This window comes from Pecten maximus, chromosome 7 (assembly GCF_902652985.1).
Source record: "Pecten maximus chromosome 7, xPecMax1.1, whole genome shotgun sequence".
NCBI lineage: Eukaryota > Metazoa > Mollusca > Bivalvia > Pectinida > Pectinidae > Pecten > Pecten maximus.
This window is the reverse complement of record NC_047021.1, coordinates 17,689,980-17,978,337: the sequence shown is the minus strand read 5'-3', so window position 1 is coordinate 17,978,337 and position 288,358 is coordinate 17,689,980. Positions and strand designations below refer to the sequence as shown.

At 35.6% G+C, this 288,358-nt stretch overlaps 9 protein-coding genes across 16 annotated transcripts; 4 read left to right on the top strand and 5 right to left on the bottom strand.

The window, feature by feature from the left end:
• Positions 1 to 100,764: 100,764 nt before the first annotated feature.
• LOC117331801 (carbohydrate sulfotransferase 11-like) lies at positions 100,765 to 124,009 on the bottom strand. 2 transcript variants are annotated; one of them, XM_033890696.1, is made up of 4 exons: positions 123,565 to 124,009; positions 112,653 to 112,786; positions 107,428 to 107,489; positions 100,765 to 105,639 (listed from the first exon to the last, which is right to left on the bottom strand). In XM_033890696.1, exons 2-4 carry the CDS (start codon positions 112,753 to 112,755, stop codon positions 104,770 to 104,772), a joined length of 1,035 nt encoding a protein of 344 aa, XP_033746587.1. In that variant the 5' UTR covers positions 112,756 to 112,786; positions 123,565 to 124,009; the 3' UTR covers positions 100,765 to 104,769. The 2 variants fall into 2 exon arrangements, with proteins under 2 accessions (XP_033746587.1, XP_033746588.1); XM_033890697.1 differs by lacking the exon at positions 123,565 to 124,009 and adding an exon at positions 114,118 to 115,863.
• A 10,041-nt stretch (positions 124,010 to 134,050) lies between these two features.
• On the bottom strand, positions 134,051 to 146,425 carry LOC117331099 (carbohydrate sulfotransferase 11-like). The gene is made up of 5 exons (XM_033889693.1): positions 146,269 to 146,425; positions 144,724 to 144,783; positions 144,176 to 144,231; positions 142,359 to 142,505; positions 134,051 to 134,902 (listed from the first exon to the last, which is right to left on the bottom strand). The coding sequence occupies exons 1-5, from the start codon at positions 146,423 to 146,425 to the stop codon at positions 134,051 to 134,053; spliced, it is 1,272 nt and encodes a 423-aa protein (XP_033745584.1).
• Positions 146,426 to 148,052: 1,627 nt separating this feature from the next.
• On the bottom strand, positions 148,053 to 150,927 carry LOC117331261 (carbohydrate sulfotransferase 14-like). Its single transcript, XM_033889859.1, has 2 exons — positions 150,833 to 150,927; positions 148,053 to 149,287 (listed from the first exon to the last, which is right to left on the bottom strand). The coding sequence occupies exon 2, from the start codon at positions 149,141 to 149,143 to the stop codon at positions 148,430 to 148,432; it is 714 nt and encodes a 237-aa protein (XP_033745750.1). The 5' UTR covers positions 149,144 to 149,287; positions 150,833 to 150,927; the 3' UTR covers positions 148,053 to 148,429.
• An 11,705-nt stretch (positions 150,928 to 162,632) lies between these two features.
• On the bottom strand, positions 162,633 to 201,624 carry LOC117331798. Its single transcript, XM_033890690.1, has 8 exons — positions 201,582 to 201,624; positions 172,500 to 172,537; positions 168,398 to 168,579; positions 167,441 to 167,670; positions 166,966 to 166,995; positions 166,450 to 166,609; positions 163,754 to 163,800; positions 162,633 to 163,428 (listed from the first exon to the last, which is right to left on the bottom strand). The coding sequence occupies exons 1-8, from the start codon at positions 201,607 to 201,609 to the stop codon at positions 163,358 to 163,360; spliced, it is 786 nt and encodes a 261-aa protein (XP_033746581.1). The 5' UTR covers positions 201,610 to 201,624; the 3' UTR covers positions 162,633 to 163,357.
• LOC117331799 lies at positions 186,165 to 192,169 on the top strand. 2 transcript variants are annotated; one of them, XM_033890692.1, is made up of 6 exons: positions 186,165 to 186,717; positions 186,995 to 187,018; positions 187,210 to 187,272; positions 187,511 to 187,546; positions 187,718 to 187,837; positions 188,600 to 192,169. In XM_033890692.1, exons 1-6 carry the CDS (start codon positions 186,486 to 186,488, stop codon positions 188,713 to 188,715), a joined length of 591 nt encoding a protein of 196 aa, XP_033746583.1. In that variant the 5' UTR covers positions 186,165 to 186,485; the 3' UTR covers positions 188,716 to 192,169. The 2 variants fall into 2 exon arrangements, with proteins under 2 accessions (XP_033746583.1, XP_033746584.1); XM_033890693.1 differs by lacking the exon at positions 187,210 to 187,272.
• Positions 198,747 to 208,532, top strand: LOC117331800. 2 transcript variants are annotated; one of them, XM_033890694.1, is made up of 6 exons: positions 198,747 to 199,382; positions 202,177 to 202,413; positions 202,705 to 202,764; positions 203,116 to 203,148; positions 203,595 to 203,744; positions 204,118 to 208,532. In XM_033890694.1, the coding sequence occupies exons 2-6, from the start codon at positions 202,185 to 202,187 to the stop codon at positions 204,228 to 204,230; spliced, it is 585 nt and encodes a 194-aa protein (XP_033746585.1). In that variant the 5' UTR covers positions 198,747 to 199,382; positions 202,177 to 202,184; the 3' UTR covers positions 204,231 to 208,532. The 2 variants fall into 2 exon arrangements, with proteins under 2 accessions (XP_033746585.1, XP_033746586.1); XM_033890695.1 differs by lacking the exon at positions 198,747 to 199,382 and adding an exon at positions 201,289 to 201,342.
• Positions 208,533 to 212,905: 4,373 nt separating this feature from the next.
• Positions 212,906 to 227,430, bottom strand: LOC117331797 (F-actin-capping protein subunit alpha-like). The gene is made up of 10 exons (XM_033890689.1): positions 227,350 to 227,430; positions 225,235 to 225,298; positions 224,471 to 224,522; positions 221,377 to 221,440; positions 220,649 to 220,719; positions 220,018 to 220,233; positions 219,470 to 219,554; positions 218,467 to 218,538; positions 218,060 to 218,122; positions 212,906 to 215,814 (listed from the first exon to the last, which is right to left on the bottom strand). Exons 1-10 carry the CDS (start codon positions 227,386 to 227,388, stop codon positions 215,668 to 215,670), a joined length of 873 nt encoding a protein of 290 aa, XP_033746580.1. The 5' UTR covers positions 227,389 to 227,430; the 3' UTR covers positions 212,906 to 215,667.
• A 178-nt stretch (positions 227,431 to 227,608) lies between these two features.
• LOC117331796 (nicolin-1-like) lies at positions 227,609 to 253,075 on the top strand. 5 transcript variants are annotated; one of them, XM_033890685.1, is made up of 9 exons: positions 227,609 to 227,844; positions 229,441 to 229,470; positions 232,739 to 232,838; positions 233,262 to 233,359; positions 239,197 to 239,307; positions 240,996 to 241,070; positions 242,482 to 242,553; positions 250,512 to 250,616; positions 251,813 to 253,075. In XM_033890685.1, exons 1-9 carry the CDS (start codon positions 227,713 to 227,715, stop codon positions 251,852 to 251,854), a joined length of 765 nt encoding a protein of 254 aa, XP_033746576.1. In that variant the 5' UTR covers positions 227,609 to 227,712; the 3' UTR covers positions 251,855 to 253,075. The 5 variants fall into 5 exon arrangements, with proteins under 5 accessions (XP_033746576.1, XP_033746575.1, XP_033746578.1 ...); XM_033890684.1 differs by having other exon boundaries at positions 227,610 to 227,844; positions 233,259 to 233,359; XM_033890687.1 differs by lacking the exon at positions 229,441 to 229,470 and having other exon boundaries at positions 227,611 to 227,844.
• A 5,003-nt stretch (positions 253,076 to 258,078) lies between these two features.
• LOC117331795 (dual specificity tyrosine-phosphorylation-regulated kinase 2-like) lies at positions 258,079 to 264,171 on the top strand. The gene has a single exon (XM_033890683.1). The coding sequence runs from the start codon at positions 258,316 to 258,318 to the stop codon at positions 259,933 to 259,935; it is 1,620 nt and encodes a 539-aa protein (XP_033746574.1). The 5' UTR covers positions 258,079 to 258,315; the 3' UTR covers positions 259,936 to 264,171.
• Positions 264,172 to 288,358: the final 24,187 nt, after the last annotated feature.

Below are 288,358 nucleotides of genomic sequence, written 5' to 3'. Positions count from 1 at the left end.
ACGTAAAACACTAACTAATCACAATGAAGTTAAAGAATGATAAACAGTTTAATCAACAAATGCACTCGTTTCCTGTTTATGTGCATGAACCATTAACAGCTCTATCGTTTAAATGTCAACAAGGCAGGATGCTAACCTTCTTAGGAAATGTTCTAACGTGCAATAAATTGTTCATACTATGCTTTTATGAGACATGCACGTGAAGTCAATGACCAGCCTATGCTCCTAACAAGCATCAGGAATGTTGAAGCTGGTGCACGGCTGGTGGTCACCAGATATAACTATCCAAGCATATGAGTGTTCCAATGAGTTCACGGCAAGTACACACAGAATAGTTAACGAAGCATGTTAAATTCTGTAACGCGTTGTTGATAAACTGCACACATGCCCGCTTGTACTTTGGTCAGAGCATTGACCTTAAAAGACATAATAAATCAATAGAGCATTTGGGGTTACCGGAGGTCACCTTTGGCGACCGCGGCAGCTTCATCAGCATTCACTCTTCGAATGAATAAGGGCTGCTACTTATCCGCTAAAGCTAATTAATTCCGACAGTGTTACTGGGAAATGGCACATCACCATCTTGACCAATTATAGACACCTTTCGTTCAGGGAACCTTCATTTCATATCCGGATCGCTTTAGGTAATTACCAATACATTGTCTTTCCATCGCTTGGACAATGACCAAACTAGTATTTTGCTAGGCAAGGTCAGGATAAATTGAAAGGAATGTCGTGCTCCGAACGTAAATTTTCTTTGGGATCCATTGTGGTCCTTAGGTTATAAACAAGCTCTCTAGATACGTGATTTTCTATTACGGTTTCGGTTCTTGGAAAGAGCCATGGATCATATGGTCGGCTCCAAGTCTAATTCAAACTATTGGACATGATGGTACATACTGACTTCTTCTGATTATCGAAGTTATTATGGTATGCTATAAAATACGCCGGCAGGACAAATTAGGAAAACGCTATGTGTAAGATTAGTAGATAATGCTAAAGAGACGTGGGTTAAATTGAGGACGAAGACATTTTCTTGTCGGAGTTTATTAGAGACATAATCTGATCATAGAGTAACACCAGACCAATCTTGTAGGAATCATAATGTCACCAACATGGGTCGATACTATATCTTTAAAATTATAAGTTCATACCCCGCTGTCGTTTATTATTATTATTATTTTTTTATTATTATTATTATTATTAAGCACTAAGAGCTGAAAATGTTTAACATGATCAGCCAGAAAACTAGTAATTGTCAAATGTTAACATCTTTACCATGACACATTCATATTTTAAATTTTCACTTCTTACCCGGCCGTCGTGTTATCTGTTTATATCATCTCCAATTTAAAAAAAAACCATGGGAAATAGGTAAGCTGTATGCCTAGATGTTCATTAGCATATGCTTCAGAGCAAAGGTAAATAAATATCTGTAATCTATGTATGCTGTCAATAATAAATACGTTCAGTTAGGTTAAATTCTATGTATTCAATAAGTTCTGCAGATCATTGTAACACTAAAAATTAAAGTAAATAAGGAAACATAAATGGCAAAAAAAAAGGGACAGAGTTTATTCTGAATTCTAATATTGTATTCTTTTAAAATGCATTAGATATCATCGCAGAATTAAACCCCAAAAAAATCAAAATGCACAGATAAAGTTCATTAGAGAGATTACCTTGAAGTTAATAGTAACTCTAAAGATCCCGTGAGACACAGGGGTATTAAAATAAGTTGTTCTTAGAACACGAGCAAGAAGCTGACACAAAATATTGATCAAATGAATTTTGTTGTCAGTTTTTGTTTAAAACTACTAAACATTTGTTCATTAAAAAAGTTGATTTACTGATAGTGCAACGTACTTCAAATTCCCCAATAATAAAAGCACAAAAACACTGTTTGGAAACTAGAATGACACTGGTTTTGTCACAGGTTAATTTACGGAAGGATAAATGATATTTAAAGCCTATAGAACAAACATTGAAGATAATCCCATGATTTTTTTTAATTTAAGATTTAACCACACTTTCCCTTTGAAAATGGTTCCAACACACCCCAAACAGTATAAATATTTGATTGAAACCTGTAGGAGGCCAGTCTGATGAGTGATGCTAGTGAGATCACCTTATTTCAATAGATACCATATAAAGCTATATCCATCTGTGCGGTTCAATGTTATGAAATTTTCACCAAGGTTTGTGCTAATGCTTCTAATTTGGGAACACGTGCATCGTAAATCAGTTACTCTAATCAGACATCAAGGCAGAATATTAATTAATCCTTAGAATACTGAGAGTCAGAAACACTAGCCGTAATTAACGTCTCCCGTAGCCTTCCTGCGTGATCCAGCTCCATCAACATTCGACATTGCCTTGCTCCACAATCACACTGGCTTTGGCGGTTGACCGTCTGGCTGCTTTTTGTACCAATATTTCACCAGCTGATCGACTTTCCCCTCAAGACTTACCAGCAAATTAATTAAAATACGATTGCAACTGCAGAAAGATTACACATAACCTACTTTACAGGGTCTTGTTGTGTTGAAGAATTTCTAAAGAAAATTCTTTTATTTTCTTGATATTCTCATGCAATGTACAATGAATTTCATAACGTAAAAATGGCTTTTGTAGTTTCCATTCCGATTTTTTCATACTTTGTCCTGAGTTTTTATGATGACATTAAATATGAACACTCTAAAACACAATATAAGTTAATGTCAAAGTACACCACAATATCGTTTCTATGGCTCATAGTAAATTTCCTCTGTTAAATTGCATATTAATTATAACGTTAACTAAAAGTGTTGTTTTTTTAAAGTACCAAGTTAGTTGAGCAAAAGTCGAGAGAGACTCATTATTCGATCATCAACCCGCCCCAGCTGTTCTTGGAAACGCCTGCATTATATTAACTCTTTAATTACACAATAGGGAAAAATAACCTCTTAAATCCTGACGAGGAGGCGTAACAGATACCTAATAAACCGACAGTAGATCGTTCGAATATTTCTTTTTTTTTTCTTAAATGATTTTGGAAAAGTAAGGCAACTGAGTAGTACTTTTATGATGAGTTTGTTGATGAATACAGCATATACCGAATATAAAACTGTATCATATACAGCTTTTTCGTCCTTCAAGTTTTTTCATTGACACTAGGGGACCAAAACGATTGAAATCCAGAAATACAAAAGTATTTTTTGTAAAATATAGTATTGTTATTTGTTTTGGAAGGATTGTACTTCAAGATCTAGGGACTCCAGGATATATACAAGTAGTGTTAGATAAAAAAAAACACTATTGTTGATGTGAAATATGTTGAAGTGTTGTATAGCGTAATAAACGAAAAAAGAAACTTTTTAATTCGAACAATTAATTATCTGATTATTGTATACATGAGTGAGTCATCCCATCCACTAATTCTGTGCCACGTTTGACTTTGGCCTATATTCAAGCAGACATTCCATTCTAAAATATAGGTCGCTCTCTAGGGATACGTCATCAATCGTCAATGTGTCCCATTACTTCTTTGGCATTTCACATTAGGTCGACAAGCTAACAATAAGGATAAGTGAAGGTTTTTTAGTAGTGATGTGATATCCGTATGATATTAGGTGGTCACTGTAATAGTGTTAGCACTACAATAATGACTATATTCCTTCCACTGTCCGAGAGAGTCGTGTAAGTGTTAGGCCTCTGGTATTCCCTTGTGTATTTAATATTGCCGGTAGGTGTCCTTCCTATTGAAGACCAGGGGCGTCGTGAAGTCAGTAACTGTCTACGGACGGCCATTTGTGTCCAGATTACCATTTGATGGTGTTAGGTTACGGATGGTCAGTTGTGTCCAGATTACCATTTGATGGTGTTAGGCTACGGATGGTCAGTTGTGTCCAGATTACCATTTGATGGTGTTAGGTTGCGGACGGTCAGTTGTGTCCATATTACCTTTTCATGGCGTTAGGTTGCGGACGGTTAGTTCTGCCCTGATCACTATTACCCGGAAGCAAGTTACGGACGGTCAGTTGTAAGTTGATTAACAATACATGGAGTCAGGCTACAGACAGTCAGTTGAAAGTTGCTTACCATTCGGATGCGAACGGCTAGCTTTGTCCTGAATGGCATTACATTTGATTTACATACCAATGTCACCATTGTAAGTCTAAGGACGGTTGCACTTGCTTTGGATATTGTCCTGAGTAATGTGAACAGCCGCGATGACATGCCATTATATTGTTTTGTGTTCTATTGTTGTTGAGAAAGGGAATGATACCGGTTTATATTGTAATTAATACTCCCACCATCAATTCCTTTATTAATTGAAAATTGAAAGAATACTGAATGCACATTATATTATATGTGCATTCCTCGAACAAAATTGTGTAGTACATTCATGATTATATACATGTATCTAGATATATTTTCTGGATTTTAAGTAAACCTGTCCTCTCCAACAATTACCAAATAGTTACACACGGTTTATCATAAAAGTACATGCTTTTGTGTACGTCTATGTCGCATTGAATGTATCAGCCATGTTATCGTTCAATGCGATCCATCATCGCCGTATGACAATCGTCTAAAGCGCTTATGTATACGGTTTCTGGGTCCTTCGCATTTTCCTTTGCAGTGATGACATCACGCTGTGTTGTGCTCTAACGCTAAAAGATATCCTAAATGGAGGAGCGACATAATTTATTGATAAAAAAAAGTATCAGCGCTAAGGCCGACATCACACGCAGATTTCAAACAGATGTTTTCTATTTGATCCCACTACTGTAGTATAAAATCGCTCCCCTTAATCTCCTCCCCCCTCCCGAAACTGATTTCAACGGCATACCTTCGTATAAAGCGCTACTACAGGAAAGAATGTTTTTTTTTTTCGAAATGAGCCTGGAGGAAACAGATGGTAGCGCAGAAGTTGTAACGAGATACACGCCATGGCCTAGTGATACAATGACCTAGTTTTAGCACGCGCGATGACGCATGCTAGCATTATGTAATGGCGGCAAAACAAATCATGTTATTGTTTTGATCCGTGTGGAGTACAACGCTGTTCGGCTAATGTGCGATCTCATTAGATACTTTTAATTAGATCTGATAGTGATACAGGCATTATGTCACAATACCAAGTCCAATCTGGTAGTGTTATATAGCGATACCGGCATTATGTCACAATACCAAGTCCAATCTGGTAGTGTTATATAGTGATACCAGGCATTATGACACAATACCAAGTCCAATCTGGTAGTGTAATATAGTGATACCGGCATTATGACACGATACCAAGTCCAATCTGGTAGTGTTATATAGTGATACCGGCATTATGACACAATACCAAGTCCAATCTGGTAGTGTTATAGTGTTATATAGAGATACCGGCATTATGACACGATACCAAGTCCAATCTGGTAGTGTTATATAGTGTTATATAGTGATACAGGCATTATGACACGATACCAAGTCCAATCTGGTAGTGTTATATAGTGATACCGGCATTATGACACGATACCAAGTCAATCTGGTAGTGTTATATAGTGATACCGGCATTATGACACAATACCAAGTCCAATCTGGTAGTGTTATATAGTGATACCGGCATTATGACACGATACCAAGTCCAATCTGGTAGTGTTATATAGTGATACCGGCATTATGACACGATACCAAGTCCAATCTGGTAGTGTTATATAGTGATACCGGCATTATGACACAATACCAAGTCAATCCGGTAGTGTTATATAGTGATACCGGCATTATGACACGATACCAAGTCCAATCTGGTAGTGTTATAGTGTTATATAGTGATACCGGCATTATGACACGATACCAAGTCCAATCTGGTAGTGTTATATAGTGATACAGGCATTATGACACGATACCAAGTCCAATCTGTTAGTAGTGTTATATAGTGATACCGGCATTATGACACATTACCAAGTCAATCCTGGTAGTGTTATATAGTGATACCGGCATGATGACACGATACCAAGTCCAATCTGGTAGTGTTATAGTGTTATATAGAGATACCGGCATTATGACACGATACCAAGTCCGATCTGTAGTGATATTTGTTTTGTTTACAGTTGAACAATACCTTACGTTTAAGCTAACTTTAATATTTGCGCCATATGAACCAAGATGCAGACAATTGATTTTTTTGTATAAATAGATGCAGCAACATATGCGTGCATAATATTTCGATCGTAATGATCTGCTTATAATAATACTCTGTCCCAGTGCACACTGCCAGTGCGTGTTATCAGGAGGAGGAATATAGTGACAAAGGTCGTCTACAGGCATGTGGGTGAACAATGCTAGTAGTTGATGCATTATACTTACATGTATGTGTGGAATACGAAGATATACAGCAAAAAGTGTTTGATGTTAAAACCAAAAATGACCCTCCCAGGATTTGTGAAGGCTGTAAGTGTCTATTTTCAGGTCGGGCAGTCGCAATAGACCCGTGGGCCTTCGAAACTCCTGGGGTCGACTTTCCCCAATGGTCCCACATATTCATATACAGGTCAATTTCTAAAAAATTGTAATATTTCAATGCCTATACATATGATTAAAATGTATTGTAGACCGGTGTTACAGAAACAAACCTAACAGTTCTACAGTACAAAGTAACGTAGGTCATCATATATGCCGATTTCAAGGCCGTCGTAAATATTTACAGTACGCTGTCAACGTACGACATTTCTGAAATTTTGACAATGCAACCTCTCTATTCATACATGAATAATTGTAATAAGGTTTAGCTTGAGACAAACAGCGAGAGCTATCTCGTTTGTTAAACTCGCCCTTTCAGATGCGACTGTACACACTTTGATACTTTCGTGGGCGTTCAGTTTAAAAACATGACATTTGGCTTTGATGTAGTTACATATCGGGAGTAGTGAGTGGTGCTTACGTTCCTATATGCTCTGGTGTTCATTTGCACGTACATATTTTCGTAATTTATATACGTGTAGGAGTTAGTGGTACAGGAGGGGGAATTCATGGCACTCCTCCAAAACGTCTGGGAAAACCAGTCGGACCTCGAGCGAGGCTCAGAGCTTTGCTGCAAACGTGTCGTATATAATACGTACGATAAATCGTTCAGCTAACGGATGGAATTAGCTTGCGACCGAAACTGAACTTAGATTATACCGTTTCACCTACGCTACTCACATTAATATCTCGTATTCAATGTTATTATGTGATAACTTGATTAGATAATACTGAAGATATGACACGCGTCTGACATGAGATTAGTCCCAAATCTAAAAATAACTAAAACACAGAGCTGAAAATGCCGCATTTTAATCCCAAACGTGACCCAATTGAGTTGATAATTAAAACTGCATACACTTACTTCTGACACTCTGTCAAATACGATTTGTGAACCACACGATGCATGGATGATTCATTACGAAATCATGTGACTTATTTAACCTAAACACCCATGATTTCGTCTTCAAGGAAAGTGATGCCTTCGTGCACTAGAGAACGAGAAAGTGATGCCTTCGTGCACTAGGGGACGAGAAAGTGATGCCTTCGTGTACTAGAGGACGAGAAAGTGATGCCTTCGTGCACTAGGGGACGAGAAAGTGATGCCTTCGTGTACTAGAGGACGAGAAAGTGATGTCTTCGTGTACTAGAGGACGAGAAAGTGATGCCTTCGTGTACTAGAGGACGAGAAAGTGATGCCTTCGTGCACTAGAGGACGAGAAAGTGATGCCTTCGTGTACTAGAGGACGAGAAAGTGATGCCTTCGTGTACTAGAGGACGAGCAAGTGATGCCTTCGTGCACTAGAGGACGAGAAAGTGATGCCTTCGTGTACTAGAGGACGAGAAAGTGATCTGATTCCAACGTCTACTCCCGATTTACTCCTATTACTCCAGTATTTATATGTCTGCTGTAGATAAACAGTCAACAACAGACTAATCATAGCTATGCTGGTGACTGGTTACTTGAAACATGATCTATATTTTATGTACTTGTCATCCTAAAGAAAACGTGTAATAAATATTGCTTCAAATTCCACTATCCAATAAGGCGAACAGACCAGTAATTTGCCTTGCCTACGGCGTAAATGTATACATTAACAATCTATTATTCTTTTACAATTGTTCATATTTGAATAATGAAAAGTATGGTGTAATTATTCTTAATAGTTTTACATTATATACTTTCAGATCTGTCTGTTGCTAGACTACTACTAGACTTCAGAGGTCATGTATTAGTAGTACCTTATAGTGTACAGAACTGAACCACAAGGTCAAGCAAAGTATATACTATTTATGAATAAGGTACACATGTGTAAAATACTCTGAAAAACTAAGGAAAATGGAAATATTTATCAAACTGAATTACCTAAATGGATTTCGTACAATGCAAGTAATGACAATGCACTTGATTTTTGGGTTTTAAAATAGTTTGTTGTTGTTGTTGTTTTTTTTTTGTTTTTTTTAAATAAGTGTCTCTGGGGAGTAAAGGTATGACGTCTTATGTAAAACTTAATTATTAGAAAACCGAAAATAACCTTTGAACAAAAAATGTTAACGGTGTTATTGACAAGGACATTTTATGTACTCTTATAATGTTCTGTCAAATAAACAACTTTTCTGTCCAGCACAATAGATCAATGTTATCAGTTAATGTATTTTCACATAATATTAAACATTCAAGCTTTTAGACTAAAATCGATCATGTTCTTTTAAACTATATGAGCCTAAAAGCGTTGGAGATAAGCTGAGGGTTAGATAGACTGTTTGTGGTGTAGTCTCGATTTACTTCTCAAGGCTTCCTATGTAAAATACCATGTCTGTTATCTGTTCGAAGCACAGTAGATCATGTCTGGCTTGATGATTAATTAGTTGTGTTGAATCGTGCTTATAATTGAGATTTGGGAATTAAACGATTAACAGAGGCGTTACCGAAATGTTCTTTAGTGCAAATATTTCTAAGAGTATTCTACCTATATATAATTACTGTGACACAAAAGGACAATAGGTAAGCTCTAGACATGCTTTCTCGACATTTAAAAATAGGTGTTGCCCCTCATATGTTTATATGCAAAAGAAAGTGATTCGTCATTTACAAGACAGGTTTGGGGCTATTCAATGGGTCATACACTTCACACACCAAGCATGAATGGAAAGAAGGCGGGTCCTAATAAAATATCTGTGGTGTCTGGGGCAGATTGTCTACGTAAAAATCTCGCCCAAACTCAACACGATTGCCAGGACGAGATACATTTACAGGATATTAACAGATAATGCTGTATCTTTATGTCGTCCATACAAGCGGTTTATTATCTTATACAACACTTGCGAAATACCGCTGTTCAAATCGTGGGGCTGAGACAGATAAGTAATAATATAATAGAGGATATGAACTTTATCTACGTCAGAGTTCCCGGTAGGAGAATGTATATAATATATATACGAACCGGTGGATAGACGTATACGGGAGGTAATGACGGGGCGAAACACATAAGTTTAACATCAGTCTCCTTCACGTGAACGGTTATTATTACGAAATATACAAAAGAAAGTCATAGTGAAAATAATATCCGCGGGCGAGGTTTAGCAACACATATCAAATCGGCCCTGTGTACACCGCCCACAAACAACAGAGACACTCACCGGACCTCCACCCAGATCAGATGGCGGCCACACCTATGATTCATAACCTTATAAATGAATGCTTTCGGCAGATTACTCGGTCTTCAAAACCCTTCATACAACGTCACATTATATACAACCCCCCCCCCCCCCCCCCCCCCCTCCCCCCCATGTGATAAACGGATTTGTTTGTAAAATTGGATTTTACTTGGTAACTTATGGTACAAGTTTTGTCTAATGTGAATAATATAAGCATTGTCATTTGTATATAACGTAATCGTCCATTGTTTCGACTAGTAAAATAATTGACATTTCATCTACCAAGTTAATACGCAGAATTCAAAAGCAAAAGTAGAGTAAACAGAACTGTTGTTATATGTATGTAACCAACTAACTTGTCTTCCTCCTGTGGAACCATGGGTTCTTTGCTCACTAACATATCACATGTGTTGACTTTTAAATGATTCACGTGCACCAAGATCATAAAGTTACATATGCATGACAACATCGGGGTATATCACCTTGGTGATTGATAGTAAAGTGTCGTCCTAGTTACTACGAGTACGACGGAAACGCAATTACAATTGGTCACGTGACCTCGTGTCTAAACATCCTTCTTTAACTACTAGACTGAATCTTAACGCAATATTGATTAAAGGCAATTTACTAAATTATTCCGTGTGATAAATTGTACTAGTACATACCCACAACTCTGAGTGCAAATCTGAAAGCAATATGTATAGGAGGGGAAGCAACTCGAATATTTTTTTACATTACGTCATAGCATATGTACAAATATAGGTCTACCTTGAACTGGCGAGAACTGGGTAGATCTTGTTCTCACATGATGAATATTTGATTTGGCACTTTCGTTTCTCTCCGTTTAACATCTCGAACATTTTAGGCAGGTCCAATGTATTTATGTTGTATCACCTCGTTAAATTTAAGTGTTTTTACAACGACACACTGATTAATTGTCGATTGTATACACTTCACAACATTGCATGACAAGTTCTACTTTTGAAATTCAATAAAAACATAAACAGTCTAGATACATACAAACTGTCGCCTTGGCAGCAATATACCAACAAGTCTAGCTACCAATCACAAACGCTTGAATTATTTCACAAAACATGCCTGAATATACCGAGTGCCATCATTGTCTGTGAACACTAAACACCAATTTAACTTGTAACAACCCACGATGTTTATGTATAATGTAAAACATTAAATGGGACAGTCTGTTGAAGCTATGTAGCTTGAACAAGTGGGCACGGTGTGTTTGAATTAAAAAGGTGTATAATACATAGCTACGGATGATTAATATCGGTCAACAATGCATTATATCACAACAATGGAAGGTTTCATGAACATTAATACGGCAACACCATGATTCACCTTCACATAGAAACCAAAATCATTACTGAACTAACGGAGAGTACAGTTTGTGACAGTGTAATATGACGTTTGTGAGTTTGTTATGTGTAGACTACAGTTTGTGACAGTGTAATATGACGTTTGTGAGTTTGTTATGTGTAGACTACAGTTTGTGACAGTGTAAGATGACGTTGTGAGTTTGTTATGTGTACAGTTCGTGACAGTGTAATATGACGTTTTTGAGTTTGTTATGTGTACAGTTTGTGACAGTGTAATATGACGTTTGTGAGTTTGTCATGTGTACAGTTTGTGACAGTGTAATATGACGTTTGTGAGTTTGTTATTTGTAGACTACAGTTTGTGACAGTGTAATATGACGTTTGTGAGTTTATTATGTGTAGACTACCGTTTGTGACAGTGTAATATGACGGTTTGTGAGTTTGTTATTTGTACAGTATGTGACAGTGTAATATGACGTTTGTGAGTTTGTTATGTGTAGACTACAGTTTGTGACAGTGTAATATGACGTTTGTGAGTTTGTTATGTGTACAGTTTGTGACAGTGTAATATGACGTTTTGTGAGTTTGTCATGTGTAAAGTTTGTGACAGTGTAATATGACGTTTTGTGAGTTTGTTATTTGTAGACTACAGTTGATGACAGTGTAATATGACGTTTTTGAGTTTGTTATGTGTACAGTTTGTGACAGTGTAATATGACGTTTTGTGAGTTTGTTATTTGTAGACTACAGTTTATGACAGTGTAATATGACGTTTGTGAGTTTGTTATGTGTAAAGTTTGTGACAGTGTAATATGACGTTTGTGAGCTGGTTATGTGTACAGTTTGAGACAGTGTAATATGACGTTGGTGAGTTTGTTATGTATAGACTACAGTTTGTGACAGTGTAATATGACGTTTGTGAGTTTGTTATGTATAGACTACAGTTTGTGACAGTGTAATATGACGTTTGTGAGTTTGTTATGTATAGACTACAGTTTGTGACAGTGTTATATGACGGTTGTGAGTTTGTTATGTATAGACTACAGTTTGTGACAGTGTAATATGACGTTTGTGAGTTTGTTATGTGTACAGTTTGAGACAGTGTAATATGACGTTTGTGAGTTTGTTATGTGTAGACTACAGTTTGTGACAGTGTAATATGACGTTTGTGAGTTTGTCATGTGTACAATTTGTCACAGTGTAATATGACGTTTGTGAGTTTGTTATGTGTACAGTTTGTGACAGTGTAATATGACGTTTGTGAGTTTGTTATGTATAGACTACAGTTTGTGACAGTGTAATATGACGTTTGTGAGTTTGTTATGTGTACAGTTTGTGACAGTGTAATATGACGTTTGTGAGTTTGTTATGTGTACAGTTTGTGACAATGTAATATGACGTTTGTGAGTTTGTTATGTGTAGACTACAGTTTGTGACAGTGTAATATGACGTTTGTGAGTTTGTCATGTGTAGACTACAGTTTTTGACAGTGTTATATGACGTTTGTGAGTTTGTTATGTGTACAGTTTGTGACAGTGTAATATGACGTTTGTGAGTTTGTTATGTGTAGACTACAGTTTGTGACAATGTTATATGACGTTTGTGAGTTTGTTATGTGTACAGTTTGTGACAGTGTAATATGACGGTTTGTGAGTTTGTTATGTATAGACTACAGTTTGTGACAGTGTAATATGACGTTTGTGAGTTTGTTATGTGTACAGTTTGTGACAGTGTAATATGACGTTTGTGAGTTTGTTATGTATAGACTACAGTTTGTGACAGTGTAATATGACGTTTGTGAGTTTGTTATGTATAGACTACAGTTTGTGACAGTGTAATATGACGTTTGTGAGTTTGTTATGTGTACAGTTTGTGACAGTGTAATATGACGTTTGTGAGTTTGTTATGTGTACAGTTTGGGACAATGTAATATGACGTTTGTGAGTTTGTTATGTGTAGACTACAGTTTGTGACAGTGTAATATGACGTTTGTGAGTTTGTCATGTGTAGACTACAGTTTTTGACAGTGTTATATGACGTTTGTGAGTTTGTTATGTGTACAGTTTGTGACAGTGTAATATGACGTTTGTGAGTTTGTTATGTGTAGACTACAGTTTGTGACAATGTTATATGACGTTTGTGAGTTTGTTATGTGTACAGTTTGTGACAGTGTAATATGACGTTTGTGAGTTTGTTATGTGTACAGTTTGTGACAGTGTAATATGACGTTTGTGAGTTTGTTACATGTATGTGTACAGTTTGTGACAGTGTAATATGATTTTTGTGAGTTTGTTATGTGTAGACTACAGTTTGTGACAGTGTAATATGACGTTTGTGAGTTTGTTATTTGTACAGTTTGAGACAGTGTAATATGACGTTTGTGAGTTTGTTATGTGTAGACTACAGTTTGTGACAGTGTAATATGACGTTTGTGAGTTTGTTATGTATAGACTACAGTTTGTGACAGTGTAATATGACGTTTGTGAGTTTGTTATGTATAGACTACAGTTTGTGACAGTGTAATATGACGTTTGTGAGTTTGTTATGTGTACAGTTTGTGACAGTGTAATATGACGTTTGTGAGTTTGTTATGTATAGACTACAGTTTGTGACAGTGTAATATGACGTTTGTGAGTTTGTTATGTATAGACTACAGTTTGTGACAGTGTAATATGACGTTTGTGAGTTTGTTATGTATAGACTACAGTTTGTGACAGTGTAATATGACGTTTGTGAGTTTGTTATGTATAGACTACAGTTTGTGACAGTGTAATATGACGTTTGTGAGTTTGTTATGTATAGACTACAGTTTGTGACAGTGTAATATGACGTTTGTGAGTTTGTTATGTGTACAGTTTGTGACAGTGTAATATGACGTTTGTGAGTTTGTTATGTATAGACTACAGTTTGTGACAGTGTAATATGACGTTTGTGAGTTTGTTATGTATAGACTACAGTTTGTGACAGTGTAATATGACGTTTGTGAGTTTGTTATGTGTAGACTACAGTTTGTGACAGTGTAATATGACGTTTGTGAGTTTGTTATGTGTACAGTTTGTGACAGTGTAATATGACGTTTGTGAGTTTGTTATGTATAGACTACAGTTTGTGACAGTGTAATATGACGTTGGTGAGTTTGTTATGTGTACAGTTTGAGACAGTGTAATATGACGTTTGTGAGTTTGTTATGTGTAGACTACAGTTTGTGACAGTGTAATATGACGTTTGTGAGTTTGTCATGTGTACAATTTGTCACAGTGTAATATGACGTTTGTGAGTTTGTTATGTGTACAGTTTGTGACAGTGTCATATGACGTTTGTGAGTTTGTTATGTATAGACTACAGTTTGTGACAGTGTAATATGACGTTTGTGAGTTTGTTATGTGTACAGTTTGTGACAGTGTAATATGACGTTTGTGAGTTTGTTATGTGTACAGTTTGTGACAGTGTAATATGACGTTTGTGAGTTTGTTATGTATAGACTACAGTTTGTGACAGTGTAATATGACGTTTGTGAGTTTGTCATGTGTAGACTACAGTTTTTGACAGTGTTATATGACGTTTGTTAGTTTGTTATGTGTACAGTTTGTGACAGTGTAATATGACGTTTGTGAGTTTGTTATGTGTAGACTACAGTTTGTGACAATGTTATATGACGTTTGTGAGTTTGTTATGTGTACAGTTTGTGACAGTGTAATATGACGGTTTGTGAGTTTGTTATGTGTACAGTTTGTGACAGTGTAATATGACGTTTGTGAGTTTGTTATGTGTAGACTACAGTTTGTGACAGTGTAAGATGACGTTTTGAGTTTGTCATGTGTACAGTTTGTGACAGTATAATATGACGTTTGTGAGTTTGTTATGTGTAGACTACAGTTTGTGACAGTGTAATATGACGTTTGTGAGTTTGTTATGTGTACTGTTTGTGACAGTGTAATATGACGTTTGTGAGTTTGTTATGTGTAGACTACAGTTTGTGACAGTGTAATATGACGTTTGTGAGTTTGTTATGTGTACAGTTTGTGACAGTGTCATATGACGTTTGTGAGTTGGTTATGTCTACAGTTTGTGACAGTGTAATATGACGTATGTGAGTTTGTTATGTGTAGACTACAGTTTGTGACAGTGTAATATGACGTTTGTGAGTTTGTTATGTGTACAGTTTGTGACAGTGTCATATGACGTTTGTGAGTTGGTTATGTGTAGACTACAGTTTGTGACAGTGTCATATGACGGTTTGTGAGTTTGTTATGTGTACAGTTTGTGACAGTGTAATATGACGTTTGTGAGTTTGTTATGTGTACAGTTTGTGACAGTGTCATATGACGTTTGTGAGTTGGTTATGTGTAGACTACAGTTTGTGACAGTGTCATATGACGGTTTGTGAGTTTGTTATGTGTACAGTTTGTGACAGTGTCATATGACGTTTGTGAGTTTGTTATGTGTTGACTACAGTTTGTGACAGTGTAATATGACGTTTGTGAGTTTGTCATGTGTAGACTACAGTTTTTGACAGTGTTATATGACGTTTGTGAGTTTGTTATGTGTACAGTTTGTGACAGTGTAATATGACGTTTGTGAGTTTGTTATGTGTAGACTACAGTTTGTGACAATGTTATATGACGTTTGTGAGTTTGTTATGTGTACAGTTTGTGACAGTGTAATATGACGGTTTGTGAGTTTGTTATGTGTACAGTTTGTGACAGTGTAATATGACGTTTGTGAGTTTGTTATGTGTAGACTACAGTTTGTGACAGTGTAAGATGACGTTGTGAGTTTGTTATGTGTACAGTTCGTGACAGTGTAATATGACGTTTGTGAGTTTGTTATGTGTACAGTTTGTGACAGTGTAATATGACGTTTGTGAGTTTGTCATGTGTACAGTTTGTGACAGTGTAATATGACGTTTGTGAGTTTGTTATGTGTAGACTATAGTTTGTGACAGTGTAATATGACGTTTGTGAGTTTGTTATGTGTACTGTTTGTGACAGTGTAATATGACGTTTGTGAGTTTGTTTTGTGTAGACTACAGTTTGTGACAGTGTAATATGACGTATGTGAGTTTGTTATGTCTACAGTGTGTGACAGTGTAATATGACGTATGTGAGTTTGTTATGTGTAGACTACAGTTTGTGACAGTGTAATATGACGTTTGTGAGTTTGTTATGTGTACAGTTTGTGACAGTGTCATATGACGTTTGTGAGTTGGTTATGTGTAGACTACAGTTTGTGACAGTGTCATATGACGGTTTGTGAGTTTGTTATGTGTACAGTTTGTGACAGTGTAATATGACGTTTGTGAGTTTGTTATGTGTACAGTTTGTGACAGTGTCATATGACGTTTGTGAGTTGGTTATGTGTAGACTACAGTTTGTGACAATGTAATATGACGTTTGTGAGTTTGTTATGTGTACAGTTTGTGACAGTGTAATATGACGTTTGTGAGTTGTTATGTGTACAGTTTATGACAGTGTAATATGACGTTTTGTGAGTTTGTTATGTGTACAGTTTGTGACAGTGTAATATGACGTTTGTGAGTTGTTTATGACAGTGTAATATGACGTTTGTGAGTTGGTTATGTGTACAGTTCGTGACAGTGTTATATGACGTTTGTGAGTTTGTCATGTGTACAGTTTATGACAGTGTAATATGACGTTTGTGAGTTTGTTATGTGTACAGTTTGTGACAGTGTAATATGACGGTTTGTGAGTTTGTTATGTGTACAGTTTGTGACAGTGTAATATGACGTTTGTGAGTTGTTATGTGTACAGTTTATGACAGTGTAATATGACGTTTGTGATTGGTATAGATCGTGGCGATGTTTGACAAGGGTAGCGGATTATCCCACGGACATTCTTTGTATGACAACTAGTATAAGCTCCACACAATTAAAGTTAGATACAGAACATAGAGAGGATTGAAATGAAACTTCATCAATTCAGTGACGATAAATTTGTCTAGTAGCGATGACAACGCTATTGATATTATTAACATTTGAATGATTCAAAGATCATTAAATAATTTAAATTTTCACACAAAAGATTATATAACATAAACTCGACAGTGTAATGCCTATCATGGCAACTTGATTTTTTTTATCATTTTCACTGCTGTTCTCTGACAACGACCTGCCACGCCCACCCCAAATTGGATAGATTAGACTTAGTTGGTATACCGACAACGATTCGGTACGTCAGCGTCCACCAACACATATCATCAAATAAGGATACAGACAGAAGTATTGTACTTTGATATGGCTATTCAGCGGCCGATAAATGTTTCACATGTTCAATATACATTGCAGCGAAGAAACAATAGTGTGTATTGTCCTCCATCCCCTTCTTATCTCTTCCCGTGGTGCACTTTCCTAACATCTGTCTTCACTTCCATTTAATCAAACCGTAAATATCGAGATGATTGTATGTGTTTTAATGATCTTTGTCAATGTTTTAGTCTGCCTTGTCATGAAACAGTAGAAGAACATAAAACACAAAAATGTATATAAGTGAATTAAATGGGCGCAAAGGAAAGTTAGAACAAAGGTGACAAACGACTTGGTTAATGAAATCGGGATCTGCACAGTGCTTGACCCCCATTGGCTCGGTAGCATGACACGTGTAGATGATAAACATTCAGACGATCTAATGAGTTCACTTAACTACAATGACGTCATTTATGTGATTAACATAACTTGTAGGACACATGCAGCCTAAAGCGTGTTTGCCTGGATATTACAAAAAGGTGCATTGAACCATTGAAACAATATAACTGGGTAGAAAACAGTACGATTGAGGGTTGGCATTCATATCTCAGTATGATCCTGACATAGCAATACCTACGTATCTACCATATCAGACTTCCGTGAAATGGAATAAATGTACCCTTCACCTACTTATGACCATGACGTCATACGCATACCACAATTAGCACGAGGCGTGAAGATAATGTTTAACCACAATGTAGGCCGACATGCGTTACACCGTTAAGGAAACAGGGACTTAAACCACCTAATGACTGGTGATAGACCTACAAATATACACGGGTGTTTAACAAGACAAGTGTAGCAAAAGTTAATTTTAATGATGTTTATTAGGGTACTTTGAACATAGATGATTAAGTAAGCCAGTTTCACTTCAGAAGGAGATGGTCTAATATGACGATTTATAAGTTGGAAAACTGGTTAGGTATCTATACTTTTAAAATTTTGCTGATTGCATTTGAATATAAATTTACAAAAATATAAGCAATAGATATGGGTGCAAAACATAATGAATAAAAACTATCCGTTTGCGCTTGATATTTCGTCAAGAAAATCAATCCTCTTCTTTGTCAAACTAAAATGAAGAGACATTTCAAACGTATTGATGTTAAGAGAACTAATGCTTAGAACTAAATTTGCTCTTGAATGCTAATGCAAGTGCTGAAGCAATCTTTAACTACTCATGGAGGGAAATGTGTATTGTACAACGCAGACTTTCACCTTCTATACATCTATAGTAATGGTTAGATGATGTGAAATCAGACGTTAATTCATTCTCATCGCTGATGTTAATCTGGTTAGATTCGTCGGAAAATGAAAAGGTAAAATGTATTACTGTAGCTTCATTGACACGAAAAATGATAAAAATAAAGGAAGTCAAGGACACATCATTACAGTAGTTATTGTATCGGTTGAAACATTCCAAATATCAAAACTGATAACCAAACATCCTCTTTACCTGGTAACCAGAGAATCTGTCGCATCACGTTCTATCATGGTGCTTCATTGTCTATATTTGTCTTTTGATAAATCTAGGATTTTTATATCCTACTTATTTTCTTATTGTTACCGATATTTATAAAAAGGAGGAGTTTCACATTTTTTTTTTATTAGATTTAAATAATTAATTTTGGCCTTGCATTATTCATTCTGTGAATTCGACAAACACATTCCGAGAATATGTATTGTCAAATTGAATCACAATTGAACGACCTTACGACCGTAGTCCGGTTTCACTTTAATACAACAAATCTATTTTATTTGTTTACAGGAAATAATCTACGTCACAAATATCACAGAGAAGCCCGGATGTTATTACTCAGACAAGATTTGACCGAAAACCGGAAACTGACGCTTTAGTATCTTTTTTGCCGGAGAGTAGATAACCAGTTCAGGAAGATGTTTGAAACACATAATTACTAAGTCTATCATACAGCATCAGTTTCCCGCTTACACTGACCTAATTTTTGCGATTTGACATATACATGTGAGTTTTATTATAATAAATGTGAAGGTTATATCTAATTTGTAAAAAACTATGAAAGGAGAACTTAACTGGGAAATCCCGTAACAGTTCAGGAAAAGAAGCCCCCCCCCCCCCCCCCCCCCCCCCCCATCCCCCTTCCCCCTTTTTGTCACTGTTTTATAATAGAAGCTTATATTCACTTGATATGTCATTGCCAAACAAGGACCCTTAATATATATGCTTTCTATATCACGCGCCAGTGGATGAGTGTATTATGACCATTATATCATCAGCCTTGAACTACCGTCATGGAATGTGTCAATGCTGCTAATGAAGTAAACATGAAAACCTGTTAATGTCATTACATAACAATATAATAAAAATAAATTCAATATCGGTATGATAAAAGGCATGCATAAAGTTCAATACCATGGTTACCTACAGAGCTAATGATGGTCAGCCAAGACAATGGTTACCTACACAGCTAATGATGGTCAGCCAAGACAATGGTTACCTACACAGCTAATGATGGTCAGCCAAGACAATGGTTACCTACACAGATAATGATGGTCAGCCAAGACAATGGTTACCTACACAGATAATGGATGGGGGGTCAGCAATAAATGGTTACCTACACTAGTAATTATGGTCAGCCAGACAATGGTTACCTACACAGCTAATGATGGTCAGCCAAGACAATGGTTACCTACACAGATAATGGTGGTCAGCCAAGACAATGGTTACCTACAGAGCTAATGATGGTCAGCCAAGACGATGGTTACCTACACAGCTAATGATGGTCAGCCAAGACAATGGTTTCCTACAGAGCTAATGATGGTCAGCCAAGACAATGGTTACCTACACAGATAATGGTGGTCAGCCAAGACAATGGTTTCCTACACAGCTAATGATGGTCAGCCAAGACAATGGTTACCTACACAGCTAATGGTGGTCAGCCAAGACAATGGTTACCTACACAGCTAATGATGGTCAGCCAAGACAATGGTTACCTACACAGCTAATGATGGTCAGCCAAGACAATGGTTACCTACACAGATAATGATGGTCAGCCAAGACAATGGTTACCTACAGAGCTAATGATGGTCAGCCAAGACAATGGTTACCTACAGAGCTAATGATGGTCAGCCAAGACAATGGTTACCTACACAGCTAATGATGGTCAGCCAAGACAATGGTTACCTACACAGCTAATGATGGTCAGCCTAGACAATGGTTTCCTAGAGAGCTAATGATGGTCAGCCAAGACAATGGTTACCTACAGAGCTAATGATGGTCAGCCAATACGATGGTTACCTACACAGATAATGATGGTCAGCCAAGACAATGGTTACCTACACAGCTAATGATGGTCAGCCAAGACAATGGTTACCTACACAGCTAATGATGGTCAGCCAAGACAATGGTTACCTACACAGCTAATGATGGTCAGCCAAGACAATGGTTACCTACACAGATAATGATGGTCAGCCAAGACAATGGTTACCTACACAGCTAATGGTGGTCAGCCAATACAATGGTTACCTACACAGATAATGGTGGTCAGCCAAGACAATGGTTACCTACAGAGCTAATGATGGTCAGCCAAGACAATGGTTACCTACATGTACACAGCTAATGATGGTCAGCCAAGACAATGGTTTCCTACACAGCTAATGGTGGTCAGCCAAGACAATAGTTACCTACACAGCTAATAATGGTCAGCCAAGACAATGGTTACCTACACAGCTAATGATGGTCAGCCAAGACAATGGTTTCCTACACAGCTAATGATTGTCAGCCAAGACAATGGTTACCTACACAGCTAATGATGGTCAGCCAAGACAATGGTTACCTACACAGCTAATGATGGTCAGCCAAAACAATGGTTACCTACACAGCTAATGATGGTCAGCCAAGACAATGGTTACCTACACAGATAATGATGGTCAGCCAAGACAATGGTTACCTACACAGCTAATGGTGGTCAGCCAAGACAATGGTTTCCTACACAGCTAATGATGGTCAGCCAAGACAATGGTTACCTACAGAGCTAATGGTGGTCAGCCAAGACAATGGTTACCTACACAGATAATGGTGGTCAGCCAAGACAATGGTTACCTACAGAGCTAATGATGGTCAGCCAAGACAATGGTTACCTACATGTACACAGCTAATGATGGTCAGCCAAGACAATGGTTTCCTACACAGCTAATGGTGGTCAGCCAAGACAATAGTTACCTACACAGCTAATAATGGTCAGCCAAGACAATGGTTACCTACACAGCTAATGATGGTCAGCCAAGACAATGGTTTCCTACACAGCTAATGATTGTCAGCCAAGACAATGGTTACCTACACAGCTAATGATGGTCAGTCAAGACAATGGTTACCTACACAGCTAATGATGGTCAGCAAAAACAATGGGTACCTACACAGCTAATGATGGTCAGCCAAGACGCGACTATCTGATTAGCTTTGCAGTGAAAACGTTTCTTAGACATTCCCCTTCATAGATACACATAACAATTATAATCGTCATTGGGTAACACATCCATCACGCTAACACCTGACCAATCAGAATAGTCCTTTTTACCAACATCTCATTGTATGTGGGATCTTTCTATTAGCAAAATTTAAGGAATTTCAAAATCTCTCACAAATATGCACAAATGTATACGTATCTTGTGAATGTCAGCGCGCGATCAGGAAAATAGTTCATGAATGCTTACAATTTTCCAAAATTTGCATATTGAATGCCTTTGTCACCGAAATCGAATATGATGTCAAAACATCTATGATACAATACACATCAATTAAGATGTCACATTGATATGATATAAAAAAAAAATGCATCCGACACGATATGAATTCATGGAACATTTCCATTTCTATCGGGATCATCGGAGCGTTGTATTGTCATTATATAGAGAGACAAACGTTTAGACGGGTTCTTTTGGTGACGTCTGAACTGAGGGATCTTAGAGAATCAATTAAAATAGACATATGAACTAGTATCTTGGTGTAACACAAGTAACAGATATCCACCTCGATGTTTACCGTGACCACATATCGCACCCATCACCACATGCGGCACCTGTCACGAAGTCCTTAGTAGAAGATGTAGAGCTATATAATGCAGCATCATATTCACAATTCAGTATTTACTGTCTTAGAGATAACAACAAACTGCACTCTCATATGCTCCCTACGCTATTTCGTGGGAAGGGTTATGATTAATTATTTAATTTATATTCGATATCAAATCGTTTGCTTTTGAATATGCACTTTAACAGTAGAACATGATGGATGTCAAAGTCTCTCCCCTGTGGCCGTGTACTGAGGACATGACTATGATAGTGTTAAGATAAGTCGGATCTGAGTTCTACATTTTATCCATGTCATTGCGTCTATTACAGCACCAACCCTGATATTGGTGAACACAGGAAGGCGACCACGACCGGTATAACAGGGGCATTTTATAGAACTTTGACCTAGATACAAGTTGTTACCTGTACTTGTCAGTCAACGCTTCTCAGGTGTGTCTACACATATCGGTATATATTACCTATGTTGTAGACTCTGCACCGTGTGTGACACCTGGTAATTGAGGTTTAAATAATTTCATTGATACAAAAGTTTTCAAGCAATTTTTTGACCCAGTTCTTGACCGAGGAAACTGTTATTAAATTTATCTATTTAAATTTACTGTATGCGCATGTGTATGCTGATCTTGTAGGAATTATACTAGACATCTTAATCATCATGGTATTGTTTAACAGTTTCTAGCTGAAGCCCAAATAGATGTTGTGTTATTCATAATACTGGCAGGTCTGGTTCAGTAAAGGTATGAACAGTATAGAAATAGTCTAATGTTTACTGCCATACATACATTCCTTGGCACCTCTAAGACAGGTATTTAAGTTTACCTGGAACATTCATTTAGTTTGGTTGATTACTTATTTAGATAAGTGTTGCCATCAGCTATTGTTCAGGTTCGCACAAAGTTGAAAAGGAAGCCCGTTATCTAAATGCTGAAATACGATATTGTATATATTAACTATTCATCAGGGTCCTTGAAACGTTTGACACGGACTGATCATCTAATGACGTATAATTGAAGTCGATGTATCGCTATATTCGGTGTACTTGTATTTACCTGTTGGCGTCACCTAGTAAACGCTTGTTCACGACTAGGTCAAGAGACTTTAAGACCCTTTCTTTATTGTGAAATACCTGTAGGAGTGCATGTTATAACATATGATTATTTAAGTATTACCAGAACTACTTTCTGGCCATGCTGTCTCAACCCACCTCACAATCGAGCGGCATCATTCAAATTTATTCCACAAATCCGTAACTCTGTTTGGATTTACTTTTAAATGATTTAAACAGTTTTAATATATTTCGTGACGTAACATATTACATATTTTACAAGACTAGTTTTAATACTTTCCATATTCCATTGTCTAGAAACAGTAATTGATGTAATAGTGTATACACCTGATATGAGATTTCACGTGAACAAAATTGCTTGTTACGGATATTGGACGGAAAACGATGACAAATGACCACAGTAAACTTAATTCAGAAATTGCAATGATTATGTGCATAAAAAGACAATGACTAATCGCAAGTCTAGTATTGTGTAACACGAACATGTCATAAATTTTGAACTAAGTTTACCGTGATGTGGAATTAATCGAAAGCCACAGGTAGGTGATTTAGAGGACACGGAAGACTAACATTTACCTAGTGATGTTACGAGTCCGAGATATAGAACGTCCCATATAGTTGTGTAATACAAATAATTAGTGACGTGAAAACCACAAGGTCATTTGCTAGATCGGGCTACCACAATCTTGCGAAGGATGCTTATGAAACAGATTTGCTATTTCCATTCCCGTTAGTGATTCGAAAATTATACATTGTATATACGTATATATTTCATTCAGGGTTATTTAACAAAACGATAGAGTAGGTGCTTAGATTCGTTAAGATTAACACCGATATACAGGCAGCTGTTTTGGTATATACATGTATGATACAATGTTATTTAATACACATTATAGTATGATGTTAATAGAACGAACGTCACTGTGATGACATGACAGTGTCGATATGTGACACGCTATGATATACTCGCGTGTACATTAAAAACTAAGTTAGTCTCCCATATAACTACATTCCAGTATAGGGAGAATACCAATACACCAGGGAATAAAATCAGTCACGATTTGTTTCAAAATAGAAAGATTCCGATTACGAAACCGAATGCAATTTTTTTAAATAACCAATGAGCATTATACCATTCACACATTGATTACCGACGAAAGGCTCTAATTCTGCCTAGCCAGAATGGTATGTCATTATATGGGACACATACTGTCAGTTGATTCTAACAGAGGTGGTGACCTTGAGTATACGTCGTATATAATGGTACCATCCGCGTGTTTTTATATCACGTTCCTTATGTCAATGTTTATATGAAATAAGTACCAGCAGACATTCCCTTTAATGATGGCCTGGTTCAGATGGATTATAAGATATAACAGTAGCTATATTACGTCTTTGTACACCTAATAAAAAGGTTATTGTAATCTAGATCTAAATCAGGATCAGTTTCGATAACTTTTTCCAAAGACTGCGTATTTCTCAACGTTACGGTAATGAATCATTTCAATAATGCTTTCTTCAAACCTTTTACAACATAATCTAAAAGATGATGATAAGGTGTCATATTTACGAAAAAAACCTTTCATTTTTGATTACTTAGATTATGCAAAAATGTTTGTATATATATATATTGAAAATACGAGACTAATCTCATTAAAACTCAAATTGTACAACGCGAGTGCGAACTTCTGACATAATAAAGATTGACATTTAGTCCCTTGTCAAGGTACAATGAGGATAAGCTAAGGCGTTCCTGAATGGTAAGCGAACTTCTGTATTGACAATTACATTTCATGGTGACCCATGACGAGGTACGATTAGGACCAGACGTTTCGTTTCTGAAGCGTAAGCGAACTTCTGTATTATCAATCTAGCCTAAATTCAGGTCATGTAACGTTTTCATAAGGAGTCTGGTGACATCCTTCAACAGTGTGAACACACTTGATACGCTCAATATCACCAAATATTTAAAATACCAAACAAATATTCCTGTACGCCTATATAGACATTTGTCAGTTTGCTAACATTTTAACATACCAATGAGTGGTTTGACGGTATTTCGTACAAATTGATCTTTTTATAGAAGATGGAAATAAGATACATTAAAAAGATAAGGATTATTTTCTTTATATATTTTTATGCATTACCTTATAGGGATACATTTAACGATGTCATCAGTCGTCATGGATATTTACATTGCTGGAATGTAGTAAACGAAAAATATTATCAAAGGCGTTTCATGCATGAAATCGTTTGCCCCGTTTACAATTACGGATACAATATAAGGTATAAGGGTTTACAGAGTAACGTCAGCTGAATCATGTTTAGTGTATGGTGGGCGTGTCATGTTTCCCACAACTGATCAGAATATTACTGAGCTTGTTGTCGTGATTGTGCATGATATCTACCCCATGACACACACATATATATATAATAAACTTATATAGTCACCAATAGTCATAATTGCTAACTGTATCGTCATATTTAGCGACAATGTTCGGTTCTGACGTAATAGATAAAAATGTGATAATGAGTCGAGTTGACGCGGCCTAATTATAAAGAGTACGTTATATATAACTGACGCACTTGTAATAACAAAGACTGCAGACTGTGTCATATGACCATATGGCCAATTAAAATACTTTAGTGAATAGATAGTCCTATATGTTCCTGTAATCAGTCTGCTGAAACTACCGAACATTTATTTCTCTATTGTCCAAACTACCAGCAGCTAAGAATTCAATGTTTTAGGAGCCTTCCTCCTAATTATAAGGTTAATACCATCATGGCTACACCTGTTGTAGTACTTATACAAACTATACTGCAGATACAATTCTAAATTGATATCATATATCATAAATAAATGATAATGAGTTTTTAAAAGCGCTTAGATTGACTGATAAAGTTTTGGACACAATCAACAGTTCCATGGCATGGCTATACTACCCATATATAGAATAAGTACTACAACAGGTGTAGCCATGATGGTTCTATAGTCATACATATTGTATGTTATGATGTTATCAGCCTTTCTTGCCCCCAGCAGCAGCCCTTTCTAAACCCTTGCACCCTTTCTCTTTCTTTCCCATGTATATGTTATATATTTGATATAAAATTGTCAGTATTGTTCAAACACAAGGAGACGGATTTACGTAAGTACTAAGTACTTGTTTCTGAATCCTTCATGTTTTGTATAATGTATGTACAATTTCAATTTACAATAATGAAATAAGGTTCAAACTAATGAATAGATGATCTAGTTAGTGAAAAGTTGAGCATGCTGAGTAATGATGAATTTTAGTATAAGTGCGTCTTCTTTTTTAAGTAGATATTGAATAGAATCAATCAAAGATCTATTGGTAATACGTCAGATGATCCTAACTTATATAAAGCACTGTTTAAACCGTACATGAGTACTTGTGTATTAAACATACAGTTGAAGGGTACTGATAAACTAAGCACGTGGTAAAATGATTCCTGTTATATAAGTAATACCTATCGTCCGCTTGACATACGAACCATATTGCACGTCATTGCTGATAGCACAAAGGACATCATTAAGTTGACTATTTAGATACAGCCTTACAATACAGGGATAAATCATGTAACAGTTATTATGACTATTTTCTATTAATTCTTTGAGTTAATTGATTATTCGGTGAATAATGGTTTATTTTGAATAGATTAGACGAACTGTTGTTATGTAATTTAATTAACTCCTCACGTGCCTTAACCTATATCTAACCTGCATTTCCATGACGTTTGTCCTGATGTAACAGAAGATGCTTAACATGACAACACCTAGTCTTGTTATTCTTGTCATTTTACAAAATGCCAATGTAAATCTGTCGTTTTGTCCGTACTTGGTTGTCGTTTTGTCGATTTTTTAGTTAGAATAACGATTTCTTTTTTATGTCAGTAGTCTCTGATTCTTTTCATACTATTTGCTTTGCCAATAGATAGTAGGTTAAGCTTCAGAGCAAATAAGGCATATCAAATGGACACACATATGTGTGTGATATATACAATGTAACGTCTTTTTTTCGATTTTATGTTCAGAAGAAAATTACTTAGTAAGACATATTATCACCTGTTTCCGTTACGGGGTTTGAACTCTTCAAAATAGAATCGCACACATACATATAGTTGAGAATGATTTGATGTTCGAAACACAGCCAAAGAAATAAAACATTCGGAACATCTCGCTACCATTACGGTTCTAGTCTATGTACAGTTGAACACAAAAGATCAATACTCTAACATTCGGAACAACTCGCTACCATTACGGTTCTGGTTAATGTACAGTTGAACACAATATATCAATACTCTAACATTCGGAACATCTCGCTACCATTACGGTTCTAGTCAATGTACAGTTGAACACAAAAGATCAATACTCTAACATTCGGAACATCTCGCTACCATTACGGTTCTGGTTAATGTACAGTTGAACACAATATATCAATTCTCTAACATTCGGAACATCTCGCTACCATTACGGTTCTAGTTTATGTACAGTTGAACACAAAAGATCAATACTCTAACATTCGGAACATCTCGCTACCATTACGGTTCTGGTTTATGTACAGTTGAGCACAATATATCAATACTCTAACATTCGGAACATCTCGCTACCATTACGGTTCTGGTTTATGTACAGTTGAACACAATATATCAATACTCTAACATTCGGAACATCTCGCTACCATTACGGTTCTAGTCTATGTACAGTTGAACACAATATATCAATACTCTAACATTCGGAACATCTCGCTACCATTACGGTTCTAGTTTATGTACAGTTGAACACAAAAGATCAGTACTCTAACATTCGGAACATCTCGCTACCATTACGGTTCTAGTTTATGTACAGTTGAACACAAAAGATCAATACTCTAACATTCGGAACATCTCGCTACCATTACGGTTCTAGTCTATGTACAGTTGAACACAATATATTAATACTCTAACATTCGGAACATCTCGCTACCATTACGGTTCTAGTTTATGTACAGTTGAACACAAAAGATCAGTACTCTAACATTCGGAACATCTCGCAATATATCAATACTCTAACATTCGGAACATCTCGCTACCATTACGGTTCTAGTTTATGTACAGTTGAACACAAAAGATCAATACTCTAACATTCGGAACATCTCGCTACCATTACGGTTCTAGTCTATGTACAGTTGAACACAATATATTAATACTCTAACATTCGGAACATCTCGCTACCATTACGGTTCTAGTTTATGTACAGTTGAACACAAAAGATCAAACTCTAACATTCGGAACATCTCGCTACCATTACGGTTCTGTTTTATGTACAGTTGATCACAATATATCAATACTCTAACATTCGGAACATCTCGCCACCATTACGGTTCTAGTTTATGTACAGTTGAACACAATATATCAATACTCTAACATTCGGAACATCTCGCTACCATTACGGTTCTAGTTTATGTACAGTTGAACACAAAAGATCAGTACTCTAACATTCGGAACATCTCGCTACCATTACGGTTCTAGTCTATGTACAGTTGATCACAATATATCAATACTCTAACATTCGGAACATCTCGCTACCATTACGGTTCTAGTCTATGTACAGTTGAACACAATATATTAATACTCTAACATTCGGAACATCTCGCTACCATTACGGTTCTAGTCTATGTACAGTTGATCACAATATATCAATACTCTAACATTCGGAACATCTCGCTACCATTACGGTTCTAGTTTATGTACAGTTGAACACAATATATCAATACTCTAACATTCGGAACATCTCGCTACCATTACGGTTCTTGTTTATGTACAGTTGAACACAATATATCAATACTCTAACATTCGGAACATCTCGCTACCATTACGGTTCTAGTCTATGTACAGTTGATCACAATATATCAATACTCTAACATTCGGAACATCTCGCTACCATTACGGTTCTAGTTTATGTACAGTTGATCACAATATATCAATACTCTAACATTCGGAACGTCTCGCTACCATTACGGTTCTAGTTTATGTACAGTTGATCACAATATATCAATACTCTAACATTCGGAACATCTCGCTACCATTACGGTTCTTGTTTATGTACAGTTGAACACAATATATCAATACTCTAACATTCGGAACATCTCGCTACCATTACGGTTCTAGTCTATGTACAGTTGATCACAATATATCAATACTCTAACATTCGGAACATCTCGCTACCATTACGGTTCTAGTTTATGTACAGTTGAACACAATATATCAATACTCTAACATTCGGAACATCTCGCTACCATTACGGTTCTAGTCTATGTACAGTTGAACACAAAAGATCAGTACTCTAACATTCGGAACATCTCGCAATATATCAATACTCTTACTATTCGTTATATCTCGCTACCATTACGGTTCTAGTTTATGTACAGTTGAACACAAAAGATCAGTACTCTAACATTCGGAACATCTCGCTACCATTACGGTTCTAGTTTATGCTCTAACATTCGGAACGTCTCGCTGTTATTACGGTTCTGATTTATGTACACTCTAACATAACTAGAAACACCTGTCGGCCATTCATGCGACCTTCACCTGGAATCCATTTGTTTCAATGTTTTACAGAAGTGGCATTTCTTACTACTTTCATCTTAGGAGTGCTATAGAAGATCAGCCTTACTTGTTAAATAACCTCAAAAGGCGTTGAAATATCACATCGGCACTTATTTAATTCAAGTGGTTGAAATATATATACCATAGAAACAAGTCATAAAATTGTTTTCCTTCGACTTTTGTGTTACTCTGTTAATTCGTATTACCAAACATATATAAAAGTTGATGTCCGCCTCACAACAAGTATTGATTACAAGCCTGTGTAATTCGGTAATGGGCCGTGTTATAGAGAGAGTATTGCAGCACACTGTTATATTCACTGTAGCATCTTTGAATACCAGAACATGTAACACATGCTTTCGTTCCTGGTGACCTCTCTAGTATACATCTATTGTTCGGCAAGAAATGGCGTTTAGTGCAACCACAAGACCACACACGTTAACAACTGTCAGAAACGACGTCGATTCATCAAAGGCTACTCTGCACGAACTCGTGTATTTTTGCTAGTTTGTGTCTCGAACTCTTTGTATCAATTCCATTATATGTCTTGTTTTACATTTTATTATTCTTCTTTTCATTTTCTTTGTTTAACACCGCGCAGGAAACAATAATATGTAGTAGTTCCTGTACTCAAACAGCCCACTGTTATAGATATTCACAGACAGGAATGAATCGCTCAGAAAAGAAGATGGAAATAGAAACAGTTAATTATCGTTACAAAGCTGACGGCACCAGCGCAAGGAAAAACTCAATTCACCAATGATAATTCAGTTGACATGCAATTGATATTTTCTGTGACAGGTTTTGATGTAGAAAAGCGTTCCTAACCTAATAAAAATCATTTTGATATTAGTTTTAAATTTCATCCATTTGCATATACTTTGTACTTGTATTTAAATATAATTGAGAGCGCACATTGCTCTCAATATATGAAAATGTCAAAAGCATCTGCTAACTGTGTTACGTAGTAAATTAAAATGCGTATTTTATTTGTTGTTATATAATTAAATGTTTAAGACAATAATTTAATGAAGAAAAAGTAAATTATTGTCCGCTTACATATAAACTTAATTTTGTTTAAAATAACATTATGTTGAAAGTCATTGATCTTTTGTGCGAATTGTTATTAAAGATGCAAATGTCAATTGACACTTGGGTGCAAACGCAACTGGCATTGTTTTAATATTTGTTTTTGATATTAATGGTTATTGTGTAGACATTTGACGCCAACGCTGGATTTAATTACCAAATTCATCCTTAAATTTAGCTTGTCATTGGCAACAGATGTATATGTTAATGTATCAAACATTTATGGAATGAATACAAAGAGAAATTCTCGTAAATATGTACAGAAATGTTTTATCAATACTATTACTATCTTGTTTTCTTTGTGAATTATATGGAACAAAAAAAAAGACATACACTTTACCATTGTTCTGACTGGTAGTATATCATATACAGGTAGTAGAGGTTGGACGATACTTTTCATCCTACCGACGATATTGAACTGGGCAATTTACATTAATAGATATTTAGCATAATATATTTGAGAACTGACGCTGATAAGGACGATGATGATGAAAATAATTATAATGATGATGATGATACTTGATTATGGTGATGATGGTAATGATGATGATAGAGATGATAATGACGATGTATGATGATGATGATGATGATGATGATGATGATGATAAAAAATACATTTGAGAACAATTTTTATAACCTATTCATTCTTGAAAAATGGTTAAATCCTCAGCGACAATGATTTAGAAAGCGTGTATACTTAATTGAACTTTTGGAGGAAAAAAGCATTTTTAGAAATTAAATGGCTAATTTGGAAATAAAGTGACGGTAAGAAAAATGTTACAATAATGGAAACGTCACAATAGAGTTATAACCAAACATAAAAGCATTTAGAAATTTTCAAAAGGACTAATACGTCAAAAGATGATTTGATTTGAAGTATGCAAATCTTCACAGATTAATGTAATTTTCAATATTAATATATACTCAGATGACGGCAATTTTTCATATTAAAGTACAGTGTATGTACTTAATACTGATAGTGATAATATGTCAATCAGTATCGTTATAAAATCATGTCGGTATGGACACTTTTATAACCAGGTGTCAATATCGAAAATTAATCCATTGAATAAGAGTATCGTATTTGCATATCAATAAAAGTGACACATTGTTTATAGACACAATTGTCATGATGTAATTGGATACTTACAATGTATATATTTATATTGTGGATTACATATGATCCTTAACGCTGAATGTTGATGACGTCATAAGTGGAACTAGGGAACGTGCGATGTATCTGATATTACAAACCTTATTGACGTAAACGATATCAGATTACTCAAAGATGATTATGTCGGGATTACCTGCGTCTAGCTGAGTGGAATGTAGTATAACATACCGAAAACAGGTTTATTTTCGGTTTTTAAATATCATAGGTCGTTTTTCCAGATTATATATAACCTGTATCATGGAATCGCATGGTGTGCATGACGTATAACTAAGGCCAATAAATGTCTAAAATACTGTCCGTGAGAGGAAGCAGATAGTGTTCTCAAACTGTCTGGGTCGGGGACGGTCGTGGATTCTATTTTACTATAAAGAACACTGTAGTGTCGTAGTACAGCCGGCATGTAAAATAAATCAATGGCAGCTATCGTCTGCTGAACACAGATATTTAGAAAGGAACTACCCTGGTGACCTACATTTCCCACGAATTCCCGCCATTAGATTTGTTCACACAGACCTAAACAAAGAACCACAGACAGGAACTACTTTTTTGTTTAGTAAGGGGGGCCTGAGTGCATCTGTAGTGAGTTTATACTACCAACCGACAGTGCATTGAACCCTATAACGGTTATAAGGAGGAGATGTTATCGCCCTCCGCGGGACAACAAACACGAGGACTCGTTCCGGGTTCCCTTTAATCTTAAAAAAAGAAATGGTTTATTATCGATTTTTTATAAGTCATACAATTAATTTGCATGACAACACGTGTCTTGTGTGCCGTGAGAAAAAACACAAAATCAATAACCATTGACAAATTCAACCCCCCGCGTGCCTTAGGTATATGTATAATGCACAAGACGATGGACAGTTTAAAGTAATATTAATTTTATTTTAAAGGTTAGCTTAAGGGGAATGACATAAAACAGTGTCTACACTTTTTGATTTTGCATTTTGATGATTAAGTACTAAATGTAATTTGATCGCATGGCAGTCGCATGGCAATTTGTTTCTCTGATCTTGATATTAGTGTTGTATCGGGCCAACCATCATTGCGGGGTGCGAGTATTTCTGGCTAGGCGGTAAAGTACCGTAGATTGTGAGTTCGAGTCGAGGTCAGGGAGAACGATTTATAAAGCTGTATTCCTTCCTCATTTGTGTTACTATGGTATATTATGATAATAATAATATGTCATATCCTTGGGTCCATACATTGTAGATAGTACTTTAGCAGATATTCTCCGATTCTGTATTTTCATTTTAGATATTATTATTTTGTTTAATAACTCCTCTTTTTTCCTCTTAAAACATCTATTGCTTTTATGATGATTACCATGAAATGTGTGTTACTGGTGTCATTCGTCCGTGACAGACCGAGACATGCTTCACTGACAAGCTTATGTGTTCGTACCCATGTGTCGACAACTCAACATTAAAATGACCACACAAGGTGGCACTTAAAAAATATATATAATTGTTGAATATATAATTTATATTTATATCATTACACACTCAGTTGGGTTTGTTTTTGTTTTCATTTTAATATTTTTTTATATCCCTGTAAGAGCTTACATTTTTATTTTAATTACATCTGTATACGGTATACTGTATGCTTTATATTAATACACATATACATTTCCGTTGGAAACCAATACATATACATTTCACGAATAAAGCATATTTTATTATATGTTTTACATTTGCTAGATAAGATTGAAAAACAAACGACATAAAATATGGTTTATATAGGGTGTTTCGATCAATATCAAATAAAGGTTCATTGTGTTAGGATTGTTGTGCAGATTTTTCCTCTTTTTCAGGGAATTAATCAATCATGACAATGATGTAATAAGTAGTTGTTGACCTGGTGTTGACAAGTATTCACCAGATGGTTTTGTTCTGTTTTATACCTATTGTAATACATGTACCTACATAATTATCATCACATTATCATTCAATCTTACTTATCACTGACGTCCTACCTCATCTGTGTTAGCACACGGGTAGGTAGACTATATGTAGATAGATGTGTTCAGTAGTATACACTGGGTGTTATTATATAATATTTATCGCGGATTTATTAATATACTAGATAAACTGTAATGTCTGGATTTGTCGCACACGAAGCTTTGTGATAAAGAAGTGTTTAAGCAATTGCTGGTGCGTATGATAACATTGTACACAAGTAAGACGCTAATACAGTTGTTTACATATCATATTGTCTGATTAGTTGTCTATCATCTAATTATATCTTAAAATGTTCATTTTGATGTTTACTTTTTACATTTTCACCATCTGTTTATGTGTTTAAATGTTTGTGTAACACGATGATACACTATTTTATCACCCCATAAGTTTAAATTTAACTTTACTACTTTAAATTGTTAAAAACTATTCTATGAACAGTAGACCATGTAATGAACATCAATCAGATAAGACTACAATGAGAGCTTATCTGAAATAGGCACATATAATTGATGAGGCGAACGACCAGGCTGGGTATTATTGTTGGGTACATGCAAACTACATTGGTATCTATATCAATAATAAAAACGAATCCACCCTAGCCATATGTTGTTTAGATATGGTATCCACGTCACCACACTATGTCAGCTTGGTATTGTCACGTGATGTAAGTATATGTACGTGTATATTATTAAACTATTTTATTATCAGGTAAGTATCCTGCACGTGTACGAAAGTGAGGTATGTACATGTTTACGCATGCACAACATGTGCGTGATCAATACACACTGATACATATGGATCATAACATAAAGTATTGAAGTGAGAAGCACTTTGAGAAATTCCTTTAAAAGTGTATGTCGAAAGAAGTGAAAAACAAAGATATTGATATAATGTTTCGCTCGCTTGCCTTAGGCACCGTTATAAACATACCCACTACTTAAATCATTAGCTAATTACTAAAAACTATTCGATTCTCGTTATTTCATAGGACAACCTTGTTAGACATCTAAACCAGTAGAAGGAAGATTATCAAAGAGCTAATCCGAAATTACAGTCGTCTTTTCACTGCGTTTTTTCGATTCACTTTTTTTCGTATGAAAATATTGCAAAAGGATCGTGGGTTTGAAGGACAGTGTAAAATGACATGGACAAAGATATTATATTTTGCTGATATATGGTATCAAGAACGATCATTAATGAAGGTAGAATGTTAACATGTTTGTTGTCGGGTCCTTCGTGTGTTTTTGAAATTAAGATCAAATCACATCGCCGATCGTATGTATCCTCCTGATCTCAACATAAATGATGTAACATGTATATACCTACCTGATCTCGACATAAATGATGTTACATATATATATCTTCCTGATCTCAACATAAATGATGTTACATATATATATCTACCTGATCTCGACATAAATGATGTTACATATATATATCTACCTGATCTCGACATAAATGATGTTACAAGTATATATCTACCTGATCTCGACATAAATGATGTTACATGTATATATCTACCTGATCTCGACATAAATGATGTTACAAGTATATATCTACATGATCTCGACATAAATGATGTTACAAGTATATATCTACATGATCTCGACATAAATGATGTTACAAGTATATACCTACCTGATCTCGACATAAATGATGTTACATGTATATATCTACCTGATCTCGACATAAATGATGTTACATGTACAAATGTATATACCTACCTGATCTCGACATAAATGATTATACAAGTATATACCAACATTATCTCGACATAAATGATTATACAAGTATATACCAACATGATCTCGACATAAATGATTATACAAGTATATACCAACATGATCTCGACATAAATGATGATACAAGTATATACCAACATGATCTCGACATAAATGATGTTACATGTATATACCAACATGATCTCGACATAAATGATGTTACAAGTATATACCTACCTGATCTCGACATAAATGATGTTACATGTATATACCAACATGATCTCGACATAAATGATGATACAAGTATATACCAACATGATCTCGACATAAATGATGTTACAAGTATATACCTACCTGATCTCGACATAAATGATGTTACATGTATATATCTACCTGATCTCGACATAAATGATGTTACATGTATATACCTACCCGATCCCGACATAAATGATGTTACATGTATATATCTACCTGATCTCGACATAAATGATGTTACATGTATATACCTACCTGATCTCAACATAAATGATGTTACATGTATATACCAACATGATCTCGACATAAATGATGATACAAGTATATACCAACATGATCTCGACATAAATGATGTTACAAGTATATACCTACCCGATCCCGACATAAATGATGTTACATGTATATATCTACCTGACCTCGACATAAATGATGTTACATGTACAAATGTATATATCTACCTGATCTCGACATAAATGGTGTTACATATATATACCTACCTGATCTCGACATAAATGATATTAAACGAATATACCTACCTGATCTCGACATAAATGATATTACATGTACAAATGTATATATCTATCTGATCTCGACATAAATGATGTTACATATATATACCTACCTGATCTCGACATAAATGATGTTACAAGTATATACCTACCTGATCTCGACATAAATGATGTTACATGTATATACCTACCTGATCTCGACATAAATGATGTTACAAGTATATATCTACCTGATCTCGACATAAATGATGTTACATGTATATATCTACATGATCTCGACATAAATGATGTTACATGTATGTATCTACATGATCTCGACATAAATGATGTTACAAGTATATACCTACCTGATCTCGACATAAATGATGTTACATGTACAAATGTATATACCTACCTGATCTCGACATAAATGATGTTACATGTATATATCTACCTGATCTCGACATAAATGATGTTACATGTATATAGATGTACCTACCTGATCTCGACATAAATGATGATACAAGTATATACCTACCTCATCTCGACATAAATGATAATACAAGTATATACCAACATGATCTCGACATAAATGATGATACAAGTATATACCAACATGATCTCGACATAAATGATGTTACATGTATGTATCTACATGATCTCGACATAAATGATGTTACAAGTATATACCTACCTGATCTCGACATAAATGATGTTACATGTATATATCTACATGATCTCGACATAAATGATGTTACATGTATCTATCTACATGATCTCGACATAATGATGTTACAAGTATATATCTACCTGATCTCGACATAAATAGTTACATGTATATATCTACATGATCTCGACATAAATGATGTTACAAGTATATACCTACCTGATCTCGACATAAATGATGTTACATGTATATATCTACATGATCTCGACATAAATGATGTTACATGTATATATCTACATGATCTCGACATAAATGATGTTACAAGTATATATCTACCTGATCTCGACATAAATGATGTTACATGTATATATCTACATGATCTCGACATAAATGATGTTACATGTATGTATCTACATGATCTCGACATAAATGATGTTACAAGTATATACCTACCTGATCTCGACATAAATGATGTTACAAGTATATATCTACCTGATCTCGACATAAATGATGTTACATGTATATATCTACATGATCTCGACATAAATGATGTTACATGTATGTATCTACATGATCTCGACATAAATGATGTTACAAGTATATACCTACCTGATCTCGACATAAATGATGTTACATGTACAAATGTATATACCTACCTGATCTCGACATAAATGATGTTACATGTATATATCTACCTGATCTCGACATAAATGATGTTACATGTATATACATGTACCTACCTGATCTCGACATAAATGATGTTACAAGTATATACCTACCTGATCTCGACATAAATGATGATACAAGTATATACCTACCTCATCTCGACATAAATGATAATACAAGTATATACCAACATGATCTCGACATAAATGATGATACAAGTATATACCAACATGATCTCGACATAAATGATGTTACAAGTATATACCTACCTGATCTCGACATAAATGATGTTACAAGTATATACCTACCTGATCTCGACATAAATGATGTTAAACGAATATACCTACTTGATCTCGACATAAATGATGTTACAAGTATATACCTACATGTACCTGATCTCGACATAAATGATGATACAAGTATATACCTACCTCATCTCGACATAAATGATAATACAAGTATATACCAACATGATCTCGACATTTATGATGATACAAGTATATACCAACATGATCTCGACATAAATGATGTTACAAGTATATTCCTACAAATGTACCTGATCTCGACATAAATGATGTTAAACGAATATACAGTACCTACCTGATCTCGACATAAATATGATGTTACACGAATATACCCACCTGATCTTGAAATCAATGATATTGCAGACTCTTTTGCAGGATCGGCTTCACAAACCCTTACTTATAACGTATTTTTGTAGTGATATTAGCCCCTTAACTGTAAATGTGACTGTTATATTCCTGCTTTTCCAGGCGATGTCCTCCAATTGGTTCAGCGTATGTGGACAAGTTTCCACTATGATTTCCATCGGAGATACCAGCAGAATGTTTCAGGAGATATAGTTGATGGAGAAGTTTAAGGGTCGTTATAATGAACTCGTTAGAAAATCTTGAAATTATATTTCGTTTTCTGTTAATAGCTTCTCATTTTGAAACGTGACTTTACTCGAAATTTTACTTTGACTCATATGTGTCTGAGGTTTCCATCCATGTATGTAAATACATTTCGATCGAGGTATTCATAACATTTAAAAAAGCGATTTGTCACTATGATCGTGTCAGGGTATCGGGTCGGCCATCACTGCACCATTGAAGAGTTCTCTTCAGAACGAGAATGTGGCGCAGTGGCATAAGCTGCGGGTTTTCTGACAAACCGATTAGGTGCAGTAGATGGTGAGTTCGTGGCCTGTCTTAAAGTTGTCTTCCTTCGTCATTTGTGTTACCATGATATATTTTGACGGTGTTGTCAGTGACAATGTAAGTTTGCAACATGGCTTGCGAGGCTGTATTTTTTTATATTCTTTCCGTCGATTTGGGTTTATAATTACGGGTTGTTTACATAGTGATATGCGAATGTTTAGACGTTTGGCGCTATATTTTCATCTCTATGAGTTATATACAGTACTTTACCACGAACCACCCTGAAAGTTCACAAATGATTTATGTTAGTTGGTATATTGTTTTGACAACACAACACGTGTATTTATTAATGTTGGTATTGATTTACTGTCCAGGAACTAGTCCATACTCTGGTACTCATCATTCTGGCCTCTTGCATCACTGACGAGTCAAAAAGGACGAGACAGCTGTAGCATGTCCCATGCATCACTGACGAGTCCTAGAAGACAGCTGTAGGTTGCAGTAATATATTCATTATTCCGCATAATTTGTATATATATATATTACATGATTGAAGGTCTTTCCCACTTGTGGATATTATGTCGATTCACGTTTGAAAAAAGTATCATATTTAACATATTGACTTAAAATAAATATGAAAGGTGAAGTAGTTCCCTATAAGACAGACATTCACATAATAAAATAAAAAGGTATTTAATACAAAATTTAAACCACTTACATAGGTGTGATCAGCATCAGCTTATGTTGTATGCTAAGTATCAGTAAACATATTTCCCTATTTATAACGTTTTAGATCTTTCCCTTCAGTATTGAACCTGTTGTGTGTGTGTACTGTTACCTCTTTTGAAGCTTGATTGTATCAATATTGCGAATTGTTTATATAATTTTGTTGTGTCACGCATCCATGGATATTGTTCTAAAACATAATAATGATTTATGTTCTATGATTTATTTCTTCAACCGTATTAGTATTTAATGCAAAACAGGTAAGTCTCTGTTTATAAATGTTTGATTGTTTTTACTTCTTATTGTTCTTTCGTAAGTAAACAGGGAACATTGACAGAAAGAATGTCCTAAACGCCGTACGATTGTTGTGGCAGCTTAAATGGTGACTGGCTATTGGTTGTTTTGACATAATAACAAATCGCGCGATATGTTAGCCCCTAGTTATTGCCAACAATATGCAATACTAAGCGTTTCAAACAAAGCAAACATATCACAAAATACAAACAATTGTTAAACGTGCGCAACGATATGCAACGGCGAGTCTATTGTAAGTTGTCGCTGAGAAACGCTTGGAATGTTGGGAACATGAAATAGACAGGGTCATAGGTCAAACGAAGCGTCCATAGTGATAGAAGTATTGCGTTCAGAGGTCATTACTATGGGGGATATGGCGGGAACAGGACAACATACATATTCACCTAATTTTATCAAATTACCTGTATTTCCCAGGTATGTGGTGACATGAGATAGGCTTTTTTCTCACTCATTCACTTTACAAGGTTATTTAACTTTTTTGTATTGAAAAGAAAGAATTTCAAATATGTGTTTTTGAATCACTGTTTTTATCTGCAGTGTTTGTAATGCACATGCAGATCTTGTGATAAAAACAAATACCTCACACGGGAAACGTAGGAATTTATTTGTCAATTAATTTTGTAAAGTACAGCTCACCACCAAAACAGACCATTGTGAAAATAGCTTTCTGTAATTAGTCTCGCCCGACTCGAATTTGGGAATATAAACAGAGGGAGAATACAAACCATTATATATTATGTGCCCTGTGACAGTTATGATGGCAGTACAATATATACTAACATGATTATAGGTTATTGTTTATCATTATCGAATAGTGGTTATTTTTACATCAGCGCTACGATATGTTTGCACTTAATTTGACTGAATCAGATGTATATATTTGTTTTGATACGGCTGGCGACATATATATGAAACAAACAATATACATGGATTTGTAATAAACTGTAAATGCCATTTACCGCTGACTTTTTCTTTATTATTTATGATAGCATATACGTGGATCTTAACTCAAGTATCTAACTATGTTTCAATCAAAGATCTTAAACTATATGTAAACATTTATTAGGAGAAGGCGTGGGTAATTTGAAATATTTTGTACCCAATCCCTTGCTAATTGTTGGTTAATAATAAATATATTTAAACCAACTAGCTTACAAGGAAAACAAATATTATTTGACAATAATCATTTCAAAATCAGGTGTCCAAAATACATTTATTAAAGTGCAGAGTTCAGCATTTGTCTATATTTCAACATCCTGTTGATATTTAACTTACTTCCTTCGTGATTTTCCACCCATTGTTATTCATTTATTCATTTATTCATTTACCCTCGATATAGTTTTAATGACAAAATATGTCTATAATGTGTCTATAATATTGATAAAGGAGAGAATATGTTTTTTATCACTTCATTTCAATCTATGCTGTTAACGTTATTGTATGTGTTTGTTTGTGTTTTGTTTAGTTTTGTTTTTGTTTTTGTAGTTTATGTTGTTGTTACTGTGGTATATAAGATAGTTGTCCATAGATGTACGCAAATAAAAAGAAAACGCAAATAAGGTGGGTAGCATCATTTCTAAATAATTTTAGGCGAACATTGTCCGACTATATGCAATATGCAAATGAGAATCACATATATTAATATGTACACGTGTATGACACAATTATTGTTCTTTAAAGTACAAGGCTTCAATAAAATTTGTGATAATCGATCTTATTACAGAATACCATTCCGATCATATTGTTTATAAACGAATAACTACAATTCTTGTTTACAATGTCTTATCTATAATAGTCGGATAACAGTTGTATCTGTCTAAATTGCCATACATGTATATAAACAACAGAAAACAGTTTAACAGCCTTAGATAACATCACCATAGTGTTCATTAAAGTATGCCCAGTAAGCTTGATTCATCGGCAATAGGAATGAATATAATTATTATGTTTTATATTTCCAGATGCGCTTTTATTGATTCCTACTTGGTTGTAGAGTCTGTATAATTAGACATACACTTATACAATGTATATATATCATTGACGAGTCTGTCATATATATTGGTGTTATATTTGTATTGCTAAAGCTTTTGATTTATTTAAGTCTGTAACCAATTACAGACAGATAGGGTGGTTATCGTGACTCGCCATTATCATCGACCACGACGGCAGCCCACCGTGTAATTGTGCCGTAATTTGTCCACCGGAAGAGATAAGGACAGACAATGCGCATAACTCGAATAAATCGCATTTTAAACTTCGGTTCTGCGATTTATTGTTCCATTATCTAGATTTGATCTTTATTGTTTAGCTATCGTGTCGTCTTTATAAACTTACAGATAAGATGTCCGCGTACTACGTTTTGGCGGGAAAAGATATACGTCCCCAGTCCGACGATCATTCAATAGCAGGCCGAAGGTTAGGTCAGTCACCTGAACCGTGTGCAAATTTACTAGATGGTATCTTGTTGGTTCTCAGTCCATTGAAAAATGTCATCTTTTATTTGATTGGTCCATTCGAATGTGAGTGACCTGTAAAAACGTTGACCCGACGCAGACAAAAACTAAAACATTGACTCGTCTTGACAAATAGTAAACAAATAATCTGGACTTGGATAACGAGAAATGCGACAGAACCAGTACGATAGATATGTTTATAACTAATAATGTCGATAGCTTTGATAGATTGTAATATTTTTTGGTTGTATATATTTTCCCTTATTATCATAAGTTACAGTTGTCACAGGTGTCAATCACCTCGTTCTATCCAAAGTCAAAGTCCAAGGTCATAATGCGCTTTTTAATAATATATGCGGTTTTACGGACATATGACCCAGACAAACGTGGTTTTCAAACAATATGTAACCAAAGTTTTATTACACGTTTATGATATTACATCCATAACATATACAGCATGCATCAATCTGGTTAAAATACAGACCATCACTGTTTAACATACTATATGATGGTGATCTGTATTTTAATCCCATTGTTTAGGCATGTACCATGAAATGAGGTCAAACTATTTTGATATGAGCAGTATAAGGGTATGTCAATCATAACATACCATCGACCATAAATTAATCGACCATAAATTATACATTCTACACGTGTGACATAAAACTATCAAACTGGATCTCAATATGTACTGCATAAAAACCTTGTAAACTGATTGAGGTATGTACGATATATTGTTGTTGAATCAAATAGTTTTACTGTGTTTAAAACATATTTGAATATGAATTAAAATCAGTTGAATAAATGAAGCTAAAGATTTGCATGTACGTCAAGCCAGAAACAGATAATGACAGGTCAAATTTATAATAACAAATAAATTCTTGTTATAACGCTACCTGTCACGGAGTGTTTGGCCCCCTGAAGATCGCAGGACGTCGGAAAACATAATTAATCTTTCACTGTATTCAGCGAGGAGCGGCGACTGCTGTAGTAGAGTATTAAAACATCGTTGATATAAACCAAAATAACAAAACAAACAAAAATATGGTGTGCAAATGTTAAAATGTAAAACTAAAAATGATAAGCAATCGTTTGTTGTTTGTGGAGTTAAAGTAAGCACTAACGAGACTATTATTTAACCCTTACCAAATTTTCAATATCCGCCTTTTCAAAACAAAAACATCTTATTGTCTACTTAGAATTAGTTTGATTACAAACACTGTGTAAGCTTAAAACATTAAACAACTATACGTATTCCTCGTATCCTCGTACCCGGATTTAAAACCACCGTTACCAAAGTATAGGCCTTGCCGTTTATTTTCAGCAGTGACCGATTTAAAGTCTAAAGAAAAGGTAAAAACAAGCTGACATGACTTTATTCGTTCGTTCGGTCATATTTTGTTTGTCTCGCATGGTGTTATATCTTACATGTCTTTGTGATAGCCAATATACGTGAAAAAGCACAAAAACAGATGTAATTATAGTGCTGTTGAATATAGAGTGTTACCAGGATGGTTTAAGATGAAATGTCCATCTTCATTACAAAATACTGTATTGATATGTGTTGGTCAGTGGTATCCTCGTAGAAAGCCTTACTGTAACAACCATAGATATGTAGTCGACGGTGGTCAATGAGCGCCTTAAAGTCTTCACAAATTACATTTTTATTAGCATGGATGAATCTGAGAAACTCTAGGTATATGTAAGCGGGAAACGTCCCTTCGTTTCGCATCGCCAGATCCGAGATATCTCCCTTTAATGATTTGTCTCGGGACAGGAGTCATGTCCTTTTTATAATGCCGGACAGTTCTGGAACCAGCTGTAGTAGGGCATAGCAGGATGTTGACCTCATGACTTCGGCTCCCGGCTAAACAAATCCGACCTTCATACATCGATATTCCTTCAAGTGCATCATTGTTCGATCGCCGTACAACCCTGATCAGCATCTCAAGCTTAACATAACAGATAACATGTATTCAGTCAAAAGATATCTATTTCTGATATATTTTCTATACTCGCAAACAAAATGCAATACGTTATGTCTAAAAAATGTTAATTTCATGTTATTTTGAAGGACGATTAAGAAAATACAATTTTCTGTAAGTTGTATAAGGTTGAACGAGCAGGAATGAGCAGGTCTGGCCAGGTCTGACCAATGTATGCTTGAATGGCGAAGACTATGAGCTTTGTTAGTTTCCGGTGTATGTGGTGCATACCTCGATTGAGGCGAAAAGTTCACGATCGGACACTGTCCTCGAAGCGCCACTGTTTACTACGCATTTACTACGAATACTACGTGGTAGTAAAACAGCGGGAAATCGATTTCCAGTGATTGACTGAAAACTAACACTGAGCGAAGATTTTGCGGGAAAACAGCCCCTCACCTCGTTAGTGAAGCTATTAGGAGGTAGAAAATGCTAGTTTTTAACGTACAACTCCAATAACTTTGTCGTTCGTTTTTTCTCGAAATTACTTCTGAAGAGACAAATTGCTGTTTGGTTTTTCAAGGACATCGTTGAATTTTCAGTGATAGTGTTGATAACATTGAACCCACGAACAGTTAGCGCTAATATACACTACTCCGGACATACATGTAGTTACTGATAAGTGAACAGTCATTTCCTGAACATGCTTATAATTAATTAAATCGGTTTATCTGCACGCGAGGGAAAGGACACCGTCCAAAGATACAAATGTATATCTTAATTAGCAATCGATTAGGCATCAACAGATTCATTCTCCGAAATCACGCAGGTGCGAGAGCGTCTAACCGACCACAAATGGCATTTATTCAATTAAGCTCGCGCAGCTTCAAATGATTACTATTGTCGATTAATTCGAAATTTACTTTGAGCAGAATTTATTTCATGAATAATGCATCTACGATATATACATGTACAGTTCAAAAAGGTTACTATAGTTCATGGGAATTTCACTTCCTCTTTAAAATGGCTGGCTGCATTATAACGAGCTTGTTTGCAAAATATCAAAAACGATGGTATAAGTTACTTGCTACATTATGTTTGACATATTTATTGAATTAGTTTGTTTACCATAACATAATTGATAAAGAAGGAAAAGTTTTCACATGTCAACATAATTATGTGACTGTCCATTTTAAAATCACCTTTATATGCTACTTATGTTATGCAGTACATCGTGTGCCATGTTTGAGATGTAATTAAGATTAACTGATTAACTTAATGGATGAATGAGGTTGAAAGAAAAAGCTGTGTATTTATTTAATATTCTCAATGCCTAAAAACTGAGGCAGACAGATCGCATGCTGAGTGTTGATGTCAGTAATTCATCAATATATATGCAAGAATGTAGACCAATCAGAAGTGTATTAAGTGGTCTTTGAATACGTATAAAAATGTATGTATCAGCCCACCTTTGTGTGAACTGGCGTTGAACTTTGTGTTAAGAAATATAATGCAAAGATACATTGATGCTATAAACAATAATTCTTATGTGGTTGAATAAAACTCAATAGGTCAATCACATACGAATTCTTTATGTAAGGGATGCTAGTCATCTCCTCAATACATAGAGATGTATATATACCAGCTCCCGGGGTTGATCAAAGGTGACATGCATTTCATAAGCTCCTTATAATAACCCTTTAGGTCAGTGGCCGTTTTATCCGTGCATAAAGGTGTTTCGCGTAAACAACATGGAGTTTGGGCTCCATCATATATATATAGATGTTCATATTGTTTATAGATGAACCTATTGTTAACAGATGAACCTATTGTTAACAGATGAACCTATTTTTAACAGATGAACCTATTGTTAACAGATGAACCTATTGTTAAAAGATGAATCATTGTTTATAAATGTACCTGTTGTTTATAGTGTTTATAGGTGAACCTATTGTTAACAGATGAACCTATTGTTAAAAGATAAATCATTGTTTATAAATGTACCTGTTGTTTATAGTGTTTATAGGTGAACCTATTGTTAACAGATGAACCTATTGTTAACAGATAAACCTATTCTTAACAGATGAACCTATTGTTAACAGATGAATCATTGTTTATAAATGTTCCTGTTGTTTATAGATGTATCAAGCGTTTATAGGTGAACCTATTGTTTATAGATTGATCTATTGTTTATATATATACCTATTGTTGATAGATGTACCAATTGTTCGTACCTTTTTGACACAATTACTTTCGCTGAGATATCGCTATTGAAGACGTTTTCTTCAGGAGAGGACCGACTGAGAGATATTTAAAGAGTTGTGTTATTGTCTGTCAGAGAAATAAATAAGGAACAGACAGTGTAAAGGACACTCCATTTATTGTCTTTATCCTATTGTACGTTTGGTGATATATATTCTTGTAGCTAAATAAGTATGTTCTACATATAGAAATAAGGTCTTCTGAAATGAAGTTCTTAATTATTTTCACTCTCATCGTTGAAGATGACCAACCTTGAAAAAGTCGAAAGGTAAGATAATAAGCCGTGTATCGCTGTAGCTTTCTAAGTGTAAGTTTTGTTAGCTCAAGATACACAATAATACACAGAAATTAAACAAAGTCAATCAACAATGGTGATATGAAAAGGTGGGGGTTTTCAGGAAGACCTCGCATATTCGTATGTGACGAATCATCTTTAGATAAAAAAACAACAACCCAGAAACATACCTCGTTGTCAATCAGTATTGTAAATCTAAATGCCCATGTCAGTTTCTGGTTTGACCTTTTCCTACCCTATACTTAGACAGGTGCTAACCTCTAAAATCTTACTGTAAAATAGTCACACATCGTATCACTGATGAAAGAAAAGATGAAAAAGAACCATCGCAACTCTTCACACAACGATTACACACCCGTCACAGGGTTCATCACTTCACACAGTGATTACACACCCATCACAGGGTTCACCACTTCACACAGTGATTACACACCCATCACAGGGTTCATTACTTTACACAGTGATTACACACCCATCACAGCGTTCACCACTTCATACAGTGATTACACACCCATCACAGGGTTCATCACTTTACACAGTGATTACACGCCCATCACAGGGTTCACCACTTCACACAGTGATGACACACCCATCACAGGGTTCATCACTTTACACAGTGATTACACACCCATCACATCGTTCACCACTTTACAAAGTGATTACACACCCATCACAGGGTTCACCACTTCACACAGTGATTACACACCCATCACAGGGTTCACCACTTCACACAGTGATTACACACCCATCACAGGGTTCATTACTTTACACAGTGATTACACACCCATCACAGCGTTCACCACTTCATACAGTGATTACACACCCATCACAGGGTTCATCACTTTACACAGTGATTACACGCCCATCACAGGGTTCACCACTTCACACAGTGATGACACACCCATCACAGGGTTCATCACTTTACACAGTGATTACACACCCATCACATCGTTCACCACTTTACAAAGTGATTACACACCCATCACAGGGTTCACCACTTCACACAGTGATTACACACCCATCACAGGGTTCATCACTTTACAAAGTGATTACACACCCATCACAGGGTTCATCACTTTACACGGTGATTACACACCCATCACATGGCTCATGACTTTACACAGTGATTACACACCCATCACAGGGTTCATCACTTTACACAGTGATTACACACCCATCATATGGCTCATCACTTTACACAGTGATTACACACCCATCACAGCGTTCACCACTTTACACAGTGATTACACATCCATCACAGGGTTCACCACTTTACACAGTGATTACACACCCATCACAGCGTTCACCACTTCACACAGTGATTACACGACCATCATAACGGTCAAAACATCAAACAGTGATTACTCGACCATCACTACACACCCCTCACATCGGTCAACACTGCCAATACACACCTTTCTCGAGCGTCAGGCCCCACTACATGAATTCGACTTCTGGTCTAAGGGAGATAACTCCGTGTTTAGGTTCGTATTTAAACAGCACCCAGAGTATGCAAAGCAAAGCTTATTTTTAAACGTATAGGAAAATGTTCTTTTATTCCTGCAGAATCACTTATTTTGCTTAAGATTGGTAAACTGAAAGCATCTATTGAAATTCAGGAACTACCGAAAATAAACAATATTTAAGCATTTAAATAAAGTCATGTAAAAACATCCTTACATCTGTAGAAGTTATCAATCCTATTTTAGTGAGACTGTCATGATAAAAGAATTCCATGCTTTTACCATTGTTGTAATACAACGCAGGATAGCATTGGAATCTCTGTCCATATGTATTTGTTAGGGTCAAATATGAACAGTCCCACTACCTTTCTAAAGACATTCTGTTGTTTCTCTGACGCTATCACATCAAAGTGACAGACAGTCAAATCTAATCTGAGTAGAGAATAAAGTCGCTAATCAGAAGGCTTGCCGATAAGTGTCTTTATTTCCCTCATAAAATGTGTTGAAGGACCCTGATCTATATACGTCTGGTATATAAATATATTTTGTAGACAGAATATTAGCATTTATCTACATTGTATGTATTAAAATGTCAAACAATCTTATATTCATTTCCGAAATTACACGATGAATACTTATTTATAGTTCGACATTTATTGCACCAAGTTTATTGTGGAATGTATACAAGGAATTCAAATAAAAGCTTCTATTTTTGTCTGCTGCTATTATGGAACACATCACTCCTAATTCCTCAATACTCCGGCCCTTATTCTTTAACCTTTGTCCAATCGCGCACATCATTAATTGAGTCACCGCTATGTCTTGTTCAACATTTACTCTTTGTCCGATCTTCATTAATTGAATCATATAGTCATTGCTTAGCTACATCTGGATTCAATGGATTCCTGCCTTGGCCATATTTTCATTCATTAATACCTTGTCTTAGCCCAATTTTCCTTCAAAAATGAATTGACCCATTGCCCTGGTCATATCTACATTAATTGACCCCTTGCCTGGGCTCGATCTACATTAATAAACCCCTTGCCTTGGCTCGACCTACATTAACTGACCCCTTGCCTTGGCCATATCTACATTAATTGATCCATTGACTTGACTCAATCTACATTAATTGACCCCTTGCCCTGGCCATATCTACATTAATTGACCCCCCTGCGTTGGCTCGACCTACATTAACTGACCCCTTACCTTGGCTCGATCTACATTAATTGTCCCCTTGCCTTGGCCCGATCTTCATTAATTGACCCCTTGCTTTGGCTCGATCTACATTAATTGACCCCTTGCCTTGGCTCGACCTACATTAATTGTCCCCTTGCCTTGGCCCGATCTTCATTAATTGACCCCTTGCTTTGGCTCGATCTACATTAATTGACCCCTTGCTTTGGCTCGATCTACATTAATTGACCTCTTGCTTTGGCTCGATCTACATTAATTGACCCCTTGCTTTGGCTCGATCTACATTAATTGACCCCTTGCCTTGGCCCGATCTACATTTATTGACTTGGCAACCCTCGCCTCGGTCCTTCATCATTGAAGTTTAATCCCTTCTTTTTCTGTCTTCAAATATATTCCTCTGTCTATGCAATTTTATGACGTACATGTATTTTATTCAATCTCATCTCTCATTCGTCGTTCTTCTATCATTTTAACTTCATATCCCCCTTTGACCTTGTCATGTCTTTTTGGCTTTTTGACCCATCTACTTTTATTCAAAATTCTGCATTGGTCATTTCGCAGTTCTCTTGCTTCATTCGCCACTTTAACATTTCCATAGTCAAACTCTCCTACGACATCAATATCACCTTCAGCTATTTCTTCCCTGACCTTGTATTGAGGTAACTTTTTTATGTTTGACCTTGCCTCTTGTTTATAATATCGACACAACTTTACATCACTACATGTAATGTTCGCCCCTATTCACATTGCCAAATTCATTCCTCTTTTAATGTCCTATATCCCAGCCACTGTACCTCTTCACCTGATCACAAACTAGGAGAGTGGTCTTGAACAAATTCAAATAGTCTAAAAAGGCGCGTCTGTAGAGAAAATGTGTACATATCTAACTTCAAATGTGTTCTCTCATGAATAAAGAACACCAATAAAGTTGTCATCCTGACTCCTGGTCTGTTTATATTGCCTCCCAGGGGATATTTCGGCGTGGTACAACTAGATACCTGGCCAGGTACTGTCTTGTTATAGTTTAATTGTTTATTGTAAATGATTCGAGTAATGATATGTAAAGTCAATGGATTTTAATATAACCTGTTTTGAATCATGCATAATTTGTGTATTGTGTTATACATTTTCTGTAACGAATCAATTTGGAACTGATAAAATATTGTGAGGGCTGACGGGTAAGATAACAAGGCTTTGGAAGTAGTGTCTCACAAGTGTAACATTCCATTGGTCAGCCAGTCGAGTCTGTTGACGAGGAAGCTTTACATGAATCCCAAGTAGACGATATTCAGTACGTCGACTTAACTAACTGAAACGCCATGCCCTTTACTGTATTATACAGTATTTGGTGAATATAGATATGTTGTGTAAATACCAATAGTATATCAAAAGTAAAATAAGCATAACAATAGAATTATTCCTGAAATTCCATAAATTCTTTTCCATACCGGCATTTATTTGTACTTCTATATTTTTCGTTGATGTATATTCACATAAAATATCCAAAATAAAAGTCAGCACATCATCCCTAACCGAGATTAGTCTTTATAATTCCAGTACAAGTCTGATAAACGTCTTATCTAGCAGATACATCGTCATTCAATTCCTTTTTCCTGTTTTCCATTTCCTTTGAATACACCTACCTAACAGTGAGATGTAATGTCGAGAGGATTATACTTTGTTATGTATCATCATTGTCTTCATATCACTGTCGGATATAAGATACAGCATTCCTGGATAATTTATCTCAGACCTTGTAATAAGTAGAGCGCATGCATAGATTCCAATGTAAAGTACATGTATCATCAATAATGTTCCCAAATAATAAATTATCAGAAACATAGAAAAAAAAATCAAATGTACCTGATAATTTTGTTTCTTTCTATAATATATTACTTTTTCTTGTGGTATATTGTATTCGATTGACTTTAATATTTTATAGATATCGTTTGTAAGGCTATCTTCACTTTATTGCCGTGTTTACAATATATACAAATCTAACTCCCCACTCATTCTACAAGACACGTAATAATATCACTATTTATTCTATACCCAGCCTGTTATCAGGTATTATAACACCCAATGAGTGAGCCTCAGACAGAAAGCTTGAAATCATCGAATGACTCCTATGTACGTTGTTTTTATTAGCAAGTATTTTGTGTAAGTCTAAAGTATCCGTGTTTAGCGAGTTATATCGTATTTTATCTTGGAAAACACTAATTAAAACAAGTACATCATTCTATAAGACGGTGGACATTACACGCGTCACTTGTGTCAGGTTTACAAATTTTACAAATCCTGGCAGAACTTCCGGTTCCGTCTGCCATTTTAAGACTGGAACCACAGCTCTACTTATTTGGTGAGCTGCCTACGTACGCCGATTGATTCGAGACACTCTTTATATAAAACAAACATGAGAGGCACAATTTATCTACTTTTTAGGGAAGTTTATTGTTTCATCTCATCCCATTTTGTACACGTATGTTAAACCGTTTTATAATACACATGTTACATGGTCTCTGAGCAATTGAAATAGTTGCTTTTAGTCGTTGCAAAAGCAAAATTCCTCATAAGAGACAAACAGCCTGTCGGGTTCAGGTGTAATAACGAAACTAAATATGGTTCAGTAAAATTCACCGAACCCTGTGACGAGTAAAATCTATTTCATCATCTGTAAAACATTCTGTAATCTATTCTTGTGAAGGAACTGTTAAAATAAAGAAAAAACAAAGCAAATGTGGCGGAACGGAACACCCTTTTTGTTTCTCTGCCGATCGTTCTAAACACGGGATGGTCTAGCAAGAACGAACTTTTGAAATGTTGCGGAACAGGAAACTGTTTCCGTGTTTCGGCGGCTGGATTTTGATATGGTTCTATATTTGTAGAGGTCATGTGTGTTTTGACGGGGTGGTGAGTCACTAACCTGATTTCACCCTCTATCGCACTCTTTGATAATACTTACACAAATATCAGGCAATCCCATTAAATCTTCTACGTACACAACATTCCTAACGGAATGTCATTTAATTGATGAAACTTGTTTCATGGTTTCCTCGTATTCTCTAAATAGCTGTGGTATTAACTTACCACAAACTTAAATTTTAACTGCACCTGTAACCTTAGTCTATACAGTACTAACTTTCTTCATTTAGAAAACAATGTTGAAATGTCTATATATCAAAGTTTAACATAAACAGCTGGATGAAGATTATGTTATATGCAGTTGCACAGACTATGATTTAAAAGCTAAACTTCCTAAAGACTCAGCGTTGTGATGGATATTATAGCACAGGGATCCATTGTAATGGTATTTCATTATGAACACAAAATCCATGTACGACTGTTCATTTAGACGTGAAGGATACGTTTGGTTTTATTATACAATGGTCTCTGTGTCGATGAGAACCTTTCATTGCTTCAAAGTATTATCTGACAAGGGCACCATCTTATCTTCTTCGTCCCTAACATAAATCTGGCAACAAGGGGAATTTCTGCGCGCTGTGTCAATGTTGCGTAACTTTGAGACCATCTACAGCCCGTAGAATGCTCTATTATCACGCGTGAACTACAGACAGATCACGAGAGCTAAGTAACGATGATAGGTTTGCAAACCGCCTGCTATTATCGGGGCTACCAAGTTGCTTCTGTTTTGCGTGGAAACAGGTAACATATATATGACGAGAAAGCCAAACACTGGGATTCTCAGATACCAATTAAAACGTGTTATTTTTGTACCATTTGTTGTGATGAGTTATAGGTAAGTTGATCAACACATGTGCACATATTTTATCTCTTTGTAGCAAGTGGTATCCAATTTTAGATATATGCATCACTAACTCAGAACTACAGACACACGAAAACTTTGATTCCGGAACGGACGTGCTTGTATCATATCTATAAAGGGCTTTAGATGGATGATAACAATGGAAAAGAAGCACGTGGAATTTCGATATGACAACGAGAGCAGACGAGACTCGCACAGTTCCCGCCATGTGTCGAGCATGTCAATGAAAATGTGGGCGGAGTCACACTGTATCGAAAATTTTATGGTCGCTGCCGGGACTACTTTTGAATAGCAAGCAAGCAGATCGCTGGCGGTCATTCACATGGTCAAGTAAACCCGGTCGCAGGCTAATTGTTTCCTCATTTGAATGAACGTCTGGGAGGCTGTGGTGAATAGGGTCGTGACCTGACCCCTAATAGAAGTAAAAGTCAGCCCACATTATACCCCTACTGTATCCTGGCGGCCCCATCCAAACTACTTATGCAACAGTTTCACTTTTCACCTCGACAGGTTGACCTCCAGAAGACACACTGCGGTTACACATGGTATCTCTTCCTTTTGAAATGAAATTTGAAGAATTTACCACAGATCGGACAAAACCAAATGCCTGTTCATGTCATGACCTCGCGAACGTCAAAAAGACGCAAATTTAGCACAAAATGTCTTGGTTTCGTTTTTTGATATGAGAAAAAAATGAACTTGAAATATATAACTTTTTTAGAAAATTTCGTTTTGAATCATTTTTCATGATACGATCATAGCGTTAACAGCTTTACAATATTAAATGTAAACATTAGTTTTCTAACTGAAAATTATGTAACTGTAAATATCATTTTGAGAAGGTGATCATTAGTTACGCAACTGTAAATATTATTTTGAAAAGGTGAACTTTAGCTATGCAACTGTAAATTTTATTAGATTTTTTACATAATTTACGCAGCTATTAACATTATTTATGTAACTGAAAACATTATTTATATAACTGTAACCATCATTTATGCGTTTGTTAACGTTATTTGTAATTACAAACATTGATTTTGTAACTAATAAAACATTTATATAACAGCAAACATTATTAGATTAGTTTGTTTGTACCAATTGAATGGTACGACTGGTTCATTATCAAATCTTTTCTGACCCACTGACCGCCGGTCATCTAACTGGGTCTCGTGCCGAAGCACCTCTGCTTTTTAAGATTTAAATTTTGAACTTTTTCCAGTCGATACTTCATTGACCGGCTGACCGACTTTCATCACTAGAGAATGGATTTGTTTGTTAGAAGTATGCGACAATGGTAAACTGTTAACACTGTAAATGTCTCACAAAATATACCAGTATACTTATTGAAAGTCTTATTTCTTATTTATTGATCCATTAGTTTCTTCCCAGAGGTTTACATCTGTATGATGTTTCATAATTGCTTCAAATTACAGGAAAGTGATATAAAATATATATATATATCTATTTTTGTCTTTTGTTTTCTTAAATACAGTACGCAGTATTAACTTCAGTTGCACCTTCTGATCATCTGATCTGGAGTAGAAACTTGTCTGCGTATTCAGAGGATAAGATAGCAAACATTGTGGGCAGATGGTAGAAACATATGTTTTATTGGACAACCTATATCACAGCTGCCGACATACTGGTGTAACATAGTGCATGTCTACGTTTGGCTTTGAATAACATCCCAAGTTAGCTCTTCATCAACGTGGGGAGTATGTTACATCCGGGGTTTTATAGGCCAAAAGTGGGAGGTCACTGGTGTAATAATAAAAGGTCAAATAAATGATTGCATCAGGAAGCGAACGGTCAAGAGGTCATGACTTTAGCGTTTACTACTTTCCTGTCAATCATGTTGGGTTTCCGGAAGTAACTTTACAATACATCGAGGTCACGAAGCTGCTATATATAATCAAAAGTTTTACTTATCGTCAATGTTTACATAATAAACCATTAGTCATTCTGCCAGAGTTTAAAAATCGACATACTACATCAGGTTTGAAAACTACATCCACATTTTCTATAAATGTCCTTCATATTATAAGGTTCTCGATAAAATGAAATTAAATATATCAGAAGATAAAAAAAATGTCAACTATGATAAATATGAAATTATACAAAGAACTTGTTTATTCATCAAGAAGTCATTAGAGCGAAGGGGAATGGGCTTGCATCTAGTATAGTCTAATTCTCTGTTTATATTGTTAACGGTTTTGTATATATAAACGTATTGACATCAAATTACCTATATAATTAGAATTGTGCAATGAATATTTGGATTTAAATTTCTATTTCAACTAAAAGTGCGTTTTTTACTATTAATTGGCTCAAGCATACTATGATGCCACAAAACGTCAGAACTGCAGATGAAAGCAGTGATCATTCATCTAATTAGAAAAGGTTATTAAACATTATATCAATCTTAATAGATTTTATTTAAATATCTTGAAGAATGAAGGTAGACACCTTTATCAGATCAGCAGACATTTGAACAGGCGCACGTGCTTGGGTGGTCTGCACGTGAGTAAATATAATAGTTAATAGTGTATCATTCAAACTGCAAAAAAGTACAACATACACTTTACTTTAGGATCATGTAATGTTTGATAACTTCCTCAGTATAAGCAATAATAATATCCTCGATGTATAGACTGATCAATTCATCTTTGCCACGCCCATTGTTTGGTAAATACTTTTGTTGGCAACAATAACCTGATATTTACACCCTGAAATCCAATGTGATGCTTCAAGAAAGATGTGGATTTCTCTTTCATTGTCAAATTTGATACACTACATCTGACAGTCTACGGTTTAGACCTCAAAAGTTGATAAAGCTTCAATGTTCCAACCAAATAAAACAAAGGCATTTCCTGACCTCACATTGTCTGCTATGTTCAGACAGTAGAAAAACTTCATGTTGCACACAGCACTAGACAATGTAAAGTTGTCTAACGTACCAAATCAAAATCTTTCATCAGACATATACCGTGGCAAGAGAGAGGGAACTACTTGGATACCGTATTATCTTATGAGAACTACCTAATGCCATAACCATTCTTTACGTAAGTGAACCATATTGTTTTCGTAACCATACATTACACATTGTATCTAAACGAACTAGCGTATTCTATAACCATCCTTACGAAAGTGAACTAGCTTATTCCGTTACCACTATTCACCTTAGTGAACTACCTTATTCCACAACCAACCGTCACCTAAGTGAACTAGCTTATTCCGTTACCACTATTCACCTTAGTGAACTACCTTATTCAACAACCAACCGTCACCTAAGTGAAGTAGCTTATTCCGTTACCACTATTCACCTTAGTGAACTACCTTATTCCACAACCAACCGTCACCTAAGTGAACTAGCTTATTCCGTTACCACTATTCACCTTAGTGAACTACCTTATTCCACAACCAACCGTCACCTAAGTGAACCTAAGTGAACTAGCTTATTCCGTTACCACTATTCACCTTAGTGAACTACCTTATTCCACAACCAACCGTCACCTAAGTGAACTAGCTTATTCCGTTACCACTATTCACCTTAGTGAACTACCTTATTCCACAACCAACCGTCACCTAAGTGAACTAGCTTATTCCGTTACCACTATTCACCTTAGTGAACTACCTTATTCCACAACCAACCGTCACCTAAGTGAACTAGCTTATTCCGTTACCACTATTCACCTTAGTGAACTACCTTATTCCACAACCAGCCGTCACCTAAGTGAACCTAAGTGAACTAGCTTATTCCGTTACCACTATTCACCTTAGTGAACTACCTTATTCCACAACCAACCGTCACCTAAGTGAACCTAAGTGAACTAGCTTATTCCGTTACCACTATTCACCTTAGTGAACTACCTTATTCCACAACCAACCGTCACTTAAGTGAACTAGCTTATCATCCTTTACGTAAATGAACTAGCTTTTTTGTTATCACTCTTGACGTAAGCGAATTAGCTTGTTTCATAACTGTTCTCACGTAAGTGAAGTAGTTTATTCCGTTTCAAATATTTATCTTAGTAAACTAGCTTATTCCATTGCCTATTCCATTACAAACCTTTACGTAGGTGAACTAGCTTTTCCCGTTACCATCCTCTACGTAAGTGAACTAGCTAAAGGTTAATGCGTAACCAACTTTAATGAAAAGAGCAAAGGGATTTCAGCAGTACAACACTATACCATGGTAGTTCCGATGTGACCCTACATGGTATGTCCGATGTTCAGAAACACCTGGTTAACAGAATCCTTTGTCACAGTTATAATTGGTATATTTATAGAGATATAACATCCCTTGTTTATCACCAGATACCTAATAGATGAATATGACAACGATAGGTGATAATAGAAAAACGCACCTTTGCAACTAATACGATTTGCCAATATGATACCGTGAGATATTTACTTAATCTCAGGTGACATTCAGTTTGATCCTCAAAGGAATATAACATGTGCATGTCCGAAACGTAGCAATATGTATCCAATAACTTTCCTGTTTGGTATGCTTGTGGACAAATTAGAGATGAATAAATAAATAAAATCATAATTGATATTCGAGATTAAATATTTGTTTAATATGTGTAATCATACATACACTAACTTTCTAAAATAAAAATGCAACTATTATGCCTAAAAAACAAAAACACCGGGAAACCAAAATAGCATTGTTGTGTCTATACAGTTTTGGAAGCTGACGATTCTGCAAATGACAGAAGGCGCTGTCAATCAAACCTAGAATTAGCTGTGCTGGTTATTGGCCGGAGATGACCCTAGATACGAGTCAGTTTCAGGTCAGCGCTGCAAATCGAGCACAGCTAACAATAGAACCAAGAACGCAGGTTGTGGAATTGTGGATGTAAGCTGACTACTGATTATATTGTTGTTACAAAGAGTTGTTAATGACGATTTATATGACCAGGGCCGAATTGGTCGCAATATCACCTCAGATAAAAGGCATATCAAAGGCCTCTGTTTTAATAAACCTTTCTCAAATTGCACACAAATGCTGCATTTGTTGGAATTGCGACTATATAGAACACATGGTTTGAACATTATGTTCTTCACGGCTAACCAGGCTGTGAAGACAGTGAAGCTAGCGGGAAGGTTTAGTATTGTCTGTTTGGACAACGTCTGCATACAACACATAAATAAAAGCGCGATAGAAAGTCAGAATAAATAAAACTTTCATCAAACCGTGACATGTTTTACATCCCAACATAAGAGTTGTAGAGGAAGGAACTATGTTTGTGGTGCAGTTTTATTTCTGGCTTACATATTGTACAGTATCTACTACTTGAAAAGATCTACACTACCATCTGTTAGCGCATTTAGATTTGAATGCATTCATTTAAATCATGTTTTCGCCAATTCCGGTTTCGGTATTGGTTGGTTGATATGTCAACCTATTATTGCGTTAGTTTGTATATATGTTGAATGTTCGATAGATATTTTGCACATCTATTTATTGTCTAATAATATCTCTATTGGATCACCAGCTAATGGCATTGGAATTATTTTACCAATCTTTTTAGTTTTACTTCTTTAGTAATTGAATATTGTATGACTTTGATTAATAATGACTAAATAGTAAAATTAATTTTTAAAAGTTTCTTTTCCTATTTTCCCCTACTTTTTTAATTCCTCTTATAATTTGATAATGTTTCTTAAATCAAATCAGCGTATACAGCTGTTTTAATCAAAGTTAAAAGCAATAATGTGAAAATGAATAGTCCGAATAGTGTAAATTTAAGGCATGGTGATCTGTAAATACAGCTAGAGTCTTATCAGATCACTGACAAGATGGCTTTGGATTAACAAGATGTATCTATAAACATTGGAAGACACGGCAGCCAAGTGAAATAGATTAATGATTGGAGTTTGTACTAACGACGGTTTATCAGTAGATGTCTCACAACTAGACTTAATAAGCTTCCTGTTTGGACATAGCATCTAAGACAAAGTTCAACTAGAAAAATAAAGTACATTTTTATGGATATATTAAAAGAACCTATTAATCAAATAAAATATGTTTCAGAAACATAACACATTGTCAGCATAAAGTTGATGTTTTCATTTTAATAAAGTTAGAAAAAGAATAATAAAGAACTCCAAACATTGATAAGGCATATCTATCTAAAATGTATCTCGTTGGAGATTTTGGTTAAAAACGAAAATATTGCGAAATCAAATGTTGATTAATTAACTAACAATGGTTGGAGCCAATTTAATCGTCCTGAAATTTAAAAAGAATGTAACAAAATAGTTGCAATTATCCAGTGAAAGATGGAATATAAGAAAATTATTACCAACTCTACCGGATACTGTTGTCATATTGCAGCAATGTAAATTAAATGTCACAGTATACCAAAGGCCAAAGGAGACCTTGGCAAACAGTTACAGTTAATTACCGAAAACGACATGCTGTTAACAGTACAAATGAGGGATGATTTCAAAGGATTGACCACAGAGGGCCACAGGGATAATTATTAAGTTTCCGGTTAAGTCGTAATTACGTTCGTTAATAACCAACCACATCATCCTTCAGACACATGGATGTCCGTCAAAGTCAGTCCGATATCGACTCTCATTACTTGTTTCAAATGACAACAAAACAAGGCCTCATCCACTAGACTACATTATTAGTGGGCAAACCTAGTGTCGTGGTCCGAGCTTAATTGGCAGTATCGGGTAAGCGATAAATATATGATTTACGATGAAAATTTCTGGTCCTGTCCAAAATCAGTCAATGACTTGAAGTGAACTTCTGTTCTTTACCTTATGGGAAGTTTTAAGTCTGGTCAGCTTTAACAAGATCTACTAGTATATCATTACTCTCCGCACAACTTGATAGCTTATGATTTTGAGGATAAGACTACCTTTCTGTGGAATTATTGTATCAGAGATATATAACAAGCACGTCATTGACGGAACCACATGTGCAAAAATGATCTTAGAACATATCAACATGTATTCTTACAATTTAATGTGTAGGAATTTGATTATGGTTTTTTTTTTAACGGAACATTTTTTTACATATATAATTTTATGATTATGTTGTTAACCTAAACAATAAGGCAAGTTGCTGTTTACATTAAGGTTTTAATTTACAATGACGCTTATCCTTTAGGAACACCTAGTGTTAATCTCCTTATATATTTTGAAGGGTCTCCATCCGAACATATTATGTTGTTCGTAATTGTCCATCTTTTTTCAATTCTGAGGTAGAATAAGGTTTCATTTGAATGCTAAATGCATACACAAAATGTTCTCTCGAAACATGGAAAAACAATGATTTAATCAAACTTTATGTAGAAAACTTAATATAAAATATGACGACCAATATAAACAGCGTTACGCTGTATCTGTCAGCGATACAGGAATACAGGCGGTGGTATTAAGTTGACCAGAAGTCACGTGCACGTTCATGTGTCTGTATATGACAGGCGGTCAGTAGAAACACGAGTTGCATGTTGTATTGACGATTAACGACAAAGAAAACAAAATATGATCCTAATTAATTTCCGAGGTAACAATGGAATCTGTCAATAAAATGAATTCTATTTTAATAACTTGTATGAATCATGTGGTCGGTTGTATCTGTGATCGGTAATGCCAGCACGTGTACTGACACCAGACGTACAATGGTTTATACATTGTATCTCGTATTCTTAAGTAAAATTTGATGATAGGAAATATAAACAAATATAGACAATTGCTGCTAAGTTAAGGTTAAATACTTACTGACTGTACGTCTGTCTTTGAGAAGTTTAAACTCAGAAAACACCGGATACGTAATAGTTAAGTTGAATCTTTAAGTACATCTGTGATTGTCACACCACATAAACCAGATGTCATTTCCATATATACAATATATCAAATATATATACACACCAAGGTTAAAGTTATCATTAAAACTAACATACAACCAATTCTGACCGGGATACATACTATTTTTAAAAGAAATTATCATATTATTTACATATACTGAACATCAAATTAGCCATTAACGGATAACATAATTTAACTGCACACACTTTTCAAAACTCATTAAAAATATATAGAAAAAAACTTATATATCCATTGATTCAATCTATTGAAACACGATTTTGTCCTTTTTCTTCATACTGAAATGAAAGTGTGTATCATTAACAATAACAAACAATAACTTTGTATTCTTACTGAATTTATCTTATCATCTATACTATCGCATTTACAAATCCTAACTATAGGAATTCAGACATTATTACAATATGACATAGCAAGCCATATCCAGTCCATCAGGAACTCATCCGTCTTCATGCCTTCATCAAATTGACAAAATGCAAGCAAGAATGTGCTCCGAAGTTTAAGTCATCATTCTATCATTGATGTGAGACGACAATGGATGTCATAGTCACAAAAACTCCCTAACGAGAACATGGTGAGCCATAAATGTATGAAAGGATAATAAAACGTTTTTGATGAAAAAAAAACACAATCGAGTAATGTTTTCTTTGAATAAAGTAGTCTTTTTCCCTGCCAATTTAGAATAAGCTACTTTCACCAATGAAACAGAAATCTGACGTACAATTAACTATATTGTCATTGAAAACGGTGTTACTACTGTTGACCAAGCATTTACAATATGAACATATATAATGTAACATCACATGGACAAGACGAGATCTCCTTTATACTAGTGATTACCGATCAGCCCTTTTAGATATGTCAGGCTCTGAACTCATTAAACATGTTATCCGTTTAAACTTCTGCTTCATTTCATCAACTACGAGTAAATCTAACAATCTTACAGAACTAAGATGATACAATTCTCATTAACTGCAGGTGATTTATACAGTAAGTAGCTAATTAGTGTTAATACCAAAATACTTTGATATGCACACGACCTAAGCAAAACTTCATGATAAAGGACACTCGAACGTGGTAAAAATAACATGTTTAATTATAGTTTTATTGTTAGGGGCTAGCTGTAAACACGTTTTGTCGTGCAGAGACAAGTACACACTAATCTTGAAATATAATTTCGTGACATAGCAGAAATAAATTTAGCAACAAAGTACCAATAAATAATAATAGCACATGTTTGCTCCCAACCTTTCGGCTAGGAATTGAGTTTTTAGATGTACAAACACTCAATGTGATGTGTATTTACTGATTTTAAAATGTTTGATACTGGATGGTCTATATAGTTATAGTTGATAGTATATGTACGACTGGCGTATGAATCATTTGTCTGTGCCTCCTGTGTACATCTTGATTTATCTCCTACGTTTTGACTACTATCCATGTGGCAGATGGTAGCATCGCACCAGCTTTTTGTATAAAAATATAAAATAAAGCAATTTTTCTGTCCGTATGACCAAAACAGATATCTTTTTTATACGTTCAAGTTCAAGTTCAAGTTCAAGTTCAAGTTTTATTTTATTTGAGTGTCACATGTCAATACAATACTTGATTAAAAAATGTACATAAGAACAATAAAATACATATTGACATCCAGCCATTATTGGCTTATGAGACACTAATTACGATTAAAATCTATTAAAAGCTATCAATTATGCTATCCGTTATTGTTAAATTATACAATGATTAAAATATATAGATTATCAATGTCACATACTTATTTTTTGGAGTTCAGAGACTAACACTAGTCTGTAATAGTTATGGTATTATCAGGCTACACATGAGCCTTGAAATTAATTGGTAAATAATTGTACTGCATATTAATGAGCAAATTGCTCATCTTAATAATTAATTAAATTTCATACTGGATATATGAAAGTTACAAATGTACCATCCTATAGTGTAGAACATGGTTAGTCTCCAACCCTCATATATACAAAATACAAGATATTACTTTCAAGAGAATTAAACATACTATAACAATGCTGTTGGTATATATTTCCTGCATTTGTACGTATTAAAAATGGTAGCTGCTAATATAAGCTATCAGAAATGCTATCCATTATCATTGATATCTACAATGATTAAAATCTATCGATTATCATTTTATCAATATCACACTTATTTTGAGGTTCAGAGACTAACATTAGTATACGTGTCTCGTACTGAGTTAGTCCAACTGACCGGACTGCTCACGCGCGTGGAATATTACAAGCTTCAGTGATTAATAAAGTTAAATCACTCCCTGTTCATCTTCATCTAATTATATGAAGGATACAATCGAGACTTTTGTCTCATTATGGGATACTAAAGTAGCTGGTGTTTTCAACAGAACGATTAGTTTTGTTATTAAGCTAACAAGTTAGATTATTTCACTGTAGCAGCTTAGTGTAATAAATACATCGAATACGCCGACAGTTCTATTTATCATTGTCTGCTGCTAAACCCTATTGAAGGATGTTCCCTAATCCCTTTCAAGGTTCTCAGCAATTTTTTCCTGGATAAAGACAATGAGGACAGCCGAGATCAACGTCCTCATATGACACCATAAGACACGGTGAACTCCTGTCAGCCTCCAACGTGAATCGATTTCTAGATAGCAGTTGTTCGATTTGATCAGGTATAGTGCTTGGCTAGAAATACATCGAATCTGTCTTTTTTTGCAGCAAAAACAACATTGCATTTTCTCTGAAGAAATTGTTGCCAGAGGGTTTCACAACATAAAACATTTTACTAATTGGATGATATCGATATTTGTATGGGTTAAGCTTTAGTCTTAATATTTTTCACATATATATTTATAACGAAATTATTTTTATTCAAACCCAGAGCGTATCGTTTACTTATTTAAATATATACCTGAATATATATATTTGATAATTTTTAAACGGACCTTTTCCCAAAAAACACATGCTTAAATGAAATACGAGCTGTAAACTGTACAGAACATATCCAGCTTTGAATACAGACGTTTACTACAACTTCATGTAAATATTATCATTCACTCACCTGTCCGTAAATACAAATATATCACAATATCACCAAGGGTAAAAAAGGTAAAAGTACATCTGTACAGGTATTGACAACTTGGAATGGCTCTAAATAAATCATCAGACTTTTAAAAGCCCCGAGTTCGTCCATACGAATCAGGAAACTGTCGACTAAATATAGTTGATAAATATAAATATAGACTTTGTAGTTAATTGTCTGCAATTCTCAAAATGTCAAACGGAGTTCACCGAGGTCAACGTTCGCATAAATATCTAAATAAATAAAAGTGTTCATGATCTAAAGCGGGTAAATATACAAAGATTTCAGATGATAAACCAATCCTCCATTAGATGGTAGACCAAAGTCCTCCTTCAGATGATAAACCAATCCTCCATTAGATGATAGAGAAGTCCTCAATTAGATGATAAACCAGTCCTCCATTAGATGATAGAGAAGTCCTCAATTAGATGATAAACCAGTCCTCCATTAGATGATAGATCAGGCCTCCACTTGATAATAAACCAATACTCCATTAGATGATAAACCAATCCATTAGATGATAAATCAGTCCTCCATTAGATGATAAACCAGTCCTCCATTAGATGATAAACCAGTCCTCCATTAGATGATAGACCAGTCATCCATTAGATGATAAACCAGTCCTCCATCAGATGATAGACAAGGCCTCCATTAGATGATAAACCAATCCATTAGATGATAAATCAGTCCTCCATTAGATGATAAACCAGTCATCCATCAGATGATAAATCAGTCCTCCATTAGATGATAGATCAGTTCTCCATTAGATGATAAACCAGTCCCCCATTAGATGATAGACAAGGACCCACTTGATGATAAACCAATCATCAATTAGATGATCAATGAGTCCTCCATTAGATGACCAACATGTCCTCCAATGATAGGTTCTTCTAATCCAAAGATTCTTATTTCTTTCAATTATTGGAAAATAATATGTATCATATACAGCTGAGTTTGTCAAAGCATGATTTTGGTCTCTTCAAACTGCAACTTGCAGGTCTCGGTATAACCTATCAACACTACATATTTGGGTAATGTCAAAAGTGAAGATTATTGTTAGATTTAGGACTGGGTTAATCCTTGATAACAACGTACAATGCGTAACATGGGAAAGTGAAAGTAAGGTTTTATACAAATACAGAGTGGTAGTACATAGCTGGTTATCCGACAGAATAAAACCACTAGACACCCACAATAAAGACCACTACTAGAGACCCACAGTAAAGACCACTACTAGACACCCACAGTTAAGACCACTACTAGAGACCCACAGTAAACACCACTACTAGACACCCACAGTAAATACCACTACTAGACAAACACAGTGAACACACCACTACCAGACACCCACAGTAAACACCACTACTAGACACCCACAATAAAGACCACTACTAGAGACCCACAGTAAAGACCACTACTAGACACCCACAGTAAACACCACTACTAGAGACCCACAGTAAAGACCACTACTAGAGACCCACAGTAATTACCACTACTATACAACCACAGTGAACACACCACTACCAGACACCCACAGTAAACACCACTACTAGACACCCACAATAAAGACCACTACTAGAGACGCACAGTAAAGACCACTACTAGACACCCACAGTAAAGACCACTACTAGACAACCACAGTGAACACACCACTACTAGACACCCACAGTAAAGACCACTACTAGACACCCACAGTAAAGACCACCACTAGAGATCAAAAGTGAAGATCACTACTAGAGACCCACAGTAAACACCACTACTAGACAACCACAGTGAACACACCACTACTAGACACCGACAGTAAACACCCCTTATAGAGACACACAGCAAACACCACTACTAGAGACCAACAGTAAAGACCACTACTAGAGACCCACAGTGAACAAACCACTACTAGACACCGACAGTAAACACCCCTTATAGAGACACACAGCAAACACCACTACTAGAGACCCACAGTAAAGACCACTACTAGGGACCCACAGTAAAGACCACCTCTAGAGACCCACAGTAAAGATCAATACTAGACACCCACAGTAAAGATCACTACTAGACATCCACAGTAAAGACCACTACTAGACACCCACAGTAAAGACCACCACTAGAAACCCACAGTAAAGACCACTACTAGACACCCACAGTAAAGACCACCACTAGAGACCCACAGTAAAGACCACTACTAGACACCCATAGTAAAGACCACTACTAGACACCCACAGTAAAGACCACTACTAGACACCCACAGTAAAGACCACTACTAGACACCCACAGTAAAGACCACTACTAGACACCCACAGTAAAGACCACTACTAGACACCCACAGTAAAGACCACTACTAGAGACCCACAGTAAAGACCACTACCAGAGACCCACAGTAAAGACCACTACTAGAGACCTACATTAAAGACCACTACTAGACACCCACAGTAAAGACCACTACTAGAGATCCACAGTAAAGACCACCACTAGAGACCCACAGTAAAGACCACTACTAGAGATCCACAGTAAAGACCACTACTAGACACCCACAGTAAAGACCACTACTAGACACCCACAGTAAAGACCACCACTAGAGACCCACAGTAAAGACCACCACTAGAGACCCACAGTAAAGACCACTACTAGAGATCCACAGTAAAGACCACCACTAGAGACCCACAGTAAAGACCACCACTAGAGACCCACGGTAAAGACCACTAATAGAGACCCACAGTAAAGACCACCACTAGAGACCCACAGTAAAGACCACCACTAGAGACCCACAGTAAAGACCACCATTAGAGACCCACAGTAAAGATCACTACTAGAGATCCACAGTAAAGACCACTACTAGACACCCACAGTAAAGACCACTACTAGAGATCCACAGTAAAGACCACTACTAGGACCCACAGTAAACACCACTACTAGGCACCCACAGTAAACACCACTACTAGAGACCCACGGTAAAGACCACTACTAGGACCCACAGTAAACACCACTACTAGACACCCAGAGTAAACACCACTACTAGAGATCAAAAGTGAAGATCACTACTAGAGACCCACAGTAAACACCACTACTAGACAACCACAGTAAACACACCACTACTAGACACCGACAGTAAACACCCCTTATAGAGACCCACAGCAAACACCACTACTAGAGACCAACAGTAAAGACCACTACTAGAGACCCACAGTGAACAAACCACTACTAGAGACCCACAGTAAACACCACTACTAGAGACCCACAGTAAACACCACCACTAGAGACCCACAGTAAAGATCACTACTAGAGATCCACAGTAAAGACCACTACTAGAGACCCACAGTAAAGACCACTACTAGAGACCCACAGTAAAGACCACTACTAGAGACCCACAGTAAAGACCACTACTAGAGACCCACAGTAAAGACCACTACTAGAGACCCACAGTAAAGACCACTACTAGAGACCCACAGTAAAGACCACTACTAGAGATCCACAGTAAAGACCACTACTAGAGACCCACAGTAAAGACCACTACTAGAGACCCACAGTAAAGACCACTACTAGAGACCCACAGTAAAGACCACTACTAGAGACCCACAGTAAAGACCACTACTAGAGACCCACAGTAAAGACCACTACTAGAGATCCACAGTAAAGACCACCCCTAGAGATACACAGTAAAGACCACTACAGACCCACAGTAAAGACCACCAGTAGAGACCCACAGTAAAGATCACTACTAGAGATCCACAGTAAAGACCACTACTAGAGACCCACAGTAAAGACCACTACTAGAGACCCACAGTAAAGACCACTACTAGAGACCCACAGTAAAGACCACTACTAGAGACCCACAGTAAAGACCACTACTAGAGACCCACAGTAAAGACCACTACTAGAGATCCACAGTAAAGACCACCCCTAGAGATACACAGTAAAGACCACTACAGACCCACAGTAAAGACCACCAGTAGAGACCCACAGTAAAGACCACTACTAGAGACCCACAGTAAAGATCACTACTAGAGATCCACAGTAAACACCACCACTAGAGACCCACAGTAAAGACCACTACTAGAGACCCACAGTAAAGACCACTACTAGAGACACACAGTAAACACCACCACTAGAGACCCACAGTAAACACCACCACTAGAGACCCACAGTAAACACCACTACTAGAGACCCACAGTAAAGACCACTACTAGAGACCCACAGTAAAGACCACTACTAGACACCCACAGTAAAGACCACTACTAGAGACCCACAGTAAAGACCACTACTAGAGACCTACATTAAAGACCACTACTAGAGACCCACAGTAAAGACCACTATTAGACACCGACAGTAAAGACCACTACTAGAGACCCACAGTAAAGACCACTACTAGAGACCCACAGTAAAGACCACTACTAGACACCCACAGTAAAGACCACTAATAGAGACCCACAGTAAAGACCACTACTAGGGACCCACAGTAAAGACCACCTCTAGACACCCACAGTAAAGACCACTACTAGGGACCTACAGTAAAGACCACTACTAGACACCCACAGTAAATACCACTACTAGACACCCACAGTAAAGAACACTACTAGACACCCACAGTAAAGACCACTACTAGAGACAAAGTAAAGACCACTAATAGAGACCCACAGTAAAGACCACTACTAGACACCCACAGTAAACACCACTACTAGACACCAACAGTAAAGACCACTAAAAGAGACCTACAGTAAACACCACTACTAGGCACCCACAGAAAAGACCACTACTAGACACCAACAGTAAACACCACTACTAGACACCAACAGTAAAGATCACTACTAGAGATCAAAAGTCAAGATCACTACTAGAGACCTAGAGTAATTATTACTACTAGAGACGAATAATAGAACTTATATACAGAACTTGAAGTATCTATGAAGAAAACAGAACCTGTTTTATCTCTGAAGAAAACTGACTCTATACATCATTTTGAGATCATGTCGTCTCCAGACCTGGTAAGATTAATACGAAAATAACCTTTGAGTGTCAATGGTTTACTAAATAATTCTGTATGGAGGATCCGTGATAACGAGAGGGGGGATTATAAATAGGACAGTTAAACGCTTATATATAATATCACCTTCGACGTTTATAAACCTGAAACGACTTTTTTATGTTTTCGTTAACATACTCATTTTAGATATTGAACTTTTGAGCCTTTAATCTATAGGTATTAGCATGTCGCGACAAAAATGGTTTCATAACATGAACGTTTGAAAATCTATAATTAAGTCTAAATACGGCATTTATATCACACTCATTTACATATTGATTATATACAGACCAGAAATATTAGGTATATTTGTATCCTAATCTCTCTGTGCATTAACATGTAGCATGATACAGATGAAATTAAATCATATATATATATATACAAACTTTTCTGGCATTTAATCAATGATATTTCGCCATGACCTTGCCTTCCTTGTCAACATTTTCCTGCTCATTAAGGACGGCGCTATTTAAAAATACGCTGAATTCCTGCGTTGAATTAATACCTTGATTAAATTATCCTGTCTGCTTTCTTACATATCATCCATTTATATCTGACGTTGTAGATAAAATATATTAGCAATTAAAGCATTCCAATAGATAAAGGAATAAATAGTTGAGTGTTCAGTCAATGTTTATGCAACACAAATATCAAATAAGCATAACACATAAAACCTGCGTTCCAAATTCAAGGACTTCCATCCTGTAGTTAATAAAGATCTAGAATGTGATGCTTAAACATTGTCCTAACATAGTCAATATACATAGTGATACTTATTATCATAAAACAACGGTACATGTATATCATGTTTCAGGCTTGAGGAAAATACTTATTTTCATGAGTGCTTTTGTACGCTCAAAATCCATTAAATGCATTAAAGATTTGGTTCTAAAATTATGTCGGATTGGGTATTCGATATTGTATTCAAAATTCCCATCGATTTAGGCCGACTACGGTAGATTTATGATTTTTAATATACAATATAGAAATGCAACTATTTCTCACTGCAATGATTTATATTCAAATTTCTAAAAAGTTTCCGGTACCAAAATACAACCTATTATAGCGTAAGTCATGTTGTATATATATTCACATTGTTTTCACTACTCTGACCTCAACAGCAACTGCGTGAAAGTATCGAATTTGCATGTGATCCAACTGAGAGGTAATCTGTTAATTGACAATTGAACAACTTGAAAATCATATGTAGATGACGGTATTTAAAACAATATTTATGTGGTATCTTACTTCGCTGATAAATGCATTCGAACCCGATATATATTTTTGATACAATTATAAGAACTATATCGGATTAGAAGACCTAAAATACATTTCAATCAGGGGTGTAGATTTCACGTCCAGGTCACGCTGATACTGGCTTCTGGACGTATGTTTACTTAGATGCAAATGCACTACCGCAAACTGACCTCTCGCGGGCTTATTAGTTACCTTATCTATATTGACCTGGTCGATGGGCAAGTAGGTCACATCTCGTTAGAGCCTTATAAATATATATCCATTGCGCTCAGACCGAGTTCAACAGAAACACTATTTGTTTGTCCTTGGACCTCGATAATAGGAAATGAACATAATCATTTTTTAGAATGAAGACTGTAAACAATTAGCCGGTCTAAGTCTGTCCTAGCTATCAGACTTTTATCTCGATAGTAGGGAAATGTGCACCTTTTCACCCCGTTAAACGGTGAACCCATTCTATTGGAGTGTGGTATAGATAGATGTTATATGACCGAACCTACACGCGCTGGACATATGGACCGTTCACACCGCTCCACCGTCGTGATCGTGACCGTCACACCCGGACAAAACCCACTTGGAGCACTGACGTAAGAATTAACAGGGCGGCGTTGGTTTCACGTGATACCAGCATGTTACCTGTGCGGCCATACCTGTATCTGTTTAATAAGTTATCTAACGATACATCAAACCTTTAATTATCAGTTTTCCATTTGTTTAATTGAAGTATGATATATATTCGCTACAAAATTCTGAAAGCCGACATGTAGATATCCATCAGCAATGTCTGTTTTACGATTCAGCAATTAATTATTATAATGCCATTAGTATCAACAAATTTAACAACCATTTATGGTCAATAGTAAATCTCTAAGCGTGATTAGGTTTGATTGGTTCTATATTGTTTAACGTCCTATCAATAGCTGTGGTCAGTTTAGGACGTACGCGTGAACGGATAGTAATGAAGAGTAGTATACAAAAGTCACAGAGGAATGACGGCCACAGTACCTGACAGGTGCACTGTATGATACAGAGGTACACTCAGGTATGGCGACAAAATGTGGGTCAGAATGAAGTTAATACCGGACATTGCTGACCTTCTGGACAAAGGATAAGAGGCATGTCCTCGATCCAGGACTCGCGGTCGGTGAAGGCGGTAGATTGATATTGATACAATGTTCCTACAGCTACTACAGGACATCATTAAAACAGATAACAAAGAACGTCAGATAGTTTATATAAGTCAGTCTACTGTCAGCAATACCAGACCATTAGTTATTAAATAGCAGTAGTTTTATTGTCGTTAAATAAACGTTAACTGTAAAGGATTTATTATCACAGAACAACTTCCATATTTTGAGTTAGAGATTTGAGTACAATTCATGTCATATAAACTACATGTACATATAGTTGGATCCAAGTTGTAGGCGACACATTGGAAACCCTCCTGTATTTCCTAGACCGACCGGAAGTCAGACGGCCAACAGGAAGCTACACTTCCGGAATACTAAAATAGAACAACCTTCAGATATAATCAATAATTTGATGTTACATAAAACCCATTACATGTTATTGACAAAACTCTCTATTAAAGGAGTATTTTTAATTTCACTCTGACGCTACCATGATAAACACACGGATTAATTAGGGACAAGCCGCAACCTACATTTTTTGTATGCTTGTTACAAAGGCAGTGCATTCTGACAAACAGGAAGAAAACAGGGTTTAATTATTTATTTGTTTTTGTATAAGAAACTATTTCTGTCAACTAAAAGCTGAATTAATGAGGTTTACTGATACGTGGTAACGGAGAAACATGTGATCAACAAATAAAGGTATCGTGCTCTCCACGATATCAAAGAGGCGTAGCCAGACAAGATACCAGAAACCTTTGTGACCGCTGTCCGGGCTTCTATCTTCACTTAGAACATTTTTGTTTACAGACTTTCCCAAAACCATATTCCGAGAATACAGAGACATTAAAAAGACTTTGAGAATGTTGATGTATATATCTCCGATTACTTCCTCGTCAAGCTTTCCTTCGATAAACACTTACTTTAAGTGTATAATACATATGTATGGTGGCTCGTTATGGCAAAGTATCAAATCTCGCATTCTCGCACTCTCGAACTTAGGTCGAAAAGGCGAGAATGCGAAAAGGCGATGGCGAGGGAGCGAAAACGCGAGAATGCGAAAACTCGACGGCGAGAATGCGAAAACGCGACGGCGAAAACGCGAGATTAATCTCGCACTCTCGACGTCGCGATTTCGCATTCTCGCCGTCGCGTTTTTGCATTCTAGCGTTTTTGAACTAAGGTCGAGATTGTGAGAATGCGAGAGTATGCCTAAACTATGGTGGCTCGTTAGGGCCAAGTATCAAATCTCGCAATCTCGCACTCTCGACCTTAGGTCGAAAACGCGAAAATGCGAAAACGCGACGCCGAGAATGCGAAATTAATCTCGCGTTTTCGCCGTCGCGTTTTCGCATTCTCGCCGTCGAGTTTTCGCATTCTCGAGTTTTCGCTCTTTCGCATTCTCGCGTTTCGCTCCCTCGCCATCGCGTTTTCGACCTAAGGTCGAGCGTTCGAGAAAGCGTGATTTGATACTTGGCCCTAAAGAGCCACCATGAATCTGTGCTTGTTTGTTTATGGTTAGATAGAGCGAACGATGAACTCTATCGCTTTATGAAGTAATTCTGCACAGAACATTTTTTCAATCAGTGTATATATTATAAACGATGGTGTCTACCTTTGTACTGTTACATGTAATCTTGCAGGTCAGTGTGCTCCTAATGCTGATTTAACTGGAGACGTAGTTTAGTGTATCATTATATAAGTGTACGCGTATGATGTTCCTACTAACATAGCTCTAAATAACAGCTATCTATTTTACATGTTTTATATGCGTTTTACATTTCAATAATTCAATCGTCGAGATGGAATTCAGTACAGCCATATCAGTAGTTTTTTTTTATCTATTTCTGCATTTATTCGCGAAATATACACACTGACATCCCTAACGATACAAGGGTCTGTAATATACACACTGACATCCCTAACGATACAAGGGTCTGTAATATACACACTGACATCCCTAACGATACAGAGGTCTGTAATATACACACTGACATCCCTAACGATACAGAGGTCTGTAATATACACACTGACATCCCTAACGATACAAGGGTCTGTAATATACACACTGACATCCCTAACGATACAGAGGTCTGTAATATACACACTGACATCCCTAACGATACAAGGGCCTGTAATATACACACTGACATCCCTAACGATACAAGGGTCTGTAATATACACACTGACATCCCTAACAATACAGAGGTCTGTAATATACACACTGACATCCCTAACGATACAAGGGTCTGTAATATACACACTGACATCCCTAACGATACAAGGGTCTGTAATATACACACTGACATCCCTAAGGACACAAGGGTCTGTAATATACACAATGACATCCCTAACGATACAAGGTTCTGTAATATACACACTGACATCCCTAACGATACAAGGGTCTGTAATATACACACTGACATCCCTAACGATACAAGGGTCTGTAATATGCACACTGACATCCCTAACGATACAAGGGTCTGTAATATACACACTGACATCCCTAACGATACAGAGGTCTGTATTATACACACTGACATCCCTAACGATACAAGGTTCTGTAATATACACACTTACATCCCTAACGACACAAGGGTCTGTAATATACACAATGACATCCCTAACGATACAAGGTTCTGTAATATACACACTGACATCCCTAACGATACAAGGGTCTGTAATATACACACTGACATCCCTAACGATACAAGGTTCTGTAATATACACACTGACATCCCTAACGATACAAGGGTCTGTAATATACACACTGACATCCCTAACGATACAGGGGACTGTAATATACACACTGACATCACTAACGATACAAGGACCTGTAATATACACACTGACATCCCTAACGATACAGGGGTCTGTAATATACATACTGACATCCCTAACGATACAGAGGTCTATAATATACATACTGATATCCCTAACGATACAGGGGTCTGTAATATACACACTGACATCCCTAACGATACAAGGACCTGTAATATACACACTGACATCCCTAACGATACAAGGGTCTGTAATACACACACTAACATCCCTAACGATACAAGGGTCTGTAATATACACACGGACATCCCTAACGATACAAGGGTCTGTAATATACACACTGACATCCCTAACGAAACAAGGGTCTGTTATATACACACTGACATCCCTAACGATACAAGGGTCTGTAATATACACACTGACATCCCTAACGATACAAGGGTCTGTAATATACACACTGACATCCCTAACGATACAAGGGTCTGTAATATACACACTGACATCCCTAACGATACAAGGGTCTGTAATATACACACTGACATCCCTAACGATACAAGGGTCTGTAATATACACACTGACATCCCTAACGATACAAGTGTCTGTGATATACACACTGACATCACTAACGATACAGAGGTCTGTAATATACATACTGACATCCCTAACGATACAAGGGTCTGTAATATATACACTGACATCCCTAACGATAAAAGGACCTGTAATATACACACTGACATCCCTAACGATACAAGGGTCTGTAATATACACACTGACATCCCTAACGATACAAGGATCTGTAATATACACACTGACATCCCTAACGATACAAGGACCTGTAATATACACACTGACATCCCTAACGATACAAGGGCCTGTAATATACACACTGACATCCCTAACGATACAAGGGTCTGTAATATACACACTGACATCCCTAACGATACAAGGATCTGTAATATACACACTGACATCCCTAACGATACAGGGGTCTGTAATATACACACTGACATCCCTAACGATACAAGGTTCTGTAATATACACACTGACATCCCTAACGATACAAGGGTCTGTAATATACACACTGACATCCCTAACGATACAAGGATCTGTAATATACACACTGACATCCCTAACGATACAGGGGCCTGTAATATACACACTGACATCCCTAACGATACAAGGGTCTGTAATATACACACTGACATCCCTAACGATACAAGGATCTGTAATATACACACTGACATCCCTAACGATACAGGGGTCTGTAATATACACACTGACATCCTTAACGATACAAGGACCTGTAATATACACACTGACATCCCTAACGATACAAGGGTCTGTAATATACACACTGACATCCCTAACGATACAGAGGTCTGTAATATACATACTGACATCCCTAACGATACAGAGGTCTGTAATATACATACTGACAACCCTTACGATACAAGGGTCTGTAATATACACACTGACATCCCTAACGATACAAGGGTCTGTAATATACACACTGACATCCCCAACGATACAAGGACCTGTAATATACACACTGACATCCCTAACGATACAGGGGTCTGTAATATACACACGGACATCCCTAACGATACAAGTGTCTGTAATATACACACTACCATCTATACACACTGACATCCCTAACGATACAAGGGTCTGTAATATACACACTGACATCCCTAACGATACAGAGGTCTGTAATATACATACTGACATCCCTAACGATACAGAGGTCTGTAATATACATACTGACAACCCTTACGATACAAGGGTCTGTAATATACACACTGACATCCCTAACGATACAAGGGTCTGTAATATACACACTGACATCCCTAACGATACAAGGACCTGTAATATACACACTGACATCCCTAACGATACAGGGGTCTGTAATATACACACGGACATCCCTAACGATACAAGTGTCTGTAATATACACACTACCATCTATACACACTGACATCCCTAACGATACAAGGGGTCTGTAATATACACACTGACATCCCTAACGATACAAGGGTCTGTAATATACACACTGACATCCCTAACGATACAAGGGTCTGTAATATACACACTGACATCCCTAACGATACAAGGGTCTGTAATATACACACTGACATCCCTAACGATACAGAGGTCTGTAATATACACACTGACATCCCTAACGATACAGAGGTCTGTAATATACACACTGACATCCCTAACGATACAAGGGTCTGTAATATACACACTGACATCCCTAACGATACAGGGGTCTGTAATATACACACTGACATCCCTAACGATACAAGGGCCTGTAATATACACACTGACATCCCTAACGATACAAGGGTCTGTAATATACACACTGACATCCCTAACAATACAGAGGTCTGTAATATACACACTGACATCCCTAACGATACAAGGGTCTGTAATATACACACTGACATCCCTAACGATACAAGGGTCTGTAATATACACACTGACATCCCTAAGGACACAAGGGTCTGTAATATACACAATGACATCCCTAACGATACAAGGTTCTGTAATATACACACTGACATCCCTAACGATACAAGTGTCTGTAATATACACACTGACATCCCTAACGATACAAGGGTCTGTAATATACACACTGACATCCCTAACGATACAAGGGTCTGTAATATACACACTGACATCCCTAACGATACAGAGGTCTGTATTATACACACTGACATCCCTAACGATACAAGGTTCTGTAATATACACACTTACATCCCTAACGACACAAGGGTCTGTAATATACACAATGACATCCCTAACGATACAAGGTTCTGTAATATACACACTGACATCCCTAACGATACAAGGGTCTGTAATATACACACTGACATCCCTAACGATACAGGGGACTGTAATATACACACTGACATCACTAACGATACAAGGACCTGTAATATACACACTGACATCCCTAACGATACAGGGGTCTGTAATATACATACTGACATCCCTAACGATACAGAGGTCTATAATATACATACTGATATCCCTAACGATACAGGGGTCTGTAATATACACACTGACATCCCTAACGATACAAGGACCTGTAATATACACACTGACATCCCTAACGATACAAGGGTCTGTAATACACACACTAACATCCCTAACGATACAAGGGTCTGTAATATACACACGGACATCCCTAACGATACAAGGGTCTGTAATATACACACTGACATCCCTAACGAAACAAGGGTCTGTTATATACACACTGACATCCCTAACGATACAAGGGTCTGTAATATACACACTGACATCCCTAACGATACAAGGGTCTGTAATATACACACTGACATCCCTAACGATACAAGGGTCTGTAATATACACACTGACATCCCTAACGATAGAAGGGTCTGTAATATACACACTGACATCCCTAACGATACAAGGGTCTGTAATATACACACTGACATCCCTAACGATACAAGTGTCTGTGATATACACACTGACATCCCTAACGATACAGAGGTCTGTAATATACATACTGACATCCCTAACGATACAAGGGTCTGTAATATATACACTGACATCCCTAACGATAAAAGGACCTGTAATATACACACTGACATCCCTAACGATACAAGGGTCTGTAATATACACACTGACATCCCTAACGATACAAGGATCTGTAATATACACACTGACATCCCTAACGATACAAGGACCTGTAATATACACACTGACATCCCTAACGATACAAGGGCCTGTAATATACACACTGACATCCCTAACGATACAAGGGTCTGTAATATACACACTGACATCCCTAACGATACAAGGATCTGTAATATACACACTGACATCCCTAACGATACAGGGGTCTGTAATATACACACTGACATCCCTAACGATACAAGGTTCTGTAATATACACACTGACATCCCTAACGATACAAGGGTCTGTAATATACACACTGACATCCCTAACGATACAAGGATCTGTAATATACACACTGACATCCCTAACGATACGGGGGCCTGTAATATACACACTGACATCCCTAACGATACAAGGGTCTGTAATATACACACTGACATCCCTAACGATACAAGGATCTGTAATATACACACTGACATCCCTAACGATACAGGGGTCTGTAATATACACACTGACATCCTTAACGATACAAGGACCTGTAATATACACACTGACATCCCTAACGATACAAGGGTCTGTAATATACACACTGACATCCCTAACGATACAGAGGTCTGTAATATACATACTGACATCCCTAACGATACAGAGGTCTGTAATATACATACTGACAACCCTTACGATACAAGGGTCTGTAATATACACACTGACATCCCTAACGATACAAGGACCTGTAATATACACACTGACATCCCTAACGATACAGGGGTCTGTAATATACACACGGACATCCCTAACGATACAAGTGTCTGTAATATACACACTACCATCTATACACACTGACATCCCTAACGATACAAGGGTCTGTAATATACACACTGACATCCCTAACGATACAGAGGTCTGTAATATACATACTGACATCCCTAACGATACAGAGGTCTGTAAAATACATACTGACAACCCTTACGATACAAGGGTCTGTAATATACACACTGACATCCCTAACGATACAAGGGTCTGTAATATACACACTGACATCCCTAACGATACAAGGACCTGTAATATACACACTGACATCCCTAACGATACAGGGGTCTGTAATATACACACGGACATCCCTAACGATACAAGTGTCTGTAATATACACACTACCATCTATACACACTGACATCCCTAACGATACAAGGGGTCTGTAATATACACACTGACATCCCTAACGATACAAGGGTCTGTAATATACACACTGACATCCCTAACGATACAAGGGTCTGTAATATACACACTGACATCCCTAACGATACAAGGACCTGTAATATACACACTGACATCCCTAACGATACATGGGTCTGTAATATACACACTGACATCCCTAACGATACAAGGGGTCTGTAATATACACACTGACATCCCTAACGATACAAGGACCTGTAATATACACACTGACATCCCTAACGATACAAGTGTCTGTAATATACACACTGACATCCCTAACGACACAAGGTTCTGTAATATACACACTGACATCCCTAACGATACAAGGGTCTGTAATATACACACTGACATCCCTAACGATACAAGGACCTGTAATATACACACTGACATCCCTAACGATACAAGGTTCTGTAATATACACACTGACATCCCTAACGATACAAGTGTCTGTAATATGGTTCAAATTTATATCCAGCACTTGTAAGTGACATGTATGCATATTTTAAGACAAGTTTTATTTTCCGGATAGATGTTTTTGAGAATTCCGACAACAACGATAAACAGTCCGGGGATGACTATCTATGCACTTGTTGTGGTGTCACATCAGAGTTTCTGATAATATTCATTAAATAGTCTCTGGACTAAGGAGAGTGGGCTTGTAAAGGTGTAGGCTAACTTTGTGAAATATACTGTGGAATTTTAGAAACATGGTTGTTTTATGGTATGTTGTATTACTTTGCCTTCAAGTTAAACTGCAGTTACAAATGTACAAATCAGGAATGGAATAAAAATGGTTTTCTTTGTTATCAGTCCTGTCCTACAATGTATTGTTTTGACAATATGATAAAATTGCCTTTGATTTTTAAGATACATTTGTAAAGGTTATTAATGCTTTAATGTTTTTAACAAAACTTGTTTCATCAATATCAATAGCGTTGAGTATTAAAAAGAAATCATTTGAAGATTCTGAGCTGGGACGCAATATGTATTAATAGCTACGCACGTGACAATCGTTTGATGTCACATCGTATTATCATTAAACGGTATTGTACGTCTTTGTTGATGCATCATCAAACTCGAGTGACCAATAAGTATATAGGTATTGATAATATCAGATATAAAAACTGTTAGTTGATAAACATATGATGCACATATCATCAACAAAATCTTTGATATATAATATCGACAACGATATTACATCTACATTGCAAATGTCACAGTTACCTTTCAGGATGGCATTATGTAATCTAGCCGTCTTTTATCAAGTGTGTACAGCTGTTGATGGTATAATATTGTAGTTCTACACATAAAGTGCACAACAGCGTCCACAAACAAGAACAGAACCGAACTTTACGTCATAAACAAAGACAAAACAGAACATAACGTTACAAACAAGGACAAAACAGAACATAACGTCATAAACATGGACAAAATAGAACATAACGTCACAAACACGGACAAAACAGAACATAACGTCATAAACAAGGACAAAACATAACATAACGTCACAAACAAGGACAAAACAGAACATAACGTCACAAACAAGGACAAAACAGAACATAACGTCATAAACAAAGATTAAATAGAACATAACGTCACAAACAAGGATAAAATAGAACATAACGTCACAAACAAGGACAAAACAGAACATAACGTCACAAACATGGACAAAACAGAACATAACGTCACAAAAATGGACAAAACAGAACATAACGTCACAAACATGGACAAAACAGAACATAACGTCACAAACATAGACAAAATAGAACATAACGTCACAAACATAGATAAAATAGAACATAACGTCACAAACATAGATAAAATAGAACATAACCTTACAAACAAGGACAAAATAGAACATAACGTCACAAACAAGGACAAAATAGAACATAACGTCAACAAATACGGATAAAACTAAATCACACTGTTGGAAAACGGACAAAATAGAACACCGCGTCAACAAACAGGGACAAAATACAACAGTGTCGACAAAAAATGAACAAAATATAACATTGTTGAAACAGAAACAAAATAGAACAAAGTGTCGACAAAAATGAACAAAATAGAGCAGAGCTTCGACAAACAGGTATAAGAAAAACATAACGTCGACAAAAAACGACAAAGTAGAATACAATAAGGTATCATCTGCAGAAACAGTGTTCCTGTAACGATTCTAGCACCACATGTTGTTCCCGTAATGATGTCATCTGTCGAGGAAATTCGCTACTTATGTAAATGAACAGTTATTCATAACTTTAAAAAAAGATAACTCATACATATCACAAATTTATCTGAGATTACCATAACATATCTCATAGATATCAGTTTCTGATAACGGTTATAAATAAAACATCAGATTTACTGAACAGATAGCTGTCATTGTAGGAAAGTGCTGTGGCCGGCACCATGATCTAATCGGGGACTATTTTGCCCCTTTGTGTGACAGGAAGTTAGATGTGTGTGGTACTCGTTGGTGTGCCTTGTGTGACAGGAAGTTAGATGTGTGTGGTACTCGTTGGTGTGCCTTGTGTGACAGGAAGTTAGATGTGTGTGGTGCTCGTTGATGTGCTTTGTGTGACAGGAAGTTAGATGTGTGTGGTGCTCGCTGGTGTGCCTTGTGTGACAGGAAGTTAGATGTGTGGTGCTCGTTGATGTGCCTTGTGTGACAGGAAGTTAGATATGTGTGGTGCTCGTTGATGTGCCTTGTGTGACAGGAAGTTATATGTGTGGTGCTCGTTGATGTGCCTGGTGGTTCTTTTACTATCTCGGTTTTATTTCGAGAGCATACTATTACCTGGATTTTACCTAGTTTTACACACAGGCACTTGCATAGAAAATATACCAGATTACACATACCACTGTCATATATTTACACTTGCTTAGCTTTGTCACTATACAACATTACCAGATTAATCTGTTTACCATACTTGCATAGAAACATCATGACCTTTGAACTTGCGTATGAAAATATTACTAGGCGAACTACTTTTCCAAAACACATGGCTTTGTTTACATTTTACTGCACATAAGGTATTTTTTTTGTAATACACGAAGAAATATTCATAAAAACGCGCCCCATAGAATATATTCTTAGAGGAATTGCTCCATAAAAGCATGGTTAACATAAAAATGAAATCCAATCCCTATATCAAAAAAAAATTGAAAGTCATATTTTCTATGCAAGCACCTGTGGTTTTACACGATATGATTGCTGGTGAAGCAGAAGACGCTTTCACTTCCGTTGCACCTTGTCTTATTTTCCTCATACATTTTCTCCGTTTATATATGTTTTGTTTTAATTGATTTTAGATTAAAACTACGATTTATTTTACACACCAGTATTCTTTACTGTTCTATACCGTTGACAGAAAAACAAAATACTAGCAATGTTCTGTTTTCTTCCATAACTATTCATTGTCATTACACCAGCATCATCAGGGTAGCTGGAATGTTTGTTATACTTATCTTATCAATGGATAAATACTATCTTATCAGTAGGTGTGTGCAAATAACCGAAGTTTTTATCATTATTTGTTCGTAAACCAAAACTGATGAAAAAAGTCGTTCCGTTTACACACAGATATGTATGTTTGGATGACGTAAATCAAGCCAAACGATAAACAAACCAACAACATCCATGTAGCCACGTGACGCGTGTCCTGCCTTATCCAGGATAATAAAATTAAGAAGTTTATTCTATGTTGTGAACAGCATTTTTGTTATATAACGGCAAATAACCTGTAGTACTGTGTACAATTCAAAGTGATTAATCAAATGACTGGTGAGTAATATTAAACATATCACAATGTCCGAGTATCCTAATGATAAACATGGCCTGAAATAGTCTACTACTTCTTCCATTTCCACTACGTATCGGTCCAGTACTGGCGTTTAACCAATCCAGTATTATCTTAATTCGCGATATGAATGGCACTTAACATAACGATGGGATGTATTTCCCGTTTCCCACCTTGTTTTCCGGGAATCCAATACCTTCAATCTTCGTTTAACTAAAAGATACTTGTCTTTAACCTTTATGTACTAAGGAACTAAGACATAAGATCTGAAGCGATTTTAATTTTTATATTTCCGGGATGTTTGAAATAATGATAGACAATAACTGTGGCCCTTAGCTACCTCTGTTAACCATTTCACCTAAAATTCATACTGTACTCATATTTGTCTTATTGTTTCAGACGTTTGTAGGTGTTGTACTTCAATATTTTTACAGATACTCGAGACAGATATTTTTTCGAATCTTTCACATATTACCAAAGTATCGACACCTATACTAAGTTGGTACATTCTGATGGATTTTGACTGTGCTTGTCCATATAAATCCCCATTAAGAATATATGTACATATATGCAACCATTTAAAATGATAGAAGGGTATTATGGAGGCACGATGGTCTAGTAGTAGTACTTGTGGCTATGTGACCGAAGAGTCGCGGGTTTTGTATTACATTAGTCGACACGGCTGTACTGTGTAAGGATTTAACGGAGCTCAAGCTCTATGCATCATAGGGATTTGAGAAAGACATTGTCTGCTTGCTAAAGACCCGATGACCAAAGATGATAACTTGTGAACCGCTTGGACACGGCCATGTTGCTGTGATGTAGTGATATAAAGAGCCCCCATTATTATTATTATTATTATTTATTTTGAGAAAGTAGCTCTTTCATGGACCAGATATCAGGATACTTAAGCTCATTTCACTGCTCTTCTTCCTCCGATCCAGAGTGTGGTTTAGTCCATGGGAATTGTGATAGTGGCAGCACACCTGTGGTGTGTACGAGTTATATCTGTTCGTTAACCCAAATCGTACTGACCCAAACAAAACTAGTACCTAGTAACATCACAAAAATCAAAGAAATCGTACGTCGACATGCATTGCAATTTCATGGACGTATCGCAGCTGTACCGACATGACATCAATACCTGGCGTATCTAGTTCAAGTTCAGATGACAATAATTAAATGGTTTGAAAACTGATAAAACGTTTTCTTTGAGAAGAAAGTGGTACAACAATCGGAGCCATTTTGTAGATTCATTATAACGAACACCAACGATGGCGTAGTGTAACATAAGACCTGCTCTATAATTGGTGTAGACGTATTACATTTCATCCGTTAGATTTGTACAGTGCTTATGCGTTCCGTTTGTTCTCGGTCCAATAAAAAATGCAGCATTCCGTGTCTTTTATAAAGCTCAAACATTCCGGGCGTTCACTGCATACACAGCCAAAATACAAACCGTCTGGATCCAACGGTATTCAAGAATAGACATCTCATCAAAATTTTCCAGTGAAATGTTTATTGCAATCTTCTTCATCCTTGTTTTTTTTATCACGGTGTTTAAAAAACACACTTATGTAATATCCTGGTTAATGCGTTCTATGTTAGCATCAGAGATGACGTTTTGTTTACTTTCTAAGGAACAAAAAAGTATATATCTCAAGCTAACCATTGTATCAGAAAACTGTTTCACACCGTGCGAGGTGGTCCTTTGGCGCAGACATCGGCCATACAAGGAGAAGACGGATCGCTGACAGTCATTCCGTCCATATGTTATTACGGACACCCGATAAAATGTCGAGTATTATCACGCATTACACGGACGAGTTTATCTTGTATCTCTGAACCTTTTGATAAAGTTAAATATTAAAATTCAAAAATTGAAACACTTGGAACAGGGCAAATTATTTATTCGTTTTTAAAATCGGTGCCTCGATGTGAGTTTGATATCGTACAATCCTTTTATGATATGAGGGTTAATTAACACGGTATACCACGACAATAAAACGTGGTATTGTCTTGGTACAATTTGTAGATACTTGGTTGAAGATATCGAAACACAACAACAATAGTCTATAGATAGAGCAAGTACTTGAATTGAAAGGAACATCAGTCACTCGATAGGTCAAATGGGTGCAAAAATGATGATCATGATATACTCTTCTTATCAAGTAAGCACGTATACGAACTCATGTTTATGTTTTCTGAACATAACATCTTTACTGGCACGAGTTAGCGACAGACAGCCCAGCAGCACCGAAAGGGACAGAAAATCGTGCCCACAACAAGTGAAATGGTATTTAAATGCATTGTTATTTGTCATTAGGAAAATATTGGCCAGTTCAAAAAAGAATCGCAATACATTCAGTATTTTTTAAAATTACGATTATGTGTGATGATATCAGTGTAAATTACGAAAGATTCTAAAGCGATGAATACCGCCTCACGCGAACAGAAAAGGAAATCACTCAATTATAAGAATTTCATATGTAAATCAGCATAACAATTTTTGTTTTCATTTTAAAAAAGGCTAAAAAGCTTCGCTCAAGTCAGACAAAAAAATGATTTATACTCGTGGACTTCTCTTCTATAGTGAAACACCTTCAAAAGAATTTCTAAAATCAAAACAACTCTTCTCTGACCAATAAGAGTACAGCGTGGTGTGTGAATTCCAACATCCCCACCAACTGACGCTGACAGACAACATCGCCATGCTTTTGTCAGTTCGCTTTGTATTTATCTCTTCATTTAGATAGCTACTGGACATATTTCTCTGTAACTAACCAGGGCGACGATGGTCTTGTTAAATTGTAAGTGTAATCACTCGACTTCAAATTTATAAAATATACTCTGCATTATAAAATAATTGATCGTGTCAAAGCTAAATGCACCATATTGAAAGGATATTAATCTATTTTCAGACTTCATTCGAGTTTGTGTAAAACGTATACACCCATAGATCCATACATATCACTTAGCTCGCGTCTGACCTTTTCCCCTCCCAAGCCGTATGGCATGATGAGCATTCCGCAGGATAATGACCTCCGACATTGATCCCGGACGGGACTCCGAGGAGTTGAGTGACCCGAGAGTACTACGCTACACTACGAGGTTCTGAATTTCATGAATGAACATTTAAGGCCCATAGGGTCATCACAATGCATGCCTGCTCCGTGAACCTTGCAGGAGATTGGCTTCGTAAAAAGGCGGGAAAACGCAGACGACTTCTGTTTACATTCTGTGTGAATAAAATAATCAATACATCGATGTATATATGTATATTGAAAGACATTTACATTTGTTTCCCTTCCGGGGATCACACTAAGTTATATTTTTACGAATGATTTAGAGAAATAAGATATGCGATTTAGGGATTTTAGCATACTTGTATTTGCTATTTGGGCTGAACGTTACTTACTAGCCACGCTAGGAGATGCAATTATATTAAAGCTACATCGAATTATCTTACAGAATATCTGTCATGGTTAAGATAACAGTCAAATGAAGAGTTTATATACGACTAATAAACAAAACTCTGATCACTATCTTAAAACAAAACAAATAAAAAAAAACATTGTCGTATCTAATTAGAGATAACTTTTTGAGATAAACAGCGTACATCCATCATTTATCGTGACCAGTGTTCAATATTCATCTTGTTAACTTTGTAGTATATCAAACAAAACTTCTCGCTTGAGTATTGCCAATCTGATGGTTTATAAAAAGATATTTACATACGGCGAATTCATCAACGGATACTATATGTAATCTCCTCGTAATATCAATCTAATTTCATATAAACTATTGTCGTGATGAATATAAACAAATCTGGAAATAATTCGACTGTAAAAAGAAAGACAAGAACATTGAGAGTGTATATCTAATTTGTTGATAACACTAAACATGTATGGTGCCAGGACACTATATTAATATAGGTTAATTATGCAAAATTTCAAAAGAATGTGATTTTTTCCCTCAATTCTCCAAGGGTGGACTTCTTATGCACAATTATAAGCGTGTTATCTCTCCGACGTCATATCTTACGTCAGAGTATCTCGGTCACGCCCACCGACAAAACAGCTGTGTGATTTCCTTAGAGTACAATTGATGTACTGTAGATTATCGCCCAATTCGGCCTCCTCAGTAATGCCGTATGTGTATATTACGGTTAGTTATTGCAAACAATTTTAAGTTTCTTTATACTCAGGGACTAAAAAAAGTTACAGGATTTTAATAAAAACTTGCAGCTTATCTTAAATCACCTCTGTTTGCATCGCAGTGTTCATCATATCTAGATAAAAACCGGATGGACACTAGACAAGTCAAACATCCCCCAGCCTTCATCCGATGTGCAGCGGTCTAACAGACAGTTCCGTAGTAACTCCAGTGTAATATCTGTTAATCTCTACCATATTTTGTATTCAGGTGGTATACAGTCACTAGCTCACATAAATCTTCGTCAGGCCAAACAGATATTGGACACCATCTTCATCTGTCCAATTTATGAACAATGTTGGAATCTTCTGACCTTTGTTAACTCAAAATCATTCTTTGAAGCTTACATAACCAAAACAAGAAGAACAACAAAAATGATCCTGATAAATATGTGTATATACATACAAATGTGATCATCATACATAAAATTTGATTACAGGTTTTTTTCAAGGCGATTATTGAAAAGCATCCTGGGCTTTAAAGAGTTATTGCCAGGTAGTTGACAAAAATCACGTTGACAACACATAGTCTATTCTGAAGTTCTTCGACATAGCAGTTTCTGGTGTTCTGTTTAAACTACAACCAAGCGTTTGTGATTTATAATTTGGTATACTAGTGTAAACAAATACCTAACCGAATATTTATACGATCATTATAGCACATGGAAAAAATCACACATTTGGCGTAAATAGGGCAATACGTTTTTGGCACATTGCGCGTGACTGCATAACGGGCACATGTAAAACAGGCAGCGTGCTGAAATTGACAACATCTGCTTGATATATAATTTAATTCCGATCTTTTCGGCGTGGATGAATTTAAAGTGTTATAAGGGAGGTAAATCTCAATCAAAAACTTTAAATCGTCAAGTGAGTAACAGTTATCTTCCCTTGAATTCTGGATACTGGTTGGGTATCAATATAAGATAAATAAAATGGACCGTTCAATAGATAGTGTATTTCATATAAACAAACTTACATGGTATATCTGTGATTTTATAACAGATATGCGCCTAAACTTTACGACGGGGTTGCTGATATAGGTGTATAAAACACACTAGCACTATCGTGTAGCCGTTAAGAAATGGTCGTTTCAAGATGGCGGTCCAAAATGATCACAGAAATGTTTATGTAAGTGTGCACATTAATCAACATAATCACATATGTATAAGTAAATTCTGACCGGGACAAGTACAATATCCAACACAGAAATAATAAATATTTATTTACAGCATTAATCTGCTGCTGTTTAGTTCATAAACAACTCACGGCTAATTCTTCGCAAAGACTAGCAAACGGTTAAACTCGGCTCCGAGGCGTGATTCGCCGTGAGTTTTTACGTAAATAAAATTACTACAACTGACTAACGCTTATATCCTCATAGTCAGAACGATTCACCAATGTCCCCGTTTTTAACAATATGACGGTTATCCTCAAAGCTCTATGATAATCATACAAAAAAAACAAAAACAAAGGAAAACGATTTTGTTTATGTTACGGATTGGGCAGGAATACAACAGATACAATACGCATTCTGGATTATAAGACGTTCAAAATCAAATATTTTAAGTTAGGACTGTTTAAATTCAATGTGAGGATATCATTCTTTAATAAAGCTATATCATGACAAAAGTAAGTGTTGAGCTGTGAGATCGCACAACGCATCAAGCACATCCTGCACACATTCTTCGTTCAATTGCCCATCATACACACATTCGCCTCTGTTATTGCTTTTAAATGTTCAAATTACGCTTTTCTATACAAATAACTTTTACTTATTAGACATTTATTCAATTCACGTTGAAAGGAAATATGTTTAGTCAGTTATATGGGATTTTGCCACCTGAAAATGTCCCTGCTACCCGCTGTCCGCAGTTTGGTTCGAGTCGAATCATCAGTGATGCTAGAGACATCATACATTTATTTCGTCCTTCTAGGACTCGTCAGTGATGTTAGGGACATGATATCGCTATGTTCGTCCTTCTATGACTTGTCAGTAATGCTAGACACATGATAAAGCTGTGTCGTCCTTCTAGGACTCGTCAGTGATGCTAGGGACATGATAAAGTTGTTTCGTCCTTCTAGGACTCGTCAGTGATGCTAGGGACATGATAAAGTTGTTTCGTCGTTCTAGGACTCGTCAGTGATGCTAGGGACATGATAAAGTTGTTTCGTCCTTCTAGGACTCGTCAGTGATGCTAGGGATATCATATCTATTTCGTCCTTCTAGGACTCGTCAGTGATGTTAGGGACATGATCAAGCTGTTTCGTCCTTCTAGGACTCGTCAGTAATGTTAGGGACATGATAAAGTTGTTTCGTCCTTCTAGGACTCGTCAGTGATGCTAGGGATATCATATCTATTTCGTCCTTCTGGGACTCATCAATGATCTAGAGACATCATATTGCACGACTGTTTCATCCTTCTAGGACTCGTCAGTGATGTTGTTGCTGAAAACGATTTACATCCAGGAGTTAATACTATCTTTACTATATGACGACTCACACAATGTTAAGATACAGGATTTAGTATAGACTTGACAGATAATGGTAGGAGTGTAAGCATTGTCATTGTTTAAATAAGTTATATATAGCTAAGTATATGGTATATAAAAGTTTAACTACAACTAGCATCGGGAACTAGTTTAACTAAGTTGATTATGGTGGTTAAGAATTAAGGTAAAGGTTGGTCAATGGTAAGGAGTTTTAAATGGATTGGCATAATCGTTTATAGATTTTGTTTTGAAAGTGGCTTGACGGTTTTTATAAGTAGGTTAGTGTGTATAGAGAAATACATAGCATGACAATGATATTTATGTATTCGAAGTGAGACCAAAGAAGGATTACGCGTGAACTTGGAGAACGATTTTGAACACAGGATGTGACGAACAGGATGTGACGAACAAGATGTGACGAACAGCAGTCTACCTACGTCAACAAGACCATATAAACCACATACATGTTCTTCATCTTACAAAACTCCATATACTATATTGTTTCTGTTCCTTATGTATTCTTCTCCTTTTTATCTTTGTCCCCGTCTTCGTTAAAATACAAAATTAGTTTAAATAATCTGTTGCGTGACTTTTGTATATACACCATTGTTACGGAAAGGACATAAGTAAGTTGTATAATTTTTGTCCAATCCATTTGCTTTCATCTGCAATAAAATTGATTTAAACTAAACCAACCAAATAGGCACATTGGAGACTTGTGGTACATCAATTGCTGCTTCGATGGCGTACAAAGTTTTCTCGACACCATGTTTCGGTATTGAAATAAGAATTTGTGGTAACTCTAATTCATAGCAATTAATTAACAGACAACACGGAAATGAAGAAATGTTTAATTGGCACACATTGAACATATAACAACATACTAAAATACCGTATTATGTTTTAACATCTGGCAATATATAGTATGTGGCCATACATAACATTCCACAGACATTGTTTATGTGTATTGGACGTTAAGATCTTATGGGACTAAAAAGGGCATATACTTGCGCAAATCGCTTTAGCCAAGCATGGAAAAATAACCAAAATAACCAATCATTAATCGAAATATTGAAAATAAACGAATTATTATACTAATTACTACTGACACATAGGCACAATCTACATAAAACTATGTTCTAATACTCTACACTCAGGAAATAATGTTGTGGAAGGGAGATAATCCTAACATCGAAAAGAAGGTCTAAATAAGACCGTAGGAGTTATCTTTCCTTTGTCTAAGTTATAATTCAAATTCTGAATGTTGAATGTCGTATGCTGAATGTTGAGACAGCTTCACACAGCTGCAATATAATTATTTCTTTAAAACATATATTGAAAGTAAGATTACCATTGGATTAGTATTGAGGCCGAGGAAAGGTAAAATTATATGGCCTCAAGAGTGTATGCTACTTTTGTAGTCCATAAGAAACACCTTTATATGTTTAATCATAATATGAAATATTGTAAATTTTTTAACAATACATTTAAAATACAGATTTATTTTTCCACCTGACATGTACAATATCGGTGATAAGTAATTGATTTTTTTTCTCACTTTTTCACGTTCCTTTATTACCGTATATACCTGAATGTCTAACGTAGCAAACACTTCAGTCCCAAATTTATATGCACACCGGGAAAAAATCATTATTCTAACAAAACGGCTTTGAACGCATGAATGATACTAACTACATGCATTTGTAGTGTTTGTAGGCCATGTAAAAAAATACAGATTGTTTATAGCATCAAAAACTGACAAATCTGATAACAATTTTATGTTATTTTCTAGCATGTTGCATTACAATGCACAATGCATGAAATGAGATAAAATATTAATCCTCCATCACGATGCGTAGTATTGAATCGATGGTATGGTAACAGGTAAACCACGGGGATGATACATGTTGCTACAGTATTCAGTCTCAGTAATCACATAATTCAAATACAAAAAAAAATTAAATCACAATAATGTATATCTACAAAATACAAATATCAATTGACAGGTGGAATACAACACTAGAATAATTTACAAACATTTAACACACACATTCGATAAATAAAAAAAACATTGACTACCATTACTGTAACATACATACTCAATAAAGAAGAGGCCAATGGGCCTTAACGGTCTCCTGGTTTGATATATTTTGGTAGATTTGATTCCCTTGACCTTAAATTTGAGTCAAGATGATCATCAGGTTTCTAAGTGTGTTGCCTCAAGAAGACGTTTAAAAGATTTTTGCATATTTGTGCATGGTGGCCGTAAATGAAGGTCAAGGTCATGCTCATTCATTTGAACCATCGGTATAGCCCTTTACCTCAGCATGCTATAGACCCAATATCAGGTTTCTAGGCTTCTTGGTTAGTGACAATAAGTCGGTTTAAAGTTTTAGTATATTTGACACATGTGACCTTGAATGAAGGTCAATGTCACTTATTAGTATTCATTTGAATAATCTTGATAGACCTTTATTCTAGCATGCTATAGGCCCGATATCAGGTCTCTAGGCCTCTTGGTTAATGAAAAATAGTCCTTCAAATGTTTTCGCATATCTGACTCTTCTGACATTTGAACAATCTTGATAGCCCTTTACCCCCAACATGCTATGCCTAATATCAGGTCTCTAGGCCTCTTGTTTATTGAGAAGAAGTCTTAAATGTAAATTGTTTACTAACAGACGACGCACAACGAACGACACACAACGGACGACGACGGTCAAAAGACGATTTGTCTCAGGTGATCTAATAAAACGCTTTGATTACTATTACTGAACACACAACTCAATAAATGAAACACTTTGATAACTCTCATTATTGTTACACATTTCACAATATAAAAATATGGCCGTGGCTTTTGAATTCGTGCTACGTCCTTGTGCATTCATTTTATATGCATCTTATTCTATACGTTAATTCTGAAGATCAGACAAATCTCGTGCGGTAACTTTTCTATCACAAAAATACGTCATGCCAAATAAAAAATAAATATTGTCGAACCTGTCTTATGTGGCTTTAAAAGGGAACCGGTCAAAAAGGTCACATGAGACAGGTGGTCACTTAACGCAGGTTAATGTTTTATGTTCATAGTCTGAGGTACAGACAAGGACCTATAGCACTGTATCTTTATCATGTTTACTATGTACTCTCTTAAAAAGTAAATACATTGAACTGATCAAAACAAATTTGATATTTGACTGATTTAAAAAGCATGTTTTTCCTGTTACATGTCGTTTTCTTTAGGATTCCAAAGTAACATTGTTTTCAAAGTCTGCTTTTCGCTATCGTAAATTTTTGATTTGCGTTTTACCAACACCAAAAAACTCATCGACAACCTTAAAAGCTAGTCTACCAGCATCTGTTAGTTTGACAGCCTCCGCGTTTTGCCCAAGTGTTAAACTCTCTCTTTAAGGCCATATCAAACCTATCGCTATCGAACACAGAAACTGACACCCTAGCCATTTTGTACACACAACTCACTTACTTCCTGTTTCAACGGTTTTTATTCTATTTCCGGTTTCGGCTGTAAACGAAGTCGCTAAACACAGGTTGAAGCGGTGATAAAAACATGGTCGCTAGTACCGTAAGACAGGGAGTCGCTTGAAACAGTTAAAAATATAGCAAGATACATCGAGAGGATAAAAAAGGTTGCTGAAGACAGGAAATCGCTAAAAACGGGGTTTATGAGGCAGTTTTGATTGTATCTATATACAACGGCGATTGTTGTATATAACTAGCCCGTTAATGACATGATCAGCAAAGAATTCAAACGGATCAAATATGATACGATCCTTCGAAACATAACTTCATAAATAAGTCGGCAAACGGAAAGTTCCATATTTTTCTTCCAGCTAAACGTGGTTAAATATATGTTACAAAAGGTTGTTGTGTATGGTATTTCTTTCACTCGAGTCAGTTATTTTTCAAAAATTACAAAAACACGACTTTTAGCAAGTGAGTTTTGTAACTTTGCAAAAAAATAACTAACGAGAGTGAAAGAAATACTATGTAATTAACCAAGAGTTTGTGTTACCTATTTTAATGATGAATTGGCCTGGTTTGTGTCAACGCGTGTTCTTTTCACAAAATCAGGTGTGGTGTAAGGATATGACCTCAATTGAAATGCCGCTAATTGATATGCAAAATTTACAATATTGGAAATATCTGTAAATATTACAAATCATAACAAATAATTAGTAAATTATTCTTTCAAATCGATAGAAGGATATAAATGCTTTCAAGTAAACAACAAAACAAACTGCGAACTACATCTTGTGCGTTATGATATCCGAGACATCGTGAAGCGGCCTTCAAGTGCCAATCAAATAGCATTGAATCACGTGCTTAAAAAATAGTCCCGGTCAAATTTCACCGTGTCAACTAATCAAAACGCATTTAGAGTTCATGCCACGTGTGGTATAAACTGAATTTTTTTTTAGCTGTTGTCATGATTATTTCATGCCTTGGGAGTTGAATAACACTCAGCTATTGTGGTAGAAACTTTCTTTACATACATATATACCTGTTGCTTTAATATATTTGAATTACAAAAGAATTTCAGGACCAGTTGTTTGGTTCATATCTAATTTGGCAAATTAAACTTGAAAATGACATGACTATGTCACATCAAACACATGAGCCAACAGTTTGTAATTAATAAACAAATTATGATTATTATTTACATGTGTCAGTAAGTTTGTTATACATGTACCTAGGATATCCCAGATAGAATAGACTACATTAAAATGAAATCAAATACACGTGGACCTTTTTTTATGAATTTCTGCGAGACAATGCCAAGTCCACAGGGACATACTTACACTAAGATAGGCAAAAATCATAATAAAGTCGCTTCGGCAATTGAGGTTACGTTCAAATGATCGGATAACGAATACCCAAAGAGATCGAAATCAGCTCGATATACATTCCATAATTTTTGTATATATTCAGCTGGAATCTGTGAATAAAACGTCTCAAATGTTTTCTTTGTCTCTACAGTACTGTATTTTTCCGATCTTCTAGGGAATCTAATTTGAGGTGATACTCCAGTATCCTTGAGAATATAATCAGCATCTCTATTTAAAGTCTCATATTTTCCAACAAAGTCGTATTTAACGAGACATGGACGACATAACTTCGTATACCTTTCCCAGTGGTCGTTAAAATGTCTCGTTTTCACGTCAGTGATGTATCTCACGAATTCTAAAAATGTCACATCATCTCCATTCTGAAGAGATTCACGGGTTGCATTCACTCTAAACCGTTTTACGATTTCCTGTCCAGCTTTCCGAAACGTATAGTCATGTATTCCTTTTCCAGCTAACTTATTTCTATAGGCTGACAAAAGTCTTTCGAGTGGGTTTCTTACCACAATGTATTTCTTGTATTTGTTAAGTATCTGTCGTTGTTCCTTCAGTGAATACATGCGTAGGAATTTCATTATACCCTGATATTTAGTATGGACATTTCCAAAATTCAACTTACTGGAATTAACTTTTCCCGTCAAAGTTATGAATATCGTCTTCCATTGCGAACAGGAAATCTTAGGAATGTAACAAAATACCGTTTTGTATTTCTCATCAACAATAAGATAGTCTAAGTGTTGATTTCCGATCGTTTTTCTATTATGATCAAGTTTACATCGCTGGCGGAGACGTTGTACTCTCTCAATATTCTCGAGCTCTGCGGAAGTAGAAGTGATTCTCTCCTGAAACACATACATACGTGTGATGTTACACAAAAAGAACGGAAGCAAGATTCCAACAATTTAAAACTAAGGTGATTCATGAAAAGAGAAATGTATTGTCATCATTTCAACTTAAATAGTGTTTCTATGGTGACACAAGAATCCCACGAAAGTGGCTGTATCGCCGCCTGCGCAGCAAGTTGAATGATTATGAAAAAATGGATAGAATTTTCACTTTAAGAAATAATGTTAAAAGTAAGTATGGCCAGCATCACTCAAATATCCTCGGAATTCATCAACTCAGAGCAGGAACTTTCGGTAAATGAGTACCTCAAGAGAACTCAAGATAAAATAATCAATAAATCGATGTATATAGGTATATTGAAAGACATTTACATTTTTTCCCTTGATTTAGAGAAATAAGATATGCGATTTAGGGATTGTAGCATACTTGTTTTGCTATTTGCAATTATATTAAAGCTACATCGAATTATCTTACAGAATATCTGTCATGGTTAAGATAAGTCAAAAGAAGAGTTTATATACGACTAATAAACAAAACTCTGATCACTATCTGAAAACAAAACAAATAAAAAAAACATTGTCGTATCTAATAGAGATAACTTTTTGAGATAAACAGCGCACATCTATCATTTATCGTGACCAGTGTTCAATATTCATCTTGTTAACTTGGTAGTACATCAAACAAAACTTCTCGCTTGAGTATTGCCAATCTGATGGTTTATAAAAAGATATTTACATACGGCGAATTCATCAACGGATACTATATGTAATCTCCTCGTAATATCAATCTAATTTCATATAAACTATTGTCGTGATGAATATAAACAAATCTAGAAATAATTCGACTGTAAAAAGAAAGACAAGAACATTGAGAGTGTATATCTAATTTGTTGATAACACTAAACATGTATGGTGCCAGGACACTATATTAATATAGGTTAATTATGCAAAATTTCAAAAGAATGTGATTTTTTCCCTCAATTCTCCAAGGGTGGACTTCTTATGCACAATTATAAGCGTGTTATCTCTCCGACGTCATATCTTACGTCAGAGTATCTCGGTCACGCCCACCGACAAAACAGCTGTGTGATTTCCTTAGAGTACAATTGATGTACTGTAGATTATCGCCCAATTCGGCCTCCTCAGTAATGCCGTATGTGTATATTACGGTTAGTTATTGCAAACAATTTTAAGTTTCTTTATACTCAGGGACTAAAAAAAGTTACAGGATTTTAATAAAAACTTGCAGCTTATCTTAAATCACCTCTGTTTGCATCGCAGTGTTCATCATATCTAGATAAAAACCGGATGGACACTAGACAAGTCAAACATCCCCCAGCCTTCATCCGATGTGCAGCGGTCTAACAGACAGTTCCGTAGTAACTCCAGTGTAATATCTGTTAATCTCTACCATATTTTGTATTCAGTGGTATACAGTCACTAGCTCACACAAATCTTCGTCAGGCCAAACAGATATTGGACACCATCTTCATCTGTCCAATTTATGAACAATGTTGGAATCTTTTGACCTTTGTTAACTCAAAATCATTCTTTGAAGCTTACATAACCAAAACAAGAAGAACAACAAAAATGATCCTGATAAATATGTGTATATACATACAAATGTGATCATCATACATAAAATTTGGTTACAGGTTTTTTACAAGGCGATTATTGAAAGCATCCTTGCATCCTTGCTTGAAAGAGTTATTGCCAGGTAGTTGACAAAATCACGTTGACAACACATAGTCTATTCTGAAGTTCTTCGACATAGCAGTTTCTGGTGTTCTGTTTAAACTACAACCAAGCGTTTGTGATTTATAATTTGGTATACTAGTGTAAACAAATACCTAACCGAATATTTATACGATCATTATAGCACATGGAAAAAATCACACATTTGGCGTAAATAGGGCAATACGTTTTTGGCACATTGCGCGTGACTGCATAACGGGCACATGTAAAACAGGCAGCGTGCTGAAATTGACAACATCTGCTTGATATATAATTTAATTCCGTCTTTTCGGCGTGGATGAATTTAAAGTGTTATAAGGGAGGTAAATCTCAATCAAAAACTTTAAATCGTCAAGTGAGTAACAGTTATCTTCCCTTGAATTCTGGATACTGGTTGGGTATCAATATAAGATAAATAAAATGGACCGTTCAATAGATAGTGTATTTCATATAAACAAACTTACATGGTATATCTGTGATTTTATAACAGATATGCGCCTAAACTTTACGACGGGGTTGCTGATATAGGTGTATAAAACACACTAGCACTATCGTGTAGCCGTTAAGAAATGGTCGTTTCAAGATGGCGGTCCAAAATGATCACAGAAATGTTTATGTAAGTGTGCACATTAATCAACATAATCACATATGTATAAGTAAATTCTGACCGGGACAAGTACAATATCCAACACAGAAATAATAAATATTTATTTACAGCATTAATCTGCTGCTGTTTAGTTCATAAACAACTCACGGCTAATTCTTCGCAAAGACTAGCAAACGGTTAAACTCGGCTCCGAGGCGTGATTCGCCGTGAGTTTTTACGTATACAAAATTACTACAACTGACTAACGGTTATATCCTCATAGTCAGAACGATTCACCAATGTCCCCGTTTTTAACAATATGACAGTTATCCTCAAAGCTCTATGATAATCACACAAAAAAAAAAAAAAAAAAGGAAAACGATTTTGTTTATGTTACGGATTGGGCAGGAATACAACAGATACAATACGCATTCTGGATTATAAGACGTTCAAAATCAAAATATTTTAAGTTAGGACTGTTTAAATTCAATGTGAGGATATCATTCTTTAATAAAGCTATATCATGACAAAAGTAAGTGTTGAGCTGTGAGATCGCACAACGCATCAAGCACATCCTGCACACATTCTTCGTTCAATTGCCCATCATACACACATTCGCCTCTGTTATTGCTTTTAAATGTTCAAATTACGCTTTTCTATACAAATAACTTTTACTTATTAGACATTTATTCAATTCACGTTGAAAGGAAATATGTTTAGTCAGTTATATGGGATTTTGCCACCTGAAAATGTCACTGCTACCCGCTGTCCGCAGTTTGGTTCGAGTCGAATCATCAGTGATGCTAGAGACATCATACATTTATTTCGTCCTTCTAGGACTCGTCAGTGATGTTAGGGACATGATATCGCTATGTTCGTCCTTCTATGACTTGTCAGTAATGCTAGACACATGATAAAGCTGTGTCGTCCTTCTAGGACTCGTCAGTGATGCTAGGGACATGATAAAGTTGTTTCGTCCTTCTAGGACTCGTCAGTGATGCTAGGGACATGATAAAGTTGTTTCGTCCTTCTAGGACTCGTCAGTGATGCTAGGGATATCATATCTATTTCGTCCTTCTAGGACTCGTCAGTGATGTTAGGGACATGATAAAGTTGTTTCGTCCTTCTAGGACTCGTCAGTGATGTTAAGGACATGATAAAGTTGTTTCGTCCTTCTAGGACTCATCAATGATCTAGAGACATCATATTGCACGACTGTTTCATCCTTCTAGGACTCGTCAGTGATGTTGTTGCTGAAAACGATTTACATCCAGGAGTTAATACTATCTTTACTATATGACGACTCACACAATGTTAAGATACAGGATTTAGTATAGACTTGACAGATAATGGTAGGAGTGTAAGCATTGTCATTGTTTAAATAAGTCGTATATAGCTAAGTATATGGTATATAAAAGTTTAACTACAACTAGCATCGGGAACTAGTTTAACTAAGTTGATTATGGTGGTTAAGAATTAAGGTAAAGGTTGGTCAATGGTAAGGAGTTTTAAATGGATTGGCATAATATTTAAGAAGTTTTTTTCTGAGACACGTTTATAGATTTTGTTTTGATAGTGGCTTGACGGTTTTTATAAGTAGGTTAGTGTGTATAGGACATAGCATGACAATGATATTTATGTATTCGAAGTGAGGCCAAAGAAGGATTACGCGTGAACTTGGAGAACGATTTTGAACACAAATTTCAAATTCATTTTATTCTCTTTTCACATATTGATATGATGTATAGAGAAAAACATATTTACAATATAATATATACAATTAAAGTAGTGTTCGTATTTGAAACATGACAGTTTCACAACAAAATATTTTCATTCTTAATTATCAAGGAAGACAAATCATGTTATTAATTAATCTGATAAAAATACACATTTTCATAAGTTTTTTAACATTAGTCATATTCATTAGTTTGTTAAATTTAATAATATTTGGTCTTGACCAATAGTATTTGTCTATATATAAAATTGATAAAAAAGTGATAATAAAATTCATCACCAATTTGTTGACCATTACAATGTGGACATTTTCTTTCCTTATACTCAATCTGGTGCCATCTGCCAGTTTCAAAAATAAATTTATGATTAGTAGTGCGAAATTTACAAAAAATTACTCTATCTTTATCAGGTAATATATCTAAATAATTTTCAAAATTACAGTTATCCTTAAAAATTCTATAACACAGGATGTGACGAACAGGATGTGACGAACAGCAGTCTACATTTGTACCTACGTCAACAAGACCATATAAACCACATACATGTTCTTCATCTTACAAAACTCCATATACTATATTGTTTCTGTTCCTTATGTATTCTTCTCCTTTTTATCTTTGTCCCCGTCTTCGTTAAAATACAAAATTAGTTTAAATAATCTGTTGCGTGACAGATTTTGTATATACACCATTGTTACTGAAAGGACTATACGTAAGTTGTATAATTTTTGTCAAATCCATTTGCTTTCATCTGCAATAAAATTGATTTAAACTAAACCAACCAAATAGGCACATTGGGGACTTGTGGTACATCAATTGCTGCTTCGATGGCGTACAAAGTTTTCTCGACACCATGTTTCGGTATTGAAATAAGAATTTGTGGTAACTATAATTCATAGCAATTAATTAACAGACAACACGGAAATGAAGAAATGTTTAATTGACACACATTGAACATATAACAACATACTAAAATACCGTATTATGTTTTAACATCTGGCAATATATAGTATGTGGCCATACATAACATTCCACAGACATTGTTTATGTGTATTGGACGTTAAGATCTCATGGGACTAAAAAGGGCATATACTTGCGCAAATCGCTTTAGCCAAGCATGGAAAAATAACCAAAATAACCAATCATTAATCGAAATATTGAAAATAAACGAATTATTATACTTATTACTACTGACACATAGGCACAATCTACATAAAACTATGTTCTAATACTCTACACTCAGGAAATAATGTTGTGGAAGGGAGATAATCCTAACATCGAAAAGAAGGTCTAAATAAGACCGTAGGAGTTATCTTTCCTTTGTCTAAGTTATAATTCAAATTCTGAATGTTGAATGTCGTATGCTGAATGTTGAGACAGCTTCACACAGCTGCAATATAATTATTTATTTAAAACATATATTGAAAGTAAGATTACCATTGGATTAGTATTGAGGCCGAGGAAAGGTAAAATTATATGGCCTCAAGAGTGTATGCTACTTTTGTAGTCCATAAGAAACACCTTTATATGTTTAATCATAATATGAAATATTGTAAATTTTTTAACAATACATTTAAAATACAGATTTATTTTTCCACCTGACATGTACAATATCGGTGATAAGTAATTGGTTTTTTTTTTACTTTTTCACGTTCCTTTATTACCGTATATACCTGAATGTCTAACGTAGCAAACACTTCAGTCCCAAATTTATATGCACACCGGGAAAAAATCATTATTCTAACAAAACGGCTTTGAACGCATGAATGATACTAACTACATACATTTGTAGTGTTTGTAGGCCATGTCAAAAAATACAGATTGTTTATAGCATCAAAAACTGACAAATCTGATAACAATTTTATGTTATTTCTAGCATGTTGCATTACAATGCACAATGCATGAAATGAGATAAAATATTAATCCTCCATCACGATGCGTAGTATTGAATCGATGGTATGGTAACAGGTAAACCACGGGGATGATACATGTTGCTACAGTATTCAGTCTCAGTAATCACATAATTCAAATACAAAAAAAATATTAAATCACAATAATGTATATCTACAAAATACAAATATCAATTGACAAGTGGAATATAACACTAGAATAATTTACAAACATTTAACACACACATTCGATAAATATAAAAAAAACATTGACTACCATTACTGTAACATACATACTCAATAAAGAAGAGGCCAATGGGCCTTAACGGTCTCCTGGTTTGATATATTTTGGTAGATTTGATTCCCTTGACCTTAAATTTGAGTCAAGATGATCATCAGGTTTCTAAGTGTGTTGCCTCAAGAAGACGTTTAAAAGATTTTTGCATATTTGTGCATGGTGGCCGTAAATGAAGGTCAAGGTCATGCTCATTCATTTGAAACATCGGTATAGCCCTTTACCTCAGCATGCTATTGACCCAATATCAGGTTTATAGGCTTCTTGGTTAGTGACAATAAGTCGGTTTAAAGTTTTAGTATATTTGACACATGTGACCTTGAATGAAGGTCAATGTCACTTATTAGTATTCATTTGAATAATCTTGATAGACCTTTATTCTAGCATGCTATAGGCCCGATATCAGGTCTCTAGGCCTCTTGGTTATTGAAAAATAGTCCTTCAAATGTTTTCGCATATCTGACTCTTCTGACATTTGAACAATCTTGATAGCCCTTTACCCCCAACATGTTATGCCTAATATCAGGTCTCTAGGCCTCTTGTTTATTGAGAAGAAGTCTTAAATGTAAATTGTTTACTAACAGACGACGCACAACGAACGACACACAACGGACGACGACGGTCAAAAGACGATTTGTCTCAGGTGATCTAATAAAACGCTTTGATTACTATTACTGAACACGCAACTCAATAAATGAAACACTTTGATAACTCTCATTGTTGTAACACATTTCACAATATAAAAATATGGACCGTGGATTTTGAATTCGTGCTACGTCCTTGTGCATTCATTTTATATGCATCTTATTCTATACGTTAATTCTGAAGATCAGACAAATCTCGTGCGGTAACTTTTCTATCACAAAAATACGTCATGCCAAATAAAAAATAAATATTGTCGAACCTGTCTTATGTGGCTTTAAAAGGGAACCGGTCAAAAAGGTCACATGAGACAGGTGGTCACTTAACGCAGGTTAATGTTTTATGTTCATAGTCTGAGGTACAGACAAGGACCTATAGCACTGTATCTTTATCATGTTTACTATGTACTCTCTTAAAAAGTAAATACATTGAACTGATCAAAACAAATTTGATATTTGACTGATTTAAAAAGCATGTTTTTCCTGTTACATGTCGTTTTCTTTAGGATTCCAAAGTAACATTGTTTTCAAAGTCTGCTTTTCGCTTTCGTAAATTTTTGATTTGCGTTTTACCAACACCAAAAAACTCATCGACAACCTTAAAAGCTAGTCTACCAGCATCTGTTAGTTTGACAGCCTCCGCGTTTTGCCCAAGTGTTAAACTCTCTCTTTAAGGCCATATCAAACCTATCGCTATCGAACACAGAAACTGACACCCTAGCCATTTTGTACACACAACTCACTTACTTCCTGTTTCAACGGTTTTTATTCTATTTCCGGTTTCGGCTGTAAACGAAGTCGCTAAACACAGGTTGAAGCGGTGATAAAAACATGGTCGCTAGTACCGTAAGACAGGGAGTCGCTTGAAACAGTTAAAAATATAGCAAGATACATCGAGAGGATAAAAAAGGTTGCTGAAGACAGGAAATCGCTAAAAACGGGGTTTATGAGGCAGTTTTGATTGTATCTATATACAACGGCGATTGTTGTATATAACTAGCCCGTTAATGACATGATCAGCAAAGAATTCAAACGGATCAAATATGATACGATCCTTCGAAACATAACTTCATAAATAAGTCGGCAAACGGAAAGTTCCATATTTTTCTTCCAGCTAAACGTGGTTAAATATATGTTACAAAAGGTTGTTGTGTATGGTATTTCTTTCACTCGAGTCAGTTATTTTTCAAAAATTACAAAAACACGACTTTTAGCGAGTGAGTTTTGTAACTTTGCAAAAAAATAACTAACGAGAGTGAAAGAAATACTATGTAATTAACCAAGAGTTTGTGTTACCTATTTTAATGATGAATTGGCCTGGTTTGTGTCAACGCGTGTTCTTTTCACAAAATCAGGTGTGGTGTAAGGATATGACCTCAATTGAAATGCCGCTAATTGATATGCAAAATTTACAATATTGGAAATATCTGTAAATATTACAAATCATAACAAATAATTAGTAAATTATTCTTTCAAATCGATAGAAGGATATAAATGCTTTCAAGTAAACAACAAAACCAACTGCGAACTACATCTTGTGCGTTATGATATCCGAGACATCGTGAAGCGGCCTTCAAGTGCCAATCAAATAGCATTGAATCACGTGCTTAAAAAATAGTCCCGGTCAAATTTCACCGTGTCAACCAATCAAAACGCATTTAGAGTTCATGCCACGTGTGGTATAAACTGAATTTTTTTTAGCTGTTGTCATGATTATTTCATGCCTTGGGAGTTGAATAACACTCAGCTATTGTGGTAGAAACTTTGTTTACATACATATATACCTGTTGCTTTAATATATTTGAATTACAAAAGAATTTCAGGACCAGTTGTTTGGTTCATATCTAATTTGGCAAATTAAACTTGAAAATGACATGACTATGTCACATCAAACACATGAGCCAACAGTTTGTAATTAATAAACAAATTATGATTATTATTATTTACATGTGTCAGTAAGTTTGTTATACATGTACCTAGGATATCCCAGATAGAATAGACTACATTAAAATGAAATCAAATACACATGGACCTTTTTTATGAATTTCTGCGAGACAATGCCAAGTCCACAGGGACATACTTACACTAAGATAGGCAAAAATCATAATAAAGTCGCTTCGGCAATTGAGGTTACGTTCAAATGATCGGATAACGAATACCCAAAGAGATCGAAATCAGCTCGATATACATTCCATAATTTTTGTATATATTCAGCTGGAATCTGTGAATAAAACGTCTCAAATGTTTTCTTTGTCTCTACAGTACTGTATTTTTCCGATCTTCTAGGGAATCTAATTTGAGGTGGTACTCCAATATCCTTGAGAATATAATCAGCATCTCTATTTAAAGTCTCATATTTTCCAACAAAGTCGTATTTAACGAGACATGGACGACATAACTTGGTATACCTTTCCCAGTGGTCGTTAAAATGTCTCGTTTTCACGTCAGTGATGTATCTCACGAATTCTAAAAATGTCACATCATCTCCATTCTGAAGAGATTCACGGGTTGCATTCACTCTATACCGTTTTACGATTTCCTGTCCAGTTTTCCGAAAAGTATAGTCATGTATTCCTTTTCCAGCTAACTTATTTCTATAGGCTGACAAAAGTCTTTCGAGTGGGTTTCTTACCACAATGTATTTCTTGTATTTGTTAAGTATCTGTCGTTGTTCCTTCAGTGAATACATGCGTAGGAATTTCATTACACCCTGATATTTAGTATGGACGTTTCCAAAATTCAACTTACTGGAATTAACTTTTCCCGACAAAGTTATGAATATCGTCTTCCATTGCGAACAGGAAATCTTAGGAATGTAACAAAATACCGTTTTGTATTTCTCGTCAACAATAAGATAGTCTAAGTGTTGACTTCCGATCGTTTTTCTATTATGACCAAGTTTACATCCCTGGCGGAGACGTTGTACTCTCTCAATATTCTCGAGCTCTGCGGAAGTAGAAGTGATTCTCTCCTGAAACACATACATACGTGTGATGTTACACAAATAGAACGGAAGCAAGATTCCAACAATTTAAAACTAAGGTGATTCATGAAAAGAGAAATGTATTGTCATCATTTCAACTTAAATAGTGTTCCTATGGTGACACAAGAATCCCACGAAAGTGGCTGTATCGCCGCCTGCGCAGCAAGTTGAATTATTACGAAAAAATAGATAGAATTTTCACTTAAAGAAATAATGCTAAAAGTAAGTATGACCAGCATCACTCAAATATCCTCGGAATTCATCAATTCAGAGCAGGAACTTTCGGTAAATGAGCACCTAAAGAGAACTCGAGCTATCACGAATTCTCTATATTTAGTAATAGTTACCTTGACCTTCGACCTTCGGATCTGAAAAGCAATCCCAAGGAAGTACTGTTTGTAAGGAAGATCTGCATGAAGTTAGGGTTTGATCTGCCCAAGGAAACTTGAGTTATCACAAATAATATCACTAGTTTTAGTAACTGTGACCTTGAATTTGATCTTTGGACCCGAAAACAATTCCAAGCAAGCATTTTCGGTAAGGAAGTTATGCATAGAGTTCAAGTTTCACCGGCCAAATGGAACTTGAGTTATCGCACGGCAGCCTCTGTATGGACAACGACGCCGCCGCCGCCGCCGACACAATGGGCGCCACAAAAGAGGAATAGATGACACTGTACAATATATTACTAATTATTCATAAATTGCATTTATTCATTTCAGAAGTTTTAGGCTAATCTTGACTTGGGTGAAATGAAGAAGCGTCCAGATATGCCGTTTATCAAATCGAATTGAACGAGTTTAAATGAAGACATGGACAGGAGAAAATGATATTTGTCTGATACTTTAGTGGTGATTCAAAGGACAGAATGATATTTGTGTGACACCTGAGTGGCACTTCGTAGGACAGAATATCTGTAACACCTGAGTGGCACTTCATAGGAGAAATGATATTTGTGACACATACATGGCCCCTCATAAAACAGAATATTTGTTTGACACCTGGGTGTCTTTCATAGGACAGAATGATATTTGTGACACATACATGGCCCCTCATAAAACAGAATATTTGTTTGACACCTGAGTGTCTTTCATTGGACAGAATGGTATACATGTACGTGTGGCAGAATATTATTGATGTGTCACTGAAACAGGTATAACAAGGTAATTGTTTTGTTGTTGTTGTTGGGGTTTTTTTTTGGGGGGGGGGGGGGGGGTATAAAGAGGGTATAAAGATTGAAGAGAACTAGCTCGATAATATTTCCACCACTAAATGACATTATTCGTTAACCAAGGGGTCATAACTCTGCCAAATAACATCCGCGAAAAGTGGTGATCAAACTCATCTGAGCCATTTAGGTATTTAATGTTGTTTAAGTACTAAGTTTCAAGAAAATCTGATGATATTTGTTTGCTGTTATTGCACGGAAACGTAAAAAAAATACATTTTTTGTCAATCAAGGGGCCATAACTTAGCCAAATAACGCTCGCGGAAAGTGGTGATCGAACCTGGCCGAGTCGTTTAGGCATTTAATGTTGTTACTAAGTTTCAAGAAAACTGATAATATTGTTGCCGTTATTACATGGAAACGAAGTGTGACAGACAGACAGACAGACAGACAGGCAGACGGAGGGACGGACGCGCAAACCCAAATTAACATCCCCCGTTTCAGTGAATACGGGGAATAATTATGTGAATTGAAACAGGTATGATTATGTGTCCTGAAAGGGAGAGAATATCGTGTTTGTTGTAATGGACTATATAATGTATATTTACCTTTCCTTCTGTTTTGTTTTGCGGTGACCAGTCACGCAACAAACTTCCACTCAACGACGCATCTGAATAAAAATACAAATGTGACAAAAATAAAGATATTACTACATATCGTGGTGTATGATATAAATATTCTCACAAAATCGATTAAATCATCGACTTCTACCAGCTTGCATGTGTCACCATTTATAACTGAAGCCTATTGGTGGTAATTGAAATCTAAAAAAAGAATCCTTTGGCAATATACGTAATACTAAATATTGCGTATATTCGCGAATATTTACATTATGCGTCACAGTTTCCTATTGCCTCATTGTTAATCTGGGCTCCATCTATGAACGGATAGATGCTGTCAAGATCATATGACGTAATTATTACGCCATTTTGATCAAAGTCATAGAAATGCTTCGCTAAGCGCTACGAATGAACCAAACGCAGCGAGGACAATGATTGCGAACAATTGCGTTACTATGAAGTCATTTTGGCGCTATATTCAATATCGTCACAGAAAGTTATTTGATTTACAAATGCGTATCTATTCAAGAAAGCCAGATTTTTATATTATGTTAGTGTAAAGATAACAATTAGACGCAATATCAGTCACCCAGATTGCATTTATACTAACAATAAATACAATTTAAAGAGCGTTTAATTGTTCAAAATATTGCGCATATGCGCAATAATATTTTTTAAGATTCCGTTTTGCACCAATGGGCTTCCGTACCATTTCTTAATTGACAGATGTATCAAAACATGTGATACACAGATTTTACCAAATATTTACAAGTAAAAACGAATTCTCTTGAAAATATCATATTTATAATGTGTTCGTAAAACGAAGTACTATTGTATAAGAGTCACATGATTAGGCTTCTTTAGATATATATGTAGACCTTTTTCATTTAATTTCACAAAGATTTTATTTAATTGAATCAATGGGTATTGGACAACAAGCAAAACCTATACAAGTATAAGCCCTCTCCCTTGGGCAGTATAATGGACTGCATACATAGATTGTATAATAACATTGTAATAATAATAATGGTGATGATGGTAAACGAGATAGTACGTAAATATTGCTTCAACATGGACTAAGATACCGCATAGTAAATAATGTTTGGTAACCTCCCTTACGTCAAGTTCATAAAATAGAGAAGTTAGCGTTTTAGATACACAGATTAATCTATATTTAAAAACGCACGGACAGACGAAGGTTAGCCTAGCAGAGAAGAATACAAACAAGGAAGGGGAAATTTCACTATATATTAGTTAAGGTCCGAGAGGATTAAAGTTGTAAATATACTGTAACAAGAGGAGCAGCATTGGCCCAGTTTAGAAAATGGTTGAGTGTCACGATGGATGTCAGATTCCACGTGGCTATGTACCTCCCTAATGTTAGTAAATAGGCCTAGTGCAAGAACGCATATGTCTATAAATTGTTTAAGAGGTCCATGGTGCAGTGAGTTTACATGGTCTGGGACCTTTTGGACCAGGTATGATAATTGCCTAAATAAAATACCTGCAATATACATATTACTATTATTGCCCCATTGTCCAAATAGTACAGGTACTACAATAAAATAAAAAGCTCTCTGGTCTATTGATATAGAAATTAGTATTAGTGTTTGGATTCCACAACGAGAAATATCTTCCAAGTTAAATTTAAATCCACATACAATTCACTTCCATAATGTAAACATTGTTGACACCTTCACCAGTAGTTTACATCTGATTAACAAACACGGCCATTACTTGGTAGAATGATTTCGTCTTGGATTGTACAAACAACACGTCAATACACCGGACAAGTGGTCAGAAGTGTAGAAAGGTAGGGCAATCTAGGGCAGAAATGTCAAAATATTGATGACCTTTAGAGTTGTGCTTCAATGTCACCGCCAAAAGCAGTCCTATACTTGATAAAGTAATCAGTATATGCCTGTCCACTCTCGGGTTTGTCACCATAAGTAGGCCTTACCCAGGACTTCCGTTGGGCGTCTGAGTTTGTCAAAAACTTGTCACAAGAAATTTAATTTTGTGTAATTGGGTAATTTCAGAAATCATCATATAGTCCTTTCTCCCGTCTCTTTAGACAACCGTCTACGAAAATGAACGAAAATGATAACAAGAGTAGGAAATGACACTAAACAGGCATAATGCACGTGCGCCAATACCGGGCCAAGTTTGTTATGCTTGGATGCACTCGGTTAAACTTAAGTGTATGGGGTAAATTGGGCAAACTGTATAATCCATATAATTATATATAAACAAATCTTAATCTAAAATAAATCTGATATCTTTCTTTTTGTTGAGTAAATCAAAAATTAGCAATCCCAACATAAAGTTGGTTAAAAATGGCTAAAATTTGTCACACATTTTTCAGGCATGAGATATGTCCCGTAATGAATATCATTGCAACATTATTTCAGCATTGCTATAGCACATGTCATCGTCTGTAACCCGCAGTCCTGACGCTCACGGACAGCGATTATGGGACGATTGGTACATTTTTCATCGAATTTTGAATAATTAGAAGATCGCTTTCTTAGCGGTTTAGGTTCCACTAAAGAAACGGCAGTCTCCAAGAATTACCTTTCGATACCTACTAACTGCTTCAAATACATAATTTTAATGACTTTCAAAAATGATACATTGACACTATTGTGAAAAAAACAATATGAGTGTTAAAACTGCCCATTGATCAATAGTAGGACATCTATTGTATGTTTGGTAGCGGCCCCCTTGACGAGGACCACTAAAATAGGTTTCACATAGAAAGAGGTCCAAAGTTAAATATGTATGGTTTTATCTTAGTGGTTGCTATTTTTAAAGCAAAAACGAGATTCTCTGTGCCAATCGTCCCACGGTCTCTGCCCATGACCATCAGGGCCGTTGGTTACCGACCATGGGTACATATATTGATAGTCTTCATTAAGGGGATCTAAATGTTATATCCTGGGATATTTTAACAAGCCTGTAAATAATGTTATATCCTGGGATATTTTAACAAGCCTGTAAATCGCTACTCTGGTGAAATGGTGCAGAAATTGATATGTGTAACTATGAGCCTTGCTTCTGACATGTAATTTGCAAAGCTGTTCGTTAAGTTTGACAAAACATTCATTTTTTTCTGGATAACTTGAGCAGCTCGTGTGGATCGAATCTGTTACACACAAACAACTTCCTGTTCAAGTTCCAAATAAATCCAATGTGTTTACTCTTATTCCGAGATAGTTGATCAGACTAATGCCCCTGTTACATCCTATATACACTTACAGTGCGGCATGGTTGGTTTGTGTGATCCACACCACAGGCGCTTGCATAGAAAATGTGATTTTCAAAAAAATAAATTGACAGTGGTATGTGTAATCTGTTAAGCTTAACAGATTACACATACCACTGTCATATCAAAAACAAATTGAAAGTCATATTTTCTATGCAAGCGCCTGTGATCCACACGGGGTGTACAGATTCTCCTGAAAAATGCATCTTTCCACATTTTGCCAAATGGCCAAACATTTAAGAAAATAACATGATAAAAGCAGGTCTGTAACATGGTCCACACTTAGAATTGATTATTTCTGTGGATACGGTCCAAGTAGCGATATTAGATGTAAGATATCTGAAGGCAACAGTGATGTTACCCTCCTTGTCGTAAATAAGCTAAGTGTGAATGCCTACAGTAGTAACGGTTCATTCCCACTCAGCCAACATGTTGTTTTTGCTATATAAACATTACCTGAGTTTACCTGTGGAAAATGTAGGTATAGTCTGTTTCAGTATACGTATACATGGGACTCAAAGGTGACTAACAATAAAAGTGATGAAAATGTTTAAGAATACCTTTAAAAATATACATTCATGTGTACGTATTAATAACAGAATACATATACTGATAATTTATTACTTATATTAATAATGATAGTACACAACACTTCAAAAATGAAATAACGGAAAAATCTTTCATAATTAAAAATGCACCATATACAGGTAACAATGATATACAGTGTACTTTCAATCATTTTGTCCCTTGTTCTTTTTCCCCTTTCCATAGATATGATAACTATCTTATCATTAGCAACTAATTCTTACAAATGGAATTATTGTTTCAACAAAAATAAAGGTGCATTCTGTTAAAATCACATAAAGAGTTAACGGCATAAACTTCAATGATATGTAGTCAAAACTGTTTACAAGAGTATGTGTATGTAACCAACACAAAAACAACCAATTGTTATTCCCTCAAAATTACAATAAACAGTATACACCTTGGTCCAATCATTTTACCAGATCCATTAGTTATTTTTCTCTGAACACTTCCTGTTTCCTGAACATTAACATTCAATTTCATAAAGGGACCTAAGTGTTTATGATATACTTTGAGAAATTGAACTTGTGTATTCTAAACATTATATACAAGCGTAATTTAACATTCAATTTCATAAAGCAACTTGAACTTGCAAGGGTTATGATTACCATATACTCGTGTTAAAGGAAGTGACAATTATATAGACTAGTATTTCTTTGTAATAATAAGATTGAACTATTTATTACGTGAATAATTTCGTATGTGAAGACTGCATATATGAGAACCGCCGATATGATTAATTGACTTTGGTGATATTGTGAACTTTATCCGTGCTTTCTAGGATTATACTGATTTGTTCTTTATTATTCAATCAGTTTCACTATCATACATGATTTGTTTTACTTGAACTATTGAAATGTGATTTAAAGTCTTCTGTTTTTAATCGTTTTCTCTTAAGTACATTATATATACCTGTTATATATTACAATGAAACAGGTAACGTTGACTTAAACGTATTAATAATGTGACCTTTCAATGTAAAGGTTAAAATTGAACAAACGTATTTTCTGTTTTATTTATAAAACATAATAATTATGATAAAGTGTGAAATTTTTAACAATGAAAGATATAGAAAAATGAATTATTTTCAGTAATTTATGAAAATTTGAGTTATTTTATTTTGATTTTTTAATATAATAAAAGTATTTGTGATACATATACATTTAGTATACATTATCTACAAACTGATAACAGCATGTAGCACAGGTAATACAGGTAACACAGGTAACCTGAGAATCAAGTACTTCTCCAAAACAGGCTATAACTTACCTGTAATTAGTGCCTATTGTTCTCTATTGTTCCTACCCCCAATGTTAAAATAGGATATGTTGGCTGAGTGGGAAGACACCGTAGTAACACCTACCTTGTAAAGTCGATGTATTCCCCTCTTTGTTTAGAATTGTTACGAGAATAGACAGCCCGATACCCAGTCCTATAAGGACCAGTGCTGTTTTGTTTCGTCTCATCTCACTGACCACGACGAAGGCTACTGTAGACCTGGAAACGAAGTTATACTACAATTGTAATAATAATTATAAATACAATTTTTGTGTATTGAGATACATGCACATATTGATGTCGATCAGGATGCGAGTTTTGAACCCTGCTCCTATAACGAATTGTGATCCAAGCGGAAATTTAAAGTAGTCTAACCAATACTTCGCCTAAAATCTATAATCCAATGATCCTTAAGTGCCGGATCCTCCCACGAGCTATATTCAAACGGCCTTATTTTGTTGTGGTCAGTGTATTCCAACCACTTCGCTTGTCCAAACCGACATCAGGAATGTCATTTTGGATGCTGGCAATAGGTTTAGGTCATTAAAAGCGTTCTTAAAACATACAGAACAAAATCCCGTGAAAACAACGCAAAATTATCCTGGAGCATACAATCTAGGATTACATTTGAAACATAGACACCAGTGCTGACAAAATGCGTCCAGAATACAAGTCTATCAATAACTTCCATCTTATGGTATAACTTCTGTGTTACATATATCCTTTCTCTGACTTCTCTGAATGTATACAAATCAAAATTAAGATATCAATGTATTCATACAGTCGGAGGCCATGATGAAGTGTCATTACCGAAACCCGTCATAGTTTTTCAATACAATACCATTACTTTATTAAAGTGATATGCTGTGTGATGCCAAATCCATTCGATAAAAATTTGAATGGAATACATTTATACTATACATTTATACTGACATACATATACAAATACTGACGTAAACCTGGTGTGGCTATAGTTAATATGAATTTGACACAAGAAATGCTGCAATACAATGTATATGAAAAATGTTTGGTTATTTAGTCTAATAAAAGTTATTTAGTCTAATAAAGGTGGTAAATATCGTGCCAGATCAATTTTAAACAGCAAAATTGTACAATAGTATTCTAAACCAGTACAGTACTGAATCGATAGGCTCACCCTTATGTGTAAGGTATTGTTACGGGGCTTAAGACGCACAATTAGTGTTGACCCAGATTGTAGTTTGTTCGGGACAAATACTTATTCTGCCCATGCGCACGTGTAACATTGATGACTGCCTACACTATCGATCCAATCAAACTGTTATATTTTTGTAAAGAGAAGTAAATAAATAAAGTTGAAATAAATAATTTTGAAGTTTGAACAGTTAACAAACAAATTACATTTCAACAATGGTTTTGTCAGAAATACATAAGGTAATCTGTGTTCTATATTGGTCAAGATGTATATCAAATATGAAGCTGGACAGATTTAGGGTGTCTTACAATTCTCGCAAATCTAACCCGGGTAGCAGCTTATATTCACCGTATCTTTATAAAAGACTACTGACTACCTTTATAAATAAGGTCAGCCCATCTAACTATGGACGTAGATCAGCAGGATACTTCCAAGTATCTCAGCCTTTTATTGGATCATCCAATCAGCGGGATTCCATTGGATCATCCAATCAGCGGGATTCCATTGGATCATCCAATCAGCGGGATTCCATTGGATCATCCAATCAGCGGGATTCCATTCACAGTCAGTCAGCGGAAGGAAGATTTTGGGAAGAATATAGGGCAGTAGACGTTATTGTTATTCTGTAGAAGACTCGCTATCTTATTATTCATTAAATACCTGAAATAATCGAACCTATTTGGTAATAAACAATCGGTAATCAATGCCGAAACTTAGGTTGTCTCATACCATTATATCGAGGTTCTGAATGTATACAAATGTTTATAAAGGACATCCTCTCGGGGTAAATACAACGGACATGCCTAAGATTTTTTTTATGCTTTATGTAAACGAGGGACTAATATTGAGGTAGTTTGTAACAGAATATCAGCCCTCGACAGAGATGTAATAGATTCTATCAGTCCTTCACTTTTTTATTGACATCACATTTGACAAATTCGTGACGGCATAATTATTCGCGCACATAGCATTTCTGATGCTGATTGATGGCACATTATCATGTCTTCTCTCTAAACATTTTTTTGTCCATATGTCTTCATTGACACTTTCTCAGTTTCGACTTTTGGTTGAGGCTGTCCCTTTGAGGAAGGCTTCGAGACAAGGCAAAGTCTATAAACTCGTTGTTGTCTGCTTGACATTCAGCTTTAAAGTTAATGGTAATAGTGTTTCCTCCGTTGTCAGTATAATGTAACCAGGTGGTGTATCACACTAGCGAATACAGGGGAGGCATTTCATTGGCATAACACTTCAAAAACCCTTGTGAATGGTCCCATCATTCGTAGGCACCGTCCTTGACCTCATTTTGTTTACACAAAATCCGCTGACAATTAACCTTTTAAGCTGTATTTTTTCAACGACACGACACATTTTCAACAGAATTCAGGGTTCATATTCAACGTTGAAAACTAAACGATCAATTTCCAAGGGGTTCATTTTCAGCGTTACACCGCCTAGTCTGTGTACAATAGTTGTGAGGACTGTTTCAATTGTTAATGACAACTTCAGGTTCCCTACTCTTACATTAATAGGACAGGACCTCGTTTCTATTGATCACAAAATAAATATCTGGATTAATACAACATGCGCATTGTATGTTTAACTAATCATTAAACATAATATTTGAGTTCAGTGTCAGGTATCAATATAAATTATATAATACGATGATCGATCGCCGATACTGGACTCCAATATTATTTTTACTGATCAATAGAACGGCTCCCTTGGTGTGGCTAGATGAAAGCCGAGTCCGTTACCCCTGCGTCACCGGTCATTATATCATCTCATTTATAATAAAGGATTAAGGACTTCGAAGATGTCGCCCAATTGTTTCCATTACTTCTTTTATTTGTTTTCATTTTTTATTTTTCATTGCGTGAATGAAATGTCTATGGCAATTTTGTAAACACTGAATGATTCCACTCGCATCAAAGAAGGCATATTGGTATATATTGACAAAACTGATGACTACTATTACAGAAAATTACAAACGGGTTATGATTAAGGTCATTTTTGATCAGACGCTGTTACTTTGGTGCTTTCATAACCGCATATAAAAATTGCCTCAAAATGTTAGTAGATGACGCGACAATCAGCATGACCAACTACCGACATCTACGGTAAAAACAACAGTAGAGAATACCTACTTTATAAGGAAACCGAAGTCTTTATCTCAAAATCGATTATACGATTATAGCATAGATTTCTATGGTTATTGACAAAGCTTTAGATGCATAACAGATCGGATGACTCTCTATTAGTAGACATGCTCCCGTACTCGAATGGTATTTATCACATTCAAGAACAGCTCCTTCCGATAGGTCAAAATACTTTACAGATGTACCTCATAGAATTGTCTTAATGTTCTCAAATGCGCAGCCGTGTACGTTGACGTACAGTACGAACTCAATGTCGTCATTCAACAGCTGTTGTAACAGTACAGTAGTCTCGGAGCGGCACGGGGCAAACATATGTATTTTACCATTCCTAGTAAACACCTGACTTTCAGGCTGCTTTGTTCATCTACCATACAAGAAACCATAACTGGCCTCGACGACTGTAAATAGTTTATAGATCTAGAAGAGTATCGTCGATAATGTTCCTCGTCAGAGCCTTGTATAATGGTTGTGGATCGATACATACTCTCGGACGGTTTCGATACTACGACTAGAGAAGATATCCAATAAGTTGAGACATGTACGAGTGAGATATATATTATTCCTTTTTCACATTATCTTTCACTTTCTTGTATGTGTTGCCTCACTGAGGGTATTAATCTATTTGAGAATGTCACTTGCCTTCAAGTTTTCCTGCCCCTTGGAACACGTTCGGAAGTGTTTTTGCTATAGCTGATGTTCCGAATTAGTAGCCAATTAACAATCTGTCTAGTGTATTTTTCTGGGTCCCTCCTTGATCGCATTTGTGTTGACTTTTACAAAATTCATTTCTTGGATCGCTTTTAACCTAAAAATAGCGTTTAATTCTTTCTGTATAACCACAAACTCAAACATGAATTTTCTCTTGTTCTAAGGGTTTTTGATTATGCACTTCCTTTTCTCAACAGGTCTGATTGGTCTTTTGTTGAACACCGCTAATGTTCCTTTACAAGGAGTTTTGACTCCTTGTACATCTTTGAGTACAATTCAGACGGTAACATATTTACTGTCACCTCACAGGCTAGTTAAAACTCTGGCAAAGCAGAGACATATATGTCAATACTTTCGCCTTGTTGTTAAAAACACTATGCCTGGTGCGTTTGAGATGGGTTTTTTTATGTCTTTCGATTGCGCCATGGTTTCGAACTCAAAACCCTCAAAAATACCTAAAACGTCTTTGTTAACCCAGTTGCTACTTTAGTTATCACGTTCGCGTCTGAAACGTTTCCACAACGGTGTCAAATTATATCTGATATATGTCGGTGGGAATGGTATGATAAATGCTGACATGTGTACCTCGACTGAATTTTCTTGGGCTTGGGATTGGGCCGGATATTTCTTTATCCGAGTGTTCTCATTGTTCAATATATAAAGTCAATATTACACTGAAAAACAACAAGAGTTCAAATGTTCATGCGAGCGTTAATTCAGTATTCATATCAAATTACCGCGACACACACTGACTTTACTTTAACATGCGAGTGACCTTTTCCGCTACTATCTGCTTCTGGTGACACCAATTGGACACACATTTACAGATAATTTCGGATATTCTAGCTTACAATAGCACTGTCGTATCTACTTTTGTCCTCCTTTTCCTTCTCCGACACGTAACGTTTTTACAACTATAGTGCATCGTCTAATGACAAATACTAACCAAGACTGCCGACAGAAAGCTAACTTCGTTTGTATCAGCTTCCACTTTTAGGAAGCGGCCAATGCTTTACCTGTATAACCCCATTATCACCCCTGTACACGCGCCATTACAAGATTCAAAATCTTAAAAACTGCACTCGCACAAAGTTATGAGATAAACTCAATGTGCAATCTGTTTTACCGACTAGATTTTAAAACCAAATGTCAATGTTACAGATATGCTGTAAGTATGGAATGTAAGTCAACAGGTCGACCGTATACCCCATGTGTTCTGTATGTGAGAAAATAAGCGTGGTAAGGGAATCATTTGTAACTTTCGATCATATTGTTATACCCGCGCCTGTGTTTTGTTTTCTGTCAAAAGGTGTGGTATTAGTTTGCGTATGGAACCCTGACAGATTGTCAGGCTAGCGTCCACAGAACACGGGTTTATATCGGCACAATTACTTGGCGATTAAAATAAGAGGCCGAACACAATGGCGTATTGTTATACTAAAGAGCCACCATGTCGTGGGTGACACAGAAGTAGGAAAGTGTTGGAAATAAAGGTATATAACAATACAAATACACAACTGAGGTACTAAGCGTGCATAAACAGGGAAAAAAATTTAAAATTTTAAAATACCGAAAATAGGTTCAACCTGAGAAAAATCCAATAAGGCAAAACTACCTTATTTTCCATCAGGTTTATAAAGGAGTAAGAAACTAGGAATAGTAACCTCCTCTATATCAAATGGAAACAGTACTTAATGTTTCAAGTAGCATTCTCAAAGATACAGACACATCTATTTTGCTGGGAACGTGGCTGCCATATTGGCTAGAAAACGGAGTCTTAGCACGAACCAGAAAAAGATAATTTGAATATGAATTATTTCAAAAATGAGAAGAAAAACAAGAAATATCTTTAAAAAAGATAAACGGCATAGTTTCAATGCTGGTGGTTATAGTGTAAAACTGCTGGTGAAATAAATCAGCGAACTGATAACAAAACTATATCAGTTTGAATCATATTGGTGATAATAAGACTGCATTTGAATCAGGAATATAATTCCATCAATGTGTCATTTGAAAAGATACATCCATTTATTCAGCATGCATTCAATCTTAACTTCGTTCCGTTTTAACTGCATATCTGCATTTTGCATTTACCGCTACATTGACCAATCACATACTTCATCTTGACCAGTAACGCCACCTGTCGCGTCATATCCGGGGCCAAAAGAATATTATACGGCTATGCCGAAAAATAAGGTTAAAAGTTCTTAAACCTTTAATATCGTGCCAAAGAAACTCTTTATGTCGAGATCAAAGCCGAAAACAAACTTCTACACTTCCTACTCGCCTAGCCAGAAATACACGCATCTTATACCACTGCGTCACATCCACCTTCTTAAAAAGAAAGTTTCAAAGGCGCAGTTATGGTCGGTCGGATACTCTAACATGACCATAGTGACAAATCGTCTATTAGATGATATAAATACATGGATCGCAATGTATATATTTACAAGGATGCGAATTATACATATATAACATACATTCAGCACAGTCAACTACGACAGGAAATTGAAATCTAATTGGCCATGTACATGTACTGTAGTAATAACGACAGTAAAGACGTGTAGATTGACGAATTTTCGAGGTAATACGCCCCGTTAATCACACACAGCCACAGATCACAGGCGTCTGCTTCTGGTTAGTATTGATAGAAAAATATAGTATATTTATGGCCTAATATTTTTTTCTATCAATACTAACCGAAAGCAGACGCCTGTACATAGATCATGGAACAACGCAAGTTTAGTAGATAAACAACGAACAATATTGTTATAAATGTTTGTGTTAATGATGCCTTCGGTCGATAACTAATTCGCCGACGGCCTACTGTAGTTAATTAGAAAAACAGCTTAGGCGGTGTACAGATGGTATGAATAAATATTGAAATAGAAGTACAGTTTTGTGATCGCACAACGTTCCACGATGTGCGATGTGCTCACGATGTCTACACAATGTCTGCACGATGAGCGATATGTGCGATCGATACGGATCGTGCAGGAAAATGTGCGCACGATGGGCGATTGGAACGGTACATGTGCGATAGGTATCGTGGTAGATATAAAATGAGGAATGCATCATCTAATTATTAAACGTGTGGAACGATTGTAAAAGATATACAACGATTAACATTTTACGAGACAGCTCATTACCATATTTTATTGAAATATATGCAATAATTAACAGGAATGAAACTAAATACCGATGTAAAATTAAATAAGTTATCTAAATAATTTTAAAGAACTTTATATAATTTGTTCTGACTTCGTCGAAGACACCTCTGGATCTAGAAAAAGTGAAGAAATGTATATATTCGGCGGGAATATAACAGTTAAAACGACTTGTTTTGAATAGAAACATTTCTTTTTTTGTTTAAAAATACATATTATATGTAATTAATGTATTAAGTATAATCGTAGTGGAGTCCGTCTACCATCCTATACATGTAGATGTATATACACGTACTACATGTATATATACATGTATCACCAGGCCGTCGAAAACATCACGAATAGTTGCGAGACAAAATAACGGTACTTTAATGGCAAAAAAAACCAGGTCATAATGTGTTTCATGAATGAAAACAATTGTTATGCAGCAGTATATATTAGCGACCATCTTATATCATTATTTTTGTGGGTTTTTTTTGGTATATGTTTTCGTACAATTGGTTATTTCGTAATATTTATAACCCTATCGTTAGCTGTGCGGTTTACATCGCACAGTTGTGCGGTACGATGTCTGCACGATGTGTGCACGGTGTCTGCACGATGTTTTTGAAACGTTGTGCGATCACACAACTGTAAAAGTTTTGGAGCGATATGATGTCAACAATATTATAAACTAAGATATCCCTACGGACGAAATAATTCATAAAGAAGAGAAAAGTTCGACAGCACGCGGTGTTATGTTATATATTATGTTATATATAGGAACTAGCAGTAGCTATAGAGATAGCCGGTCTTGCTTGGAGTATTTACAATATCTTCGGGCTATATTTCAGGTCTTTAAACAACAACTATTACTTTAACATTCGTCTACTCTACGGCTTAAATGTCAAAAGCTTGTCAACATGTACACAATGTACATTTTATCTGTAAAACACTCACATGAACTAACTCCCCACCCACGCACCCTACTCACGAGGACTAACTCCCCACCCACGCTCCCTACTCACAGAGACTAACTCCCCACCCACGCTCCCTACTCACGGGGACTAACTCCCAACCCACGCTCCCTACTCACGGGGACTAACTCCCAACCCACGCTCCCTACTCACGGGGACTAACTCCCAACCCACGCTCCCTACTCACGGGGACTAACTCCCAACCCACGCTCCCTATTCACGGGGACTTACTCTCAACCCACGCTCCCTACTCACGGGGACTAACTCCCAACCCACGCTCCCTACTCACGGGGACTAACTCCCAACCCACGCTCCCTACTCACGGGGACTAACTCCCAACCCACGCTCCCTATTCACGGGGACTTACTCTCAACCCACGCTCCCTACTCACGGGGACTAACTCCCAACCCACGCTCCCTACTCACAAGGACTAACTCCCAACCCACGCTCCCTACTCAACGGAACTAACTCCCAACCCACGCTCCCTACTCACGGGGACTAACTCCCAACCCACGCTCCCTACTCACGGGGACTAACTCCCAACCCACGCTCCCTATTCACGGGGACTAACTCCCAACCTTTCTCCCTATTCACAGGGACTAACTCCCAACCCACGCTCCCTACTCACGGGGACTAACTCCCAACCCACGCTCCCTACTCACGGGGACTAACTCCCAACCCACGCTCCCAACCCACGCTCCCTACTCACGGGGACTAACTCCCAACCCACGCTCCCTATTCACGGGGACTTACTCTCAACCCACGCTCCCTACTCAACGGAACTAACTCCCAACCCACGCTCCCTACTCACGGAGACTTACTCTCAACCCACGCTCCCTACTCACAGGGACTTACTCTCAACCCACGCTCCCTACTCAACGGAACTAACTCCCAACCCACGCTCCCTACTCACGGAGACTTACTCTCAACCCACGCTCCCTACTCACAGAGACTAACTCCCAACCCACGCTCCCTACTCACGGGGACTAACTCCCAACCCACGCTCCCTACTCACGGGGACTAACTCCCAACCCACGCTCCCTACTCACGGGGACTAACTCCCAACCCACGCTCCCTACTCACGGGGACTAACTCCCAACCCACGCTCCCTATTCACAGGGACTAACTCCCCACCCACGCTCCCTACTCAACGGAACTAACTCCCAACCCACGCTCCCTACTCACGGAGACTTACTCTCAACCCACGCTCCCTACTCACAGAGACTAACTCCCAACCCACGCTCCCTACTCACAGGGACTAACTCCCAACCCAGGCTCCCTACTCACAGGGACTTACTCACAACCCACGCTCCCTACTCACGGGGACTAACTCCCCTCCCACGCTCCCTACTCACGGGGACTAACTCCCAACCCACGCTCCCTTCTCACAGTGACTAACTCCCAACCCACGCTCCCTACTCACGGGGACTAACTCCCAACCCACGCTCCCTACTCACGGGGACTAACTCCCAACCCACGCTCCCTACTCACGGGGACTAACTCCCAACCCACGCTCCCTACTCACGGGGACTAACTCCCAACCCACGCTCCCTACTCACGGGGACTAACTCCCAACCCACGCTCCCTACTCACGGGGACTAACTCCCAACCCACGCTCCCTACTCACGGGGACTAACTCCCAACCCACGCTCCCTACTCACGGGGACTTACTCTCAACCCACGCTCCCTACTCACGGTGACTAACTCCCCTTCCACGCACCCTACTCACGGGGACTAACTCCCAACCCACGCTCCCTACTCACGGGGACTTACTCTCAACCCACGCTCCCTACTCACGGGGACTAACTCCCAACCCACGCTCCCTACTCACAGGGACTAACTCCCCACCCACGCTCCCTACTCAACGGAACTAACTCCCAACCCACGCTCCCTACTAGGAAGCCTTCGGTTGCTTCTCCTTATCATTTACTACTCAATTCAGCGCTTGATTTGAAATACGCAACATTTGTAATATGTAATATATATGCATCTATCCCTTTGGAACCAAACAACGCTTTTAGAGTACTGAGAGGTATTTTTTTCATATTTTAGACCAATGTTTTATTCACTTATTAGACATTACGATTAATTTCATTGTCTTACGCAGAATTACTTAGAATATAGAAACACTATTAAGGATACAGACTAATGTTAATACCAACATATCTGAAATTGTAGTGATAATGAAATAAATGTTCCCTTTCATGAAACGATCACTCTAGAAACCGAACGAGACTAAATTGCATTAACAAAGCACGTTTGATTGATAAAAATGACATGGTTGAGCTTCATGTAAATAGCCGCCATCTGCATTTCAAGGTCAAAAGAGAATCAACGTTTATGTTTTTATAAAGTCAAATCTGGTCAAACAAACGCTCGCACTTTCTGCTATTGACACTTGTAAACATAACGACATGGTTATTTTTTGCAATTGGTCTGATTCACAAGTACTTTCTTTGTTCTCCTGAAACTTGCATTTTACGCATATTTTGCCGAAATTTACAGATAGCTTATCAGATTAAATGTAAAAATCAAGACATATGGATAGCCATAATATATATTAACAATTGGTCAAGTTACTTATGTTCCTTTGCACCAGAATAGTATTTTTTATGTTTGTAAAATATCACTGGATTTGCTATTCAAATGAACCTTAAACATGTTAAAGAGGACTGCCACTGTCCCGATGTCAGAACCAAAGAGCTGTCCGGCCCCGCGCGTCGCCTATGCCTATGGCCGTGAAAGTCCAGTCGAGCTAGATTTCAACCTCAAACAAATCAGCAACCGACAAATAAAGATACATGGAGTGACGATGACACAGGACATTCATACTTACCAACTGCTATTGTTGTTTGTTGTTGAATTCCTCTAAGTTAAAACACTGTAGCAATACCCTGTTCCGACATAAAGATAGTTACACTCTTCCGCTAACTCGATTCGGGTATACTGTACATAAGGTTGTTTACAATAGGAAACTAACCATGCATGTCGCACCTAGCACTGTATAGACATGTGATCACGGAACGCTTGGTGGATATGTAAAGCCATAGATCATACGGACAAACAGACACGAGACGGCTGTCTGGTTCTTATTCCGGGGAATTCACCTGGGTACAAAACATCAGTATAACATTACATAATGTTGACAACTATTCGTGACGTCTATACATATATGGGATATATAATAGCTACTATTGAACTTCATATGCTGATATACACGAAATATAATTCCTACATGTATTAAGATATAATCGGCGAACCTTCACCAAGTGACGACAGCACAGTGTGTAGCATGACATGACAGGGTGCGGGTGCGCATGTATGTTGACCTTGACCCTATGCATCGAGTACACCCTGTACAGAGGACAGAGTATATAGGTCTCTGACAGAGGATAAGTACATTTTGTATTTCTTCCTGGTAAAGTCTATAATCTTCAGAAGCCCTTTCCTGATACAAAATAACACATTAAGATATACATTTTAAAGATAATATGGGAATCACAGGGACCTGAGAATTTGTAACAGTCTACTTGTATTTGGATTTTCCCTTGTGTGTACATAGAACATTTGCAGACTTTTTTTTTGGGGGGGGGGGGGGGGGGGGGGGGGGGGGGGGGGTGGGTGATTATAATTTGGTAAAAAATGACATTATATAGGTAATGAACACCGTGGGTTGATGGAGGTCATTTAATTAAAGAAAATATAATGGTAAATTGTATAATTAGTTTTGAGCCGATTAAGATTCCATGACTGAGATATACTAATACAGGTACAGATGGGTTTTGTTTACTCACCTTTTCTGTATGATCGAGGTGAGAAGTATGGTGACTCACAAGGTGTGTTTTTTTACTCACTTTTTCTGTATGTTCGAATTGGGAAGTATGGGGACTCACAATGTGTGGGTTTTTTACTCTCACTTTTTCTGTAAGTTAGAGTTGAAAAGTACGCTTCGAAAGCTTGCTTGTGCCATTTTTTGAGGAAAAAAGTTCAAGTCGTACAAACGATTTAAAAATGTCTTACGAACGGGTTAAGGTTCATGATCACACTTCTGACATAAAATCTCCGTTCGTATTTATAAAACCCGGGGCTTCTTACGAAGCGACTACGCTACGGTAACACACATGGTCGTATATGCCTAGGGCCATTGAGACAACGCTCTCAGTGAATCCTACATGTATTGTAACACCGTCATGCTTGACCGCAGACACTATTCTGGCTTCCAAACAGGTTTTGCTGGTGAGGTTTTCAGATTCTTTATTTGCTTAAGTTTTTTAACTCATCACAATTACATAAGACATAATACAACATTTACATACACGAACACATTAACTGTTCATACCACAGTAAATCTAACTGAAATCATATCTAATCCCGTTGATGACTGTTGATACATAGTACATACTTATGATTTCAATCAGATTTCACTAATTCACATACACACCATATACATTCATACCAACATAATGATTGACATAGTATTATAGAGAGAGAGAGAGAGTATATGAAATTATGGACGTAAGCTGACAACAACCTTCTTCTGTACATAACCAATATATTTTCCAAGATTATATACTACTTTCATATTTTGTGTGCTTGATAATTGAATCAGTTTGTACATACTTGGATTCTTTACATAATAATGTTTAAGATACATGTACTATCTGTGCATGTCACCTATACATTGCCCAATATTAGCAAATCCAATGGCAAAATTTGTATTCCCTTCAAAAAAATCCAGAGCCATTTCTGGAACTAGCATCATTATAAGAATAAAAACAAGTTGTTTATCCATTTGTCTGAAAGGTACTGCTATCAATATTTTACCTGAGAATTGATTATAAATACCAAAACAACCTTGACACGTGTACCTCTGAATGGTCTGTTGTTACATAGGGTAGGTGAGTTTGGAGCACTGAAAGTTAAAATCTAAAATGTATTTTTAGAATTAAAGTATACGAGTACCTTTGTAAATGTCATGTAGTAACCCATAGAAAGTATTATTTCGTACCTGTTCCCTGTTTTGATGTAGATTCTTTTTTAAGTTTCTACTTATTCTCGTTGTAAACGAACCAACCAGTTTGGTTTATTAGGAAGAGCTGATAGGCCTTTGTGAATACAAGAGTGTTCCATTTTCAAAAGAAACACAGGTAAAACCATAGCTAATCTCGCAAACACCTTGGTGTTTGTACAAACTATTTCAATAGCAAGTAATATTTATATAGGTTCTAGATTTGTTGATTGGTCAATGCCATAGACAACAAACCCAGTTTACCTTTGTGTATCGGACATCCTTGTACATGATTTAGCACACGATTAGCTATTGTAGCTGTGTTCTCAAAAAAAAAGTAGTAAGATCGACATTACCAGCAAAGTTCGCAGAAAAGAAGCGTTTTACAGCATTAGACTGAAAATCTATATTCATATTTACAATTTACAAGAATAAAGCAGATTGTCAAAATCCAGATAATACGGCGATAGCTATTGCATCTTGATTTGTTTCGGATACTCGACCACCGCGTTACTTTTTCGTAATCTCGTTCAGTCGCTGCGAAATGGCACATATCAGCCATCATAGAAAACAATTTTCTATTACTTACTTGGGTCTCTCTATTTGTCGAAAGGTAAAAATGATGTTGTGCCAATAGAATTTCAGAAAACCTGTCAAATATAAGTACTTTGAGTAAATAATATCATACCCTACACGAGCTGAATCATTGTTATTCACTAGGAAAGGAAACGTCATACCCAATATCCATGCTCCTTTTTGATAATATTAAATTTTGATATATCCCATAAGCTATTTTGATAGTATTAAAGCTGAACCTTGTATACAACAAATACCTTTGTAAATGACGGTTGTCGATCAATATCAGGCTGTACCAGCTTATGTTTTACCTCGGATCTATCATGTGATCATTGCGAGATTCCCTAATATGTACTTATAATCTTGGGGATGAAACATTAAAGCATTTCCTCGCTGTACGTCCAATTGTTAACGATTCCGGGTTAAACTCATAAACTAACTCATTAGCTATATAAATCCCGTGACCATTGAAATGATAAAACCTTATTGCACGGTTGTCATGATTATGATGAAAAAACACATTTGTATCTATTACAATGTGTATATTATCTATTACATTGTGTATATTATCTTTTACATTGTGTATATTATCTATTACATTGTGTATATTATCTATTACATTGTGTATATTATCTATTACATTGTGTATATTATCTATTACATTGTGTATATTATCTATTTCATTGTGTATATTATCTTTTACATTGTGTATATTATCTATTACATTGTGTATATTATCTTTTACATTGTGTATATTATCTATAACATTGTGTATATTATCTATTACATTGTGTATATTATCTATTACATTGTGTATATTATCCATTACATTGTGTATCAGAATACATCACTAAAACTGGCCGATTTATATAAATACTTTGAAGGGTAGGGGTACACTATCATATTTACATATCCCCCTTCTACAGCTTAGTAAACTCTGACTGCGTAAAAATTAGCGTAAATGCAGAGAAAAAAGGCTGAGCGGAGTACTACCACGCTATATAGAATATGTCTGTATAGCTTTGCGCTCATACCACCGTAAACGCAATAAAAACACCGCTCAATCCCTATATAATATTTCATGTTTTGTTAAAACAACAACCATGCCCGAATTGTTTTGGAAATGGTTCATATAAGCTTTGCTTGATGCCAAATCCATTTGCTTTTTAAGCAAGAAAATTAGTGGAAATGGAAACCTTTAAGACAGTCGATTTTTATTTGAAAGCAAAAGCTGGTCACCAGTCTAGTATTGGCAAACTATCCCGCGCTATTTTGACCAAAGAATTGGCCACGACACTACTCGGCCTGGTCCCATGACAGTATCGCCCTTTATAGTAACTTAAAAAACAATATAACAAAAATGACATGAATGACCGAGGCACTACTAAAGATCACGTAAAAATCCATCCGGCTTGACATCTGAAATGATATAACAGTAAGTATTATCATACACATGTGTACAGGTTAGCTATAAATATTGCGAGATTTCAAGAGCCAAGATCTAATTCATTGAGTGTACACATTATTCCGCCGAGTTGTGATCTTCTTAACGCTAAAATAGAGAACTGCATGAAGAAACGGAGACACATATCAGACAACATATAAGACAAAGGAATAGAGCACATAGGAAAGCAAAAACAAGTAACCAGCTATACACTGGGAGAATTATAGAAATAAAAGAAATAAAACTATAACCAAGATACTAGAAGCAAAAAAAAAACATACATTGAAAACTTACAAAAATCACTGAATGACAAAACTAGATGTTATGCCGATCGACCTCATTTCATATTATGTACATGTACAAATGTACAAGTTGACATGATATTGCCATTTATTTGTAATGGGAATAGCACCAATTAATACTGTCATATTGTGTTTACCCTGCGTGGTTATATCGTGTTTATGAAGGTTATTATAATCCAGACTGTGATGTATTATAATGATTAATCTCATGCGACAAGTCTGTAAACTTTATCATTCATTGTAACGAACACGTGTTCCAATATCGACACGATTTCGTGCCTCGTTTATCAAGGGAAAGTCACCTGTTATTGATCTCACATTGTTAAATATACCGAGATCTTCACTCTAAACATGTATTGTATCCAAATCTTAATGAATTTTGATGTTGTAACATCGCAACGTAACGATATATGTGTTTGAAATGTAAAACAGTTCTGTGTATTGAAACTGTGTACGAGCAGACGTGAGTTGCAACGATTGTTATGATATCTTATTTTTCTATAAATGCATGTTGACTCTCATATAGATTGTTCAGCGTCGGAAGATTATATCATACCTGTCATGTGTATTCCATTTAAACATACATTATGTCATTTTATAGTCCGTTAGAGGCTTTAGTTATCTCAGAAAATACGGTTCGTCTTCACCGGCAGCCATTATTGTTTATAGTTTCGGAACCTTTCTAGAGTTATTTACTTCATATTTATTCGAGTCTCTCGGGTGTTATTCATGTTAATATAGGAGCGCGGGGAATGTCTCGTGCTAGTATTCTCCAGCGTTTTCATTAGTTAAAGCTCTCTATAAGTTGAGAGCCGGGAGATACGAACGCTCAGTGTCATTCCGACCTCACTCGAGTAGCCTACCTGTAGCAGTTTTTGAGTGCAGATTCGCAGAGTTCCTGATAGACTATGGACTTTAAAGCAGAGGAGAAGGTAGGGTGCCAGCTGATAAAAGGGTACTCGAGTTAAAACAATGTAATTTAGGAACAGTAGTCCAGTCAGAAGATATCAGGAGAAACAGGAGAAATGGGTGAAATTAGGAGAAACAGGAGAAATATGAGAAATTAGGAGAAATAGGAGAAACAGGAGAAATAGGTGGAACAGGAGAACTAGGGGAAACAGGAGAAATAGGCGGAACAGGTGAAATGGGAGAAATAGGAGAAAATAGGTTAAACAGGAGAAATAGGTGAAACAGGAGAAATAGGAGAAAATAGATTAAACAGGAGAAATAGGTGAAACAGGAGAAATAGGAGAAATGGGAGAAACAGGAGAAATAGGTGAAACAGGAGAAATAGGAGAAATGGGAGAAACAGGACAGATACATATGTGAAATTATAGGAAATTATTATATTATATAAAAAATACACACGTAATTTAAGAACACCTTTAATTATTTCTATATTACTATTAATTAAAGGGAGACAACTCCCTTGTTTCAAACACAACTGTTACTGCATCATATTGTGTGACATCTCCATTTGATTGATATTGATTGCATGTATTATTAATAAATGTTCAGATTGTATCTTTATATCATTTGTTGAGTTATTTCTTGGAGTAAGCCACAAGCCAACCACCAGACGGATCTGTACAAATAAATTTATACAATCCGCCGTCAGGAAAGATGCTCGGTCGGATGACTAGACTGTTTTAAGTCGGGGGCACCTGACGGTCGGCATTGCATAGACCTCCCTATAAATGTTGGAAAATTGCACGGAATGTCCTAAATACAAATCTACCTCAATTTCCCCACTAGCACACAACCAGTCTTGCCAAACATCCATTTGACAAAGCTGAGTGTCTCAATAAATATTTTGTTTACATATCAACCACATCTCCTGATACTAAACAAGTACCTGAAGGTTTTAACAATTTCCCTCATTCCATTAACAATAACATAATAACACAACAATATGTAAAAGATCAACTATTCCTCTTGAATGGAAACAAATCTGCTGGACCTGATGATATGATCCCTAAACTAATAAAAACAACCTTCGTCCCTGTATATTCTTCCCTCTCACTCTTTTATTTAATAAAACACTTGAAACGGGTACAATTTCACTTAACTGGAAAACGGCTAATATCAATACCATGTATAAAGAAAAAGGTTTAATTAACATGATTAATGAGGTGTCATCTCGGTTACATCATGTTTTAGTAAAATGTTAGAAAAAAATCATATTCAAATACAAATGTACCTATACAATTACCTCACAACTTATAGAATTATTATTAAACACCAATCTGGATTTACATCCAAAGACTCTACTGTTAATCAGTTATTGTCTATATATCATACCATTGTTAACTACCTGGATCAAAATAAAAAAATCAGATTCATTTTCTGCGACCTAAATAAGGCTTAAAACATTTTATCAGACAGAAAGCAGAAGGTACTAACAGAAGGTTATGCTTCTTTATTTGATCTAGTTAAGGCAGGAGTTCCACAAGGTTCAGTCCTTGGACCATTAATGCTTTTAATTTATATTTATGAATTAAGCTATTTGCAGATGATACTTCTCTTTATGGAATAAGTGATTATAACCCCATTGAATTAGCTCGAAATTTATCTGACGATTTAAATAATATTAAGAATTGGGCATCTAAATGGGATATCAAATTTAATCCTGCTAAAACACTATTTGTAATTTTCTCTAGAAAAAAATGATCAAAACCATCCTATCATTAACTTTTATGATGAACCAATTACTGAAAATAAAACACATACGCATCTAGGTCTAACTCTTAATGATGATGCCAAATGGAACCAGCATATATCTAATGTATAAGATAAAGCAATTAAAAGGATAATATATTAAGGCTATTGAAAAATAAAATTGATAGAAAATCTTTGACTACTATTTATACTGCCTATATAAGACCAATCATTGAGTATGCAGATGTTGTTTGGGATAATTGTTCAAAAGCCCAAAACACTTTATTAGGACCAATTCAACTGGAGGTAGCTCGACTAATTACAGGTTTACATAAAGCTATATCCCATGATAGACTTTATGAAGAATTAGGATGGGAAACATTGAGTAATAGAAGATATTTTAAACTTACTCTTATGTACAAGATAGTGAATAATGATTCCCCAGATTACCTAAGAGAATTTATTGAATCATATATTCATGATAAAACTCTTGATCGTACAGATTATGTGGTTATCCAGAATAAAGATATCCTTACACATTTCATTTCATATTACAATCAAAAAGACTTTAATTTCTGAATAAGCAATATTTAGATATACATTGAACCTTAAATACTTCATTATGCAAAACCTAATACCCCCGAGATGACCACAATGATACAGCAGGCTATGGGCATCTGTAACTATTCAAACTTATTTGCACCAGATCAAATATATTTTTTCATTTGTTTTGTATTGTTCTGTCTCCTTCTTTAATAATTAAGTTGTTTTTGTATGGAGTATATTGATAGGGAGTAACTCCTATTACACAAAATTGAGTAAACATTAAATTATAAAAGCTGAGGTAACCCCACTCACAAAACATATGTACCTATCTGGTGGAATTGGGTTTTGATCCCGAACAGTGAATGGCTAATGTGTTATACATACGGACTTTAAGGCCTGTATCTGTTGGGGGAATACACTCAATTGACCAAATAGATACACTTATCAATTAAAAAAAAAGCAAAATCAATTTTAAGAGAGTTACTTCATTTTTGTATATATGTTCATGTTTATTTACCACCTGTTATATAAGGAGAGGACTAATATAGGCAATGCTTGCTGTCCAATCCTATTTAAACATTTCATCTGTGTCAATAAAATATGTTGAAATTGTAATTGAAATGGAGATACCCTCTGTTCCCCTTAATAATTGTCTAAGGAAAATCAATGGAGGCAAGCGATCTAGAAAGAAGTAGTATTCAAACAAGCTGAAATGCTCAAGAAGGATACAACAGTAAGAAGCTGTTCGAGTTCAGACCCAGCAGGCTTTCAACCAGTACACCTGATGAAAGATGTATTGGATTTATCATTGAAGTTAATGTCTTTGAATAAATAAAATATCTGGAATGAATCTCATCAAGTTTGGTTGTGCATTGGTCAAATTGCTAAGTCTGAGACGAACCTTCTAAAAACGTTTCGTGCTCCTGTCACTGGTTGAGGACAATCATGCAATGTCTCAAAACATGTACACGAAAAGAATGCGTGACGGGATTCTTAGTAAAGAGGACCTGAATGGTTTCCGTATTTCAGAATGCTTATTCATGTACTTAGCCTAAAATGAAATAGCCTATAGATAAACCCAAATACAACGGAACGAGCGTGTACAGTTTTCAAAGTGGTTAATGACATATGTATATTATAAAACATATAAAGATATGTATTTCAGAACCAAAACACCTTGATTACACTCACTTTCTGTACTCCGTATAATGGAAGTATACTACAATTCTAACTCACCAAATATATGTATGCATTGAGATCCACGTGTCTAGCACGTACTGGTATGAATACATTACATCCCCGAGGCTAAGACTTTGATGTTATCAGCCATACACGTAAGACACGGGGGCTTCTTTTGATGTCTTTACCAGGTACAGAAAATGAGTATCACGATATATCACATGTATGTCTCGCTAATGGCGTTCACAAATATATTTTTATTGAAATAGTAAGTAGTACCACACTTCAGAGGTGCCGCGGGGGCGAGTGGTTAAGGTGTCTCGACACTTTATCACTAGCCCTCCACCTCTGGGTTGCGAGTTGCGAGTCAGGTACTGACCGTAGGCCGGTGGTTTTTCTCTGGGTACTCCGGCTTTCCTTCACCTCCAAAACCTGGCACGTCCTTAAATGACCCTGGCTGTTAGTAGGACGTTAAACAAAATAAAACCAAACCAAACTAAAACCAAACCACACTTCAGTAAAATGTATCATTATGTCATATATCAGTTGATTATTTACTCGTGAAGTGGCCTTCAAAGGTTAGCCAATCAAAACGCAACGAACCACGTGATGTAAAAAAATGATCCCGGTCAAAGGTCACCACGCAAACCAATCAAAATGCATCAAGAGTTTATTCCACCTGTGGTATAAACCGAATGTTATTTAAGAGATGTAATGAATATTCCATGCTTTGGGAGTTGAAAAACATCCAACTATTGTGGAAAATATATTGTTATACTTTCATGAGTTGATCTAATTGGCTCATTTATAATAACTATTACTATTACAATACATTTATATGATTATAAGTGATATCTTCAAGCGTTCTTTTAGAAATTTTGTTATACTTCCCCACTATATCATTATAATGTTGATAATATAATGAGATGATTAGTATTGTTGATTATATATGATATTGTTACTATAATGAGGATTAGTATTGTTGGCTAGGTATGATATTGATACTATAATGAGATAATTAGTATTGTTGGCTAGGTATGATATTGATACTATAATGAGATAATTAGTATTGTTGACTAGGTACGATATTGATACTATAATGAGGATTAGTATTGTTGACCAGGTATGATATTGATACTATAATGAGATAATTAGTAGTGTTGGCTAGGTATGATATTGATACTATAATGAGATAATTAGTATTGTTTGTTATGCATTATGTTGATGGGACGAGTATTGTTACTTTTATATCCAAGTACTCTTTATCATTTTCCTACTTTCCTCCGACAATTCCAATAGCAATGTCCCGAGGATACCTTTACACAATGATGCTTACATTTTGTAAAATCAGCAGATAATGACTAAGGGATTAGTCAGACAGTGTTTCCGGATACCAGGGTCAAAGTGCAGTGATAAAACATCCAGAATGGTCAGTGGCTCTCTCGATTCTTCATTCACGAAAAAAATGTAAATGACGTCACTATTGCCGTACCGCATTCTTCCTATCTTCTCACAGTAACATATACAGCTTTTCAATGGCTGCATTCTACGAAATAATCATATATGTAATAATTTAATATTAAATGAACAAATATTCCTTACAGCCAGTTTAAGTGTTTGGAATAACTTTAAAGTTATCTGATAACGAATACCCAAATAATTCAAAATCAGCCTCATAGTTATTATATAATTTTGCGATATATTCACCTGGAATCTGTGAATAAAACGTCTCAAATGTTTTCAATGTTTCTAGAGTACTATATTTTTCCGACCTTTTAGGAAATCTTATTTCAGGGGGTGCTCCAATGTCCCTTAAAATAAAATCAGCATCTCTACTTATGGTCTCGTATTTTCCAATAAAGTCATACTGAACATGGCACGGATGGCAGATAGCCGTGTACGTTTTCCAGTGATCGTCGAAATACTTTGTTTCTTCGTCCGTAAGGAACTGCACAAATTCGAGAAACGTAACGTCATCTCCTTTTTTGAGTGATTCTAGAGTTGCATTTTTCCTAAACCTTTTTATAATTTCTTGACCTACTTCTCGGAATTCACTAAATCCGTTACCTACAAACTTATTTCTGTAAGCTGAAAGAAGCCTTTCAAACGGATTTCTTACAACAACGTATTTCTTATATTTCTCAAGAATAAATTTTCGTTCTCTCAAAGAATATCCACTTAAAAAATTCATTTTGGAATGATACTTTTTGTGAACATTTCCAAAATCCAACACACTGGCGTTGACTTTTCCCGTTAGTGTTATGAAAATAGTTTTCCATTGTGAACAGGCAATTTTAGGAATATAGCAAAATACCAGTTTGTATTTTTCGTCAACAATAAAATTTTGTAGGTGGCCAAGTTTCGTTTCATCCCCAAAATGATGATGTTTACATTCCCGGTGAAGATGTTGAACTCTTTCCATGTTATCAATTTCTGCTGTTGGAATTCCTTCTTTTCCTTCCTGAAATAAACATATACAGGGGATTTAATTAATTATACTGTTCACTAATGGATTTGATTACAATTGATATTAACAATAAATGTTACATCTGAAAATACTTCATTTGGTTTGTGTTCCATAATAACATACATTGTTACCTGATATTCTTCGTTTTTGTCGTTAGGGAAGTCAGTGTACGAACTGATTAGTGCGAGTGCTGCTAGAGAAATAAGTTTACTGAACTTACATAAAAAGATGCTTGTCAAACACTTCACTAGAGCGTATTAAGTATCCATAGCTAATGTATAGAACCCTGTAACTTGATGTCTCGTTGAGCCCACTCTAACTACAACAACTGCACGCATGTATCAACATTAGAAAATCCAAATGAAATAGCGATTAAGCTGTTATGTTTATTAATAATATTTTAATGTATCATGTTAACATTAGATGTTCAGTAAATAATGTTCCCGGTATAGTGTCAACATGATGTGTTCAGGTAATAATGTACCAGGTATAATATTAACATTAGGTGTTCAGTAAATAATGTTCCAGGTATAGTGTCAACATGATGTGTTCAGGTAATAATGCACCAGGTATAATGTTAACATTAGGTGTTCAGTAAATAATGTTCCCGGTATAGTGTCAACATGATGTGTTCAGGTGATAATGTACCAGGTATAATGTTAACATTAGGTGTTCAGTAAATAATGTTCCCGGTATAGTGTCAACATGATGTGTTCAGGTGATAATGTACCAGGTATAATGTTAACATTAGGTGTTCAGTAAATAATGTTCCAGGTATAGTGTCAACATGATGTGTTCAGGTAATAATGCACCAGGTATAATGTTAACATTAGGTGTTCAGTAAATAATGTTCCCGGTATAGTGTCAACATGATGTGTTCAGGTAATAATGCACCAGGTATAATGTTAACATTAGGTGTTCAGTAAATAATGTTCCCGGTATAGTGTCAACATGATGTGTTCAGGTGATAATGTACCAGGTATAATGTTAACATTAGGTGTTCAGTAAATAATGTTCCAGGTATAGTGTCAACATGATGTGTTCAGGTAATAATGCACCAGGTATAATGTTAACATTAGGTGTTCAGTAAATAATGTTCCCGGTATAGTGTCAACATGATGTGTTCAGGTGATAATGTACCAGGTATAATGTTAACATTAGGTGTTCAGTAAATAATGTTCCCGGTATAGTGTCAACATGATGTGTTCAGGTAACAATGTACCAGGTATAATGTTAACATTAGATGTTCAGTAAATAATGTTCCCGGTATAGTGTCAACATGATGTGTTCAGGTAACAATGTACCAGGTATAATGTTAACATTAGGTGTTCAGTAAATAATGTTCCCGGTATAGTGTCAACATGATGTGTTCAGGTAACAATGTACCAGGTATAATGTTAACATTAGGTGTTCAGTAAATAATGTTCCCGGTATAGTGTCAACATGATGTGTTCAGGTGATAATGTACCAGGTATAATATAAACCTGAAGTGTTTCGGGAATAATGTACTGGGTATGATGTCAACCTGATATGTTTTGGGAATAATGTACCGAGTATAATACAAACCTGAAGTGTTTCGGCAATAATGTACTGGGTATGATGTCAACCTGATATGTTTTGGGAATAATGTACCGAGTATAATACAAACCTGAGGTGTTTCGGGAATAATGTACTGGGTATGATGTCAACCTGATATGTTTTGGGAATAATGTACCGAGTATAATACAAACCTGATATGTTTAGGAAGTAATGTATTGAGTATAATGTAAACCTGATATGTTTAGGAAGTAATGTATTGAGTATAATGTAAACCTGATATGTTTAGGAAGTAATGTATTGAGTATAATGTAAACCTGATATGTTTAGGAAGTAATGTATTGAGTATAATACAAACCTGATATGTTTAGGAAGTAATGTATTGAGTATAATGTAAACCTGATATGTTTAGGAAGTAATGTATTGAGTATAATGTAAACCTGATATGTTTAGGAAGTAATGTATTGAGTATAATGTAAACCTGATGTGTTTCGGGAATAATGTAACAGGTACAGTTTTAAGTTGAGGTATTCCGGTATGACCATTTCTGTGGGGTGTCATTGACAAGCTCCACTAGACTCTACATATTACCTTTATGTTGTAAAAACGCAAAATACTTACCTCACTTCCACTGTCACCAGAACGTTCCCTATTAGACAAACTTGCTCCATGCCATCCTAAATAAAACAGAATATGTCAACATTGTCCCTGAGTAAAGGTGACTGTACGGCACAAATAGCATCTGTTAAATGTTAAATTCGGGGCACGTGTCACTTAAGAAAATTTGTTTAAAACTGATTTAATTCCATCGATATTAAAAAAAGATTAAATACCTTAGTAATCATGAAAAGAAAAAATGATGTAAAGTATAATCATGGGCGAAAAGGTAACATGCAGTATTGAAGATTTTTTTTATCTAATTAGCATAAATATTGGAAAGGATTGTACAAACGCACTCAAGATAGTATCACCCTTCAATACGAATTGCGGATATCTTAAACAACAGTACATCGGTCATACTGTCGGATAAACGTAGTTTGTTTAAAAGAGGAAATTGCCAGTTAATAGTTCAAACTGACAGTGACTCAGTTGAAATACACGAATCTGCTATTATGATAAAAAAAAACTTTGTTTCGGCTTATTAGAAATGTTTTGCATTACAATATGTAATACTTGATACGAAGATGAAATCAGTTATGTTGACTACGTACCTGGTTATTTAGGTTGATCTCCAGGAATACACAGTTATTTTCACTAACTATACGTACTTGGTCATTTAGGTTGATTTCCTGTTATAAACAGATATGTTGACTATACGTACCTTGTGGTTTCGGTTGATTTCCTGGTATAAACCGTTATGTTGACTAAACGTACCTTGTGGTTTCGGTTGATTTCCTGGTATAAATAGTTATGTTGACTATACGTACCATGTGGTTTCGGTTGATTTCCTGGTATAAACCGTTATGTTGACTATACGTACCTTGTGGTTTCGGTTGATTTCCTGGTATAAACCGTTATGTTGACTATACGTACCTTGTGGTTTCGGTTGATTCACTGTCCTCGTGAGCAGTTTGATGATAAATATCACGGACACTGTAAGTGCAATCATTTTACCTCTTCTGCTTCTACATAGTTTGACCATGTTGATTGTTGTGTATATACATTGTATATACAGGAAGGGACGTCAACATTCATCGTTGAACATTGTTATCTAAAACATGTACCCTATTGACGAGATCATGAATATTAATCACATGGCTTTTAGTTCACTTTAACGAATCATCATATAAACCTCAAGGCATATCGATAACTTTTTAAGAGCTCTTTAGTATGTTCTTAATGTACAAGTTAATGGTTGTTTATCATGTCGGAGCCTCGATTGGTGGCCAGCTATCACAAGGAGGTCCCGATTCAAAATGAAAACCTGGCTATACAGGGAGCGATAAACCCAGCACAGAAACCTCGATTAAAGCTATTACGACTTTACAACAATACGTAGCTGAAAAATTAAAAACATTGTACAAAAGACGCAATACATGTAGTACCTTTAAACACAAATTGATTGTAAGATACAGAAGAGCAAAAGACGAATTAAACTGCGTCCTCAAGTTGTTTCGTCCTTCTTTCTAAGGACCTACGGTGTTGGTACAACTCCTCAGTAATGCTACGGACCTATGGTGTTGGTACAACTCCTCAGTGATTTCTTCTTTACAACTCCTCAGTGATGCTAAGTACCTACGGTGTTTGTACATATCCTCAGTGATGCTAAGGACCTACGGTGTTGGTACAACTCCTCAGTGATGCTTTGGGATTACGACATTGGTATAAATCCTTCTCACTGATGCTAAGCGTATAGGATGTTGGTTCATCTCCTCAGTGATCCTAAAGGCATATATGTTATTACAACTTCTCCTCAATGATTCTAAGGACAATTGCCCCATAATTCAATTGATTTTCGATATTGGATCGCAACATAACCTCATTTAATTACGTTTGCTGACAATGTATTATTTTACTGACAATAGGTACAATAGCTGAAGAATTGTTCGTTCTCTGTTTATAGGTTTGCATTGATTTACTTTTGAATACCAAGATACCGGGACGTTTAACAAACACTGTTCACACATTATAAGTATACATGACAATTGGCTTTTACCATAACTACAGGAGATATTTGTATATATGTATAATATTGGAATTTGAAATGTATTACTTAATTTCTGCCTTCATTCTCAACCCAGAAAGACTTTATTTGGCTTAAGTATTTTAAGGTAGATATAATGTGGTATGTTCCCGTCTTTCTAAGAATAATATTTAAAATTGTATTGATACTGAAGATTTATGTACTGCTCAAGACGTATGTTTAAACTATAGAAAACAATAGTGATACAGATTAAACTGCAGAGAAAGATCATGTCTGTTTAAAACTTTTATCCAGATAGTGTTTTGTAACTGTGAAAATATCAATAGCCATTTGGATATATTTGTTTTGTGTCAGTGCTATTCTAGATGCAGCATAGACTGGTTTCCAAAAAAACACTGCTTCCGTTTTAAATCAATAATAACAAAATTTGTTATATACATAGATTTATTTATGACTGATGGATCCATATGGCGTATGATTCTGTTATCGTTGATGAGATCTGGCTGTGAGAAAATAGTGAAGACAAACGCATATTTTCCTCTATCAGGGTGTATGATGAAGAGACGATACTGTAGGTGGTTGTTAAGGATGTCCGCCATTTTGAATACGTTACGCAACATCTAAACCAACGACCCCTCCTGAATTGTAGCTTCACGTTTTATTGTGTGTGTGAGGTGTGTGTGTGTGTGTGTGTGCGTGTGTGTGTGTGTGCGTGTGTGTGTGTGTGTGTGACGTCATCGATTTAGAGATACTTTATTATTATGAATTTTATGCATAATTTACGGATGCAGGGTTAGTTTTCACGAAGTTATTGACTTTGTCATGCTGGTAGAGCAGCATATGGCTTGTTGGGTTGGTATTGACTTTTGTCATGCTGGTAGAGCAGCATATGGCTTGTTGGGTTGGTTTTCATGATCCTATTGACTTTTGTCATACTGGTAGATTAGGCATATGTTTTGCAGTGTTGGTTTCCACGACGTTATCGAGTTTTGGCATGCTAGTTTGTTTGCGTAATCATCGAATTATACGAAAAAATTAGTAGGGATTTCTCTACATCGTTTACTGTCCTGCTGACATGCTTATGTATTTTGCTTGACATGCTAGTATGCTGATATGTATTTTGCTTGACATGCTAGTATGCTAATAGTTTAGCTTAATATGCTATTCTTGACATGCTAGCATGCTAATCTTAAAATGCTAACATGCTGGTATTTAGGTTGATGTGCTAATTGTGGCATGCTAACATGCTAATATTTAGATTGACATGTAGGTTTTCACATGCAATCATGCTACTATTTAACTTGACATGTTAGATTTCACATGCCAACTTGCTAGTTTTGGAATGTAGCATACTAATATTTAACTTGACATGTTAGTTTTTTCATGCTAAAATGCTATTTTTTACATGCTAACATGCTAATTTGACATGCTAGTTTCCATATGCTAACATTCAATTTCGCTTGATATGGGTAAAACAATGTGAACGAATCTGTTAAAAACTGTGTAAAGAAACAAAGAAAATGGATGAAAAATAATATGGAGAGAAAAGTGTGCAAAATGTGTTTAATAAAGATACCGTTGAAGCTTTCCGTTGTAAAAAATTATTTTGCTGCTTAAACCCAATAGGTCGAAATATGATAGGTGTGTATTCCGTTGCTGAAATATGATGTCAAACACCAAAAAATAGTAGTTATTTAACAGGAAAATAAAACTGAAACAATAGAATGTCCGTATCAGAATATGATGACATTCTTATCAACATGTCCTCTAATAGCGTGATGCTGATGTGTTAATCCTTTTCTTAAAATTTCATTGGACTTTCGAATTTTAAAGGGTCATACTATCGGACAGGGAACAGGGAGCACAAACCGTCCCGTCGGCATTAAACAAATTATACAATATAAATGAATGAAAACAGAATAGAACAACAATGTAAGGCTATAAAATATAGATATTTTTTTTACAATACATACGAATCCGTTATAGAATACAACTGTGATAATATAATACAAATAGAAAGTTTAGATGTAAAATATTGACCACAAATGATTTTCATTACAATACAAATGGAAATGTAGAGTAAACACATTGAAATATGGAATATTAATAGAATCTTTTGCAACATAAATTATGCAAACAGAACAAAAGTATTGAAATATAAGATACAAATGATATACGATACCAAATTGAACCTACTGAATATAAATGGAAAATATACAATATAAATGAAAACACATTGAATATAAGCATGAAATTATGGAATAACGCTATGTTTCACATACCGTCATTGATAATTCTTCTCTCTTTTAGAAAATTTGCTTCGATATTTTCATAACTGATTTAAGATAATCGGAAATTCAGAGTTTAAGGTAATCGGAAATTCAGAGAATCTGTCATCTTTTAAAAGAGAAGATGGAAAGAAGGTTGCATGGTTTTGGAATCGTTATTGTCAGAATTAGAAGAATAATAAAATACTTTGATATCGCAGGAATATAGGCAATTATTTAGTTATTCTAAATGGTATGTTTCAAGAATGTATCGAATTTGTGGATATTGAAATTATTTGAGGGATATAGTATTATTTTGTAAATTAAGTGATTTTGGGTAACCAAACAAGTCATAATCTGACTGGTAAATATTCATTAACTTTCTTATATATTCAGTTGGAATCTGTGAATAAAACTTCTCAAATGTTTTGACCGTCGCTACTGTTTTGTATGTTTCAGACCTTTGCGGAAACCGGATATTAGGGGGAACTCCAATCTCTTTTAAGATGAAGTCAGCATCTCTGTTGATAGTTTCGTATTTCCCGACAAAGTCGTACTTAATAACACAGGGAAGACAAAGCGACGTGTACCGTCGCCAGTGGCTGTTGTAATACTCAGGTTTTTCGTCGATGAGAAATTTCACAAATTCTAAAAAGTTGACAACATATTCACCTTCGGAGTTTGGAGAAGTATTAGCCCTATACCGTTTCACAATGATTTTTCTAATATTTCCAAATTGGTAATGGGTTCCTGTAGGTACTAATTTATTTCTGTATGCTGACAGAATTCTCTCTAATGGATTTCTAACAACAATGTATTTTTTATATTTCTCAAGAATGATTTTTCGTTTTCCCAAAGAATATCCACTTAGAAATTTCAATTTTGAGCGATACTTTTTATGCACATTTCCCAAATTCAACAAACTGGTGTTGACTTTTCCTGTCAGTGTTATGAACATCATTTGCCATTGTGAACAGGCAATTTTAGGAATGTAGCAAAATACCATTTTGTATTTTTCGTCAACAATCAAATATCGTAGGTGGTCCAGTTTAGTTCCATCCGAAAAATTATTATTTTGACATTCCCGACGGAGATGTCGTACTCTTTCTACGTTGTCAGTCGCTGCAGTTGAAATGCTTTCTTTTCCTTCCTGAAACAAATATATAAACGAAATTTAATCAATATGATTCTGTTTAAAATAAAAATGTTCTCGACAGACACTAACTAACGATTGATTTGCTTACAATTGATATCACATTAAACGTTTTAACATCAATACCAACTAAAATGTTGTGTTTCGTAGCATCCTACATCAATGCCGTATTGTAATTGTTATATTCTTAGTTGCTATCATTAGGGAAGACATCGTAGGAACTATCTAGGCGGATAAGGTGGAAAGGACAAATATGACACTTCCTGCTAGACAATGAAGTTATTACGTGCTCCGTACTGATAAGATACAAAATGAGTTGCTCGTACCTGAAAGACTCTACACTACAACAAAATAAGTATATATATGTGATATAAAATCGCCAGTTTTATTATAGAACTACGAATTAACTGAAATTCCGAACTTTTAATCCATGCCCCATTTTGTTAACCAAAAGACGGTGTTACAATGTTTCCATTACGTGTAGTGTATCGCATACACACTTCTTATTTAGGTGACATTTCCAATTCTTTGGGGACAATTGTTCAAGGAAACAAACGTTAAAAAGTTACAAACTCCAGTTTCATCATGCGGAGCGTTGTTATCTCCACTGGGTTTCCGTACATCCAAACTACAGTGTCGATTTGTCGGTCCCGACTACACCAGTGTCATCACCACCATAGCAGCTAATAATGACGTATTATATCATGTATGACGTTTCTGTAATCCGCTGTACACGTACTAATACAGGGATGGATAAAGCACTGGTAGAGTGTCTAAATGAAGTGTTCATGTAATAAATTTCCGGTTAAATCGTCAAGTTGAAGTTTTCGGGTAATAAGATACCGGGTTAGTTGTCAAGTTGAGCTGTTCCGGGAATAAAGTATCGGGTAGTTTGTCAAGTTGAAGTGTTCTGGGAATAAAGTAGCGGGAAGTGTGTCAAGTTGAGGTGTTCGGGTAATAAAATACCGGGTTAAGTGTCAAGTTGAGGTGTTCCGGGTATAATGTACCGGGTAGTGTGTTAAGCTAAGATGTTCCGAGGTTAAAATACCGGGTTAAGTGTCAAGTTCAGATGCTCCGGGAATAAAGTACCGGGTAGTGTGTTAAGTTGAGGTGTTCCGGAATAAAGTACCGGGAAATCTGTCAAAACGAGATGTTCCGGGAATAAAGTACCGGGAAATCTGTCAAAACGAGATGTTCCGGGAATAAAGTACCGGGAAATGTGTCAAAATGAGATGTTCCGGGAATAAAGTATGGGAAATGTGTCAAAACGAGGTGTTCTGGGAGTAAAGTATCAGGAAATATGTCAAAACGAGATGTTCCGGGAATAAAGTACCGGGAAATGTGTTAAAACGAGGTGTTCCGGGAATAAAGTATCAGGAAATATGTCAAAACGAGATGTTCCGGGAATAAAGTACCGGGAAATGTGTTAAAACGAGGTGTTCCGGGAATAAAGTACCGGGAAATGTGACAAAAAGAGGTGTTCCGGGAATAGTGTATCCTGTAAAGTATCAGGTTGAGGTGTAACGGGAATAGTGTACCCTGTAAAGTATCAGATTGGGATGTTATTGTATGACCATTTCAGTGGGATGGTACTTTACAGGTGTCATTGACAAGCTCCACTGTATTCTACATATTACCTTTAGGTTGTGAGAACGCAAAATACTTACCTCACTTCCACTGTCACCGGAACGTTCCCTATTAGACGAACTTGCTCCATGCCATCCTAAATAAAAACAGAATATGTCAACATTGTCCCTGAGTAAAGGTGACTTTACTTTACAAATATATGTTTTTGGTTAATGTTTCTTTTAAGATGTTGTATTGGAGGCACATGTCACATAAGAAAGTTTAAAACTGATTTCATTTCATCGAAATGAAGAAAAAAACGATAAAAAATGCATAGTATACCCACAGGTGAAGACATAAAATGATATATTGAAGATTTTTATCAAATGAGCATAATTTTTGGAAAAGATTGTGAAAACCCGCACTCAAGATATTATCACCCTTCAATACAAATTGAAAATTATACAAATGTAAACAGGACTATACATACCTTGTGGTTTCGGTCGATATCCTGTTATAAACCGTTATGTTGACTATACGTACCTTGTGGTTTCGGTTGATTTCCTGGTATAAACCGTTATGTTGACTAAACGTACCTTGTGGTTTCGGTTGATTTCCTGGTATAAACCGTTATGTTGACTATACGTACCTTGTGGTTTCGCTTGATTCACTGTCCTCGTGAGCAGTTTGATGATACATATCAAGGACACTGTAAGTACAATTATTTTACCTCTTCTGCTTCTACATAGTTTGACCATGTTGATTGTTGTGTATATATATACAGGAAAGGACGTCAACATTCATCGTTGAACATTGTTATCTAAAACATGTACCCTATTGACGAGATCATGAATATTAATCACATGGCTTTTAGTTCACTTTAACGAATCATCATATAAACCTCAAGGCATATCGATAACTTTTTAAGAGCTCTTTAGTATGTTCTTAATGTACAAGTTAATGGTTGTTTATCATGTCGGAGCCTCGATTGGTGGCCAGCTATCACAAGGAGGTCCCGATTCAAAATGAAAACCTGGCTATACAGGGAGCGATAAACCCAGCACAGAAACCTCGATTAAAGCTATTACGACTTTACAACAATACGTAGCTGAAAAATTAAAAATATTGTACAAAAGACGCAATACATGTAGTACCTTTAAACACAAATTGATTGTAAGATACAGAAGAGCAAAAGACGAATTAAACTGCGTCCTCAAGTTGTTTCGTCCTTCTTTCTAAGGACCTACGGTGTTGGTACAACTCCTCAGTAATGCTACGGACCTATGGTGTTGGTACAACTCCTCAGTGATTTCTTCTTTACAACTCCTCAGTGATGCTAAGTACCTACGGTGTTTGTACATATCCTCAGTGATGCTAAGGACCTACGGTGTTGGTACAACTCCTCAGTGATGCTTTGGGATTACGACATTGGTATAAATCCTTCTCACTGATGCTAAGCGTATAGGATGTTGGTTCATCTCCTCAGTGATCCTAAAGGCATATATGTTATTACAACTTCTCCTCAATGATTCTAAGGACAATTGCCCCATAATTCAATTGATTTTCGATATTGGATCGCAACAGAACCTCATTTAATTACGTTTGCTGACAATGTATTATTTTACTGACAATAGGTACAATAGCTGAAGAATTGTTCGTTCTCTGTTTATAGGTTTGCATTGATTTACTTTTGAATACCAAGATACCGGGACGTTTAACAAACACTGTTCACACATTATAAGTATACATGACAATTGGCTTTTATCATAACTACAGGAGATATTTGTATATATGTATAATATGGGAATTTGAAATGTATTACTTAATTTCTGCCTTCATTCTCAACCCAGAAAGACTTTATTTGGCTTAAGTATTTTAAGGTAGATATAATGTGGTATGTTCCCGTCTTTCTAAGAATAATATTTAAAATTGTATTGATACTGAAGATTTATGTACTGCTCAAGACGTATGTTTAAACTATAGAAAACAATAGTGATACGGATTAAACTGCAGAGAAAGATCATGTCTGTTTAAAACTTTTATCCAGATAGTGTTTTGTAACTGTGAAAATATCAATAGGCATTTGGATATATTTGTTTTGTGTCAGTGCTATTCTAGATGCAGCATAGACTGGTTTCCAAAAAACACTGCTTCCGTTTTAAATCAATAATAACAAAATTTGTTATATACATACATTTATTTATGACTGATGGATCCATATGGCGTATGATTCTGTTATCGTTGATGAGATCTGGCTGTGAGAAAATAGTGAATACAAACGCATATTTTCCTCTATCAGGGTGTATGATGAAGAGACGATACTGTAGGTGGTTGCTAAGGATGTCCGCCATTTTGAATCCGTTACGCAACATCTAAACCAACGACCCCTCCTGAATTGTAGCTTCACGTTTTATTGTGTGTGTGTGTGTGTGTGTGTGTGTGTGTGTGTGTGTGTGTGTGTGACGTCATCGATTTAGAGATACTTTATTATTATGAATTTTATGCATAATTTACGGATGCAGGGTTAGTTTTCACGAAGTTATTGACTTTTGTCATGCTGGTAGAGCAGCATATGGCTTGTTGGGTTGGTTTTCATGATCTTATTGACTTTTGTCATACTGGTAGATTAGGCATATGTTTTGCAGTGTTGGTTTCCACGACGTTATCGAGTTTTGGCATGCTAGTTTGTTTGCGTAATTATCGAATTATAAGAAAAAAATTAGTAGGGATTTCTCTACATCTTTTACTGTCGTGCTGACATGCTTATCTTGATATGCTAATAGTTCTCTTGACATGCTAGTATGCTAATATGTATTTTGCTTGACATGCTAGTATGCTAATATGTATTTTGCTTGACATGCTAGTATGCTAATATGTATTTTGCTTGACATGCTAGTATGCTAATATTTGACATGCTAGTATGCTGATATGTATTTTGCTTGACATGCTAGTATGCTAATAGTTTAGCTTGATATGCTATTCTTGACATGCTAGCATGCTAATCTTAAAATGCTAACATGCTGGTATTTAGGTTGATGTGCTAATTGTGGCATGCTAACATGCTAATATTTAGAGTGACATGTAAGTTTTCACATGCAATCATGCTACTATTTAACTTGACATGTTAGATTTCACATGCTAACTTGCTAGTTTTGAAATGTAGCATACTAATATTTAACTTGTTAGTTTTTACATGCTAAAATGCTATTTTTTACATGCTAACATGCTAATTTGACATGCTAGTTTCCATATGCTAACATTCTATTTCGCTTGATATGGGTTAAACAATGTGAACGAATCTGTTAAAAACTGTGTAAAGAAACAAAGAAAATGGATGAAAAATAATATGGAGAGAAAAGTGTGCAAAATGTGTTTAATAAAGATACCGTTGAAGCTTTCCGTTGTAAAAAAATATTTTGCTGCTTAAACCCAATAGGTCGATTTATGATAGGTCTGTGTATTCCGTTGCTGAAATATGATGTCAAACACCAAAAAATAGTAGTTATTTAACAGGAAAATAAAACTGAAACAATAGAATGTCCGTATCAGAATATGATGACATTCTTATCAACATGTCCTCTAATAGCGTGATGCTGTTCAAGTTTCATTCAAAGTTTATCCTTTTCTTAAAATTTCATTGGACTTTCGCATTTTACAGGGTCATACTATGGGACAGGGAACAGGGAGCACAAACCGTCCCGTCGGCATTAAACAAATTATACAATATAAATGAATGAAAACAGAATAGAACAATAATGTAAGGCTATAAAATATAAATATTTTTTTACAATACATACGAATCCGTTATAGAATACAACTGTGATAATATAATACAAATAGAAAGTTTAGAAATATTGACCACAAATGATTTTCATTACAATACAAATGGAAATGTAGGGTAAACACATTGAAATATGGAATATTAATAGAATCTTTTGCAACATAAATTATGCAAACAGAACAAAAAGTATTGAAATATAAGATACAAATGATATACGATACCAAATTGAATCTACTGAATATAAATGGAAAATATACAATATAAATGAAAACACATTGAATATAAGCATGAAATTATGGAATAACGCTATGTTTCACATACCGTCATTGATAATTCTTCTCTCTTTTAGAAAATTTGCTTCGATATTTTCATAACTGATTTAAGATAATCGGAAATTCAGAGAATCTGTCATCTTTTAAAAGAGAAGGTGGAAAGAAGGTTGCATGGTTTTGGAATTGTTATTGTCAGAATTAGAATAATAATAAAATACTTTGATATCGCAGGAATACAGGCAATTCTTAAGTTATTCTAAATGGTATGTTTCAAGAATGTATCGAATTTGTGGATATTGAAATTATTTGAGGGATATAGTATTATTTTGTAAATTAAGTGATTTTGGGTAACCAAACAAGTCATAATCTGACTGGTAAATATTCATTAACTTTCTTATATATTCAGTTGGAATCTGTGAATAAAACTTCTCAAATGTTTTGACCGTCGCTACTGTTTTGTATGTTTCAGACCTTTGCGGAAACCGGATATTAGGGGGAACTCCAATCTCTTTTAAGATGAAGTCAGCATCTCTGTTGATAGTTTCGTATTTCCCGACAAAGTCGTACTTAATAACACAGGGAAGACAAAGCGACGTGTACCGTCGCCAGTGGCTGTTGTAATACTCAGGTTTTTCGTCGATGAGAAATTTCACAAATTCTAAAAAGTTGACAACATATTCACCTTCGGAGTTTGGAGAAGTATTAGCCCTATACCGTTTCACAATGATTTTTCTAATATTTCCAAATTGGTAATGGGTTCCTGTAGGTACTAATTTATTTCTGTATGCTGACAGAATTCTCTCTAATGGATTTCTAACAACAATGTATTTTTTATATTTCTCAAGAATGATTTTTCGTTTTCCCAAAGAATATCCACTTAGAAATTTCAATTTTGAGCGATACTTTTTATGCACATTTCCCAAATTCAACAAACTGGTGTTGACTTTTCCTGTCAGTGTTATGAACATCATTTGCCATTGTGAACAGGCAATTTTAGGAATGTAGCAAAATACCATTTTGTATTTTTCGTCAACAATCAAATATCGTAGGTGGTTCAGTTTAGTTCCATCCGAAAAATTATTATTTTGACATTCCCGACGGAGATGTCGTACTCTTTCTACGTTGTCAGTCGCTGCAGTTGAAATGCTTTCTTTTCCTTCCTGAAACAAATATATAAACGAAATTTAATCAATATGATTCTGTTTAAAATAAAAATGATCTCGACAGACACTAACTAACGATTGATTTGCTTACAATTGATATCACATTAAACGTTTTAACATCAATACCAATTAAAATGTTGTGTTTCGTAGCATCCTACATCAATGCCGTATTGTAATTGTTATATTCTTAGTTGCTATCATTAGGGAAGACATCGTAGGAACTATCTAGGCGGATAAGGTGGAAAGGACAAATATGACACTTCCTGCTAGACAATGAAGTTATTACGTGCTCCGTACTGATAAGATACAAAATGAGTTGCTCGTACCTGAAAGACTCTACACTACAACAAAATAAGTATATATGTGATATAAAATCGCCAGTTTTATAATAGAACTACGATTTAACTGAAATTCCGAACTTTTAATCCATGCCCCATTTTGTTAACCAGAAGACGGTGTTACAATGTTTCCATTACGTGTAGTGTATCGCATACACACTTCTTATTTAGGTGACATTTCCAATTGTTTGGGGACAATTGTTCAAGGAAACAAACGTTAAAAAGTTACAAACTCCAGTTTCATCATGCGGAGCGTTGTTATCTCCACTGGGTTTCCGTACATCCAAACTACAGTGTCGATTTGTCGGTCCCGACTACACCAGTGTCATCACCACCATAGCAGCTAATAATGACGTATTATATCATGTATGACGTTTCTGTAATCCGCTGTACACGTACTAATACAGGGATGGATAAAGCACTGGTAGAGTGTCTAAATGAAGTGTTCATGTAATAAATTTCCGGTTAAATCGTCAAGTTGAAGTTTTCGGGTAATAAGATACCGGGTTAGTTGTCAAGTTGAGCTGTTCCGGGAATAAAGTATCGGGTAGTTTGTCAAGTTGAAGTGTTCTGGGAATAAAGTAGCGGGAAGTGTGTCAAGTTGAGGTGTTCGGGTAATAAAATACCGGGTTAAGTGTCAAGTTGATGTGTTCCGGGTATAATGTACCGGGTAGTGTGTTAAGCTAAGATGTTCCGAGGTTAAAATACCGGGTTAAGTGTCAAGTTCAGATGCTCCGGGAATAAAGTACCGGGTAGTGTGTTAAGTTGAGGTGTTCCGGAATAAAGTACCGGGAAATGTGTCAAAACGAGATGTTCCGGGAATAAAGTACCGGGAAATGTGTCAAAACGAGATGTTCCGGGAATAAAGTACCGGGAAATGTGTCAAAATGAGATGTTCCGGGAATAAAGTATGGGAAATGTTTCAAAACGAGGTGTTCTGGGAATAAAGTATCAGGAAATGTGTCAAAACGAGATGTTCCGGGAATAAAGTACCGGGAAATGTGTCAAAAAGAGGTGTTCCGGGAATAGTGTATCCTGTAAAGTATCAGGTTGAGGTGTTCCGGGAATAGTGTACCCTGTAAAGTATCAGGTTGGGATGTTATTGTATGACCATTTCAGTGGGATGGTACTTTACAGGTGTCATTGACAAGCTCCACTGTATTCTACATATTACCTTTAGGTTGTGAGAACGCAAAATACTTACCTCACTTCCACTGTCACCAGAACGTTCCCTATTAGACGAACTTGCTCCATGCCATCCTAAATAAAAACAGAATATGTCAACATTGTCCCTGCATGAGTAAAGGTGACTTTACTTTACAAATATATGTTTGTGGTTAATGTTTCTTTTAAGATGTTGTATTGGAGGCACATGTCACATAAGGAAGTTTAAAACTGATTTCATTTCATCGAAATGAAGAAAAAAACGATAAAAAATGCATAGTATACCCACAGGTGAAGACATAAAATGATATATTGAAGATTTTTATCAAATGAGCATAATTTTTGGAAAAGATTGTGAAAACCCGCACTCAAGATATTATCACCCTTCAATACAAATTGAAAATTATACAAATGTAAACAGGACTATACATACCTTGTGGTTTCGGTCGATATCCTGTTATAAACCGTTATGTTGACTATACGTACCTTGTGGTTTCGGTTGATTTCCTGGTATAAACCGTTATGTTGACTATACGTACCTTGTGGTTTCGGTTGGTTTCCTGTTATAAACCGTTATGTTGACTATACGTACCTTGTGGTTTCGGTTGATTTCCTGGTATAAACCATTATGTTGACTATACGTACCTTGTGGTTTCGCTTGATTCACTGTCCTCGTGAGCAGTTTGATTATAAATATCAAGGACACTGTAAGTCCAATCATTTTACCTCTCCTGTCTCTACATAGTTTGACCATGTTGATGATTGTGTACAGAGAGGGACGTAAGTATTCATTGATGTACATTGTTATCTTAAACATATATTATATTGACGAGTTCATAAATATTAATCACATAGCTTTACATTCATATTAACCAATCATCACTAAAGGCTTACGGCCTAAGTTTTTAAATAATCTTAAAAATATTCTGAATATAAAAGTTGATGTTTTAACATACCGGAGCCCCCATTAGCCCCCAACTAGCACGAGGCGGCCCCAATTCAAAATGACCCTGTCTATACAAGGAGTGATAAGCCCAGCACAGAAACCTCCAATAAAGGTATTACATGATAAGACTATTAGAACATTAAAATGACACTTAGATAGAAAGTGAAAATTAAAACACTGTACAAAAAGAGGGAAAACATGTAGTACCTTTCAATACAAATTGAAAGCTAGATAAAGAAGAGCAAAAATGAATTAAACTGCGTCCTCAAGTTGTTTCGTCCTTCTGTCACTACTCAGTGATGATAAGGACCTATTGTGTTGGTACAACTCCTCAGTGATGATAAGGACCTATGGTGTTGGTACAACTCCTCAGTGATGCTAACGACCTATGGTGTTGGTACAACTCCTCAGTAATGCTAACGACCTATGGTGTTGGTACAACTCCTCAGTGATGCTAACGACCTACGGTGTTGGTACAACTCCTCAGTGATGCCAACGACCTATGGTGCTGGTAGAACTCCTCAGTAATGCTAAGGATCTACGGCGTTGGTGTCACGCTCGGATATATATGTGTGTGTATGTATATAGTAATATCAATGAAGTTGGTAGGCGTTTTGTTGTGTTTTGTATATGTGACGTAAGTATGGTAGTAGGTAGCCCGAGTTTCCTCTGGCCCTGACACCATGTTTGGTGTAAGGCCATAGCGAACTACTTTATGAAAATGTGGAATTCTCCGACACCGTTTTGTGTCGCTAAGATTTTGGTGTAAACAATAAAATCGAGCGTGACATAACCCGTACCTTACATATATTGATAGATGTGATATTTATTGACCCCAAATCGATGTTTTATTCCGTCCTTATAGATCCCCGCTATTATTACTATTATCTATGTGTCTTTCTTCCACTATCGTTCCTAACCTCTTCTCTCTTTCACACTTTCCTGTCTGTCCTGTCAATAAAGTGAAACATATATTATAATTAATAGATTAATATATGATGAATATCATTTTTGATATGCAAATTTCATGAAAATTCATGAGTTTATATGTTCTGATACTGTGTCTTCAAGCAGATGTTAATGATGTTTGGCTGTAAAAGGTTGTGGTCATAGTATTGATGTGGAGGACTGAGGCTGTAAGATTAGCCCCCCCCCCCCCCCCCCCCCTTTTTTTTTAGATGATTGCAAAATAATTATATAAAAAACATTCTAGAAAAACGTTGCTTGATAAATTATTTCATAGTGTTTTTAACAAAATGCTCACGACAAAGAGTTTGACTTTTTAAGCCAGTGACTTTGAACTGTGAATCTGTATTTTTAGAACACTTCCTAACAACTAGAAAAAAATGATAATAAATGCTCTAGTTGTGACCCGAGTACAAAATCTGAACTGAAGATAACTGTTGAAACATAACAATGTTACTTCTTAACCATTATATTATCTGTAATTGAATTTGATAATTTGAAAACCATTCTTCAAAAACAAAGAAAATTTTGTTGAGAATGTCTTTAACTTACTTGGTACATACATAAAGTTGGGAGACCATTACCCACCTCAAGCTGATAAAAAGCTAGGACCCATTTACAAAACATCTTAACATTATGTATTTTTCTTCATACTGGGTACGTTAATCAAGCCCAAGTATACTGTTTGTGATACAGTCCTTAAATTCTAATATATTGACAAAAGGATGGAAACAAAGTACAAATTAGATCCAAATTATTATTGGAATTGAAATATTTTTTATTATACTGAGTTATAACCAGCATCAGATAACACTTTCAATGATATATTTGGTATATTGGGAAGAAATATTTATAAAAAATTCAGGGCTACGCCCAAAATCAGACTTATACAGTTTTAATACTTACATGTGCAGGTATATATAACAATAGAAGGTGTACGGAGTAGGTCTCATTTTCAAGACAATGGCTATAGTTTGTCGATTTCAACAGGTAGTGTGTGGAAGAGTATCCCCTAGCAATGACATCTAATGGCGATGTTTATGTAAAATAACAGTAAAATAAATAATTGTTTCTGTTTTTATATGGGGGTAATATTTCACTCATTTCTTCTGTCAATCATCTTTCTTTTCTCAGCCTCCCTTACAGTTTTCAGTCTTTTCCATTGTCACTTGCTCTCTGTATAGAATGTCTTCATATACACTTTATACCCTTAGTAAGACACCGAGAAAACTCACGATTGAAACAATATCATGCTGCCTTAGCATTTACAAATCTAAAACAAAGAATGCACGACAACAAATTGAGAGAGAAAACGATCTTATGTGTTATATGGAATCAACACTTTTAAAGATAATCACGTACAACAGATATTATCGTTCTATTAGCTCCATCCTAAAACTAATTGGTCTTGGGCCGCTCTGAGATCCCCGCTTTATTTTCTTTATTGCCCCACAGCCTCTAAACATATAATCCTGAATTTGCATTAAGAAAATCGCGAAAATCAAAGTAGAAATTTTCACAATTGATGATAATACACCATTTTATCAAGAGCTTCAGGGCGGCCCCCAGATCCCTGTCCTGTTATCTTTTTAGTAGACATTAAATAGTTAATCCTGAAAATATCATTCGGATCCCCACAACTTCTTATTTGCTAATGTGCTACACTTTCGATTATTATGTTATTCAGGATTTAGTATATTCTATGCGACTGAAGTTATGTAATTATTCTTTTAGGAATTAGGATACTCGGTTTGTTATAGAATTATAAAAGTATGAAAGCGCGTGGATGAAATAAATACATAATTGAAACATATGAATTAACATTCAAATTGAACGGATTGTCGTGGATTTTTATGGATTTTACACCTATTCTGAATGATTTTCCATCTTTTGCAAGCTTTTCACTATGGGATTATTTGAGGGATAATGATGATCAGACCAGCCCTGAGCCGACACTTCGGACATATTTGACCATGACAGGGTCATTTACATTTGGATCTCAACTGAACGTAAGGTACATGTGTATTGTGCGAACAATGTCACTAGTATTCAATTCAATTCAAAAATTACTTTATTATTCCAAATATATACAAATACATGTTCAATATACATACAATCAATAAACCTAATTATGTTAGAAATTTAAATAGTATTTATGTATATTATTATCATTTGTTAAGTTTTATTTTAAATATTTATATATATGAAATAATAGGATCAGACAACAAGATTACCCTATATAAGTCTTTTCCATAGACCGGTTGCAGATAGGTATAATAATTATACATAGTCTAAACAGCACACCCTTCACACTCACTTACACACAATTTCATAAAGGAGAGACATGGAAAATAATGATGAGGAACATAATCATAATAGTTGAAATCTTTTAGTGCTCATTATATATAAGTAAACATGATTTAAGATATATAGATTAATATCTTGAGATAAATCTATATCGCCACATAAAAGTATATGTAAATTAATAAATCCCACACGATTGTATATAGAAGTGATATGATGCCTAAAGGTAGAATATAGTGGGCACTGGAAGAAAAAATGAACCAAATTTTCAAAGTCTGCTCCACAAATGCATGAGCCATCAAGAACTAGATGATCTATTAACTTATCAAAATTTAGGTTACTGGCATTATTACGCAACTGACACAATAGAATATGTAATGCTCTAGGCTTACAGTCAAGAAAAACATCAGAAATAAAGACAGGGAATACAGTTTTAAGCTTATTTTTAGGCTCGAGATAGATACAGAATCTCTAATAGAAGGATCTAAAGAGTTCCATAAGTTCATAGAAGAGGGGAAGAGACTGTTTTGATAGGAGCTAGTTCTAGAAGCAGGTATATTAAAGTATCTTTCATGTCTAAAATTGTAGTTAGTATTAGTATTAGTATTAATATATGGTTGAATAATGTCATGGAGGTAGCTGGGAGTGTAGTGATTAATAATTTTGAATAAAAATAATATTTTTTGACGTTTTCTCCTTGTTTTTAATGTTTCAAATCGAGTTTCACAATAGAGTTTATAATGAGAAGTGCCCCTTCTAAGACCAGTGATTATTCTCATGGCTTCTACCTGGACCGATTTAAGTAGGTCAGATTCAGTTTCCGTGCAATTATCCCAGACTATAGAAGAATATTCAAGAATAGGTCTTACATATGATAAATACAGAGTTTTCAATGTTTTTCTATTTACTTTATATTTAAGAAGTTTAAGAAGTTTCAATCTTGAAGAGGCTTTGTAATAAATATTGTTAATATGTTCAGCCCAGGTACCTCTCATGTTAAATGTTAATCCTAGATGTTTGTGCTGATCACGTTGAGCAATTAGATGATTATCAAAGAGTAGAGGAGGATGATTATTAGTGTGTTTTCTGGTTATAGTTAGTGCAGTGGTTTTATTTGGATTAAAACGAACTTGCCATTGATGAGCCCAGTTAGAAATAGTAGAAAGATCTTGATTAATTTGGATGGCAGGTGTATCAAGGTCATCTTGATTATTTACAATTACAAATAATGATGTATCATCAGCAAAAAGTTTTATATTAGAATTAATATTATTTGTGATATCATTAATGAATAGAAGAAATAAGAATGGGCCTAGTACGGAACCTTGGGGTACACCTGCCGTAATGACTTTGGAATTGGATTTGTAGCCTTCAAAGATAACACATTGTTTTCTGTCAGATAAGTATGATTCAAACCATTTAAATAATTTGCCCTTAATTCCATACAATTCGAGTTTATATAACAATCCAAGATGCCATACCCGATCAATGCCTTACTTATATCACAGAAAACAAAACGTAGATCTTTGCCAATATCTAGATTATGAAGAATAGTGTTATATATAGCAGCAAGTTGATTGACAGTAGAATCATTTGGTTGGAATCCTGACTGATGTTTACTCAGAATGTTATGATCTTTTATAAAATTAAAAGTATATTTAAAAATTATTTTTTCAAATATTTTGGAGATAATAGATGTAATAGCAATAGGACGATAATTATTAAGATCACTAATATCTCCTTTACCTTTGTATAAAGCATTTACATTTGAGGTTTTTAAAATATCAGGAATTTCACCAACTGCCATGATTTTATTGAACAATAAATATAATGGATATGCAAGTGCAGAAGATGCATTTTTAAGTATTTGGGGTATAATACCATCAGGGCCTGGAGGTTTGTTAGTTTTAAGTATGTTTAGTTGATCTTTAACATCTTCTTCAGTTATATTAATTTCAGAGAGTTCAAAGTGGTGAGTTAGGGGGGGATCTGGTAAGTTAGTATCTGTTATATCTGAAGCAATTGAGGTGAAGAAAGTGTTAAAAGCTTCAGCCTTGTCACGTGGATGAATGATTATTGTGTTATTGTATTTTAGGGGTGAAGAATTATTATAAGTATTAGATATTTTACAGATAGATTTGGCAATCCCCCACCATTTCCTAGGAGGAACAGTTTTATCAGCAAGTAAATTCTGAAGTTTATTTAAATATCGTTCCTTTGCATTTCTTATCATTAAAATAGTTTCATTACGAATCATTCGAAATTTAGTCCAATCTTGGTCGCTGTTTTTTTCTTTGGCTTTCTTATGAATTCTATTTTTTTTCTGAGTTGTAACCTAATTTCATTAGTCATCCAAGGTTTATCATCAGGGCGAATTATCACCGATTTTTTAGGAATGTGAGAATTAGAGAGTGTAAGGTGTTGGTAAAGTTATCATACATAACATTAATATTATCAGTGTTAGAAAGTAATTCATCCCCAGTTAGTATTGAGTAAATCAGTTTTCAGACCATTCCAATCAGCTTCATTAGTACAACGAATGACATGACAAACAAGTTACGACAAACATCTGGGACAAAAGTTATCCAGCAGTATCTATGTAATTGTATACAAAAGACACTCAATATAAATATTAGCATTTTTTATTACAAAATGAGATAACAGTACGGATGTATTACTTTACAAACGAAAGTTATTGTTTGGTATATGTTTACGAATATATGACGTATTTACCTCTGAAACAAAAATAAAACAAAAACTAAAAATGCCATATAACACACGCTGTATACATATTGTAAAGCATGCATGGGAACTGGTTGTCCGAATTTCCTCAAGTCCTGATACCTGAATTGGACCGTTTCAACGTGTAAAGCGAGGTTCTATACGACTGTAATGTAACGTCGATATTGGACTGAATTTTGTGTTTCTTGATAAATAAATGTCTCGTACATGCCCGATTCATTTTGTCTGCCTCAAAATCTTACCGACACTAAATAGAAAGTTCTACGATTTCATATAGCAGTGCGTTCTGGCCATACACCGGACATCTATGTCATGATGCACCTTTGTGTAAGTTAACGAGATAATAGTATTAAGCTACAAGTGGAGTTTTTATAAAACTTAACAATATGGCCTTTTGTGTAATCAAGAAATTATAATATCCTTTATGAGTTGGTCCTCAACAGGAAGCGTCGGTCCGATCAGTGGATGAAGGATCACAATTCACAGTAGACACAAAACAGTTACTTCGGCGTTCAGTTAATCAGTTTAAACTTGTCTTTTGTGTCTTTTGAAAGTAGATTTCACTCGTGACAAGCTACATGAGATACATAATGTACAAATTAGGACTCTTGGATCACTTTGTTAACGTCTTACTACTACTACTTTGGACTAGATCAAAGTTCATTTGGTGATAATTTGTTTGGTTTAACTACTACTACTTTGGTTTGGTTTGGTTTGTTTTAGTTTAACGTCCTATTAACAGCCAGGATCATTAAAGGACGTTTTGGAGGTGGAGGAAAGCCGGAGTACCCGGAGAAAAAACCACCGGCCTACGGTCAGTACCTGGCAACTGCCCCACGTAGGTTTCGAACTCGCAACCGAGAGGTGGAGGGCTAGTGTTAAAGTGTCGGGACACCTTAACCACTCGGCCACCGCGGCCCCTAGTACTTTTACATATGATAAACATATCAAAATTTTACATAAGGTAGTATAAAATTACAATATTAAGATATAAGATCATGGTGTGGCAACATAATTTGTTTTAAAACATCAAAACATTACAGAACTATTTAAAAAAGATGGATTATCAATTCTAAAATGTGCATTGTGTCAAGATAAAAATATTAGAACCGTTAAGACTTGGTGTTAACGTTGTTATGTGGGTTGTTATAATGGGAATCAGTGAAGCAATAGTTATATTATTTGAGATCACTTTGAGATTTGTTTCCCTGAAACTCTAGGTAGCAGTGTATAATAAAAACAGAACATAGTATTGTAACAGGAGAGGGAAAACGCAACTACATGTACCATTTCGGGATTCCAGGTCAATACGTCTCATATTAGAGGTTTCAGTATTTAGTTCATCCCAACATAAACAACCGTCACGTTGTGTAAAACCTAGATAATTTTGTGCAAGTTATCTCCCTTCGTAAGAAGCCTTCCTGATGACATTTCTGCTTTGTTAATATGATATTACATATCTTTCCTGGTGATACTAGCAGCGACTCCAGAGTTCTAGGATTTCTATGTTTCAGGGACCACTTATATTCCTTTTTAACCAAACGACCATCACTACTCTCACTGATTCTGATAAATAATTGAAGTCTCGACAGTCTGACAGACATAACAGGAGTTCCCACATCACATCTGAATGCTATATCACTTGTATTTTTGGAGGCTTCCTTGACGTCTCCTTATATATTTGTTAACGTCCCGAATTCCACTAGAGAACAATAAGCACATGTTCAATTAACGAGATGTAGGGGGAAAGTCGGGTAACTTCGATCACTTCAGTTTATTTCGTGTGTTGAGAGGTCATATGATCGATTCTAGGCTCTGCATCGCTTACGTTAATGGAAATATCATTGAATGGTCTCAAAATACAAAATTTGGATTGTCTCCCTCTACATTTGCAGCGTAGAAGGAAAGAGTTGAGCAAAACTTACCAGTCGGGTGAATTCGATCATGCATCAGGTAAATTCGATCACAACATTGGGCAACTTCGATCACACATGTTTGGTTCAATAATACACACATATAGTCGAGTTTCCAGATACTATAATTTACAAAAGCATCAAAAGTAATTTCACTTGCATGTGAGTACTTCACAAACAATGCAGTTAGTGCTCTGCTAGCTGATTTACAAAGTTCACAGACAGAAATGCATGTCCAAAAATTCTACAAACCATAATCCTAAGCATTGTAATTGAATTTAGCAAAAACAATGTTTTGAACCACATTGAATTTCATAATTAGTTATGAATATAGATCTATATCTGAAATACAGAACATCAGTATTTTCAGCGTTAGTTTCAGGTTGTCATTTCTTTCACTATACATGCAGAGCATTGAGCATCTGTTGTCCAACCCTGACCTCTAACCATTGGTCATCTATTTAAATAGAGATATGATTGCCTCTAAAAACAGCCTTTGTTACCTAAATTTTCCATTCCCTTCATAAAAATTCTCTATTCATACTAACTAAAGCCTTATTCCTATCTACGAAACATACATATGTTTTTTTTGTTTTTTGTTTTTATTATTTTCCTCTTGTTTATTAGAGAACACAAGATATACTGAAGCTCAATATAGCTTCTAAAACCATTTTGCTAGTCTACCAGAATATTCTCAGATTCTAACCATTTCGACATGCGTTGATTTAAGAATCTGCATAGATTTTAAATGGTATGGAAGTGAGAAATACTCATCTGTAACTTTGAGGATCTAAGGGATTCTTCCTACAGTTTGATATTGGAATTATGGTACTTTGTCCTCAGATGTCTAGGATTTAACTAAAAATAAAACAATGGGTAAACATGGTATGTAAAATATTTAAACAGGATAAGTTTTTTAAAACAGAACTTTGAATACCATCTGTTCTTGCTGCTTTGTTCAACTTGTCACGAAAAACAGATGTAAAAAAAAATGTTTACTTGGAAGATTTAATATTTCATATAAATTATGGCTCTATTATGATTCTGATTTTGATCACCTTCGAACGACAAAACATTATACATATCTCTTAATTAATCATGCCAGACCTTCAGATATTGACCTGGATCTGAAGCAATGGATAAAAAAACATCACTGTCCTTCTAATGAATGCTTAGTCATATCCACATGTAAGCCCAATTAACTTACATTATTCCAATAATAAATTCACCCTGTTTCAACTTTTTGAAAACGACGTTTTTCTTGCCTTAAGATTTTATCAAACTTTTGCGGTCATTTATATATAATGTACTGTGTCCTCAGACCACTCTTTTCGAGAATCGAGCCACCACACTTTAACCAACGTCTCCCATTTTCATTGCGGACACGTAATAGTCGTGTTAATTTGAGTGTCAAGTACATAAAAAAGGTATTCTTATAAACATTTTCATTAACAGCAATTTTTTGATAACCCTGCATTTCACTCTCTATAATCTTATCAAATGCATCATCTGCCTTATTTGCGCTGGAAGACGGTGTTATGCTTGTTCTATCAAAATTATAGTATCAATGAATTTCGTCGCAGCAGCTTCATCATTAAAAAAATCGGTTATATTTATAATCTAATATCTGTAGGATATACTGGGGTCTGAGAGTACGTGTCGACTTATTATCGACTGGTACTGGTGCAATAGATGTCCATCATTGAATGACCTGGTACTCTGTCTTCATGATTCAGATGTAGATCTTTACAGACCTCTGATATCAAGCGAATAGAAAGTCTGACACTGTATCAAGTTGTTCCTGGGGGTACGTAGATAGTCCACTACTGGTTTGCCTTTCCCCGACAAATAATTAAAGTTTTGCGACCCTTCTCAGCCGTTGACTATACAAAAGTTTGAATCCGATTTAAAGTTTATTAAATGGTGACCATTAACAGTGGTATCTAATACTTCCAGGTGAAATCTGTCGGGTCTCCGCATCTAGTATTGAAGTCGTCCACTATGTAGAGTTTCCCTATATTTACTGTTATAAAAAACACCTCTCATAATCTGACGCCAGTGACCTTTGGGGGTAAATAACACCCGCATATAACAACAGGACAACAGAATTTTAACCATATCACACCCTTCACAGAATCCTCTAGGATTATATACGAATACTTTTTAATAAAAATACAAACTTCACTACTGCCTCTTCTGAAATTAGCACCAGATGTCAAAGCGAAAATACAAGATATGGTTTAAATATAGTTGGCAAACCTCCAGACGATGACATCGTTGTTAGTTTCCAGGGATTTCAAAGTTTGACTTTTATTTAATCTGTGTTGTTCTAAAGACACGGCCGATTTCAGCGGCTATTTTTTCCTACAGTTTCCAAAACCACGAAATCATCAGTTCTGTAGTAATCATTTATGCATTCCAGTATGGAAAGTGTTCAGCTAATTAGCAATTTCTAGTTTAACATAGAAACAATAAGCCAGTACGTATCAGCAATTCTTTAATTTTTAAACATTTTCAAAATTTGAACATATAACAGTCTATCTACACCTGTCGGATTTAACACATTAGCCGGTAAGCTAATGATTTGGCGTAGTAAATGGTTAGTACAATGTAAATCAGTTAACATAGTAACTAGTAAGGTAGCACACCACAGTAAGACAGCCTGGCCATGGGCAATTTTTTTGTTAAGCAAATAACTCCTGTATTATGATATGCATTAAAAAATGAAAAAAAAAATGTACACTATAATTGGTATATTCAGTATGAAGTAGTACATACAGGCTTCACATTTATTAAAACAAAAATTAATAGATTGGTTTCCGGATTATAAATATCCGGATTTTCCGAACGTGTGTTTACACAGGAAATTTAGTTTTGCCTACAGCGAAAAATGGAAGCCCACAGAAAAGGTAAGATAGCGGAAAAACTTAATTTAAATAGGTTTCAGAAAAAAAAAATTGTGTAGAGAATTGTGCCATTTTGGGTCAAATATCATAATATTTTGCAATTTTTGAGAATTTTTTAAGCTGTTACCATGGTATTCACAGCTCTAAAAATCACAGAAAATATTAGTTTTCTTATCCTTCAGAGTTCTCTTAAAATTGCAAATGTTGTACAGATTTCAAATATATATACTTTATTAGAGGTTATATGTAAGGTTAACTGTCAATGTTTACATATCTAAAACATGTGCCATATTTTTCAGAATTTGGCATTTTTACTGTACACTGCTACCTAAGCTAATTATTTAACATAGTAGCCGGTAAGCTAATGGTTTGACGTAGTAAATGGTTAGCTAACCAATAACGTAATAAATGGTTAGCTAACCAATAACGTAATAAATGGTTAGCTAACCAATAACGTTATAAATGGTTAGCTAATCATTAACGTAATAAATGGTTATCTTATCAATGGGCATAGTAGCTAGTAAGCTAATTATTTAACATAGTAGCTTGTAAGCTAATGATTAACGTAGTAAACTGTTAACTACTTATTCAACGTAGTAACTGATTAGCTAATTATTTAACGTAATAGCTGGTTAGCTAATGATTTAACGAAGTAATGGTGAGCTATTTATTCAACGTAGTAACTGATTAGCTGATTATTTAACGTAGTAACTGATTAGTTAATAATTTAACGTAGAAACGATTTAATTATTTAGCATTATTTAGAGTTCGCATAGAAACATGTGAGTTCACGAGTCCGTGGTTTCATTTTCCCGATCGTTCTGAGGTGAAGCAATGACTGGAGATCTACGAGAGGGTTCTGAAACAAAGTGAAGTGCAATCAGTTATTATGCTATACTGTATAAAAACTTGAAACTCTGTCCTCTGAGTGCGTTGAACACAAGTCATCTTACTCACAAGCGCACACACAAAAAATACCTTTCAATTCCTTTTTTCAAATCATTATTTCGCAAATGTCAAAATGCACTTAAAACAAAACTCACCTATTTCTAACAATTTCTTGAAATCTTATAAAATCATCGTATTTCATCGAGTTGTCAATAAATCTTGGTAAATGATTAGGTGGAAAACTTTCGGATGGACAACATGCTATATAGCATATTTACGTGTAAAGACCAACTTACCTGGTACTGGCAGTGGGCTCTCACTTTCTGGCTGTGAGGAAGAGTGACTGCAAAAACACAAACAAACGTAGGAGATAAGTTTTTGGATTGTCAACAGAAAGAGGCATTCGTGATATGTTTTTATGCATAAATGCACGGAGACACCAGACATGGAGAGACCAGACAAGGAGACAACAGACAAGGAGACACTAGACATGGAGACACCAGACATGGAGACACCAGACATAGAGACACCAGACATTGAGACACTAGACATGGAGACACCAGACATGGAGACACCAGACATGGATACACTAGACATGGAGACAATAGACATGGAGACACCACACTTGGAGACACTAGACATGGAGACACCAGACATGGATACACTAGACATGGAGACAATAGACATGGAGACACCAGACATGGAGACACCAGACAAGGAGACACCAGACATGGATACACTAGACATGGAGACACCAGACATGGAGACACCAGACATGGAGACACCAGACATGGAGACACCAGACATGGAGACACCAGACATGGAGACACCAGACATGGAGACACTAACATAGAGACACCAGACAAGGAGACACTTAACATGGAGACACTAGACATGAAGACACCAGACATGGAGACACCAGACTTGGAGACACCAGACATGGAGACACCAGACTTGGAGACACCAGACATGGAGACACTAGACATGGAGACACCAGACATGGAGACAGCAAACATGGGGACACCAGACATGGATACACTAGACATGGAGACAATAGACATGGAGACACCAGACATGGAGACACCAGACATGGATACACTAGACATGGAGACAATAGACATGGAGACACCAGACATTGAGACACCAGACATGGAGACACCAGACATGGAGACACTAGACAAGGAGACACTAGACATGGAGACAGCAAACATGGAGACACCAGACATTGAGGCACTAGACATGGAGACACCAGACATGGAGACACCAGACATGGAGACACCAGACATGGAGACACCAGACATGGAGACACCAGACAAGGAGACACTAGACATGGAGACACCAGACAAGGAGACACCAGACATGGAGACAACAGACATGGAGACACTAGACATGGAGACACCAGACATGGAGACACCAGACATGGAGACACTAGACATGGAGACACCAGACATGGAGAAACCAGACATGGAGACACCAGACATGGAGACAACAGACATGGAGACACCAGACACGGGGACACTAGATATGGAGACACCAGACAAGGAGACACTTAACATGGAGACACCAGACATGAAGACACCAGACATGGAGACACCAGACATGGAGACACCAGACATGGAGACACCAGACAAGGAGACACTTAACATGGAGACACCAGACATGAAGACACCAGACATGGAGACACCAGACATGGAGACACCAGACAAGGAGACACTTAACATAGAGACACCAGACATGAAGACACCAGACATGGAGACACCAGACTTGGAGACACCAGACATGGAGACACTAGACATGGAGACACCAGACATGGAGACACTAGACATGGAGACAGCAAACATGGAGACACCAGACATTGAGGCACCAGACATGGAGACACCAGACATTGAGGCACCAGACATGGAGACACCAGACATGGAGACAACAGACAAGGAGACACTAGACATGGAGACAGCAAACATGGAGACACCAGACACGGGGACACTAGATATGGAGACACCAGACAAGGAGACACTTGACATGGATACATAGACATGGAGACAGCAAACATGGAGACACTAGACATGGAGACACCAGACATGGAGACACCAGACATTGAGGCACCAGACATGGAGACACCAGACATGGAGACACCAGACATCGAGACACCAGACATGGAGACACTAGACATGGTGACACCAGACATGGAGACACCAGACATGGAGACACTAGACATGGAGACAGCAAACATGGAGATACTAGACATGGAGACACCAGACATGGAGAAACCAGACATGGAGACACCAGACATGGAGACACCAGACAAGGAGACACTTAACATGGAGACACCAGACATTAAGACACCAGACATGGAGACACCAGACATGGAGACAACAGACAAGGAGACACTAGACATGGAGACAGCAAACATGGAGACACCAGACATGGAGACACTAGACATGGAGACACCAGACATGGAGACACTTAACATGGATACATAGACATGGAGACAGAAAACATGGAGACACTAGACATGGAGACACCAGACATGGAGACACCAGACATGGATACACTAGACATGGAGACAGCAAACATGGAGACACTAGACATGGAGACACCAGACATGAAGACACCAGACATGGAGACACCAGACAAGGAGACACCAGACATGGATACACTAGACATTGAGACACCAGACATGGAGACACCAGACATGGAGACAACAGAAATGGAGACACCAGACATGGAGACACCAGACATGAAGACACCAGACATGGAGACACCAGACATGGAGACACCAGACATGAAGACACCAGACATGGAGACACCAGACATTGAGACACCAGACATCGAGACACCACAATGGAGAAACCAAACATGGGGAAGCTAGACATGTAGAAACCAGAAAGTCTCTATTAGGAAAGTAATGTCTCAAGTTTTATTTTATCTCATTCAATATGCGTTTTTATTTTGCATATCCTTGTCGAAAAGAAGATTTAAAAGATTATCTTACCTGACTAATGCCCTTTCCTCTGATGGAGACTGCCTTTCCTTAGAAACACAACATCCTGTTTTCCGTTTTTTGCATACCCACACCAGTAAGAAAATGCACAGTAGCGTCACTACAGCAGCATACGAGATGAGGAAGTACACACGCCAAGTCGAGGAGCCGGCTAACAAAGAGTGTCATAACACATCTTACAAATTAAGGAAGGAGATAGTATATACACGTTAATATTGAAACTTTTATGTTAACGGATTAAACACTACATTAAAAAAAACTCAAAATTACATATAATGTAGGAAAGTTGTTCACTCAGACCGGAATCTTGAAACCGTGAACACTGATGTCCCTATAGATATAGCTATATGTTTTTCATGAGGTGTCATTTACACTTTTGTAAATATATAGATACAAGAATAAGGTAAACTTCATCATGGCATGTCATTTTATACTAATGTATGATGATTGCAACTCCGTGAGTATGTTGAAATTTTAATAAGACAGTCACAATCTACTGCCACTTACCATTTGATAAGTTCTTTAGTTTCTCCATAACTACAAATTAAAATTTTATGTTTGGTCATCATTGACTGTAATTTCACAATATATTGTTGAACTTTCAAATATATTATTAAACAAATTGTTAACTGACCACAAAGATCGAAATTGGGTTCTCTTGAGAAATCATAAGGTAATAATTCTAATAATGTTGATTGGGAAGTAATGTAATTTTAAAATATTGATTTCATTATTGATCGCACCAATCGAAAAATTACATTCGTGATTAATTAATGTAGCATTTGAAGTCATCAGATGTAATATATATCAGATTGTCTTTGTTAACCCCTGACCTCAGGTCACGTGATTTATGCGTCATTATATCAAAATAGTAAGCTCCTAGATTATAAATATAAGAATTCTATGATTATAAAAATAGCAAGCTTTCTAGTTTTTTTATGATGAAAATAATGAGTTCCTAGATTTTAAAAACAAAAAATACCTTGGTTACATTTGAAGAAGCACTGGGGCGGTCTCTCTCCAGCGGCTTTTGGTAATTTGCATTCATCTTCGTTACATTTATCACAACGGTTATCGATTGAGCAGAATTCTTCCAGGATGTTGCACTGCTGTGTTCCACATTGTACCATGATTTTGGTAGGTAGGTTCTCAGAACTAGTCACGTAGTGCCCGTAGACGACACAGAGCAGCATGTATACCATCTTCATGATACTTAAAACAATAGATATAGGTAAGTGTAATGATGTATTGTTTTCTTTCGTAACAATACCTCGGTTATAATGGCTACATCATGTCAGTGGTTTATGAAAAATAAATTCTATCAAAATCGTAATAATACACTAGTAAGCACAGCTATTGATTATATATGTATAGGCATATCTGGTATTTCGGCGACCAGGCTGGTTATCCACATAACATGGCCCCTAAATATATTAAATCCACCAAGGTGTCTCTATACAAGAGATTCGATGAGGCAGAATTACCTGTGAATTACATCAGACCCTCACATACATGGCGAAGAACAACTACATGATTTTCGTACGCTTACTACATTAATGGATCCATTTCAAAAGAAAGGAAAAAGCAGCAATTGGTTCGAAATTAAAATGGGTGGCTGAAAGGGAATCTATATTCTATCATTTGTATACCGAGGAAATAACACATCTTTTCGAATCAGTTATAACATTTAATCTGCGATAAAATCCGTTTATATATTTGATTAGACAAATGATGTAAATCATACATGTATACGAATCACATACGAAATTTAACGTGAGATGGTATCCGTTTATGTTTGATTATACAAAGGGTTTATTGCACACATTTGAAAAATAACAAGGATGTGTTCATCAATGAACGGCAACAGAAAAAGACACGAACTAAGTTGCTAGAATATTACATTGTGTTACACAAGCTGTTATACACGAACTCGTTTTACCTTGAAGAAAGAATTCCAGTGTCACTAAGATATTCCGCTGTAATAACTCGCATATAAGATATGTATGCCTTCTCCAATGAAGAGGTCCCGTTGACAAACAAATGCTTCCTGTTTGCTAATTTGCAGTCATTTGACGTGTATTTCACGATCTTCTTCAGTGTGACAATGTAGGTTTCCATATCCTGTAATGTTAAATTTAAAAAACAATTATTTCTATATTTATCATTCAACACAAAATTGTACAGCATGTCGTTTTAATTACATAATATTCGGTTTGGTAAATCTAAAGCATAGAGACATCAACATTTTAAAATTGGTCCGCCTCTTATACCTTCCCATTCACCCGCATTACCGTAGGATGATCCCTGGTCATGTAATAACACCAATTATCAGTCAGGCTGAAGAAATCTAGCGTGAAGATCAGTCAATATTGACATTTCCGATGAGTGTTCGTTATATTACCTTTGCATTTTCTGAAGAAAGCAAGAGGCTATTCTAATCTAATATTTATGTGTCGACAATGAAAAAACGTATGCCTTGCCTCCAAAACTCGCGACTGGGATTTTTTATAACGTCATCAGTATTTGGTACCTGGAATTAAGATGACCGTGTATGTTTAAGGAAGTCGTGAAAATGGGTAAATTTTGAAGATTTCTCCCAGGAATGTTAACTTTTATTATAAGTATATGTCACAGGTAAAGTAAATATCTACTTTGGTTGCGTGATAAATAATAAAAGTGATAAAATTTGTTAGTCACATTTCCTTGTTCAGAATTGCTTGATATTTTCTGCAATAATACTTTAAAAGCAAGTAAAATCTAATAAATTTGTCTTCTTTTTGCCAATGTGACATACAAAAAAATATTAACATGAGAAATTAAATCCATGAGCAGTAAGTAAGCACCACTTAAACATTTTAAAAACTAAAACGCCTTTCACCTACCCCTAAAATGCTCAAAATTTGATTCTTTCACAATAATACATATTTTTTCGTTCCAAGACAAAATTTCAGCAGTTTGACATCATTTATCATTACTTATCAATACATATTGTCCAAAAAAAAGGAAATGCAAAAGAAGTATGGTCATTTTCAGTTTGTCCTGACCTGATAACAATACAGGTAACACATCACGTGACCTCAGTAATTGTCACTGTGCCAAAAAAGATCACCATGGTGCATTGGCTCGCTTTGCGTTATGAACGGATAATGTAGTCAACCGATACCATATGAAATAATGTGAAATTGAAATATTAAAAAGGTAAAAATTAGTACAGTTGAAACTCTACGGTAGTTCGTATCGTATTTATTATGTTGGAAAGTCATAATATCTATTTTTCTACAAACATATCGAATTTTAGCAGTTCTACGTAAAATTTAGGATAAAAGAAAGTTTCATACAGTATTATACATGGTACAGTTCAGTTATATGAAAGAACTATATAAACTTATTCATGGAACATGAAAGTATTGATGTATGTTAAGCAGCGACAGGGGTAATCATCTAAAAGTATACCCCATCAATGTGCAGTTATGAATAGAAGAACAGCTTTTTTATCTACGGAACGCATTTTTGTTGAATGATTTACCAGCAAATGTAGAAAATGAACGAGATAAACACTGGGAAATGTTGGTTTATTATATAATTTCAAAATAAATACAGTGTATACACTCTCAAGATGTCGTTATAACGAAACTTTAATTAGAATGAAGTGTAAACATCAAATTTGACGTGTAGGAATACATTGTCCATCGCCGGACCGGTGCAAACATGCGCAATTAGTGTGAATGCGCAATAACTATTTTTGTTTCTGTTCTGACTTTTTTCAATCAAAGGGCCAAAGGTCCTGAGAAACGTTAGGGTCTGAGGTCATATTATAAGAAATTCAAAATTGGATTTTATAGTCAGACAGTTACATTTGTATCAGATGAAAATGTCTTCATCTGGCCCTGGTATTCCTATTCTATATATATTCAAGAAAGCATGTATAACATATATATCAGCTGACAACTTTACAATAGCTGAGTTTAGTTCTTTCCCCATTTCTTTAATGCTTGTTGAAGATTATCGATATACTCCTGAATCAGGTAAAGCTGTTTGTAAACTTTTGAAAAAAGAATCAACTGAACGACAAATCGGTCTATTAACAGAACATGTTGTTCAAGCAACTACAACTAAAGATAAAATCCAAGATGTACACAGCTGAAGTTTTTTTTAATTTTATTTATACTATAAGTTATTAATAAGGCCTATCAAACATATATTTTATGACCCGTAGTAACACATTTTCACTCCGATAGGAAATTGCGGTCGCGTTGTCCGACTGAGACATATCTAGTTTTGACACCGACGCCAGTACATCAGTCACGGATCATAATCATTAGATTCTTTTCAAACAACAAATAATAACCTTATTTAATAAAATCCTCACGAAAAACGGCAATGTAGTTTGTTACAACTTGCCCTTCATTCCTGGTCATATTTCTTGCGTATTCTAGCGACATGCAAATAAATATGAAACTGCGAACGGTCGTTGGTTTAGTTACAGTAGACATAACCGCCATTCTGGCTGACTAGTGATGAGTCACGTGACAGCTGAAGTTATCAGGTGCATTTGACTACGTAAATAGGATTGGTTTTAAGCTATCAAATGTTCCTGCATATGAACTCAGGATGAACAGATGTGGATAGTTTCTCTGTGAATGCATGTAAATTTCCACGACGATCAAACTGATTTTTCTACTTTCGTTTTCAAGGCAGTATCGAGACAGAACTACGTAATCCTACGCCAACAAAATTGCATATACTGACGAGGAAAAAGGTTAATATTTTTACTCTAAAATAGTCTAGAACACCAAACATTCACATTTCATTTTAAATAATTGCAGTAAACACGGTTTACATCACTTAAATTGTGTCAATAATTGCTATCAAAATAGGAACTATATTAGGCTACGGATGTATATCATTTGTATGACAGAAAAGAGGAATAGTTAGCCGGAAGAGATCTGTCAGTAACAACATTTTACCACCACGCCTATAACGGCAGGTGCCAAAGGCACCCTGACGTAAATAAAATATGGAAGGAATATGGTAGACTTAACAATAATATAACGATAAAAAATGTTTGAAATATCCTACCAAAATCGAATAAAAAACGATGTTACTGTGGGACTATATTTTGTTTACTCCTGTAGTTGACAATCTTTCCCGCCAAATTGGAATGAGCTGTTGTTACGTCAATTCGTATAACGCGGAAAAAGGAGTACCGAGTTAACTTTTTGAGAACATTTGATAAAACCACAAGTATTTTTTATAGATATTTCAACATGACGCACTAACGTGCGTCATTTAACATATGAAAATGCAGTTTACAGACCAGTTTAACGATAAAACACAATAACTACAAGATATATTCCTTAATTAAGTAAAAGGAGTGGTTTTCACTAATAACCGGGTTCGTTATTCTTAGGTTCGTCAGGGTCTTACTTTCTGATGTATTTTAAGCTTGCAAGTATACACATCAACATAAATTTTATCTAGCTTTATTCAATTTTCATTTATGTAAGATAAATAAGCGAATGTCCAATTTACAGCTATGACAGACACTGATAAACACACTGTCAGAACGGGACGTGTTTAGAATGTTAAATTCAACAAGGCCTTTGACTGTATCAGTAGAAACTAGTGGCTACATAGCCCTACTTGTATAATATAGATAACGACATAATACTAAAGGCTTCACAGCAATACTCCTATGGAATATTACACAGTAAAAATATCCACTCTTACATTATCCCCTACATAACTACCTATAGCTAATTCTAAATGTCAAGACCTTTTATCATGACTAATGAGTTTGGAAGGTAGAGCTGAGCAAGGTAGTCCTGCCGGGACTTTCTCAAGAGTATAGTAAACAGGCAGTCACCATATATCCTCAACTTTCAAAAATTAAAATGAGTCATCCGCACAGAACAGTTATCAGCTAGAATCAGCTCATCGCGATATATTTTTTTACATTTCTAAACATAAATCATCAATACTTTTTCAGTGATTGAGTTTTATCCTAAAGAACTGATCACAAGAATAGAAATGAAACTTACCCACCGTTCTCTAGTCCTCATTCCTTTCCACGGACAACCTACAACAGAAAATATGTGAAAACATCTATATTATTTAAATTGCGCAGCGCATTAGTAGATATATATATAGATCTCGTATGAACATGTCTAGAGTCACAAGGAAGTCACCTGTGGAATCTCTATATATTTACCTTTAGATATCGTGTACTATTGATATTTACTCATATCTTCTGTTCTATAATTCGAAATGATATAATTTTACAAAACGAAATATTAGTTTGACAATCCTCCGCTCAAATACATTCGAAGACAGCACCGTGATCGCGAAGTCGAACATCACCGCTGAATATTAGACTAATCATATGCATTGTCAGATTCAATTATCGGTCCTTTCCTGGATTTCGTAGGTATGCTATTACTGGTTATTGTGATGTGAAATGTTCATTAGGAGATTTTTTCATTCTAGACACCGTGCATAAGTGAGGATAGTAAAAATAGTCCCTGGTCAAAGGCCAGAGGTTAGCCAAACAGATTTGCTGGGGGTCACACCATATTACCGTTATATATGGCGTGTACTATTATATATTCTACCATGCTTGCTATGCAACGCCAGTTTTGATTGGTTTAAAACCATGTATCATTTTCCAATAATACACGCTCGTGCCAATAATACACGCTCGTGAGTCACTGCTGTTACAATTTTATATATCTAAAATTCACTCATTTCATAAAACGTTACTACAGTCGAGTGGGCTAATGGGTTAGTCTTTCAAATAACTTTTATCACGACGCGAGTTCGAATCCTACGGAGGCCCCCCATTTTTTCTTTATGAATGCACTTTACGACACCGGCCGCGTTGTCGTTCTGGTCGAGTTGCTTTCCGGCCCAACGAGTGGATACTATTTTTCGAGCTGTACACGTGCCTCATTATCCGGTCGAATGTGTTGAACTGCACTATAAAGTTGTTCATAATGCGATTTTTACGAGACAGAAACTTCTAAGGTGCGGGTTTTCGGATTCGGCTGATTGTCCGGTTTGTCAGAAACAGTCAGAAGATGTATTTCATCTATTTGTATACTGTCCAGAGCTATCAGTTTTAAAAGGTTTTATGGTTGAAATATTGGAGAATCTGTTTTCGAAAGTATGTCCAGATAATGCTAGCTCACTTAATTATGAAAGACTTATTATCCTGGGTTTTAGTGAGAAATGGAAATATGTGAATGGCTATTTTGTTAATTTCATTCTTAGTGTGGCGAGGTTCTGCATTTATAAGCGTAGGAATATGATGATGCTCAGTGAAGGAAATGTTCCAATGTTGCGATTTTTTAAATTTACGGTGAAAAAATTCATTAGTTTTATTTTCACATATTATCGCAAACGGGATAACATGAAGCTTTTTAAGAAATATTTTGTAAATGATAATAGAATGGTTTCTGTCGATTTTGATGGTGTTACTGTCAGTTTTTGAGTATATAATACAAAAGGATACGGGTATATGTCACCTGCCATCATTCATGTTGAAAGTTAGATATCTGTGATTATACTGCCTGACAAAAATTCTGTGATATTTTAATGATGTCTTTCTTATTATGCATTTTATTTATGTTTGAACTGTGAGGAACCTCAGGGGCCCCAACCCCTGAGGCCCTATGTATGGGATATTAAAATTTTACTTTTAAGATAAAAAAAAAAAAAATGGGTTAGTCTTTCAAATAACTTTTATCACGACGCGAGTTCGAATCCTACGGAGGCCCCCCATTTTTTCTTTATTTTTATTTTTTAACTTTCGAAATCAATGCCATATGATAGATGCTCTTGATCGTAGTACTGTATTGCCTGTATATTTCATCAGCAAATAATGCAATACTCAAGAAATAAATTTCAAGGTTTTCTCGGGTTTTCTTTACTGTTTTTCTATTAGAAAGAGGTCGATCTTTGCGGCCTTCGTTATTAATTTAATTGCAAAATATCCTCGTCCTCGTTGTATATCCTGAAACAACACACGAATCATCGTTAATTATTTCTTAATTTACCGTTATATGTGGCGTGTACTATCATTATATATTTACCGTTATATATGACGTGTACTATCATTATATATTTACCGTTATATATGGCGTGTGATATTATATATTTTCTGTTATATTTGGCGTGTACTATTATATATTTACCGTTATATACATCGTGTACTATTATATATGTACCGTTATATAAGGCGTGTACTATTATATATTTACCGTTATATATGGCGTGTACTATTATATATTTACCGTTATATATCGCGTGTACTATTATATATTTACCGTTATATATATCGTGTACTATTATATATTTACCGTTATATAAGGCGGGTATTATTATATATTTACCGGTATATATGACGTGTACTATTACATATTTACCGTTATATATATCGTGTACTATTATATATTTACCGTTATATAAGGCGGGTATTATTATATATTTACCGTTATATAAGGCGTGTACTATTATATATTTACCGTTATATAAGGCGTGTACTATTATACATTTACCGTTATATAAGGCGTGTACTATTATATATTTACCGTTATATAAGGCGTGTACTATTACATATTTACCGTTATATAAGGCGTGTGCTATTGCTATTGATATTTCTGACAAAAACTTTAAAACGATTACATTTTACCCCATTGTCCCTTTATCAGACATAGCATCACATATACACATATACTTGTAAGTAAAAAAATAAGACCATGTCTCTTAGTAAGACAACACTAAAGACAGCCGCATGTAAATGTCAATAAATATATGCCTTACATATTAAACAATTGTCTAAATACAACTTTATTCGTTGATGTATGATTAAGTTGTTGGGATCTCAACTGCTACAAAGATATAACCCAGAAACGATATCAAGATTCAACATGATTGTATTTAAAGAAACTATAACTCCTTTGAGAAAGGACCCGGGCCTATTTTTACATTAGGATTGTGTTCATCTCTTTGTGACCAGCAAGGCTATACAAGGTTATGGGGTGGGGATCCATATGGTTTCAAAAAATATATTATAAAGGAACTTAGTCTTCAAGGGTGGAGATAGACCCCAGGCCCCAGGGGATGGGAGTTGGGGAGTGTCAGCCCCGCTATTTGTTTAAGTTTGAATCACAGCCTCCTGGGGATGTAACCACTGAAATAGTAATGCCATACACTACTTAGTTTTAGAAATCATTAATATCAATATTGCCATATGGACCAATTGAACCAATTGGACCATATGAGTGATATATATTGCTTAGGTCCAGAGGAGAAGTAGTTTATATCAATTTATCTAAAATGACCCCTTTTGGCCCCTCCCCTCACGTCCCCAGGGGGTCAGCCCAACAATTTCTGCAGTTTTGTATCCCTACCCCATAAGGATCCATATAACCAGTCAACTATGAGCGATATTAATTGCTTAGTTTCAGAGAAGAAGTCGTTTATAACAATTTAGCCAAATGGACTCCTTTTGGCCTCGCCCCTCAGGCTCCCGGGGGTCAGCTCCACCATTTGTACAAATTTGTATACCTACCCCGTAAAGATGCAACCAGAAAAATATAAGCAATATCCATTGCTGAGTTTAAGAGAAGAAATCGTTTATATCAATTTAGCTAAATTGACCCCTTTTGGCCCCTCCTTCTGGCCCCGGGTGGTCCGCCCCACCATTTGCACAATTTTGAATCCCCAGCCCATAGTGATGCTACCAGGCAAATATGAATGATATACATTGCTCGTTTTCAGAAAAGAAGTTCCTTATATGACCAATTTTGGCTCCGCCCCCAGGTCCCCGGAGTCAGCCCCACCATTTGTACAATTTTGGATCCCAACCCCATAGTGATGCTACCAGGCAAATATGAGCGATATCCAATGCTCAGTTTCAAAGAAGAAGTTATTTATATCACAATGCCCAAATTGACCCATTACTCTGCACGCAACATTAAAATTCAACATATGAGACCCTACCAACTTTAAGACCAGACGAAGAATTACAGGGATTCGACCTCAAAGCTGTTTAGCTCGAAACCATTTAGTCTAAAATTTGATTCATAACGCTCACAGTTCTAAAACATAACGCCAAAAATCGGCAGCCATTATGTTCCAAAGACTTTTTACCTCAAAAGCTATATCGCCACAAAGCTTGTATCGACTCTCATTTTCACTCAAATCACACCGATCGTGCCTGTCATGAAATGAATGTGTATGAACGACTGATTATATTCCGTGGTTGGTGTTTCATTGTCATGCTGTCGATTTTCAAAGGACAACCCACAATTCTGGCTTCGTCGATATCTTAAACGATCGACGTAACCAACATACGTTATACACCATTGGTGTCATTATCATGTGACACTGACGCAACGCACAATTAATTTTTGATACCAAATCATTTTTGCTAAATCACCTTGTTGTACCTGTCAACTCGAGGAAACTATATTTGTATTTGAAAACAACAGTTTAAACAATCATCCAAAACATCAACATCATAATAACGATCAAACGATCCAAAACATCAACAACAAAGAACAATATACAAAAATTTAAATATCCACAACATATCAAAATTAAACAATCCAAAACATCAACAATCAACAAACAACGATCAAACAGTCCAAAACACCACCAACAAAGAACGATAAAGCTTTCCGAAACATCAATTACAACGATCAAACAATCCAAAACATTAACAAACAACGATCAAACAATCCAAATTATCAACAATAAACAACGATCATGCAATCCAAAACCCAACAACAAACAACGATAAAACAATAAAAAAACAACAAATAACGATAAAATATTCAAAACATCAACAAGCAATAAAAAAAAGTCACCAAAGAACGATGAAATAATACAAAACATCAACAAACAACGATCAAACAGTCCAAAACACCAACAACAAACAACGATAAAGCTTTCCGAAACATCAATTACAACGATCAAACAATCCAAAACATTAACAAACAACGATCAAACAATCCAAATTATCAACAATAAACAACGATCATATAATCCAAAACCCAACAACAAACAACGATAAAACCATAAAAAAACAAGAGATCCCAGAGGGATCTTGGCGCCCACCATTGAATGAACTTCATAGGTTCCATGTCAGATTGATCTTTTCTCTACTTTTCCCTTCATTTTACTAATCTGTGCAAATTGAGACATCCCTCCAGTACTTTTCAAACAAGGGAATCCTAGCTATATAAGAAATTTGAGATTTAACGATAATGGCTGTTTGTTTGCCAGGTTGTTTTCAGGACAGACTGGTCCAAAAATGCAATACAAGGGACCAAGGGGAACCTACTTATGAAATTTGAGAAAGATCCATTCAGTAATTTGAGAAATAGAGATAACAAACTTCAATTGTCAAAATCCAAGATGGCGGTCTGTCGGCCATATTGTTTTCCAATTGATCTCAAAATGCAATAAGCATAACGAGGCACCAAGGGGAACCTCCATATGAAATTTGAGAAAGATCCCTTCAGTACTTTCTCAGAAATAGTGATAACAAACTTCAATTGTCAAAATCCAAGATGGCTGCCTGTCGGCCATGTTATTTTCAGATTGGTCTCAAAATGCAATATGCATAACTAGGCGACAAGGGAAACTTACATATGAAATTTGAGAAAGATCCCTTAAATACTTTTCTCAGAAATAGTGATAACAAACTTCAATTGTCAAAATCCAAGATGGCTGCCTGTCGGCCATGTTGTTGTCAGATTGGTCTCAAAACACAATATGCATAACTGGGCACCAAGGGAAACCTACATATGAAATTTCAGAAAGATCCATTCAGTACATTCTCAGAAATAGCGATAACAAACTTCAATTGTCAAAATACAAGATGGCTGCCTGTCGGCCATGTTGTTTTCAGATTGGTCTCAAATCGCAATATGCATAACTAGGCACCAAGGGGAACCTACATATGAAATTTGAGAAAGATCCCTTCAGTACTTTCTCAGAAATAGCGATAACAAACTTCAATTGTCAAAATCCAAGATGGCTGCCTGTCGGCCATGTTGTTTTCGGATTGGTCTCAAAACGCAATAGGCATAACTAGGCACCAAGGGGAATCTTCATATGAAATTTGAGAAAGATCCCTTCAGTACTTTCTCGAAAATAGCGATAACAAACTTCAATTGTCAAAATCCAAGATGGCTGCCTGTCGGCCATGTTGTTTTCCGATTGGTCTCAAAACGCAATATGCATAACTAGGCACCAAGGGGAACCTTCATATGAAATTTGAGAAAGATCCCTTTGGTACTTTCTCAGAAATAGCGATAACAATCTTCAATTGTCAAAATCCAAGATGGCTGCCTGTCGGCCATATTGTTTTCAGATTGGTCTCAAAACGCAATATGCATAACTAGGCACCAAGGGAAACCTACATATGAAATTGCAGAAAGAGCCATTCAGTACATTCTCAGAAATAGCGATAACAAACTTCAATTGTCAAAATCCAAGATGGCTGCCTGTCGGCCATCTTGTTTTCGGATTGGTCCCAAAACGCAATATGCATAACTAGGCACCAAGGGAAACCTACATCTGAAATTTCAGGAAGATCCATTCAGTAATTTCTCAGAAATAGCGATAACAAACTTCAATTGTCAAAATACAAGATGGCTGCCTGTCGGCCATGTTGTTTTCCGATTGGTCTCAAATCGCAATATGCATAACTAGGCACCAAGGGGAACCTACATATGAAATTTGAGAAAGATCCCTTCAGTACTTTCTCAGAAATAGCGATAACAAACTTCAATTGTCAAAATCCAAGATGGCTGCCTGTCGGCCACGTTGTTTTCGGATTGGTCTCAAAACGTAATATGCATAACTAGGCACCAAGGGAAACCTTCATATGAAATTTGAGAAAGATCCCTTCAGTACTTTCTCAGAAATAGCGATAACAAACTTCAATTGTCAAAATCCAAGATGGCTGCCTGTCGGCCATGTTGTTTTCCGATTGGTCTCAAAACGCAATATGCATAACTAGGCACCAAGGGGAACCTTCATATGAAATTTGAGAAAGATCCCTTCAGTACTTTCTCAGAAATAGCGATAACAAACTTCAAATGTCAAAATCCAAGATGGCTGCCTGTCGGCCATGTTGTTTTTCGATTGGTCTCAAAATGCAATATGCATAACTAGGCACCAACGGGAACCTACATATGAAATTTGAGAAAGATCCCTTCAGTACTTTCTCAGAAATAGCGATAACAAGAATTGTTTACGGACGGACGGAGGGACGGACGGACGACGGACCACGGACGCAGGGCGATTTGAATAGCCCACCATCTGATGATGGGCTAAAAACAAATAACGATAAAATATTCAAAACCTCAACAAGCAATAAAAAAGTCACCAAAGAACGATGAAATAATACAAAACATCAACAAACAACGATCAAACAGTCCAAAACACCAACAACAAACAACGATAAAGCTTTCCGAAACATCAATCACAACGATCAAACAATCCAAAACATTAACAAACAACGATCAAACAATCCAAATTATCAACTACAAACAACGATCATACAATCCAAAACCCAACAACAAACAACGATAAAACAATTAAAAAAAACAAATAACGATAAAATATTCAAAACATCAACAAGCAATAAAAAAGTCACCAAAGAACGATGAAATAATACAAAACATCAACAAACAACGATCAAACAGTCCAAAACACCAACAACAAACAACGATAAAGCTTTCCGAAACATCAATTACAACGATCAAACAATCCAAAACATTAACAAACAACGATCAAACAATCCAAATTATCAACAACAAACAACGATCATACAATCCAAAACCCAACAACAAACAACGATAAAACAATTTAAACAAGAGATCCCAGAGGGATCTTGGCGCCCACCATTGAATGTTCTTCATAGGTTCCATGTCAGATTGATCTTTTCTCTACTTTTCTCTTCTTCTAAGTCTTACTAATCTGTGTAAATTCAGAAGAAACCTCTAGTACTTTTCAAACAAGGGAAACCTATATATAAAATTTAAGATTTAGGCACCAAGGGGAACCTATATATGGAATTTGAGAAAGATTCCTTCAGTACTTTCTGAGAAATAGCGATAACAAACTTCAATTGTCAAAATCCAAGATGGCTGCCTGTCGGCCATGCTGTTTTCCAATTGGTCTCAAAATGCAATATGCATAACTAGGCACCAAGGGGAACCTACATATGAAATTTCAGGAAGATCCCTTCAGTGCTTTCTGAGAATTAGCGATAACAAACTTCAATTGTCAAAATCCAAGATGACTGCCTGTCGGCCATGTTGTTTTCTGATTGGTCTCAAAATGCAATATGCATAACTAGGCACCAAGGGAAACCTACATATGAAATTTGATAATGATCCCTTCAGTAGTTTTTCAGAAATAGCGATAACAAACTTCAATGGTCAAAATCCAAGATGGCTACCTGTCGGCCATGTTGTTTTCTGATTGGTCTCAAAATGCAATATGCATAACTAGGCACCAAGGGGAACCTACATATGAAATTTGAGAAAGATCCCTTCAGTACTTTCTCAGAAATAGCGATAACAAACTTCAATGGTCAAAATCCAAGATGGCTGCCTGTCGGCTAGGTTGTTTTCCGATCGGTCCCAAAATGCAATATGCATAACAAGGCACCAAGGGGAACCTACATATGAAATTTGAGAAAGATCCCTTCAGTTCTTTCTCAGAAATAGCGATAACAAATTTCAATGGTCAAAATCCAAGATGGCTGCCTGTCGGCCATGTTGTTTTCCGATCAATCCCAAAATGCAATATGCATAACTAGGCACCAAGGGAAACCAACATATGAAATTTGAGAAAGATCCCTTCAGTACTTTCTCAGAAATAGCGATAACAAACTTCAATGGTCAAAATCCAAGATGGCCGCCTGTCGGCCATGTTGTTTTCCGATCGATCCCAAAATGCAATATGCATAACTAGGCACCAAGGGAAACCAACATATGAAATTTGAGAAAGATCCCTTCTGTACTTTCTCAGAAATAGCGATAACAAACTTCAATGGTCAAAATCCAAGATGGCTGCCTGTCGGCCATGTTGTTTTCCGATCGGTCCCAAAATGCAATATGCATAACTAGGCACCAAGGGGAACCTACATATGAAATTTGAGAAAGATCCCTTGAGTACTTTCTCAGAAATAGCGATAACAAACTTCAATGGTCAAAATCCAAGATGGCTGCCTGTCGGCCATGTTGTTTTCCGATCGGTCCCAAAATGCAATATGCATAACTAGGCACCAAGGGGAACCTACATATGAAATTTGAGAAAGATCCCTTCAGTACTTTCTGAGAATTAGCGATAACAAGAATTGTTTACGGACGGACGGACGGACGGACGGAGGGAGGGAGGGAGGGACGGACGGACGGACGACGGACCACGGACGCAGGGCGATTTGAATAGCCCACCATCTGATGATGGTGGGCTAAAAAAATAAATAACGATAAAATATTCAAAACATCAACAAGCAATAAAAAAGTCACCAAAGAACGATGAAACAATACAAAACATCAACAAACAACAAATAACGATCAAGCAATCCAAATCATCCGCAAACAAAGAACGATAAAGCTTTCCGAAACATCAATAACAAAGATTAAACTATCCAAAACATTAACAAACAACGATCAAACATCAACACCAACAACTAAAAATATCAAAACATCCAAAAGTCAACAACAAACAATGATAAAATAATCCAAAACTTAAATCAACAAAAATTCACTATCAAAAAATAAAAAACATCATCAAATAACAATAAAAAACCAATATATCACAAAAAAACCTACCAAACAATCCAAAACATCACCGACAAATTTCGATCAAACAATCCAAAACTCCAACAATATACAACGAAAAAACAGTCCAATATCTCAACAACAAACAACGATCAAACAATCAAACACCCAAACAACACACAACGATCAAATAGCCGAAAATATCAACAACAAATAACGATCAAACAATCCAAAACCCCAACCACAAACATGGAACAAACAGTCCAAAACCCCAACCACAAACATGGAACAAACAGTCCAAAACCCCAACAACAAATAACGATCAAACAGTCCAAAACCCCAACCACAAACATGGAGCAAACAGTCCAAAACCCCAACAACAAATAACGATTAAACAATCCAAAGCCCCAACCACAAACATGGAACAAACAGTCCAAAACCCCAACCACAAACATGGAGCAAACAGTCCAAAACACCAACAACAAATAACGATTAAACAATCCAAAACCCCAACCACAAACATGGAACAAACAGTCCAAAACCCCAACCACAAACACGGAACAAACAGTCCAAAACCCCAACCACAAACACGGAACAAACAGTCCAAAACCCCAACAACAAATAACGATTAAACAATCCAAAACCCCAACCACAAACATGGAACAAACAGTCCAAAACCCCAACCACAAACATGGAACAAACAATCCAAAACCCCAACCACAAACATGGAACAAACAGTCCAAAACCCCAACCACAAACACGGAACAAACAGTCCAAAACCCCAACCACAAACATGGAACAAACAGTCCAAAACATCAATAACAAATAACGATTAAACAATCCAGCATATCAACAACATAATAAATTATAGCGATCAAACTGTCCAAGATTTCAACAATAAAGACAGAAATCAATATACATGATACATACTTTAAGGACTTGAATCGTCTTATCATTCTTTGTACAATTTTTTGATACACATTTTATCACAAAGTCAATTCATATGACGTTTTACGGAATTTTTAAGTTGTCTTGTCTTTATGGCCCCCTAAAACACACTTCCGGAAAATAAAGACTTCGTCAAATATCGATTAAAAGTTTGGGTGTTGGGACGCTTTGAAACGCCTAACACCAAACGAATGACAGCAAATCATACCTAAAAAAAGCCAATGGAAGTTTCCATTGTACATGTATTATGTGGGGTTAACCTGTGATTGTACAATAAGTTACCTGTGACCGGCTTATATCAAGATTTTGGACTGCCAACTGGTTTACAACACCAAACGAATGACAGCAAATCATACCTAAAAAAAGCCAATGGAAGTTTCCATTGTACATGTATTATATATAGATAAATTGGAAAACCGTATTATATATAGATAAATTGGAAAATCGTATTATATATAGATAAATTGGAAAACTGTATTATATACTCTTATGCTGCACAAGAAAGGTAAAATGATTTTAGATGTATTCCCAAAGTTGGATTTGACGGGAATGTAATACATGTATTCATATTTCATCAATGTATACAAATCAATCGAAATCATTCAATAATGTATTACGTTCACGTGTTTTAATAACCCATGTAGCTCAATAACATGTTTCATGTGTTAATCGTATCAATCACATACAGTTACTCTGTTCATGATATAGGCCAATGTAGGTAAAGTCATATATCTTCTTGTGTAAATTGTGTGCCGCTACATGTGTGTATCATAATTATGTTTAGATATGTGAAAATAGCCGTTGTCATATTTAGTTTTGTCATATTCATGTAAGCCCAACACAGTCAAGGACCCCGTCAAAGCACTCACCCTAATGGGACATGGGTCTTACTGATGTAGAGCCCAGAATGATGGGACATGGGTCTTACTGATGTAGAGCCCAGAAAGATGGGACATGGACCTTACTGATGTAGAGCCCAGAACGATGGGACATGGACCTTACTGATGTAGAGCCCCGAATGATGGGACATGGACCTTACTGATGTAGAGCCCAGAATGATGGGACATGGGTCTTACTGATGTAGAGCCCAGAATGATGGGACATGGACCTTACTGATGTAGAGCCCATAATGATGGGACATGGACCTTACTGATGTAGAGCCCAGAATGATGGGACATGGACCTTACTGATGTAGAGCCCAGAATGATGGGACATGGACCTTACTGATGTAGAGCCCAGAATGATGGGACATGGACCTTACTGATGTAGAGCCCAGAATGATGGGACATGGGTCTTACTGATGTAGAGCCCAGAATGATGGGACATGGACCTTACTGATGTAGAGCCCAGAATGATGGGACATGGACCTTACTGATGTAGAGCCCAGAATGATGGGGCATGGGTCTTACTGATGTAGAGCCCAGAATGATGGGACATGGACCTTACTGATGTAGAGCCCAGAATGATGGGACATGGGTCTTACTGTTGTAGAGCCCAGAACGATGGGACATGGACCTTACTGATGTAGAGCCCCGAATGATGGGACATGGACCTTACTGATGTAGAGCCCAGAATGATGGGACATGGACCTTACTGATGTAGAGCCCAGATTGATGGGACATGGGTCTTACTGATGTAGAGCCCAGAACGATGGGACGTGGGCCTTACTGATGTAGAGCCCAGAATGATGGGACATGGACCTTACTGATGTAGAGCCCAGAATGATGGGACATGGACCTTACTGATGTAGAGCCCAGAATGATGGGACATGGACCTTACTGATGTAGAGCCCTGAATGATAAATTAACTACATTTGAATACCTACATTGCTATTTCTAGGCTGAACATTTAAAACAGGAAAATCGGTGAAATCAATCAACATTCATTTGATTATACCCAGATCTAATTATGGCCTTATTTTATTCAGTATCTTACAACAACTTTATCTGAAGTGACAATACACAACTGAACGGGACATTTAACTTCAGCGATATCAAGCAATGATTACAAAGATTCTATTTGAAATTGGAAATTTCTAAATTGTTGTATATATACTAATAGAGGTAACATTAGTTTCGTTTTACGGCCAATTCTTCCGATACTGAACCACACCGGTAAGGCGATAACATATTTAACCTACACTAAGCAGCATTCATTTTCGCATGTCTACAAAGTCGTGTCTTTAGTTTTCTTAAACTGTTCCTTTAATTGGCATAATATTGAATTTTAAAACAAAGTCAGGAGGCATTCTTTTAATGTTTTTGTCCTTTATTTCCATGAGTAGGTGGGGTTAACCTGTGATTGTACAATAAGTTACCTGTGACCGGCTTATATTAAGATTTTGGACTGCCAACTGGTTTACAAGTGATGATTTTTGGGAAAGTCACTTTCAAAACCAGTTACAAGTAAATCTTAATATGAACCATTTACAGGTAACTTATTGCACAGCCACAGGTAGATCCATACAGACACTCTAAGAGAGTAAATAAAATTCGGCTAGGTAAAAGTAAAATCATACAAAAAAACTGAATACTGACATTTTATCAACAATTCTGACAACAGATATACAGTTTTGTTCTCCATTCACAGAACGTAAATCCCCTTTCCCCTCCTTCAAGGCTTCTTTTTGATTTCACACACTTTTTTCATTTTGTTGACTCAACACTTTTCCCTTGTAAGACAGCGCTTACCCAACTCCTACCCAAACCTCGATCCCATTATATTGATCATGAAAAGGTAATAATCATTAGCTCACCGGATCCGAAGGAGAAATAGAGAAAGACCTTTAAATAGTTACTTTTTATGAATGAAGGATTTCACCCAATTTGATCAGAAGTATTGGAGGTAAGGGGGTACAATGTTATATAAATGGTTAATCTGGTCTTCCTGGGACAGCGGGGGCCGGGCCCAGCAGGGAAAATATAAGTCCTTTAAATCGCTACTGATCGTAAAGGACTAAATGGATTATGACCAAATTTGGCCAGAAACATTATTTCGGAAACGGAAACAAATGTTTAAATGGTTACAATGGGTCAACTTGGGCAGGAGAAACAGGGCCTAATAGGGGGAAATGAGGAAAGTCACTTATCATAAAAGACTGAATAAAATTTGCTCAAATATGGTCAGAAGTATCCTTGGGGGCTTGGAGAAACAATTTTGTTTAAATGGTGACTCTGATACCCCTGAGGCAGCAGGGGCGGGGCCCAATCAGGAATTCAAGACAGTGTCTTTAAACTGCTACTAGTGTTTTGTTTCTGAAATATATTTCAGATGACGGCGATGCTACGAATTGTTATATTCCTGTTAGAACTGTCGCTGGGACTCGGCTTTAGAAAATGGAAAGCACCAGATAGTATACCGATACAGTGTGGGGATGTGAAGTGTGATATATGGACCCAATATTGTCATAACATGGTGTGTAGACAATGTAATCCCGACGTATGTAACCAAGCTCTAGGTCCAGGAGGCCGGCCATTACAATGCTACTTTTACTGTACGGACGGTATGTTTAAACAATTTACTCTAGTAGATACATGTGTTTTATGTGTAGTTTTAATACTTGTTATTAAAGGATACTTATTCAAAATTAGAATTATGTACAATTGATATCGTCTACACTTGGGAACTTGACAAAACCATATACCACATGAAGAAAGCATCAATGACCAGATAGTGTCCATTAATGACTACTTCATTTTACTTTATGTATTTCATTTAAAACGTGGTGCATATTAGTCTTTGTAGAACCAAAAACTAAAATTCTCTTTTTCCTTTTTCAGTCAAGGAGAAGATGCAGATAATAGGTATGATAATTATATAAAACATCGTAATTTTAAATAAATGACTTTAAAGTACCGGGTATATATTTGTACCATAGTAGTCAATACATACTTAACATGTATACTTATGTACGAAGATTCAAATTAAAAGCTGACATTCTCTCTATATTGTTCAATAATCCTTTGTTAATATATATAAATATTTGTCTTTCAAGTTTTTAAAGACGGAACTTCGTCCACACAACAAACTACAGATCGGACGATTACTACAACACTAGGTAAGTTGGACATCATTTACCAGCTGTGGTCATCATATACTAAATATTTAGCACAAAAACAAGACAGATTAGCAGAAGGATGAATTAACAATTTTACAAATCTCTGCTATACTCGACAGTTAACTATTTAACATCGTTTTGATTGATTTGATGTTATTTTCAATTTGTATTGACTAATATACCATGTGATATGTGCTTAAATTGTTAAAATAATGTATTTTTATTGTTTTTTATGTAGAACACAAGACACCTCCTGAAAATGATGAGTCCAGAGGTAAATAAAAACAGATTCATTAATCGACTTTCATTTCTTTTAATGTCAATCTGAAACTTTTTTTAAGCGTTTTATTGTTTTTTGAGAGCAGTTATACGCTTGACAGAGCAAACGTTTTCACTATTTTAGTCCATGTTAAAATGAATAATGTTTTGTTTACATTTTATTTAGGTGTAACCCCGAATACGATATCAATGGTGGTAATACCTTTAGTGACATACGTGGCTGGCATTGTTACCGTACACATTTTCCAAAAGTGTAACAAGAAACGAAATAGAAAATCATCTAAAGGTTTGTTTTCTTCTGTTCATACTATATTACGAAAACAGATACATTGTACCTTTTATGATAATCCATAGAATAATCGGGATAATCTAATGTAAAGAAGGATACGATATATTGATATGGAAAAGTCTGGCAAAATTGTCCAACAGTATATCAAATATATATTAATGATAAATTACAATGTATACTTTTAAATAGCATTACCTTGAGAGTTTTTATGTTCTTAGCTTTTCATAGAATATTTTCTTCATTCTTCTGGTTCTGGCAACTTTACTATTTTTAAATATTTGATCTTATTAAAAAGTCTGTAGCAACCACGGAACAAAATACACGATAAGTTTTACGTTTCCCACTGTCCTGCTTAAATGGAGTTTTCAACACTGGTGCACTAGCCATAATTTTAAAGAATGTCATTTCGCAAACATGTAAATAGAATATTAAAACATTCTACCAATAGAACTTTTTTATATGGGGCCACCATCTTCTACTGAATTCGGCACCAAAAATTCACCTAAATTTACAGCAATTTACACACTTAGTTAACTCCCCCTAACAAAAACAGGCTAGAAAAAAAAATGTTTTCTATATATTTTACATTTGAATGTATTGCCCAGTCCACACATAAAACTTCTTTCACCTGAATATCATATCAGTAGGGCCCGATGCATTCACCTTCCTATTAAATCTTCTGCCCAAACGGTGAAAACCCACCATCATTTTTTTTATTTGGTTTTGTGGTCCCTGTATGTGTTTACTTCATATTTGCAGATAAGATAAACAACCAGCCACCCCAGGGAAGCCATTCCAGTATATCAGATCCCAAAGACTATGTAGAGCTGGCTATATCTAACAAACTACTGGGCAACGTGGATCTTGATACCTAGGATGTGATTATCCTGTGGATTAACTCCAGTATGAGGGATTCAATATGAAGTTTGAAAATGTTTAAAACAACAGGAGATAGTATATAACGGTTTTAACTGTTCCATATTTGTCGTTGTCAGCAATTTATAGAATACTTAATTTGTATCATCTTTGAGAAAAGAAATCATTATCATGATCCCTCCAAAAGAAAGGAGCAATTCACCCACACAACCTGTAGATCTGGGAGGGTATCAGGGCCACGAGAAATAGCCACCTCGGAGGGTGTTATGCCATCTCATTTATTATATCAGACAATTAAGTTCATAGAGTTGGGACCAAAGTCACAAAGACCGACGAACAATTTCATCAGTATGAAAAGGAGTATTAGTTAAGATAGAAAATGGTACTTCATTTCCTGATGGACAGGGAATTGATGACAAGAGAAATATTCACGAGATACCTAAAGTGGGAACAAGCATTCCCTGAAGAGTTTACTATAAAAGTTTTTCACAATGTTTTCTTTGTGTGCATCTGGGATGCTTTCAATGCAGGACGATCAACTGTTACAATATCATCTCTTTTTATTGCGATGAACTACAATGTTTTGTGTGGACAGATGTAAAAGAGAGTGTTTAGTTTGTAAACAGTGTTACAATATGGTCCCTATGACTCGGTGTTTGGTGGTAACAGAGAATAGGTTTATTGCAACCAGATGCTGTGCCTTATAAACGTTACAACTCGGATACATAGATAGATTCTCCACATGTATAGTGACAAACGAACACAAGCCTGATGGTATTGAAGTTCACTGTTTTATATTTACATTGATGGATAGACAATACAATTTTAGATATGTAGTCATAGACAGTTAATACTGTCGTTTTTTTCTTAAGATTTTCAAATCTTAATTAGCATTCCTCGCCCTTATTTATCTTATTTCGACTTGTATTTGTACCCAAAAAAAAAAAAAAAAAAAGATCTTCAAAAAAATTAACCGCTATGTGAAAACTGGGTTGTGGCAAGCATTCGCATGTATCATAGCTATTTTACTGCATTTTTGATATCAAGGAAATTATTTTAATTGAAGCGCCTTGAATACTTCAGTAAATCAACGTGTTGTACTTTTTGGGAGACAACGAGTGTTGTAATTGGACACCTACACACACAGCCCCTGTTTATCACAGAGGATATTTAGCTATTTTCAATGAAACAAAATAGTGTGTGATGTAATTGAAATTTGTCCGGTAAAATGTGTCACGTGTTACATAAATTGTGTATTGCCGCATTTTGTTCTATCATTATTATTATTATTTTAATTGTTATTACTAGAATCATACATGCGTGTCAGTGTAATGTAATATGCCCTAGTTTAGGAAAAGCTACTGAACTTTTTTTAAGCATTCCTCATAAAATTTACACTTTCATTGTACCCTGTATATATTGACGATTACTAGAAATAGATATTTTTATAAACAACAGCCCATTGCTGGAAGGATCTCGATTCTTTTTCTATCTGATGATCAGTGCTGTATGAACCATAGGAACTTGAATATAAATAAGTTGCGAAAAGAATTTGACATGTATCACAACCAGTGTATGATGTGAGTGTGACGTTTCGCGGAATTTCCCGTCACCTGCATTAGACAAATGACTAGTTCTGCCTTCAAAGAACTGTCAGCCCAGACTTTTTTTTATTTATTTATTTTTCGTTCATTTTCAAATTTTATTTACAATACATGACATATACAAAATACATGGGTAAAGACAAAAAACATCCACAAGTTATGCATCAACAGTTACACTTTCACTCCATCCAAGAACATTTTGCGATCGTTGTATAATGCAATTTATCAAACTTTGTTCAAAAGGCATTATGTCAGTGGAATAAGAGCATAAGCACACAAAACAAACAAACAGAAGACAGAGAGAATTCGAAAAAGAAAGGAAAAGACAAACAAAAGAGTATACAAAAACAACTGAAAACAGACACAGAAAGGACATAATAAACCTAAGTCAGAGAGGTTTACATTTGTATTATTGTTATAAATTTGTTGCCACTTTTGCATCAATCACTGTTGTGTCAATATGTATTTTGTTTTTATGTTACTTTTGGATATTTAAAGTTTATGCGCTTTTAACTCAATATTAATGTGATTTTTTAGACTGTTTATATTAGGTCCTAATTCCAGGCATTTAGATTTGTAATATATTGTTTTGTAATGAGTAATATTAGGTTATCTAGATTGAACTTATTAAGTTCATTAATTTGCTTGCCAAAGATGAATTCCTGTTTTTCGAATCTAAGACTCGGGTTTTTAGTGAAAATAGTGATAATTAATTGTTCTATCAAATTTGATATATATTCAGACTCCGATAATAAATGGGTAATTGTTTCAAGATGAGAATTACAAAATGTACACAAGTTATTGTTCTAAATTGCAGCCATTGAAGTTTGGAACTAGTGCAGGCGTTAAAAGGATATTTGTATATTTCTTTCCATTTGTCTTCATCAATATTGAAATTCTGATTCCATTTGTTTTGAGCAATGGGTTTACTTACATTTTTTTTTATTAAAGTAGTATATTTCTTGAGCACTTTTTTTTACATCTTAAAATAATTTCAGATTTATGGGTATATTGGGCGGTATAATTTTTTTCTCTAAGTTTAAAGTTTGATTTTTTTTTTCTGATAAATTGGTAAAAAGGCAGTTGTTATACTCTAGATAGTGTAACGTACCTCAAAATAAGCATCAGCGTGGTCTAGGGAGGAAAGGTCGATCCATGCCAGATGAGAATGTTGGGTTGAAAGAGTTGTATTTGCCTTTATAATAAGTGCGAGCATGGAAGCTGACGATATTTGTTTGTGAGAGTCTCATTTTCGTATTTAATCATACATTGATAGTAGTTAAGTCTTAATAGACACGTTGTAGTAGTTTATATCTCCGGTAAACACGTCTCGTATGGCGGCTGCCATCATGTTTTTCTACAGCGTATGTGAACCGGAACTGACGTAAAAGAGCGGGAGTTTCAAACATAGTATGCGCGAGGGTGCATTCGATAAGGTTATAAAAGGCAGAAATTCTCGGCATCTTTACCATTCTGTCAGACGACCACTCTATCAGACGACCACTCTATCAGAACCATTGTTAAACAGAAGTAATGGCTTCATTTGACTCATTGGTGAGTTTGGTCATAATCTAAAACGAATATTTTATCCAGATTCGGAATTAATTAAGATAAATATAAATCATATTTCTATAGTCTTTGAGCAAATGTTCCAATTTCGGAACAGATTCCAGATTAGGAACAATGTTCCAAATCTGGAACACTGTATATTTCAATACTAATACTATATAACAGGAGATGCTGGAGATTTCTAAAATACTTTAAACTCATGAAGTTGTGTGAATGCTGGACGTAATATTTTGTACATATTATAAATTATAAACTTGATCCAATTAAATATTGAACTTTATTTCAACTCTCTGTTCTTTGTACTGTGGTAGAGTTAACACAAAAGGATCCATAATTTATGTAACAAATGGTGCAACAAACCGAAACGTTACACTAGTTTAAAAAATTGATAGGAATGTTAACTTTTTCATAAAATTCATCAAAAGTGTACAGAGATTGATCTGTTTTCATGATGTTATGAATATGTATATACAAATGTATGTACATGTATATACCTTTTTTAAACCATGCATTATTAAAAATTGTTTTTTTTATCTATTTTGCCTTCACTATTATACCATTTTGGATTTTCAAGAATGTTCGTTCTATATATATTGTTGGCATTAAGAGTCATACACCAGGCATATAAAACATCTTTCCAAAAATATTTTTACAATTTTTTGATTCCTTCTTTAAATATTCAAAAATTAGCTAATTTCTAATAATGATTCTTGAACAATATCCCAATTCCCTACATTATTATATATACGTCTGCCCCAAGTTGCTTTAAGAGCGGTTATGAGTGATTTTAAATGAAGCATCTTGAGCCCCCCTTCTTCGTAGTTTTTTTTTTAATAATTGCCTCTTTTTACTATTCCACAGAAAATCAACAGATTGTTAATTTCCTTAATAGTATAGTTCATGGGGATTTGGAAGTGAAATAAATAAATGATTTAATTGGGATATTAGTAGAGTTTTGATGACAACTTTTTCACCTATTGGTATAAGCACTCTCTTGTTCCGTCAGGCCAGACTTAAAACGGACAAACTGTCGTAGTATCACCCACTTTCATACCAGTATCCAACCACGACGCTCACTGAGAGACCGCACGGGAGAGTGTACCTGCTAGGGGCATGGACGTGCGCCCCACAACCTTACATTCTGAATGTCCTTTAGTCCGAAGGCCCGATAGTCCGAATACCCAATATTCCGAAGGCCCGATAGTCCGAAAATAGGTAAATATTAATACATATTGTACAGTAATGTTGATAAATAGTTTTATATCAACATTACTCGAAGTTGTTACTTCATCCTTTTTTTTAATCTTATTTTCAAAAACAAAAAATAGTTTATTGCAGATTCAATGCCTAATGCTTCAATTTTTTTGATTTTTTTTAGATGAACACCTGGAAAAGTGAATCTATTCAATTTATGAATGTCCAATCTGATTAAAATACAGATGACCATTGCTTTATAATACATCTGATTTTTTTTAGATGAACACCTGGAAAAGTGAATCTATTCAATTTATGAATGTCCAATCTGATTAAAATACAGATAACCATTGCTTTATAATACATCTAATCGGACGTCAATTTTAACAATATCATGTTAACCACCGCTTCTAGCTCCACAACGCGACGAGTAGATAATGTTAACATCGCTCTTCAATTCAACACATCGCAACAAAATTGGCCTAATCATTGATATGTGTGTGTAAGGAACGACCATTCTGGGTAGAGATACGATATTTCAAATCTAAGCGATGGTAGAAAATTTGCCTATTTTGCTTTATCTGAAGATTCATTTTTTTTTATACAATGCTCACTTTTTTTTTATCAGAAAACGCTAAAATTGAGAAGACAGTCCATTCAAAATGGTGCCGTCTTGTGTAGCGTAACTTTGCAAGGACACGACGTCAAAGATTAAACTTCTGATTCTGATTTTTTTTTTTTTTTTTTACGGTTTAACGTTTATACATATTTTATCATACTCGTGAAACACATGATATACTCAATGGGGAAACCATTCATACATGTATATAACCATTTATCCACGTTACAATATTACAATTTTTTGGACTATCGGGCCTTCGGACTATTGGGCCTTCGGATTATAAAGCCGTCACCCACCCCAAGGCTTATCGTACCCCGAGCCATGCTGCAGGTCAACAGACAAAGTGTGACAAGGGCAACACTAGATAGAGAATTGCTTCTTTGTTTGCTTGCTGGGTTATACGTGTGTCAATGCAAACGTGATAACAACTACCCACTCTAGATGTATATGAGTGTTAATGTACGCGTGAATATAACATCTAGATCATACGTTTGTCAATATACAACTAATGCAACTTTTCACGCTATATGTGTATGTGTTTCAATCTACACTTGGATACATCCACCCACTCTTAGATGTGTAGGCATGCCCCTTTCTTGATGTGATTAGAATAACGTATTGCAAACCAAGCGTACAAAACCTGAAAATAACCATTTCCTTGTGTCACGGTGGTCAACTATTATTAAAGTTTGATCAAAACATGTAATGTGTACATAGATACTTGCGCTGTGTATCGTGTGTAATGTTTGTACAAGTCCCTGTGTCATAAAATGTACCTGTGTGTATATAGTTATTGTTGTGACGTATGAGAGGTGAGCGCAAGGATTGGTTGAGTGTGTCAGTTTGACCCCCGCATGACCCTATACCCGTGCACGTGGAAAACCTTATCTTTGACCGTACAATAGCTGTTACTCTATTGATCATACATGTAATATAATATATGACTGTCGTCGATAAACTTTCAATATCCTTAACCAGACATTCTCATTAATTTTAGTTGATAGTTGAACTCTCTAAAGTAAAGTCAATTACAAAGTGACAACAGGTGGAAGTTTATTGTCTCACGCTGATTTTCACCTTAGAGATTTCACATCTGACTACATATTCAATATCTCGCCACAATACATGAAATGACAAGTCACTCCTGAAAGGGAAATCCCAATGTTGTTGCATCAAGCAATGAGTTACATCGATCCTAATTTTAACTGAAAATTTCTAAGTCATTGAGGTTATATATACAATGTAGGTAATCCTGGTTTCATATTACGGTCATTAAACATCACAACACTGATCTATGGCATAGTTAAGGTGATAACGGGTCATTTTCGCATGTTTACATCGCCTGAAGCGTTTTTTCTTTCTTTCTTAAATGTCGCTAAAGTTGGCATAATATCAAATATGATATGAAATTACGTTGATCATTAATACCATATCGTTTTATTTGCAGCATTCCCATCTCCTGTCCTGACCCAAATGTTTTGAAAAGAATAAAACATTAATCATTAGCTCACTTGATGCGAAAGATAAATAACTACTAATCATGAATGAAAAATTGAATTTGACCAAATTTGGTCAGAACCATCCTATGGGAGAGGGTAACGAGTTTTGCCGAAATGATGACACTGGTCCCGTTGGGGCAGGATTGACGGGACAAAATGGGGATAATACAGGAAATCAATTTAAATCGATACTGGTCATATTAAATAAATTTTGACTCTGGTTTCTCTGGAGCAAGAGGACTGGGTCCAATAGAGGGGATAGAAGTAAGGTCTTCATACACATATTCACCATGAACGACTGGATGGATTTAAGCAAAATTTAGTGAGAAGCAGCCATGGAGATGGGAATGTGTTTGCATAAATTTTGACTCTGATCCTACTGTGGCTGTAGGGGCAGGACTCAATAAGGGACATAGAGTCCTTCAAATAGCTACTTATTATGAACGAACTCATGAATTTAAAAAAAAAAACGGGCTTCCTAGAGCAAGAACTACAATATCCAGGTGAGCGATGAGGGCATTTTGCTTATGTACTTCAGTTGACTACGATGTTACGAACAGTTTCTTCCTGATAAATCTAGCGCTAGGAGGACAAGCCTTTAAAGAACCTCCGTGAAGTTGATTACTTATTCCTTATTCCATTACTTATTCGATTTCTCTTTACTAATTAACACTTTAAATGGTTCAAAACTAATTGATAAGCATTCCCAATGCACATTCCACCATTCCATTCCTTATCCATACATTATAACTTGTTCAATTCCCCCATTACTTATTCGATTCTCTCATTACTTATTCGATTTTCTCTCATTACTTATTCGATTTCTCTTTACTAATTAACACTTTAAATGGTTCAAAACTAATTAATAAGCATTCCCAATGCACATTCCACCATTCCATTCCTTATCCATACATTATAACTTGTTCAATTCCCCCATTACTTATTCGATTCTCTCATTACTTATTCGATTTTCTCATTACTTATTCGATTTCTCTTTACTAATTAACACTTTAAATGGTTCAAAATTAATTAATAAGCATTCCCAATGCACATTCCACCATTCCATTTCTTATCCATACATTATTACTTGTTCAATTCCCCCATTACTTATTCGATTCTCTCTCATTACTTTTTCGATTTTCTCATTACTTATTCGATTTCTCTTTACTAATTAACACTTTAAATGGTTCAAAATTAATTAATAAGCATTCCCAATGCACATTCCACCATTCCATTCCTTATCCATACATTATAAATTGTTCAATTCCCCCCATTACTTATTCGATTCTCTCATTACTTATTCGATTTTCTCATTACTTATTCGATTTCTCTTTACTAATTAACACTTTAAATGGTTCAAAACTAATTAATAAGCATTCCCAATGCACATTCCACCATTCCATTTCTTATCCATACATTATTACTTGTTCAATTCCCCCATTACTTATTCGATTCTCTCTCATTACTTATTCGATTTTCTCATTACTTATTCGATTTCTCTTTACTAATTAACACTTTAAATTGTTCAAAACTAATTAATAAGCATTCCCAATGCACATTCCACCATTTCATTCCTTATCCATACATTATTACTTGGTCAATTCCCCCATTACTTATTCGATTCTCTCTCATTACTTTTTCGATTTTCTAAATATCCATACTAAATATTTAGCACAAAACCGAATTAAAACAGATTAGTAGAACGATGAATTAGCAATCTTGCCAAATCACTGCCAAATCACTGCTATACTCTATAGTTAAACATTTAACATCGTTTAGATTTATTTGTTATTTTCAATTTGTATTGACTAATATACCATGTGATTATGTGATTATATTGTTAAAATACTTTATTGTTTTTATGTAGAACACAAGACACCTCCTGAAGATGATAAGGAGTCCAGAGGTAAGTAAAAAACAGGTTCATTAATCGACTTTCATTTCTTTTAATGTCAATCTGAAACGTATTTTTAAGCGTTTTATTGTTTGTTGAGAGCAGTTATATGTTTGACAGAGCCAACGTTTTCACTATTTTAGTCCATATTAAAATGAGTAATGTTTTGTTTACATTTTATTTAGGTGTAACCCCGAATACGATATTAATTAGTGACATACGTGGCTGGCATTGTTACCGTACGCATTTTCCAAAAGTGTAACAAGAAACGAAATAAAAAATCATCTAAAGGTTTGTTTTCTTCTGTTCCATACTATATTACCAAAACAGGTACATTGTACCTTTCATAATAATCCATAGAACAGGAGATAGTATTTTAGGTTTTAACTGTTCCATATTTGACACTGTCAGCGATTCATAGAATACTTAATTCGTATTAACTTTGAGAAAATAATCCCCATCATGATCACTCGAAAAGAAAGGAGCAATTCACCCACACATCCTGTGGATCTGGGAAGGTATCAGGACCACGAGAAATAGCCACCTCGGACAGTGTTATGTCATTTCATTTATCATACCAGACAATTAAGTCCATAGAGTTAGGACCAAAGTCACAAAGACCGACGAACAATTTCATTAGTTTGAAAAGTAGTATTAGTTAAGATAGAAAATGGTACTTCATTTCCTGATGGACAGGGAATGGATGACAAGAGAAATGTTCACGAGTATAACATGAAAATGTTTCACAAAACTACCGATAACACATCTTTTCTATATGCATGTGTGTGGATTCCGATGACGAACATCTGTTACAATATCTGTTTTATTTGCTATGACCACGTCCATTTAGACATTAAGAGGGATCGAACGTCTGAGCAGTATATGTATAATGTTTTGTGTAGATGGATGTCAATGGGTATGTATGGCTTGTAAAAAAAAGTGTTGAAATATTGTCCCTGTGACTCGGTGGTCTGTGACCCCAGAGAATTGGTTGATTGTAACAATTTTTGTTTATTGATACCATTTCTCAGTACGACATTGGTGTACGACATTGGTGTACGATTTTTATGTTGATACATGTTTAGATATCTAGTCGTAGACTGGTTTTCTTTCGTTTTCTTTAAAAATGATTTCATTTAATTTCGACTTTATTTGTATCCAACACATTACGTATAGCTTCAGAAGATGTGAATGTATTATAACAATTTTATTGCATTGAAGATGTTAAGGAAATATCTTTTTTTTTATCTTAGTTGACCCTCGCTTGAAACATTCCATATCACATCCCGCTCATGTTATACCCAGTATGTATTGAAATAATAACAATAAATATGTTCTTATATGTGTGTTTATGGTAGGAGCCTGATACAATAAAATAAGGATTTCGAAAGGGTAAAACAGACTATGAAATTGTGTATCAATTCACGACATGATTATAGCTCTTTTCGTTCGTAATCACAAGCTGCATTGTAGCACTGTAGAACCACACCCACACACACACATACACACATACACCGAGCAGGGCTCTCACTCGCCACACATATACATCGTGTCCAACTCAATATGGACATTAATCAAACACTAAAGTAAACACGTTAGAAAAATAGAAAATAGTTCTTATATCATAAGCATCATCAGAGCAAAATGATAACATACACACATGTTTTTATCAAACGTGAGCTGTCTTTCAGTATTGACTGTCCGAAAAACACACATCTGAACTGTCTTTCAGTATTGAGTGTCAAAAGACACACAAGTGAACCATTTATTGTATTTATTTAGTGATATATATTCTGGATACCCAGAGGGAAGTGAGGAAAAACTAAATGGGCCTTAATATGTTTTGGATACTTTTAGAACATGTTTAAATTAATAAGTAAATGTAGAACAAATGGGTATTTTTGATATTTTAGTCAATAAGACATTTTTTTTGCACCGCTCATCAGGCCCCTGGGGGCACGGACCATAAAATTCATAATTCTGTTTCACCACATCCATGGAAAGATTCTACAAAATTACATTGAAATTGGCTCATGGGTTCCTGAGAAAGAGCCGGAATTTAAAATGTATTTATAGATTCTTTCAAGATCTTTCTTATTTGTGTTATTCCGAGCTGATCTTGAATTTCATATTTCTATATTTATTTTGTGTATTTATAGACTGGATTTCCATGTCATTTTTAGGTACGGGGTTTCTACAAATGTCTATTAATAAATCTAAAGCAAGCGTGCAGGTGTGCTTGACTTGGTGAGAGTTTCAGGTATAGTGATCAGGGAGGTTTAAAGTAAGTAGATATTTGTTTAAATATATTTGTTTATTTTATTATATCTACATGGTACTTTTATTTCATTGGTACACATGAATACAATTGAGAACATATACGTGTATTCTAACATTGATAATGTGTTTTGGAAACAACTGGGCAAATTGAGACTAAATACACTAACCTTGATCAGTATTCAAGATTTAACATCATCTTTGTAAATTTTGAATATTTACGAGCTATGTGCAATATTTGCTTTCAAGAGAAACAGAGTCAATATATTGATCTTAAAAAGAAAAAATAATTACCGGTGTATTCTATTCATAGTTATAGATAATGTGATTGAAAATATCTTGCAATGTCCCATTTGAAAAACAGAAAGCGTATTAGTAATATTTTTGAAAGTTTTACAATCACATAGAGCTAAATTCGTAATCTTTTCACCAAGTTGATAAACAGAAACCCAAATGGAGTTTCATAACTTTGTTCTTAAACAAGAACAAACTGCATGCAGTAATTTTATTACTAAATCATATTTCTCGCGATTTCTGAGTGGCTAAAACAGTGACACATGTATTACTTTACTTCAATTATGCAGTGTTTAAAAGATATGAAATATGTACAAAGGCTTCATAAATCAGTCTATATCATTACATCCACAAGTGTTACTTGCATTCAATACATGATTATCAAAAGGGCTCAGACAAAGGAAGGTGTTTCTGTAGCTCTGTAATTGTATAGATATATTCATATGTGCGCATATGTATTTATAATTGGGACTTATGGCGTATGAATTTGCCGGTTGTATAGATATATGTGTTTGAGAAGATATAATTTTATGATTTATTGGTAACGGAGCATAATCGTATATCTACTTATTAATGTATTGGTATGTGTGTGTGCGTGTGTGTGTGTGTGTGTGTGGGGGGGGGGGGGGGTGTGGATACAGCTGTCTGCCTGTCATGTATGCACGCGTCATGTATGTTCGTTCCTGTATGTATGTATGCATGTGTGTGCCCAGATATGTACATTTATGCATAGCCTGCTGTTCAGAATTTAGGGTGTAATTCTGTAATCTCACAGCTGTAAGTTTTCCTGTATACCATTTAATGTCTAATAATAACGAATGTCTAATGTATAACCTCCGATACCCAAGGGTGTATCACTCTCCACAATGTCACTTGATATATATATATATATCAGATGTATTTTGTAAAAAAAAATCTGATTGGCCGAAAGGCCAAAGGAATAAATGAATTGAATTGTAGGAAGTTCATTGAAGTTTAGTTATAGTCTGTTTCGATATGGAATACCAACTCAGGTAAAAAAAAAATAGGGTCAACTAAGGTATATGAATCAGATATACATGTACATGTAGCTTTCTAAGTTCAAAGCACCGATTATAGATATTACTATTAATAATGACAATATCTGTTAATGATGAACTCGCCATTCCGTGAATGAAAAACAAAAAGTATTACTACTAACTAAACCTGAAACAGATACACACAAGAATATTACAATTATTCTACAAGAGCTGATCTATAAAGTAACTACTGTATATGATAATTCAAAAAAATAAATACATATATGTGCAGTTATTCGAAGAAAACCTGTAATAATTAAACCTGAAACAGATACAACATTACACGAATATTACAATAGTTCTGAAGAAACTGATCTATATAGTGTTATATAATAACAAATATGAAAGAATCCAACACAATATATACAATATATATATATATACAATATATATACATGTATATATATATACGTCCTTTATAGTTTTCATATATATACAGTATATATATATAGCTATTCTAGGTAAGATAGAATATAAACAAAAAGTATTACTACTAACTAAACCTGAAACAGATACAACTTTTAAAGAATATTACAACAATTCTACAATAATTTTTTACAGAAAATATGATTCAAAAGTATTCAACGATACAACAGTTTAACAATTGAAGATTCAGTAAGTACATATGTATGTCAAGATGTTGATAATTCAAATATCAGCAAAATATGATGATTTTCCAAAGTGTGCTTCAGTTTTATACACTATTTCTGAAACAGTTTGGCAATCATTAACAGCTAATGATTTATTTACCTGTGTTCTGATTTACCTGTGTTCTTGCACAAAGAATATTTATGTAACAGACTATAACTCCCTATCAACACACCTTAAACCCTATGTAGACACCCCACCCTTACCAGAGCTGGTGTCCGGGGAAGACCCCATCAAAAGTCCGAACAGCCATTCTATAACAAAACCAGTGCAGCCTTTTGATTTCTGTTAATACATAGTTTTGATAACCTGAAAAATATCAACATCGGAAGATTTTTTTTACTTCAATAAGACCATGTATCGAGCATATAGAAAGGCATTTAAGAATCCGTTTTATTTTGTGTTACGTGCAGACCCTCCTTTATTTCAAAGATTATATAACGAGATAAACTAAAAAATACCAAATCAGTTACCTCATTAGAAAAAAAATATCATGCATTAGAGCGTTATTCAAACCATTGATATTATCAATACTTAAATACTATATATGTGTGTGTATTTTTAAACGGTATACAGTTAAAATTCGTCATCTTGAAGACAGTTGGGGGTCTTAACAAAACTTGATAACGAGTATATTTCATATAGCAATTTTACTATCGGAAGTGAGTATAATCTACTTCGAGTCTTCTCGTTATTCGAGTTCGAAGCGACGAAATGTAACTGTGTTTAATTAGCGGCACGAAATAATCAAGAAATGTCAATCTATATATTGTGTGTATAATAACTATGTTATATTTAAAGGTTTGAAGATGGGAGGCGGTATATTACAACCGATGGTCATTTTATTAATGATCATCCCAACAACGACAAGACCTATCCCAAATGAAGTACCTGTCCAGTGTGGAGAGTTCACGTGTAATATAATGAGGGAGTACTGTTATCACCAGAATCAGTGTTTCCCTTGTAGCAGCGATGTCTGTAACACACCAGACTTTGAACGAGGGAAGCTCGCTCAGTGTTTTTTCTTCTGTCAACGTCGTGAGTATTGTACTAGTACATTATCATTATCATTATCATACTAAATCTTACACAATTTATCATTGGTAAAAAATATAGCGTGTATCTATTTGAAAATGTAAATCAACAGTGTTTCCATCTGACTTCCACTTACTTATTTAGTAAGAAAGTTTTATCATCATTAATTTATGGCATAAACATTATTTACAGTAGCCTTTGTAATGAACTCTTAAGTGACCAGTGACAAATCGTGATGTAGTTGGTATTCCATTTGCCAGTAGGCTCTATATAAACTACTTTTTTGTGTTTCAGTCCAACTATCAACTTCCCCGGCTCCACCCTATGTAAATAACACGCGCTATCTTGGTCAAGGTAATGTTCACTATATTAGCATATTTTATATTGTGATGAACGTATTACAGGTATGATGAGCTGCCGGTTAAAAGTATCAGTAGAGCATTGACTACTGTAAATACACTAGAGCATAGACCATGATTAAATGTTGCTACAACATTGCTAGTCATAGAATATCAAAACTACAATTGCCGGAATCATAATTAATTTTCCAATCGCGGAAAACAAATCGATATAGTAATATTGCAGCTAAAATGCGTTTATAAAGTACATTGTAAATGAGACAAAAGCGGGTAAAATACATGTTCTTTGTAATAATACAGGAGACTGGTGACAATTTAATATTGTTTACACGTCTTTTTTCTGTAGAAGAAGATGGCTCCCCAACAGAGAGAAATGCAAGTAAGTGTTTCGTTCTATGAGCCATAGAAGTAAATTTCCTAGTGACGCAGTGTTTCCTCTCTAATTGTTTCATTCGGTTGTAGCCTGTCGTTCTTTACGTATTTAATGAACTAGCAATGGATCATAGCGTTACGATCAGTCCTAAATATCTTATTAATTAAGCCGTTATGTTAAATGCATCATTTGTACAGACACAAACAGTAAAACAATGTAAACGTGAGATATTTTTTCTTATCGTTATAAATCACATCAATCAAATAACACAATCGTCTAACTAATAATTTTATCAATAGTGCCATAGCATAATTCAAACATTTTTATTTTACTGCAACTGAACTTTAGCATGTATATGTTTACATGGATCTTTTGTGATTTATTGTAAAAGAATAAATACATTCATGTAAAATCATTTTAAAAGTTCTCATTATTATTGCTATTTTATTCAGCATCCGAGATAAGACTTGGGACAGTCCAGTTTTTGTTGATTATACTTGGAATTTCCCCCCTCAGTGTGATATCTTGGATGTTGTTAAAATGGTGTTACAACAAACACAAAAACAAACAGAACAACAACAACAACAACAACAACAGGAAAGGTAAGTAAATGTATACTGGAAACACTAGTTGCGTCTCACCAAAATACGCTACAAGTTGTAAAATCACTCGATTCATATCTAATTGTAATTTTTATCTACGTTAAGGCTGTTATGGTTTATCAACAGTTAAGCATAGTAACCCAATAATACCTTTAAAACACCAGACTCGCTAGTAGTATTTATCACAACACTCTGCTAATATCTCATTACAGGCGTTTCATTGTCCATATAGGCTTAATGGCTGTGTGGGGTGGGGGCGGGGGTGGGGTGGGTGTGGTAGGGGGGAGTTGACTTGGTCATGCAGATCGGGTCTTTGATTATTAAACACAAACATAATATAAAAATTCATCATAATGATTGTTTGTATTTTCAGACTCCCCTATTTCGTCTCCACAAGACAAGCACTCCGGTAGCACAAACCCTGCAGACAGTTACAGTATGCTTATATCAGCAACTGAAGGTACACAACGACCAGAAATTGTTTAGTAAATCCAAAGATGTTTCTCGTCTCGGTAATATCTGTCTTAGTTATGATGAAGGAAATGTCATGTAATTCCTTGTTATTAATATCTATCTTAGTATATCTGTTCTGGCTATGCAGTGTTTGCTCTGATAATTAACCTTGATTTTATTTTTATTTGATATCCCTTCGAGCCATCCATGTACATTTCACCATATCGGTACGCACGATCTCAACAGACAATACCAAAACGTCACAATAACGCTGTATAAACATACCAACACATACTCCACCTAGATCTCCGTTATAAATCAAAAACCAAGGTAACCACCGTATACTCTACCTAGATCTCGGTTATAAATTAAACATCAAGGTAACCACCGTATACTCTACCTAGATCTCGGTTATAAATTAAACATCAAGGTTATCACCGTATACTCTACCTAGATATCGGTTATAAATTAAACATCAAGGTTATCACCGTATACTCTACCTAGATATCGGTTATAAATTAAACAACAAGGTAACCACCGTATACTTTACCTAGATCTCGGTTATAAATTAAACATCAAGGTAACCACCGTATACTCTACCTAGATCTCGGTTATAAATTAAACAACAAGGTAACCACCGTATACTCTACCTAGATCTCGGTTATAAATTAAACATCAAGGTTATCACCGTATACTCTACCTAGATATCGGTTATAAATTAAACATCAAGGTAACCACCGTATACTTTACCTAGATATCGGTTATAAATTAAACATCAAGGTAACCACCGTATACTTTACCTAGATATCGGTTATAAATTAAACATCAAGGTAACCACCGTATACTCTACCTAGATCTCGGTTATAAATTAAACAACAAGGTAACCACCGTATACTTTACCTAGATCTCGGTTATAAATTAAACATCAAGGTAACCACCTAGATCTCGGTTATAAATTAAACATTATGGTAACCACCCTATACTCAAATCAAATAAAATTTTATGGTAATATAGGTGACAATCCTATTGTTACTTGCAATGTTTTTGTTTCTGACAACTCAATTGTTACTGACAATGCTATTGTTACTGAAAACGCAATTATACTTACTGACAATGCTATTGTTACTGACAATGCTATTGTTACTGAAAACGCAATTGTTACTGACAATGCTATTGTTACTGACAATGCTATTGTTACTGAAAACGCATTTTTTACTGGCAATGCTATTGTTATTGACAATGCTATTGTTACTGGCAATGCTATTGTTACTGACAATGCTATTGTTACTGACAATGCTATTGTTACTGAAAACGCAATTGTTACTGACAATGCTATTGTTACTGAAAACGCATTTTTTACTGGCAATGCTATTGTTATTGACAATGCTATTGTTATTGACAATGCTATTGTTACTGACAATGCTATTGTTACTGAAAACGCAATTGTTACTGACAATGCTATTGTTACTGACAATGCTATTGTTACTGAAAACGCATTTTTTACTGGCAATGCTATTGTTATTGACAAGGCTATTGTTATTGACAATGCTATTGTTATTGACAATGCTATTGTTACTGACAATAGGTGATATTGTCACAGTTATATCAACTATACTCTGCATGGAGGTATGATGGTTTGGTATGAATTCTGTATAGACCGTGTGTACATCACATATTGCGGTATGTGTGGACATTATATTCGACATAGGTTTTATATGTCGTACACAATGTCATTTTTGTCACTTTGATTGTTTACTTTTCTTCAGTTTGCACATGAAATTACTTTATTTGATATTCATTTTTTGTGTTTTTTATTTGTAGTAAATATATATCACAGGAATAAGAATGCTCCAGATTTTATTTCTAGAATAATCACAGTTATACGTTTATAATAATGTTGATAGAAGGATCATTTAGTCAAGGTAAATTAAATTATTTTGGAATAATTTGCATTGGTATTTCGTAATAGGAAAAAAATCTTATTAATAATTTTAGATAACATGTATTTATCTAAGGTGAATAAAACAAATTATTTCTATATTGTAAACATCCATTTTGTAGAAAGAAGAAGCTTATCTATCTTACAATGCAACTTGATATATATGGAGTATTTTTAGTCATCTCATAGATGTGTAGTAAGGCATTTGTTTTGTTCATTTCATGTTCGTTATATAAAGTGAGGCTATGTGTAGTCCATTGACTGAACATTTGGTAATTTACACTAAAAACCACGATCAAAACACAAGTATTTGTATACAAAAGGATTAGTACATGAAAGCTTGATTGTTTCCTAAAGTATCTTGTAAACCAACGTAATCATGAAATTTTAGGCCCTCATTGTTCAAATGTCATTAAAATTTGCAATCAATATAGCACATTTATTAATTGATTATACCCCAACATACAGAAATTATTTTGAGTTTAGAATTTAGATTTATCGAGTAACATCTGAAAAGTTTGTTCAGTCTACACTCATAGTTGATGATCAACTGTCATAATCATGGTCGCAAATCTAACAAACATCAAAACACAAAACATTGAAAATCGAAAAGAATCATTCGGCGACGACAATAAGAAATACAGAGAAATAATGGAATACATCGAAATTAAAACAATTTTGGAATACACATGTTGATCATGCTTTGAACAGTTGGTCGTGAGCGTCCATCGCCTCGCTTAAAGCACTACTTGTAAGGGTCGGTGCTGTCTAATGTAGGCATATGATCAACCTGGTAACCTGGATATTCTATGGATAGTTACGTATGGTGCGACAAAACTGATACAAACTATGAAAAATTTAATATTTGATAAAGTTACTTGCGATCAATTATAAAGATTGGAAATATGATATTAAAATTGTCGACATCATATTCAATTGGACACAATGGGAACGCACGAGAGGTCTTACAGTGTGACAGCGAACCCAGAGAAAACCTTAGGGGTCAGGCAAGTGACCACATATAGTTTTGTCCATTTCACGTCCGATCAGGGATTCGGTCCACGAAATGCAATCGTGTTTGCAGTTGCGCCACTTGACCACCACACAGCTTATTGACGGCGCCATTATATCATTGACGGCGCCATTACAGCATTGACGATGTCATTATATAATGGACGGCGACATTACATCATTGACGGTGACAATACATCATTGACGGTGACATTACATCATTGACGGTGACATTACATCATTGACGGTGACATTACATCATTGACGGCGCCATAACATCATTGACGGTTACATTACATCATTGACGGTGACATTACATCATTGACGAGGCCATCATATCATTGACGCCGACATTGCATCATTGAAGGTGTCATTACATCATTGGTGTCATTACATCATTGACGGCGTCATTCCATCATTTACGGCGCCATTTATATAATTGACGGTGACATTACATCATTGACGGCGCCATTATATATCAATGACGGCATCATATCATTGGCTGTTTCGCACCGTAGCTAACTATTAAAAGAGTATCCAATTTATTAGGATTGAAATGTCTACTTATAAAATAAATAAGTTTAAAACCAAAAACGTTCCACTATGGTCAGATTACCGGTTTTCCCGTCATCTGATCTGGATGGGTTTTGTTGGTGCCAATATTCGGATGGCTGCAAAGGGATTTTATTTAAGTATCTACTTCTGTACATATTATATCACATAAATATTGTTCATTTTATATGAATGTTACTAAATACTTTGTGTATGTGACATCTGAAATATATCCATTACTGTTGAAATAATAACGATAGTAAATAAGTAGAGGCTTTGATGATAGCGTCCCTGGTTACAAGTCAGTACATTCGTTTCGAACAACTGCTTAGCAAATATATTTCACATTGCACATACACCTAACTGATACTGCATTTAAAGCCTTACATGTGTACCTGTATACACATGCACTATTTCACACAGCCATATCGAGCTACAAAGTTTTGTTTGACTAAACAGTCGGCGGTAACCCCGCTGATGGGTCAGACAAGGTCGGTTGAATAATCCGAACACGTCGGTGTCTCGGTAAATGTGTTGTGATAGTTATGTAAATTTACGTTATGTACAAAGGCAATTTTAAGAATACATGTATGTGAATCACTGCGTTTACAATATTATAAACAAAGATAATGTTTAAGAATATGTGAATCACTGCTTGTATAAATGTGACTTCTTGTTCCACACAAAGTGTGGCTGAGTCAAAATAAAATCGTGAATTCGTTAGTACTCTTGGTGGAGTAGGAGTACATGTATAATATATTTTCTATTATACTAACCAAAAGTTGACGACTGTCATTACATGTAGGTTGAATTTGAATAAATATTATCGCTTATTTGTTTTTTTGTTGTTTTTTTTTGCTCACAATGTTGTCAGTTCTATATAGCATTTATGTTCAGGGAATGTTTTTAATATACCATTAGATTTTCCTAGGTCATGTTCACACATCTTAACTCAAACAGAATGTTGAATTCAGTTGGAAATCTCTTTAACGATTATCAAACAGCAATATGTATATGTGACTAACATTAAAAGTGATAATAATGTTAGACAACTGATTGTAACATGAAAATATACTCACACATTTGGGTGGTTATAATCCAGACAGAAGGGCGAAATACCCCTCGATAGTCAATTCTGAGAAGGCTGTAGGCCATTTCCGCGAAACGATATAGGCCTATCTATGCAAAGGTACACACTGTGCACAATATGGAAGCTATATCTCTATCACAGTTTGTATGACCTATTCGCTGCAAAGTGTTCTGCAGCGCGGGAAAATATAATGGCCACCGAGTGCAGGTTCAAACGCTTAACAGTGTTTAAATATTATTTACAAAACGTAATTTTACGTAACGTAAAAACGAAGTAGTCAAACTTCTCAGCCATGGTAATGAGGACCAGATTATAGCTTCCATTTTCAATAACATTATTTCTAAGTGCTGATAACACTACCCAACACTGGGTTTTTGTTGAAAGTATTGTTCTGATGAAAGTTTTTTTTTTTAAGTTTGGACTAAATAAAAATCAAATCAATCTCAAAAGGTAATCGCGGCAACCTTCGATTATGTTAACCGTACGAAATCACATCAATCCATGGAGTCTATTTGAAAAGGTTCAACCAGCGTAATTCTGTTCTGTATACAGAAAGGCTCCTGGATATAGGCTTTACTACCCATGGTAAAGACTGATTTCGTGAAGGAAACGGTCTGGTTTGCCTGTTCCATTCTGACTATCATTGGTGCTGTACCCACAGACCTAACGTCTTCTACATTGTGGTCTTCACCTTGTGATGACAACTGATGCTCTTCTGGTCACCAGGTGTCAAACTCGTGGCAGAGTCGTCTGCTATATCAGTCGAAATGGTGAATGCAAGCTGCAGATACGTGTTATCGCCAACGTGCCTCACGGGCCCTTATTTTGTAAAGGGCAAACTAAACCAATTACCATATCGTGATTTAGCAAGGCTACTTCAATTTATGGACCATATCCAATTCTGTGCTGGAAGTCCTGTTTCGGTAAAAATGTGTGCACGAGCAGCAAGAACAAGATTTTCAAAATGGCCATTATGGTGTCCGTTTTGAGCGCCGAGTGGCATTATTTTCAATGAAAACAAGAGATCCCAGAGGGATCTTGGTGCCCACCATTGAATGATCTTTATAGGTTCCATGTTAGATTGATCTTCTCTCTAATTCTCTGTGTAAATTGAGAAACATCCCTCCAGTACTTTTCAAACAAGGGGAACCTACATATGAAATTTGAGATTTAGCGATAATAACTGTCTGTTGGCCATGTTGTTTTCAGATTGGTCCCAAAATGCAATACGAGGGACCGAGGGGAACCTACATAGGAAATTTGAGAAAGATTCCTTCAGTACCTTATGTAATATAGCGATAACAAACATCAATTGTCAAATGGTTCCAAAATGCAATATGCATAACTAGGGAAGAAGGGGAACCTACATATGAAATTTGAGAAAGATCTCTTCAGTACTTTCTGAGAAATAGCGATAACAAACTTTAATTGTCAAAATCCAAGATGGCTGCCTATCGGCCATGTTGTTTTCTGAATGGTCCGAAAATGTAATTTGCATAACAAGAGACCAAGGGGAACATACATATGAAATTTCAGAAAGATCCCTTCAGTACTTTCTGAGAAATAGCGATAACAAACTTCAATTGTCAAAATCCAAGATGGCTGCCTGTTGGCCATGTTCTTTTTCGATTGGTCTCAAAATGCAATATGCATAACTAGGCACCGAGGGGAACCTACATATGAAATTTGAGAAAGATCCCTTCAGTACTTTCTGAGAAATAGTGATAACAAGAATTGTTTACGGACAGCCGGTCGGACGGACGGACGCAGGGCGATTTGAATAGCCCACCATCATCATAGCCCACCATCTGATAATGGTAGGCTAAAAAAGTGGTTGCAACAGGCCACTGGACCTATAAATCTTCCGGAATTTATCCACAACTCCTTTGGAGTAGACAGCTATGGCAGCCATCTTACATGTGTCATTTGTGAACTCAAGTCCTGTCTCGAGACAGCCTCCTGGTTAGAAGCTAGATTTTTAAAGACAGTAGCCATATTGAAAGTTACTGAGTCTGAGGCCTACTTCGAGTGAAGTTACAATGTCTAGTCGACTTTGCTCAATCCATTGGTCTGACTATAGCAACAAGACTTTGTTTGAGCATGCACTACCATTTGGAAGTACAGCAGTGATTGGTTGTTGTTTATACACATATACAATCACATTAAATAGAATAACCTAACTATAGTGAATAGTTGACGCCCGAAGAATGCCTGAATTTAGGTTAGAAATATGACCAGCTTTGGTATACAACTCATTACAGTTATAGAAACATCCATCTACCACACAAAATACATTTGTGCAAGTCATGTGATGAGACGACTTTCAGTACAGAAACAACAAGGTTTTACAGATGACAAGAGGCCCAAGGGCCTTAACGGTCATCTGACTCTAAATTAAAGACCCTTATACTATTTTAGTATGTATTCTCTAGTAGTAGTGGCAATGTTGGCCATGATGGCCATCTTGAATTTCTGACCGACCCAATAAATAACAACACTTGGTAAGGACCATCTCAGGATCATTTCTGGTAAGTTAGAGCTGAATCCCACAGGTGGAATTTGAGATGAAGTTTGAAATAGGTGTTGTTCAGGAAAACCATGATTGCACAATCATGTTAAAAATGGCCGCTGTGGCTGCCATGTCAATGTTTTTACGAGGCCGAAAAATAACAACACTCTGTTGGCCCTCTTTCCTTAACATCCTCACCAATTTCCAGCTCAATGGCACTAGTGGAACTGGAGAAGAAGTTTAAAATGTGTTTTTCAAGATGGCTGCCATTGTGGCCATCTTGGATTTCTGGCCAACCCGATAAATAACAACACTTGGTAAGGACCATCTCAGGATCATTTCTGGTAAGTTAGAGCTGAATCCCACAGGTGGAATTTGAGAAGAAGTTTAAAATAGGTGTAGTTCAGGAAAACCATGATTGCACAATCATGTTACAAAATGGCCACCGTGGCTGCCATGTCAAAGTTTTTACGAGGCCGAAAAATAACAACACTTTGTTGGGTGTCCATCCTTAACATCCTCACCAATTTCCAGCTCAATGGCACCAGTGGAATTGGAGAAGAAGTTTAAAATGAGTTTTTCAAGATGGCTGCCATGGCGGCCATCTTGGATGTAAGACTGATCTGAAAAATTACAACACATATGGTCAAGATCATCTTGGGATGATTTCAGGCAAGTTTCAGCTCAACAGCACTGGTGGAACTTGAGAAGAAGTTTAAAATGTGTTTTTCAAGATGGCGGCTATGGTGGCCATCTTGGATTTCAAATCGGCCCGAGAAATAACAACACTTGGTCAGGATCATCTCAGGATCATTTCAGGCAAGTTTCAGCTCAATAGCACTAGTGGAACTTGAGAAGAAGTTTAAAATGTGTTTTCAAGATGGCGGCCATCTTGGATTGCGGACCGACCCGAAAAATAACAACACTTGGTCAGGACTATCTCAGGATCATTTCTGGCAAGTTTCAGCTTAATCCCACTGGTGGAACTTGAGAAGAAGTTTGAAATGTGAAAAGTTTACGGACGACAGACAGCAAACGACGACGGACGAAGCACTACGGCTATAGGTCATCCTGACCCTTCGGGTCAGATGATCTAACAAGCCATATTGAATGTTCCACAGGTACAAATTTCATTCAGGACCACCAGTAGACTATACACCATTCCTTAGTGAAAGTCTTATGATGACAAGATTTTCAAGATAGTAACCATCTTGAATATGGCACAGGTCTGGAGGACCTTAGTAAGGACCATTTGTGAAACACATATTACTACTCAGTGAAAGTTGATGCCATGTTCCACTTTGAGATAATACAAAATGTCAGTAGGACAGCCATTTTGAAAGCAGCACTGCTCTTGAATTCGGTTTGGATCATCTGTTGTCCCAAACACAGCTTGTTAATGACAGTCCTGTCACACAGAACTTTCCATTCAAGAAAGTATAGTAGTGTCAAACTATATATATATTCAAGATGGCATCTACCATCTTTAGTGACACATACATATTGTAGGTCTTAAATTTCATTACTCTGTGATATGTAGGATTTATATTTTGTTTTTGTGCAGTAAGTGAAGTTATCATGTGATAAAGCCAGAAAATAATCACAAGTTACACTTTGTTGTATATTTATTAAAAAGATTTACATTGCTGAAGTCTTAAATACACTAGGTACCATTTACAGACCTAGTAACAGTTCCACCACTTGTCAACACTACTTACTCTCTCTCTCTTCCTGCTTCAGTACCAACTGTCATTGCAGAATTGTTTTTATCCTAAAATCATTTAAATAAATCCCACACCAAATTTTTATTCCTCATACAGTCGGCCAAGTATGAAACAATCTAACATGAAAACAAAAAATTAGTTTTATGCTTCTGTTCAAAATTTCCTTGAGAAGCTGTACAGTACATTCTTATTCTACATAATACTGGAGGTATCAAACAGCACTAATTGGCGACAGTATCCTGCTCAACATTTCTTTTCCAAATTCTTTCGATTCTCACATAACTTTCTTGATAACTGTATTTTTGCATAATGTTCTGTGGTGAAAACTTTAAATATAAAAGAAGGCAAATCTTCACAGAATTTATAATAGTGCGTTATTAATAGATTAAGAAACAAATTTAAACTGACCTGTTAGAATATTAGTACTAAATTAAATTCTGTTTAACCAACATGCCAGTCACTAACACTTAACCACATGCGACAAGTATGTGATTCCCTCTCAGCAGTCGTTTGTATGACATGATTACCACTGACATTACATGTATACACTCAAAACAATCAGCTAACAGCTGGACAACCAACATTATGTTCAAAGCATCCATAGTTAATATACTAAAATACAAACTTCTGAAAGATTGAATTCAAATTGACAATTTTCTTAACTTAAATCAAACTTCAACATAAACTTTTAGTTTCTCATTAAAACCACACTAATCAAAGGGAGCTCATCAATGAACTAAAAATATGTTGATGTTCAAACTTTCCATAAAAAGTTACCCCTATACATGTAAAGTACCCCTTAAATATTAACAGGGCCAAATAGGAAAGGAAAGTTCATGATCAGCATCAAGTAAATGATTTTTTCCTAAAGACATTAGCTATGGATGTTTTCAATAAAATGTCTATGCCCAGAAAAGTGTATTCACACTAAGACATCTAAATTCCATATAGGCAGCGTTGCTTCTTGCGATACATACTAGTAACGAGAAAAATATATCCCTCAGTCTGGAGACAAATTAACTTTAGATATACAAGTCCTTAAAATACCTGTGTTAATTTATCTGGAATGATATTTTACTGCATGCATTGGGAATTTCAATAAAAAGGTAGGGGAAGAGAAAAGCTGTTCTTCAACTAAAGATTGATAATGAAGGTACGATGCAGGTAGGAATAGAGTGTTGTTATCTGGGACTCATTCCTTAAAACAATACATACAAAAATAGCGCTTTTTACAATACATCATTTAATTATAGGATTTGGATTAATATAAAGAACATTCTTGTAAGGATAATTAATTGTGTATAAAGACATTTGATGTGAAGTTGGAGCTTCCCAGGACAGACAAGCTGGAAATCCTGGTCAATTTTCATTCTCCACACTTAAGAGGTTCTACTACACAAATTTTGAGACATATTAATGGTAAGGCCAGGGTCATTTAATGGTTTTGACTGTTCAAGAGCAGTAGTTCTGAAGGTAACTCTTAATTCTAAAATTAATTTTGATGTACATATAGTCACCCTAATTTGTTAATATCTGTTAGATGACCCGTATTTTAGAGTTGAGAACAGATTCTTTTATGATTTTTAAATAGCACAATAGAGTAGAAAACAAAAAGGAAAATTGTTGTAATCCGTTTGTTTACAAATCTGTTTCTCAGTCCATTAGTTTAATTTGAATAAAATTATCATGATTACATTATATGCTCTAATCATTGTTTCTACACTCAAATTTTGAAAAAAGCTCTTTGTCATCTGACTTTGTATGGGAAACCAGAGCCACACCCAAATCACCCTTATTACCAAGACCATTCCTATACCTGTACGGAGACAACATGTTGCTGTGCTATACAGAAATGTCCATGTGTACACTCTAAAAAATACATTAATCTCAAAGACCGAGTTTGGACAGTAAATGCTAATCATTAAATAAAATAATAAGGGCTGAATAAATCAAATGAATGATCAGTAGAGGATGTTTAGCTACAGGTTCAGGGATCTACGCAAAAACAAACACAACGTAGAATTCATCAGTAGTAGAGGCCTTCAACCAAGCAGCTAAAAAAGCACCTGTATCAATTTGTATGTGATCTCGGATATAGATGTATCCTCATCTTGTTTGAGATCACATTTCAATTTCAAATGACATTCAATTGAAATTCTCCAAGATATAATGCTTTAAATTATATGTGGATAAGGACCTATAATCCTGTAAATTGCACTTAAATAACACCATATGCTTACACATCATACTGTAAAATTATAAACAGTGCAAATTTATCCATAATTGTCCTGTAATTAAAGGATAAATAAATTCCCAAAAGTAAATAAAATGTTAACATTATTCTGTTCCAATCATTTTTAGATGACTTTTTTCAGGGCGACATTGTTAATGTAATACATATATGCATACTTGAAGAATCAGTTCTAATTAAATATCACAGTAGTGAAGATATCTGAAGCCAGTCTTGCCAGTAATCAAAACGAATACGGAAAGTTTTTTGTGCGCCCAATTTCCCCGGCCAGAATGCTGACATACCACCATTTCTCTATCTGGCAAGTCTTGATATATTGCTGATGTCGTTGCAGTGTCTTTAGTTCAGCCATTTTTGTTTCCACTATGCACATATCCACACAAGCTCACTGGTCTCATGCTTTGTTCTTGCTGATTTGACTTCCTATTTGATATCCCACTATTTTGTTCCAGTCTATTTTTGCCCTTGTTACAGGTAGCTGTCTACGAAGAGCTTTGAATGTTGTATCCGACATGGTCTGATAGTTTTCACCTATGGCATTCTGCAGGAGACATCAAAGTTTGAATAAATAGTAAACATTAATTACAATTAAATATTGTGTTTTGTATCGAACATTTCAATACAAAAATCATTGCAACTTAAGAAGGATCCATTTACTATGGTAATTTTCAAAATCCTTTCAGCTATTAGATTTATATTACCATCAACAATTATTAGAGATTACAATTCATACAATTTGTTTTTAGGATGAGTTCAATGGTTTCAACAATATACCAGTTGTTCTCATGCAGTCAACTGGACAATATTAAAGAATATAATCCCTTAAAAATATCTTCAGGAATTTCTTTTTTTTTTAAATTACAAAACATTTTGGTTTGGTTTGTTTTTGTTTAACATCCTATTAACAGCCAGGGTCATTTAAGGACGTGTCAGGTTTTGGAGATGGAGGAAAGCTGGAGTACCTGGAGAAAAACCATCAGTAACCTGGCAACTGCCCCACGTAGGTTTCGAACTCGCAACCCAGAGGTGGAGGGCTAGTCATAAAGTGTCGAGACACCTTAACCACTCGGCCACCGTGGCCCCCAAATTACAAAACAAGACAGGGCATGAAATTAATGTCAAACTACCAAGAATGCACAACTTGTAAATAAGTGTAGGAATACTAATCATACACACTGAAAATTTGACAGACGCACTATATTCAATAATTCAATAAGCATACTGAGTATTGCTGAGGAAATACATGTCCCCTTCCAGACCATACTGAGTATTGCTGAGGAAATACATGTCCCCTTCCCGACCATACTGAGTATTGCTAAGGAAATACATGTCCCCTTCCAGACCATACTGAGTACTGCTGAGGAAATACATGTCCCCTTCTCGACCATACCGAGTATTGCTAAGGAAATACATGTCCCCTTCCCGACCATACTGAGTATTGCTAAGGAAATACATGTCCCCTTCCAGACCATACTGAGTATTGCTGAGGAAATACATGTCCCCTTCCAGACCATACTGAGTATTGCTGAGGAAATACATGTCCCCTTCCCGACCATACTGAGTATTGCTGAGGAAATACATGTCCCCTTCCCGACCATACTGAGTATTGCTAAGGAAATACATGTCCCCTTCCCGACCATACTGAGTATTGCTAAGGAAATACATGTCCCCTTCCCGACCATACTGAGTATTGCTAAGGAAATACATGTCCCCTTCCCGACCATACTGAGTATTGCTAAGGAAATACATGTCCCCTTCCCGACCATACCGAGTATTGCTTAGGAAATACATGTCCCCTTCCAGACCATACTGAGTATTGCTAAGGAAATACATGTCCCCTTCCAGACCATACTGAGTATTGCTGAAGAAATACATGTCCCCTTCCAGACCATACTGAGTATTGCTGAGGAAATACATGTCCCCTTCCAGACCATACTGAGTATTGCTGAGGAAATACATGTCCCCTTCCCGACCATACTGAGTATTGCTAAGGAAATACATGTCCCCTTCCAGACCATACTGAGTATTGCTAAGGAAATACATGTCCCCTTCCAGACCATACTGATTGTTGTTAAGGAAATACATGTCCCCTTCCCGACCATACTGAGTATTGCTAAGGAAATACATGTCCCCTCTCCGCCATACTGATTGTTGCTAAGGAAATACATGTCCCCTTCCGGACCCTGCTATCTACTATGGTCTTTTACAAGGGACTGAAGTTTCTGAAACTCGAACTTGTCTCGAGACATTATGGTTTTTTATTATTGTGTGAAGTTTGATCAAAATCCCTTAAGGAATGAAGTTGTTAGAGCGCTGTCAGACATATGTATGTAAATACAAGACAGAGATACCCCACTCCTCCAGTTTTACGGATAGGGGACTAATATAGGGGACTAATAATTGCATTATGTGGTATTCGTGTAAACAAATTTAGGGATATCTCTGATTTTATCATGTAATAAGTTCCAGTGACGAACACATTTCGGAACAGTACAGGAGAGCAGGCCTTGTTTTCTCTGATGTAGGTCAAAGATTAAAATCTGGGTCAGAGTGACCTAAGTCCGATACATGATGCACCACTAACCTAGATGAACCCGCATGCTCCCAGTAAGAAGTAGGTCATAGGTAAAAATATAGGTTAGAGTGACCTTCTTTCAGTTCACGACATACCACCTCATCTAGGTGAACCCATCTCCTAAGTATGAAGTTACATTTTTTTTTTTTTTACAAAATTCCAAGCTGAAAAGATTAGTCATAGATGAAAGAAAAAAGGTCCAGCAACATACCTGATATTCCTGCTCTGAGTCTTGGACCAATTTTATAAAATCGTTGGCTGTTTGTTGTTCACTCTGGAAAAATATACAAAAAATATAATTTTACCATTTCTCAAGTTAATAATTATACTCAGCTTTTACTCATTAGTATAACAACAGGAAAAACGTATGCCAAGAAAAGCAGTCAGATCAGAAGACAAGGCCGATTTGTGTTTTAATCTTACTCCCTTTATGCTGCTCATAAAGACCTATTATAAAACAAAATTCTTTCAGAAGTCCATCCAAGCAGGCCTGCAACAACCACAGCAAAATGTGCATCATACTGTCATATCTAACTCAGTGCTAATTGTAGGCATTAATGAGAAGGCCCTGGGACGTGTCAAGTGAGGAAACATATTATTAAGTTGGTTGTCACCTACCGTAACATTTAACGTCTTCTTTACTTCCTTTGAGCTCACTAGCTGTACATTACCATCTTCATAATAGTGTACCTGTTCAAAACATCAGCAAAACTTCTAGATTACTTAAACACAACAAAACAACAGATACGATTTCAATAACATCAACATCAAGCTGTATTTGAAATGTATCAATATTTACATGATATAAGCTAACAACAAATTTATTTCAAGATAGTATGAGTAACAGTAACACTTTCCTGCGTTAATTCTAGCAGTATACTAAATGAGATAGATAGTCAAAATGATTCAGACTGCAATATATCCTACATCGTATTTGTTTGATGAAATATGACCAAGTTTAAAAACAACAGGTGCATAAACACCATTTTGACCAACTAATCACAAGATTATCAATTATAAGACATCTTAGACCTCATCAAAAAGTTATTGCACTTCAAAAAAAGTAGGATGACACAAAATATGAGAAATGGTATTATCATGCAACAAGACAATATTTGGGTTGAAATTAATAACGTTTTTTCCCCTCAAACAGGAAATGTATTATATAAAAAAAAGCTGCCAGTTTATTTTTCATTATTGCCAATTCATAGCCTGGGTCTAATCTAAGAAAGTCTTTGTAACCATTAATCAAACACATGACACTTTCTCATAGAGAAGCCATGACGAGAATAAATAAGTTGGTAGCAAACAAAGGTAATATCTAAACAAATTGTGTACAACTCATCTCTGGAATCTTTCAGTCATGAAGTCACTGACCAGAAAATCTTTCTAGTTTTCATGACGAGTGGCGGTTTACTAGGGCCACTCAAAACATCATGGCAAATGGCAGTATATGAGTTTGACATTACAAAGGGGGCATTAAAGTGTGGAGAAATCTGTTCTGATAAAATTGATTGCTGTCTGTGAGTTTGGCAGTACAACAGACGTCATCAAGGTAATGATGTAAAACAACACAAGAGATCCCAGAGAGATCTTGGTACCCACCATTGTAGCTACCCACCTGAACTTTAAATACTCCTGTTAGGTCAACCTTGCCCCCGGAGCTGGGAAAGGTCATGGACCACTGAGATCGCCATCTACCATTCCTAAACACAAAGAAATAACATACAAAGTCAGCAATCAAACAACAATCAAAATTCTCATATTCAAAATAATATCCAACTTTTATGTGAACACACATTGTATAAGTATAAAATTTTCCATTCAATTCACATTCACCTCATACAGGTAGAATACAACAATGATCAAATGAATGGCTACTAGTGAACCATACATTATAAAATGTAACATCTTTATTTACTAATTTCCACATATAAAATTAATCATATAACACCAATTAGCTTGAGCTATTGTGCCATAGAATATTTTTAGCAAGTTTCATAAAAATTTGTTGATAAATAAAGGCTAGAGAATGCTTACAAGGAAAAGTTAACGGATGTACGGACATACGGACAGTGCAGGGTATATCATAATACAACCCATCATTGACGGGCATATAAAAACCTATACAATTAAGATATACAAAAGTTTAGTTCAAGCTGAACTTACCAGAAATTTTTGGGCTGGAATTGATGACTCTCTATACAGGCTATAATAGTTGTATTTCCTCCTTGTACACTTCCGTACACACTGACCACTCCGAATTTGTAGTGTTGGTCTCTGTAACCAGTCAGAGCACTCTCTATTGCTGACCTCCACGGCTCTACTGATCTGTCCACATCGACATCTTGATAGTCGGATGCCTCTTTTTTCAAATGGTCATACCTGTTACATCACAATGGTAATGGAGATTTTCACTATTGAATGAACATGCAATAACACATTGACTGAGAGTACACACAAGCCTACACATTACTGTTTAAGATAGATTTGTAGCTCGAGAGATATAGTCATATGTTACTACATCAATTATATGTCATTCTACTTTAACACAGCAAACTCTGTGTAGTTATTACTGTATTGGCATTATGACTCAGAAGAAATTTGGAATGATACTTGAAATATGGCAACAGGTAACTTCATAACATTAAATACTTAAATAATTGCTTTAGCATCTCAAATGTTGAAACTAAAAATAAAGTAATTCACAATAACTTCAGTACGGAGAACCGTTTAGTGAAAACACAATAAACATGGCCTATTGATTTTGTCGAAATGATTCTTTCTACATTGTACAAACCTGAATGATTTCTTGTTTCTCGGGTCAAGGAATTTACCACCTCCTAGGTCCCCATGTTCAGATATTAAAACCTTTTAATAAAACAGAAAGGTTTACAATATAAATCATTACACATCACAGAATTACCAGGTAATTTACATTCCAGCTTCACTAGGGCTCAGTTGTTCTATACCCAAACAATATCAAATATGTTTTTCTGTCTTGCTATTTGTTATATGGGTGAGGATTATTATCAGAATTCAGAATTACACATCATGCATGTATAAAAATCTGAAACAACTTTTGATAAATAAGATGTTAACAGCATTTATAAATTTGCACAAGGATTTCCAGCATTCTTTTAATTGCACATCACATAAGTTTGGTTTGGTTTGGTTTGGTTTGTTTTAGTTTAACGTCCTTTAAACAGTCAGGGTCATTTAAGGACGTGCCAGGTTTTGGAGGTGGAGGAAAGCCGAAGTATCTAGAGAAAAACCACCAGCCTACAATCAGTACCTGGCAACTGCCCCACGTAGGTTTCGAACTCGTAACCCAGAGGTGTAGGGCTAGTGATAAACCACTCTGCCACCGAGGTCACATAAGTCGAGTTCAACATCCCTCTTCTCTCTCTTTTTTTTTTTAACTTGTATTTCATGGCCAAGGTGTCCCCAGACTTAATGTAAACATTTCGCTGGAAGTGGTTGCAATCTAAAAAAAAGTTTGACAGTATATACTGATTTGCTACGTACTTGTTCTTCAGAGTCCTCTACTTTACAAGGTGTGAACTGGTCCTTGTTGTACTGTGCGAAGGCCCTGTGAGTGAAGAATACATTTATTATATACACTGATTAACTCACTATTACATGAGTACTGTACTGAGATACCATATAAAGTCAAATCATCAACATATACATTCAACCAACACAATGTCATACATGCCATACTTTTTGGAGATCAATAAGGGAGATGGATGCTTTTTTGAAGGATTTTCTGGAAAATAAGGGAGAACTGTGCACAACATGGATATCAACATTTTTACTCCATTGAATGATAAAAATTCACTTCATCTCCGTGTGCATAACCATCTTTGGACATCAATGGCTTAAACTCAGTGAAAATAAAGTTAATTTTACTTTTCTTAAATCCATGAGCTAACATCAGAATGATAGAGTGATATTCCAGATTACATGATGACCTCAAACTTTGTACTTTGAAACAAAAATCTATTTGCTGCATTTTTGTACTTGATTATTGAATATTAAGTATGTGTGTTTTATGTAGTTTATTCATAAATACAGTCACTAGTGGTAGCAGATTTTCCATTTGATATTCAAGAGACCTTGACCATGGCAGTGAAACACAAACTTGTCCTACAGCTGTACTCTCTCTAACAAAATGCAGCTCGCTACCATTCAATCTAATTACAGCTAGACTTGTAATTTCCGCTTCTCTACAATACTCTACGATACACTTCAATACAAGATCTAACGATACCCCGTAGGAGGTCATCTCAGCATGACCTTTGAGCTTCAAATATAAGCCAATGAAAACTGGTCAATGACGTCATTAATCAGCCAATGACAAGGCGTCTTATACGAGCATTTGGTTGCGTCTCCTTAGTATTTACGACTCAAATCAACGCTTGATTTGAAATACATGTACGCAAAATTTCACAAACATAACTACATTATATATGTTAATGGCCACGATAATAAAAATATTGCTAATCCTCTGGACATTACATTGAAAGCACAGAAAACGATTTAACACAATCTTGTTGACAGGACAGATTGTGTTGCCAACTGGATTTCGAAAATTGTTACCGTACACGTTATAATTATACAGTATTCCCTTTCAAACTAATTTTTCATGACGCTGTTGCCTTCATCGTCTATCTCACGTGGGATGAAGGAAAAACCAAACGGACAGCACAAGGTTAGCCGGAGTGGGCCAAGCCATGTTGTTTACTGGTGCTATTGACCATCGGAATACCTCGGGAACATTGTATAAGTATTTATACTTCTGAATAATGAAATCACACTGACAATTTCATAGGCGGCACGTTGATTGGCTGAGCTCAACGGTCATGCTAAGATAACCTCCTACGGGGGTATCGTTAGATCTTGTATTGCAGTGTATCTTGGAGTATCGTAGAGGAATGGAAATTACAAGATTAATTTTAATTAGATTGGCTACCACTGTACTAGTATGCATCCTGATCTACCAGAGTTAAATCCCTTTGTTGAACTCTATTGAAGTAAGCTTGACAGACAATTTTAGTCAAAATGAAGTGAAGGTATTAGAATTACGAAATCAAGATGTTCCCACTAGAAATTACAAATTTCTCTTTCAGTTCTGCTCTCCAGATCTATATCTAGTGAGATTGATTATTTCATAAATCGTCTATTTATTATAATGATCATTTTTTTATTAACAAATACTAGTGTCCTTTAGTAGTCAAACCTATGCCTTGGCTGGGGGTAAAATTGAAGATTTCTGATGGTTTATTGGACTTTTAAAAATAACATATGGGCAGACTAACATCAGAACTCCTGCCATAGTGAAAATATTGTCTGTTTTCAACTATTCATTACCGGTGTGTGGATAGAAAACGCACATAAATGGAAACATTGCTCATTTTTCGACATACCTGACCATACAGACATGCATTTCACCACACATAAACAGGTCTGTCCACTCATTTCATAATCCAACTAGAAGTTTCAAAACAATTCGTAGCATTTTTTTAATGTGAATCATGTGATTAAAGTCTAACAGGAAACTATTTTCAGCATGAGGATTACCCAGTGTCACACAAGATCTTGCAAGGTTACATGAATGCGGTCAATACAAATATGCAAAATGTTGGATTATAAAACAAATGCAATCAATGATTGCGAAGCTTACCAGTGTCATCTATCATAAAAACAAAATTTACAGTAACCTATTAAGATATAAATTATCCATGCCAAATCAATGCACTTGATACACAAATTAACCTAAGGTATTTTTGTGGACCTGATTAAAACTCTAAGTTATATATCTCAAAAAACTTAATTTAGATGAACAATTAGATTCAATCAAAATATGTGAAAATTCAGAAAAAAATAAATATTTCCAACATTCAATTGCCATTTTATCAAATCTAGATCTATAATGATTATATAGGGTATATACCTATTGACATTCAAAGCCTTTGAAAACTTTAAAGTGAGTTCTGATGCAAAAAAAAAAGATAATTCCAAAATGTGGTAAAAAGTTTTGGCATGTATGCCTGTATGGTCAGGTATATAAAAATATAACTGATGTTTCCATATGTGGCCTTTACCTCCATTTACACTATGGCAGGAGTTCTGATGTTAGATGGCCCATATCAGATTTTCAAAATGCCTATTAAAACATCAGAAATCTTCTGATTAGGCTGGGGCAGGAAGAGTAATCAGAACTCTATCTAAATCAGTGTTTTCCCTCTGTATTTTGGGAAAATCCACTAGATCAACTGGGAAAATTTGACATGTAAATTATGGTTAAAATTTACATGCTAATGAATGTTTTATGTATTGTACAGCATGCTTACTATTTCTATATAGTAGCGTCACTTCTAGCTCTTGGCCTACATGATGGCACATACCAACATTGATTCTTGACTGTCCTTTTTCCTTTATCTATATATTATGTGATATATATGTCATAGATTTTATTGGTATTATGGACAAAATTGTGAAAACTTGAATTTCTTTAGGGGGAAAAATAAGGCTAAAACACTTTGGGAATGGGGTTGTTTTGTGTACCCAGTCATATAGGCAGGAAAAACACTGTAATTAATTAATAACATGTTTATACCCTGATCCTCCTTCCTTCAGCAAGCTATCATCATTCAGTAGGATCCTCACATCTGAAAAATTAGAAAACTGAAATCAACTTCTAATCAAGCTAACGTATAAACTGACACAAGTTCCTCTAAATTAACACAACTTTTACCAAGAAACGTTAAAAAATTTACTTATTTCAATTCATTTTTGGTTTCATTTTTAATATATCTATTCAATATTTATAAAACACAATTCAAACAATGTCATGTAAAGCGAATACAATCATAAATTACATACAGCCTCAAAATAACACAACACTAAAACATAATGAAATGGCATAAGTTCTCTCCGCTTGCTGTACATGTTCATTTTGTCATCACATCACAACACCAACAACATAACAAACATGGATCTCACGACAGCCGCCAACATTAAGGACCAATTAGAAATTGAGGCTAATTCCTCAGATTGGGAATCTGCATTTGCAGCAAACAACAATCAGTGATTGTTTTCAACCGATGTAACATACACATAGTGTCATATTGCCAGTGTTGAATTAAATTATGTTATTCAATTCAAAGTCTGTATATATGCATGAATAATGCATAGTGACATCTTCTTTATAATACATCTTTTATTCTTTTCTTTTTTTTGCACTCAACAACGATATAAAAGTAGAATCTCTACAATCCAGAACTCTCTACAAACCGGCTTTATTATGTGGTAAGCCAAAGGTGTCCGGTTTAGACAGAGTCCATTGTATATATCTTTATCAATATACATATAAATACAAACCATTAAAGACTTCATTGAATTCTCCAGGAGGTGCATGAAGAATGAAGTTTGTTGTTATGTTTATCTGAAAAAACAATGTAAAAAATTATAAAATCAAAAATGCAGTCATTTGGATGCAAATCACAATTATCCATATTTAATCCATTGTACTAATTTGAACAAGTATGTTTGTATGTATACATACATGCACACCCTGGACAAAAGCTTAGATATTTTTCTTTTAATAGTCTTAATTGGAAACTATTAAAGTGTGATACTTTTTAAAGGTAAAGCAGCTGTCAAGCTAAAATTAGATTGACTTAGCTTTGACCAAAACAAGCATTCCTTTGACTTTGGTTGCAGTATGTACTGTATGTAAAGTCTGAATGTTCCAGATTTTATGTAAGTAATTTTCATGAATGTCAGAGGTTGTCTGAATATAATGGCTCATATAAAATTTGATTTCAGGCCAACTTAAGAAAAAAGGAAGGCAGTTGCCTTGAGTTGTCCAATTTAACCGAAAATGACAACCAAAATGATCTCTAATTTTACAACAAATGTTTTCTTAAGGCACAATGTTTATACTGTACATGTACATAGATTCAATGAAACAAATTTACAATTTGTCAACAAAATTAGCTTATCTTGCGATGTTTACACTAGCTCTAAACACTATTGGTCGAATGATAAATTATAAGAAAAACACACATATACATATCAATCATGATATTAGGACAGAGGCGCTATTTTCCACCTCGAGGGAAGTTCACAACATAGGTAATGATTAACTGTAACCCTATAGACCTGTCAGTTTTTTTGGAGATGTACAAATTAGGAATTTGATATTGAATATTGTTTCCAAGTATTATAAGTATATATCAAATCTCTGATAGCTTTTGTTCAAAATTAACTTTGTGTGGTTTCATTGTGAAACCCAGCAAACTATTTCCTGAAAGTCTTACAACTTTTAAAACTACCAAATGTTTTACCAGAGAATTGCCTTAGAAATATATTAGTTTCAATTTTTAGAAAATTAGTAATGAGGTTTGTTTGGTATGATTTACACTTTGAAATGTTGATCAATGAAGGTCATTACTTTGCCAATATTTTCTGGTAAATGGAAGGATGATGTCGACATTCTTTTGGTTTTTATTTGTGTTTCTATATCAAAAATACCAGTAAAAACACAACATTGTATATATCATTGTGTAACAAAATACAAGAGATAGTATGACCATCAGTAATATTATTTCACATCCATTACAAGTGTGAAAAGGCAGTTGACTACTTTTTAAAAATTTAATATATATGTTTAGGCTTCTTTATGTAAACATGTGTCAGAGGTTCAGCTTCATGATATGGTGAATTTTCCTTTTGCTCCATTTGTAGAGCAGCAGGCTGGTAAGAAGGTTGCTGGTTCAAGCCTCAGATGGATAAACTTATGACCATATATGCATCATCACCATCAAATCAGTATGCCATCAGTCCACCTGGTGTGTAAATTGTATGTATGTTTCTAAACCAAAGTTATAAAGGCCCCGGAAAATGCAATCAAAACAATAAGCAACCATTAATGTATTGTCATATGATTCATAGTTTTCGGACTATTTCGTAGTCTTACTCAATCTACAAGCTAGACACAAAATAATCAATTTGATATACCCTATAAATATAAATATCTCATATTACAATCGATCTATAAGGCACCGTCATGACATTGACTTTTTAAAGATCAATACCATTTCGTCAATTACAGAAATCGTTTACTTCCTGTCATCTTCGAAGTATATATATATTTACATGATGACCGTGTGTTCCTAATAGATTGGCAGAGATGCAATACGAAACCCGATTGCCATATAAGGTGTGCATTTGAATTGTAACTTAATGATGACTCACTATCTAGAGTTACATGGCGATCGACCTCTCGTAAAATATAGTGATTACAACGAAACTATTGAAAGCGGAAGTGATCAGGAAAATAATCATCACAGACCGCTATCGAAGTTCAACAGCATATACACAACATTTACATATAACATGTTACTTGACCAAATGACAAGAATCATAATGTCACATTGCCACAGTCATTTTGAAAATTGCAGCCTTAAAGCTCACAAATTTATGAGAAATTACCTTCTCTTGATCAGAGATGGGTTCACCGAAATCGGCCATCTTGCTCGGCTGTCAGTCACGCCTTCTAGCGGATCATGGGAATCTCACTTTCCCTTAGATCAATTACACGTTAAAAGCTTTTTCGACATCCTCATAACAATCTTAATTACAATAATATTTATTTCTAATTACCGTATTTTTAATTTAAGCGTAACATAAGAAAAGAAAATTTTCATTTTCTCGTCACATCTCAATCACTTATATGTTTTACGAAACGATACCATCGAAGCATTCATCAAACGCGGATGGCTTCTTTAGTTACTCTTGCAGTGAGAAAGGATCATTTTTACAACTTCACCCCTTGATGCATATGATCTGTTATATATGGCGTCGGATAGACCAATCCACTGTAACATAAAGAATCCAGTAGTTGTTAACATAGCAGACGCGAAAAATGAATTTCATTCTGGCTGCAAAATCATCGACATTACATTTCCAAATGTCACAAACCCAGAGGTAAAGCAAAGCTTGATTTATTGTGAACCACATTGAAGAAATACACTAGATCTACCAGTTGACTATTTTATTGCTTATAATTATCGATGACATGATACAATGAAACTATTTCTGAAACAACCTGTTAGCTGCAGGATTTTGCACAAGTAAAGACCAACAGTTTGGTGTATTTAAAAAAAAAATTCTCCTGAAGCACTTGTGGAAAACATCGACCATCTTGTCATCTCCTTTATATTATTTTCCAGTTCTTGCAACTGTACATGTATAGTAAGACTGGTATTACTAACATTTTGTGTAATCTTAATTTTGTTCCTCTTGAAATGTTGTTTTAATTCCACAACCAGTGTATTCTGCAGACTATGAAGCACACACCTTGTACCTGTAGGTTTGTCTACTGTTTTCTTTTTCCTGGCAAAGTGCATACTGTATATTACGGTATATGGAGAGATTGGTTGCACTTGCACATCGCTTTTGATAGATCCCTAGCTGAGTCAGTAGGAAGAATCTATTACTTACAGGGGCTCCAAGAAATAAATCCTCCTTAATTTTTAATTGGATAATTACAGTGATAGTTGTAGAAAAAGGCTGACTCTTATTCCCAGGCTCTATGTAGACACTTATCTAACATGTGTCGCTATATTCTCAGTATACATAGACTAATTGTTAAATGGATGGGTTAATGAGTCAGTCAAGTGGATATGCGAAACAGCTAATATTGTCCGGCAGAACAATTTACCCAAAAACACCCAAAAACACCCCAAAACTACCCAAAAACATCTCACAACATCAACACATTACATGAAAACGTCATTAGAAAATGATATGTATATATTAACATATCAAATACAGTTATTGATACCTTCTTTTTTTGACTTATCGGCGAGTAGGGTTTTGACGGCGAGGGAGATAACTCTGTATTGTGATCTTGTCCGATATCTACATACTTAAATGATTATGAGTAACTATATATATTTGTGCCAATTCATTGGCAATTCACCTATGTCATAATTGTTGTGGCATACTATGTACTGAATAAACATGATATCAACTGGATACGTATACATGTAGTTCTTTCCACATGGTCGGTTTTATTGTATGACTGTTTGTAAGAGTTATCTCCCTCGCTGTCAAACCCCTACTCGCCGATAAGTCAACGAAAGAAGCTATCAATACCTGTATTTGATGTGTTAATATATACATATCAATTTCTAACAGTGTTTCCATGTAATGTGTTAATGTTGTGAGATGTTTTTGGGTAAATCGTTCGACCAATATTGTCTCCAACCAGGTGGAGCTTGTAAGCTGACATGCACTCTCAACTTTTACACTTTTCCAATACAATATTCAATACAGTGCAATGTTTTTTATTTCATTTAAAGTCGCATATATGATAAAAATAACATCAGCTCATAAGAGCTATTATCGCAATTATTCCTTTATTTTTAAGACTTAAATTTACCAGTATCATACTCAACAGAGATAGATTAATTGTATACCTGGAAATGGTATGGTGTGATGTATGTCACAATATTTTCATGTCTTCATGATATATATATAACCCTAATAAAGCTTTTTGTTTCCATGTTTATTTTACAGAGTACAACCATTCTGTCTATCTGTGACAGGGTAATTTTTTCATACCTCAATTCCCTACCTTTGTGTTATTAATTTAGTCCAGCCTTGTAACATTTGGTGGTATCACTAGAATCTGTATTTCTTATTACCTGGTATAATATATGATTAATATATCTGAAAATGTCTGGGTCATGTTCATAATCATAAGGACGAAATGAAGGTAAATATTATTAACAAATTTCAATTTTTATCTATATTTGTGATGTATTTATATAACTGATCTTATAATACTTGTTGCTACTGATCGTTGTTATCTGTCATGGAAATTTGCTTTTGACCTGTTGTATATTGTTTGTCAGACCTGGGTGTTAAGTGGTTCAGTAAATGTGTGTATGTATATATGTTGCTTGTTTATAGTATGCACAATCATTGTGAATGCATGCTTTACTTACATGCTTCCATTTAGTTTCTGATTAAGACAAAATTGCAGTTACATGTTACACGTAATTTGTTAAAAACATGTAAAATTACATAGTTGAACTTTCCAATTTTTTTAAAAGTGGTCTGAATTCTTTCACATAAGTTAAGTGTAAAACATTACAATGTTGATGTTGAATATAATCTTTATAAATAAACAAACTCTATGGATACAACATTTTATGGTTTTTACCTAGCCTATATATTAACCTTTTGCATGATTATCTCCCCTTTATCCTGGAGTTGATGTGCAGTAATGTGATATAATGGCCAGCTTAAATCCTTTTACACCATTGTATAAGTGCTGTACCACACAAAGGATAATTAATGTAAGATTGACTTTGTGATATTAATATTATCCTTTGGGCTTTCCAGGTATCAATATAAAGTACATAATATTAATGTTGATAAATGAAATCTAATTGAAATCCCAAGTTGATTGATCAATTGTCTCAGCTTCGCAGATCATACGTGAATACATCCTATGTGATTCTGAGAACAGAGATATACAAAATCATTTAATTATACATCCACTAGCCTGACACTAAGGGACTGATTTTTCAGGTCCTCCATCACATTGAATAGTCCAATGGATAATTTTCTGTGCTAGATGTGACACTCGGACCATGCAGTTGCTTTTTGAAAGCGTCTACTGATCAAAATATACAAAGTGTAGCTAGATGATAAAAGATGTTATTTGCATACATCATCATCCGATCATTTACTGGAAAAGTTATGTTACAAAATATAATATAAAGTTATATTTTCTAAACTCTTTTTGTCGGTCGTTGTCTGATCTGTTGTTGTCCATCTGGTCGTAAGCAATTTACATTTTCAACTTCTTCTCAATAAACAAGAGGCCTAGAGACCTGATATTGGGCCTATAGCATGCTGGGGTGAAGGGCTATCAAGAATGTTCAAATGAATGACCTTGACCTTCATTCAAGGTCACATATATATGCTAACATATTAAAGCTAAAATACATCAAAATTTAGGTGACCATTCTTAAAGGCATATGGGCCTCTTGTTAGCTCACATGAACCGACAATTGACTTCTTCTTCATAACCACTGATTGTAATTTGAACAAATTTTGACTTGTATCATCATTATGAGGTGGGGATTCAAAATTGTACAAATGGTGGGGCTAACCCCCCTAGGGGCTGAGGGGCGGGGCCTAAAGAGGTCTATTTGGTTCAATTGGTATAAACTACTTCTATTCTGGAACTAAGCAATGGATATTGCTCATATTAGTCTGGTAGCATCATTATGGGATGGGGATTCAAAATTGTACAAATAGTTTGACTGACCCCCCCGGGAGACCGAGGGGCATGGCCAAAAGGGGTCAATTTGGCTAAATTACTATAAACAATTAATTTTCTGTAAGTAAGTAATGAATATCAATCATAATTGACTAGCAGCATCCTTAAGGGGTGGAGATTAAAAACACTATACATGGTCCAGCTGACTCCAAGGGGGCTGAGGGTGGGTCTAAAAGGGTCAATTTGACTAAAGATATATAAACGACTTCTCTGAAACTAAGCTATGAACATCGCCCATATCTGATTGGTAGCATCCTTCTGGGGTAGGGATTCAAAATTGTACAAATGGTGGGGCTGACCCGCTGGGGACCTAAGGGGCAGGCCCAAAATGGGTCCATATGGCAATATTGATATTAATGACCTCTTCTCTGAAACGAGGCAATGTATGACATTGATATTTCAGTGGTAACATCCACAGGAGACTGGGATTCAAATTTATACAAATAATGGGGTTGAAATCCCCACCCCAAGGGACTAACAATCATGTTGAATCTTGATCGACTATATTTCTAATTTCTAGTCTTAATTGAAATACGATCAGGGGGTGCAAAGAAAAAACTTACTGGCTATTAAGGTTTGTTTATATACAAGCTTCATTCTTTTTTAAAATTAGCATTCTTATCAGTCATGTTTGTTTGATATTTTCAATACCCCTTGATCATAACATCAAATTATTTTTTTTTTTTTTTTTGTTTTTTTTTTCATATATCATATGTAATCAAATAATTAGTGTGTTAAGCTTCAGTGAATATATATATCTATCATAGTTTTACAATTATGATATCGATCTCTAGAAGCTTTATATTGATCGATTAGTACCACAATCTTTCAGTTAATACCTGTACCAGGTAAGATTGTGTCGATGGATGCAATTTGCGTTAGGATCAAGTTGATATAATATAAGGTCACTTGATATATATGCTACGTACTTAACACACTTTATCTATGATTGTGCCAGAGTTAAGGTTATATGCTACCCAATGCACCTTTATCTTATTTGTGATAGAGTTTAGGTTATATGCTACCAAACACACTTTATCTGTAATTTGTGTTAGAGTTAAGGCTATATGCTACCAAACACACTTTATCTGTAATTTGTGTTGGAGTCAAGGCTATATGCTACCTAACACACTTCATCTGTAATTTGTGTTAGAGTTAAGGCTATATGCTACCAAACACACTTTATCTGTAATTTGTGTTAGAGTTAAGGCTATATGCTACCAAACACACTTTATCTGTAATTTGTGTTAGAGTTAAGGCTATATGCTACCTAACACACTTCATCTGTAATTTGTGTTAAAGTTAAGGCTATATCCTACCTGATATACTTTCTCTTTAATTTATGATAGAGTTAAGGCTATATGCTACCTTACTCTTTTCATTCCTGTTTTGTGTTCAGAGTTCCGATATGCTACTCTCATTTGTTGATTTGGTTATGTTGACAAATTGAAATAGTTAGGACAGTTAAAGGACTATGGTTTATTGATGTATTATATTTGACTTTTAACTTTCATGAATCAGGTAGGAGAAATCCATTTCAAGAACAGCTATGTAGCTTACCTGACAGTTCGTGTTAAACAAAAGCCTGCCCCTTCAGAGCCCGGAAGTGACTCGGGTACACGTGAGTATATCAATTGTTGCTTTATATTTTGAAGAAAATCGTTGGGATAATGAATAAAATGCAATGACATTGTTGATTAATATAACTGAGACCATTCCTGAAAATTAATGGTGTACTTTACAAGTACATGTTTCAGTTCATACTTTACATGTACATTTTGTGCATTTATATACATGTATAGTGTAGGAGAATGTGCTTCTTTTTTTATTTATTTTAAGTAAATATTAATGTATGTAGATTAAAATTATACATAGTACTATCTTAATCTAACATTTAAAGCACTAATACAGAGGATTTTTTTTTTTTTTTTTGCATTTCTTGAAAAAGAAATCTTCTTGAAAATCACTATAGTGAAAGAGCTACTAATGCCGATAAAAGACAATGATCAATTTGATCTACACGTATATGGTTAATTTACAGCAGAGATAAAATGGCGGACATGTGTACAGAGGATGCGTCTGATGTCAAACCCACACTGTGAGGCGGGCTCTCAGGACTACTACTGCATCTCCCAGAAACATGTAAGATTGTGTCATTATATAGGGGAGTATTACATGTAAGATTGTGTCATTATAGGGGAGTATTACATGTAAGATTGTGTCATTATAGGGGAGTATTACATGTAAGATTATGTCATTATAGGGGAGTATTGTCTGTAAGATTGTGTCATTATAGGGGAGTATTGTCTGTAAGATTATGTCATTATAGGGGAGTATTGTCTGTAAGATTGTGTCATTATAGGGGAGTATTACATGTAAGATTGTGTCATTATAGGGGAGTATTATCTGTAAGATTGTGTCATTATAGGGGAGTATTGTCTGTAAGATTGTGTCATTATAGGGGAGTATTACCTGTAAGATTATGTCATTATAGGGGAGTATTGTCTGTAAGATTGTGTCATTATAGGGGAGGATTGTCTGTAAGATTGTGTCATTATAGGGGAGTATTGTCTGTAAGATTGTGTCATTACAGGGGAGTATTGTCTGTAAGATTGTGTCATTATAGGGGAGTATTGTCTGTAAGATTGTGTCATTATAGGGGAGTATTGTCTGTAAGATTGTGTCATTATAGCGGAGTATTGTCTGTAAGATTGTGTCATTATAGGGGAGTATTGTCTGTAAGATTGTGTCATTATAGGGGAGTATTGTCGGTAAGATTGTGTCATTATAGGGGAGTATTGTCTGTAAGATTGTGTCATTATAGGGGAGTATTGTCTGTAAGATTATGTCATTATAGGGGAGTATTGCCTGTAAGATTGTGTCATTATAGGGGAGTATTGCCTGTAAGATTGTGTCATCATAGGGGAGTATTGCCTGTAAGATTGTGTCATTATAGGGGAGTATTGTCTGTAAGATTGTGTCATTATAGGAGAGTATTACCTGTAAGATTGTGTCATCATAGGGGAGTATTGTCTGTAAGATTGTGTCATTATAGGGGAGTATTGTCTGTAAGATTGTGTCATTATAGGGGAGTATTACCTGTAAGATTGTGACATCATAGGGGAGTATTGTCTGTAAGATTGTGTCATTATAGGGGAGTATTACCTGTAAGATTGTGTCATCATAGGGGAGTATTGCCTATAAGATTGTGTCATTATAGGGGAGTATTGTCTGTAAGATTGTGTCATTATAGGGGAGTATTGTCTGTAAGATTGTGTCATTATAGGGGAGTATTACCTGAAAGATTGTGTCATTATAGGGGAGTATTACATGTAAGATTATGTCATTATAGGGGAGTATTGTCTGTAAGATTGTGTCATTATAGGAAAGTATTGCCTGTAAGATTGTGTCATTATAGGGGAGGATTGCCTGTAAGATTGTGTCATTATAGGGGAGTATTGTCTGTAAGATTGTGTCATTATAGGGGAGTATTACCTGCAAGATTGTGTCATTATAGGGGAGTATTTCCTGTAAGATTGTGTCATTATAGGGGGAGGATTGCCTGTAAGATTGTGTCATTATAGGAAAGTATTGCCTGTAAGATTGTGTCATTATAGGGGAGGATTGTCTGTAAGATTGTGTCATTATAGGGGAGTATTGTCTGTAAGATTGTGTCATTATAGGGGAGTATTACCTGTAAGATTGTGTCATTATAGGGGAGTATTACCTGTAAGATTGTGTCATTATAGGGGAGTATTGTCTGTAAGATTGTGTCATTATAGGGGAGTATTACCTGTAAGATTGTGTCATTATAGGGGAGGATTGCCTGTAACACTGTGTCATTATAGGGGAGTATTACCTGTAAGATTGTGTCATTATAGGGGAGTATTACCTGTAAGATTGTGTCATTATAGGGGAGTATTACCTGTAAGATTGTGTCATTATAGGGGAGTATTGTCTGTAAGATTGTGTCATTATAGGGGAGTATTACCTGTAAGATTGTGTCATTATAGGGGAGGATTGCCTGTAACACTGTGTCATTATAGGGGAGTATTACCTGTAAGATTGTGTCATTATAGGGGAGTATTTCCTGTAAGATTGTGTCATTATAGGGAAGGATGTCCTGTAAGATTGTGTCATTATAGGGGAGTATTGCCTGTAAGATTGTACCATTATAGGGGAGTATTACCTGTAAGATTGTGTCATTATAGGGGAGGATTGCCTGTAACACTGTGTCATTATAGGGGAGTATTACCTGTAAGATTGTGTCATCATAGGGGAGTATTGTCTGTAAGATTGTGTCATTATAGGGAAGGATTTCCTGTAAGATTGTGTCATTATAGGGGAGTATTGCCTGTAAGATTGTACCATTATAGGGGAGTATTACCTGCAAGATTGTGTCATTATAGGGGAGGATTGCCTGTAAAATTGTGTCATTATAGGAAAGTATTGCCTGTAAGATTGTGTCATTATAGGGGGAGGATTGCCTGTAAGATTATGTCATTATAGGGGAGTATTGTCTGTAAGATTGTGTCATTATAGGGGAGTATTGTCTGTAAGATTGTGTCATTATAGGGGAGTATTGTCTGTAAGATTGTGTCATTATAGGGGAGTATTACCTGTAAGATTGTGTCATTATAGGGGAGTATTACCTGTAAGATTGTGTCATTATAGGGGGGTATTTCCTGTAAGATTGTGTCATTATAGGGGAGTATTACCTGTAAGATTGTGTCATCATAGGGGAGTATTGCCTGTAAGATTGTGTCATTATAGGGGAGTATTACCTGTAAGATTGTGTCATCATAGGGGAGTATTGCCTGTAAGATTGTGTCATTATAGGGGAGTATTACCTGTAAGATTGTGTCATCATAGGGGAGTATTGTCTGTAAGATTGTGTCATCATAGGGGAGTATTGCCTGTAAGATTGTGTCATTATAGGGGAGTATTGTCTGTAAGATTGTGTCATTATAGGGGAGTATTACCTGTAAGATTATGTCATTATAGGGGAGTATTGTCTGTAAGATTGTGTCATTATAGGGGAGTATTACCTGTAAGATTGTGTCATTATAGGGGAGTATTGTCTGTAAGATTGTGTCATTATAGGGGAGTATTGCCTGTAAGATTGTGTCATTATAGGGGGGTATTTCCTGTAAGATTGTGTCATTATAGGGGAGTATTACCTGTAAGATTGTGTCATCATAGGGGAGTATTGCCTGTAAGATTGTGTCATTATAGGGGAGTATTACCTGTAAGATTGTGTCATTATAGGGGAGGATTGCCTGTAAGATTGTGTCATTATAGGGGAGTATTGTCTGTAAGATTGTGTCATTATAGGGGAGTATTACCTGTAAGATTGTGTCATTATAGGGGAGGATTGCCTGTAACACTGTGTCATTATAGGGGAGTATTACCTGTAAGATTGTGTCATTATAGGGAAGTATTGTCTTTAAGATTGTGTCATTATAGGGGAGTATTGTCTGTAAGATTGTGTCATTATAGGGGAGTATTACCTGTAACACTGTGTCATTATAGGGGAGTATTACCTGTAAGATTGTGTCATTATAGGGAAGTATTGTCTTTAAGATTGTGTCATCATAGGGGAGTATTGCCTGTAAGATTGTGTCATTATAGGGGAGTATTGTCTGTAAGATTGTGTCATTATAGGAGAGTATTGTCTGTAAGATTGTGTCATTATAGGGGAGTATTGTCTGTAAGATTGGGTCATTATAGGGGAGTATTACCTGTAAGATTGTGTCATTATAGGGGAGTATTGCCTGTAAGATTGTGTCATTATAGGGGAGTATTACCTGAAAGATTGTGTCATCATAGGGGAGTATTGCCTATAAGATTGTGTCATTATAGGGGAGTATTGTCTGTAAGATTGTGTCATTATAGGGGAGTATTACCTGAAAGATTGTGTCATTATAGGAAAGTATTGTCTTTAAGATTGTGTCATTATAGGGGAGTATTACCTGTAAGATTGTGTCATTATAGGGGAGTATTACCTGAAAGATTGTGTCATTATAGGGGAGTATTGCCTGTAAGATTGTGTCATTATAGGAAAGTATTGCCTGTAAGATTGTGTCATTATAGGGAAGGATTGCCTGTAAGATTGTGTCATTATAGGGGAGTATTGCCTGTAAGATTGTACCATTATAGGGGAGTATTACCTGCAAGATTGTGTCATTATAGGGGAGGATTGCCTGTAAGATTGTGTCATTATAGGAAAGTATTGCCTGTAAGATTGTGTCATTATAGGGGAGGATTGCCTGTAAGATTGTGTCATTATAGGGGAGTATTGTCTGTAAGATTGTGTCATTATAGGGGAGTATTACCTGTAAGATTGTGTCATTATAGGGGAGGATTGCCTGTAACACTGTGTCATTATAGGGGAGTATTACCTGTAAGATTGTGTCATTATAGGGGAGTATTACCTGTAAGATTGTGTCATTATAGGGGAGTATTTCCTGTAAGATTGTGTCATTATAGGGGGAGTATTGCCTGTAAGATTGTACCATTATAGGGGAGTATTACCTGCAAGATTGTGTCATTATAGGGGAGGATTGCCTGTAAGATTGTGTCATTATAGGAAAGTATTGCCTGTAAGATTGTGTCATTATAGGGAAGGATTGCCTGTAAGATTGTGTCATTATAGGGGAGTATTGTCTGTAAGATTGTGTTATTATAGGGGAGTATTACCTGTAAGATTGTGTCATTATAGGGGAGGATTGCCTGTAAGATTGTGTCATTATAGGGGAGTATTGTCTGTAAGATTGTGTCATTATAGGGGAGTATTACCTGTAAGATTGTGTCATTATAGGGGAGTATTGTCTGTAAGATTGTGTCATTATAGGGGAGGATTGCCTGTAACACTGTGTCATTATAGGGGAGTATTACCTGTAAGATTGTGTCATTATAGGGAAGTATTGTCTTTAAGATTGTGTCATTATAGGGGAGTATTGCCTGTAAGATTGTGTCATTATAGGGAAGTATTGTCTTTAAGATTGTGTCATTATAGGGGAGGATTGCCTGTAACACTGTGTCATTATAGGGGAGGATTGCCTGTAAGATTGTGTCATTATAGGGAAGTATTACCTGTGAGATTGTGCCATTATAGGGGAGTATTACCTGTAAGATCGTGTCATTATAGGGGAGTATTGCCTGTAAGATTGTGTCATTATAGGGGAGGATTGTCTTTAAGATTGTGTCGTTATAGGGGAGGATTGCCTGTAAGACTGTGTCATTATAGAGAAGTAATTAAAAGATTGCATCATTATAGGGAAGTATTATCTGTAAGATTGTTTCAGTGAAGGGGAGTGTTGTCTGTGTCTGACAGAATTAAAATTTTGGTATTTTAAGAGACCAGTATCCTTTTTTACAGGAACATGAATGACTGCAATTTTGTCATTTTCAGTAACACCCATATCATATTAGAATTTTCTGAAATGTGTAAGATTATTGTTTCGTCCGTTCATAACAAAAAGGCCTAGAGACCTGACATTTGGCATATAGCATGCTGGGATGAAGGGCTATCAAAATTGTTCAAATGAATGACCTTGACCTTCATTCAAGGTCACAGGGGTCAAATATGCTAAAATATCTAAACAACTTCTTCTCATTAACCAAGTGACCTAGATATTTGATATTGGGCCTATAGAATGCTGAGGTGAAGGGCTATGAAGATTGTTCAAATGAATGACCTTGACCTTCATTCAAGGTCACAAAGGTAATATATGCTAAAGTCACAGGGGTCAAATATGCTAAAATCTTTTAAACGTTTTCTGGAGGACCAACACACATAGTAATGATATATTTTGCTGTAGCATGCTGGAGTGAAGACATTGACTTCATATTCAAGGTCACAGGAATCAAATCTACCAAAATATATCAAAATTCAGGTGACTATTAAGGCCCATTTGCCTCTTGTTAAATTAGGAAGCTTATATGATTTTTTTAAAATTTGTTTGAATCATTTTCAGTTCAGCTTTGACCTGACCCAGCTAACAGGAATGCGTCTGATTCTGCAGCAGCCATCACCTGTATGGAAGGACTTTCGATTGGAGGAGATTAAGCTATACCGCTCATCAGAGGTACAGAATGGTAGCAGTGTCTTGGATCACAAGGCAGTTCAGAGGATTTTTTTTTAAACTTTTTGAAGGAAAACAATTTTTGATATCACAATTTATGATATAGTCATATAACTTTTAATTTTTTATTTCATATTTTTTCTTAGACAAAAAAAATGATTATAGATTTGTTAGTTTGATTTGGTATACCTATATATATATATAGTAGATGTGCTAGCCTATATAAAACATTCCTGGTTATTTAGAAGGGAAAAGGAATGCAGTACATATCCATCCACACTTTATATTAATTACATGTATCTGACTGGCTTAATTTAGATATGTGTACTTTGTACATGTGGGAGCATTGATTCTAACCAGTTACTCTATTAGAGAAAGTAGGATCTACCTGTGAAGCATGGCCACTGGTGAATGTACTAAGTACCACAATAAGTTTTTACCTGGTTCACAACTAACACTTCATTGACCAATAATCAAAGTGGGCTTGGAGTCTTTCTGTATCAGCCTCAATGCTTTAGCGCTATGACTCAAAACACAGTCTACTGGTATCCAACTAACACTTGTCGGACACTGGCCAATTAGGGAGGCAACATCTACCTGTCATTGGCCTCAGGTAAATTTGAAGTATCCAGGTACTGTATAGCTTCATATCACAAGGTCTGCAGCTGGTATCCAACTGATGTGTCACTTGTTGTTTGATATCTGATCAGATTAATGGAGACAGACTTATATATCACATATAAAGTTCTCTGATGGAGGAGACTTTACATGTACATGTAAACAGAAATAAGCACTAATATAACATCTGACTGTCTAATGGGTCCAAAGTATACTCTATACTTATCTGTAGGATTCTAACTATCCCTGTACATGTTTATAATGACAGTCATACCAAAAGGAGCTGTAAGTAATAGCTTACATATTATTGTAGGTAGAGCTGCATTGCACATATGCAACCTCAGATGAAATTCTGAGATATCGTACATGGTTTGATTCTTTCTTGGGTTGGTTTCTGAGGAGATCGAATGGGATCACAGACCTTTCTGGGTTTTGATGGTTGTGTATTGATAGTGTCAGGTATATGTATACAATGTATATAAAAAACAGCTGCTGGAACAATAAGGAGACCTCCACCTCAAAATGACCCTGATTGTTCATAGAATAATAAGTACAGCCCAGTATACCAAAAATGGGTCGCTGTAACCTAAAATAGTCTAAAACTGATTCAGGACACAAAAAAGATTTTTTGATAGTTATACAGTTGACTTAAGAGGATATATATACCATGAGGATTCTTCAAAATTGGATTAGTTATATACAATTTGGTGTGAATGGACTTATCACCTAATACTGATTTTGCTTTCATGCATTCATCCATGGAGAACAGCACAATTTCACACGATAGGTTGTAATGATATATAGAATTATGATACATTAATACAAAAGAGGAATAATCCAACACACTAGCCAGTTATGGATCCTGGAGGTTTGTTCAAAAATGCCATGGGGCCAAAATTGGTAAGGAAAGTATAACAAATGTACTAGTTAACATGATATACATGTATCTGCTAATGCCCAGTTTTTTTCAGGTTTATGTGTATTAAAGGCACACTTTCGTATTATCATATACATATGTGTGTATGTTATGTATATACTTTGAGTAAGAAATCTATCATTTTTACTTCACTCAGTCAAATCGACCACAGCCACTGCCAGCCTGGCTCATAGAGGAGGCCTCAAACAGTTCCAGCAAGAAAAGGATTGAGGTAAGGATGTTATGATGTATAGCTGACCAAGTTTGAAGGTGAAATTCATGTATGTATATTACTGTCGGACAGGGTTGATATCACACTGCAATCACCCATCATCATCAGATAGTTTATGTATGCATGACTTCTATATCATAGTAAATATAAATAGTGAAAGCCATGTACATAATCATATATAGTATAAACCATCATGATTGTATATATATGATTATATATCAACAAATTATGACTCTGCATTAAGACAATAGAAATTTCATTAATTTACCAGAAACAATGCCATATTATGACATTTCATTTAAAGAGAGAAACTTGAGGGGAATTGATGTATGCTGGCAACAATGAAGATTAATGACTTCTCAGTATTATGCGTCAGGGAACATACCATTTTTGAGATTATTTACTTACATGTATATGTTACCATTTTTGAGATTATTTACGTACATGTATATGATATTGATAATACAATAAAAATCATAATTTATTAAGCTGTCTGTATGAAATCTATGAAACTACTTCAGTTTTGTAGTATGAATTTTGTTTTTTTTACAGGTTACATAAAAAAAATTAATACATTCTAAATTTAAAATATTTTCTCAGCAGTCTTATAAAGCAGTTAAGTCCTCTTCCTTGTAGGTGTTAAATGTTAATTAGAATATTATTTTACTCTGATAAAAGATCTCAACTATATAAAACCATAAAATTAAGCTGGTGTACATGAAAATTCAAAATAATCTTGCATTTCTCCATGGCTATGCAGCACCTCCACCACCCCCACATTTTAGTTCCTTAGATTTAAAGAAACAACATACATGTAATCTGAAGATAAAATATTTGCCGGGAAAACTTATACATGTAAAGAACACATAACATATGAGGTCAGTTACTAGCATGCCTTTTGAATAGATAAGGCAAAACTTTCAGTTCTTAAAGATAGTTTTTGTAAAGTTTGAATCAGCAACATATCTAACTTTTGGTAATTTGTTAAAAAAATATCCCTGATTTAAATTTAAAGAATAGTATCTGTGTAGGAATAAACACGAAATCAGTAGGTGTCACAATTTACCTGGCCACATGTCAGTAGATATAGAGATATCTAGTGCTTCCATGATACCTGTTTTAACAAGATTTCAAACATAAACACATTCTCCTTAAATGCATGGCTGCCATCAGGGTTACACCTTGTGACATTTTCAATGGATACCATTTTCCACTGATAGAGGATGTATTATTTTATATGATCAATAATAGATGATAACAAAAGATCACTGCATTATGGGTTTAGCAGGGAATTTTTTATAGCTTTCTTAAAAACGTCCTGGTCATGTTGGCTTTACATTGTGATGGACTTTTAATACCAAATTGTATCAGAGTGACACTTTTTGATTAATGTATGATTGTGTTTGTTCAGCACTTTGATAGTTCAGTAAGCTATGAGGAGGAGGCAGATGTAGCTCCCCTACAAAATGGGGGAAATGTGGCGGTAAGATGGAAACTCCTATCTGTACCCTTAATGCTCTCAGTCGCCGGTTATTTTGACAGGACAGTGGTTGATAAAAATGCTTCTGTAATGCTGTTCAATATGTAGTGCACTTAGATAAATACATGCGCATTTTATGGTTCAATATTTTCTTCAGTTTTGTTATATAGCTAACTCTAATTTAAGGCATAGTGTAAATAAGAATTCTTTAAATTTTTTCAGATTATATTTTTGTCTAATTTCAAATTCCTTCTACATGTAGTGATATGCAATAACATTGTATGTACATGTATGTATCCTAGAGCCTATGAAGCCTGTGGAAAATGTTCATGGAAAAAATATATGAATTTGATATATAAAGTTACAATCTATGGCTTTTTAAAATATTACCATTCAAAGTTTTTTTTAGGTCATCTGTGCCATGTGTAAACTTTTCAACATGTTTGACAGTTGCATAACCCCTGACCCAATTTTTATGAAATTTTGCAGAAAGCTTTCATGGCATAATATATTAAACAAAAATTGTGAATTATATGATCCCTGCCTCTCTGGTCCCTAAGGGCAGGATCAAAGGCTGAAATTTCACAAATCTTCTTCTAAAGGTCCAAATATATGATGGAAGGGTCTTAAGGTGCTTTACTAAAATTATAAATTGCAAGACCATTTCCTTCTGGATAGGGGGTAAAATTCACTATAGTTTATTTAGGGAAATCATATTTTTGAGTGCAATTTGTCTCATTTGCATGTGAAATAATTCAAACTTGTTTGGAATTATCAATATGAAATTAATGATTTTCACATGTTGGCCCCGACTGACCTCTAGGTCAAAAATAGTCAAATTGGCTGAAATTTCACAAATTTTCTTCTCAACATCTAGATATGGGTAAATACTCTTCATAGATGGAATGTAAAAAGATGCTTTACTGAAATTGTGAAATTTGTGGGTCTCGCATTTCCCAATAGTGTAGAAATTAACTTTAGTATAGTTTATAAATGAAAATAATGTTTTTGGCAATATTTTGTTTTAAAGTTCGGTTGGAAAATATTCTGTCTTGGATACCTTGTATTGATGTCTTTGAGATTTTTGTATTTTTAATATATTTTGTATTTTAAGCAAAATGCCAAACTTTGATGAAATTCAGATGACTGTTAAGGCCCTTCTACCTCTTGCTTAAAAATACAAAAATACATTATTTTTTGCTGGAAAATATGTTCCATAAAATGCAATACTTACCATAACCAGCACTCATTTTCTTCCAGAGTCATCACCTACCATTTCCACTAATTTGTTACTAGGCAACCAATTGTTGTAATGGCTTCATTAATTAAGCTGTGGTGTAGGTCCCCATGTGTGGATGGTGTTTGTTTAAGTAATGGTCATTCAATGGTGTCTTGGTCTTCAGGGCTCTACATTCAGACTTGTCAGACTTGTCTGTACCAGTGCAAATCTTTGTTGGAAAAGTGCATTTTACCGTTCACTTGTTTGACTTGACAAATGAGATTTAGCTGCATGAAAGATGCTTTCAAAAATGAAAAATGAATAAAGGAATGCTTCAAATTCTTATGCTGCTGTTCATTTCAAAAGGCATTGAATATGACAGACAAGTAACAGGTTTTGATTTCTCAGAAGTAAGTTATTAATTGACTTTTGTTAGTTATTGATAAATCATGAGTGTTTTGAATAAAATCTGTATCACTGTTGCATTTATATCTAAAGTTTTCATCCATCATAAATGCATGTCAGTGAAATGGAATACTTTCAACTGCTAGTTTGATTACTCGACAAGTTGAAAATAAGTTTTAATTTGGTCCCAATGTAATGTCTGTTAGTGTTAATATGATTATTTACTTGTGAAGGATTATGCCATGACAGCCTTAGTAATAAGACAATCATGTCAAAAATGGTAATTTAATCATAAGATTATTTTTGTGATGGAGAATGATTAAATTCAATGTTGGTTGTGATTATTTCACTTTCATAACCAACTGTTTGTGTTTTTATCAATTCCATTTGAGGTTCAAAGTTTGGACAAGTGCATTTAGCTGTGGACAAGTGGTTTTTTAATCTCTAAATGGACAAGTTAGGTATAATGATAATGTAGAGCCCTGGTCTCGATTTTGTAATTAACCTCAAATCTAAACAGGTAAGTCATTTGAGTCCAGGACACAAATCTGGAGTAAAAGAATTGGATTTGCAATTTCTCACAACTGCACAATACTGGGTAGCTTATTTTCATTTGATTTTATATCTTACAAACAATGAATTTATCCAGAGAGTATCTCCTGAAAATTTAAGGTGGATTTTGAAACCCAAATACCGTAGTTGTGATGTAAATCCTGGTTGTCTCCCTTCTACTGTGAGTTTTGCTGTGTATGCCATATGCTTTAATACATCCAGTATACATTATGTGTGTGATATTGTTGATCAAAACACATGTATGGTCAGTTCCTTCTGATAACATTTAGACCTATCAATGACCGGCAGCACAACGGTAGATGTGATATGGTTATTTTTGGTTAGTTCCCTCCAATTCTCAGCTCACATATAGAAATTATCTACCCCTGGGTACTGTGGCCACACCTCCAACAACCATGACATTCACGAGCCAATGAAGACATACACCAGTTATCAATCAAACATAGTGGTCTACATACCCAGACGTTTGGGTTTTGATGCCCTATCAACTGCTGTTATAACACAGGACAGACTTTGAGATTAGTGTACATCAATAAGGTGGATTATAATGTTATACCAATGGCTTGCTGTACATATTGACAATTTTGTATTTGTTGTAGATGTATATAATCATGCTTTCATTTTAGTAGTTTTTCATGTTGACCTCACAATTAAATTATAAATATCACTTTATGTAATTTACCAGCACCTTCTAAATCATGATCATAGAATGTTTATTATTAATCATACACAAGTATAATAAAAAACTATTACTTATCACTTAACTCAACCTTGTCACTTAAAATTCTTATTTTCATTTATTAGTAAATCATATTATCACACACTTTTATCTCTGTTATGGAATGTTCTTTTATCTTACTACATTATAAAATGTAAATATTTACCAGGTATGATGTAGGTGTTTCATGACATGATTGTTCGCATGAAAGTTTCTGTACTATAATTAATTTAAGGAGTAAAAAAAGAAAAAAGACAAAAAAACTAAAATTGTCTAATAATTTCAGTTGAAGATATTTTCCAAACAGCGAGTTTTTTAACATGTGTTAATCAAAGTAGTAAATTTGACCTTGCAGCATTGCAAGAAAGGTCGACAGAAACCAAAACTAAATCATCTCCTTGCTAGGACAGGAGATGAAGAGTTACCGGTGTAGCATGGTATTTTGAATCATGGTGAAATGACCCCGGGGTCAAAATACCATTATGGTAAAATGACCCCCCCCCCCCCCATGGTAGAATGACCCCCCCCTTCCAAAAAAAAAAAAAAAAAAAATCCTAACTTGTTTTTCATATATCATTCAACATATTTTTTTTAATAAAAGCTATATTGTATCAGATAAGTGATTTTGATGCAAGTCCGGAAAGGGGGGGGGTCACTTTACCATGGCCATGGTAAAGTGACCCCCCCCCTCCCCCGCTTATTCCCTTCCACTACTTTTACAATACTTTGATATACCTTTTTCACCAAACTTTTATAACAAGTTTACTTCACAAAAAATAAAGTATTTACAATATTAGATTTTGGTAGATCATTGCAAAAGCTGGGGCAGGTTTGGGTCACTTTACCATGATCATAACGACACAAGATATTGCGACATTTAAAAAAAAAAAAAAATTTTTTTTATCAACCTCAATTCTTTAACCTATACATTATAACAAAACAAACCAAAATTGATCTCAGATAAGTTTTTGATGTGATCATGTACATGTAAGGAGGAAGGGGGGGGTCACTTTACCATGGCCATGGTAAAGTGATCCCCCCCCCCCTTCCCCCGCTCATTCCCTTCCACTACTTTTACAATACTTTGATATACCTTTTTCACCAAACTTTTATAACAAGTTTACTTAAAAAAAAATGAAGTATTTACCATATTAGATTTTGGTAGATCATTGCAAAAGCTGGGGCAGGTTTGGGTCACTTTAACATGACCATAACGAAACAAGATATTTTGACATTTAAAAAAAAAAAAATTTTCTTTGATCAACCTCAATTCTTTAACCTATACATTATAACAAAACAAACCAAAATTGATCTCAGATAAGTTTTTGATGTGATCATGTACATGTAAGGGGGGGGGGGTCACTTCACCATGGCCATTTTTGTGATTGACTTTTTTTTCACAAAATATTAAAAAAAACAAGAGGCCCAACGGGCCTTAACGGTCACCTGAGATTTGAAATATTTCAGTTAATTTAATTGACCCTTTTTGGCCCCACCCATCAGTCCTTGGGGTCAGTCAGGGCCAACATGTGCATATTAAGCTGTCATCCCTTGCTGATAATTTTAAGAAAGTTAAAATGAATTCAAATAGACAAAACAAATGATTGTCAAAGATATGAATTCCCTATATAAACTATCGCAAAGTTTACCCTCACCCAAGGCGCAAATGTGAAGCCCCAGGGTCATGAAATTCACAATTCAAGTAAAACACCATAAAACCATTCCTTCTATGAAACATTTTTGATTCTATCTTATATAGGTATTGAGAATAAGATTTTGAAATTTCAGTCAAATTGACACTTTTTAGCCCAGCCTGTCAGCCCCTGGGGGTCAGTCAGGGCCAACATATGGGTACTATCAGCTGTTATCTAACGCTGATGATGTTGACCAGGTTTGAAAAATTCCAATACAAATCCAACAAATAATAGCCAAAAATGTGATTTCCCTATATCAACTATAGTAAAGTTTACCCCCTCCCCAGGGGCAAAATGCAAGACCCCTGTGTCATTAAATTCAAAATCTTGGTAAAGCACCATAAGACCCTTCCATCTATTGAGATTTTTTGATTCTACCAAGTATAAGAGTAGAGAAGAAGATTTTTGAAATTTCAGTCAATTTGACCCTTTTTGGCCCCGCCCACCAGCCCTTGGGGGTCAACCAGGGCCAACATGTACATACCATCAAACTGTTATCCTATGCTGATAATTTGAACCAAGTTAGAATAAATTCCAATACAAATCCAACAAATAATAGTCAAAAATATGATTTCCCTATATAAACTAGAGTAAAGTTTACCCCCTCCCCAGGGGCAAACGTGAGACCCCAGGGTCATGCAATTCACAATTTTGGTAAAGCACCACAAGACCCTTTCATCTAAACAGAGTGTTTGACTCCACCATATCTGAGCGTAGAGAAGAAGATTTTTGAAGTTTTAGTCAATTTGACCCTTTTTGGCCCCACCCCTCAGGCCCCTGGGGGGTGGGGACCATATAATTCACAATTTTGGTTGACCTTCATCCATAGAAACTTTCTGCCAAATTTCATTGAATTTTGGGGTCACTTTACCATGGCCATGGTAAAGTGACCCCCCCACCCCCCCCCCCCCCCCCCCCCCCCCCCCCTTCCAGGCATAAATGACTCATCAAAATTAGTTACCCCAGACCAGACCGATTTTGTTGTTGTTGTTAAAATTTATAGAATTATTGATTGTGATAAAGGTTTTTTGAAAATAAGTTACCAAAATTACCAAAATTCATGATAAAAAAGCTTTATTTCTTCATTAATGTTCTCCATCAACTATTCACCTATATTTCACTATATAGTCAACCTACCCCTCCAAACTTGTACTGTTTATAATGATACAATATTGTTTTAATGAAAATATATAAAATGATATATGAAAATCATGTTTTAGTGACTTTAGTATGGGGGGGTCACTTTACCATGGGGGGGGGTCATTTTACCATAATGGTATTTTGACCCCGGGGTCAATTTACCATGGGGGTCAAAATACCATACTACACCGGTAACATATTAGGGTGAAGGTCAAGGTTTTATAAAAGCTTGCATTGGGTAAAAGTCTGGTATGGTAGCGAAGTCATTTTCTCTTGTCTATTGATAATTTGGTAAAAGTGGTAATGTTTAAATGGTGAATGGCCATTAGATTGTTTCAGATTCTACTTTTTAGCTCACCTGGACTTAAGGTCCGGTGAGCTTATATATTATGCTATGGCGCAGCGTCCGTCGTCCGTCTGTCGTCGGTCCGTCAACATTTGCTTTAAATCGCTACAAGTCATAAAATACATAGTGGATTTTAACCAAATTTGGTCAGAAGCATCCTTGGGGGAAAGGGAACAGTTTTTGCATAAATAACATTTCTGCATGACCCCCAAGAGGCCAGAGGGGCAGGCACAAGAAGGAAAATAGAGGTAATTCCTTTAAATCACTACTTGTCATGAAGTTATGAATAGATTTAAACCCAATTTACTCAGAAACATCCTTGGGGGAAGCGAAACAGTTTTGCATTTATGATGACTTTGACGCCCAACGGGCCAAAGGGGTGGGGTCCTATAGGGGAAATAGAGGTAATTCCTTTAAATCGCTACTTGTCATAAAGTTATGAATGGATTTGAACCCAATTTGGTCAGAAGGGGGAAGGGGAACAACAGATTTTGCATAAATGGTGATTTATTGATTTATTTTGACATTTGGTCAAATCCAACCAGGTGAGCGATACAGGCCCCATGGGCCTCTTGTTTATGTTTATTATGCTTTGTCTTTGTTTTCCTGTATAATTTCTATAAATCTGTTTTTATAAGGATCATTGATACAATGGTAGAATTTTGAATTTGTTGTTTTGTTGTAGTTTCTTTTCCTATTTTTTTTAGTTTAACCTATTTCATTCCAAGTAAAATGGATTATGAAATACAATCTACACTCCTGTTTTTTTTGTTTTTTTTTTTTGTTTTTGTTTTTGTAGTCCTGTTAATATTTTATTAAAAATCAATTTAACTGAAATCTCTATTTAAAGAAAATGTAAAGTTTATGTTCCTGTATATAAGTTTCTGTCAGAAGTTCATATTTCCCAGAAGAATGATGCAGACACCAGGTTGCTATCGTTAGAATGGAGATTTCAGCACTTGTAATGATGCTATAGTTTATAAAGTAGATGAGAAGGTCATTAAAATCTTAATGATTATGTAATGATTCGTGTTTAGACTGTCTTTGAAATGTCAGGAATTTTTCATTTCTTCTTCATGCCTTACCTTGAATGTCAGTCAATCTGAACTACAAGTCTGCCTCAAGTTTGAACGAGCAAGGTCCTAAAGTCAAAATTTTACAAGTATTATAACTCCTTATCAGCATAGCTCGAGTTTGTTTTCCAAAGTTTTACATGATCCGAGCCCCAGGTTTTGACTTTTGAAATTTAAAAATTTAAAACTATGACTGTGACTATATTTGATGTATGAGACAAGTTATCTTGATGTTGACTCTTCAATCCACAGGAACTTGGCACAAATCTTAACCCATTGTCCATATATATATATATAATATTTCCAACCATGATCATAGTATAATACATAGCAGAATATAGGCAGTGGGTTGGAAAGTCATGCCAAGTCACTGTGCCTCAATCTACGGTCGAGGTTACAGTTACCATGAAAATATTTTTTTTATGCTTGGAATTAGGAAAGGGTTGCTTTTGTTTATTCATTATATGTATATATATATATATGTATATAACATTTATAACAAGTGTTTGATGTATGATTTCTGGTGATTTTAGTGCAGATTTAGCAGAATGTTGCATCTTTGTAAGCAGAATAATTATTACATAGACAAATTATTTTGTTTTTTAAAACATTAAATGCATATATATATTTAATTGTCAAGCAATGCATAATTCTTGATTGTGATGTGGTACAAGTAAATATATTACACAGTTTCATACTTATTTCATAACTGATTGTTTATTATAAACTTAAAATGCCAATCATTCTTAACAGTTTTAATGAAATAAACTAATCATACTGTTATATTTTACAGGGGTTAGGTAGTGTTGATGGCATCTCTGCCAGTCTACAACAGCTGTGGGCACTGTCTGAGGGCGTCGCCTCAAACCAGACTGAAAAGGCTCTGGGCAGATTTGATGTAAGAAAAGCTTTTGTAAAGGTTTTTTATAACAATAATAGGCAGAACTTTATCAAATTCCAAGACCTGTATGTAAATCCTTGTCCTGCTAGAATTATATCTTAACAAGGGCCCGTTGGAGGGCCACAACATACGCCCGCCGCAATATTTGACACTTGGAAGGGGGTAGTTTCACAGGTTGTAATGCTTTAAAATGAAGTATCATTGTTGGAAAGTTGGAAGGAGATATTGATACACATAATGGTGTGTAGTCGAAACCGAAGGGCAACTTTAAATGATGAGATGTATATATGTTGCAAATATGGGAAACCTTGGTTTAGACACAACACAAAAATTAGTTCACATGTTTATATACAGAATATATACATTAAAAGAACCTCTTTGCAAAGAATCAGCCTCCTAATATCATTATTAAGTGAATAGTGAGCAATTACAAAATCATCAAAGGGGAATAACTCCGCAAATACGGGGGTAAGGGGCATGATTTTGGTATGCGACACTCCGGCTTATCAAGATGTATATTTGTGTCAAGTATGGATATTTGTGTCAAGTATGGAGAGCCTGGGTCGAGTAGTACTGGAGTTAAGGTCTGGACAAGTAAAATCATCAAAGGGGAATAACTCCACAAATACGGGGGTAAGGGGCATGATTTTGGTATGCGACACTCCGGCTCATCAAGATGTAAATTTGTGTCAAGTATGGAGAGCCTTGGTCGAGTAGTACTGGAGATATGGTCCGGACACCATATGTGCCCGAAGTAAAATCATCAAAGGCGAATAACTCCACAAATAAGGGGGTAAGGGGCATGATTTTGGTATGCGACACTCCGGCTCATCAATATGTATATTTGTGTCAAGTATGGAGAGCCTGGGTCAAGTAGTATTGGAGTTATGGTCCGGACACCATATGTACCCACCCACCCACCCGCCAGCCAACATGATAACATAATACGTCCCGTCTTTCGTCGGGCATATAAAAAGAAAACCTTCTTAAAATGATATTTTAATGAGTTATCTCCCCTGCACAAGTTGAACACACACAACCCAAAATAAAAAGTAAATCACAGCATTCAGATTTTTTTTGTATACATGTATATAAATAAAAAATGTTTAATATTTTAAATGTTAAAAGTATATGTTTAACATGTCACTTCTTTATCTTATTATTTCCATATCTGATTTTCTGTTTACTTTCAGGTTGACGGATGCTATGAAATCAATCTGCTTTCATATACATAGAAATTAAAGAGTCATTGAATTTCATAAAGTGTGACAATCATTTGCTATACCTGGCACTCTGTGACTTCTGGATATCTGTGACATGCAAAGACACTGGAGAATAGTTTGGTTTCAAGAGATATATAGAACTCACTTTACATGTTACAGACTTTCATAATTTCTCATCTTTTCTAAATACCATACAATCAGCAAAAACAACAGTTTGAATATTAGTTAAAATTCAAGAAGTGTTAATGTACATTTGTATTACTAGATTCTATGTTTGATTCAAATGACATAAAAAGCACTGAAACTGAGGGTAATCTAGAGGAAAACCTAAGGCATACAAAGACTTTATAATACCAGGTATGCTACATGTGAATGGGATTGGATTGATCTTCATTAAACAATCATAAATTTATATTTTCAAAACAAATTCACTTCCTTCGTATATTGCCATTCGCATTTATTCTTATTGAGAAAAACATTCAAGAGAAAGGCATGTCTCATCTAGGCCTCTCCCATCTTTTTTAACCTACAGAGAAGAGATGGGCCTATCAAATGGCTCTTCATTCAGCATTTGTCCGTCCTATAACAATTCTTGTTATTGCTGTTTGTGAGAAATTTCATCTGTAGATTCCTCTTGGTCCCTAGTTGTACATTGGCTGACAGATCACCATTTTAATGTTGACAGTTGAAGTTTGTTATTGCTATTTCTCAGAAAGTTCTTTAAGGATCTTATCAAATCTCACCAGTGGGTTCCCCTTGGTCCCTACCCCTCCGTACATATTTTCAGACTGACCAGAAAGCAGGATGGCCCATGTTTTATTTTGAGTTTTTCGTGGATATTTCATTTACCCAGAGGTAGATTCCTCTTGTATCTTGGAGAGTTCTTGATACATGTTGATCTCCACTAGATTTATTATGTAGGTTCCTCTTGTTTTCATATGATTAAAAGAAAGAAGAGAAATGTAGAGAAAAGAACAGTTTTAGAGATCCAATAAAGGTCATTCTGTAGTGGGCTTTTTTGAGAATACAGTTTACATGATAGTTATGAGCTATGTGATATAGAAGGGGTAAAATGGCATGAGGGACAGATATTTCTGTGATACATAATGCATATAAATACTTCCAAACATGTCCCAGTTATAGATTTGCAAGTGAGAGAGTGGATTGAAAGTAATTTTGTTTACTGTTTACATATAATGTACTTCTTCAAATAAATGCATATTTATAAAGAACCTTTAAGTGTTTTTTGTATTTTTTCATTGAAAAAAAAACCCCTACACATGGCATACATTCACACACAAAATTAATAATAGAAGTAGAATAATGGATGCACATCCTACATATCAGTGATTTAACAGCTAATTATACCCCCGCAACAAAGTTAGGGGGGTATACTGGAATCAGGTTGTCCGTCCGTCCGTCCGTCCGTCCGTCCGTCCGTCTGTAGACGCATTTTTTCCGGACAACTCCTAAACCGATGGGCCAATTCCGATGAAACTTCACACAAATATTAATGATCATGTGAAGATGTGCATGCCACTTTTTTTTTTTTTTTTAAATTATGGTTGTTATGGCAACTGGTCACTATAAACAGGTTTTCTGATAAGAACCATAACTTTAAGATTGTCCGGACAACTCTTCCTAAACTAAATGGCCAATTTCAATGAAACTTCACACAAATATAGAGGACCATGTGTAGATGTGCATGCCACTTTCTTTTTTTTTCAAAATTATGGTTGCTATGGCAACTGGTCACTATAAAAAAGTTTTCCGATGAGAACCATAACTTTATGCTTGTCCGGACAACTCCTCCTAAACCGAAGGGCTGATTTCAATGAAACTTCACACAAATATAGAGGACCATGGGTAGATGTGCATGCCACTTTCTTTTTCTCAAAATTATGGTTGTTATGGCAACTGGTCACTATATTACTGGGTTATCTTAGTTAGCCTCTAATTAACAGTTCCAATTCACAATTGACTCGTGCAGATTGCGGGGGTATTAGTCAGCCATCCTGGCGACAGTTCTAGTTGTAAACACACTTCTGGCATGCAGAGACTGATATTTTGAAGGGAGAAAAAGAAACATTTTGAAAATTACAATAAGACCCCTACATTTTGTTGATGTCCTAATGCAAATTAAGGAGTAGCAATGAGAATGAGTTAAATTCACAAGTCTACTGAACAGTCAATCATCTTCCCAAATCCAGGAATAGTAAAATGATCTTAGGACCACCTGGAACAAATGAAACATGGAGTTGTGATGTTATCTGACATCCTACTTTTGCATCCATTAACTGTTCTGTAATTTTTCAAACAACTTTCTCATTAAAGCCTACTCATCAAATTTGACTTGGAACATTCTTAAGTGGTAAGGATTTGAAATTGTACAGTATGTTGTTTTTTTTTATTTGAAAATATTTTATTGTTATAAACAAATGGATCGGGCACAAGTTATTTCAACTTAGAAAAGCCCTCTCCACAAATATATGTTACAGAAAGTGTGATAACGACACAAAATGTACATTGATTTATATAGAAAGATAGCAATAGTTGGGAGGAAAAGGGACAGATGTAGAGATATCAGGGTGAGAAGATGAAAATTGCTACTTTTAATAAATTTACTAAATTAAATGTTCATGAATAACGTACACAAATTATTAATTGTTAAGCCAGAGTAATAATATATAATACGTGGCACTATCTAGCTACACATTCAAAACATGTCACTTATCGATTGTATGGGTGATGACTGCATGGTCTGTGCTTGTCTAAAAAATAATGTACATAAAGAGCAGAATTGGACTCTGCTTCTATTGCTGGTTGTTGCACTCACCCTCTTAAGTTACACTATACTACAGATGGTGGTTACATACAGTCTGGTGTGTCTTCAGGGTCAAATGTTTTGTTGAAGGTTTCTGCCTTTTGACAAAAAAAAAGGGGCCCAATGGGCCCGAATCACTCACCTGCTATCCAGTGATCCTTTTTATACATAAACATAATTAAAAACAGGTGTATCAGAGACCAAACATAAGATCTCAGGGTCTCGCAGTTTTTGGAAAAGGTGTCTTTTAAATATTTTGGCCAATTTAACTCTTTCTGAACTTAAATTATGGTCCCAGGTCATTCATTTGAACAAACTTCCTATCCTTCATCCTATCATGCTACAGACCCAATATCAAGTCCCTTGGTCTCTTGTTTATTGAGAAGTTGTTTTATGATTTTAGCCAATTTAACCCCTGTGACCTTCAATATAGGTCAAGGTCATTCATTTGAACAAAATTGGTAGCCCATCACTCAAGCATGCTACAGACCCAATATCAAGTACATGTGTGTATTGGTTATTTAGAAAAAGTTGTTTAAATAGTTTAGCCTATTTGACCTCTATGACCTTGAATGTAAGTCAAGGTCATTAATTTGAATAAACTTGGTTGCTCATCACCCCAGCATACTCCAGAGCCAATATCAAGTCCCTGGGCCTCTTGGTTATTCAGAAGAAGTTGCTTTAAAGATTTTAGCCTATTTGACCCCTGTGACCTTGAATGTATGTCAAGGCCATTTATTTAAACAATTTTTTGTAGCCCTTCACCCCAGCATGCTACAGACCCAATATGAAGTCCCTGAGCCTCTTGGTTATTGAAAAGAAGTTGCTTAAAAGATTTTAGCCTATTTCACCCCTGTGACCTTGAATGTAAGTCAAGGTCATTCATTTGAACAAAATTGGTAGCCCTTCACCCAAGCATGCTACAGACCCAATATGAAGTCTCTGGGCCTCTGGTTATTGAAAAGAAGTTGTTTAAATGGAAAAGTGAACTTGACACTGGATGGCTTTACTGCAGAGGAGAGGCCATCAACAGCACCAAAGACTAAAAGTTTAATCATAGTTAATCAAAAGCCCTTCAGACTGACAGCTGGGCTGAGCTGATCACGTTGGTAACCAGAGCATTCATCTACAGTTTGGATGCTAGGTTTGTGTTAGTCTTTGGAAAATACATTGTATAAACCTTTGAAAGTTCCTATTATCATTACCATATTGCATACTTTTGTTTTTTGTCAAACCTTGAATATCAAATACAAATATTATTTAAAGATGCTGCATTGCCTGACAGCATATACACTGCTTCTCAGCAAATATGCACAAAATTGAAAATATAGTATAGAAATACAGTGTAGATGTAATCAACACCAACAAAATTTAATGAAAAAATAACAGCATCATGATATAATATACTGATCCCTTAAAAAATCGGAATGTTACATTCAAAATGTTGAGGTGGAGCATGATAGATTTTATTTGGGATACAATTGTTAATCCACTTTAAATTTAAAAGATAGAATTAGAAGCTAAAGTTTTTGGTGTATAGGGCAAAATATTTAACTTTTAGTATTGTATAATAAATGTATACAGTTTAATCATGTTTTCAACAGATCATATATTATTCTTTGTCAGAGATGTATAGGATCTTCAAATACAGTATCACAATATGAACTTTGAAGGAGATATCTTAGAACTTCAACAAATATAAACATCAGTGTACTAAGAAAAGGTTTTTACATGATAATTCCAAAAGCTGACAATGACTTTTTTTACCTAAATTTTACTTAACAGTAGAACCTTGGTACATATATGTGTAGACCTACAGACTGCAGTCTTAGTGGGGAAAAACGTTGATTGACGTGCTGCAAGTACTTCATTCATACACATTGCCTCAGCTACATTTTGGATATTTTGGACATGGAAATGGATGGAGTTTTGTAATGTTTCTAGACAGTTTTTCCCAAAAAACTTGACAGGTTCACATATTACATAGTACAGGATAACACACGTAAGATAATGATTTATCTTCTATGAAATGAGAATACTGTGCACGTCCTATGAACACTGAAAAAAGTATGTGATATTTTTTAATGAAAACAACAATTTTCACTTTTGCCAACATTCCCATTTATTTATCCACTATTAACGTCGATGAATAACCAATTAATTTTGTGTGACAATGGGCCAGTTCATTTATGCGGACAAACCTGTTCATCAGTTTTTAAATGTAATATTTCAAACATATCTTGACAGACCTGCAAATGTTAATACAGGCCTTGTGAGTCTTTGTCAAGGCTCGTCTGAAAACAATATAAAATCGCCAGGTCCGTATCTATTTCATAAACGAACAACACCGGTCAAACTGGACCACTTAACCATTTGGATCGCAAAAACGAAAAAGGACAATGTCTCGCAAGCATTCGCCATCCTGATCCCGCCTCTGGTGTGTCTTGACACAGACGACCCGGCTACCTGTACACGTGTGTTGCCATTCAGACCAAACGTTCGTCCAAACGTTCGTCGGCTAGTCAATTTTTCTCAAATTTTCATACTAAAGTTTTTTGCCAATTACTGATCAATACGTCATTTATTGATATCAACTAGTTGGCATTCATATAATAATTGTATCTTCTTTTAGGATTCCGTCATTATATTTGATGATATTGAATATTTATACAGGCTTAATATGTCATGATCCACCTTAAACATAGGTCTACTTATATCATAATAATAATAATATTTATTCAGGTAAAGCATACACAGTACAATAGAATCACATATACAATATTTCCATATTTTCTTAATTTCATAATAGATAAAAATGAGTGATTAATGAATAGTATCACAAATATTGTTGAATATCACAGTTAACATAAGTATCATGTTATATATTGCACATTACTGTTATAGAGTAAATTTGCTTTACCTAGGAGATTGCCCATAAAAGCCGATGTACAGCTTAATTATTTCCAATGGGGTCCTCGAGTAAACGAATTTTAATCATAATTATTTATTTATCATATTAAAAATTTGTCAAAATGTATAGCCATTAAAAGTGTAGGTATGAAATACACTTTTTAATAAAAGTAGTGCAGGCCGAGTTTTTCAACGGTTGGGAATACCCCTATAGCTACCAGCGAGATCTTCTCAACATGCACACTCGATCATGTCTAGCATAGATCACGTACATGTGTGTCTGATTCGATTTCTTACCTTATTCTCATTGACAGTACAAGTAAACGATGCACTACGATTAGAATTGCTAATCAATATAAAACAAAAAATACCAGAACATCGTATCGAAAAACAATTTCACTGCTAATCAATGTCTCGGCGTTTTGTTTATGTTCTGGTCAACCATGTGTAATGGTTTTGTTGTATCACGTGACCCCAGTTTCCATGACGTAACAAGAAGTTGTGACGTTGACCAACCGGGTTCTGCTTGGCAACCAATCCTCCATTCTTGTCTTGAAAATAGCAACAGAGTGTGGGGTAAACGTAGCAGAAACACACTGAAATTGGATAAAATCGTGTTTTTTTCAAGTGATAAACATGTTGAGGAAGATGTGGGAAATATTTATCTCGACAAACGTGGAAGATTAGATGGAGAAAAACTGCAGTGGAAGGAACATAACCGGAGGGAAGTATCATTAGTATGACGACTCGGGTAAATCATAGAATGAATCCACCGGCAGCTCATCCCTATAGCCTGCCCCCGTTAACATCCCAGACAGTAGGTGGGGGAGTTCAAAGTGCTGGATTGAAAGTGCAACAACTTTATAACGATGATCACGGAAAACACCAAAAACATCACGTCGGAACAGCCGACGAAACGCGGTCCCTACCCAATCCCCGTCCTAGCTCGAGTGCAGGCAGCAATACGAGTAATAAGGGGGGATCAGCTGTAGGTAAAAGGAATAGACTGACCCCAGAAACGGCTATGAAGCAGTATATGACCAAACTGACCTCATTTGAGCACCACGAAATCTTCAATTTCCCAAACATCTTTTTTGTTGGTCCTAACGCGAAGAAAAGGCAAGGGGTCGTTGGGGGTGCAAATAACAACGGTTACGACGATGAACAGGGATCTTACATGCAGGTACCCCATGACCACATTTCCTACCGATATGAAGTGTTGAAGGTGATTGGCAAAGGAAGCTTTGGCCAGGTGGTGAAAGTGTATGATCATAAGGCACATGATCATGTAGCCCTAAAAATGGTTAGGAATGAAAAGCGATTCCACAGACAGGCACAAGAGGAAATTCGTATTCTGGAGCACCTTAAGAAGCAGGATAAGGACAATGCCTTTAACATTGTACATATTTATGAGCATTTCGTATTCAGAAATCATATATGTATAACCTTTGAACTTCTCAGTATGAACTTGTATGAACTCATCAAGAAAAACAAATTCCAGGGATTTAGCTTGCAACTTGTCCGCAAGTTTGCACACTCAATATTGCAATGCTTAGATGCATTGTACAAGAACCGTATCATACACTGTGATCTCAAACCAGAGAACATTCTTCTCAAACAACAGGGCCGTAGCGGTATAAAGGTAATAGACTTTGGTTCAAGCTGTTATGAACACCAGCGGATCTATACATATATCCAATCAAGGTTCTATCGCGCACCAGAGGTGATTCTAGGGGCCAAGTATGGAATGCCTATTGATATGTGGAGTTTGGGTTGCATTTTGGCAGAATTACTAACCGGTTACCCACTATTCCCTGGAGAAGATGAGGGTGATCAACTGGCCTGTATCATTGAATTACAGAACATGCCACCCCAAAAATTTCTAGATAGCGCTAAACGCTCTAGAAATTTCATCAGCTCTAAAGGATACCCTCGTTACTGCACAGTCACAACTTTGCCAGATGGTTCAACAACTTTACAGGGTGGAAGATCAAGGCGAGGAAAAACGAGGGGAAAACCTGGGAGCAAAGATTTTGTCACTGCACTAAAGGGATGTGATGATTTAATGTTCATAGATTTCCTGAAGCGTTGTTTAGACTGGGAGCCATCTGCTAGAATAACACCTAGTCAAGCCCTACGCCACCAATGGCTGCGACGTAGATTACCTAAACCACCACCCCAAAATGATACCAGATCAGATTCTGCATCGCGTCGGAAATCCACTGCCAACACTAGTGCAGTGTACCCAGGTAGTAAGCTGGCCAGTGGAAGCTCCAGTAGAGGAAAGACAGGTGCTCCTGTATCCTTAGTAGAAACTGAGATAGCGCGAACAAAACTGCCACAAATACCAACCTTATAGGGATTATTGTTGTGTGATTACTCAAATGCAAGACATACTCTCCATGCCGTCCAATGGATAATGATGAGAATTCTTCAAAAGTGATCATATGATATTGTACACGTGTATTTGAATGATGTGTTGTATTTTATCCTGTCCAATATTACTTCTTATTTACACAAAATGTGGTGGAATGATGTTCTGTGAAGTTATTATACAACATAAAAGCCAAATCTTTGTTCTATGTGGAATACAGATGCAACGACACCTTAAGTTTAGGGATGGCTGCTTAGATTTGAGGAATGTACTGGATTGTGTAAGAAAAGGGAGATAATACATGCACACCATGGAACATATAAACTGAAACGGATTGTAATGTGTACTTGTGCAGTATAGGGCTAGGCAGTCAGGAGTTACAGTTTGCATGTTGGTTTTGAAATGCATTCTGCAAGGTTAAAATGCCTTTCTATTCAAGGAAAATTCTATAACCAGCATGGCAGAGAAAAGTTTACATATACATTTTGTGCTACTGTTCTATACCACCAAATTTTGTGGACAAGAAATTGCACAAGATCCTTGTGCATTACAATTTGAGCATCACTGTGATGGAATTTTTTACAATGTGTTTTCTAAGTCGTTTTAATCCCCTTTTTGAGAGAGAGCGAGAGCGAATATTCTGATTTTCTGTTAGATTATATTATTATTCACCATTTGTACTGTCATTGTTACAGTATTATAAGTATTCCATCTGCAATAACTGGGATATCATATCGATACATAAGTGTAGCTTTATCATTTCCACTTATGAGCAGAAGCAACAAAACCATTCTGATGCATATTTCTGATTTTCCCCCCTTTCATTTTTTTCTGCTTAAATTTTGCCAGCAATGAAATATAAAAGTTATGTTGGCAGTGTTTTTTGTATAGTGAAATCTCTATATATGTCATTTATGGTTAGTAAGTACCTTACTTTATAGTTCATAGTGAAGCTGATTTTTTTTCCACATGAGTTCAAGTATCCATTTTATGTTGTGCCTTTTTAAGATGTTTTACTGAAAGTCAGCTTATTACCTCATATTTCTGATTCATACAAGATTTTGAATGCAAGATTTTAGATAGCAGTTCAGTTTTTGTGGATATGCACAATATTTAAAATTGATGTTGCAGAAATTAGAATTGTTGGCTTTGAAAGCATTGATTTATATTTTTTCATTATATTACTTAGGCATTTCTTGTTTGAATATATACAATCAACCACTCAAAATGTTCCAAACCTTGAAATCGCCTACCGTTGATATGCTAACCCGTGCAAATTGATGTGCTGGTATCTTGTTTTGTGTTTTCATTTTTTTTTTTCTGATTTCTTATAACTTGAAAGAATTAATTAATTCAAGTCGCTGTAGACAAAACAGAAAGTTTTTACCAACTTTTTCCTTAGAATTAGAAAGATTGCAGTTGATTATTTTCAGAAGGGGGAAAGTTTGGAATGTGAACTAGCTGTACTTTGTTAGTTTTGTCTTTGTTGCCCACAATGTGTGTTAATTTATGTTAAGAAGCTGCACACCATTTCTCTGCCTTTGAATGTTGATAAGATAAGCCTGCTGTTAGTGTAACATATATTTCCTTGATTAATGTGCCATCTACTATTTATTATCTGTAATGTGCTTATAACAAAGTTTGCTCCTTAAAAGTGAATATTTTTTACCAAACTGTTTCAGTTAGTTTGTAAAATTATATTTTTTTCAAAAAAATATTACAATGTAATAATATGATTTTAGTATAATAAAATGTTTAATATTAAATGAGTGATGAGTATTGTAGAAAATATTTAAGAGAGCTTGTTTTTTAAAAATCAAACTTTCTAATCTAATCGGGTTTTTTTACCTAGACATCAAAACATTCATTTGCAAATCCAAATCACAAACTTCTGCTGTTTGATGTTATTAAGTGATAACACTAAATTGGAAGTTGGAGAATCTTTGAACCAGGGGTAGACTAGTACTATTGTGCTTTTGTAGGAAACTCAACCAAAGGACATTTGTAATGTTTTTTTCTGCATGCATGAATAAGGCTCACTGCTGGAATTAACTGGGGGTTACCAGGGTTGGATGGGGTATACTTTCATGACAGTTGTGGCATATTTTTTGTTAGTGATAGATACTAAGGGACATCTCTTAGTGTGTGCAAAAATTTTATACTTTTATCATAAATGACAATATCCTGAATTTTTATGTATACATGTACATATTGGTGTAATGAAATTAGAGAACTGCTTTGTGTTAAATTAGTTGATAAGACATGCACATCATGGGAAAAACAATGGGACATCTATAAATAGATATATACAGCATCCATTATTTCCAAAGGCAGCATTTTTATCTCTCTCTCCCCCCCCCCCCCCCCCCCCCCCCCCCCCCTTTTTTTTTTCTTTTCTTTTTCTTTTTAGTAGGACTTTAATTTGCTGATTGGAATTTCTATCTAATATTATGCACTAGGCTGTGTATGAATACATGAAGCATATGTAATCAATAGGAAATTAAATGAAGCAAATCAAGACTTAATCTGCAGTATGGTTCAATTTGTATGGTGTACACATATATATGGAAATTCTCTACTGATGGTGGCATTGCTTCAGTGAACAATGAGAATGGTTTGCTAAACAAATATCTTGTGTTTATTATGCTACTACTAAAGCCTCCATCCTCCCACTCATTGGAGTAGTATATCCAAACTGGAAGAAAACAATAGGGCAAATCTTGAGTTATGTCACTGCAATACAGCTAAGAGGGAAATAATCAATGAATGTGATCAATGTACATCAGGAAACTGCTGGTGCTACAACTGTAACAGAGACCAAGCATGGTACCAATATTACAAATCTCCTGTGCCTAGTCTGGTACAATCTCTAGCCAAATCTTGCATACGTAGCGTGTCTAATCTTTTTCACAGTGGAAAACATTCACTAAATTTTGGATTGTTATAAAAGTTAAGTTTTAACGATTATAAATACTAGTGCTTTTCAACCAAGATTTGCATTCAGTTTTAGTTGAAGAAAAAAAAATCCTTTTTAAAAAATTTATTAACTTTGAACAGTTACTTTTATAATGAATTGCTGTATGTTTGTTATTATCAAGGTTGTTTTTCTATGCTGAATTTTATTTTCGACAGGATTTTGGAATAAGGAAACAATGTAAATGTGGGATCTTTTATTTAAAAAATGAAATATGAGACAGTATACAAGCTTTAAAAGCTTTGCTCAAGGATCAAATTTAATTTTTACCATTTATGTGAACTAGCTATACTGTACAATCTGATATTCTTGCACACAGTACTCTCAATGAATTGGTTTGTGATCGAACAATATGTTTGTATAGATAATGAGTTCTCACTATTAATGATTTTCATTCTTTCATACCTACAATAGAAGAGCTCACTCTGCAAGAAAATCATAAATATATCATTGTTTTAACTTGAGCATAATATGTTGTTTTGATCTTTCATTAATAATGCATCATTGTATTGGATTTAAATTTACTTTCTACATGTATATGCATTATCAATGCTCCATGAAACTATCGGATTATTAAAATAGTTTAAGCATTTTATGATACAATCTTGGGGATTCCATTATTTGTAGATCACTGTTTGTAAATTTTCTTTTCCTGAAGTTATTCATGAATTCAAGATTTCTGATGAATTGGTACACATATTTTTCAAGTACTGTATGAAAAATGATCAAACCTGAATGGTTGTGAATTCAAATTAAGACAAAATCTTGTGTAAATTAAAATAAAAAATTTAAAAGTTTTAGCTATAATTTATTATTAATTGTGAACAAATTCATTGTATTTGTAATTATATCATGATTTATTTTTATTCTTTTGTATAAATTTATTACTGTAATATGATTTTTAACCATTACCACTGTTCTTTAATATTTTCAATTTTTGTATATAACCGTTTCCCTGTCTTATCATCATCATTGTCCTCAGTCTTGCACATTGTGCAAACATTATTATATTATTATACTCTTTATCATGTCTGCCAAGTTTCTGTACAGTTTTAAAACCAGAGAGAATGTGATAGCTTGCATTTTAAAAATGCAGCTTTATGTAGAAAATCTCTTCAAAAGATTTATACAGATATGAACTTCTTAACCCACTGACAAGTTTTATTACAAAAATAGACTGTATCAATTATTTTTAACTGAAGTGTAATTGAACAATGTATATTAAAGATGACACAGGTTCCATGTGATATATTTGTTGTGTTTTAATTTTTCACTGGGTAATTCATTTGATGTGAATTGCCTTGGCATCTGGATCGTAAAGCAATTCTACACATGAACATTGAGATAGAAACTAAGATGTCAGTCGTGTCATAATTATCAAAAATACATTTTACTTGAATACCTAGTCTAATTGATGTATTTATTTTGGACTTTAATTTTGTTTCAAAGAACTTCTGAAACATTGAATCAGAATATAGCTGTGTTTGTGAGGTCAATGAAGTTGCACTGACCTTTAATTTATGGTCGAAGCATTGGGATCCTGTTCGAAGATTACATGTACAGCTTTGTTGCTTAAATGCTTGAGATCCTGGTGGCCAAGCCACCATATAACCACAAGCATACTATTAGTAGACATGGAAGAGATTAATAGAATCTTTCATTCCCTTGAAGTTTTGGGTGAGACAGGGGATCTGAACCTGAGGGGGAAAATTCTTAAGGTGATTTGCTGAGTACTTGGCAGTTTATAATTAAGAATAGAGGGTTGACATCCCCTGCTGTTTGGCACTTTAAGAATCCTCCTCAGGTTGACAGCCCCCATCTCATTCCAAAGGGAGTAAATGATATTTTTTCTGTTATCTTTCACAGGGTTGTCTCCTGTTTTACCTGTTTCTCTGTCAACCCCTAGGGCATGGCAGATAGCATGTGCCGACAAGATATACAGTCTCTTCAACAGTGCAATGATTCCACAATAACAATAAAATGTTGTTATCAGATGGCGAGCTTTTCAAATTACCCTATGTCTAAGGTGTGTGGTCCGTCTGTCCTCGGTCTCTACACAATCCTTGTTATCTTTATTTCTTGAAAAGTACTGGAAGGATATTTCTCACAACTTCACGTAGATTCAAATTCCTTTTGGTCAGGAAAACAAAATGGCCAACAGGAAGCCATTTGGGATTTTGACAGTTGAAAGTACTGGAGGAATATTTCTCAAATTTCCCATGTAGGTTTTTCTTGGTCCCTAGTTGTGTCCATTCAATTTTGAGTTTGATTATTTGCATTCCCCTTGGTCCCTAGTTCAGGAAACTAAATGGCTGACTGGAAGCTTTCTTGGATTTTGACAGTTGACGTTAGTTATAAAGGGATATTTTTCATACTTCACATGTACCAGGTTCCTCTTGGTCTCTAGTTATGCCAATTCAAGTTTGATTCTGATCGGGTAAACAAAATGGTCAACAGGCAGCCATCTTGGAATTTGACATTTGAAGATTCTTATCACTTTTTTCGAAAAATATGGGAGGAATATTGCTAATTTGCTAATTCTAAAGGTATGTTTTGTACGGGCATTTCTGTTACCGAGTATACCATATTTCTCAAAAACGATGTATCGTAAAAAAAAAGTTCTTTTTTTCCTGATGATAGTAATGGTTTTCCAATAACTTTAATTCAGTTTCACATAGATATTACACTACTTCTTTAAATATCACATGTTGGTTCCCCTTTGTCCCTAGTTGCGTCCATTCAATTTTGGGTGTGATCAGGAAAACAAATAGCTGACAGGAAACACTATTGCGTTTTGACAGTTGAACTTTGTTATCGATTCATTTCAGAAATCTTAGACAGTCAAGAACATTAACCCCTTTGGTTGGAGATTTATCAGTCACACTTTCAAGGTAGGGGGGATGATGCTAGTCTCTAGATCTCCCAAGGGTTGAGGGCAGCAGCTGACATGTTCTATAATAATGAATTGTTTCCATTGTATTTCCATAGAATTCTTGTGAAAGGGGAATGCTCATGTCAACCTGGAAGGTATTGGCGAACGGATTACAGAGGTGTTTAATTTGACTGGAATTTTATTTTATTTTATTTATGTTATGAGTATGTGAGAAAATTAACTAACCATGGGTCTGTTCTTTGTGCGGAATACCCAAACTCTATACTCAGTTTGAAATACCACTATCCATGCAGACCCGTGTAAGATTCTATTAATCTTATGATTCAGTCCATTATGACTCAAGACACTAAATTTGAGTTTCTTATAAAGCTGAAATCATGTACCTTCCTTTGTTGTACTAGTTGTATCCTTCAACTGTTTACCACTCCCAACTCTTGATAGTATGAGATAGCTTTCTTGTATGTTAAATGAGCTAGCCACTACCTACGACAAGGAGACCCTCGCACATCAAAATGACCCTGGGTGGTTGTGGAATAATCAACACAGCTAACAAATGGTTCAACTTGACTCAGATGAAAATTCTTGAAGTATCTCAAAATCTCTTTTAGTACCTCCATTTGTGTGTACATTGGAGGTTGTATTGGTTTCTCTTTGAACTGAAACAAGCCAATGTTAGACTTTGAAAAGCAATTCTCCAGGTACTTCCAGGATGTCCCTGGGTACTTGTATTGTCATTGACCACATCATCACATGTACACTTCTCCTTTGTCTTTCTGGTTGGTTTCTGACACTGTTGACTGTTTATGGTCTATCAAGCCATAATCTGACAAATTGTTTGGTGGACCTTTAAAATGATTATAGATCTGTTTTTGTTATGTTTAGTTGCAAGTTGCCATGATTCAGGCTGTAAAACGTGTTTGAAAAAAAAAAAACCACTTGATCGATCGTTCATTGTGAGCTTTTAATATATTTATGAACATGCATAAGGGATCCATTGTGATGTCAGACACATAAGCCAGGCATTAACTTCACAGAACAATGATGTACTTTCTTTTTTGTGTCATAAAAATGTTGGTACTGAAACACTACGCCGATTGGGAATACCAGGAAAACAAGGAAAGTTCTCAGCTAGTCTGGTTAATCTCACTTGCATTATGCAGCATGTGGATAGGTATTTAAAACAATATATTTCATACATCATAGCAACTTCTCTAAATTTCTCTCAAGTCATAAGAATAAGTATGTCAAACATATATTGAGAATGATTTGAATTAATAAATCTGATGTTCCAAATACACCGGGAGGTGGAAGTCAATTTAGGAATGATGGACATTAATTGTGTACATTTATATACCATGCAACAAGGAGTTGGGAGACCTCTCATAGCTATACATCACTCTTTGTGTTATTGTTTATATTCTCAAAGGATTCCAATTAACAATACATACATAAAATGAGTATTTTTAACATTTCATAAGATTGTAAACAGTCATTTGAAATTTTTGAGTGTAAACCTTTATATTAGCTATATATGAAATAATTTCACTAATGTTGCTTTAATCAAGTGTGTACCTTAAGGCTCTGGGGCTGCGGTGGCCTAGTAGTTAAGGTGTCCTGACACTTGATCACTAGCCCTCCACCTCTGGGTTACGATTTCGATACCTACCTGGGGCAGTTGCCATGTACTTGACCTTAGGCCGGTGGTTTTTCTCTGGATACTCCAGCTTTCCTCTACCTCCAAAACCTGTCGTGTCCTTAAATGACCCTTGCTGTTAATAGGACGTTAAACAAAACAAGCTATCTGAATCTCTAATTTGTGTAAGAAAGTGATGTCCCTTGAATTTCTCTATTTCTAATAACCACATTCTTACCAATGTGTACATTTCCTATTCTATAATATATATCACACTGTATTGATTTCTATCAAATTAGGAGTTGTGAAATAGCAATTAGCCAGCCTGTTCTCTCAAACACTTATCTGTATCACATTGATATTGAACTCGGTACATTATGATTCCAAAGCCAAAAGTTCTTCCTGAAGGCAATTGCCCATTTGGTGACCTTCTCATGTTAAAGTAGGTCTTAAAAAATTGACTTTCAGACCAGTGTTTTATGTATATACAGGAAATAAAGAATGGTACTGACTGGATAGGTCTTTACCTTAGGAGGTTGTCACTGTCGTAATAAAAACATAGACATTATACACAATTTAGATTTGGGTCAGACGTTTTATTCAACTGATCAGGTCACAAAACTATTATATAAGATAGTAGGTCTATTATTTGTTCCAAATTTTTGCCCAATAAAAAAAACAATTTCTAAACCATCCTGTAAACTGATCTTTGAAAATAAGTAGATGTATATATAATTGGTGCCATTAAAAATTCCAATTTCACACCCAATTTACAAGTAAAGGTTTTTACATGTATTAAGGTTAAGATTTATAAGTGTTAAATGCATATGTAGGGCCAATTTGCTTTAATGGTTTTATTGGGTTTTTTTTGTTCACAATGGAGACATATCAATCTGTTTGGGTATTGAAATGTAAAGTTTATTGATCATGTATATATCGAATATCATAAGATATCTTTTGATTGTGTATATATTGAATATCATAATATGTCTTTTGATCGTGTATTGAATATCATAAGATATCTTTTGATTGTGTATATATCGAATATCATAATATGTCTTTTGATCATGTATATATTGAATATCATAATATGTCTTTTGATCGTGTATTGAATATCATAAGATATCTTTGATCGTCTATAAGTTGAGTAACCTAGAAGTGATCATCTGCTCTTCATGAATGTAATGACCTTCAGTGTGAATCAACATAATTAGTCTGATGGTGACGTAATATTTAGTCATATTTGAACCAAGTTTGTCCCTTCATTCTGTTATTTAGATATTGCATTTTAGAGATGGTCAGTGTTATCTAGAATAAATGGTATAGACATTTAGCTTTATTCAGAATAAATGGTTTTATCTAGAATATTATTAACGTCTTACCTAGAATAAATGGTATAGAAATTTAGCTTTATCTAGAATACATAGTATAGAAATTTAGCTTTATCTAGAATACATAGTATAGAAATTTAGCTTTATCTAGAATGCATAGTATAGAAATTTAGCTTTATCTAGAATACATAGTATATAAATTTAGCTTTATCTAGAATACATAAATTTAGCTTTATCTAGAATACATAGTATATAAATTTAGCTTTATCTAGAATACATAAATTTAGCTTTATCTAGAATACATAGTATATAAATTTAGCTTTATCTAGAATGCATAGTATAGAAATTTAGCTTTATCTAGAATGCATAGTTTAGACATTTAGATTTTTATTCATCTTTAATGGAATAGACATTTTTGCTTTATCTAGAATAAATAGTACAGACCTTTAGCTTTATCAAAAATAAATGGTACAGACTTTAATTTAGTCTTATCTGTAATAAATGGTAAACACATTCAGATTTTTCTTAACTATAAATGATACAGACTTTTAGCTTTATCTAGAATGAATAGCTATATTTAGAATATTGTTAACATTTTGTCTTATATAGAATAAATGGTATAGACATTTAGCTTTATCTAGAGGAGAAAATACATAGCATGATTGAAGTCTTTGAGAAAGGAAACATGGATAACTCCCTTTATGAAGCTTTGATTTTATTGTGTTACTTTTTCATAATGATAAAAACAATTGCTGGTTACATAACCCTAACATTAATATATATTCTGAAAACTGCACTCAATCTAGTACCTTTATTCCATTTAAACAGACTACTTGATTATCATTCCATTTTTGGCTAATCAAATCATGTACTTTGAAGTCAATAATAGACCAGTTTTAGTAAGTGTATGAAAATCCATGTCCACCTCTTCAAAGGACAATACATATATATCACACTATATCATCAAAAATTCTCTCGTACTCAAAAAGAATGATCTGTAATTCTATTAGATTCAGTTTTATGATTTTCAGAAGATGACTAGAATTCAGTTTTCATAAAAAGTTCATAAAGAAAGGCTGGTGAATTATGGTACTTGATAAGAGAGAACATTTTGTGGAGAACTCTGATTCACCATTCTGTAACATGCACATAAAGGAGTTTTATTGATTTCCCATGTAAAACAGATATTATACTTATCAACAAAACTGGATTACTGTAAAGAGCATTTATATAGAATAGATTGATCTGAGAGTATAGTTTAGGTTTAGCTGGCTCTGTAGAGACAATCTGAAGTTTAAGCTTAAAGGATGAAATCACCACATGTCTTTATGAGCTCTGGCAACAAATGTATCTATAAGTTATAAAAAAATTCACGTTTCTTATATTTCTTAATTAAAGTCTTGAAACATAGTTATCCAAATTTACTTTTCTGAAAGTTGAAAATGAGATCATGGTTTATTAATTAATTAGACTCCTTAGTCTTTTTGGTAGCTTAAGTGAATCTGGTAATACATGTAAAATCTGTCTGTACCTACTATACAGTCACTATCTGATACATTCTGTGCCTAAGTAACCACTATCTGTTACTACAAACTGTCTATAAAGTCCTCTTTCTATAAATGTTAACTACTTCCTGGATATGAAGTCACCGGTCTGAACTACTACCTGTCTTTAAAGACCAAATGTTTAACTACTTCTTGTGGAGAAGGTCAGCATTTTGAACTACTTCCTGTCTATAAAGAATAAATGTTTCACTACTTCCTGGGAATAAGGTCACCTGTCTGATATAATACCTGTCTATAAAGACCAAACATTTAACTACTTCCTGTCTATAAGTCACCACTCTGATCTACTACCTGTCTATAAAGACCAAATGTTTAACTGCTTCCTGTCTATAAAGACCAAATGTTTAACTACTTCCTGTCTATAAGTCACCACTCTGATCTACTACCTGTCTATAAAGACCAAATGTTTAACTGCTTCCTGTCTATAAAGACCAAACAATTAACTACTTCCTGTCTATAAGTCACCACTCTGATCTACTACCTGTCTATAAAGACCAAATGTTTAACTGCTTCATGTCTATAAAGACCAAACATTTAACTACTTCCTGTCTATAAGTCACCCGTCTGAACTTCTACCTGTCTATAAAGACCAAATGTTTAACTACTTCCTGTCTATAAGCCATCACTCTGATCTACTATCTGTCTATTAAGACCAAATGTTTAACTGCTTCCTGTCTATAATGACCAAATGTTTAACTACTTCCTGTCTATAAGCCACCACTCTGATCTATTATCTGTCTATAAAGACCAAACCTTTAACTACTTCCTGTCTATAATGACCAAATGTTTAGCTACTTCCTGTCTGGTAACTCATCTGTCTTACACTTCTATAGCTACCTGTGTGTATTGACCGATAACTCCTTCCTATGTATCATGTATGTCTACAGTTCTATACTTATGTGCATATAAGCTCTACTTTCTATTAACCTGTAAATAGATCACTGTGCTGGTGACACTTTCTGTTATACTATTGCTTGTAAATCAAACATTGTTTTTTCTCTAGAATCAAATCATGACTCTTTTTTAAAAACATCTTTTTATATTGGGAATTATTGATTTGATAAATCCTGAAATTTGTTTATTTTTAGCTCACCTGGTCCAAAGGACCAAAGTGAGCTTATGCCATACCGTGGCATCTGTCGTCCGTCTGTCGTTTGTCGGTCTTCTTCTTCTCTGAAACTTAACAACGGATATCGCTCATATCTGACTGGTAGCATCTTTATAGGGTAGGGATACAAAATTGTACAAATGGTGGGGCTGACCCCCTGGGGGCCTGAGGGGCGGAGCCAGAAGGGGTCAATTTGGCTAAATTGATATAAACAACTTCTTCACTGAAACTAAGCAATGGATATCACTCTTATTTGACTGGTAGCATCTTTATGGGGTAGGGATTCAAAATTGTACAAATGGTGAGGGTTGACCCTTTGGAGCCTTGAGGGGCGGGGCCGAAAGGGGACAATTTGGCTAAATTGATATAGAAGGCCTCTTCTCTGAAACTAAACAATCGATATCACTCATATTTGACTGGTAGCATCCTTATTGAGTAGGGCTTCGAAATTGCACAAATGGTGGGGCTGACCCCCTGAGGGCCTAAGGGGCGGGGCCAAAAGGGGTCCATTTGGAAATATTGATATTAATGACTTCTTTTCTGGAACTAAGCAATGTATTACATTGATTTTTCTGTGGTAACATCCCACATAGGCTGGGATTCAAATTTTTACAAATTCAACAAATAAAGCTATTAGCAAATGGAACATAAACATTATTTTGATGTTTGATCAAATAAACCAGGTGAGCAATACAGACCCTCTGGGCCTCTTAAGGCTAGCATGATGTTATTAACAGTCAATACAAAACTGAATAAACTCTATGTGTAAAGGAAAAGTCAAACATAGTTCTTCTAGTAGTAAAGTGACCATGAACATGGCCATGCCTGAGTCTCAGAATTATAGTCACATTGGGTCATATGACCTTGCATCATACCTTTACATAGTCCAATGTTACAACTGAAAGCAATGTAAATCACTACAGCTATTACATCATTCGGCCTCAAATAACCATATTTGGTTGGTTTGTCTGAAGTTGTCATGGATATGAGTCATTGTGGAAAAGGAATAATTTTCTTGTGGAATGTACACTATTATCTCAGACCCCCTTAGTTACAGTTATGATTAGTTTATAAACCTCAGTGAAAAATACTCTCAGACCCCCTTATAGTTAAACCTCAGTGATAACTGGTCTCAGACCCCTTAGTTAAAGTTATAAACCTCAGTAATAAATACTCTCAGACCCCTTAGTTAAGGTAATAAACCTCAGTAATAAATACTCTCAGACCCCCTTAGTTAAAGTTATAAATCTCAGTGATTAATACTCTCAGACCCCTTAGTTAAGGTTATAAACCCCAGTGATAAATACTCTCAGACCCCCTTAGTTAAAGTTATAAACCTCAGTGATGAATACTCTCAGACCCCTTAGTTAAGGTTATAAACCTCAGTGATAAATACTCTCAGACCCCCTTAGTTAAAGTTATAAACCTCAGTGAAAAATACTCTCAGACCCCCTCAGTTAAAGTTATAAACCTCAGTGATAAATACTCTAGACCCCCTTAGTTAAAGTTATAAACCTCAATGATAAATACTCTCAGACCCCCTTAGTTAAAGTTATAAACCTCAGTGATAAATACTCTCAGACCCCTTAGTTAAAGTTATAAACCTCAGTGAAAAATACTCTCAGACCCCCTTAGTTAAAGTTATAAACCTCAATGATAAATACTCTCAGACCCCCTTAGTTAAAGTTATAAACCTCAGTGATAAATACTCTCAGACCCCCTTAGTTAAAGTTATAAACCTCAGTGATAAATACTCTCAGACCCCCTTAGTTAAGGTTATAAACCTCAGTGAAAAATACTCTCAGACCCCTTAGTTAAAGTTATAAACCTCAGTGATAAATACTCTCAGACCCCCTTAGTTAAGGTTATAAACCTCAGTGATAAATACTCTCAGACCCCTTAGTTAAGGTTATAAACCTCAGTGATAAATACTCTCAGACCCCCTTAGTTAAGGTTATAAACCTCAGTGATAAATACTCTCAGACCCCCTTAGTTAAGGTTATAAACCTCAGTGATAAATACTCTCAGACTCCTTAGTTAAGGTTATAAACCTCAGTGATAAATACTCTCAGACCCCCTTAGTTAAAGTTATAAACCTCAGTGATAAATACTCTCAGACCCCCTTAGTTAAAGTTATAAACCTCAGTGATAAATACTCTCAGACCCCCTCAGTTAAAGTTATAAACCTCAGTGATAAATACTCTCAGACCCCCTCAGTTAAAGTTATAAACCTCAGTGATAAATACTCTCAGACCCCCTCAGTTAAGGTTATAAACCTCAGTGATAAATACTCTCAGACCCCCTCAGTTAAAGTTATAAACCTCAGTGATAAATACTCTCAGACCCCCTTAGTTAAAGTTATAAACCTCAGTGATAAATACTCTCAGACCCCTTAGTTAAAGTTATAAACCTCAGTGATAAATACTCTCATGCCCACTTAGTTAAAGTTATAAACCTCAGTGATTAATACTCTCATGCCCACTTAGTTAAAGTTATAGTTAAAGTAATCCATCTCATAAATAATTCCTGTTATAGTACACCAGCAACCCATCTCACAAAAAATTCCTGTAGTATTACACCAATAACCCATCTCACAAAAGCACCCTGTTATAGTACACCAGCAACCCATCTCACAAAAAATTCCTGTAGTATTACACCAATAACCCATCTCACAAAAGCACCCTGTTATAGTACACCAATAACCCATCTCACAAAAGCACCCTGTTATAGTACACCAATAACCCATCTCACAAAAGCACCCTGTTATAGTACACCAATAACCCATCTCACAAAAGCACCCTGTTATAGTACACCAATAACCCATCTCACAAAAGTACCCTGTTATAGTACACCAATAACCCATCTCACAAAAGTACCCTGTTATAGTACACCAATAACCCATCTCACAAAAGTACCCTGTTATAGTACACCAATAACCCACCTCACAAAAGTACCCTGTTATAGTACACCAATAACCCATCTCATAAATAATTCCTGTTATAGTACACCAGCAACCCATCTCACAAAAAATTCCTGTAGTATTACACCAATAACCCATCTCACAAAAGCACCCTGTTATAGTACACCAGCAACCCATCTCACAAAAGCACCCTGTTATAGTACACCAATAACCCATCTCACAAAAGCACCCTGTTATAGTACACCAATAACCCATCTCACAAAAGTACCCTGTTATAGTACACCAATAACCCATCTCACAAAAGTACCCTGTTATAGTACACCAGCAACCCATCGCACAAAAAATTCCTGTAGTATTACACCAATAACCCATCTCACAAATGATTACTGTAATATCACACCAATAACCCATCTCATATCTCACAAATGATTCCTCTAATATTACACCATGGAAGAGTAACCCATCTCACATCTCACTAGTGATAATTCCTGTAATATTACACTGAAAACTCATCTCATATCGCACAAAATAACCCTGTGATATTACACGAAAAACCCATCTCATATCTCACAAAATACCTCAGTAATATTACAAAGTAACCCACCTCATATATCACAAAGGATCCTGTGATATTACACCAGTAACCCATGTATTATTATAGTCTATCTGAATAACCCCTATGATTAGCCAGTCTATTCCCCATCTCACCACAGTTAAAAGGACAGTACTTGAGTTACAGGGGGTATTCAGGTTTGGGAGGAATATTATGTCAGGTTATGCCTAGTTCTGAAGGGTCTTAACAGTTCTTAGCATTAGAGTTTTCAACAATTTAATTGGGGTTTTAAACAAATCAGCAAATACATGTACATAGATTGCACACAAGAAAACAGGCGTATATGCCAAAATCTAACGATGAAAACTATAACATCTTAAATGTATATGTATCCTTTTTTAAGCTGACTAAACTTTGTATATACATGTATAAGATGTGTCACTTATTGAGTTTTGCTGCCTACAGATAGAAGACTGGCTGTGTTGCTGGAATAAGCAATCCTCTGAAAGACTGATGCCTTTCCAGGATACTAATTTTACCTTAATACACACATAAACAAGGAAGATTCCCAGAAATATGGATCACAGGACTATGAATGAATTTAATGTCAAATTACAGGGAAAAGTCCCAGCAAGAGGGTTCATTGGGTTATGAATGAATTTGATGACGATTTACAAGAAAAAGTCCCTGCTGGAGGGTTCATTGGGCTATGAATGAATTTAGGTTTAAGGACAAATAGAAAAGGGAAAGATCCCAGGTGGAGGGGTCATTGAGCTATGAATGAATTCCAGTTCAATGACCTATTTGGGCTAACTAAGGGGAAATACAGAGATAGGGATATAAGCCCAACTTATTGAATATTCTTATGTGAACGAATCAAAGCTGAGCCCACGCTATGTGGCTGTTAGGCTCTGAATGATGTTCGACTATGATGTAATACTGTCGTTTTATGTCATATTTTTTTGTGTTCTATGTTTCGTGGTAGGGACCAATCCACTTGTACAACATATCCAATTATCACCCTCCATCATACAGTTGGTGCCATGAAAACAAATTTTAATGTGTTGCTCAATCTTTTTTATTTGTATTGTTATCAGGAAGGAAATTAAAAATCAAAAAGCATGCTGGCTGTAAATCTATTGTCAATTACACTAAAATGTACAGTAATTTATTTTGTACACACATCCTTGATAAGAAAGACTGATAATTGTTAATCAGGTTTTCAAATGCAAATGATATAATGTTCCAATGATCATTATTTTACTGAGAGCTGAAACCAAGTCATACATCAATGATCACATCGTAACACTGCCATATGGTAGTGAAATCCTTGTGAGATTTCTATCATTTGCCATGCATTACAAATGGTGTATAGTTCCTTCTGTCAGTAAAATAGTCATCAGTAAATACAAGGGCCAGTACATGTGTACTGATTTTAAAACAGTTTAAAGAGGCGTCAGTAAATACAGGGGCCAGTCCATGTGTACTGACTTTAAGACAGTTTAAAGAGGCGTCAGTAAATACAGGGGCCAGTCCATGTGTACCAATTTTAAATCAGTTTAAAGAGGCGTCAGTAAATACAGGGGCCAGTACATGTGTTCTGATTTTAGAACAATTTAAAGAGGTGTCAGTAAATACAGGGGCCAGTCCATGTGTACTGACTTTAAGACTGTTTAAAAGATATGTCAATAAATACAGGGGCCAGTTTAAAAGAGGCTTAAAGAGGAGAAAGGATGATAGTGGTAAAATTTTAAAATAAACCCACAGTTGTTATGCTTCAAGTTTTTGTGACAAATATTTATAGGAACTCACAGATGCTCACAGGAATTGCTTCGATTGATATTCACAGAGACAAGAAGCTTTGATTTCCCCTGTCACTGTCAGATGCAGGCATGGGGACAGTGAACGCTTTACCGGGGTCATTATGGGTCATAAGTGCCTCATATGCCAATACCATATGGATATACAAGGAACATTGTCACTGATAGAAATGCTGTTTTCAAGGTAATCAATGCAGATAAGAAGGGCCAAGAAATCCCATCACTTTCAACGTGTTTCCTGTAATTGGATATATAAAGAAACCCTAAAGGCTCAGTGGTTAGTTTCTCTGACTGATGTATGAGGGTCATGGGTTTTACATCATTGGCTATATATAAAGAATCCCTAAAGGCTCAGCTAGAAGTGGTGGTTGATGCATAAAGTTACAGGTTCGTGTCTCTGAATTTGATGTATGAGGGTCATGGGTTCCCTGTCATACTCATGGAGGCTCAGTGGTTAGTGTCTCTGAATTTGATGTATGAGGGTCATGGGTTCCCTGTCATACTCATGGAGGCTCAGTGGTTAGTGTCTCTGAATTTGATGTATGAGGGTCATGGGTTCCCTGTCATACTCATGGAGGCTCAGTGGTTAGTGTCTCTGTATTTGATGTATGAGGGTCATGGGTTCCCTGTCATACTCATGGAGGCTCAGTGGTTAGTGTCTCTGTATTTGATGTATGAGGGTCATGGGTTCCCTGTCATACGCATGGAGGCTCAGTGGTTAGTGTCTCTGTTTTTGATGTATGAGGGTCATGGGTTCCCTGTCATACCAGGGTAGGCTCAGTGGTTAGTGTCTCTGTATTTGATGTATGAGGGTCATGGGTTCCCTGTCATACTCATGGAGGCTCAGTGGTTAGTGTCTCTGTATTTGATGTATGAGGGTCATGGGTTCCCTGTCATACCAGGGTAGGCTCAGTGGTTAGTGTCTCTGTATTTGATGTATGAGGGTCATGGGTTCCCTGTCATACCAGGGTAGGCTCAGTGGTTAGTGTCTCTGTATTTGATGTATGAGGGTCATGGGTTCCCTGTCATACTCATGGAGGCTCAGTGGTTAGTGTCTCTGTATTTGATGTATGAGGGTCATGGGTTCCCTGTCATACTCATGGAGGCTTAGTGGTTAGTGTCTCTGTATTTGATGTATGAGGGTCATGGGTTCCCTGTCATACCAGGGTAGGCTTAGTGGTTAGTGTCTCTGGCTGATGTATGAGGGTTTCGTGTCATAGTTCTGGAGGCTTAGTGGTTAGTGTCTCTAATTGATATATAAGGGTCATGGATTTTTTGTCATTAGATATATATAAAGACTTATGAAGGCTCAGACTGCAGGGTGATGCATAAGGGTGTTGATTTCCTGTTATTAAAATACACACCCTGATTCCTGAAGGCCGATTGTGACATATTGCCAATAAGAGACCTAATGTACAAAGATATCACATGACATACAAATATACACCGGAAATAGAAATAGAAGTCTTGCTTTTCCTAAAATGTAGTAATACTATAGTACTCTGTTGTAATATCCAACTTGTAGATGTTCTTTTCAATGTGCTCCTACTCCTAGATACAGAAGTCATACATGTATTTATTGTCAGAAGTTGGAATGTCAATGTGTCTTCAATGTAGACAGCCTCAGTACAGACACCTGGTTTTGTACTCACTGTGTCTCTATGGCATATTTGTCAATAGGTCAAGATCAGGTTTGATACTTCCAAGTCAAAATGTCTTATGTTTTCTGTAACAACTTTAAAGCGTTATCTTGAATAGGTCTGTTTTTTAGGGTGAGTTGATCCTTAATTATCTTGTCATTACAATGTAGAACTTGCCATGGCTGAAGTCATTGGTTATATGGACCGTGGCCTTCGACTCTGTCTGGGAGGATGGTCATTTATCTTCACAGTCGTAATCATAATGCCATGTATAGTTTTGTCAGTAATCTGTTACAGGTCTCTTCATACTTATCTGCCTAGCTGTATAAAGATATCTTATCTGCGTATCTTTCACCATGAATTTTAGACATTTTGCCTATTTATTGTTTTCACAATACTGTTCTATTACACTGGTATACAAAACTGTAGAACATATGTCAGAAACCTTCAATGTGCATGATCTAGCTGTAACATTCATCATCATATATAGACCTAGGGCCAGTATAACCATCTATCGACCTAGGGCCTAGGTCGATACATGGTTATACTGGCCCTACCGGTCGATACATGGTTATACTGGCCCTAGGTCGATACATGGTTATACTGGCCCTAGGTCGATACATGGTTATACTGGCCCTAGGTCGATACATGGTTATACTGGCCCTAGGTTGATACATGGTTATACTGGCCCTAGGTCGATAGATAGTTATACTGGTCCTAGGTCAATACATGGGAATACTGGCCCTAGGTCAATACATGGGTATACTGGCCCTAGGTCAATACATGGTTATACTGGCCCTAGGTCGATACATGGTTATACTGGCCCTAGGTCAATACATGGTTATACTGGCCCTAGGTCGATACATGGTTATATTTGCCCTAGGTCGATACATGGTTATACTGGCCCTAGGTCGATACATGGTTATACTAGCCCTAGGTCGATACATGGTTATATTTGCCCTAGGTCGATACATGGTTATACTGGCCCTAGGTCGATACATGGTTATACTGGCCCTAGGTCGATACATGGTTATACTGGCCCTAGGTCGATACATGGTTATACTGGCCCTAGGTCAATACATGGTTATACTGGCCCTAGGTTGATACATGGTTATACTGGCCCTAGGTTGATACATGGTTATACTGGCCCTAGGTCGATACATGGTTATACTGGCCCTAGGTCGATCCATGGTTATACTGGCCCTAGGTCAATCCATGGTTATACTGGCCCTAGGTCGATAGATAGTTATACTGGCCCTAGGTCGATACATGGTTATACTGGCCCTAGGTCGATACATGGTTATACTGGCCCTAGGTCGATACATGGTTATATTGGCCCTAGGTCGATACATGGTTATACTGGCCCTAGGTCGATACATGGTTATACTGGCCCTAGGTCGATACATGGTTATACTGGCCCTAGGTCGATACATGGTTATACTGGCCCTAGGTCAATACATGTTATACTGGCCCTAGGTCGATACAATTGGTTATACTGGCCCTAGGTCGATACATGGTTATACTGGCCCTAGGTCGATACATGGTTATACTGGCCCTAGGTCAATACATGGTTATACTGGTCCTAGGTCAATACATGGTTATACTGGCCCTAGGTCGATACATGGTTATACTGGCCCTAGGTCAATACATGGTTATACTGGCCCTAGGTCAATACATGGTTATACTGGCCCTAGGTCGATACATGGTTATACTGGCCCTAGGTCGATACATGGTTATACTGGCCCTAGGTCGATACATGGTTACACTGGCCCTAGGTCAATACATGGTTATACTGGCCCTAGGTCAATACATGTTATACTGGCCCTAGGTCAATACATGGTTATACTGGCCGTAGGTCGTTAGATGGTTATACTAGCCCTAGGTCGATACATGGTTATACTGGCCCTAGGTCGATACATGGTTATACTGGCCCTAGGTCGATACATGGTTGTACTGGCCCTAGGTCGTTAGATGGTTATACTAGCCCTAGGTCAGTAGATGGTTATACTGGCCCTAGGTCAATACATGGTTATACTGGCCCTAGGTCGATACATGGTTATACTGGCCCTAGGTCAATACATGGTTATACTTGCCCTAGGTCAATACATGGTTATACTGGCCCTAGGTCAATACATGGTTATACTGGCCCTAGGTCGATACATGGTTATACTGGCCCTAGGTAGATACATGGTTATACTGGCCCTAGGTCGATACATGGTTACACTGGCCCTAGGTCGATAGATGTTTATATTTGTTTAACAAAAACAAACCAAACCAAAGTCTCCTTGTAGTAGTTGGTGACTACCCCACAGAACAACAGAGCAATTAGGTTAAAGTGTCCAAGGACACCACCACGACAGGACAGTACAGACCTGTCTGTTTCTCAGCTTCCCAAGAAACACAAACCAACATGGTCAGGGAGAATCACCACCTGAGGTTATGTGGTCAGCACTCTAACCGACTGAGATATCGTGGTCCTCTTTATTTAGATAGGAACCAACAAATATTTCCGGATAAACTGATGTCACTGGATGACAGCAGTAAGTTACATGTGTATTGCTATACGAAACATAAAACTTGGTTAACACAGAGAAATATATCTTATTATATCTGATCGATCAATCTCAGAAGGCTTTTCTCCCAATTTAGGTTTTGTGAACATCATCAGACCTTAAAATAACCAGGGACAGGTTAAGGAGTGTTATAAGAGTACAAAATCTACAAGTCATTGGAGAATGAATTACTTTAGTTTTTCCATTGTTTCCTTAACAAATCAGATAGGAAAAAGTACTATTCTCATATCAGAAGTATATTCAATTCTACATTCAATGATCAAAATTATTATTTAAATTTTCAGATATATAATTAAACCCTTTATATATACATATATTTTTATTTAGTTATTTATCCAGTAGGAAAATAAGCTTTCTTGTAGATAATCATCATTATAGAATTAAAAGGTGGTCTGCAACTTCATCATATTTCAGGATATTTAAAAAAAAAAATTTAATTTTGAATCTTGAACATACAATATGTGTATGTTTTAATTATTATGTTTCAAAAGTCCAGATACCTTGAGGGCAGATAGCACAATTAACTTGCCAATTAGTAATCTGAAGTTGGACAAAAGAAGGTTAAGTAATTAATTTAGAAAATAGCTTGATGAAGACTATAAATGTAAAATTCACACATAATCATGTTAACTAGTTATAGAGACTATCCACTCTGTATTTTATCAGTAAGAACTCTCATGGTTTAAATTTAGATGTTATTGACACTTAAATCAATTATAAATGGTGTTCTGTGAATACATTGTACGATTTAATTAATAGGAACAGCACACAAGTCACACTGATATCATCAGAGGAGTACCTGTGATACATAAATAGCTATTCAGCCATAAAGGCATTTTATACTACATTGTACCGGTTCTGGCTATTAATTGATTACTGATTTATATAACAGTTCAATGGAGGGAAAAAAATCTGTCCAAATCAATGACCACAGAGAATTATATCCAAAATTTGGTACGGTCAGAAGTTTCAATTTCATAGGATATTGGTGAATTGGGTCAAAGATTTTTGTTTTGTTTCTGTGCCTCTGATGATGAAAAAAATTGTTATGAATTTTATAAATCTCATGAAACTAAAACTGATGTACATTATGTATATCATATATTACAGGGTATATGACAACTTATCAAACATTTAATTAACAGTTTAAATATTATCCCAATACCTCGGACAAATAGTTTTGGTTTTTTTGTTACCTGAAGGAAAACAAATGGTGTCATTACCTGTATCATTAATTTCTTCATATTGTAATGTGACATCATTTGATAAATCTATATTAATTACTAACTGAATTTGTAGGACATTGTTTCAATCTAAATTTGGTGGTTGGTTTCCACCTCTTTCTACAAATCCAAGTAACAAAACTTGTGATGTGTAGGTGTGAATGTTACTCAGCTTGTTATGTTTTTTGTATTAATTCTTTCGAAACAGCAAAAATCATATGTACCAAGGGAGAAACCAGTATCCAAAAGCCACCTGAACAGTACTCTGATATTCACTGTTCAACTTCTACATCAATATTAGCCATAGTCTGATAAACACTTGACAGCTATGGAGCAATAAGGTGTAGTAGAGGGTCTGGAGTAGGATCCAGGATGTTAAAATCAGGGCACCATTACTGCTATACACAAGTTTTAATTACATATTGCATAAGTTCTAGGTCCTAGGTATGACTGTTATCAACCTACCTAGGTAAATAGAACTCCCCATGAACACCTGACACCAACTTAAGGCCACCATTTCAAAGAGGAGTGCTCAAAGGCTCCTGTAATATTGACTGGAACCATTCAAGAGATATTAAGACTATATACACACCAGTATACTCTCATAGATACATCACAGTGTTAGGTATATGTATCTAAGGTGTAGACATTTTATATTTACATACCTAACAGAACACAGTTATTCAAGCAATAGCTAGCCTTGCAAAGTTGAAAAATTCAAAATAAAACTTTTTCAAATCTGTGCCATTGTAAAAGTTATCTTCTGCTAGTGGTTTAATCCTTTTATAATTTATATACATACAAATAGATACATGCTTTAGATTAGAATTGTAACATTTTTAAAAAAATGAAAAAAAAATTCTATTGCTGTCTTCACTAAAGGTTAAAGCACACATACCAATCTTCAAACAAAGAAGAGTTCCAATGGGCTCGGCATTTCCCTTTGCTTACCAAATAGCTCCTTGAAATGATGAAAATTTTGGAATTAATCCAATTTTTCCCCTTAAAACAAAAAGAAAATATCTATATAAGAAGTTAGCATGTTCATTACAATTTCAATTTCACGAAACATTTCCCCAAAAGTATAGAGCAAATTGGAATGCTTAAATCAGTCTCATCATGCTATTTGTCATCTTAGTTTCTGCAAAACAAAACTCTTGATAATGTATCTACTTATTCATTTATTTAATCAATCCCGATATGTGGTGTGTTTTACAGTAATGCTATTGGATCAATACAACATCCTGATACCCTCAGGTTAGAGTTACATAAATATTTCATTTCAACTCAATATATGCCCATTACGATAATTTCCTGGAGCTACACCATATAAAGACCCTAATAGTCACAGATTCCAGGTGTGTGACACACTGACCTGATTTATAAACCAGTATGTATAATGATGTATATAAATAGGCAAATATGTATCAATTACAGCTATTTATGAGAAGTCACACAGTTGAAGTATTACTGTGATTTCCATTTGAAAATGCTGTATGTTAATTACCTTGAAGGCTTTATGCTACATTATCTAAGGGCTGTATTCTGCCTTACTGTGACATGGAGACTTAAGGATGCATGCTATCTTACTGTGACAGACTTAAGGATGTATGCTATCTTACTGTGACAGAGACTTAAGGATGTATGCTATCTTACTGTGACAGACTTAAGGATGTATGCTACCTTACTGTGACAGAGAGACTTAAGGATTCATGCTATCTTACTATGACAGAGACTTAAGGCTGTATGCTATCTTACTGTGATAGACTTAAGGATGTATGCTATCTTACTGTGACATAGAGACTTAAGGATGTATGCTATCTTACTGTGACAGAGACTTAAGGATGCATGCTATCTTACTGTGACAGAGACTTAAGGATGTATGCTATCTTACTGTGACATAGAGACTTAAGGATTCATGCTATCTTACTGTGACAGAGACTTAAGGATGCATGCTATCTTACTGTGACAGAGACTTAAGGATGCATGCTATCTTACTGTGACAGAGACTTAAGGATGCATGCTATCTTACTGTGACAGACTTATGGATGCATGCTATCTTACTGTGACAGAGACTTAAGGATGTATGCTACATGTATCTTACTGTGACAGAGACTTAAGGATGTATGCTATCTTATTGTGACAGAGACTTAAGGATTCATGCTATCTTACTGTGACAGACTTAAGGATGCATGCTATCTTACTGTGACAGAGACTTAAGGATGTATGCTATCTTACTGTGACAGACCTAAGGATGCATGCTACCTTACTGTGACAGAGACGTAAGGATGCATGCTATCTTACTGTGACAGAGACTTAAGGATGCATGCTATCTTACTGTGACAGTGACTTAAGGAGGCATGCTATCTTACTGTGATAGACTTAAGGATGTATGCTATCTTACTGTGACAGACTTAAGGATGTATGCTATCTTACTGTGACAGAGACTTAAGGATGTATGCTATCTTACTGTGACAGACTTAAGGCTGTATGCTATCTTACTGTGACAGAGACTTAAGGATGTATGCTATCTTACTGTGACAGACTTAAGGATGCATGCTATCTTACTGTGACATATATATAGAGACTTAAGGAGGCATGCTATCTTACTGTGACAGAGACTTAAGGCTGTATGCTACCTTACTGTGACATGGAGACTTAAGGATGCATGCTATCTTACTGTGACATATATATAGAGACTTAAGGAGGCATGCTATCTTACTGTGACAGAGACTTAAGGCTGTATGCTACCTTACTGTGACATGAAGACTTAAGGCTGTATGCTGTCTTATTGTGACAAGCAGTCTAAGGGTTGTATGCTACTTAATTTATTGCGACATGGAGTCAAATGGCTGTATGCTGCCTTATTGTGACATATAGAGACTTAGATTTTTGTGTGCTTTACCTTCATAAGAAATGCACCTGAAGTAAAATGAAGTTAATAATTATGTCCTTTGACTTGATTAAGTTATTTTTAATTTGGTTCCTAATTGAGCATTTGACAATAATATTGAGTAATTTATCAAACAACTTAAATATACAATACACCAAGTTGGGATAGTGTCTTTGATAATGTACACTGTAGCTGCCAATTGATCCTTCCTTAGTATTATATGTATACACAATACATTATATACTTATATGATGATTGAGTACCAGCTGGCAGTATATACATTACTGGTTCTCCTTTTAATGAAAGCTGAAAAATGTTTGATGATAGGTGAGGTGTCTCTGTGTATGTTAATTGACCTACTTAAAACTGATCGTGGGTTAAGTAATTGAGGTATAGACACATTGATTCTTCTTAATTAGTTGATGTTGATTAATATCTCAGGGAGATAACCTGACACGAAAAGCTAGTGTAATAGTATAACCCCTTCAATAACAGTTACATAAATGAAATCTATATTCCTTTGAAAGCTAGCAAGTATACATGTCATTCAAATTTATAGATATTTCATAGCAAACAAGACCATAATGTACAAATGTAATACCCTAAGGGTCTATAGTAATTTAAGTATTAGCTATAATATTGTCCAGTATATAGCTACAGTTTGTATGAGTCCACAGTTTATAAGAGTGCACAGTTTATATGAGTCCACAGTTTATAAGAGTCCACAGTTTATAAGAGTCCACTGTCTAAAGCAGTCAGTTTATGAGTCCACAGTTTATGAGTCCACAGTTTATAATGAGTCCACAGTTTATAAGAGTCCACAGTTTATGAGTCCACAGTTTATATGAGTCCAGAGTTTATAAGAGTCCACAGTTTATAAGAGTCCACAGTTTATATGAGTCCACAGTTTATATGAGTCCACAGTTTATAAGAGTCCACAGTTTATATGAGTCCACAGTTTAAGCAGTCAGTTTTATGAGTCCACAGTTTATATGAGTCCACAGTTTATATGAGTCCACAGTTTATATGAGTCCACAGTTTATATGAGTCCACAGTTTATAAGAGTCCACAGTTTATATGAGTCCACAGTTTAAGCAGTCAGTTTTATGAGTCCACAGTTTATATGAGTCCACAGTTTATATGAGTCCACAGTTTATAAGAGTCCACAGTTTATATGAGTCCACAGTTTATAAGAGTCCACAGTTTATATGGGTCCACAGTTTATACGAGTCCACAGTTTATAAGAGTCCACAGTTTATAAGAGTCCACAGTTTATATGGGTCCACAGTTTATATGAGTCCACAGTTTATATGGGTCCACAGTTTATATGGGTCCACAGTTTATAAGAGTCCACAGTTTATATGAGTCCACAGTTTAAGCAGTCAGTTTTATGAGTCCACAGTTTATACGAGTCCACAGTTTATAAGAGTCCACAGTTTATATGAGTCCACAGTTTATATGAGTCCACAGTTTATAAACGTCCACAGATGATCAGGAGTGTTTTGAAGACAGCGAGTGTTCCTATTCCTTGAGTACTGTAATGAAGGCAGTTTATGACAGATCATTACAAACTGGTTTCAAATTTAATTAGTGTTTCTTGGAAAGGTTTGATAAATATACTGCTTGTGTGTCTCCCATTAAAATTTTATACTGTTGTAAAATAAATATAAAATAAAGATCTATTAGAAAGAGTGTCTGGCATTCACCAATGTCTTTTGAGAAAAAAAAATTCTCAATTAAATTACTGAAGATTAATGAGCTGATAGAGCTCTACTTGAATCTTCTATAACACATAATGTATACGGACTATCACACTAGGTGGGTACAAGGGCTATAGTTGATGTATGTACGGACTATCAGATACACTAGGTGGGTACCAGGGCTATAGTTGGTGTATGTACAGACTATCAGATACACTAGGTGGGTATCAGGGCTATAGTTGGTGTATGTACAGACTATCAGATACACTAGGTGGGTACCAGGGCTATAGTTGGTGTATGTACGGACTATCAGATACACTAGGTGGGTACCAGGGCTATAGTTGGTGTATGTACGGACTATCAGATACACTAGGTAGGTACCAGGGCTATAGTTGGTGTTTGTACGGACTATCAGATACACTAGGTGGGTATCAGGGCTATAGTTGGTGTTTGTACGGACTATCAGATACACTAGGGGGGTACCAGGGCTATAGTTGGTGTATATATGGACTATCAGATACACTAGGTGGGTACCAGGGCTATAGTTGGTGTATATATGGACTATCAGATACACTAGGTGGGTATCAGGGCTATAGTTGGTGTATGTATGGACTATCAGATACACTAGGTGGGTACCAGGGCTATAGTTGGTGTATATATGGACTATCAGATACACTAGGTGGGTACCAGGGCTATAGTTGGTGTATGTATGGACTATCAGATACACTAGGTGGGTACCAGGGCTATAGTTGGTGTATGTACGGACTATCAGATACACTAGGTGGGTACCAGGGCTATAGTTGGTGTTTGTACGGACTATCAGATACACTAGGTGGGTACCAGGGCTATAGTTGGTGTATGTATAGACTATCAGATACACTAGGTGGGTACCAGGGCTATAGTTGGTGTATGTACAGACTATCAGATACACTAGGTGGGTACCAGGGCTATAGTTGGTGTAAGTATGGACTATCAGATACACTAGGTGGGTACCAGGGCTATAGTTGGTGTATGTACAGACTATCAGATACACTAGGTGGGTACCAGGGCTATAGTTGGTGTATGTACGGACTATCAGATACACTAGGTGGGTATCAGGGCTATAGTTGGTGTATGTACGGACTATCAGATACACTAGGTGGGTACCAGGGCTATAGTTGGTGTATGTACGGACTATCAGATACACTAGGTGGGTATCAGGGCTATAGTTGGTGTATGTACGGACTATCAGATACACTAGGTGGGTACCAGGGCTATAGTTGGTGTATGTACGGACTATCAGATACACTAGGTGGGTATCAGGGCTATAGTTGGTGTATGTACAGACTATCAGATACACTAGGTGGGTACCAGGGCTATAGTTGGTGTATGTACAGACTATCACACTAGGTGGGTACCAGGGCTATAGTTGGTGTATGTATGGACTATCAGATACACTAGGTGGGTACCAGGGCTATAGTTGGTGTATGTACGGACTATCAGATACACTAGGTGGGTACCAGGGCTATAGTTGGTGTATATATGGACTATCAGATACACTAGGTGGGTATCAGGGCTATAGTTGGTGTATGTACGGACTATC

Excerpts from the sequence above, each read along its gene's own strand:
- LOC117331801 (XM_033890696.1), bottom strand. The coding sequence starts at position 112,755 with ATGAGACGAAACAAAACAGCACTGGTCCTTATAGGACTGGGTATCGGG. Across the intron at positions 107,490-112,652 it reads GAATACATCGACTTTACAAG|ATGCGTCGTTGAGTGGAAGT; the intron begins GTAGGTGTTACT and ends ATTTTTATTCAG. Across the intron at positions 105,640-107,427 it reads AAAACAAAACAGAAGGAAAG|GAGAGAATCACTTCTACTTC; the intron begins GTAAATATACAT and ends TATGTGTTTCAG.
- LOC117331797 (XM_033890689.1), bottom strand. The coding sequence starts at position 227,388 with ATGGCCGATTTCGGTGAACCCATCTCTGATCAAGAGAAG. Across the intron at positions 218,539-219,469 it reads CAGGAGTATTTAAAGTTCAG|GTACACTATTATGAAGATGG; the intron begins GTGGGTAGCTAC and ends TGTTTTGAACAG. Across the intron at positions 215,815-218,059 it reads ACTCAGAGCAGGAATATCAG|AATGCCATAGGTGAAAACTA; the intron begins GTATGTTGCTGG and ends TGTCTCCTGCAG.
- LOC117331795 (XM_033890683.1), top strand. The coding sequence starts at position 258,316 with ATGACGACTCGGGTAAATCATAGAATGAATCCACCGGCAGCTCATCCC.
- LOC117331798 (XM_033890690.1), bottom strand. The coding sequence starts at position 201,609 with ATGGGGTCTTCCCCGGACACCAGCTCTG. Across the intron at positions 166,996-167,440 it reads CTTCTTCAAATGTAACCAAG|TTATGGAGAAACTAAAGAAC; the intron begins GTATTTTTTGTT and ends TTTAATTTGTAG. Across the intron at positions 163,801-166,449 it reads GAGGAAAGGGCATTAGTCAG|TCACTCTTCCTCACAGCCAG; the intron begins GTAAGATAATCT and ends GTGTTTTTGCAG.
- LOC117331796 (XM_033890684.1), top strand. The coding sequence starts at position 227,713 with ATGGCGTCGGATAGACCAATCCACTGTAACATAAAGAATCCAGTAGTT. Across the intron at positions 227,845-229,440 it reads CAAATGTCACAAACCCAGAG|AGTACAACCATTCTGTCTAT; the intron begins GTAAAGCAAAGC and ends TTTATTTTACAG. Across the intron at positions 250,617-251,812 it reads AGGCTCTGGGCAGATTTGAT|GTTGACGGATGCTATGAAAT; the intron begins GTAAGAAAAGCT and ends GTTTACTTTCAG.
- LOC117331261 (XM_033889859.1), bottom strand. The coding sequence starts at position 149,143 with ATGGTATTTTGCTACATTCCTAAAATTGCCTGTTCACAATGGCAAATG.
- LOC117331799 (XM_033890692.1), top strand. The coding sequence starts at position 186,486 with ATGACGGCGATGCTACGAATTGTTATATTCCTGTTAGAACTGTCGCTG. Across the intron at positions 187,547-187,717 it reads TGAAAATGATGAGTCCAGAG|GTGTAACCCCGAATACGATA; the intron begins GTAAATAAAAAC and ends CATTTTATTTAG. Across the intron at positions 187,838-188,599 it reads AAATAGAAAATCATCTAAAG|ATAAGATAAACAACCAGCCA; the intron begins GTTTGTTTTCTT and ends TCATATTTGCAG.
- LOC117331099 (XM_033889693.1), bottom strand. The coding sequence starts at position 146,425 with ATGGCGGACATCCTTAGCAACCACCTACAGTATCGTCTCTTCATCATA. Across the intron at positions 144,232-144,723 it reads GAATCAAGCGAAACCACAAG|GATGGCATGGAGCAAGTTCG; the intron begins GTACGTATAGTC and ends GTTTTTATTTAG. Across the intron at positions 134,903-142,358 it reads TTGACGAAAAATACAAAATG|GAAGGAAAAGAAGGAATTCC; the intron begins GTATTTTGCTAC and ends TGTTTATTTCAG.
- LOC117331800 (XM_033890694.1), top strand. The coding sequence starts at position 202,185 with ATGGGAGGCGGTATATTACAACCGATGGTCATTTTATTAATGATCATC. Across the intron at positions 203,149-203,594 it reads CCCAACAGAGAGAAATGCAA|CATCCGAGATAAGACTTGGG; the intron begins GTAAGTGTTTCG and ends TATTTTATTCAG. Across the intron at positions 203,745-204,117 it reads CAACAACAACAACAGGAAAG|ACTCCCCTATTTCGTCTCCA; the intron begins GTAAGTAAATGT and ends TTGTATTTTCAG.